Raw genomic sequence first — 287,697 nt, forward strand, 5'->3', positions numbered from 1 at the left:
TTATGTTTTCACGGTGACGCTCAGATATCCGAGTGTAAGTGAATGCAGCATCGCTTCTGCGCTATGCGCATCACGTTAGCAAAGGTAGGAGAGCCAAGCGCGAAAGATGGCACTGCAGGAAACAATTTTTCGGTGAAAGAAAATGAGGACAGAATAAATGTCCCGGTAAGTAATATCAAGTTTGTTGAGTTTAGTAAACTTCGGTGAAATTAGAATACCAAGGAAAAAAATAACACTTAAAGAATTATTGCAGCTGTGGAATATTTCAGACAGTATGCTACTGAGGGCAGCTAACATAAGAGTTATGCGTTATAAGATATAATCTAAGTCGTAACATTGCTGTATGGAGCTGCAGATTTGGTTGCAGGTTAACATAGCTGGACTGGCCATCGGGCATACCGGGCATATCCCCAGTGACTTATTTTTTATTTTTTTTGTAATGGCATGAACAATGAGAGGTGGTGGATTGGCCAGATGCAGGTCGATGTGTAGAAATAACTCCGTTGTTTGGTGGTGGCTATGACGGGGCTTCCACAGAGGCAACAGGTGTATGAGGGAAGGGGAGGCAGGAGGAGAGACCCGAAGCAGCCACCAGTCCGAGTGTCAGGTGAACTGAACTTCAGGTAAGAAGTTATGACCTGCAGTCTATCTGGGTCAGATATAAACCAAGTTTAGGTGGAGTTTATTTTCATGTTGCTGACTTTTTACTGTCAGTTGCAATAACTCATACTGCGTTCTAGCCAGTTTGACGGAGTTTTTATACAGCTGGGTGGGTGCTATGATGTTACTGATAGTGAACTTTATTTTATTCATAAGGTTAGTAGAGTTGCCAACGGCTCCTTAAAAAAATGGAATGGTCCCTCATTCAGAGAAAATATTACACGTTTCGTATTGAGCTGAGAAGAGACGCAGTTTGTCCCGGACTTTAGCTAGAATGGAAAAAAGACACAAAGCTGGATTTATTCTGTCTTTATGCTGCACAGCTGCCTCTTCTCTCATTCTCTCCCCCTCCCTCTCCTGTTGCTACTTCAATCATGAAACTGATCAATGATCAGCTGATCGGCTTTTCTCTCTTGTTTATCGCCCACTTTGCGCCAGAAAGAGGAAACCAGCAGATGTTGCGCTAAACAACAGCAGCACGTTTAAGCTTGATCGGCTGTTGTTAGAATGTATTTAATATTAATTTCTAGTATCAGCTGATGTTTGCTGGAGCCACAGCTGTAAAGCTGCTGGTCATGATGTCTGTTTAGATATGTGGTGAGAGGGAAACATGAAGATGAAACCAGGAGATGTCCTTACTGAACCATCAGAGCTGAACAGGTGATGGAGGAACAGGTTTACCTTTTAGGTGACATGAATGAGTTGAAGGGAAGTTATGAACTGTTTCTGAGAGACAAATAACACCAGGATCCTTTTTTATGTAGCAGACAGCTGGTAACTGTGCAGGGGCGGGTCTAGCAAAGTTTTGCCAGGGGGCCAGGTAGGGCATTAACAGGGAAAGGTGGGCACAAAGAAATACTTTTCTTTCTTATTCTCATTTAAAATACCTAGTTTTTATTAAATAATTATCTAAATCTTACAACCAAAGTTTTTATCTGACGTAAAATGTATAGAAATCATACATATACCAACAAGACTGTACATCACTGTCACAACAGGGTTTGTTTTCAGTCAAAGTCTTTATGGCTTTACTACCTGGTGGGTCGGTCTGTAGTAAAAATGCCCAATTTTTTTGTCCCAGTCCAGCCCTGCAGGTTAATACTGGCAGTGTCACCATGCCAGCTGACTGTATTTTATCATCAGCCAGTGTTGTTCTTTATCAATATTACCAAAGTTTACGATAAGGCAGCATAGAAAGTATTTACTTGCTTTCAGGTTTCATTCAAATGTTAGTCTTTTCAGTTGTTTCCCCACTTTTTTCCTGTTTCAAAATCAAACACCAGTTTGTGAGAAGATTATCTTCTTTTTTTAACAGGCAGATAAAGTTTTGCATTGGCATTGGCTAATTTGTCAATTGTTTGTTACAAATGTTTGTATTTTAATTTTCAAAAATGTTTTTGCCCAAAACATATGTGCACTATATGTCAGTAAAAATACTATGCAAATATTGCTGTCCTTGACTGCTGAGTAAACACTGACAAAGCACTGATTGTATCTCTTGTACTTTATCAACGCAGTATCTAAAAACTTTGCACCGTAGTGGTTAAAATCTCATTCTAATAAGAGTTAAAAGTGCATTTGGTTATTAGGTTTATAGGATTATTGAATTATGGTTAAGGGTTGGTAGAATTTTTTTTAAAAACATTATCTGCCAATTAAATCTGCCACCCTTCTCCAAATCTGTGCCCCTACCTGGCCCCCCCAACAAAAATTTTCTAGACACGCCACTGGATCAGCATGCAAGACCACTGCCTGTTTTGACCTCAGGCGATACTGTGCACATGCAAACACGGCGCGGTTGGGAGCCAGCTGTTGTAGCTCATCGGCGAGAGGAACCACGCTCCTACACTGCGCAAACACCAGAGGGTGAGGTGCTCAAGAGGAACAGGAGACATCTGAGGAAAATACACCCAAGCCTGTTTAAGGACACATCCATGGACCCAGATGAACTGTCTGTTCACGCCCAAGAGCCAGTTGTGCCACCAGCAAGTGACACCCCACAACACTCTCGTCCTGCAAGTATGGACAATACACCCACATGCTACACACGCTGTGGCCGAGCAATAATACGCCCTGCCAGGTATAGAGACTAAGTGATTGGGAAACTTAAAGTCACTCTACCCTGTACCTGAGTTGTTCTGTACAAGTTAGATAACTGTTTTGTTGGAAAAGAGAGAAAATATGTCATGTTTCATATGGTCATTTTGACATGTCTCATCCAATTTGTCATGTGTTCATCTGTTTCAAAAACACTGCACTGATATGTATTTGCATTGTTCAAGTGATAGGCAATCTAAGGTGTGCTTTACTTAATGTCTCAAGAATATAATATTGTTAATGTTCCTACGATTTAAAAGGTGCATTTATGTTACAAAATATTGGAGTTAAGAGGTAGTATCTTTATCTCGGAAAAGAGGGATGTGGTATATTGTAATAAGCAGCAGCTATTACTACCTCCCACCAGTAGGTGGTACTGTGGTATTGTATGTGATTGAAAAGCGAGCTGAGTAAAAGAGACCCGACCTCCACCATAGCCTCGTCTCAGTCCTCTGTGCTTGATCTAAAGTTGACTTTGACCGCAACCCACGTTAAACCAGCAGTTGGTACAACGCTGGATAAAGTTACAACACCACCCTTCTAGATCCACCCCTGCCTGACACTCGCATGGAGGAGACACACCCCAGTTGTTGGTGCTGCAAAGCCGCCGGGAAATGGCTTTCCAGGCAGCTCACTATAACCCCGTGGCAGGCGGGGGCGATTCTAGGATCAGAGCTTTGAGGGTGCTGAGCACCCAGAGAACTGCCCAGCCAGGCAAGATAAACTTTACTCGTCACGATGAGACTTCTTCCCTGTCTCTGTCAGTCCCTGCATCCTTAAATGTCTCCAGTTGTCCCAAATTCTCTCTGACTGTCTCCTTGGTGCATTTAAGCCCCTGTTCCTCCCTGTCTTCGTCTCCATTATCAGTCATCAGAGTTTTACCATCTCTGTGCAAGCCTGCAAATTTTGGGGGTGCTTGTAAATATAAGAAACTAATAAGAGTTTGAGGTACAGTGTTAAAAAATACAAGTAAAATAAAATAAAAATACTAATAAATAATATGTATGATGAACTGCAGATAAAATGGGTAAATTGAACTTTCGTTTTATTTATAAAATATTCAAACTCAAGAAATTCTCCAATTATAAAATAAATATATTAATTTAGTGAGCACCCCAAACTATTTGTATATTTAAAAGAATGAATCAGCCAAGGAAGACACTGAAAAGAAGAAATGTCAGTAGTAAGGTAGAGGTGATTGATATGATATCTAACTTTGGGAAACCTTGGGTCCTTTCATTTTGCTTTCAAAAATCAAACTTTCTGAAATTTCACAACTGTGTGAAGTACACAGTCTTTACTGCAGTGAACCAATCAGTCCAACTTTACAATATAAAGCACACCACAGTGTTTAGGTGTCATTTTCAGAGGTGGTGATATAGTGTTGCAGTTCAAAGTTGCCTCTCTACACAAGTGAGTCACATGAGTGATTAAAGTATAGGAGACAGTTATTTGTCATATAATTATATTCCCACTTCACTTTCCATGTTTGAACAATGACAATTTGTTGTGAACCTGAAATATTGTATATATTACTTTCAAAATATTTTCTCAAAAAACATCATTCACATACATTTGTGTTGAGTTTCAACTGCAACAAACCACTTCCTCTTTTTTTTTACAGCTCTTCCTCAGATACACATAAAGCTGACAGTAAAGTTCAGGTCTGTTTCCCTCTCTGTCTTGCAGTCATGATATTCCAGCTAAAACGAGTGGTACTACTCTTCATTCAGCTGTTAGTGATGTGGCATGTCTTTTCAGGTAAAGAGCACATTTGTGTGGGTTTTAAGTAGATTAAATGCAGATATAATTTTACATTGACTGATTGTCTCCTTTAAACTTTAGAAATTGCTAAAGATGACCACAGAGCTTTGCTAGTGTCCACAGGAGATTCGGTGATGCTGACTTGCAACATATCTGAGAAAAATGCAACACTTATCTCCTGGACCAACAACAGATCTGTTTTTAAATATTCCATTTTGCTGAATCGCAACTTTTCAAATTTCTCATTTTATAGACTGAAAATAAACCATGGGTTCCCTACAGAGCTAATTATCTTTAGTGCTCAACCTGAAGATGAAGGAATTTATACATGTAGCATAACAGACAGACGTGGTGTAAACAGAATTACATGGAATTTAACTGTGTCTGAGAACCCCAAAGGTAGGTAGCAAAAAAAGGCAGATGAATCACTTCTAGTAAAGGTCAACCAAGAAATTTAAATTAATTAACTTCTGATTTTATGCAGAATCCACTTCATCCAAGTATAATTTTAAATGTATTATTTTCCTTTAACTTTAGAGATTCTTAAAGATGACCACAGAGCTTTGCTGGCGTTCAGAAGAGACTCAGTGATGCTGACTTGCAACATATCTGAGAAAAATGCAACACTAATCACCTGGACCAGCAAAAGATCTGTTTTTCACTATTCCATTGTGCTGAATCGCACACATTCAAATTTCTCATTTCACAGACAAAAAATAAATCACAAGTTCCCCACAAAGCTAATTATTTTTAGTGCTCAACCTGAAGATGAAGGACTTTATACGTGTAAGATAACAGACAGAAGTGGCATATACAGCATTACATGGAACTTAACTGTGTCTGAGAACCTAAAAGGTGGGTAGACAAAAAACACTGCCAATCACTTCAATAACCAATTTAAATGAATTCACTGCTGGGTTTTTTTGTTTTATACAGAATCCACTTCATCAAAGTATCTTCTACACATTCTCCCACCGGCAGTTGGATTATTTTTATGTGGCATCACACTAGCTGTCTTCCTCTGCAGGTAAGAAAAATCTTCCTGATGAATGCATGAACGTAGCTCTTTTCTGTTTGGCTGTAGAATCGTTGTCAGTATTTGTAAGACTGATTCAACCATGAAGCTCAAAGACCATTTTTTATTGTGTCTGCCTGAATTTAAAAAAAAAAAATCACATTGACCATGCAGTTTAGTTTATTTTTATTACCAGGTTTTGAAACGTTTGGAGGCTGCACCAAATAAGAAAAAGACTAAATAATAATATCACTATATTAGGAGCCACAGGCTGGATGTTCATACCAGAAGAAGAACGCAGCTGAAAAATCTCTCATCGCTTCCAGCTCTGCCAGTAAACATGGCAAACTGTGATGGAGCAAAATACCAAAACTGCATCCATCGACAGCGAGTGTGTTCAATAAAAAATAAAACACAGAATAAATGTGTCTGGATGTATGTAGTTTCTTTTATTACTCACCAACTTATCATTTCATATTGAGATACTTTATTATTTTTCCTTCAAATTTATTCAAGGCTTGAAGAACACCAGAATTATCAAGTTTGAGCTGAACTTAAGTTTACATTTTTTTTTTATTTCTGTAAGAACTGTAAACTTCTAAATTTAAAGATTTGAATCACCCTCTGTACTTTTTGTTGGCCCTTTTTGTATACACTGAGAGAGAGAAAAGGAAATGAAAGTCGTGAAGAAGTGGTAAAAGTGGTTAAAGTGCTCAGAGTTATTCACTGACTCTGGGGACATTTTCTTTGTGGTACACATTCAACGTTCATGTTTCCACTCTGAAACAAGAACAGTACCTTTAGTTCTTCCAGTGGGTGGCAGGGTTATATTTTTTATATATATTGTTATAAAATATATTTAAAATGTATTTTAAAATATTTTTATTTTTATGTATATTATTTATTCATTTGTCAAATTCACAACTCAAAATGTATGTTGTCCACCAAAGTGGACATGTAAAAAACTCTTTGAATAGGACATGTTGAAAAAAATGAACATTTTTTCTTTTTTTCATGCCTCGAGGTTGTCATAATTCATGCATGAAAGGTTAAAAACACAGAAGAAGCACTGAGTCTTGGTACCAGAGCTGTCTCGGTTTGGGGAAAAGATTTTACTGGAACATACAAAACTACTGAGATGCACTCCCCAAATTGATGATATTCACAGCTGTAAATCAAGGCTTGGTACACAGGAAATTCAAAGTTCAAAAAGACACCCGGAATGCTGAATACATGAGAAAACAAATCTCTAAAAAAGCCCCTAAACAAACAAAAAAACATATAAGTCATATATAAAGTTCTGACTTATTTTTCATTAGATTCTGCTCCAGGACCCCGAACCACGACCTTCATGAGATCGAGATCTTGAGTTTTGTACAGTATCATGTTCAGCTGGAAGGAAAGGTTAGAGGAACTTTATTATTACTCAGATTTTCATTTCTCAAGTGTTTCAACTCATATCTTCTCTTACCTACCTTCATGCTTGCTATTTTTCTTTTTAAAGATTAAGTTTACGTACAATTTCAATCCATAGGTGGTCCCTCCACAACCTCAAAGTTTTGCAGTGTACAGGACAGGAATCACTTTGAGAGACTCAGTTCAATCTGTGGCTTTTAGTGTGCTGACAAGAAGAAAGTCCAGATAAAAGCTGAAAAGGAAACAAGTGGAAGGAGAGCTCAGGAGAAAGGTCACATTGAGTTTGAAAACATTACACATTTCTTTGAAACCTCATATAGACTTCTTTTTCCCCCTTTTTGTGTGTATAATTTTATGTAAAAACATTTGATTTTCATTGTTAATTTTGACTGTTTTGTTACATTTTGCTAGTTTCTTCTGTTTCAAATTTATTATTTTTTGTTATAAAGGTATTAAGTTAGGCTTTGGCTCTTGATTATTATTATTATTATTACCTGATTATTTTCATAAAGCTGAAAATGGATATATATACATATATATACAATTTCCAAGTAGTATAAGTAAGTATATAACAAGCATAAAACTAAAGTCATTCAGTCATTAATTATGACTGTTGTGTAAAGATCTCCAGGTAACTTGCTGGTGATTTTCAAAGAGATCTGGACTGACATTTGTGCTGCTACAACTAACACTTTCTGTATCTGCAAATAATATCTGAACATTTGACATTTTTGGTCATTTATCTGACACTGTTGTCTCAGAGCAAGAAGGTCATGAGTTTGAATACACCACCTGGCCGTGATCTTTCTATGTGGAGTTTGAATGTTGTCTCCAGATACTCTGACTTCCTCCTACAGTTCAAAGGCTTGCTGTTAGTGATATTAGGTTAATTGGTGATTCTAAATTGCACATAGGTGTGAATGGGAGTGTGAATGTCTGTCTTCAGGTTCCAGCTCAAAAAACTGAATTGGATCTGTTATGACACAATATGTCACTAAATTGATATGTTGATAAGCATGATTTAAAAGATGGCCTTAAGCTTTTGTGTGTCTGAAGTTAAAACTGAGTTTTTATTTTCAAAATAAGCTATCTTTTTCTTTTTATACAAAGAAGTGGCTTGTTGTTGCAACATTTTTACCTGTGCTGGATTATGGAGATATTCTCTATTTGAATGTTTCTGCTCAATGTCTTCGAATGGTTGATACTGTCTCTCGTGCTTCTCTAAGGTTCATCACTAATCGTAAGTTTCAGACTCACTAATGTGAGTTATACTGTTCAGGTAGGATGGCCTGCTGTTGGAGGAACTCTCACCTACACAGTTTTATATATAAGGCAATACTTGGATTTTTGGCTTCCTATACATGTTTCCTGCTTGCAATGAAACATGCTGGTCGTTATTCTCTTCGTCTGCAATGTTACTTGTTGCATTCTTTTCCATTTGCCCGAACTGAACTTAGCAAAAGAGCTTTTGTCTATTTAGCATCCTTGGCTTTGGAATGAGTTGCAGAGCGACTGGAAAATGAAAGAATTAATTTCATTAAGTGCTTTTAAAACTAAACTAAGAATCCTTGAGGCAATTCCATAACATGAAACTGTTTCAATTGGATTGCTTGTCACTGTAAATTATATAATAATTGTAATTTTATCAAATTTTATTTTTTTATTTTTTTATTTTTGCTTGAGTGTGTTGTTGTTGTCTGTGTTTAATTGTGTAATTTCTGTAACCGTGAGATACTTGCTGCTGCCTATCTTGGCCAGGTTTCCCTTGAAAAAGAGGTTTTTAATCTCAATGGGATCTTCCTGGTTAAATAAAGGTTGAATAAAATAAGATGAATACTTGGGATTTACATTTAGAGAATTAAAGGTTCATGATTATTGGCTGATAACATCAAATGTGATGACTGAGTTCAAACAAACTTAGAAGCATTTTATGTATAATATATTTAGAAAATATTTTGTGACAGTGTTAATGTCACACAGTGGAAATTTGTATTTATCTTGTATATTGTTTTTATTCTGATTTTTAGTGGTTATTTATGAGTGTTGTTTTATTTGCATGGTTTTATTCTGTTTCTATTGCATGGTTTTTAGTGTTTTATGTGACATGGTTTTTATCCACTGTGGACTGGCGGCACATGGGACAAATTAGCTGATAGGGACCACCTGCTGAGGCAGGGGTGTGTCCGGAGGTGGCCTATCAGCTGTGTAAAGACCTTTTAAAAACAGGTTAGCTGAGCACTGAAGGAGAGAGGCCCCAGACTGGAAGGTTAATGTGAGCCGGTCAGCGTGACGCGGCGGCTCAGTCCCGACCTCATGGAACGGCAACAGTAAGAGACAACGCGTGTGACTGGGAGCAGGGCAGAGGTTTACCTCTGCCTGCATTTGTGTAGGGTCTCTACTGTTGTTTACTGGGTGCAGCTGGATTGGGAGAGGGTCGCCATGGCCATGAGCCAGGGCCGCTTCTGCGACCATTGTTCTGGCCCCTATTTGCTATTTTACAGGACACCGACGCAAGGGGAGCTGTGGCGGTGGTCGCATGATGGATTCGGGTGCAGAACGCAAGCTGCAACAATTTATTACGTACATTTTAAGGGTGTTTTTATTTGTGCTCCCTGGCCTAGTAATAAACTGTTTCTGATCAGACCTGCTTCCTCTCTGTGCCCGTGGTATCTGACTCGCTTGCTCCCCCTTGTATTTTAAAGAATCTTTCTTTTTAGCGTGACATTCTGGCGCGACCGCTTTAGTGTCGCCGCGCGTTACATTAAAAGCAAACTCTCAAACACCTCCATCTCCTGTTTTGGTATACTTATTTAATTTAGCTCTGTGAGGTGAACCGTAAATATGGGAAACTAGCACTTTGAAATAAAGTGGGAAAAGAATATTGTATACATACACTTTTTTTTTAAAGTGCTAACAAATACAACGTGGTTAGTGGTAAAGCAAAAAACCTTGCGCTTAAATAAAAGAAGATGTTGCCCTATCATATATGTATGTGCTCTTAACCTGAAAGGTATAAATACGGAAGTGTGTGTGCAATAAATGATGGCGCAGAGGAAGGTGTGTCCCTCTGATGTAAAACTCTAAACAACGTGTGTATGGTTTATTCCTCCGTGAGATATGCGAGTAACCCCGGTATTTCTGCCCTAAAAATGGAACCTCCAACAGGTTATGGGCCCAGAAGGGATGTGGGAAGCCGGTGGAACCGTCTATGCTTCGACGGAGACGAGAGAAACTATGAACTGTGGGAAACAAAGTTCCTGGGATACCTGCGGCTACTTGGGCTAAAGGCTGCCATTCTGAACGAGCCCGGCGAGTCGGAGGAAGAAGACAAGGACTTGGATGAAAAGAATGAAGTAGCTTATGCAGAGCTAATCCAAGTATTGGATGATAGAAGTCTTTCACTCGTGATGAGAGATGCCAAGGATGACGGACGAAAAGCGTTGGAGATTCTGAGAGAGCACTACGCCGGTAAGGGTACACCACGTGTGATTAGCCTGTACACGGAGCTAACGTCGCTACAGAAAACTCCCATTGAGAGCGTCACAGACTATATGATAAGGGCTGAAACTGCCATTACAGCTCTGAGGAATGCAGAAGAGACATTAAGTGATGGACTGCTTATTGCAATGGTGCTAAAAGGGTTGCCTGAATCTTTCAAGCCGTTTGCCATACATGTAACCCACAGTGACAAAGCAATGACATTTAGTGAATTCAAAGCTAAATTAAGAAGCTACGAGAGCACCGAAAAGGCCACATGTTCTGAAGACAATGTGATGAAGGCAAATAACTGGAAGAAAGAGAGAGACAATGCAGAAATAACATGTTACAACTGTGGAAAAGAGGGTCATATAGCACGTGAGTGTTACACAAAGACCGAAAGGAAAGAACAAAAAGTGAAGCAGTGGTGCGGTTACTGTAAAAGCTCAACGCATAAGGACAGCGACTGTCGCCGACGAAAGAAGATTACTGCTAAACACGTAACTGATGCAGAAGATCATAGTTTCGCGTTCAAAGCCAAAGACTGTGGAAATCAAGGGCTGAAACAGAGAGGCCTAATGGTTGATACAGGGGCCACTTCTCACATTATTACGGACATTCAGAGATTTAAGAGTTTTGATGAGACATTCACACCTGGAAGACACTTCATGGAATTAGCTGACGGAACGAGGACGAGTGGGGTCGCACTGAAGAGGGGAGATGTGGAGGTCTATCTACAAGACAGCGAGGGACGAAAGGTGAAGGCGACACTGGAGGGAGCACTTTACATTCCCTCTTACCCGCAAGATATCTTCTCGGTTCAGGCGGCAACGGCCAAAGGAGCCTCAGTAACCTTCAAGAAGGGCTGCAACCAGCTTATCCATAAGAACGGGACAAGGTTTAAGATAAGTGAATATGAACGCCTATACTATTTGAACAGTGTAACATCTGATCATTATGTTGACAACGACGAATGCAATGGCTGTCATGATGTAGAAACTTGGCACAAAATCCTCGGCCATTGCAACTATGAAGACTTGGTTAAACTAGAGGACATTACCGAGGGTATGAAAATAAAAGGTAAAGCTAAACATTACCAAGACTGTGAAGTGTGTACAAAAGGCAAATTTATCCAAACCAGGAATAGAGAGCCTGATGAAAGAGCAGAAGAAGCATTAGAGCTAGTGCACACTGACTTAGCTGGACCGATAGAACCAGAAGCTAAAGACGGGTTCAGGTACACGTTAGCATTTACTGACGATTACTCAGGCACAATGTTTGTGTACTTTCTAAAGGCTAAAAGTGACACCGTAAAAGCAACTGAAAAGTTTTTGGCAGACGTCGCCCCCTATGGGCAAGTAAAGAGAATCAGATCAGACAATGGAACTGAATTTACATCTAAAGAGTTTCAGACATTGTTAAATAAAAACACGATAAGGCATGAGACATCAGCGCCGTATTCACCTCATCAGAATGGGACTGCCGAGAGACAATGGCGAACACTTTTTGAAATGGCACGGTGTATGTTGATCGAAAGTAACCTGCCAAAAAGATTATGGACTTATGCTGTTATGACTGCCGCAGTAATTCGTAATAGGTGTTACAACAGACGCACAAAGCAAACCCCTTATTACATGCTGACAGGAAAGAAGCCAGACATGTCGAGGATGGGGATTTTTGGATCAGTTTGCTATGGTTACGGGCACAACAAAAAAAAGTTAGACGCAAGATGTGACGAAGGAGTTTTTGTGGGTTACGATAAAAACAGTCCGTCATATCTAATCTACTACCCTAAAACAGGACGAGTCCTTAGACATAGGTTGGTCAAGTTCCTCACTAAAAGTGTAGTTGAGCACCAAACCCAGACCACTCAGGTTGATGACAATGGAGATGATGATTTGACTCCAGGGGACATCTTGAAGTACCCCGCTAGAAAGGACAAAACAGGGAATGACCAGAGATCAGATGAAAGTATGATCCTGGAACCTGAAAGTGACATTCAGGACAATGGCATAAATGATGCACAAAACTCAGACAAACAGAGTAATAGAACAGAGTCTGAACGATATCCCAAACGAAACAGGAGAAGGCCAGATTACCTGAAAGACTATGTCCAAACTGCAGAAGACGACCAAACATCACTGACTGTAGATTACTGTTACAGGGTGATGTACGACATACCAAAGACTTTTGAAGAAGCTATGCAGTCATCGAACTCTAAGTGTTGGTCAGATGCTATGGAAGATGAAATAAGATCCTTGAAAGACAATAATACGTTTACTTTAACCACGCTGCCAGAAGGTAAAAATGCAGTGGGGGGGAGATGGGTGTATGTGATAAAAGAGAACCCAAATCAGACTAAAACATTTAAAGCAAGATATGTTGCTAAAGGCTATAGCCAAGTTCAAGGCATTGATTACAAAGAAACCTTTTCGCCGACTGCAGATATGACGTCAGTGCGTACGCTGATGCAATTAGCAGTACAGCACAACTTTAAACTCCATCAAATGGACGTGAAGACTGCTTATTTGCACGCCCCAATCGATTGTGAGGTGTATATGCAGCAACCAGAAGGTTTTGAAGTAAAGTCAGACACAGGTGAAAAACTGGTCTGTAAACTAAACAAATCACTATATGGTTTGAAACAATCTGGCAGGAACTGGAATAAGATGTTACATGACCATTTATGTGAAAAAGGTTACAAACAAAATCCTGTAGACCATTGTGTATATTCCAGACAGACAGCGAGTGAGACAGTGATTCTTATCATCTGGGTTGATGATGTAATCATAGCTGCCAACAGTGAAGACGCTATCAGAAACGTGAAACAAATGTTGGATGAGAAATTTAAAATGAAGGATCTTGGTGAGCTCAAACATTTCTTGGGTATTGACTGTATACAAGAGAACCATGAGATAAGACTAAATCAGACACGGTACATCACAAAAATCCTGGAAAAGTTCAAAATGTCTGACTGTAAGCCACGTTCTACTCCTTGTGAACTCAAAAATGATTTTGGTGCACATGGTGAATCAGTTGATTCAGGAAAATATAGAGAATTAGTGGGCAGTTTGATTTACTTAATGACATGTACAAGACCAGATTTGAGTTGGATAGTGAGCAAACTGTCACAATCCCTGTCTGAGCCAAAAGAGCATCATTGGACAGCAGCAAAACATGTATTACGTTACCTTAAGGGGACACTAAACAAAGAGCTGTGCTATAAAAGGATAGAAGGAAACCTAAATCTTATAGCATACAGCGATGCAGATTGGGCCACAGACTTGAGTGACAGGAGAAGTACAACGGGTTATTGTTTTGTATTATCCAAAAATGGGCCAGTGATCTGCTGGAAAACCAGGAAGCAAGCTACAGTAGCTTTGTCAACGTGCGAGGCAGAGTACATGGCGATGGCCGCCACAGTACAAGAAAGCTTATACCTCTCACAGCTACTTAATGGCATGGACATTAAAAGGCAATATTCACCAGTTACCATTCTTGCAGACAATCAAGGTGCAATTGCATTGTCCAAAAATCCTATAAACCGTCAAAGATGTAAACACATCGATATCAAGTATCACTTTATTAGGTCTGCTATAACTGAGAAGGAAGTACAAGTTAAGTATTGTGCAACAGAAGACATGGTAGCAGACATCATGACTAAGTCTGTAAGTAAAGTGAAAATAGATAAATTTACGCATATTTTGTTTGGAACATAAAACGTTGATATGTGAATATCATGTAAATATGTATATCATGTGTAATGTATAGTGTTAAGAGCAAGTGGGGGTGTTGCCCTATCATATATGTATGTGCTCTTAACCTGAAAGGTATAAATACGGAAGTGTGTGTGCAATAAATGATGGCGCAGAGGAAGGTGTGTCCCTCTGATGTAAAACTCTAAACAACGTGTGTATGGTTTATTCCTCCGTGAGATATGCGAGTAACCCCGGTATTTCTGCCCTAAAAATGGAACCTCCAACAGGGTCTCTACTGTTGTTTACTGGGTGCAGCTGGATTGGGAGAGGGTCGCCATGGCCATGAGCCAGGGCCGCTTCTGCGACCATTGTTCTGGCCCCTATTTGCTATTTTACAGGACACCGACGCAAGGGGAGCTGTGGCGGTGGTCGCATGATGGATTCGGGTGCAGAACGCAAGCTGCAACAATTTATTACGTACATTTTAAGGGTGTTTTTATTTGTGCTCCCTGGCCTAGTAATAAACTGTTTCTGATCAGACCTGCTTCCTCTCTGTGCCCGTGGTATCTGACTCGCTTGCTCCCCCTTGTATTTTAAAGAATCTTTCTTTTTAGCGTGACATTCTGGCGCGACCGCTTTAGTGTCGCCGCGCGTTACATTAAAAGCAAACTCTCAAACACCTCCATCTCCTGTTTTGGTATACTTATTTAATTTAGCTCTGTGAGGTGAACCGTAAATATGGGAAACTAGCACTTTGAAATAAAGTGGGAAAAGAATATTGTATACATACACTTTTTTTTTAAAGTGCTAACAAATACAACGTGGTTAGTGGTAAAGCAAAAAACCTTGCGCTTAAATAAAAGATAAACAATAGTTTATTTATTCTGCATTACTGTGAGCACCCTAAATAAATGCTATTTTTCAAAGGATGAATCAGTCATTTATGCTTTGTGTTGGCCCATTTTTCTATAGAACCCATTTAGAGCCCATTGTGGCAGGAAGTCTTTTAAAAACAAAGTGGGGGGGGTTTGTGGTCATCACTTTGAGAGGCTCAGTTACAGTTTTTTACAGATGCTAGGACACATTTCTCAATACTTAGGTCACGTTTGCAAAGCTCCTCACACAGTGAGCACAACAGAAGTCTATGTGGGCTAAACTGAGGACCAGTTATCATTGTTTTGGCAGAAAATGCATTCAATGACTACATCTCTCAAATTTCATGAATTATCTTCTCACTCAGACACAACAACTGCCAAAAATCTTTGTACGGACAGGACATTTTGCATGTACTTACATACTGTTTTCAAAACTGTTAAACTCATGGCCAAAACAATAACACAATGCAAAACTTGAAAAGACAGCAAAATTCAACAACAATATTTTATTGAAACATATTTTAAATCTAAAAATGCAGTTTAACCAGCCACAGCTTATTCTCATTGTAGATGAACATCTACACAGGTGTTACTCCTTCAATTTTTCAACTCCTTCAATTCTGGCAGCCAGAAGATTCTTTCCTAGGTGTGTTGCCCTAGATGACATAAGATCACTGGCGTGCACAGATAGAGACGAGGTGGTGCTGAAGCACTTGCCCTTTTGCCCTCAGTCCAAAAAAGTGCCCTTTTGAAAGACGTGATTTTTTTTTTTTTAAAGCTGCGCGGTTTAAAAAGGTGTGAAAATAATGGCTTGATTTGTGCCCCTTCTTCAAAGACACCCGAACCCTGTCGCTTTTTCACTGTCACCGTGTCACGTGAACACGCTTGCAGTTCATTTGTTGTGAGGCGTGTAGCAGCGGCATGACATAGGACTACTTGGAGTAGGCATAGTAGGCTAACTATAGCGACTGGGAGCCACGGCGGACAACACGGCAGCTCTTTCCCTTCCCAACCAGTCAGGTAACCCATGAATCGAGTGAAATTATTCTGTTTGCCCTCTAAGACCAACCTGCAATTGTTTTGTTGTGAAGTAGCCTGTCAGAAACTGCACATGACAAACTTTGCCAGCTTGCACCCTCCATCCATCCATATGGATAAACAAAAAAACGACACATTTAAAATGTAACCTAAACCATTTAGGCAACCCCCACTCTCCATCAATTCCGACCTGATTGTGACAGAACAGTGACGTTGTTATTGGTAGTTTGAAGGGTACGGTGTTGGGGGTGGTGCATGTTAAAAGTTTTGAGAAGCACTGGTTAGACATGTTAATTTTTTTTGGTGTAACATATTGGCAACATTAACACATTAATTTGCTAAAGGAAAAATAGGCAGTTCCCAATTGCCTGTGAAAACGACCATTCTGCCCTGTTCTTGTAATGACCACAGTCAGTCTTATTCGTTCTCATACATTTTGGTCTATTTATTTACTAATTTCAGCAAGCATAATGCCTAGGAAAGAGAGGCTGAGAAAGGAGAAAGAAAGGGATCTACAACAGGCAGCCCAGGGAAGCAGTTCTCTGCTCTCCTGGATGAAAGCAAAGGAAAATGAAGATGAAAGGTCAGAGTCAAGGGCAGAGTCAGGTTCTATTTTAATGTTTTAATGTAACCTGCTCCTTGCAGTTAATTCTATTGAAAAATCTTAAAAGCTGTTCACACTTAGTTTTTAATGAACTTAATCAGCAGGCATTGAGCTAACTATTATTTTGTACCTACGAAAGTTATTTCTATGTTACAAGACTTGCAGTATGGGTTATTATTAAAACTATCTGTTTAAGCTTATTATTATGATAAATAATAATACTATTATTATTATTATTGTTCCATTGTAGTCAGTCACAGCAGGGAAGCAGCTCTATGCCATCTACCAGCATAGCAGAAGAGGGAGATATAGAAACAGATGAAGCCGCGACCAATGCAGCAACAGGTTCAGTTAGGCCTACAGACACTGATGTAGTGCTCTCTGAAGACCACAATGAGGAAGAACAGATCGATCACATAATGTCAAAGTTAGCAGCTTTACAATACCCAACAGATCCAACACACATCCATACATTTAAAATAAAGCGCAATGACAGATACGTTTCAATGTGCTGCAATGTGGGCCCATGTCAGCCTGATATACCTTACCCAAAAACTGAGGGGAGATTATTCCAGAAACAGTGGTTTTCTGCTAATGTGTGGCTGGAATACTCACCCACTGCTAATTCAATGCATTGTTTTAGTTGTCGGCTTTTCCTCTCGGATGAAAAATATAAAAGCAGAACAGCCTGGACAACTGATGGCATCAGAAAGTGGAGTACTGCTCTTGAAAAAATCAAACAACACTCCAGCGCAGAGATGCACATGACAAGCATGGTTAGATGGATCAATTTCCAGAAAAAGGCCCTTCAGTCTGCATTTGATGTTTCAGACGTAAAAGGGGTGGAAGTTAGAGAGCGAGAGAGGCAGACAAACAAAGAAATCCTGACAAGATTAATTGACCTAACAGTGTATCTTGCACGTCAGGGACAAGCATTCCGAGGTCATGATGAGAGTGAGTCCAGTGATAACCGTGGCAATTTTCGTGAATTAGTCAATGTATTTTCCCGCTACGATAGTGTGCTGAAAATGCATTTGGAAAAAATTGCCACAGTTAAAGCCACCAAGACAAGGCCCCAGGTGTCACTGCTTTCCAACAGAAGTCAAAATGACATCATTGCAGCACTAGGAACTTACATCAGGAAGGAGATACAACGTGAAATAAAAGAGGCTGAAATGTATTCCATTCTACTTGATGAAACCTCTGATGTTTCACACAAAGAGCAAGTGTCATTTGTTGTGCGATATTTTCATCATATGCAAATAAAGGAGAGATTCATCGAAGTGTGCAATGTTGATACAACTACAGGCCAGGAGCTGGAGAATACAGTGTTCTTGCTTCTGCAAAAGAATGGCCTAGAGATGAAGAACATGTATGGTCAAGGCTATGATGGAGCAGCCAACATGAGTGGCATGTATAAAGGTCTCCAAGCTAGAATCCGTTCACACAATGAGAAGGCCCTCTATGTTCACTGCAAAGCCCATTGCCTCAATTTGGTACTAGTGGAGGCATCAAAGTCCAGCAAGCATTTTGTGTCATTTTTCGACTTGGTGGAGAAATTGTATGCCTTTTGCTCAGGCTCCCCAAAGCGTCATGCTGCCTTGGTCAAATTTCAGGAGTCTCTCTTTCCTGGACAACGTGTTATGGAGCTCCAGCAGCTGTCAGATACTCGATGGGCTTGCAGGGAAAAAGCACTGAAGGCACTTCAGAGAAATTTGAAAGCCATTTTGATGCTCCTTGATGACATCAGTGACAGTGACCCACCTAACCTGGCCCAAGGTGATGCTCAGATGTACAGAAATGCCATTAATTTTATGTTCATTCTCTGCATGGAAATCACCACACCAGTATTCGAAGTCACTGCTTTGGCATCAGATTCTCTGCAGGAAGAAGGGTTGGACCATTCCACTGCCTACAAGGTAATTGATGGTGTGCTTCACACATTGCAAACCATGAGGTCTGAGGAGAAATTTGGAGAGATATTTAGATGTGCATCAGAGAAGGCAGAGAGTTTCAACATTCCAGTACCTACCGTGGTGCCTGGTCAGGAGAGAAAGCGGAAAGTTCCAGTGCGTTTCCAACACAGCACCACAGTGTCTCAAGTAGGTGCTCAGTTTGAGTCAGTGGAGGCATATTTCAGGAGTGGTGTATATTTCACCTTTCTGGACATCATGACTGGGGAACTGAACAGGAGGTTCAAAGGGGACAATACTGGAAGCCCAACGGCCAGAATCATTCAGTCCTTCCAGCCCTTAACTGTGCATGCTAACTGGGTAGGCCCACCAAACCCAGAAGCCATTGAAGCTGTCCACATCCTCTGTGAATTCTATGGAGAAGATGAGGACCAGCTCAAAACAGAATTAAAGGTCTTCCACTCCAGCTTTAGTTCAAAAGACCTCAGAGAAATATTTCTGATACTGAGGGAAAATAATGGCCAGCTGATCTTTCCTGCCTTTGTCAAAATGATTCAGATCTACGCAACACTACCAGTGACAACTGCGACAGTTGAAAGATCCTTTTCAAAGCTAAAAATAATCAAAAATAAACTAAGAAGTTTGTGTGGAGAAGAAAGGTTGTCTGATCTCCTCTTGTTGGCCATTGAGAAAGATGTGGAGATCAATTACAACGAGGTCATCAACATCTACAAAGACATGGCACCAAGAAGGATGCTTCTTTAGAGCAGTACACTCCATTTAATGGACACTTGAGAATATGTATGTATATGGTTTAGAGTTGGATACAGATTTTATCTTTTTGTGGTGTGATTTTTGATTTTTAGAGAATGTTTTGAAATAAAAGTCAAATTGCATTTAACCTGTGCGATTTTTTTATTATAAAAAGAAAAGGTTTTCCACATATGCAAAAAGTGCCCTTTTTTCCCCCTGGAGCACTTGCCCCCCAAAATGTCTGTGCACGCCACTGCATAAGATGTGATGTGGATGAGAACCTGTGGCCAAATGGAGAAGACCGAGTAGATTAGCATTACTATTGTATGTGTATCAGTGGATGGTGTGTATACAAATTCTTGTATTTTGGGATTACTTAGTGCAAAAAAATAAAAAATACATAAACAAATATTAACGAATTCTGCATGATGTCTGATTCATTCCAGTAACATATATTGAAATTCTAAACAGAGATGTGTCCTTGTTTTACACAAGAAAACACTGTGTAATGCTACATGTTGTTAGTGTTTTTAGGTCATTGTTTTGTGGGTGACAAAGTGTGTTTGTCGGCTGTTAACCTTTGCTAGTGTTCTGGAAGAATGAGGTTATTTGAGACCTGAATGAAGTGTTTTGGTAGTTGTAGTGCATTTTGAATGTGAAATGAACTGCTTTGCCAAGCTGACGGTCAGTTAGGAGGATTGTGTGAAGAGTTTTGCAAAAGTGACCTAAGTATTGAGAAATGTGTCCTAGCGTCTGTAAAAAACTGTAAAGCTGTGAAGAAAAGAATTCTGTGAAAAGCTGAACAGAAAACAAAGTGTACCAGAGAAAAGACACATTGGATCAATCGTTTTACAGTTCGGACTAAAATAGATCTCAACAGTGCTCTTTGCTTTTAGTGTACTTTCTAGTGCAATGGACTAGTGATGTGTCGGTAGCTAACGAAACAACACACAGTTCATTTGACTGCAAACGGGAATCTACTGACACCTAGTGGTGAGATTATATATTTTTAAATCAACCTTTAAACTTTGAATCAACCTTCTAATTTTAAAGTCATTGTCTAACATTGACATGTTATATTATTTAATTATTATTTACACAGTCACATACATTAGTTCAGAATTCAGAAATAAAGCAACTTGCCACTTCCCTTTTGTGGCTCCTCCTCAGACACAAATAAAGCTGACAGGAAGTTCAGGTCTGTTTCTCTCTCTGTCTGATGATCATGATGTTCAAGCTAAACCAAGCAGCACTGCTCTTCATCAAGCTTTTAGTGATGTGGCATGTCTCTGCAGGTAAAGACTACATTTGTGTTTAAGATTATTTTTTTTCTAGATTAGATACCGATATATATTTATATTGACTTATTGTCGCCGTTAAACTTCATACACTGTTAGAGATATCCACATTTTATATTAAGATATTTTTTCCCTCTAAACTTCAGTAATGCTTCAAGACGAAAACAGAGCTATGATGGTGTCCAGAGGAGACTCAGTGACGCTGACTTGCAACATATCCAAGACAAATACAACGCAAATCTCCTGGACCAACAACAGATCTGTTTTTCATTATTCCATTGAGCTGAATCGCACCTATTCAAATTTCTCATTGCATAGACTGAAAATAAATCATGAGCTCCCTACAAAGCTAATTATTTGTAGTGCTCAGCCCGAAGATGAAGGACTTTATAAATGTAGCATAGCAGGCAACCGTGGTGTAAATATCATTACATGGAATTTAACTTTGTCTGATAGTCCCAAAGGTGGGTAGTGAAAAAAGGCAGATGAATCACTTCTAGTAAAGGTCAAATAAGCCATTTAAATGAATTCTCTGCTGATTTTATACAGAATCAATTTCATCACAATATTTTCTATACATACTCCCACCTGCAATTGGATTCCTTCTGTGTGGTATCACACTAGCTGTCTTCCTCTACAGGTGAGTACAACTTTTATAACTTCATGATGCATGCACGAATGTTGCTCTTTGTTATGCTGATGCAGAACTGTTGCAGAAGTGCTTGTAAGACGGATTTCATTATTAAACAACAATTTTATTGTGTATGCCTGCATTGAAAGAGTTCATCTCAAATTACCAATGATTATTTTTTAGTTGACCGAGCAGTTAATTTTACGTACATGTTGAGGATTTGAAGCATCTAAATGCAGCGTGTTGTGAATTTTTGTGTGTTCACTATTTCTGCAAAAACCACAAATCTAATCTAAATTAAAAGAGGTGAATCAGCCCTGAGTGCTTTAGCTTGACTTATTTTTCTATGCAGTAGAGGATGAAAAGAGGAAATGTCAGTAGTGAGGACGTGTTTGTGGTTAGAGTCAAAGTTGAGTCAAGGGCCATTTTCTATCCAACCACAACCTCTATGTTCCTTTTTTTTAACTAGAAAAGTATCCCAGCTAATTATTTTCTCAGAGTCCAGTCTGCAGAGGCTCATCATACTTAAAAGCTTTTGGAGAACAAAGAAAAAAGAACAATCCATGAGTCTGGGTATTAGTTTTTATGTTTCAGTACTGTAATCATGGTGTGGTACACAGGTAACCAATCCAACAACAACACAGGATCGAGCAATAAGAAGGACAACAAAATTGTAATGCTGAATTCATAACTCTAGGATAACTGGATCATAGGTGTAACTAAACACAAACATTTACCAGGTATAGCCTGGTATTTTTATGTTTAACTTGTGGTAAGTTACAGCGCGTTAGCAAGCACAAGAGTGTAACAGTATATAGTTACAGTATTGTACTTATATATATCAAAGTGAGCTGTATTACAAAGTGTTACAATACAAAAAAGGAAGGCTTCCAAGGACAGTTTTCATGTTTTCTATTGGTATGAATTTTCAGTTCGTGTTGTTTCCAAATTATGTTTTAATACAATTCAATATATAATTCAGTTCATTATCTAACATGTTAAAAAAAATATAGCTACAAATAGTGACTGCCTTCATTGTCTGGGTTTTCTCACAGTGATAGACATTTTGCATTTCCTGTGGTCACTATAAGATTTCGAGTTTGTTACAATTTACTAACCAACTCACTTGTGATAATGGACACGAAACAGGTGGATATAACTAAAATGTGGTCATTATTGGTCACTGCTTTTACTCTGCAGAAAAATGAGGAGGAGGGCACTGAATCAGGATCCAGTCCAGGATCAGTTTCCACCTAATTCAGGAGACCAGGTCAGGAGATCTTTGTCATCTTTGACACTCTCACATGTCTCTGCCTTATTTTCTTTCCTAGTTTCACCACCAATTCTTATTTGCACCTTTTTGGTCTTCATAGGCAGCGTTCTCTCAACCACAGGGTGGCACTGCTCACTGTAAAAACGACAAACAGAGTGGTCAGTATATGGAGAGGCTGAATTTAATCTATGGCCACTACTGAGCTGATCAGTCTTCCAGTTACACAGAGACATGGACGTTTTTCAACTTGAAAGCTGAAACTGCAGGGGAACCCCACCAGAATGAGGACAGCAGGGCTACTGTTGCAAAGAAATGTTGGATTCAAGGACTAGAGAAAGGACATGAACATGCTGTTTCAGAGACAGAAGGAGCATTTTTAAAAAGTTTTCAGTGCAGGAACATTGTATATTAATGTATTTAAACGGCTATAACAGTTACTGAAAGGTACATAACAAAGTCATAATAAAATAATACACTATATTTACAATCCCCACATATCTTTGATGATATGTCAGTATATTTTTCAGTACAGACAATGGCAACAATGAACATGGTTTAAAATACCTCAAACATTTTTATCACTTTCACCTTTAGATCAGTGTTTCCAGGAAAGAGGTACTTTCTATATGTTCACAATGCATACCACCAGAAATCATCAAAGTTATAGGGCTTTTTGTCTCTTTGTGAAAAACAAAACATTAAGTGGACTTGATGGCCTTGCTGGATGTAAGAGAAAATTTAATGGCGTTTTTAACATGACCCAACTTTACACTAATACAAGTTTTAACAAATTAATTCAACACATTTTAAGTTATCGTGATTACAGACAGAATGACATGCACATACACAAATGCTACCAAAATACAACCTACAACTGGTGAAGTGAATAAATATCCATGTTATGGCAATAATGGATGAACCGAACAGAATCCACTTGGAGCTTTGAGAGAACAACAGGTGGTTGTTTTCAGAATTAAGAAAAATGATTTTAAACCTTTTAATCTTTTCAGTGGAGAATATCAGTGAAAATTAGTTTTTAGTTTCTTAGCTGGTTTATTGAATAGAAACAAAGCCTAATTGTTGTTGATGAAATATGTATATGAATATGTATATGTCTATGAGGATCCACAATGTCTCCTCATCTTCCATAGTCCTCAGCACTGGCTCCCCTCAGGGCTGTGTGCTAAGTCCCCTCCTGTTCACGCTGCTTACATATGACTGCTCAACCAGGCTGTCATATTGTAAAGTTTGCGGACAACACAGCTGTTGTTGGTTGCATCACAAACATTGATGAGACTGGCTACAGGAAGGATGTGGAACACTAAGAGGACTGGTGCAGGAAAAACAATCTCTAGAGATTGGCATATATAAGTACAGAGCTGTGTTCAGAAGAGACTTGTTGATGTTGACTTGCACCATATTAATAAAACAATAATCTCTTGGACCAAAGTAAGATCTGAGGATAGCAGGGATAGCAGTGGTGCCTGTGCTTTTTTAGAAAAGTATAGTTTAAAATGAGTTTGACCAACATGCATATTAACATGCATAATGCCAAACAAGATTTGATTAGCAAGTTGTTTTTTTTAACAAAGTTAAATGCATAAATGCAGAACACATAGTGGAACCACATGTAATGTTTTTAAAAAGCCAGCAGATGGTGACAGTTGATTATATGTTATGACACGATATGTAACTAAATTGATACTTTGGTTAGCACTAACTGAAACAAGTGTGATTTAAAAAAGGGCCTTAACCCTTTGTGTATCTAAGATGAATATTTCGGATGTTCAGAATTGGAGGTTCGTGATAATTGGAATACCTGTTTAAGTTAGCTCTGTGTAACCACGGTAACTTCTGACCCCAATTCCGCCAGTCCCTTTATTGTGGCGGGAATGAATCCTGTATAAGTTCCGGGTCAATCAGCTGCATGTCCCTGCTCCTCTGGCTGCTGTTGTCCCTGTGGTTGGTGTACTTGTCAGATCACGACAAATTTTGCACTACAGGCCAGTTGACAGCGTGCAATAACCCGGCCGATTCATTCATCTTTACACTACCTCACACTCGACTCAACGGTGAGTTATTTGTTTGTTTTGTCACAATTAATGTACATGCGGAGCCGCGATCGCACATCCTACAATGCCGGTAAGCTAATGCTAGGCTAGCGACAGTAAGTGCAATTACTAGTGTCATCTATTGAATATTGTTGTTTTTGTTTATTCCATTATGGCCGAATGTTGACTTAACGTATCTAGAGTTGAATGAGTGATTTGATTTTTGTAGTTTTGACCGTTTTGGATGTTCTTTGTTACTTTTCTGATGAAATGCCGAAACGGCCTATGAGATTTTGCATTGAGTTAAATTCCATTTACATTATTGAATCTGTTGCGCAACACCTGTGATTAAATGAGTTTTGTAAATATATTTGATTAACTTTGGATAATATTTATTAGCTTTAACGCTGATATACTTTGATGGGACCCATGAGAATGTCTTTCTATAATAGTATTTAGAATGACATTCATTATAAGAGATGATGGTTTATTGATTGTTGTATGAAACGTGGCATTGATTACTTGACTTTGTTATTTATGGATTTATGTATTTATTTTGTCACAGCAGTAGAATGCTGTTTCATTTTCTTCTGTGAATGATAATTTCTGTTTTTTGACCTTGTTTAGGTCAGGTTTTTTTTGTTCTCCCGCGATCAGCCCTGATCAGCGCGAGATGGCGAGCCACCCGACCACCGCTACGTTGCGGTAGGAATCGTGAACCTATGGACTGAATCACAAATTGTTGACACATGACCTATCACAGGTCCATGGAACTAAACTAAATCACATACTGGACTACACCTCATCCCACCTCCTTTTGGAACCTAATAAGCTGTTTTGTATTGTCAACATTATTTTTGTTTGTGATATATATGCATATGTTTTTATTTCTTTTGTACATCCGTCTATACACTTCTCATAACAAACATAATATATATATATTTGAGCTCTACTTTTGTTTCCTGTGTTTTATTCACACCCTCAGGCTCCATAGTCGAATCTTATTCTGATAGCTCATTGTCTATGAGGCTGCAGTCAGGCACCCTGGTCCTATAACCGCGTTACATCTGTGTTTTTCTGCATTGCGCCAAATACATTCTGTTTTTTAGAGGATGTTTTGTGGTCATTACGTTGAGAGGCTCAGTTCAAGCTGTCAGCTGACAAGAAAACAGTTCTGAGAAAAACTGAACAGGAAACAAAGTGTGCAAAAGAAAAGACACACTGGATGAATCGCTCTACAGTTTGGAATATAAAGATCTGAACAGCGCTCTCTGGTGACAATTTCTACATCTACAGGTAATATCTGATGGTGATGTTATTTCCATGACATAAAAAATATTGGCACTAACTGGTTGCAGGTGAAATAGAACATATTGTTCAAATTCAAATTTTATTTGTCACGTACACAGTCATACACAGTACGATATGTAGTGAAATGCTTGGACAACTGCTCGTGACCTAAAGAAAACAAAAAAGGAAAAGGCTATGAATAAGATAGGAAATAAATATGAAAAATTAAAAAGGGTAAATTTAACTAGGAAGGAATAAAATATAAATTAAGGTTAAAAATGAAATAACTGTACAACACAAATTAGAATGAAGGGTAAATTTAACTGGGAGAATAAGATAAAATATATAAATTAAAGTTGAAAATAAAATAACTGTACAACAAAATACACAATATAGAACTATATAAGAATGTATGAAGAAATATAAATAAATATATACACAATAACAGCAGCGTGATTTAAGTAATGAAGTGAAAGTATCTTCCTCTGCTTTTGTTTGTAGTGTTTGTGTCATGGTTCTGATTCGTTTCGACCCAGTATTTTTAGTTCTTGTGTATAGGCTTTATTTGAATGTTGGATCGTTTTGTTTCCCTGGTGCTTTGATTATTATTATTATTAATAATAATAATAATCAATTTTCAGTGATTCTGGTTTAGGGTTTTGTGTCTCATGTTTTGCATAGTTTGAGTTTCATGTGTTATATTCTGTCTGCCTCTCTGTGTCTGCATCCTAGTGTGATGGTTTCCTGTTTTATTTTGATAGCCCCTGTCTGTTGTCAGTGTGTTCATTTTTGCTTCTCCCCTGTCTCGTTAGTCTAATTTCTCCCAGCTGTGTCTCCCTCCTGTTGCCCATTCCCTGATTACGCCCCTGTCTATATAAGCCCTGTGTTTTCCTGTGCTCTCTGTCGCATTGTACCCGCAACCTGCTGTGTCTCCTGTTCCGGTTTAGTATTTCTAATCCAGTGTTTCAGTCCTTAGTTCCTCTGTCCAGAGGTTTGTTTGTTTTTTGAGTAAGAGGTTTTTTTTTACCAGCAATAAAACTGCTCCTTTATTACTCCCCACCTTTTCATATGAAGAAACATTATTTTTCATGGTCCCTGTGCCTCCCAGTGTTGCTACAAGTATTTGTTGTTTTGCTCTCTCTCACTCTGACTCTTACCTGTCTGCCTGGGCGGAGCTCAGATGGGGCTCCTGCCCTTGGCATACGCACCTGCAGCTAATCACCGGTGATTTGCAGTTGCTCTTGTGCTCTTCTTAATGCAGGGGCTCTGAGCGACTCGTTGCTGGAATATTGGCTGTATCCTAGTGATGTGTCCTGTGTGTCGAAGCGTCGAATCGTGTGTCGGGTAATCTCGGGGGCTTGCTTTGATTACGTATGCAGTGACGTTCGAGGCCTCGCGGGCAGTCCGTACCACGTGACTGATTCAGGGACTGGTTTACCGGTTCGCGCCAGATTCGAAATAAAATGGGCAGAAAAACAGCTGATTCCCCATCACACTGTGTTGTGGAATTGGATTACGTACGTGCTACATAGTTACTTGTGCATTTCTTCTTCGATGGAACCAGCAAGGAAGAGATGTTTTTTTTAAATTTTGTCTCTCCTAATAAAGTATGCACACAGTAATAAATATCACAAATGATAAACACCATAATATAAATAAACAACACTACACATCCTATAATCTGATTTCTGTCTTTTAGTTTATTAAAAAGTGAAGCACCAAACACTAGTTTGTGTCATTATCCAGATGTACATAAGCATGATTACACAGGTACTAGGAGCGGGTTTTGATTATAGATTAAAATCGATTCCAGCTTGGATAACGTGATATCGATTCATTAAAACCCTGAATCGATTTTTAATATAAATATTACTACATTTCAACCACCACCAAACAGCTAAAACAGTAAATGAGAGCAGGTACACCGATTCTGCACAAAGATGTAAACACAAGGCGCGGACCGCTGACGCATCAGAATCACACACACACACACACACACAATATACTTCAAGAACAGTTTCCCGTCTAAAAATCTGTTTTCTGCATTATTCGCTTGTTTGTTATGCATAAGACCTCCGTTGTTTGTCAGCCGCTGTTCTTTCCCATTTAAATACTTCCGAAAAGAAAACCTAATTTCTGCCGTTCAATAGGCTACTAAAATAATTTAAACTTTTTAACATTATGCAAAATTGCAAAACGCTAAGGTGTGTCTCTAAAAAAAAAAACCTCTATTTGCTCTGCTTAAATTCAGCAGCATCAGGTAATGTTCATTTGTTGATTAATGGTTTTCTTTTGGTTTTGATCTACTGCTGAATATTTTTATAAAATCGTTTTTCTGTTTTTGCCTCAGCTATGTTGACACAAAGGCATCTGCTGTGATGCTTACACATTAGATAAAGTCTCGAAAGTGTCAGCTTTCTTTTTATAGTTATACAAATATGCAAATGTACTGATCTTTGATCTGAATTATACTATTGACTGACTGTCTGAGGCTAACAGTTACACAGTCATACCAACACGCTGTCCTGATACTTTCCACTTTCTCTTTTGTATCACACATACTGAGACAATATTCGGGATAAATAACCAAGAAAACAATTTATTTATTCAGTTTAGAGGTTTACACATCATCATAATCACAGAGCCCGCTTCACTTGAGTTGTCCACTTGATGGCGCAGTAGAGCAAATGAATCATCACAATGCTTCGAACCATGAGTCGACCAATTGGGTGGAAAGCTTCAGTCCATCATGAGGCTTCATCTCACCATCACTACTGTATCCCAATTCACGGTCTGCAGCTTTAAAGGCTGCATTTTAAGGCCGATTACATCACAGCGACGCAACGAAGGCTGTCCCAATTCAAAGGCTGCTCAAAATGGGGCCCTCAAATGCGTCCTTCATTTCCCAGAATTTTAAGGATGTGGCGGTGTAGACTTTGTGGCCCAACATATCCCAGAATGCATCGCAGTGGGCGTGGATAATTTTGCCGAAAAAAATGGCAGAAGCAGAGCGGCGGAAGAGTAAACTTTTTAAAGTAAGTACTGAATATTATGTCACTCATTTATGTGCAAATTTAATAATGAAGAACATTCAAACATTACTGTTGGCCACATGGCGACAACGTTATGTGACATTAGCGATGTTTGTACTAACTTGGTTTTAAAGCCTTTACTTTAAAATATATGACGTTCAATAGTTGACGTTAATCCTACAGAGAATGTGATGATTTTATGGATAATTAAAGTCAGTCATATATCCACAAACACAACAAGCTGAAAGTCAGTGATGCTGCTCGGTTTGCAGTCCTGAATATCACGGCACAAGCAGGATCCACTGCACTGTTAATGTTAGCTATGTTACATTGCTGCCTCTGTTCGGTGGTGTCAGCCAAACGGACTTTAACGTGTGTTTGAACGAGCTGACGGTTCACTCGTTAAGCTGAAAGAAAGATGCTTTAATCACAGGAGTCACACATGTGTCCACTGTACCATCTGGGAACTCTTCTTGTGTAGCACTCGTAATAACACAAACACTAAATCCTCCTTCTCTTGTGCTGTTTTGTAGCAGTGTATACACCTGAGACTGTCACCTGTCTGTCTGTCCTGCACTCTCTCTCTGTTTCTTTCTCTCTGATTGTGTAATAAAAGTATGAACATGTGTTTATAAGTTACACTTGTGTTTGAATCCTGCAGCTTATCACACATTTGATTTCCATGTGTGACAACTGCAAGTGTCCAGAGTGAGGACAGACTGAGGGACCCACTGCTGCACATCATCTGTGAGGCTTTGCACCCCTGATGATCCACCAGGACAAACTCAGCAATGTGTGAGGAAGAGGAGGAGGAAGAGCCAGCAGCAGCTGACAGATGGAGAGAATAGACAGACTGTTCCCTGTTTGTGAAGGACTGCTAGAAAAGTTTAAAATAACTAATTGTCTGTCCTGAATCAGTCTTATTAGGTAATGTTCAAATAATGTTATCATTCCAGTGTTTTCAGTGTGGGAGAAAGTACTCAGGGCCTTCAAGTTACACACTATGAAAGGCAGCAACAAGTTTAATGTTCAGAAACCTAAAGTATGTATCAGCAGCAGAATGGAGCTAAAAATAAATGTTTGTTCCAGTTCTATGAAGCTTTGAGTATTTTGGATTAGTAGCACTGCTGTGTTTGTTGCATCATATTGCTGTAATTTTTTATATGCTTTATATATTCTGAGGTAAGTTGATCTATAGTGTTACATCATATTCTATAAGGATGTTATATGTTTGTATACTTTGTGCCCAGTTTTACCCATTCAGCAGAAGTCAGCCTGTTTAAGGCTCTGATATCTATTCTGTATGACTTAAAGCAGTTATGACATGGTCTGATTTTCTAACCCAATAAAGGAATATTTCATATATCAGTCTACTCTTCATTTTATCACACAGTTATCACAGCTTGTACATTTTCTTTTCATACATATGTAAGCATTGAGCCAAATTTAGTAATGCCAACATATTAAAAGAACAATATTTGTCTCTTAAATATAATACATCTATATATACAATGTCAAAGATACTTGTCTTTGAATGAAGATTTAAGGTGATGGGAAATATAAATAACTGCAACTTGAATCTTTACTGAAGCTCAGTGTTTGGCACAGTTCACTCATATGTATTTCACTCACATGTGCTGTACCAGTGTACCTGGCCATATATCATAGTTACACTGACTTTAGTCTCATGAACAACATTAACTAATTGTTATTTACTAACTAATCTTAAAATGACTGTTCAGTACAGAAATGAAGACCAACAATCATGTTTTACAGTCCCGTGGTCTCAGCCTCAGATACTTATTAAATCACACAAAGCTCATGTAGAAACAAATGAACAAATGTTCTCCTTCATTTCTGTCAACCAAACATTTCCAGCTATCATGGTTGCTAGGCAACCTGGGCAGCGCGACGGAGGCTAGACCGTCCCATTTCACAAGCCTCGGACTTCCGGCCTTAGCGGTCTTTGAGTACACGGCCCTTGAGGACCATTGAGGCTGCGTACTTTAAGGCTGCAGACCCTGAATTGGGATACAGCCAAGGAGTAGTAATTAATAAATTCAGCACTATTCAACAAAGTGCGACACTGTGTGTGCAAAAGAAGGTGTTACAACTAAAAAACGTGATTTGGTACCAACTAATAGTAGGATTGAGGTAAAGCCTCCTCTCAACATCTCAGTCGACAGGGTCTCTCCCAGAGGGGGGGGCTGTGACCCGTTGACGCCCCTGCCAGCCCCCATCCTTTGGGAAACCCTCTACAGAGGAACCGTGAGAACAAGGAACTTGCAAGTTCTTCACTCAGGCACTGTTCATACCTGGTCTATTGGAAGTTCATGTAAGAAGTCAGAAGCATGATGGGGGCGTCAGGGGGTGGAAGGCAGTGCCTAAATGCATCTCCCCTTCTTAGATTTTGAAGGAAAAAAATACATCACAATAGTTTAAGTAAATTGAAAGAAATCAAGTGGACTTCTTTAAATGTCTCCAAGCCGATTCTCCTCTGATCCAAGAGGCTTCTTGTCCAGTTGATTTGCTACGAAGAGATTTTGGCTGTAGAAGTATTAATAAACAATACTTCACCTTCTAAAGAGGAAAAAAGTGATGTTTGTGATGTGATGTTCAATATAGCTGTATAATGTTTATAATGTTTAAATGACTATAATGTTTAAAGTGTAACAATTATGTGAAATTTGACTCTGACACCTTTGAAATATGTGAATTTCCTGTTGATGCTTTTCCTTTTAGTTAAGGCGGTAAGACCATGTGTGTGGCTCTTTGTGGTGCATGGACCTTTGCTCTGCACACGAGGTGGATAGATAAATTGTTTTCTTATGTCACAGGTCAAAAATTGAACCCCTATATTGGATAAGTGGAAAAAAATGGATGGCGATGCCTCAAAATACTATTTTTAACAGCAGCTTTCTTTTTCTTTTTCTTTTTTTACAAGTCTCGATACTTTTATGAATCAACAATGGCCAAGTTAAAGTGGAAGTTTGTAGTAAAAATGTCATGAGGCAGAATAAGTGCAAGAATTACTGGCTGTGTTGCAAACTGAGCAACATAAGAAAAATCATTATAACGCCCAGATTTTTAATGAACAGCACAAGAATCATTGAATCTGCAAAATGTCCCTGCATCTTTACAATGTGCATCTGAAAAAATTATATATACTCTAAATGTATTCCCAGTTGATTTAATTTTTTTAAAATGTAATAAAAAAACAACGAAGTGTGTTGACATGAAACATTGTCTATGCTACTTCCACATACATTATTATTTATAGTTAAGGTCAATCACCTACATGTAAACGTTAGTTATCTGCTTAGCAACAGAGCAACTAACCACTTCCTTTTTTTTCAGCAGCTCCTCCTCGATGCAAAAAAGCCGAAGATGAAGTTCAGGTCTGTTCTATATATAGAACAGTGGTGGCATAGAAGAGCCACCTCCACAGGACAAGACTCAGCAGTCTATCTGCATCTTAAGGACAAAGGTCACTCTTTCGAGGATGCCAATGTTGACATTTTGGACAGAGAGGACAGATGGTTTAAAAGAGGAGTGAAAGAAGCCATCTATGTCCACTGTGAGCGACCATCTTTGAACAGAGGCGGTGGTTTACGACACCAACTCTCTGCCATCTATAATCCAGTTTTGAGTTCCCTCCCCAGACACCTTAACGCCCACTCACATCCTGGGCCATCTGACCTCAGGAATTCGCATGATAAGGTGGGGCCAGGTTTCACAATGAGCTCACCCGAAACCCTGGCTGATTGGACCCACACCCAGTTTCACACCTTGGCTCAGGGGATTAGAGGATCATCAGGAGGTCCTTTGTCCCTCTGTGGGGGGTCACTCCCACTAGGTTTAAATCTGGGACTCCCCACCATTTGACCTTAGAACTGAAGAAGCTTCTCAGATGAGAGGTGAAACGTCTTCAAGCAACTTAAAGAAGTCCAGACGCTTTTCTTTGCAAGCTCCTTTGACTACGATGACCTGGATGACTGAGAACCTTCACAGACACACTTACAGAGGTAGTAATTATTGACCTCAGCTGTTAGCCTGGTGATGACTCACACACTGATACTGATACCGAGACATGCATGTGTGTCTGTTGCATCTTTTCAACTGGATTTCATTCTCAAGTTATTGATCAGTTAAATTAGTTATTTGGTTTAGCTGTACGAAACTCCAGTGATGTACTGACAACAAAAAGAAATGATAGAAATCCAATGTACGTATTTAGTTCCATTTAATTCAATTTTATTTATACAGTGCCAAATCACAACAAAAGTCGCCTCAAGGTCCTTTATATTGTAAGGTAGTCCCTACAATAATACATACTGAAAAACCCCCCAATAATCACATGACCCCATATGACCAAGCACTTTGGTGACAGTGGGAAGGAAAAACTCCTTTTTTAAGAGGAAGAAACCTCCGGCAGAACCAGGCTCAGGGAGGGGCGGCCATCTGCAGTGACCAGTCGGGGTGAGAGAAGGAAGAAGGGATAAAAGACATGCTGTGGAAGAGAGCCCGAGATTGATAACAAGTATGAATTAGTGCAGAGAGGTCTGTTAACACGTAGTGAGTGAGAAAGGTTAAGAAGGAATACTCAGTGCATTATGGAAATCCCTCAGCAGCCTACACCTAGGCTGTATCCCAATTCAGGGTCTGCAGCCTTAAAGGCCGCATTTTAAGGCTGATTACATCACAGCGACGCAACGATGGCTGTCCCAATTCAAAGGCTGCTCGAAATGCAGCCCTCAAATGCGTTCTTCATTTCCCTGAATTTTAAGGATGGGTCCGTGTATCCTTCGTGGCCCAGCATATCCCAGAATGCATCGCACAGCCTGGACAATTCAGGTACAGAGGCGGCAGAAACTCACATCCATAAATGTATGTTACTTTGGAAGTACCAACACGAATGTCAACATGCAAAAGATAATGGCAGTGTAATTGTACATGTCACGGTGAATTCATCCACAGTCGTCACATGTAGGTGACTGTAAATACACAGTATTTTTTTTTTAAACTGGTCAGTTTTAATATTACCTTGTGAGGGTCACCCTCCAAAAAAAACCCGTTAAGACAACAACAGACAAAAACGTAGCTGTGTAAACTCCAAATATCTGCGCAATGTGTCAACACATCACATATCTGCAGTACAAGTGCTCTGATGTTCTCGGAGACATCTGTTACCAATAACTCATCCAGTTGGCGAGAACAGGGTACTCCGTCCCAACGCCCACGCCCCGTCACCCCTCAGGTTAAACTTGTCACATAAGTCACCCAAATAATTTACAAATGTTATTGCTTGGCTTATGTCAATGTTGTATTTGTTACTAAGAAAATCGGTCTGGCTGAGATTTAAGTTGGGAGTCTGCACACAGCTGAATGTGCAAACATATTATACTATACGTCAAACAGAAAAATGATGAAACAGTAGTGTAAGATGGTAGAGAATGTCCTCCAATGTCCTGTCATATTCCAGGGAGTAAGTAGCCGACGGCTGAGCTCATCAAACTCCGGGGTGAAAACGAACACCTGTTCACTGGTGCCAAGAACTCAGCCGCTGCGGGTTGGAGGTATAGCAACAGTATGCATGCATAAATCTGTTGGGCATAATAGAGAGTGCCTGTCCTCTCTTGTAGTTCAAAGTTGGCACATTTTGCTGTGGATCCTGTTCAGAGATTAACATCATTGACACGTCCTATCATATTCCGTCTATCAGGGCAATCCTGGAGTAGATGGGCCTGGCGGGCCAAATCACCCCGTTGCAGGTGAAAAAAAAAAAAGGGACAACCTAAAGAAAAAATACAAAGTATGTACAGTACCATTGAATGCAAGTATCCCGCATCAGGTGAGGGGGTGAGTGGGAAGACCACTGCTGCCACTTGGCCCTGGTTTGTTCCAATGGATGAGCTGTTAGGACAGAGGCCTTCTACCAGACCTCCAGTCCTAATTGCATCCATCCAGGAGGACACTCCAAGGCCCAGTACAGCAGTGGGCACCCAAGGGCAGGATGTGGAACAACAGGAGGATGAGGCCCAGCTGGAGGCAAGATCAGAAAAGAGGAAGAGGGACAGGGAGAATGAAGTCCTGGCATTGATCAAAGAGGACATGAGGCTACAGAGGGAGATTGAAGAAAGACGTGCCGAGCAAATGGACAGGCTCATATGTCTACTGGAGAAGGTTGTGGAAAAAAATGAGTAAGGTAGTGTGAATAAGACCCATTGTACAAACACTTATAATTTTCATATTTATGTTTGTGCAGGATATGTAAAATGTGGACAAAATAATTTAAGTTCTGTTAATACAAGTCACACTTTTTATTTGAATTGTTGAACAAACAATGTGAAAAATGAAGGGAATGTACAAAGTCCTGTGAATAAAAAATCTTTTGTTATACTGCATTAGGACAGTGTGTGAACTGAGGGAATACCATCAGTGCAACACAAATGACACAAAAAACCCAACACAACATGACAATCATTCACTAGGACTCATCACTGAAGTCCAGGATCAACCTGAATGTCCCAGTATGCACAGGCACTGTTAACTAGGCCTGCTATATGGCTGAGGAGGAAGTCTCAGGCAGTACTGCTCAATCTGCTGGACCAGGACCACAGAAAGGAATGAGGTGCCACAAGTGAGACCGGTGGTTTGCGTTTCCAGCTACTGAGTGTAGCGTCTTCCAGCTTGGTGGCCAGGAGTTATTCAGGGGTGCTCATTTCCACTGTCCACTGCATCATCTCATCACTTGGGTTTGCAGGGGTGGTGTAACCGACAGCTGCCATGTCACTGAAATGTTTGCAAAAAGATGCAAGGACAAAGTGCTGCACACAATCCTGTTAATATGGATGTCACACATAATATTCTAGCACTCTAACAATGCACTACAAAAAGCATACTTGCCTGCTAACAATAATCGTGGTCCAGGGATACCTCCTCCAGGGCAGACACCTCAGCAGATAGCCGATCCCGCCAGAGAGCCCCACTGCCTGCCTCCAAACCAGCCTCCCCCTCATCTTGCACGTCATCCTCGGGGGCCACAACATCCTCAACAGCGAGGCAGATGTTGTTATGACCTGAAACAGATGTTTTGTGTTGTAAATAGCGTCCTAATACATGAGCATACAGTCCCCATTATATCATGATGATTATTAGTGAAGCAATGGCTATGTATCCTACTGACTTATATGTGGCACAAAGGTGTGGTGCTTGGAGGAAGATGGCCCGGAACCTTGTCTTCATCATTGCCCTGGAATGATGAGAACCTTGGACTGGCCTCTTGTTGGGAGTGATGATGGGGAGTGGATGCTGGAGACATGGGTACCCTCCATCTGCAAGGATGAAATGCCCTGGAGGAGGGTAAATGGCCTGCCAATACAGTGGGCTGTTGCGGAGCCATGCACGGACCCCGTCCAGCCCACATATGTGTCAATGATGCGGCCCTGATGGTCACAAACCGTCTGCAGGATAATGGAGGGGACCAATTTCCTGCTCCTGTAGCACTGACCGTCAGGGCCACTGGGAGGCTTGATGGGGACATGGCAGGAGTCAATTGCACCAGTAGCTTTCAAAAAGGCTCTGTGTTTTGCCAGCTCTGCAAACCCATGAGACACGATGTGTAGATCTTCAGGGGTCCGAGGGAGGTGGATGACCTGATGGCGAATAGCCACCACCTCCTCTGTGACCCATGCGGTGGACAGTGGAATGGGGTATTGCAAACACCCTGGAAAAGACTCTGTAGGATGCTTCACTTGCCAGCCAGAATGCAAAAACAAGGACCTCAATTGTGGCACCCCAACTATATGTCTCCGATCCTGGTTAAGGAGATTCAGCAGCACGTTCAGAGACTCTATGCTCAGGCGGAAATTGGGCCTAGTGTCCTCATCATTGAAAAACCTGTCCAGGACTGGGACACTCAGGTTGATCGTGCAGTACAGGGGTCATGTCTGGTGAAGGGAAATATGGTAAATGACAGAAATTGTTTTAATTATGTTATGTTATTATGTTATTATTATTATTATTATTATTATTATTATTATTATTATTATGTTATTATGTTATTATGTTATGTTATGTTATGTTATGTTATGTTATTATGTTTAATTATGTTTTAATTATCATCATTATGGATGTTGGTGTTGTTGCAGTTTACAAATCTGACTTTATGTGTCTACACTTTTTTTTTTCATTATTGTACTTGAGGGAAATGTACTAAAATGTACTGGTTCACTGAAAAGGGTGGTGGTCCACATACTCCTATTTGAGACTCACGTCTACAGTGGTGAATATCGGAGTTTTAAGCTAGTGCACCGTTTTCAAATACACACACTTCAAATGTCAGTAGCAGTATCGTATGGGCAGCAAAAGCATTTATTCAAATTACAATTCAGATTCAATCTGAGCAATTCAAATTCAAATTGAACTTATTCAAATTCAGTTTCTGATGGCACAGATTTCTGCCCATAGTATCAGTATGTGTTTTTTTCCACTCTACCTGAACGTGGTTTTGGATTAGTCGCAACAAAATCACTCGTCTGTGACGAGGGACTTGTTGTAGCGAGTATGTTTTCCGCCAGTGGCGTGCACAGACATTTTGGGGGGCAAGTGCTCCAGGGGGAAAAAAGGGCACTTTTTGCATATGTGGAAAACCTTTTCTTTTTATAATAAAAAAATCGCACAGGTTAAATGCAATTTGACTTTTATTTCAAAACATTCTCTAAAAATCAAAAATCACACCACAAAAAGATAAAATCTGTATCCAACTCTAAACCATATACATACATATTCTCAAGTGTCCATTAAATGGAGTGTACTGCTCTAAAGAAGCATCCTTCTTGGTGCCATGTCTTTGTAGATGTTGATGACCTCGTTGTAATTGATCTCCACATCTTTCTCAATGGCCAACAAGAGGAGATCAGACAACCTTTCTTCTCCACACAAACTTCTTAGTTTATTTTTGATTATTTTTAGCTTTGAAAAGGATCTTTCAACTGTCGCAGTTGTCACTGGTAGTGTTGCGTAGATCTGAATCATTTTGACAAAGGCAGGAAAGATCAGCTGGCCATTATTTTCCCTCAGTATCAGAAATATTTCTCTGAGGTCTTTTGAACTAAAGCTGGAGTGGAAGACCTTTAATTCTGTTTTGAGCTGGTCCTCATCTTCTCCATAGAATTCACAGAGGATGTGGACAGCTTCAATGGCTTCTGGGTTTGGTGGGCCTACCCAGTTAGCATGCACAGTTAAGGGCTGGAAGGACTGAATGATTCTGGCCGTTGGGCTTCCAGTATTGTCCCCTTTGAACCTCCTGTTCAGTTCCCCAGTCATGATGTCCAGAAAGGTGAAATATACACCACTCCTGAAATATGCCTCCACTGACTCAAACTGAGCACCTACTTGAGACACTGTGGTGCTGTGTTGGAAACGCACTGGAACTTTCCGCTTTCTCTCCTGACCAGGCACCACGGTAGGTACTGGAATGTTGAAACTCTCTGCCTTCTCTGATGCACATCTAAATATCTCTCCAAATTTCTCCTCAGACCTCATGGTTTGCAATGTGTGAAGCACACCATCAATTACCTTGTAGGCAGTGGAATGGTCCAACCCTTCTTCCTGCAGAGAATCTGATGCCAAAGCAGTGACTTCGAATACTGGTGTGGTGATTTCCATGCAGAGAATGAACATAAAATTAATGGCATTTCTGTACATCTGAGCATCACCTTGGGCCAGGTTAGGTGGGTCACTGTCACTGATGTCATCAAGGAGCATCAAAATGGCTTTCAAATTTCTCTGAAGTGCCTTCAGTGCTTTTTCCCTGCAAGCCCATCGAGTATCTGACAGCTGCTGGAGCTCCATAACACGTTGTCCAGGAAAGAGAGACTCCTGAAATTTGACCAAGGCAGCATGACGCTTTGGGGAGCCTGAGCAAAAGGCATACAATTTCTCCACCAAGTTGAAAAATGACACAAAATGCTTGCTGGACTTTGATGCCTCCACTAGTACCAAATTGAGGCAATGGGCTTTGCAGTGAACATAGAGGGCCTTCTCATTGTGTGAACGGATTCTAGCTTGGAGACCTTTATACATGCCACTCATGTTGGCTGCTCCATCATAGCCTTGACCATACATGTTCTTCATCTCTAGGCCATTCTTTTGCAGAAGCAAGAACACTGTATTCTCCAGCTCCTGGCCTGTAGTTGTATCAACATTGCACACTTCGATGAATCTCTCCTTTATTTGCATATGATGAAAATATCGCACAACAAATGACACTTGCTCTTTGTGTGAAACATCAGAGGTTTCATCAAGTAGAATGGAATACATTTCAGCCTCTTTTATTTCACGTTGTATCTCCTTCCTGATGTAAGTTCCTAGTGCTGCAATGATGTCATTTTGACTTCTGTTGGAAAGCAGTGACACCTGGGGCCTTGTCTTGGTGGCTTTAACTGTGGCAATTTTTTCCAAATGCATTTTCAGCACACTATCGTAGCGGGAAAATACATTGACTAATTCACGAAAATTGCCACGGTTATCACTGGACTCACTCTCATCATGACCTCGGAATGCTTGTCCCTGACGTGCAAGATACACTGTTAGGTCAATTAATCTTGTCAGGATTTCTTTGTTTGTCTGCCTCTCTCGCTCTCTAACTTCCACCCCTTTTACGTCTGAAACATCAAATGCAGACTGAAGGGCCTTTTTCTGGAAATTGATCCATCTAACCATGCTTGTCATGTGCATCTCTGCGCTGGAGTGTTGTTTGATTTTTTCAAGAGCAGTACTCCACTTTCTGATGCCATCAGTTGTCCAGGCTGTTCTGCTTTTATATTTTTCATCCGAGAGGAAAAGCCGACAACTAAAACAATGCATTGAATTAGCAGTGGGTGAGTATTCCAGCCACACATTAGCAGAAAACCACTGTTTCTGGAATGATCTCCCCTCAGTTTTTGGGTAAGGTATATCAGGCTGACATGGGCCCACATTGCAGCACATTGAAACGTATCTGTCATTGCGCTTTATTTTAAATGTATGGATGTGTGTTGGATCTGTTGGGTATTGTAAAGCTGCTAACTTTGACATTATGTGATCGATCTGTTCTTCCTCATTGTGGTCTTCAGAGAGCACTACATCAGTGTCTGTAGGCCTAACTGAACCTGTTGCTGCATTGGTCGCGGCTTCATCTGTTTCTATATCTCCCTCTTCTGCTATGCTGGTAGATGGCATAGAGCTGCTTCCCTGCTGTGACTGACTACAATGGAACAATAATAATAATAATAGTATTATTATTTATCATAATAATAAGCTTAAACAGATAGTTTTAATAATAACCCATACTGCAAGTCTTGTAACATAGAAATAACTTTCGTAGGTACAAAATAATAGTTAGCTCAATGCCTGCTGATTAAGTTCATTAAAAACTAAGTGTGAACAGCTTTTAAGATTTTTCAATAGAATTAACTGCAAGGAGCAGGTTACATTAAAACATTAAAATAGAACCTGACTCTGCCCTTGACTCTGACCTTTCATCTTCATTTTCCTTTGCTTTCATCCAGGAGAGCAGAGAACTGCTTCCCTGGGCTGCCTGTTGTAGATCCCTTTCTTTCTCCTTTCTCAGCCTCTCTTTCCTAGGCATTATGCTTGCTGAAATTAGTAAATAAATAGACCAAAATGTATGAGAACGAATAAGACTGACTGTGGTCATTACAAGAACAGGGCAGAATGGTCGTTTTCACAGGCAATTGGGAACTGCCTATTTTTCCTTTAGCAAATTAATGTGTTAATGTTGCCAATATGTTACACCAAAAAAAATTAACATGTCTAACCAGTGCTTCTCAAAACTTTTAACATGCACCACCCCCAACACCGTACCCTTCAAACTACCAATAACAACGTCACTGTTCTGTCACAATCAGGTCGGAATTGATGGAGAGTGGGGGTTGCCTAAATGGTTTAGGTTACATTTTAAATGTGTCGTTTTTTTGTTTATCCATATGGATGGATGGAGGGGGCAAGCTGGCAAAGTTTGTCATGTGCAGTTTCTGACAGGCTACTTCACAACAAAACAATTGCAGGTTGGTCTTAGAGGGCAAACAGAATAATTTCACTCGATTCATGGGTTACCTGACTGGTTGGGAAGGGAAAGAGCTGCCGTGTTGTCCGCCGTGGCTCCCAGTCGCTATAGTTAGCCTACTATGCCTACTCCAAGTAGTCCTATGTCATGCCGCTGCTACACGCCTCACAACAAATGAACTGCAAGCGTGTTCACGTGACACGGTGACAGTGAAAAAGCGACAGGGTTTGGGTGTCTTTGAAGAAGGGGCACAAATCAAGCCATTATTTTCACACCTTTTTAAATCGCGCAGCTTTAAAAAAAAAAAATCACGTCTTTCAAAAGGGCACTTTTTTGGACTGAGGGCAAAAGGGCAAGTGCTTCAGCACCACCTCGTCTCTATCTGTGCACGCCAGTGTTTTCCGCATCCATCGGGAGAAGTGGTAAGGGCGTGTCCAGCTGGTGACGGAATTTTGTAGGCTGGACTGTCCCATTTCACAAGCCTCCCACTTCCAGCCTTAGTTGTCTTTGAGTACGCGGCCCTTGTAGACTGTTAAGGCTGCAGACCCTGACTTGGGATACAGCCCTATTGCAGCATAAATAAGGGAGATTCAGAGTCACCTGATCCAGCCCTAACTAATATGCTTTAGCAAAAAGGATGGTTTTAAGCCTAATCTTAAAAGTAGAGATAGTGTCTGTCTCCTGAATCCAAACTGGAAGCTGGTTCCATTGACGAGGGGCACACAAACTGAAGGCTCCTAACTGAAGGCCTGAGAACTGAAGGTTCTAGGAACAACAAGTAAGCCCACAGTGTGAGAGTGAAGTGCTTTAATAGGGTGATGTTGTACTACAAGATCATTAAGATAAGATGGGGCCTGATTATTTATTACCTTGTATGTGAGGAGCATGATTATGAATTCAATTCTGGATTCAGCCGGGAGCCAATGAAGGAAACACAATACAGGAGAAATATGCTCTCTCTTTCTAGTCCCTGTCAGTAACTCTTGCTGCAGCATTTTGGATTAGCTGAAGGCTTTTCATGGGGTTTTAAGGACATCCTGATAATAATGAATTACAGTAGTTCAGCCTGGAAGTAATAAATGCATGAACTAGTTTTTCAGCGTCACTCTGAGACAGGATATCTCTAATCTAATCTGCACTATATCAAGCAGGACAAGCACAGAGATGAGTCCACTGTCAGAGGCCATAAGAAGATCATTTTTAACCTTCACTAAAGCTGTTTTTGTGCTGTGATGAGCTCTGAAACCTGACTTAAACTCTTTAAATAAGCCATTTCCCTGCAGATGATCTGTTAGCTGTTTGACAACTACTCTTTCAAGAATTTTGGATGTGAAAGGAAGGTTGGAGATTGTCCTATTATTAGTTAAGACAGCTGGGTTCTGTCATGTAATAAATATATTCTTAGGACCAAAATAACACCTATATGAGACACATTTTTAAATTCTAATGTTAGAGTTTCTTCAACTGGTTTTTGGGGCTGTGCAGGGCTCTCTCTTCCAGAAGATGATTGAATAAAGAAATATAAATGTTTTGACCACTCTGAGTCGGGTTTTCTCTGTTCTATCATGGTGATCAAAGAATTGGGTTTTAATAGTCCAGAGATTTTTTTTTTTTTTTTAAAGAAATGGTTTAACTACTGCCAGCTTGAAGGTCTGCAGTACATAGCTGATTATTAGAGATAGCTTGATCATATTTAAGATTGAACCATCAATCAACGGCAGGACTTTTTTGAGCAGTTTTGTAGGAGTGGGGTCTAAATCATTCTAAGTCCACAAATGTGTTGCACGGCAAAGGATGAAAGTAGAAGAGTCTGGAAATCTGTGCTGTGTTGATTACGCATGCAAACTGGTAAATGAAAGAACAAGAAGTACTGGTTATCTAATCAAGTTAAGTCAATGTTGTAATCTCGGGTTTTACCCCATGGAAGCAGTGTTGGCTCATTGTAAAAATGCCTTCCCTAACGTTTTGGTGAAATGTGTTATATATTTATCCAATAAAAAATATACTCAGGAGAAAAGCAGAGTTCAGTGAAACAGAGTTTACTGAGTTGACTGTTTTACTACAGGGAGTAGAATCTTTTCTTCCATTGGCCCAGGGTTACAATGACCCATTTGGCAAAATACAAGCAGACAAAGACAAAGACAAAAACAAAGAAATGGCCTTACAGAAAGAGGGGAAAGAAAGAAAAGTCCACAAAGCAGAGTGTGGTGACCGGGTGTGGCTTGCGGCTCAACTGCAGGGGAGAGGTGAAGCAGAGGGTTCAGGGTTGGAGTCAGGAGAGTCTGGCTGCCACAGCTGCAAGTCATCACTTCCAATTTGATCTTAATAGAATGGTGGGACCTGTGACATTGAGCAAAAAAAGGAAGGAGAGCAGAGGAGATGGATGAAAAATCTGTGTGTGAAACACTGTGAAAACTGTCTGTACATAGTTGACCTGTAAGTTCGAAGCAGTGTCGTGGTCCCCCAATAACCACTGATACATAATGAAGCAGAGAGAAAAGGCCTGGCTCCATGGTGAGCCCCTACAATGATTAAATGTTCCCTTGATCTTTCTCTCATCTCTAAAACGCTTTGCCGGGCCCCTTACACAGGACCATTTTCCCTTGGGAGACCCTACGAAGGAGCAAATCTTCTGTTTTTATTTTAAAAGTTAAATTTAACACGCATGTACATTACAGAATACCATTCCCATTCCCCCAACTTAGTTTGCTGGAAGCTGATAATCAAAAGTACAAGGTCCTTGTCAGTGGTTGTGAAAACTTGTATTATTAACTTAACTGTATCCTGCTGTGTGCTACATATGAGAAAATACACCTCCGTGTATTTTTCTGAGCCAATTCTCACAGCTGTTTCTGGATTTCATCTGTGGAAATGTCTAAGGAGAACAAGCTAACCACAACTGTAATATTGTATGACCTGCTGCCACTAAGTTACAAGGTTAACTTACTGTGGGTGTCTGTAGATAACATTGCCATATTAATCAATTAAGTCTTGTTCTATTTAAAATGAAAAGAGATATTTTTAACAGCTGTTGGCAAATTTTACAAAAACATAACTGAGTTCCAGATGAAAGGTAAGTGGATGATGAAAGAGCCATGAAAGTACACACATACATGTAAAAAAAAAAAAAACACATAACAGACACATTTCCTAAAACTTAGCTGTATCAGTTATTTATTGCACACACAAATCAGTCGACATACAGGTTCAACTCGTTCCATTTCATCCCATTGTTTAATTGTGGCGTACAAAATAGCCACAAAGTGTCTGCATTTAACCTTTCTAAGATTTTCACTGTTACACACTTCACATGTCAGAATTGTAAATGTAAAAAAGATCTATTCAGTACCTTCATGTACAGCTTTACTTTAAAATACATTAAGCAGTTATTGGTCACTTAATTGCAATGCATAATGTAGACAGATATTCAGAAGAGCCTAATGTAATAGTCAGCAGTTGTAAATATTTGTCTAACTCAGGGGTGGGCAACTCCAGGCCTCGAGGGCCGGTGTTCCTGCAGGTTTTAGATGTGTCCTTGAACCAACACAGCTGATTTAAATGGCTAAATTAGCTCCTCAACATGTCCTGCAGTTCTCCAGAGGCCTGGTAACGAACTAATCATGTGATTCAGGTGTGTTGACCCAAGGTGAGATCTAAAACCTGCAGGACACTGGCCCTCGAGGCCTGGAACTGCCCAGCCCTGGTCTAAGTGGTAATAACAGAAAAAATCCTGTTTTCATAGAAGTTACTTTAAACTAATATTGCCCTGTAACCTTTAAAAATAATAATAATAATAAAACCATATTTACACATGGAATGTATTCATAATGTACCTGTTAAAGTTATATTCTAATTATATATTATAATTCAATAAAAATACTTTTGACAAAAAAAATTGTATCTACTGTACAGAACCACAAGCGGTCTTTAGCCCAGGTGCAAAAAACATTTCAAAACATCCAAGGTAAGTGTAGGCAGCAGTCCTTTTTTAATGTTTTATCCTATTCGTATCACTAAATATCCAAAAGTTCATAAAAATGTAAGTGGAGTTTCTGACAGTTTATTTATTAAACATAAAACAAAACCTTTAAAACAAAAACTCTAGATATGTCAGTGGTGACCTGGTTGATATTAGCCTGTCTTTTAGTGCAAGAAACATTCAGACAGGCGTTAAAAAAAGGGGATTTTTGGAAGACATCACTTCCTCTATATATACAGTATGGTAAGTAAAGATGAGGCCTAGAACATGAACAGAAGGAGTAAAGCAAGAAGAACATCCTTCAAGCCTTAAACTATTTTCTACACACATCAACAGAAATCTCATGTTTGAAATAATTTTCTACACTAAAGTTTAAAAAGTAATTAAAAATTAGGGCCACAGGGATAAATTTATTTCACTCCCTATGTTATGTATATTCCCATAATTGATGCATGGGTGCCGTTTGATAGGACATATGCAACAGACGTCAAAGGTAGAGGTTGTTTATAATGTTATTCATGCACCTTGGAAAATTCTCAACTTCTTAATCGCAGTGAGAAATAAATTCTATCATACACTGACCTGTTGCAAAATATCCATTTAATACACTGTAAGGTCAATATGCTTAAGGATATCGGTTTCTGTGTACCTTGCATTTCCCAGAAACTGTGAACACAGAGAGGACTGTAACTTGAGAACACAGTCAGGGATCATGTTTTGTAACGTCTTAAGAACGGGTGTGACTGCATGTTTTCACTTTGACAGTTTTTAAACTTGATTAACATAGACTCAGATATGTAAAATGTCACTCTTTAAATAATAAACTACATAAAACGTCTGACTGTGTAGTTTAAATATACAGTGGAACAATACTAGTTCAGTTTCAATAAAATTTGAGATTAGGGGATTTTACATGAGTATCATAATAGCCTATATGTGAATATAAAAATACATATTTTTTTAAAGAGTCATGGAAAGTCTGCCCTGTTGTTTCATGTTGCATTTTTATTTCATTTTTTCAGTTTATGGTTAGCAGTATGGGCCTGGGTTTTTAAAGTCATTCCAAATTTGCTCACGGTTAGTGTTTGGATCAGTTGTGGTGGCTACTATCCCGGAGAAGGCACATCGATTATATTGCAAAGGAAATACATGGAAGTAACCCCAGTTTGGGGGGTCAGTGGGAGGAATGCCCAGGTGCTGCATTAACAACCCTAAATACACATCCTCAATGTAAACTGCTTTAACATGTCTGGATGCCTCAATGAGCTTTTTTGGGAGGTCTAAAGACAAAATGTAGCCCAGGCCCAGAGCATAGCGGGGGTACTGTGGCGGAGCATAAATGTCATGAGGTAGGTACCACTTAGAGCTTGGATCTCGCAGTACTGCAGCGCCTCTTGCCACAAGCCCAGTCATATAGTTTGCTTTTTGAGCATTCAAGAGCATACTGACAAGATTATGTACATTCAGAAACATGTCTGAATCAATCTTCATAGCATAAGAGGGGCTGGAGCAGTGTGCAGTTAGCCACTCCAGCATCACCATGGTCTTAATGGTGAGATTCTTGTAGCAGTCCACAAAGTTGCTCTGGATCAGGTCGTGATGCTCTTTGCTCTCCTCAAGTACTTGCTGTTGGACCTGCTCCACCTCCTCCCCGGTGTGCAGCCCCAGTAAAAAGAACGGCCTCACCACTTTGTCCAGGACAAGACTTTCACTCCCCCAGGTTTTGCGGATGATGTCACGGTGTTTCCTATTGTTTGGGGCCACAGGAATGATCAGAACCACAAATGGGTTCTCCTGTTCACATTTCTGTGGCTCATTTATGATGTACTGGTAGTCATGGGGGTATTCAACTAAATATGGTCCAGGAGACACGTAAGGAACAGGTGTTGGTGGTACAGTTGTATTTTGAGAAGTGGAGTTGTCATTAGTTGTAGTGTTTAGTGAGGATATGTTTAGTCTCTGACCACTGAAGAAATTCAACAAATTTGCTGATTGATTTTGCATCCACTTTTTTGGGTTTTCATCTGGTATTATTGTATTTCTGTTGTAAATCAGGAACAGACCTGCAAATACCAGAATAAAGACGAAATACTTGTTCCGGGAAAACTTGCACCACCTCCCATCCTCTGCTGGTTTCACACCTTCCACCATTTCTTGGCTAAGAGGAGAGATAAGGTATTGAGATATCTTTCTGTCAGTGGTTTTGCTTTCAAACAAATCAATTCATCCAATTATTAAATGCAAGTTATTAGAGTGCCATTACCTCACACGGGCTGTTTTATCAGTTTAATGATCCCTCAGGATCCCTCAGAATCATTAAATGGATAAAACCTTAAAGTAATGTTTTAGCTTCATATTTATTCAAATTTTCTATAGAAATATCTCTCAACTAGTGACCGTTTGCTTTCCTACTCCCTTATTTGAGAGACATGAGAGACAAAAATGCATTTAAAAAGGTTACATACCTTCATTGGATGTTAACATTCAGTTTTCTAAAAATGTAAGCTTTTCCCCTTGTCCAGTTATACAAAGAAAAAACTGAGGAGATGTTGTTTCGCTGAAAAATTCATGTCAACGCTGGCATTTTGTTTCACAGGGACAGACTAGAGCAGACACCAAGCAGTGTTAAAGCTTTCCAGGGATTAACAGCCCATCCTATGACTGTTCTAAGGCTGAGCGAGTAACCATGGCATTGTGTGACGTTTCTTACCTGTGAGGCAGCCACACCTTTTTTTTCTCCACACCTTTGTTTTGCCTGCGAAAGACTCCTAACCGTCCTAAGGCTTCGTGAATACCTGTTTGCCTTTTCTGATCTTGAGTGTAACTAAATTACACATGTGTACAAAAAAATATATATTTCCAATTTTGTGATACATATAAATATCAACTTTTTTGACTGAAAGTTGCTGTAGGGTGCTCACATTAATTGTCTATTTATTTAACTTTTGACCAGCTTGGAAGGCTCTTGCGTAACACCAATACACACCTGTATGATTACTGGTTCGAGGAACAAGATCCTTTATCTAAGTATTATATTAAGTAGTTAAGAGCAACATTAAGTATTACACTGCTCCATGTCAGTTTGTAAACAGCCATTTAACAGACAGTCTAGGCATCACAATGTTATGGCATAATGTGAATGTATCACTGTATAATCCACATTATTATCTGTAGCTAAAATGTATTGATGACTTCTAAACAACTCATATGCAGGAACGTTGTTGAGAGTTAATAGACATACACACTGTTCTGAAGACAGAAACTGGTCTGTTCACAAAGTATTATTCATTTGCATTTGTTGACGTTGTATAACGAGAAATGCCAGTTTGCGGGTATTTCCTACTTTCATTGTCTACTTCTGCTAATGCAAATGTACACCAACAGTTCACTACCTAAAACTTCCTGTCTGCAGGAATGTGGGAGTGAACCAGGATGAGGTCAAACAAACAATAGCTCGATAGCTCTCAACAGCTGCCTCAGGCATATGCCTCTGCTGTACGAAACTAGATAACATGTAAAGGAGAGGCAAGCCAGTGTGTGTGTGTGTGTGTGTGTGCGTAAGAAGAGATAGTCAGACAGTGAAGCTGCACCCAATGGAGTAGAAGAAGAGCGCCAAGAGGTTAGGATCAACCTGTGCGCCAATACAGGGGGCTTAAATCTAAACTATGGCCCTCCCCAATGGTTTTTTGACCAATCAGAGAGAAGCACATTCTTGTTTATATATTTTTTTACTGCCAAATTAGGGCTACGTGTCTTCCGGAAATTGGCTACAGCAAACTCCTGCAGACTGTGTTTTTTTTAATGGGAAAGAAATCCATATACATAATTTTTTTTAATTGCTTGAGGCAGTAAATGAGTGAAAATTTGGATTGGGACTGAGACCCTCTCTTGCCTTAGATAAAAAGAACCCCAACAGTGTGTAAACTTATCAGCTGTTTGGGCTGCATTTTTTGGGGGTTAATGTGACTGAGGAAACAGAAGCAACCTCATGCTCCCTTCCAGAAAATAGGACATTAGAACACTACCAAAAAATGCCCTCTAGAGTACTGTGTGAATTTTATAAATGTAGGGTTTTCCTACTTGATTTTCAGTTTTTGTTGTTTCTTTTGAAACTGACAATTTGTTTCAAGGAGACGAGTACATGCTCACACAGTCACCCCAAGATAAAAGGAGAGATATTCTGATGTAGCAGTCATGAATGCAACTCTGCGCTGAAACCTGTTTCTATGACTGAGCGGACATAACAACATCATTCCACCAAGCTGAAATTACTTCTGAATACTTTTAAGTTAAACTATGTTATAATTTCAATATGATGACACAAAGTTTGCAGACTTTTCTCCATATAATGTGTTCTATCCTTATGTTATATGAGTCATTGAATATCATATCATTTGCTGTCCAGGACTTAACTCTAAAAACCTGGAGGGACTCTGTTTTCATGTTATTCATATATTGCTAGGTTGATGGATTTTTCTTGTCCATTCCAAATAAGATATAATTAAAAAAACAAAACAAAACGGTATTTCAACAGTAATCTTAAAATGAGATAAATCTGTGATTATAATAATATTATTAAAGGACAAAATCCATTCATTCATCAAATATTATCAAAACTACTGTTTATAATGTGTTTATTTATGTATTCTTTTTTTTAGGATTCAGACACTTTCCCACAAATTTTGCGTGGTTTATTTCCTACATTCAGGTTAAGGTGGTCATATGATGTTGATGATATTGCTTTGATTGCATAATGAAAGATCACAAAAAATAACTTCCATTTATGTATTTAATTTAACAGGTTATTATTTCCTTAAACATGAAGTCAAAAAAATTAACAAATCAATTATTAATTAACAAAGTTATTTACTTGAGGGTGCTTCATTCTTTTGAGGGAATGATTTTCAATGCTTTCTTAGGTGAAGGCAAGTTGCAGTTACATTTTCTAATACAAGAAAAGGCAAAACAGACATTTTAAAATATGTTTTATTATCAGTCACTTTAGGAATCTTCATGCACTTTAAAAATATTTTGAACAAAAGCTGAATGTCAATTTGAAAAGTAAGAGAGGTGTTACAGGAAAAATGATTATATGTTTCTTTACCTTCTTTTAAATGTACAAAGATGCCTTTTGTCTGCCCTTTGCCTATGGTTAGATTAGTTTAGAATTATCTTTTTAGACTTTCCCAGCAAAGACATCTTGCTTCTGGGACATATTGTTTTAGATTGTTTTATCTTCCCTAGCTCTCTGCTGACGAGACTAGCACCATATATGGAGTTGTTTTATTTTATCTGTTTATTATTTGTTATCCTGTTCTCACTGTCTCTGTGCACTGTGCTTATAAAAATTACCAAGCCACTGTGCATGGTGTGAGTTGTTCTTAGCAGCTCACCCGTGTACACGTTTGATAAAGAAAGTAACTTTGTCTCATTGTGTCTTTATTTCTCCTGGGTCTTTTACAGAGTTTTCCCCCAACATTTCTTGGTCCTTCGGAGCCGGAGCGCCTCCATCGTGTCCCATCTCCGTGACCAGTCCACGTTGCTCGCCTGTCGACAGCTCACATACTAGGTGTGTGATAAAAGACCAAGAGCGTTAAATTCGAGTCTTGGCCAACGTTCTTAGAAAGCGACCCACGGTGGTGGGGCCCGATCGAGGTGGACCAGACCCGGCGACACTGACCAGGTAGATACAGACACACTGACACAATCTTGCGTAAAAGCGCATTTTGAATTCAGGGAATTTAAAATAGCGGAAGTAGCTCGTCGACTGGTAGCTCTGGGAGCTCGTCGACTGGTAGCTTTGGAGCTCTGGGTAGCTCCCCCAGCTGGGTCTAGACTGGGTCTAGGGAGTAAGTAGCTCTGGGAGCTCCCCTTATCATAAGGGTTCCGGTCGCGCGCGCGTCGAAGCTGTGAATGTGAATGTATGTGTGTGTGTGTGTGTGTGTGTGTGTGTGTGTGTGTATTGTTTTAATTAATGGAGCAAGCTGATTTTTCACGGTCCAATAAGAGACTGAGCTGCTCCTACTGTGTTTTTCTTTTACTGCTATTCACTGACGTGCTGGTGAGTTGAGAGAACGGTCGAGTTCCGTCTCGTAAAGTTCACACCGCTTTTGGAAATAGTCCGAAAGTAGAAGGGCGTGTGAGCAACCACTCTCGTCTCTAATACCAGCGAAGGTGATAGCAGCTGTATTGTGTATATATTACTTAAACAAAAATAAGTAAATACATAAATAAGATGGGTAATCACGCAAGTGAAATTAAAACTCACTCCTGCTGACGAGCAGTGGTGAGAAAAGAAAAGTCCAGACGCCGGACAAAAACAGTGTCTGTAAACTGAGAGATTTAAGAAAACAAAATATAAACAGTCAGAAGAACAGAACTCAACTGCCAGTTTAGTAAAACCAGAAGACGAGACACTGTGCAGTTCCCACAATCCTTTTAGTAAACCATCACTCACTCCTGCAGCCGCATCTGCAGCACCACCCATATCAGGAAGAACTTAATAATCCCTTATTAAGTGAAAACTAGAGATCACAGTAGTTTGAAGTAGTTTAAAAGGGTTGAAAACAGACCCCACTGAGTAGATATAAATATAAAAAGTACGAAATAAAGATGAAGGGAAAATTACAGTAGAAATTATCTTTAGAGTATTTGAAATTAATAATAGCAAGGATAACAACCTGTAAAGTGATATCAACAATGAAACACAGTTGGCATGATGACCATGCCCAGCATGTATAAAATGAATATAAAGCAAATAATTCACACGAAAATATTTTAATAAGGTATATTAAGGCTGTGTCATTGTTCAGCCAAGGACAGTGTGTGAAAAGGTAACTGTCTCCACCTTGGGAAAAGGATGATTCTGCAGGTCATCTGAAGCCCTTGATGGATACAAAATGAAATATAAATAATATATTATAATAGAACTGCCTGGTCCGCCATGCAACAGAGAGAACAAATGTGACCGCAGATTGGATGAATTCAAAATTATTTGTTTGCTAAATAAGATGATCCTAACTATCAAATTGGCTCAGTAGTAGTATAGTGGTACACACTGATAAAATATTATAATATGCTATTGCTGTTATATAAGACAAAGAGGATAATATTAACAATGACATAATATTAATATGAAGAGGCACCTTAATCGGTTATGATGTGAGGTGAATAATTGTTAAGCAGTAGTCTGCATCAAGCTTAAGGTTTGCTGAAACTCAGTGTAATGACATGTGAGATGAAGACAATACGGAGAATAACTAAACTAATGAAGTGCATAGAGGCACTTGACCAGCTTGAAACTTATCATCCTAGAATGACACATTGCTGAGATATAGAGCACACCTATAATAACAACCAATAAGCAAAACCCTGTAGACAACAGCTAAATCTACAGGATTGAGAAGCTGAATTAATATGTAGACACTGCTAAGCTGATGAACATGTTCCACATTTTCTTTTCTTTTTATTTATTTGTTTCTTTTAGAGCAGAAGCTGCTGTAACACACCCAAAGAAAGACTCTAGGTCTGACCAACCGTCTCAGTCGTGGGCAAAAAGATGTCAGTCAATAAAATTCTAAAAGATAATTTATTGACAAAAAATATATCAAGAGATAAAAGATAAAACAGTCCAGTGTCCCACTTAAGAATTGTATAAAAACACACAGTCCCAAGGCCAGAGCCAGCTATGCCACACAGCAAAGTTGCACTCCACATGTTGCCTTTAACAGGGTTAGAAGTTGTCCTTGGAGACCCACCACCCTGCAAGCATATAGTCAGTGGTCACTCAAGCCTCTGCAACTCTGCTGCCTTTAGGCTGTGGCATATAATAGGCCCTGGACTGCACAGAGAGACAAAACGACACACTTAATATAAAATTCATAGCGCAAAACCAATCCATCCCAATCATATCTGATTTCATCACATTACATACCTGCACAGAGAGACAAAACAAAACAGCAGTGGTTGTAGTGTGGGCTATAAGTAGACCAGTGTATCAGTGCAATCAAGTACACCTGCCTCTAATTAGTCCAACCTCATTCCAGCCATTGGCTCACCAAAAATGTGACACACACAAAACCACTCCCAACCCAGTGCAACTTCACACAATAATATGGAGCTGAATTAACACAGGCACATTAGTCTACCATGTTACAAGCTGCATGCTATTAAAAGCCAACATATGCAGACTTCTGCCTTGTTCGGGTGGCAGCATTTTTCTTTTTTCTTTTGTGTCCTGACACGTTTATGTTTTTTGTTTTTGTTTGATTATTTTGTTGGTTTTGGAAACGAATTTAAACGAACTTGTGACAATACTTGAGAATCACAGTGACACATAGTGATTAGGCATATGATTGAAAAATGCCTAGGTTTAGAGCTGTGAGCTATGCAAAGTTAAATATATATATACATATATATATATATATATATATATATATGTATAAATGGGAAACAACCCTAACTTGAAAGTTTGAAATGTGTGAGATCCATGAATTGTTTGAAAAACTAGAAATTATTCAAAACTGCCTTAAGTGAAAATGTAGTGTTGCATCTATTCTCCCAAACCAAGACGAACAAAAAAGAAGAAGCTTTCTGTAACTTCAAAATAAGGCTGACTGTTGACAATAGACTAAAACACTAATCCGCAGGTGGCTATCAGGAACAGAGAGGCGAGCAAAGTCACAAACACCAAGGCTGCAGACAGCCACGCAGAAACAGCAGATAACATAGAGACAACGCCTGCTAGAACCGTGGAGAGGAAGGTCACTTCCCACGAGATTGTAGGAGTAGAGGACAAATTAGTTGTAAAGTCAGCTTCAGGCCACACAACTGTACAACAATTAACTGCCCTTTTAGAACTAGTACACACAGCAAGTGGCCGCAGGTGCTTTATTAAATGCATATATGACCCGTCGTGTCCAGTAAATTTGCTAGGTAGAGACGCTCTGACAAAACTTAAGATAGCAGTCATGCCATTCTTTTCTGGTATTACACCTGAGTGCCAGAAACCGACCGAGTATCACAACATTCTGAGATTTAAACAAACTCCAGGCCCAGATCCACCTTATGATCAGCAAGTGTGGAAGCTAGGAGAACAGCATTTGACCTTACAGCACAGGCTGAAATTGTGTAGGTTACGCAGTAACCACAGATAGTAAAATAATAGAAGCAAAACCACTTTCTTCTTCATGTCCTGCACAGAGCGCTGAGCTGATAGCTGTGATACGCGAAAGCTAAATACACAAAGACAAACTAATAAACATACATACAGACAGCCAGTATGTTTTCTCTGCTGTGCATCATTTTGCAAAAAATTTGGCATAACAGAGGAATGATTACACCAACTGGCAAACCAGCATGCCAACCTCTTACAACGCCTACTGACTCTTTCATTACTACAGGCAACAATTTTGCTGACAGAGCAGCAAAATAGGCGGCACAACAGGCAAACATCACATTGATGGCAGTAAACACACATCAGATTCCACTGGATGTGTTGAAAAATGAACAAAAAGCAGCAAGCACAGCAGAGCAGGCAAAATGGCTAAAACACGGTGCAGTTCTGACAAACGACTTAATGATGTGTTATGGCAAGCCAGTGTTGCCAAAAAATTCCTCCACAAAATGGCGGCATTAGTGACTCATGGCTGTACGCATTTGTCAACGGGGGGACTGAGCAGTATTGTCAACTCTCATTTCTACACTGTAAATTTTGAAACCTCAGCAAAACAATTTGTCAGAACGTGCATGACGTGTCAAAAATATAATGCTCAGGGAAACCTGAGACCACACAATCCATATGGACTTTATTGAGCTAAATGAATGCCAAGGGTAAAAATACGCCCTAGTGGTTATAGATGTATTCTCAAAGTGGCCAGAAATCTACCCAGTGAAAAAGGCAGATACAATTTCAGTAGCAAAATGTATGTCTAAGTTGTAGGAAAATAAAGAGATGATTGTAAATGACGAAGAATGTAATGATGTCTATCAAGTGTCTTGCAGATCACAGCCCGGTGACTGGGTTCTGATCAAAGTGCTCCAAAGGAAAAACTGGAGCTTGCAAAATAGCGGAACGACCATCTTGCATCCATCAGAGCCAGTAAGTGAAGCCATCTAAACACAGCTGACGGCAGGCTTGCCCACTTGTTGTGATCTCGCCCGGTGGAGGGGTCAGCTTTCCTGGCCGGGGGGTCTACTCGCGACAGGAGGGTGTGTTCCGTCGTCATGAGGTGGTGGCTCTTAACAACTGCAGCGGCCCTGACCATGGCCGGGCTCCTCACCTTTGCTTCCGTGAGGGACAACAAGTCACGCTACATGGAGAAAAGGCAGACACTCTATGACAAAGGAAAGTACACCAAGTTTCCCCATGGATACGCCACTAACTTCTGGTGGCAGTTTATGAACACTACAGCTCACTTGAATAACAAAACTGACTGCTATGCATGTACCCATATGCCCCTATCCTCACAGACGTCTGGCCTGTGGCCGTACAGCATACCTGAAGATCGCAGTTGGTGTCTGTTGGGCCTGGCAACACATCCAGGCTACGGTACTCTTTGGTCCAAGGCCAACTACAGCATCCCAGCAAAAGCAACCTGGAGGTCATCATCACTCACGAATGTGCACTGTTCCGGACAGACCTACCTACTGACCTGGCCCCAAGTCTCAGACCCACTGCCTGATGTAATTCTACTGAACAAGCTGAACGCAGCACAACTTCCAGTATGTGTGATGAACAATGGATCGCGGGCAGTGGGGGAGCTGCCTACTTACCTATGCAAATACATATACACTTTCTGCCCACCGAGGAACGAGAGGAAGTGTATGGACTGTTCACTCAACGAAACCTGTGCCAGTAACACGACGCTGATGAGCCTCAACTGTCGCTCAAACTACAGCTACCAAATGCCACTACAAACAAAGACTCAGTACCAGACAGGATGTGCACGGACGGCACCCAGCAGTAGAGGAACCAGAGTTTTGGCTGACTGGTACTTCCTATGTGGCAACAAGGCTTATCTGTCACTCCCTGAAGGTTGGGGAGGTCTGTGCGCCCTAGTGGAATTATCAGATCACGTTTTCTTCATGCAACGTGTTGCACATCACCCAAGCCGCCGACAGAGACGTGAAGTGGACTTCACCTCACCCAATTCTTTCGGCATTACTGTGGACACTGGAGTGCCGGGAGAGTTTCGCATCTGAGGAGGAGTGAAATTCTTACAGAGCCTGATCCCCGGCATTGGAGTTGCCGAGGTGCGGGATCATGTGGAAATCAACCGATATGCTCTGCTACGACACATCAACTTGACTAAGACCCTGGGAACCGCCTTAGCAGGAGAACAGCAGGCCATCAGAACGATGGTGCTGCAGAACAGACTGACACTAGACCTGCTAACAGCATCACAAGGAGGAGTTTGCAAGCTGATCGGGGAAACATGTTGCACTTTTATCCCTGATGGATACGAAACTATAGGAGACATTTATGAAGCTTTGCAGAATTTGACCGCTCTGCAAAAATATGTCACTGACCACACACCTGGAGCAGCTACAGCACAAGGCTGGCTTGACTGGCTGTTCAGCGGTTCATGGCTGGCTGCTGTAGCAAAGCCATTTTTCCTTCTAGGTCTCATCATGATAGCACTGCTCACATTAGTGTTGTGTGTGTTGCCATGCCTAAGAGTAATGATTTCACAGATGATAACAACTACAATGACTGCTTATGTTGCCGTGCCTCAAGAAGAACAACATCCCGTTGCAATTCTGTTAGAGGAGAACTTGTAATAACTGCTAATGAATGACGTGGTGATTAAAAATGACTTGTCACGTGATCATGCACTGATTAACACATTAGTAGTTTATGCAGGTACAATATAAGGTTTTCACCCTTTTATTTTTTGAAGTTTTCATTTTACATATTAGGTTTTCATCATTTTTAAATACAAAGTTTTCATTTTAGTTTTTATCCTTTATTTTTTGTAGCTTTAGTTTTATTATTTTTTCTTGTTTATTCCACTTGTTATTTCATTTACTATGATTTTCATTTACTATGTTTTTCTTTTTATTATTTTCTTTTGTTTTATTCTTTAGACCAAATGACTTCCATTTCTGCTATGCTGACATTTTGAAAATTAAAAAATTGCTTAAGATACTTAATAAATAACCTTCACAGACAATTGTTGTATACATTTAAAATAAGTTAAAACAGGAGGGAATGTTACAGGAAAAATGATTCTATGTTTCTTTACCTTCTTTTAAATGTACAAAGATGCCTTTTGTCTGCCCTTTGCCTATGGTTAGATTAGTTTAGAATTATCTTTTTAGACTTTCCCAGCAAAGACATCTTACTTCTGGGACATATTGTTTTAGATTGTTTTATCTTCCCTAGCTCTCTGCTGACGAGACTAGCACCATATATGGAGTTGTTTTATTTTATCTGTTTATTATTTGTTATCCTGTTCTCACTGTCTCTGTGCACTGTGCTTATAAAAATTACCAAGCCACTGTGCATGGTGTGAGTTGTTCTTAGCAGCTCACCCGTGTACACGTTTGATAAAGAAAGTAACTTTGTCTCATTGTGTCTTTATTTCTCCTGGGTCTTTTACAGAGTTTTCCCCCAACAAGAGGTGATCTAACTTTTTTCAAAATTGCAATTTCAGACACATTCATTGGATTACTTTACTAGCGTTTAATGCCAAACAGTTTAACTAAACCAGCTATTTTGTCAGATGTTTATCTGATTCGAAACAAAAAAGCACACATTTTAATGTGATGTTAACATGAACTGCTTGGAATAAATCTTTTTGTTGTTGTTGTTTAAAACAAACACCAAAAAACTAAACAATGTAAATGAGCTTTAAAAAAGTATTTAGTTTTTCTTACACTAAAGCTGATTTACCTCCTAAAACATAAACATAATACTGATGGTATTCTACACAATAACCTCCATGACTGTAAGTACTGTAATTTCCAACTGATAGCTAGAAGTTAGAAACATAATAAAAAGTGTATTAGAAACTCACATAGAGAAACTTCAGGTCCCATAGGATGTGCTCATGAGATCATCAACAGTGAACTGGGTCCCATAGCTGTAGTGAGAAAATATATATATATATATATGTTCTTAAATCTCAGAAGCAGAAGCATAAGAAGCACGTCATTATTTTAGCTGTTTAGCTTCATTGACATGTATTCAAAGAGAACTGCATCACTAGTGGCTCCTGATTAAATCCTGCCAATAAGAAAGCGGAGCACACACAACAAATTGTCTTGTGTAAACTCTGAGGATTATCTTTCATTGACAAAGGGAGGTTTCAACATATCATACAATGACAGTTTGTCTTTCAGTGGGTTGACTCCTAAGTTACACACCCGAATAAATAATAACCTCCACAGGGGAGTTTGCTTACAACCACCGCTCTGTCACTCATCTGCCTGTGTACATGCTGCTGGAGTAAATTTATGTTATTTTAGAAAACAAAACAGAAATAAAATAAAACAACAGCACTTTGAACCCTTTTGGACTAAATCCAAGAAAATATTAGTTTAAAGGTGTTTAAAAGTAGGGCACTGGTTTAACCAGCTGGGATGAGCAGGCAACCAAAGGCCATATGGCTGCACAAAGAAATACTTTTCTTTCTTATTCTCATTTAAAGTCTTTAGCTTTTAATAAATAATTATCTTACAACCAAAGTTTTCATCTGATGTAAAATGTATAGAAATGCATTATTGTAAGTTATAGTATTCTTTCCTTTGGGAAGGTACCATCTGTGCAGTCTGCAATTCTGTTGAAGAAAGATGTTGAATCTATTTAATTACTGGAGAAAAATAATAGATTTCTGTGCATTTGTTTTATACATGCATTAAATTAAAATCGGTTTTGTCAGTTAAGCGTCTTGAGGCGTGGGGGGGATGGTTCCCTATTTTTTTGGCAACCCTATTAGTTAGTATATGTAATTATAAATTAGTTTGTTTTATATTTTTGCTAAGTACTGTTTAGAATACCAGAATAGGAAGGATGGTGTAGGTTTAAGTTTATTATAAAGGCTTTATGGCTTTCCCATAATACCATGGTGGGCCGGTCACTAGTCAAAATGCCCGGGCTGATTTTTTGTCCCATCCCTGATACTACATTCTTATTTAGTATACACCCACGACTCTCATAAGAATAAGTGGAATGGATGGATGAATGGATAATACAGTCCTACAATCTTCTTTATCAATATTATACAAATGGCCACTTTATTCATTCATTCATTCAGATATTTTGGTGGTGATTAGTATGGCATCTTAAGCATAGTGTATATGTTTGTGTCTATAATTAGCTTATTTTCTATTGATTCACAATATATAATTAATTAAGCTTGATCATGAGTGTATCAGAGAAGTCCCTTTCTGAGCTATGCCACTGATATAAAAGATATATTTTCAGCTTGGTCTCTCCGAGTCTTATTTTAACCATAATGTTTGTGACTTTCTCACCCACTGCTCCCAGATTTGTCGCTCCCAGAGAGAGCAAACATCACAGCACTGAGGCTGATCCTTAGCAATGAGATTTTGTCGCAATCAATTTTACTTTGATAATCGCCAAGGCAGCAGTCTATTGTGAGAATGAGGACCACAAATGACTTCCTCTTTGCACTCAGAGATACAAAACAGGACTCACCAACTGTAAACATTAAAACCTGCCCATGTAATTGATCCCTGATACGGAAATAAAAAAAATACTGCATGCAACTCCTCAAAGTGCAAACATTTCGTCCAAAGTCCAGTACAATGAGGATCAAAAAGCAAACATAATCCAGGATGAAGCATTCATGAGTACATTAGTTTATTAAAAAGAAGAAAAGAAAAAAAAAACAGAATGAGAAATATTGCATTTCACTGTGGTTTTTATTATTTTATTTATTTTAATAGTCTATCAATGAGGTTCTGAATGATAAATGAATAAACCTCTCTTTAAAACTGTTGAGTCATTGTTCATACTTAAGTGAGGGCAAGTTATCACGCTTTTCAGTGAAACATCAGAACTTTGTAAAGAAAGTCTTTATTTCACCATTCCATGTTTATTCCAAATTAGGATAGGCCAGGTGTAACAAGTTCAGTTACATCAGTGGTTCCCAAACTTTTATTGCTAGGCCCCCCTTTGTTTTACAAGAAAAATGTTCGCGCCCCTCCAACCCCCCTGTCGTGTTTTTAATAAAACATCAGTAGTAGTGAGCAAGCTTCTTTATTTTAACGTGGCTCACATCCATGCATGTAAACATAACCCGCCGCTGCTTCTACGACACAGTATATATCACAATTTGGTTTAGACACCCCCCTAGTGGTGAAGCTGAACTAACCCACATAACTCCTATCAACACATCCCCTTTTCTTTAGATGTTAACTGCTGAACAACACTGTGGAAACATACCTAACATTGCATAGCTTGAATTACATCACAAACATTTGTGACAGTGTAAACTACTGAACACACAATAATGCAGAAAGTTATATATATATATATATATATATATATATATATATATATATATATATATATATATATATATATATATATATATATATATATATATCCATAGGTCCCTCATCCTATTCAACTGATCTACAATACGGCAACAGTGATCAGTGAGATGCTTGGCTACAAGTTGAACAGCGACAAGGGGCAGTACCCTCCATGGAGAAGGAGGCTAGAGGGCAAGATCAAAGTAGCACGGAGGGAGGTTAGCCAACTAATGGAGTTGCAGAAAGGTGCGACAAATAAGATGCCTAAGAAATACAGCAAGCTGTCCATACCTGAGGCCTTGGAAACTGCCAAGCAAAGACTCACAGCCTTGGCCAGCCGCTTGAGGAGGTACACCAGCAAAGGTGTACTCTCAGTGGCAAGGGGAACAATAAGAGAACAGCACCACCAAGGCTGGAGACGGAGCAATACTGGAAGAGCATATGGGAGAAGGATGCAACCCATAACGGCAATGCTCAGTGGCTAGAGGATCTGAGGGCTGACCACAGCGACCTCCGTGAACAGGGTCCAGTAACCATCACAGTGGCAGATATCCAAGAAAGGGTCTCCAGTACCAGGGCCCGACATGGTTCACGCCTACTGGCTGAAGAAGCTGACTGCACTCCACGAGCGTCTGGCAGCACAAATGAACCAGCTGCTAGTTAACGAGAGACACCCGGAATGGCTAACTGAAGGCCGGACGGTCCTGATCCCCAAGGACCCCAAGAAGGGACCGGTCCCCTCCAACTACCGACCAATAACCTGCCTCAGTACTACATGGAAGCTCCTGTCAGGCATCATATCGGCTAAGATGAACAGGCACATGGGTCAATACATGAGCGGGACACAGAAAGGAATTGGCAAGAATACCAGAGGTGCAAAACACCAGCTACTGGTAGACAGAACAATCAGCCGAGACTGCAAGACCAGACTGACCAACCTGTGCACTGCCTGGATTGATTACAAGAAGGCCTATGACTCAATGCCCCACAGCTGGATACTGGAATGCCTAGAATTGTACAAGATCAATGGGACCCTAAGAGCCTTCATCAGGAACTCAATGGGGATGTGGCGTACAACACTAGAGGCCAACTCCAAGCCCATAGCACAAGTCACCATCAAGTGCGGGATCTACCAAGGAGATGCTCTGTCCCCACTGCTGTTCTGCATAGGCCTGAACCCCCTCAGTGAGATCATTAACAAGACTGGCTACGGATACCGACTACAGAACGGAGCAGTTGTCAGCCACCTCCTGTACATGGATGACATCAAGCTGTATGCCAAGAGTGAACGAGACATCGATTCACTGATCCACACTACCAGGCTATACAGCAATGACATTGGAATGTCATTCGGACTGGAGAAGTGTAGTCGGATGGTAACAAAGAGAGGGAAGGTAGTCAGAACTGAGGGGATTGAACTACCAGAAGGCAACATTGCAGACATAGAGGACAGTTACAAGTACTTGGGGATCCCACAGGCGAATGGGAACCATGAAGAGGCCGCTAGAAAAGCTGCAACCACCAAGTACCTGCAGAGGGTCAGGCAAGTCCTGAGGAGTCAGCTGAATGGTAAGAACAAGATCCGGGCCATCAACACGTACGCCCTGCCCGTGATCAGGTACCCTGCTGGGGTAATAGGCTGGCCAAAGGAGGAGATAGAAGCCACTGACATAAAGACAAGAAAGCTCCTTACCATGCATGGAGGGTTTCACCCCAAATCCAGCACCCTGAGGCTGTACGCTAAGCGGAAGGAAGGGGGCCGGGGACTGGTGAGTGTCAGCACCACAGTCCAGGATGAGACAACGAACATCCAAGAATACATTAGGAAGATGGCCCCAACTGACCGAGTGCTCAGTGAATACCTCAGGCAGCAGAAACCCAAGAAAGAGGAGGGAGACGAGGAACCATCATGGAAGGACAGGCCCCTGCACGGTATGTACCACCGGCAGATAGAGGAGGTGGCTGATATCCAGAAATCCTACCAGTGGCTGGACAAAGCTGGACTGAAAGACAGCACAGAGGCACTAATCATGGCAGCACAAGAACAAGCTCTGAGCACAAGATCCATAGAGGCTGGGGTCTATCACACTAGGCAAGACCCCAGGTGCAGGCTGTGTAAAGATGCCCCAGAGACAATCCAGCACATAACAGCAGGGTGCAAGATGCTAGCAGGCAAGGCATACATGGAACGCCATAACCAAGTGGCCGGCATAGTGTACAGGAACATCTGTGCCGAGTATAACCTGGAAGTCCCGAGGTCAAAATGGGAGATGCCCCCAAGGGTGGTGGAGAATGACCGAGCTAAGATCCTGTGGGACTTCCAGATACAGACGGACAAAATGGTGGTGGCTAACCAACCGGACATAGTGGTGGTAGACAAACAGAAGAAGACGGCCGTAGTGATCGATGTAGCGGTTCCGAATGACAGCAATATCAGGAAGAAGGAACACGAGAAGCTGGAGAAATACCAAGGGCTCAGAGAAGAGCTCAAGAGGATGTGGAGGGTGAAGGTAACGGTGGTCCCCGTGGTAATCGGAGCACTAGGTGCGGTGACTCCCAAGCTAGGCGAGTGGCTCCAGCAGATCCCAGGAACAACATCGGAGATCTCTGTCCAGAAGAGCGCAGTCCTGGGAACAGCTAAGATACTGCGCAGGACCCTCAAGCTCCCAGGCCTCTGGTAGAGGACCCGAGCTTGAAGGATAAACCGCCCGCAGGGGCGTGCTGGGTGTTATATATATATATATATATATATATATATATATATATATATATATATATATATATATATATATATATGCTTAAAGGTTTAGTCTATCAGGTGGCTTGATAGAGCGTGCTGATCACAGGTGTTGTTGGTTCAAGTGGTGTGTTGTTGTCATCACACTGTCCTTCCGATGATCCCATTGTCTTTTGAGTGTGCAGTAAACTTCAGTTTTCACATTATATGATCTTGGGTTTACCTCCTCCAGTACAGTTGCTCTCTTTGTCCAGATGTTTGCATTATTTCACACCTCAAACATTTAAGCAAATACAAGTAAACTGCAATAAATTATAAAATAAACTACTAACTCTTGTATGCTAGGTCCGCACCTACATGGTTATTTTTGAAAACGCAGCTGTTTCGTCCACACGTAAACGGCGTTTCAAATCACCGAAAACTGAGATTTTTGCATTTACGTGTGGACAAGGAATACAGAGTTCGTCACGCAACGTTAAAGGTATGTGCCTTTTTTCACGTCATGCGGTGCACCACGTTATTGTTTACATGAGATGAATTGCAGAATGGCAGATAGTCAGATCTTCAGGTTTTACACGTTTACATATACAGATGCAGTTACTGTCCCACCATTTTGAAAAAGCAGAGGCGTAAAGGTGTGATTATTTTAAGTGTAGTTGTTTTTTTCCCCCTGTGTAATAATATTCAACATTGCTATCAATGCATTTTTCAAAAAATGCCTCTCAAGGGAACCATAGAACCGAGGGACAAATTGTGGCAGGATCAGCCTGATGTTATTCGTATCCCTCTGTAACTTTACTGTATAAAGAGCTAACATCTCCAAAATGTGAGGAGTAGTTAGTCATTACAACAAGTGTTTGTGAACTAAAAATCAAGAATGTGGGATACTGTTTGTCTGTGATTTGAACAGCCCAGCGCTGCTCCCCACGAAGGGAAAACCAAATCTGCAGGGGAGACCTACCTCGGCACTTGTGCAGGTGAAACCAAAGGGAAGATATGCTTCACCATATTTTCTAGTCTTTGGCTTAGAATGAAGTTGGTTTGGTTTCAGCGATGCTTCATCTCCTGCTTTGCGTTTGTGTGGGCGCCCAGTGCTAGCAGTGTCCCCCCCTCCAGGGGGTGGGCCCCACACTTTGGGAAGGTCTGAGTTACATGATCAAGTATGCAACATGTTGTACAGCTATGAATTCTCTTGTGGGTAAAGTGTGATAAACCATGCAGATGTGGTTTTTTTTTTTTTTTTTTTTTTTTTTTTAATGACATCAGAAACAGCAGTATGCGACATTACGTGATGGCAGAGTTTCAGTTCATCCTTTGTCATTTTTTTTTTTTTAATAAATAGGACAGGGGGAATGAATGAGAGAAAGAGGGGGAGAGAAAGAAAGAAAACCAAAGGGGAGAAGAGACGGTGAGAAGGGGGGGGGAAGAGAGAGAGAAAAAAAAAAGAACTCGTGGGTCACCTGTATGGGGAAAAAAAAAAAAACAAACAAAAAAAACAAACAGAGGAGACAGCAAACAACAAAGAGCAACATAATAATAGAGAAAACAAAGCACCATCACAATAAACTAGCTAGCCATAGATATCAATATTTACTAAATAATAAACGATATTGTGCAGCACGCAAGATAGACAGCGCACAGTGTGCTTTGAGGTAGCAGCCAAGAAAGCTGTAGTCCGCGTCTGTGAATACCCATGTGTGCATACCTGTGTGGATCAGCATGCTTGCATTCCAAAGGTTTCTCCATGTAATGATCTGCTAGGGAGTGTGGGGGGGCCGCAGCCCCGTCCTCCAGGGTGTGAAGCGGGTATGGAGGAGATCAAAACTCCAGACATCCAGAGGCCCCCAGAACACAAGAGACCATGGAAGACCAACAGAGGGGCAGCCGCGCCACTGTCCCAGTAAGAGCTGAGGAGAGTCCCAGATGAGGGCTCGCCCAGCAGCCGCGGAGCAGAAGTCAGGGGGAGTTGCAGTGACGCGCCCGTGAGCTCCGCCGGCCCCCAGCTGCGCCTGAGTGACCGAGCCCCAGGCCGAGAGGCCGGGGGCACCCCACCTCCAAAGGGGCCCGAGCGAGCCCCAGGCCCCAGGCCCCGACAAGCGGCCGCCAAGGAGTGAGCCGGTGTGTACCCGGACGCCCACCCCCAGACACAAAGAACCACCAACACACCGACACCTGAGGGAGTCCGCCACCGGCAGGGGAAGTGGTGGTGGGTGGAGATAGGCCTCCAAACCTTGGAGGGCCTAAGGTGTCCCCAGAGAGGTGGCGTCTGATACCCAACCTGACATATAGACACAGACATACAGGCACACACAGACACAAACATCCATTCCCACCCTCATGCTCTCATATGCACTCACTCCACAATCAACCAACGTGGAGACAGACATAAAGAGACGCTGTACACACAATCACACTCCCCAAGCGTACTCTACAAACCGGGTCTAGGTACCCTTGCCCCTGGAGGGGGGAATTGCACCCAGACCAAGATGTGGTTTTACTGCACTAGAAAATTTCTCCTTTAATCGTGTGCATCTGATATTTCCGTTTATAACATGAGTGACTAAATTTCAAGTGGGGGAATCACTTAAATTGTGACAATTTCTTGTTAACCTAATGAATGCATTATTCCCACAAAACATCTTGTTTTATTCCGCAAAAGATGAAACACACACACTCACGACTTTTGAGTCAGCAAAACAGCAGCAGACCACTTCCTTTTTGGTGGCTCCTCCTCAGATACAAATAAAGCTCAAAGTGAAGTTCAAGTCTGCTTCTGTCTCAGTCTGATGATCATGATGTTGAAATTAAACCAGGCAGCACTGCTCTTCACTCAGCTATTAGTGGTGTGGCATGTCTTTGCAGGTACAGAGTATATTTATGTCTTTTTATCCAGATCAAATACAAATACATTTCTAATTTTTTTTTCCTTTAAACAATAGAGTTTGTTGAAAAAGGACACAGAAATATGATGGTGTTCACAGGAGATTCTGTGACAATGACTTGCAACATATCTGAGCCAAATGCAACGCAAATCTCATGGACCAACAACAGATCTGTTTTCCACTATTCCATTGTGCTGAATCGCACCTTTTCAAATTTCTCATTTTATAAACTGAAAATAAATCACGAGTTACCTACAGAGATAATTATTTTTAGTGCTCAATCTGAGGATAAAGGACTTTATACATGTAGCATAACTGGCGCAGATGGCCTACACAGCATTACGTGGAATTTAACTGTGTCTGAGAAGCCCAAAGGTGGGTAGAACAAAAACATCTCCCAATCACTTTTAGTAAATCTTCAATAACCAATGAAAATTACATCTATGCTGCTTTACAGAATCCATTTCAAAGTATTTTCTATCCATACTGTCAACTGCAATTGGATTTCTTCTATGCGGCATCATGTTGGCTGTTTTCCTCTGCAGGTGAGTAAAACCTTTTTAACTTCATAACGGTTAAAAGAATGTAGCTCTTCTTTGTGCTGCTGTACATTTATTGTCAGCTGGGGAGACCGATTTGATCATAAAACTGACATGCCATTTTCTATTGTGTCTCCTTGGATGATTATTCTTATGTTTACCATACCATTTAGCTTTATTTTGTTTATGTCCAGGTGTTCAAATATCGAAAGGGTGCATCAAATAAGAAAAAAAAAGAGGGAAATTAGCATTGATTTCTGTGGCTCATATCACAGTGAAGATTTAAATTTAATTGCATATATTAAATTGCAAGGTAATGCTAATAAAGAAAATATATGCTGCATTGCAGATTAATCCAGATTCATAAAGTCTAAATGAACTGATATCTTTCGATTCAGTTCAATAACAAAATCATTACATTAGTTTTCACAGGCCGAATGCTCACACCAGAGAATTCACTGAGCTCAGAAGGTTATTTTATTACTAAAATTAATCTTTTATTTCATAACCAGTTGAATTATTAGTTTCATTAGTTATTAGTTTACAAAATAATCAAAGGTTTGAGTAAACCTAAATGCTTTTTTTGACCATTAAAGAAAGAAAATGTAATTGCATAGTTTGGTTGGTATTTTTGTAAGTACTGCAAACTAGTTCTAAGTTTGACAGGTGTACCCAGCATGTTCATGGCTTTTTTTCTCTATAGGGTCGAAGGTGCAAAGAGGAAATGGCACTAGCATAAAAATAGTTAGATGCAGTTTTAATACACTGACTCTGAAGCCATTTTTATTTTGTGGTAACCTGCTTGTTTTCACTCTACAACCACAAAAGTACACCAATGTGGTATTTTAAGGCTTAACACTTTCATACTTAAACCTAACTACTTTTGGCCATCATATTTTAAAATACCAAAAAACAAAACAAAAAAATGCAACAAAAAAACTCTTGGAGTAATTTTGGTAAGTTGGTCATTCCTGGGAAACTTCACCACTGCTCCAAGTGTTCTCCATTTCCATGTAATGGCTCTCACAGTGGTTCACTGAAGTCCAAAGCCTTAGAAATGACTTTGTAACTGTTCCAGACTGAGAGACATCAGTTATTTTGTTTATTTTTTGACAGACCAGTGTTAACCAGTGATGCTAGTATTGGTCATCGTGCAAATGTACTGTTTATAAGGGGAAACCTGCAGTCAGTTCAGACTGAAGAAGTCATTTGGATGAGTGATGAAATGTTTGTCCCAATGAAAACACTAGATCCAGAAGAACAGGATCAACTTTCTGGGATTTCCTTACCTAGATAATTGAGCATGCATCAAGACCTTTCAGAATATCACAAAATTAAACCCTATTACTGCAGTAACCAAAATACAAAACAAACTAGAAGAACTGACAAACAGTAATCATACTGTATTTGCAACTATTTAAATCCACTGTCATTATAGACACGCATTTTTTTTTTTCACATTTTCATGTTGGTGCGTGTAATTAAAACCATGGTTTCATACATTACATCTATAATTCATTCCTCTACTTAAATATCAAAATACAATTATAAATAATTATCCTTATCACTATTAGCAACTTTTCAAAGAGACTGGTGTCTTGTGTTTCTTATACACTGTAATAAGTACAGTGCCTTTACTAACCAGCTCTCATAGAATAAAGTACTGAAGCACCTGCTGGACAGCAATAATATGGTCACTGCTTTTTCTCAACAGAAAATTTATGATGAGGACACTGAATCAGGATCCAGTCGAGGATCAATTTCCTCCTCAGTCAGAAGAGGTCATAAGATCTTTATTACAGTATCTTTAGCATTCTTACATCTCTGCCTTAATTCCTATCTTAAAATCTCCCCTAATATTTATTTGTATTTTTTGTCTTTGTATGTGGGTCTCTCTTAACCACAGGGTACCACTGCTCATTTGAAAAATAACACATGGAGGAGTCAATATACAGAGTTGCAGAATTCAATCTATGGTCACTTCTAAGCTGATGAGACATCCAGATACACAGTTACACCGAGACTTGGACATTTTTCTGTTTCAAAGCAGGAACTGCAAGGGAACACAATCAGAGGGAGGACATCGCTACTGTAGCCTCTTCAGCTCAAGGGCACATCTCTGGCTTCGAGCATGGCAGTTTCAATCATTCACATCCCTGTTTTTAGAAGAAGCAGGCAATGAGAAGAAAGTTTGCATTATCCCATACGGAAAAGAAATAGTAAAAACTTATATGATTTACTCATGAAAGTGGCCACTTTCTCATTACTTTCATACATTGTTTTAGTAAGTATCCAAAACATACAAGTTTCATTATATAATTTTTCAAGGGATCTTATATCTGTTTTCACACTTATATGCTTTTCATACAAGTTTCACACAAGACAGATACAAACTTTATAAGATTTATATAAATCTTTTCCATATGGGATGGGAAGAGGGACAAACATGTTGTTTCAGGGTCAGGATGAAATGCAACGCCCAGTATTAGATAAAATACAGAGTCTCTGAAACTGTAAATCAGACTTAGTGGAGTGGAGCCAAAGTATAGAACTATTACGGGCGACCGTGGCTCAGGGAGTTGGGAATCTGTAACCGGAAGGTCGCCGGTTCGATCCCTGGGCTCTCTGTCCTGGTCGTCTCTTAAACCTAACTGGACCATTGTGTGTGACCATAACATTATGTGTAAAAGTTATGTTATTATTATTATTATTAATTATTATTATTGCTTTCTGTTTCTTTTTCTAAGGACTTGGGACATGTACCAAAAGTTCTTGTATGATTGTAGTTTACTACTACTACTGATAATAATATGACAATATATTTTCTGCACTGGCATCAGATTCCTTGTCCTGATCAGGAGGAGTTTCACCTACATGGCCGCTATAACAGTTTTTGCCTAACTCGGGTTCCATTCACATTATATTGTGCATCTTCCAGTGACGAGTCCAGAGGAGAGCTGCCTCCATCCTCAAAGACCCCACACACACCCGACTGATCACACTGCTGCCCTCAGGACGAAGGTTTAGAAGTGTGAAATCCAGAACATCTCGACTCAACAACTCCTTCTTCCCCACTGCTATCAGACTCTTGAACAGCTGACCTATTTTAACAGTAACAATGATTTTTGCACATCAGGTCATCTCACTCACTTCTGTTGTGTTTTGTACGTGTTTTGGATTTTTTTTACGTGTTTCTGAGTTTTTACGTGCGTCTGAGTTTTTAGTGTTTTGGAGTTTGTACATGCTTCGGGGTTTGTACGTGCTTTGGAGTTTTTACGTGTTTTGAAGTTTGTATGTGCTTTGTCTCTAGGGGCCACTTGTAAATATACTTTTATTTATTCACTCCACATAAAATGTAACCATTAAAATATAAACACTTAAGCTAGACAGATAGTGGACAAAACCATTCAGACAAAATTAGTTTATTTCATAATAACCATTCAGACATTTTACAATGCAAATCACCAAAACTGTGTCTAGTTCTTAATTCATCCATTTCAATCTTATCTAATAAATAGGTACAATCTAAAAGAAAATTAAATACCAAAAACAAAATATTCTCGCACACAATCTTCCTCATAAATCCCAAACCAGATGTTGAGGTTATTTCTCAGACTGGTAGAACCAAAACTTAAATTAAATCTTGTCTTTTGCACAACCTTTACACCAAACACCAGGAACATTAAAGAAATAATTTTAAAACATTGGCATATCCTTCAAAGTGATCCAAACTTACCAGGGATTTTTAAAGAACCACTAATGATTAGAGAGGTAAAAACATTAGAGATATGCTTGACAAAGCTTTCCAGGACCCTAAAACTCCAGAAATAACCTTGATAAATCATAACCTACAAGATAATCTCAAATGTGGGTCTTGCATAAACTGTCAATACACAAAAAATCTAAAATGATTTAAACACCCTATTAGTGGCAAGCTCATTGGCATAAAGGGTTTTATGACTTGCAAAACTAAAAATGTAATCTAGATGACACAGTGCCCATGCAAAAGAAACATATAAGAGAAACATCCTGGCCTCTAAAAGAATGAATTAATGAACCCAGAAGTTTGATTAATAGAAATGATTTAACCAGTCCTGTTGCAAGACATTTTAATTAAATAATTCACCTTTATTTTTTATCGGCATTAAAGCCATTAAACCTAGTCAAAGAAGTGGCAATATTAATTTTATCAGAAAAAAAGAAGCATTCTGATATTTTGTTTGAATAGTTTACAGCCTACAGGTATGGATGAGGATTTATCTATTAATGAGTTTCTGTGAACTTTGATGGCTCTGATAACTTATCCAGGAGCTCATAAAAGATCCTTAAGAAACCACTGGTTTCTGAACTCTCCACTACTCAATAAACAAAATAAGGAATAATAATAATAATAATAATAATAATAATAATAATAATAAAACATTGAAAACTTTGAACTCCTTTGGAAAAAATTTGGAAAAAAGCATATATTTATCTTACCTCATAAGAAGTCATGCAAGCATATAACCATGTTGTTTACATTACAGTGTAAACAGAAGAAAACCACTAAAAGTATTATAGTTCATGCTGTCGTCATAGACAATCCTGTTCGCCTGGAGCTCCACATACACATTGTCTCCCACTTCGAGAGGGATGACCACAGCATTGCTACCCATGTCATTGGCATCACTTCCACTGGTATCCCAGACGGATGTCAGTCTTTTACCATTCTTCATGAGGCTTACAACGGAGTTGGGAACAGAGTTGAGGTTGTTAAACATTGAGAATCGAAAGAAGTACATTCCTTTGGTCATGGCTGTGAAAATCCCTGTCAAAAAATTAAAGCTGGTGAGATTTCACAGGTTTTCATGACTCCATGCAACACTTTCTCTGTTACAGAGATAATACCTGTTGAAGGATTGTAGCCACTGCCTGTGTTGGAGAAAATGTTCTTGTACCGCAGTGGAGTAGGACTGTCAAAAGGGCCAGTATTTCCAAAGCCAGAATCAAGGAGGGCTACAGAAAAGGCTACCTGAGGAATGCCTGAAAGCAACAAATTTAATAAGAATTTCCAGAACAAAATTACATTTCAATCTTACAATTAATCAAACCAGGTTGACTCATGTTACCTCCAATACGTTTCTGCAGATCCATGACTTCTTTTTCAGTTTTTTGAAGCTTGATCTCTAGAAGCGTTATTTTATCCGCAATGTTTGTGACTTTCTCTCCCACAGCTCCCAGGTCTTGAGTTATACGAGTGAAAGAGCAGACATCACAAATTTTGTCACAATCACTTTTAATCTGAGAATCACAAAGACAGCTGCCGATTGCCAGAATGAGGACTGCAAATGACTTCATCTTTGCACTTTTGTGCTCTGCTTCTCTGTTCAGAAGTCCTTGACTTTTATCTCTTCAGAGATGCAAAACAGGATGTGGCCAACTGTAAACATTAAAACAAGTTTTACTGGTCAGGTCATTAAATACATCAAATATTAGCTTTAACATCCTGGCCAATGTCAAAACACAAACTCCTCACAGTGCAATCTTTCCATCCAATGTTCAGCACACTGAAACATAGAGGCAAGGGAAAGAGCTGTAGGACACAGATTAGTGAGTGACAAAGCCATAATCCAGGACAAAACAACATTAGTACAAAGAAACAAATAAATATAAAAATAAGTTATGAAGTTATGAATGATCAGTGTTGGGACTAACGCGTTATTAAGTAACGCGTTACAGTAACTACGTTATTATTGTGGTAACAAGCACGGTAACTAGTTATTATTCCAAAATCAGGAATGGGTTAGTCGTTACTGGGATTTAGATAGGGTCGTTACTCGTTACTTCGTGTGGTGGCTATCGCGGAGCTTCCACAGATTCAGTAACATTAGCAAGTGGTGGAGGCCAGCAGGTGGAGGATGGAAAGGGGACGCAGAAGGAAAAGAGACCCGAGGCGGCCGCCGGTCCAAGTGTGAACTGAACTTCAGGTAAGAAGTTATGACCTGCAGTCTCTCTGGGTCAGATATGAACCAAGTTTAGGTGGAGTTTATTTTCGCTATTCTGACTTTTTCCACTGGTGTCAAGCCAGCCTCCAATTCGAGACTTGCAGTCAAGCCAGCCTCCAGTTTGTTTTACGTTCCCTGTGTATTCAAAGTATTACGGGAATGGATGTGGAAACCGGATTTCAAAATAAAAGCCAATTTCGAGTGAATTAACAGATATGTTAAGAACATAATAATGTATAATTTAGGCTTTTATTTTCTTTTTTTTTTTTACAAACTCTAATGTTAGATCTATATGACACAGCCTTGTACCCTAATTGTGCCCTGTCACTATCAAGGCCATCTTATTTTGGATTTCAAAGTAAAAGCCCTGTGAATCTTCATTTTTGAACTACTCTTTCAATGACTTAATAATGCTCTTAAAAGCAAAAGTCGTATTTCCAAATACTATTTGAACTTTATATCAACACTTTCCAACCACAGTCTTTTTCACAGTGATACCATATCAATATCAAGTCAGTCTGATTTTGCCTTTCATAGTAATGGCCCTTTGAAATTGCCGATATTTGACTTAATCTTCTAACGATTCAAAATGCTCTAAAATGAAAAATTCTTGTTTCCACAGGGTAAGTCCACTTTAGATCAACAGTATACAGCCCCACAGTGATACCATATCAATATCAAGTCATTCTGATTTTGCTCTCAAAAATAAAAGCCTTTTCAAATTGTCCATAATTGACCTAACTTTCAGTGATTTCAAAATGCTCTAAAATGGAAATTTCCTGTTTCCACAGGGTAATTCCACTCCAGATCAACAGTATACAGCCCCACAGTGATACCATATTAATATCAAGTCATTCTGATTATGCCTTCCAAAATAAAAGACTTTTTAAATTGTCCACAATGGACCTACCTTTCAGTGATTTCAAAATGCTCTAAAAATGAAAATTGCTGTTTCCACAGGGTAATTCCACTCCAGATCAACAGTATACAGCCCGACAGTGATACCATATCAATATCAAGTCATTCTGATTTTGCCTTCCAAAGTAAAAGCCTTTTCAAATTGTCCACAATTGACCTACCTTTCAGTGATTTCAAAATGCTCTAAAATGGCAAATTCCTGTTTCCACAGGGTAATTCCACCTTAGATCAACAGTATACAACCCCATAGTGATACCATATCAATATCAAGTCATTCTGATTATGCCTTCCAAAATAAAATACTTTTCAAATTGCCAAGATACGACCTACTCTTTTAAAGATTTCAAAATGCTCTAAAAATGAAAATTGCTGTTTCCACAGGATAATTTCACTTTAGGTCAACAGTATACAACCTCACGGTGTTACCATATCAATATCAAGTCATTCTGATTTTGCTTTCAAACATAAAAGCATTTTCAAATTGCCCATATACGACCTACTCTTTTAACGAATTCAAAATGCCACACCAGGTTGGTCTGATTTCTCATTTGTAAATGGTCTGTATTTGTATAGCGCTTTACTTGGTCCTAAGGACCCCAAAGCGCTTTACATATCCAGTCATCCACACATTCACACACTGGTGATGGCAAGCTACATTGTAGCCACAGCCACCCTGGGGCGCACTGACAGAGGCGAGGCTGCCGGACACTGGCGCCACCGGGCCCTCTGACCACCACCAGTAGGCAATGGGTGAAGTGTCTTGCCCAAGGACACAACGACCGAGACTGTCCAAGCCGGGGCTCGAACCGGCAACCTTCCAATTACAAGGCGAACTCCCAACTCTTGAGCCACGATCGCCCCAGCATTTGGCGTTTTTTTTTTTGTTTTTTTTTTTTTTTCTAAATGACATCAGAAACAGCAGTATGCGACATTACGTGATGGCAGAGCTTCAGTTCATCCTTTGTCATTTTTTTTTTTTTTAAATAAATAGGACAGGGGGAATGAATGAGAGAAAGAGGGGGAGAGAAAGAAAGAAAACCAAAGGGGAGAAGAGACGGTGAGAAGGGGGGGGAAGAGAGAGAAAAAAAAAAGAACTCCTGGGTCACCTGTATGGAGAAAAAAAAAAAAACAAACAAAAAAAACAAACAGAGGAGACAGCAAACAACAAAGAGCAACATAATAATAGGGAAAACAAAGCACCATCACAATAAACTAGCTAGTCATAGATATCAATATTTACTAAATAATAAACGATATTGTGCAGCACGCAAGATAGACAGCGCACAGTGTGCTTTGAGGCAGCAGCCAAGAAAGCTTTAGTCCGCGTCTGTGAATACCCATGTGTGCATACCTGTGTGGATCAGCATGCTTGCATTCCAAAGGTTTCTCCATGTAATGATCTGCTAGGGAGTGTGGGGGGGCCACAGCCCCGTCCTCCAGGGTGTGAAGTGGGTATGGAGGAGATCAAAACTCCAGACATCCAGAGGCCCCCAGAACACAAGAGACCATGGAAGACCAACAGAGGGGCAGCTGCGCCACTGTTCCAGTAAGAGCTGAGGAGAGTCCCAGATGAGGGCTCGCCCATGCAGCCGCGGAGCAGAAGTCAGGGGGAGTTGCAGTGACGCGCCCGTGAGCTCCGCCGGCCCCCAGCTGTGCCTGAGTGACCGAGCCCCAGGCCGAGAGGCCGGGGGCACCCCACCTCCAAAGGGGGCCCGAGCGATTTGGCGTTTTTTTGCTGGTTTGTCGGTAGCAGCTCCTGAAACGCAAGACTGCCACGCATCTGTTCGACCAACGCCAGTTGATCTAAACGCCAGTAGATCTGGAACACCGGCCGTGAGAAAGTGTTTTTTTTCCCGAAAGGTCAAGGCCCGCCGCTCGCACGCTCTGTCTGCGCATGCGCATCCCAACGACTGACCCCCTCCGTCCGCTCCCGGGAGGTTATAGTATGACGTGTTCTGACGTCACTCTCTCTCTCCCTGTCATTTATTTGGCTCGAAACACATATTAACAAATTGCTCAGTGATGAACAACTACTCAGATCATTTACCTAAGCAGTGCGCTTTGTCAAAACGAAGTGTGTGTTCATTACACTGACATTCTGTTCTGCAATTGTTATTTACTTGTATTTTATAATTTGACTTTACATACTGCTGGGTGGTTTGTAAAGTTTACAATAACTAGTATTATCATTAACTCTATCACAGAACTCTAGCAATACTATCCGGTTGTTCAGTCTGACGTCACTAGCCGTGTCTGGGTCTAAACTCCGCTGCAGGTCCATATATCAAACGATCATTATGGCATTACTGAGAGTTGAAAAACTGTCTAAAGTCTTTCATCTTTAATAAAATGATCAGCGTTCTGCTCTACCAGGTGTAACAATTGAGTTTAACATCCAGGCATCCATGAAAACGGAATTTATGACATTTAACGGAGTTAGAAGTTAGCAGGGAGTTAGCTCGCTAGCTTCTATCTAAATACAATATAGCATGTCCTGACTGCGGGGTTTTGGAAACAAATTAAAACGTACAGCTCTGTTATCACTTCCAACATAAATGAAGACAGAAAACTACACAGCAGTGACGTTTGTAGGGTTACTGAAGTTGGGCTAGCTGGTATATAATGATGTGCTACGTGACCGCTAGCGACACAGCTATGTTAGCATAATATAAACAAGCTAACTTTTTTTCCACTCGATAAAAGTTAACGTGAGTGTTCTCGGTGGTCAGAAACAAATGTAATCGCATGGCAGGATGCTGTAAAAGGACCAAACTTCAGCCAGGAGAACAACTGAGATAATCCATCCACAATACGAGGTTAGTCATTCATATACTGTTGCATGGGCTGGGCTGTAGTTACATCCTAAGGTTTTAAAAACTGAGCTTAAATAAATGATTAGTGGTAATAAAAGACGAGGGAGGTCAACAGGGATCACTGACTGTTTTAGGAGCTTTTTGAGATCAAATAGAAGAAAATACATAGCATTAAACATGTTAACAACACAAAAGCCATATTAAACGCAGACTACTTTAGACCCGGAAGTAGGATTCGTCGCGTCATCACTGAACAACCGGATTGGAAGCACTGGGAATAAGGTGAAGAATCATACTGCTTACTCAGGCAATCCATCAAAGAAAGATTTAGACAATATGTACAAAAATTAAGCACAAGACAGAAAAACAGCTAACAAAATAAGACAAGGAGGAAGACACAACTGAAATGGAAATATGGTCACCTACCAATCAAAGTACAGAAAGCTCATATGAGGTTATAAATATATAAGACTGAAGGACTTTTCGTGGGTAAAGACAAAGTTCCTCTAACATCTCCTCCCATGTCATACTGGACACAACTCAAGATGCTGTTCTCTTTGTTCTCTTTGAACTTTAAATTAAACTTGCGCTTCATCTTAATTAGTCAATCATGTGCTTAATTATTATGTGCTACTGAGAGCCACAGGTATGATCAAATTTCTTTTATAACAAGAAAAACAACAACAACAACAAAACATGTTGTTGTTTAACTCTACCTCAAAAGACAACACAGGTGTAACAGATGAAATGGTCATAGCTCAATATATATAGAAAATACTTTTATGAAGAGGTTTCTGTATAAAATTAGTAGTAAATTAATTTATCCGGCTTATTGCCACTACCTACTTTTGAGATATTCAGACACTGTTAAATTGCACACACCGTTGTGTAGACCACTTTTATCAGTTGTGCTGAGTGCTAAAAATAATTGTAGGTAACTCGTGATTTATTTTTTCATGGAAAAAAAATCAGCTGATCAACATCAAATATCAGCTTGGTAAGTAAACCCAGGTTTACCTTAACTAGGTACTCACATGAAAGTGGTGGCAATGGCAACATCTGATTCACAGTCACATTGATCGGTGCACCAGAAGCTGAGTGGAGGATTTTAAATATGAACAGTAAACTAGAATACTACAAAGTTATGAACATTTCACACACATGATTCAGGATGCAAGTAAAATTTCTGCTGCAGATAAATCAGAGATGTGAGAGAACAAACTCCATACTGTAGTTTAGTGTCAAAAATGCTGGAGCTGCTGTGCTCACAGACAGCTGCATGCTTGAGCTAAAGAGGCTATAATAGCTCTCTTTCATTTCCTCTGATGTGTTCTCATGCAGTTCCTGCATGTCCATGTCTCTTTGTAACTGCATGGTTCATCAGCTTAGAAGTGATCATAGATGGAATTCAGGTTCTCCATATACTGACTCCTCCGCTTGTTATTTTTCCAATGAGCAGTGCGACCCTGTGGTTGATGGAGTTCCAACTATAAAGCTAGAAAGTGCAAAAACAAAACATGAGAGAAATTAGACCAGAGACATGTGAGAGTGTTACAGAGAGTTTTACAGATGACAGAGATCTTCTGCCCTCCTCTGACTCAGAAGGCATCTCACTGCAGACTGGACCTTGAGTCCGTTTCTTCATCATAATTTTTCTTCAGAGAAAATGCAGTGACCAGTAATAAAACCCCTCATCTTAGTACTGTGGAGGTGTTTTAGGGACATTATAAGATCAGTGTAGGTTCATAAAGAGATTTTAAATCGTACAGTGACCACATGAAATGCAAAACATTTTGAGAATTTGTGGTGTTTTAGCACAACAGTAAAATCTTTGCATATGGTGTGTTTGCTGTAACTCGTTAACATGCCAATGCTGTTTGAAACTATTATGCAAACATGATAACTGTTTTTTCTACTGCATGAAGAAACATACCTCATCAAAAGCACAAAGGGCTGGTTCAGCCCTTGTAGGTTAGCATTAGTTTGCAGTACTGACAGAAGTAGTGAACAAATTGTATGATTTCTTTTATTTTGTTACCTGAAAAAAAACCACACATTTTATTTGTTAACATTATCTTGCAATTTGAATTTTATTTTTTTAAATCGTGTATTAAAGACATCATAGACACAATTTTTTTCAGTATCCAATATCCAGGTCTGTGAGCAGCATGGTATGAGCTCCTCAAACTAAGTTGCATTTAACTATTCTTTTTTATCTGATGCAATTTTCAGATGTTTCAAAACCTAGACATATATTTCCTTATGTACATAAAATAATTGTAGTTTAGAGTAAAGCAACACTTTATATGCAGGCAGACACAATAGAAAATGATCACTGATAAAAATACTGACAAAAGTTCAACAGCAGGATAGAAAAAAAGCACATTGATGCGTTTATTAGAAAGTTAAAAGTTTTTACTCCCCTGCAGAGGAAGAAAACTAGCATGATCCCACATAGAAGGAATCCAATTGCAGATGGGAGTATATATAAAAAATACTTTGATGAAATGGATTCTGCATAAACAAGCAGCCAATTAATTTTAATTGCTTATTGTTTACTGGAAGTCATTATAACTGTTTTTTTTATTCTACCCAAGTTTGAGGTTCTCACACAGTCAAATTCTATGTAATGCTGTGTAGTCCATCTAGGCCACTTATGATACATGTATAAAGTCCTTCATCCTCAGGTTGAGCACTAAAAATAATTATCTCACTGGGTAACTCGTGATTTATTTTCAGTTTGTAAAATGAAAAATTTGAAGAGGTGTGATTCAGCACAACGGAATATTGGAAAGCAGATCTGCCGTTGCTCCAGGAGATTTGTTTTGCATTTATGTTGGATATGTTGCAAGTCAACGTCACTGAGCCTCCTCTGAACACCAAGATAGACCTGTGGTCTTCTTCAGGCTTCTCTAAAGTTTAAATGGAAAAAATAAATTAAAAACAAGGTATCTATTTAATCTGGATAAAAAGATGATTCACAAACACAAGTGTGCTCTGTACCTGCAAAGACATGGCACATCACTAAAAGCTGAATGAAGAGCAGTGCTGCTTTGTGTGTTGTTCATCTTATGTGGAATGAAACATGAACTTAGGTTGCATGCAGTGTTTCAATGTAACAACAAATTGTAATAAATGAAGTAAATAAAGGGCTGTTCTTCATGTTATAAATGAAAATAAAATAACATGCCTTAAAACTGTGGTGGCATAGATTAACACCCTTTACCCACTTCACAGTTGTGACCATGTTGCATACTTAATCAGTATAGTGTCTATAAAAACTTTTGTAGACAATTGTTTTGTTTTATTTTTTATTTTGCTCACACCTAAAGACTAAATGTGACACAGTGCATGCAACAAAATTGCAATTTTACCCTGTCATTAGTGAGTAACAAAAACAACAACAACGCTGTCATGAAATAATGCTTCATCTAAAAAAATAAATAAATCTGCTGTTAAAAATGCTCATCAGAACTCTACTTTTCCTTTTAGAGGCATGTATGAATATTCATTTACAATTGGCTGTTACATTTAAAGATAGGTTAGATCAGTAACGGAAGTCCCTTCAACAAGTGGAACTTACAAAGAGTTTCTCTTGGCAATGCAAATGCGTTTGGCGCAGCAGGGCATTCAGATCAGATGAACTAAGTGAACAGCACTACCTGTATTTCTTGTGTGGGTCACCAAGAACAATCTCTCCAACAGGAGATTGAGAGACCAGTGACGGACTGCTAGATCGGCTGTGAAACTGACATGCAGTTGTTCGCACTAAAGGAATACTACCATCATTTCATTGCTACCATATTGCGCCAGCTGTGGTCTCAAGGCTCTCCCTGATAACAGACGGTGTTTAGACTGTTCCTTCCTATTATAAGTCCAAGTCCACCTGGGTCGGCTGGAAGACTGTTTACTTAGCCTGGCTGGGCGAAGGATACTCTAACTCAGGACACACACACACGCATACACATACACATACACTGATACACACTCATCCCCCTCCCTTTCCAAACGCCTTCGATGCGTGTCCCCTCCCGGGCCAGATGGCAGGTCGACTGGATTGGCGCAGACATGCTGCAGGACCGGATGCGCTGTCTACACCGGCTCTCTCTTACACTTTACCCACCTGTTGCTTATGTTGTGTTTCTGTGGTGTATTGACTGTCATGTGCTTTTTGTGCTTGGGTGTTTTTTTTCTGTTCTCAAACTGTTCTCCCATTAGGAGCTCATTCTCAGTGGAGTTTTTTTTCTCCTCCTCTCACCTCATGTTGTGTATTTTCATTGTTTTTTCCCTATCAGCCTACCTCTCTGACATGTCTCCCCAATGTGATGTTTTTGTAAAGTATGTCTGGTCAGATGGTTCCTTTGTAAGTGCACATGCCCCATTTACTGGGCTGCCTGCTGTAACCCACAATTTCCTTCGGGATTAATAAAGTATTTCTGATTCTGATTCTGATGAACAAGGATTTGGCCTATTGTGTTTAAAAATACCCAATATTATTTCACTGCTTTTGTTGGAGTGCCACCTTTTGGTACATTTGAGAATTGTTGAGAATTTATTCTTACACAGCAAGTAGAATGGTTGAAGCCAGTTCTATTCACCTTTATTCCTTCCATTTTTAAAAAAATGTTGTTTATTTTCACAGAAATCGCACCACATCTAACCTTCATTTACCATCACCCTGTGTATAAAATAAGTCACATCTTCTGCAGTTCAGTCTCTGGATGTAAAATTCTCTTTCGACTGGGGATAATCTTTGGAGTATCCACTTTTAAACAGACACCATTCTGTAGTTTTATTAGGGTCTGATCAGAGCATGGAGTTGAAAGTGGTTCTGTTAAATTGATTAATAAAGACCATTTAAAACAAACACAAAGCTTACAACGAAACAACAACTTCATATCTTGCAATGGTCAAAAATAACAAGCACATGATTCTGTGAGTCACATGCTGCACTTTTCACTTCATAGACCACGTCAATGGTGTTGCTCTCAATTGCAGTTATACTAAAGTCCAGGTAAATTGCATGACGGCTGGTTTAAATGTAATATTTGAGGCCTTTGTTTTCCATTACTTGCATGGTTTACATATTGGAGCAATGCTTTGTACCTTTGTCCACTGACCTCACTGGTCATTTTCAGGGGTTTACACCAGGGGCGGAGCGTGGGGGTGGCTTATTGGGCTTAAGCCCGGGTTGTTTTGTCAGAAGCCCGGGGTCTTTTGGAGTGTAATTTTTTCATAGTTAGATGCCTGGCTGACAACTGTATAAAACAAAAAGTACACACAATATTCGAAGCACATAGTGCACACTGTGGGAATTTACGACTGTGCGTGAATCCCCCCTGATATTGGTATGATCCGAGCTCAGGCACTAAGCGACTGAGCGAGGGGGCGGGGCAGCTGCTGCCTGTGAGTGCGCTGTTGGAGAAACGGAGCCAGCCATACTAAGGAGAGCTAAAGTTTGACCAGGTACCAAAGCAAATCATTCGTACTGTACAAATAATGTAAATATGACGGTGAATCATGAAAGATTGATATCAAACTGATCACTTGACCCATATTACGTTACTTGCTCTTCAAGTGAATCAACAAATGGCGAAATGAAAAGCCGAACAAATGCGAGTCTTAGCTTACGTGTGTTTATTTCATATTTTCAGTTCTTACCCTCCCCGACTAAATCGGTTTCAGTTATGTACTGAAATATAAGAATGGACATTAGAGGGTTCTTTCAAAGAAAAAACTCAGGTAAATGTTATTTTATATATTATGCTTTGTATGTTGTTCAGTATATTTCTATGCAAAACAAGAGGGATTTCAGTACACAGCAGGATATTTACATTTGTAACCAGATATTTACATACACTTTAGGGAGAAAACATAAAACATTTTTACTGTACAACATCAATTTAGAGTAAACTTTTGTTTTAGATAAATATTGAAATATATTTTGAATTAGTTAAATGTCAGAATAAAGAGAGACAGAGCTGTCTATTTTTATCACTTTCATCAAATGTAGGAGTACATATACACTAAGTTTATTGTTAATAATTAAGAAAACTCCAGACGATTCCATTATGAGCTGAAGAAGCTTCTGATAGGTTAGTAGAGTCCATGTGAGTAAATTGGTGGCACACCTGTGGATGCATATAAGGCAAAACACAGAGCCTGTTTCTGTGACATGGGAAAATCAAGAGATGTCAACCAAAACACCAGGAAAAGAACTGTGGAGCTCCATAAGTGTGGCTCAGTTTGAATACAATTTGGTGCCATTTGCAATTAAAAAATACAGACAGTTTCTCTCTTTACTCTTAAAGTTAACAAATATGTTTTTTATATTTATCAATCTAAAAAAATAAACATTTAGTCTGATTTGATGTTACAATTAAAAAAGTGTTTTTATCTGAAGAGTTTGTAAATATCTGTATATTTGATGATTGTCAGCACAAAGAGAGAGAGAGAGGAACAGAGAGGGAGAGAGAGGAGAATGAGGACAGAACAGATGAACAAGAGCAGGTGAGACACACATGTTAGTCAAATGGTCGTTTACCAAAAGTATCGCCATATCATAGGTCCTCATGTATCTAGTACCTAGTGTTTCTTTTTAGGTTTGTTATTTTTCAAATTCTGTATTTATTAAGTTATGCAGGCTTGTTTGCACAACAAGGCTACATAAGTATATAAACTTTTCTCAGTCTAAATAGTGTACTTTGGTAGAATTAAAAAAAATAAGTGTAGTGCAGGTCTATGATGATTTTTAGTGCTAGTATCATCTAGTTCTGATTCTGGTTCTGTCTTGGTTAAATCCCAAGTAGTCCTGACTTTGAACTGTTGTAGTCCTGTTTTAATTCTGGATCAGTTCTGGGTCTGGTTGAATTGGGGTTTAGTCCTCATGTCTTGATACAGCCCTGACCTTGTTCTGCCTTGCTGCTTAATTAAAAAAACTAGTTTAAGGTGTCCTGCACATGTGATATATATATATTTTTGAGCAAAAGTCAAAACAGAGCCAATTAATCTTTCAGTCATTTCTAGCCCCCCCCCCCCAAAAAAAATAAATAAATCCCACATGCATACTACTCTTTTGGGCTAAGCCCCTGGCTCCGCCTCTGGTTTACACGAATATGTATTTCGTTTACCGACCTAACAACGTTTTTTTCCCCAGACTTTGGAACGTTCTTATAACTTTAAGATTTGCGGATGGATGAAGCTGCCTTCTTTTGTGCCAATTACTGCCACCGTTTCCCTTTACGATGTGACTCCATGACACGTATGCTTCTGATGATAGTGCTTCTGATGAGTACAGACGCTGAAGGTACGTGGATTATCCTTTATTGCTGTTGCTTTGGTCGAAGGTAGAATAGAAAACGTCTTACATCTCTTATTTTAAATAAGAAGAAAACCCCTTTTTTTTAGTGAGCTGCCCGCGATCACCTTCGTTTTGGTATTTAATTTCTTCACTGTAGGTGATCACTTCGAGTTTCTACGCTAAACATCAATTGTAAATTATTATGTTTTAAAAATGTTTTTAAAAAATGTAAAAGTGTAGGATTGAGAGTCGTGTTTTGTTTTTATAACCCACTCCTGGCTAAGTACTCATCAGTAACTGTTTTTGATATGGGCGAGACGGACGGTTGCCCAGGGCGGCATCACGGGCATCGGCAAAAAAGTTGCTCGTACTCTGCCCCGACATCATGCCAGCGCATTTTGAGGATGGCATAGACACTGATCGGTGTTCTTACGGCCATTTGCTGGGAGTACGGGCGCCCTCCGTTTGCGAGGCGCGCCCGCTGCTTGCGACACAGGGAGGAGAGGACGGGGATTCTCTGGCTGACTGGAGCAGCATCTAATAACCAACTCGCAAAATAAAACAAAATAAAAACAAAACAACAAACACGAAAACACCAGACATCATGATACAGACTTATAATTTGCACCGATGTTTTTTTTTCGAAATTCTATACGCGAAAAGTGAGCGCGAGAGCCCTCGGTGCGCCTTCTTGCTGCTGCAGTCAAAGTAAACTTTATTGTCATCTCCGCTACATACAGTCCAGTATATAGAGAGACGAGACGACGAGGCTTCAGTTACACCAGTGCAAATAAACAAACAATAAATATAAGAAGAGTAAGAAAATAAATATTCACTTTAGGACTCGGGGTAAAGGGATCAATAACAATTTAAAATTTATAATTTACAGTTTGATGATTTAAAGTTTCACACACAACCTGTCGACAGGGGAGGGCTGCTTCCAAATAGAGCACATTTCATTCATAATGGGAGGGAGGTATTATCCATGATTGTCCTTATTTTGCACATCTGCCTCTCAGACACCACCCTTAACCCCCCACCCCCACCCCAACACACACACACACACACATACATTATTCATTAAATTTTTGTGTGAATGCTCTTTACAGCTCTCCGGGTGATTGGTGGAAATGTGAAAGTGGTTCAAGGAGGTACCGCTATGTTATCGTGTTATGTCATGGATACCAATGATGACCTGACACAGATTACCTGGCAGAGGAGGACGAGAGAAAAACCTCACAATGACAATTTTCTAACTATCCTACCCAGAGATGGACCACAGTTTGTCAGTGAACGTGATGATCGATTTAAATATATTGGGAATTTTAATGACAAAAATGCAACTCTCCAGTTATCCAATGTTGCCCTGAAGGATGAAGGCAGCTACACGTGCATCTTCACCTTGTTTCCCAGTGGAAATCAGAAGACAGAAATACCTCTAAACTTGCTTGGTATACTAAACTTTTGTTTATCTTTATTTTAAAATACTCTTGTGTTTGTATGTGAGAAACAGTTATTGTCACCATCTGTCTTGCATGTTCATTTAAATTAGTGCTGTAACTCTCCTAGTGCCTCCTTTCACAAGCATCAAGGACAATCTTCCCACTTTGGGCACAGAAGAGGTTTTATTTGCTACCTGCACGGCTGCTGGATCGAAGCCTCCTGCAGAGGTGAGGTGGCTCACTGGTGCTTTGGGAGACAAAGTGAGGACGACAACAAATTCCACACAGTATGACAATGGCACGACTACCACAGTCAGCTCTCTGTTTGGTGTTCCTATGAGAGAGATTAACGGTCACCAGGTCCAGTGTGTCATCAGTGGTGACTTCCTGTCTAAAGTTGAAAGTCTGCCCTTCACTATACAGATCTACTGTGAGTATCAGTTGCTGATGTAGTTTATTTATTTATTTTTTTTATCCATGGTTGATGCATTTGTTATATTTTTTCTTGGAAATCTCTGAAAATTAGCCAGTGGACGCATCAGTCGCAATGCATGAACAGACTCAAGCGCAGGACTCTGTTAGTGAAACAGTTGTACAGTTTATTTATAACAGACAGAATACCTAGGACACTACTAAGGGACTGATAGATATAATCTGTTGCTGAATTCTGAAAACGCTAAAAGCTTTATGTGTAGTAAAGACAAAACATTCCATGTACCAAACTTTGGTTCGACTCCTTACATAATTAAATAAAACAGAGGCAGTTTTACTTTGATGTTTGACAAAACCCTCAAGGAAATGACTAAAACTAAGAAAGTGGACCTAAATGTTTGTTACTGGAAAGAGGATCAAGTCCTATCCAGATACTTTGTTTTGTTTTTCCTCTTTATTCTCGAGTGTGTGCTTTTTTGTTTTTTTAAATGAATGGGAGTGAAACATCCCAAATCTCATGACTTTGCCTCCTGTTTGTCACATTGTAGCATGTTGTCACAATAGATGGGAAAATTCTTTCTGAAAGACAAAAACATCTAGACTGATTAAAAAAAAGACCATTGTTATTGCTAAAGACTGAATCATGGCCTGAACCACACAACATCAGCCTCAGTCCCAAAAGTTTGTCGAGTTTGGATTCAAGATGTAGGAAACATTGGCGAAACATTATTTTCATGTTATTACTGTGTCCTCAGTTCAGGATTAACACAGCTGTCTTTCTGCTCTTGCAGTCTCTCCCACAGAAGTGAACATCAGAGAAAAATTTGAGGACTCATTTGAGTGTGTGACAGAAGCCAATCCAAGTGCAAATTTTACATGGAGCAGGTAAAGTAGCTTGAATAACAGTTTCAGCTGAAACATTCATTTCATTGGTTCTTTTTGTTTGTCTCAAGTGACCTGTGCTGAGCCATGAAAAAAAAAAGAGCGGTATAGAGTGTTTTTATATGGTTAACAAAGTTTGTGAGGTTTTGTTCATATATAATTTCTCAAATTTCATTCCCAGTAGTCCTATCTGAACTACCATAGCCAGTGGCGTGTCTAGAAAATTTTTGTTGGGGGGGCCAGGTAGGGGCACAGATTTGGAGAAGGGTGGCAGATTTAATTGGCAGATAATGTTTTAAAAAAAAATTCTACCAACCGTTAACCATAATTCAATAATCCTATAAACCTAATAACCAAATGCACTTTTAACTCTTATTAGAATGAGATTTTAACCACTACGGTGCAAAGTTTTTAGATACTGCGTTGATAAAGTACAAGAGATACAATCAGTGCTTTGTCAGTGTTTACTCAGCAGTCAAGGACAGCAATATTTGCATAGTATTTTTACTGACATATAGTGCACATATGTTTTGGGCAAAAACATTTTTGAAAATTAAAATACGAACATTTGTAACAAACAATTGACAAATTAGCCAATGCCAATGCAAAACTTTATCTGCCTGTTAAAAAAAGAAGATAATCTTCTCACAAACTGGTGTTTGATTTTGAAACAGGAAAAAAGTGGGGAAACAACTGAAAAGACTAACATTTGAATGAAACCTGAAAGCAAGTAAATACTTTCTATGCTGCCTTATCGTAAACTTTGGTAATATTGATAAAGAACAACACTGGCTGATGATAAAATACAGTCAGCTGGCATGGTGACACTGCCAGTATTAACCTGCAGGGCTGGACTGGGACAAAAAAATTGGGCATTTTTACTACAGACCGACCCACCAGGTAGTAAAGCCATAAAGACTTTGACTGAAAACAAACCCTGTTGTGACAGTGATGTACAGTCTTGTTGGTATATGTATGATTTCTATACATTTTACGTCAGATAAAAACTTTGGTTGTAAGATTTAGATAATTATTTAATAAAAACTAGGTATTTTAAATGAGAATAAGAAAGAAAAGTATTTCTTTGTGCCCACCTTTCCCTGTTAATGCCCTACCTGGCCCCCTGGCAAAACTTTGCTAGACCCGCCCCTGCACAGTTACCAGCTGTCTGCTACATAAAAAAGGATCCTGGTGTTATTTATCTCTCAGAAACAGTTGATAACTTCAACTCATTCATGTCACCTAAAAGGTAAACCTGTTTCTCCATCACCTGTTCAGCTCTGATGGTTCAGTAAGGACATCTCCTGGTTTCATCTTCATGTTTCCCTCTCACCACATATCTAAACAGACATCATGACCAGCAGCTTTACAGCTGTGGCTCCAGCAAACATCAGCTGATACTAGAAATTAATATTAAATACATTCTAACAACAGCCGATCAAGCTTAAACGTGCTGCTGTTGTTTAGCGCAACATCTGCTGGTTTCCTCTTTCTGGCGCAAAGTGGGCGATAAACAAGAGAGAAAAGCCGATCAGCTGATCATTGATCAGTTTCATGATTGAAGTAGCAACAGGAGAGGGAGGGGGAGAGAATGAGAGAAGAGGCAGCTGTGCAGCATAAAGACAGAATAAATCCAGCTTTGTGTCTTTTTTCCATTCTAGCTAAAGTCCGGGACAAACTGCGTCTCTTCTCAGCTCAATACGAAACGTGTAATATTTTCTCTGAATGAGGGACCATTCCATTTTTAAGGAGCCGTTGGCAACTCTACTAACCTTATGAATAAAATAAAGTTCACTATCAGTAACATCATAGCACCCACCCAGCTGTATAAAAACTCCGTCAAACTGGCTAGAACGCAGTATGAGTTATTGCAACTGACAGTAAAAAGTCAGCAACATGAAAATAAACTCCACCTAAACTTGGTTTATATCTGACCCAGATAGACTGCAGGTCATAACTTCTTACCTGAAGTTCAGTTCACCTGACACTCGGACTGGTGGCTGCTTCGGGTCTCTCCTCCTGCCTCCCCTTCCCTCATCCACCTGTTGCCTCTGTGGAAGCCCCGTCATAGCCACCACCAAACAACGGAGTTATTTCTACACATCGACCTGCATCTGGCCAATCCACCACCTCTCATTGTTCATGCCATTACAAAAAAAATAAAAAATAAGTCACTGGGGATATGCCCGGTATGCCCGATGGCCAGTCCAGCTATGTTAACCTGCAACCAAATCTGCAGCTCCATACAGCAATGTTACGACTTAGATTATATCTTATAACGCATAACTCTTATGTTAGCTGCCCTCAGTAGCATACTGTCTGAAATATTCCACAGCTGCAATAATTCTTTAAGTGTTATTTTTTTCCTTGGTATTCTAATTTCACCGAAGTTTACTAAACTCAACAAACTTGATATTACTTACCGGGACATTTATTCTGTCCTCATTTTCTTTCACCGAAAAATTGTTTCCTGCAGTGCCATCTTTCGCGCTTGGCTCTCCTACCTTTGCTAACGTGATGCGCATAGCGCAGAAGCGATGCTGCATTCACTTACACTCGGATATCTGAGCGTCACCGTGAAAACATAATCGGACATTTGATATTTGATTGAATTTTATTGTTTTGCCTTTGGGGTGGCACCTGGGGTGGCCAGTCTGGTTTGGGGGGTGGCCTGTGCCCCCCCAGGCCACCCCGCTGGACACGCCATTGTTACCGGGGCACGATCACCGGGGACCCGTTTTTCCAGCACACACGCCCGATACCACGTGACAACAAATACGTCATTTCCTGTTGACTAAAAAAAAAAAAAGCACCCTCTCACGGTCCTAGGGACCAAAAAATTGTCCCGCCCGATCAGCGGGCGAAGCCGCTGCTGCACGCCGGAAATGAGGCTTCATTTCCCGCAGGTCTATCTAAGCAGCCCGCTGTTTTCCAGCCCGGGGTCAAATGTGGAGCAAGGGCGCCACCCGGTGGACAAATAAAAAAATTACAACTCTAAGGCCCGTCCTGCAAAATGAAAATGAACGCTAAACATCAACGATCCCTTTGACCGTAATTAATTTGCAGTGAAAAATAGCGTTTATAATGGGTTTCAATGGGGCACAAATCGACCACTAAGCACAATAGTGTAAGTTTGTCTGTAGCTTAGCCACTGAAGCTAATTGAAGGAAGTCAGACTTGAATTTTGAAATAAAATCATATCAAACTTTTTTTTTTGGAGAATTTGGCTATAGTCCATTCAACACTGTGCAAATGGCATGTAATCAAAATTTGAAAATAGCCACAAATCGACCCAAGACCCTCCAGGGGTTTTAAGTACACGCAATATTTTCACTCTCACATTTTACTCTGTACTGGAAGACTTGTTCATTTTCAAGATTCATTCATCCATCCATTTTCTTCCACTTTATCCGGAGCCGGGTCGCGGGGGCAGCAGCCCAAGCAGAGAAGCCCAGACCTCTCTCTCTAAATGTCAGCTTTTTCTTTACGTAAAGACTGGGGTCTGTAACATATCAGCTCGTTTCTTATTTATTAAAGAACATGCCTGACACCAGGCTTTTGAGTTAACGGCTCCATTCGATCTCTGCAAGTATTTTTAAGTATTTTTAGGTTCTTTCCAGCAGGATTTGTGGCTAGTTCTGGAGCTTGACCCTAAAAGATTTCAGTGTGTCGGTGCTTCTGCTTTCCCTGTTGTCCTTCTCTTCCGTCTTTATTTCTGTTTCTGTCAAATTTAAAAACAACTGCACTCTGAAATACACACTCTTTGCAAGATGTTGTCTAAACTAGTGGTTGGAAGGCATATTTGTGTTTGGTCTCTGATGGTTTATTTACACTTTTTGCAGGCCACGCCCACGGACTACAGCGCCATGATGAGCAACAAAGCCAAGAAGTCTATTGACTTCCTTCTGATGCAGGACACCGCCCCGACGATAGCCACGGACGTGTCACTGCAGTACCGCCTCGACATCGTCTTCTGCCAAACGGTCACCTACACATATTTTAATTATTGTATGTCTGAGCTGATGCGTTTATCCTGGAGTGACTCAGAGTGAAGGAGAAGGCCAAGAAGAAGTGTAAATATCATAGAAGCAAGGAGTTCAGAGCTCTACGACTTAGTGTCTTTATGGTATTTATGTGTGTAATGGAGACCAGGGGTTCCATTACCCTTACTTGTATTTTTATTAATTGACTGACTGATTTGTATTTAAAAACCGTAATGAAGAAAAACACACACTGGTTGATTGTGATTCTTTATTAGGCTTTTTAGGTTGTTATTTAAGTGACTCGTTAAAGGTGAAGAGACAGGGGGACTGGCCATCCTACCTGTGTCAGGAAAAGAACCTGTGTTAGAGCTGTTCACATTTAATCATTTGTCTGTAACCTAAATTAGTTGTATATGTAAAAAGAGAAGTGTTAACAGTACTCACTTTGTAAAGAGTAAAAGCAGCTCAATCACCTGCTTATGAGCTCCTGGAGAAAACCAATGTGCCAGGCTAGGGGAGTGTGTGTTGGAGTGATTTTGTTAAAAGTTGTCATTATTGTGCTTGGACCTTGTCTTGAACTGTATGTTCAGATATTTTCTGTTCCTCCCCCACATGTAGGATGTTGGGGATGTTACTAGCTATAGTTTTCAACTGCAGGCACAATCTATGTAAGATTCTGGTTTCCTTATTTGGTAAGGAATGTTCACTTCCTGCCCTTTATGGGCTCACCATGTAAATGGTGGACTGTTAGAGAGGTTAAGCCATATACGAGGTTGAGGGGAGATGACCCTTTTATGACTAGAGATGCGGTTAAAACGTTTGTAAGCAGGAAGTCACGTATACAGACACACATACACTCTCTCTCACTCACACACACACACACACACACACACACACACACACACACACACACACACAGTGCCTTAGCTTTTACCACACAACATATGGGGTTTACAATGGGCGGTTGTGTAACTGTTTTCATTCAATAAAAGGCTGCGAGTGGAGGCTGGAGTTGGAGTTGTCTGAGTTTGGGTGTAGAGCTTGCAACTCTGAGAATCCGACCAGGCTTCCCCTGCACAAGTAAAAACCAATCGAACTCTGATTGTCTTACTTTGTTCTGAGTCAGCGAGGGCTGAAACCTAACTGTGGTTAAGGTGTTTTAATGCAGCGGTCCCCAACCGCCGGGCCACGGACCGTCGTTTGGTCGAGAGATGAGGCTCGGGTGTGAAATGTATGGTTTTCAGAGTTTTTATCGTTTTTTATCGTTATTTTGTTATCGTTTTTATCGTTAACTCTGTTTTCCTGGGTCTTTCACGTGTGTTATGAATAAATCTTCTTTTTTTCCGGTATCGGTACTAGTTTTATTTTGTTGTATTTATCTGTGACACCTTAAAGGCCGGTCCGTGAAAATATTGTCGGGCATAAACCGGTCCGTGGCGCAAAAAAGGTTGGGGACCGCTGTTTTAATGTATATAGAAGAGACTGAAGTTTATATGTTATGGAGTTATTTATAGGACTTGTTACAAATCTTCATATGTCTATGATGTGTTATATCAGCCCGTTCTCACTCCCGAGGCGTAACATGTCGACGTTTTGTCACGTCCCGCGGCGTTCCTGAGGAACGTGAAAGGAGACCTTCGGCGTTCTTATGGTACGCGGCGGGCTATGGCTGGAATCCAGTGCAATGACGCTCCGGCGGTAATAGACGTTCCAGCCCTGTATTCCAGCCCTAAACCTAACCTTATCCCTAGCCCTGACCATAACCTTATTCCTGACCTTAACCAGGACTTTAATGATGTTAAATAGCGTGTTTCTAAGCGATTTGAAGAAAAAGAGCAAACATGTGTAGATTCAGTCCAGACAGTTCTCATATTTCCTCTTTTTTCCGAGGTCGTCATTCAGGAACGTGGTGGGTAGCCAAAAACGTAATATGGTGACGATTTGTCACCTAGCGTAAAATGTTACGCTTTGGGAGTGAGAACGTGTTGGTTATATTGTAGTGGTTTTCTTATGGGGAGGGTTTTGTTTTCCTTTGGTTTGCTGACCCCCAGACTTGGTCTATTCCAGATGCTCACCTGAATCAGGTAGAGTATAACAGGAAGCCATTTGCTTTTCAGAAGGGTTGGATTCTTTGCTGTATCACCATGTGTTCTCATTAATAAAGTACATTTTACTCCAGTCTCGTGCTATTTTAGTGGAAGTGACCCATGACCGTCGGCCAAAACTGACAATATGACTATTAAAAGTCTGAGTAATACTGTAATTTTCTGCTGCTCATTCCTGTGCAATATCCCATCTGACCTCCCGTCATATTTCTTTTCAAGATTTTCTTATTTAATCACTAGTGTACATATATTTATAGATACATATATATATATATTTAGTCATCTTTTCTCTTTTACCACGTCTTTCAAATATTTTGCTCTTTACTATTTTTCTATTTTTTATTTTATTTTATTATATTTTATTATATTTTCTTCTACTGTACCATGCTGCTGAGTGACTGCTGCTCGTCAAACACATTTCATTGCAATGTTGACCCTGTGCTAACTTGCATATGACAAATAAAACTGAAAACTGATAAAACTGAAAACAGTAAAGGCAAAGGGAACACATCAAGTAAGGATTTCACACTCCCACTCACAACGGCACTTTCAAAGCATAAAGCCAAATGCTTCAAAATTTCATTTTGAAGCATTTTAAAAATGAATGTGTTTGAGTTTCATTGCTCCAAAGCAATGTTTTCATATAAGCAAGATAACAACCAGTTTGCAACCATGTAAGTACAGTCCTCTATTGTGAACAGACGTGTTGGCAATCTGTCTGCGTTTATAAATTAGACAACAGTTATTTGCAGATCTTCATCAATCTGCCTGAGAGTGATTGCAGTCAGTCTGAGTTGGACTGCAACTGTTTTGAGTCAGGTTGCCTCCAAGGAGGCAGTTTATTATTTTCCTTTCCTAGTTGGACAGATGGCTGTTGTTTTGTTTTTACTGTAGTGTGCTGGGCCATTAATGGCTCAGGGGCTGCAGCGTATCCGCGCCAACACCTAAGGCCAACGTGGAATCACCGGTCAGACTAACATAAAGAAAAAATCTGTTAAATTACACATTTGTATTCATTAAGTCACAGACAATGAAAACAAGCAGAAATCAAGATGTAATATTTTTATAATTTTATTGATGTTAAATTAAAGTCCCAGCTTAGTTATGTTATCAGTGCAAGTCACTTCAATCTGTATAGCACCAAAGGAAACAATGGTGTTTTCAAGGTGCTTCACACTGTAAGGTAACAACTTACAGTATTAAAAAGAAAACCCCAAAAGAACAAACCCCTCTGAGCAAGCACGAGGCGACAGTGGGAAGGAAAAACTCCCTTTTAAGAGGAAGAAACCTTCGACAGAACCAGGCTCAGGGCGGGGTGGCCATCTGCCGCGACCATTCCTGGGGATTTCAAAAATGACTTGATCTGATCTAAATGTAAAACTAGCTCATTTAAAGTGTCCAGTGAGTTTTAGAAAATATTTTGCTGTTGATATCACGATGTCACTATAAAGTGGAAACTTTGTTTCTTCCCTTACACCTCCCAAAAAATGCCCGCACCGATGAGAAGCACTTAGATATGCAACTTGGTTCTGTGAATATCTTTCTTTTGAAAGTTTTAACAATATCTTCATCAAGATCTTGGAAGTTTAATTGCCAGAATGTCACCAAAGATGCATGCTTCCATCTTTTACAGAGGGATTTGAAAACCCTCTCGCTGAGTTTCTTGAACTTCTCTGGTGGGATTTTGTCGTATCTGGCCCTGATTTCAGTCCAGATTTTCATGGTAAGCCGGTTGGAGATAGCTTCAGCACTTTCAATGCTGAAGACTGTGCCTGATTTTTTTGAAACCTGGGAAATCAGTCCTTCCACAAAGATTTCCACTGAAAATCTGCATCTTTCTTTCTTTTCATATGATTCCAGTCTATCAGTAACTGTTACTGCCAACAGGTGTTCTTGGAATACTGAAGTAGTTATGATATTAAATATTGGTTGTTCCATTAAATTCATTGAATCCTCCTCCCCACTCCTCCCCATTTTCAATGATATTAGTGACAATTTATGTAATTTGTCACAAATATCAGTGAAAATCGCATTAGCAATGCAGTCAAAATAATTCTGCACTTTTCGGTCTAAATGCAAATCCATCCCCTTGAATTTGTCCAAGAGTAGATCCAACAAACGTTTTTGGTGAGAATGAGGGCACTTTAAAAGTTTACCAAGCTTTGAAAGCACAGCCTGAATTAATGTCTCTAACCATCTTTCAAAGTCTGTTTTTTCAGGTGGCTCACAGTCTACAGAAGATCTGTGATGCTGTATCTTTTTATATGACTCCGTTTGACTTACGTTTGTTAACGGTGGGATGCTGGCTTCATGTTCAACACAGGATTTCTGCTGCTGGGGATCTGGAATTGGATTGTTTTCTGGTTTTGCAGCACTGTGTTGGTCAGCATTTTGACAGCTTTCTTCTGTGTTAGCTGTTTCTTGGCTGTTAGCATCTATATTCTGTGCTGTATCAAACTCCTGCTCAGCAGAATCGTCCAAAAATTTCACACGTGACAAAACCGTTTTGCCAGTAGTGGTGTGGACAGAACAGTTTTCATGTACAGGGGAGTTCTGGGAAGACCTCAGCGGTGATACTGCTACTGACTGTGCACACAGGTCCATTACGTCCTCTACAAAACCTACAAGCCGCTTAGCGGTGAAGCAATCCGGATAGCCTGAGATAAGCTCTCCCCACTGCTTGATCGAAAAACTACTGAACAAGTTATTCAAGAGGGATACCAAAGCATGTACTGTAGAATTATCCCCATTGGTCTGAACTGTTTCATCATTTGTCATTGTGTTACAGTTCGAGCTTGCCATTTCACTTTTTTGTTTTTTATGTCTAAAATGTTGTTTTGTGTTAAACTCCGTGTTTGAACGTTTAAAGCGCTGCTGTCCCGCTGTGTGAATGCGTTTCAACTGAACAGCCAGGTCTATATATAAGGTCGGTTTAAGGTTTCTTTGTAACGTCACCTGACGTTTCTTTGTAACGTCACCAGTCAAAGGACTGGCCCGCCCCGTCATAACGAAAGGGGCGGGACAAATCTGTTGCTTAGCAACTGAAAAAAAGGCACACCGCGCTGAATGCTACATCCGGCCTGCGACGGTACACCGCCTCCGCACCACCGTTTAAACATGAAGTGTGGATGTTAGAAGATCCCAAATATGGTGAGCTACTGGGAAATTACTCACGTTTTTGTTCTTGAGAGTGAGCGATAATAAGCGACATTTTATTGAGAAATTACAGTAGTCTGTCTACAAAAACTACAAAAATGACCTAAATAAGACAGAAGTACACATTCATTTTTATCGTTTTGTCAACAACAGGGCGCATGAGGTTTGTTCAGTATTTGTTGTGTCTACAAGGCTCAGGCGCCCCCATGAAGTGTCTTATTTGTATAGTTGAAAGCATTATAAAGGAACGCAAAACTAAATTACATATAATTATAATTCTTGGCACTTTCTGGTGTGTGTGAGTTAGTGTTTCTCTTTTATGATTTGTGGGTCCAGCATCAAATTCAGAATCCTTCCCATCACACATGAGGTCTTGAATAATCATCTTATTTTAAAGACCTCGTAGTTTGATAGTTTGCTCTCAGACTGTGGGCTTCCTTGTGGTTTTTAGGATATTTAGAAGTAGAAGGGGATCATCCTTCTGTGGAACCAGCTCCCAGTTTGAATGCAGGAGACGGACACTATCTCTACTTTTAAGATTAAGTTTCAAAGTTACCTTTTTGCCAACGCATATAGCTAGGGCTGAATCAGGTGACCATGAATCCTCCCTTAGTTACCCTGGGACTACCCTGCTGGGGGATTCCCACCATGTGTTTATACACCTCTCTGCATTCAATAATTAGTTCTTGTTCATCTCTGGCTCTCGTCCACAGTGTGTCTTTTGTCCCCTTTTTCGTCTCCTCATCCCCAAAGGGTCGCAGCGGGCTGCCCCTCCCTGACCGTGGTTCTGCCAGAGGGTGCTTCCTGTTAAAAGTGAGTTGTTCCTTCCCACTGTATTGAGGTTTTTTCTTTTTAATTGTAGACTTTCTACCTTACAATCTATACCACCTCGAGGAGACTGTTGTTGTGATTCAGCTCTGCATAAATACAATTAAATCGAATTAAGTGGGTTCAGCTGTTTTGTGAAATAAATGTGAGTGACATGGTAAGTAATAGCCTGCATGTAACTCATGGTAAGAAGAGCAATATCGCCCCCTCCTGGTTCAACCTTTTTTTCTTTGCAGTAATCTTTCCAATAATAATACATATGCACTAACCTCATGCTTGCTGTTAACAATAGCCTAAAGACACAAAATCAAGTTTAGTTTTTTCCTTAAGTTTATGTTTTTTTTTATATGGTTGGCATTTATTTTGTTTCTTTTTAATAATTAAATTGATTCTATTGATTGTTTGCCAAGCACTGAGGTCTCTGCTTAGACTGTGCTACTGGGATCACTGATTTAAAAATGAGGCAAAAGCACCAAAGTTGTGCTCAAAAATAGTACAGTGAGCTACAACCTGTTGCTGTAGTAATTCTAACACACTTATTGTTTTTAAATACATACATGTTTAGTTCTTTTAAACCTAATTATATATATATATTTTTTTTGCAAAAGTGTCATCTAAACACCCAAATATACGTAATTCAAAACTTACTTTAATTATTACCCATTTGGCTGGTAACATGGACCCAGTCTGATGGATAGTTACTGAACAGATAGTCTTTTCTTTAAAGGCTGCATTCAGAGCAAATCATTGTAAAAACAAGACAAGTCAATAAAAAACAAGTAATAACTATAATACTAAACTACAATAGAGAGAAAATCCAGTAAATATAATTATATTATGTAAAAAATATACAAATATTTACCTCTAATTTAAAAAGACATTACAAGGGTACTAGTTTCATTTTAATCTCAACATAATCTAAATTGACACTAAATCAGTTTAAATATTACAGCTGAAGGTGATTTTAATAAATGTACTGCTGCTTGACTTTGTTTTACTACTGCAGTATAATTTATCATGTACAAAAGCTCCAAATGTTGTTTCTCTGACTTAATGTTCTGATGACGTTTGTGTTACTTTGCAGGAAATAGTCAGGACCCAGATGAACCTGTGCTGGAATTCAGTGTGGGTGAGTAATATGAGCATTTATGAAGGCTGTCCATGACCTGTAATTAAATTTAGCGTCATTAGTGCCACTCATTGCAAGTGACAGTGCACATGCTTTCAGCATGGAGTCTGCTCTTATGGTAGCAAAATAAATTCAGAAAATCTCCATCAAAAAGCAGCTCAGCAGCAGAAATATATATGGTCAGCTGGTTGTGAGTTAATGAGCATGTGAAATCAGTGTGAACATTTTGAAACAACAACTCTCCAACCTCGTAATTGTAAGACTGCCTGTGCAGCCACAGGAGCCTTCAGAGAGTCTTCCTGCTTGTCTCTTGGGTTGATTTGCTCATGTTTTCTCACCCAGTCAATGACTGTAAAAGGGCTGGACTAATTGGAGGCAGGTGTAATTGATTGCACTGATATGCTAGTCTACTTATAGCCCACATTACAAACACTGCTGTGTTATTTTGTCTCTCAGTGCAGGTATGTAATGTGACAAAACCTCTAATGATCTGATATGTTTGGGATGGATGGGCTGTGAATTATATAGTGAATTGTCTTATTTTGTCGCTCTGTGCAGGCTTTCTACTTACAGGGTGGTGGGTCTCAGAGGACAATTGCTACCCCTGTTGAAGTGAACAACGTGTGGAGTGCAACTGGCTTTGTGGCATAGCTGGCTCTGGCCTTGGACTGTGTGTTTTTACTTTGTACCTAAATGGGACACTGGACTTTTAACTACTATTCATTGTGTTTATAAATAAAATTTTAGAATTTTATTGACTGTCATCTTTTTGCCCACGGTGGAGACGGTTGGTCAGACCTAGAATCTGTGTGTGTGTGTGTGTGTGTGTGTGTGTGTGTCATCAGCAGGGTTTTGCATAAAAGAGTGTGAGCAGGTCAAAAGGTCAATTCATTTATTGTAGTTTTATGGCAGCACCCTCTAGTGGCCTTGAAGCAAACAGTCTCCTAACTAAGCCATGGCATCTCTGGTCTCTCCTACTGTGTGCTCTGCTGGAGGAGCAGCATTGGATCTAGTGATACTGAGTAAGCTGATTAGGACAGGCCTGGAGAAATGTGGTTTGCATGAAGTATCAGGAAAAAAACAACCTTGTATTGTAAAATAATAATACACGAATAATAAATACTTTTCATGACATTCAGATTTCTGGACTCACGAGTTCATAGAACATTAATGTTACGAAACATTGAGAAGTCTTAAAACTACATTGTATACTTATTATTTACTTTAATCAGATTTGACTGGTATTTTTAAACATTACGTTTTTGTTCCTTCAACTATTGTATTTAAGCTTATGACTCACTCACAGTATGTTTATATAACTGCCTAAAAAACGGTGAGGATGTGGCCGCAGTGGCTGAGAAGCAAGAACTTTGCTTTTTCTTTTTTTTTTTCTTTTTTTTTTTTAATTGGGAAGCATAAATGAACATACCAGAAAACCCTGCACGAAGGAGCCATATTTGTTTTTTGTGTGTGCATAAGATGAAGCTTTAGTATTATTACACATATGATAAGGATGTTAGCATGCAACACACAAACTCAAGTGGTGTTGCCAAGATAGTTGCTGAATGGCAAGAAACTTCTAGAAGAAATCTGGTGACAGTCCAAAGCACAAATGAACATGTTTAATACTCGTGCAAGACCCTGTGGGAAGGTGCCAGATTGCTGTATTTTGTGTGAATCAGGAAAAGTGCACGGTGATGACTAAAGCTTATAAAACATCTCTCTCCTTATGTGTGCATATATGAGAAAGAAAATTCTGCCAAAGCAACTTTAGCTTCTTGCAAGCATCAGTACACAAAGGATGCTAACACAAAGCTAGCCAAGAACCAAGAGTGATTTTAAAGTTGAACGTATGCCGACCCCAGCAGCCAAAGGGAGCTCCGGGGAGAGCTTCTTGGGGTCCAGTGATGTGTCCTGAAGAGACGACATGAGCTCTCCCTCCTGTAGGCCCACCCCAGCAGTAGGTGCTGTCTGTCTCATTCCGAGTTAACTGCTACTCCTCTACATCTAAACGAGCCAGTTGAGGAGGTTCAGGCATCTGACAAGGGTGCCTCTTGAACGCCTCCTGGGTGAGATGTTCCAGGCATGTCCCACCAGGACAGACAGGACACACCCAGGACATGTTGGGGAGATCACAGCACTCAGCAGAGAATGCCTCAGTGTCCCCCAAATAATGGAGGAACTGGCTCGGGAGAGTAAGGTCTGGGTCTTCTCTGCTTATGCTACTGCCACCGAAACTGGACACCAGATAAGCTCAGAAAAATGAACAACCTGTTTAAATAAAGGTTAATTTAAAAAAAATGTTTGTCATTAGCTAGTCTGTGTACATGTACTTCTTCTCCAGTGTTGAAAATGTTAAACTCACAACCTGCACATTTTCTGGTTGCATCATCAAATAAATACCCCCAAAAGTAGTCTGAGTACTTTTACACTGGTTTTATGCTGTGATATTTTCAAAGTCTTTCACTGAACACATTCAGTCACACATTGTTCATAATTTATTGGAAGTTTATTGTTTAATGTCCTGTCTAAATAACTTCAGTCACCATTTGTATTCATTAATGAATAACTGACTTCCAATATTAAAAGAAATAGAAACTGTTGTGCTGTTGTTCACGTAGAAGGGCCTGCTGCTGGATGTCCAGACTTTGTGCGTCAGCAGGAGGGTCAGGGTACAGGGTTCGAACCTCCTCATGAGATGTCGTATCTGCTGGATAAAAGCAAGCTACATCACATCAGGGATTGTCCTAGAGCTGCCCTACAGTAACAATCAACTGACTAATATATGAAATACTTGCAGTAGCACAATAATAAACACAAAGCAAAAAAGTGTTTAGTGAAGATAAAAAACCTCATCAAAGTTTTAGTTTGGATAAAGGGAGACAGAGCACCAATCTAAACAAGTCTAAACCATCTGGCACCTCCACACTTGTAAGAACAGCATGACCAAAGTGATTGTAGGAGGAAACAACCTTGATTTCCTTAGTACTTCCATAGCTTAGTACTGAGAATAAAAGAAAAGCATGATTAGAATTATTTGTGCTTCTTCTTCTTTCGGCTGCTCCCTTTAGAGGTCGCTACAGTGGATCATCCGCCTCCATCTCTCTATTTCTAGCATCCTCCTCAGTCACACCAACCCCCTGCATGTCCACCTTCACTACATCCACAAATCCTTTCTGTGGTTGTCTGAAAACATCATCCACGGAGACTCTTGCCTGATCTCATCTGTCAGCCTCTCCATCACCAGTGCAAACAAGAAGGGGCTCAGAGCCTCTCTCTGATGTAATCTCAACCCATCACATACTTCTCTGCCCCTCAGGACTTTCTTATGCAGCACCACAGTTACTCTCTTCGCACCTTATCATAGCCTTCACTCCTACCCTCTCTATGCCTCCCGTCTCCATCCTCTTCAGAGTTGCCTCACTTCCTTCTCTAATTCAATTTTCGTCCAAAGTACTCCTTCTCCCTTCTCAACACACTTTCTTCACATTAGCACATTTCCATCTCTATACTTGGTTACTCTCTTCCAGCACAATTTATGTGCCTTGCCATTCATTAAAAATCATTTTCTCCTTAGTGTCCAGCCTCACATACAACTCACTACAAGCCTTTTCCTGTGCCAGTGACACCGCTCTCTTTGCTGTGCACCTAGCCTTTTAGTACTCCTTCCTTCAGCTCCCTGACTATCCCACTCTTTCTTTGCCAGTCTCTTCCTTGAATACATTCCTGAATCTGTTATTATTTGTGCAATGAAAATTAAATCAAGAAAGATTTTGCTTTTACAGTCTCACTGCAGGTTGATACATTATAAGCACGCCTGTGGTTCACATAAGCATTAAAAGCTTGTATTACTCCCTGATGTTTTGCCTGTTAGCATGTGCAGCAGCTGGAGAAGGACTCCTAGCTGAAGACAGGACAGCTTCTCGATGTGCAGATTGGTCGTCTTCTACGAAGAAGCAAAGGAGAAAAACCCCAAATTAAACAGAACAACTACTTCTAATAACAAACAGACGTCTCTCTAAAACCGTGGCAGCAGTTCACCATGTCAAATGCTTTCTTGTCGTGCACAGTGACTATAACAATCAGCCCCACTGGCTGCACTGTCCTGCAGTGACATAAGTTAATTCAGCATTGCTATAAAACAATGAGGCTATTACGTTTGACCTGTACTTGCAGAATACATTCCAAAGCTTTTGTTTCCTAAAGCATTCGTCCTTCTTTGTGAGCAGTTTGTGACAAAAGAAAAGCCCAGAAACAGGCACCAGTTCAAAGGCATTTCTCAGATGATTTGCTGTAAACTTGAATACAAGCACAGATGAATAAATGTCTTGTAAAACATTGTACTGAATACATTCTTCACTACGAATATCAAATTAAGATCACACATTAACAGCCCAGAGTTAGTATCGTGTCTTTGCCTCACCACATCTGGGGTTAACTGGGTTAAATTCAACATAGCAGCGTCTCTAAATGACTGATTCTAAGCCTGGCACAAAAGATAGAAATCCCTGTTGTTCTGGCATCTTATGCCTGCACACATTACCCTGCTGTTCAGTGGTGCCTGACTGCAATACCTGTTTACCAGATTGTAGTGGGTCTCGTGTGAATCTGTGCAACCCATCTGAACCTCCAGTTGTCACCGCTCTTTCCTCAGACACCAACGTAAGGCTGACAGCAAACTGAACACTTCCTGTTGATCATCTGAAGCACGACAGGGGACTGAAGGCAGGGCAGGGATCAGGAAAATAAAGGTTTATAATTTGCACAAATCTTACCCTGCTGGCTGGGAATTTCATTGGGTGGTGGGTGGTTTGGTGCTGACACTGAGCAATTCTGTGAATGCATTTTTATTTATTTATAGAGTTGTCATACAGGGCAAAATGTGAAAAAATTTGCAGTCTTTGCAATGAGTTACTCAGAGTTCTAGACGAGCGCTGGCTAAAAACAGAGGAGGGCCTAGATGGCGCAAGATTTGCCAGCTTTTTCTGCAAGGTTGGGATGGGCGGAGAGGGCTGCCTCTGCAGGACGACAACTAGATTCTTTCTTTGTCATTCTTTGACAACGACACAGCGAGCTGAAGCACTCCTGTCTTTTCAGGCTTACTGTACCTCATAATTCAACCGTGAGTTAAATCAAACCAGTCGTCGTCTGATTTTTGTTATGTTTAAAAACTATAGTGTCACCGTCTGCCTGAGAAATATTCTGCTACAAGTGGGCTTTGGTATTGTTTTTCTCTCCTTTTCTCTCCCTCTATCGCCTGGGCGGAGGCCATTGTGGGCTCCCGCCTTTGGCCTACATACCTGGGAGATGGTGAACACCTGCGTCTCATTAACCGGCCTCTACTTACGGGAAGAAGTTAGACTGCTCTTTGCTGTATTGTTGCTTGACTCATGTTAGTGAAGTCCTGGCTAGGACACTAGTAATCTAGTTCTCTTGGATTTTGAATCTTGTGCTAACACGTCGTTTCCCTGTGTACAGACACCCTGGACCTGCCCTTGTTCCTTACAGAAATTCTGGTACGAGAGAGGAGTGAGAGACTGGTGAGACGCCAAGAGAGACAGAAGGAGAGTGAGTGTGTTCCCCCTGCTTTTCCCTGCAGATTCCCTGGAGACCTGATCCCTGCACCCTTGTCTATAGCACTTTGACACTGTCGCACATTTAACTTGGTCTAACACAGGGCCATATAGGTTTTTCCCCTCTTAATAATAAACAACTTCATTTAGGAATTGCATTTTGTGTTCATTTGTGTCATCTTTGTTTAATATTTAAATGTATTCATCAATTTCAGAGAAAGCTCACATACTCAATACCAACAAGAAGAAAGAACTACAAATGACTAAAGTTGCAGTGAGGAAGTGAGATCTGACTAATGACAGGAAGTAAAAAGAGTCATCAGTTCAGAGACTGTGACAGTTGAGATCGACAACAAGAAAGACGTGAGGCAGAGAAGCACGATGGATGAATTCAGATGGATTCAAATGTTTTTATCTCTGATGCTGATGATTCTGATTCCAGGTAAGGATACAGGAAACATTTTATTAGCAACAAAACTAAATATTATCAGTATTACTATGGTCAATAAACTTTACAGTAAATAAGAAAGCTGAGCATGTACTGTTGTTTTAGGGAAATATGGGACATGTTTACAGACCCGAGTCTAAAATCTTCGCTTTGATTGTAAAACTGCTGCATTCTAATTTATCTTTCATATTTCTCATCAATCTTCTCAACAGTATCTGAAACTGAAATATCCATTTTTATGAAAGTTGGAGATGACGTCACTCTGCCTTGTCTAAATGTGATAGATGAGCAGAATAACTGTGACAGTACTGAGTGGACATTTGTTTCAAGACACAAAACAACAGTAGAGCTGATCACACTTGGACAGACAAAGTCAAATCAGACAGACTGAGTGTTACAGCGAACTGTTCTCTGGTTATTAAGAAGCTCACATTTGAGGAAGTTGGTCTTTATTCATGCCTACAGTACAAATTAGGAGAAATACAAACTCTAAACGCTCTGGTTCATCTGTCTCAGGTTAATCTTTTTATTATTAGTCATTGGGAAGCACCTACAAAGAAATCCGTCACAATGAGAACCTGTTCAAACCATTTGATTTTGTGACCAAAGGTGCTGGTGTAATGACTTGTAATTGTGACAGCCCTGACACTTTGATATAAGTACTTGCTTTTGATGAATATATTATCTGTTTTGATTAAGGGACTTGCTTTTGAAGCATTGACTACTTATTTTGAGCAACTGACTTTTCTTTTTGATGAGGTGACTCACTTTTGCGAGTTATCCACCATGTTTTGCAGTTTGCACCAATTGTTTTGAGAAGAGCCTTAGTAGTGGTGCAGAGATCAATTCTGTTGTGAGAAATGCACCAAAGCAACTGAGAAAAACTGTAAACTGCTCTGTGGTGACATATGGACAGTGTCATCACACCGTGAATTGGCTGATTAAACGTCAAGATATGAACAAAGATGACAAAGAAATACTGACCTCACAGACTGACTGCTCCACTACTGTGACCCGTTGGAAGTCTCACTATATCTATCCATCAAGATATGAGAAAATGAAGTGTGACGTGACTGATGCTAACACAGGAAGTGTGCAGCTGTTTACCTTTAGCTGTCAGACCTCAGATGAGGAAACAGGTGAGCTCACGATCAGCTGTTTAAAACAACTAAAAATAGCTAAAATATTAATTAGATGTATTTCAGGTGTTTGGGCAAAATAGCTTTTGTTGTGTTTATAATTTTGGGGCGATCGTGGCTCAAGAGTTGGCAGTTTGTCTTGTAATCGGAAGGTTGCCGGTTTGAGCCCCGGCTCCGACAGTCTCGGTCGTTGTGTCCTTGGGCAAGACACTTCACCTGTTGCCTACTGGTGGTGGTCAGAGGGCCCGGTGGCGCCAGTGTCCGGCAGCCTCGCCTCTGTCAGCTTGTGGGGATAGGTTAATTGATTAATCCAAAGTGCCCATAGGTGTGAATGTGAGCACGAATGATGTCTTTGTGTGTTGGCCCTGCGACAGACTGGCGACCTGTCCAGGGTGTACCCCGCCTCTCGCCCTATGACAGCTGGGAGAGGCTCCAGCACCCCCCGCGACCCTAAGAAGGATAAGTGGAAGCGAACGGATGGATGGATGGATGGAAGGGGAGACCTTGGCAGTACAATAATGGTAACATTTAACAATTTCAACCTAACACTCAAAAACACAAAAGAAAAGAAAACTAAGAACTAATGGAAAGAATATAACTGAAACCACAGGTAATAATAAACACAATGCCAATTTATTTGTCTCACAATCTGATACATTTGGTTTTGGGTTTTTTGCTTGTTTTTCACAGGTACATTATGATAAAGATGATGTTTCAATAAAGTATGAAAGCACTGGAGGCTCTGGTGTTTCTGTCAGATACCACTGATCCACAACATCAGCTCAGCAGAAAAAAACTGCTGTTGTATTATCAGTATAATCTTATCTAGTTTAATAGATTTAATCCTATTGTTACGGCTCTGGCCATCTTTTGAATCACAGTGGCTGGATTTTGCTGGCAGCTGCTGATTGGTTCCATCATCAAGTGGCTGTTTTAAAAATCCTCTCCAGCAGTCTCCCCGGCAGTAGCTGACAGCAGCAGCAGGCCCGTCCTTGGCCTCCAAACCATCTATGACAGATCTGGGTGTGTGATTTCAGAGAACTGCCAAGTTTTGTATTTAGTGTGTTGATACTTTGACTTTTAACTAAGCACTGAAGCAGAAAGAGAGAACTGCCTTATTATTTTCTATCATTTTTTTCCCTTGTTTATTCAATTAGCGAGTTGGGGGTAGCGCTCGGCTTTTGTTTGTTTTAGATTTCTAAATGACCGTTATGGGTTTTGTAGCATGAGTTTATTGACCGTTAAATACCATTAAATCTGTATCAGTTTCTTCCTTCTTATTGCTTACAATAATGTCATCTGGAGATAAAATGTTTTTCTATTCATTTGTTATCTGCCCACAACTAGTTTTGCTCTAAATGAATGCCTGGCTCATTAGGTGTTTGTCTGGTCTCTAGATTTATTTGTCTTTTTTCATTTCCTATTTTATTTTGGTTAGTTTTCTTTCATTTCTTGGTAGCTTTACTAACACCTTTGCCAACTCTGCCGTGATTGCCTTGAGCTGGGTGTATTTACCTTCACCGGTTTCTGCCTCCCAATTTGTGTCTTGTCTTCCCTTTGCCCTTTTTAGTTTACTGCCTTTGCTGTGATAGTTTCCCTAACTAATCTTATCTTCCTTGCGTCAAGCTGGATTTTGATTTTGGGTGTCCTGTTTTTACTGTTCTTATTTTGTATTTAGCCAAAAGAAAAAAATCCACTGTGTAACTTGAATAATACCGACAGGCCTGTGACTGAAACACTGGTTATCACAAATAAGGTGTTCGTGATATATTTGTTGAATTTAATTTGCTGAGGGTTTTAAACACTAGAGCATATTGATGAGCATATTAATATATTATATATAACATATTAATGAGCATACTTATTTACCAATTTCACAGATTATTGTTAAATGCTACTGCTGATAACCCCTGAACCACAGCCTCTATTCTCACCACTTACCGTTTTCTGTCAGAAACCAAGAGTGTCGCTACGAACCCAAAACATTTGGGGGCCTTACCTTCCCTTAATTTTTTTAGATTTTCACTTGTAACAGCAGATTCTTAAAAAAAACAGTAAAATGAGCACACCACATTGTAACGAACACACTTCCTCTCGACCTCATCAGGGGGAAATTACTTAAGATTAACGGTGAGGAACTGTTGGGTTTCACTCCAATAGCATTATCTGCTATATTTCCTGTACCTGCAGTTGTAAAATCAATTCATCAATTCATTGAGTCTGACACATTAACTGTCATGCACCTTCTGATTTAAAATATTTAAAAAAGGGGAGCTGCATTATTCCAAAAAATATCTCACATTCGACTTCTTTATTCATTATTTTTTTTCAATGTCAAACACATCAATGTCACAAATCAACTGTGAGAATGACAAAAATATGAACCTGCCAAGTCTTCATATAAATTTCCTTTAGAAAAAATGTTTCAGAAAAGCTGATTTACTCCAGCTGTGTAACATTATCATCAACATAAATGAGAGACGACTAAAAATTGCTAAATTTGTGGTGAAACATGACAAATGACAGGAAGTACAAACCGTCCTGAAGGGTCATCAGTTCAGAGACTGTGACAGTTGAGACTGAGAACAAGAACGAAGTGAGACAGAGAAGCAGAATGGATGAATTCAGATGGATTCAAATGTTTTTATGTCTGATGCTGATGATTCAGATTGTAGGTAAGGATAGAGGAAACATTTTTATAGCAGTGAAATAATAATCGTATCAATATTATTACAATCACTTACCAATAACATGAATAAGACAGCTGAGCATGATCTGCTGTTTCAGGGAAGCATGTTTATAAAGTTGTTTCTAAATTGATTTTCACTCTTATTGTAAAAAGTGCTGTATTCTAATGTTTTTTTATTGGTTTTCTTCAATGAAGATTGTTGATGACGTCATTCAGCCTCGTCTAAATGTGATGACCAGAATAACTGTGATGGTACTAAATGTTTTTTTATTTCAAGAAACTAACAGCACAGCTGATCAACCTTCGACAGATCGGTGAAAAGGCCACAACTAAACCAGACAGATTGATTATTGAGGTGAAATGTTCTCTCTCTGTTATAAAGTATTACCCTATTTACTGAGCAGGATACAACACAGTGAAGTGTGAGGTGACTGATACAGACACAGGAAGAGTGCAGCCATTTACCTTCAGCCCTCAGCCCTCAGGTGAGGAAACAGGTGAGCTCACGATCAACTGTTTAAGATGACCTCAAATATTAGTTTGATAGATTTTACATTTTTAAGATCTTTTTTTCATTAACAACTTGTGAAATAATGACACACTTTTTGGTTTGGTTTTGTCATTTATTCAGCTGAAGCAAACACAACAAAGGAACCAGCGAGAAAAACTGAAAGCAGCACAAAATCAGAACCAAACACAATCAGCAATCCTTCAAAATCACGTAAGATTATGATGATTAAGCAGGAAAAACACGTTTTCTTTTAGAGTTTTAAGGAGAGTTCATACTTTAGTTTACATCTTTTTTCCTAATGAATATTATTTACATTTTGATGACAGAAAATCACTTACCTATCCTATAGGAAACATAAGATGTAACATTTGATATGATGGTGTGGTTTTGGCAGGAAACATTGTTCACTTGAGTATCATGGCTGTTAAATGGTGTGAAACGTTTTTCAAACATTAACATGCAAAAATGTTTCAAATTTGTTTTGTCTGCTTTATCGCAGCTATTTCGTGGTACATCAATGGAGCTATTGGTTTGGTCGCACTGCTGATAACAGCTGTGTGTCTCATCATAAGGAAAAGAATGAAAGGTGAGAACATTTACAGATACAACATTTGTAAGTTGTTCTATGAATGTTAGAGTTGACTGTTTTTGTCTTTCCAGGAAACAAAATGCAGAAGAATGAAAATCCTGTGAGTTTTGAAACATATAATTAAATATTCCTATATCTGCCACTAAAAAGACAATTAAATAAACCGCTCATCTTTGAGGGAGTGTTAACAAGAACTAAACTGCCTTCATAGAAATGCTTTTCCACCAGATGTAACCGCACTATTGTCTGTTTTTCAGGGACTGAGTTCAAACCCTGCAGAGACTCAAACCAATCAGAACTCGGTGAGATCACCCACTACACCTAGAGTTAAAAACACTTCTTCTTATTCTCTAAAAAATTGTAAATGCATGACACTAACTGAAAAAGCATCCAAAAGATAAGAAAGTTAGGCCAAAAATAAAATCAGTAGACCACACCATGAATCGTAAAACCTGAAGTAAGAGGTCAAAACACAAATGCAATATCTTGAGACACCATTTCTGAGAAATTAAAGTGATGAATGAAGAGTTGTTTATGTTGCATTACAGTGAGACATATTTTCAAGGATAGCTGTTGGCAAAGTAGGATCCAAGTGCAGAACTCAAATCCATGTTAAACTTAAAAAGCAGCTTTATTGCTGACCTTAGCAGGCCAAAATGCAAAACACAAAATAATTCAGGCAACACTAAAAAATCTGGAAGTCACAAACTAGCCTCTAAGGAACATAGAACATAACAAAGAACAGAAGCAAACTGGGGCTTTAAATACACATGAGGAGATTAGGCCATAGTGGAGACTAGGAACTCAGTTGTACGGTGGCCCTGAGAGGCCACTGCAACTTAAGAAAACACCAGCAATAAGAAAAATGCTGCAAAAGCACACAAAACACAACAAAAAGAGGAAAAACGACAACGGATATAGGAAAAAACAGATTTCCAAAAGCACAACGTGTTTCTGGGGAGACAATAACCCGACGGACCAGTTGCAGGAACCAAAATATGCTAAGAATTGCGCTGGGAGACACTTAAAAGAAGTGGAGGATTTATCGGTTTTGTGAGGAAAGAAAAGATGAGTGGTATATGTGTTAGCCTAACTATTAGCCTAAAAATCCATCATCAGTATTATATGAATCATGATAAAACACACCTAGCATGTTTTGCGTCCCTGCAACTGGTCCGTCGGGTTATTGTCTCCCCAGAAACACTTCCCTTTGCTTTTGGAAATCTGTTTTTTCCTATTTCTGTTTTCGTTTTTCCTATTTACGTTTTTTTTCCTATGTCTGTTACCATTTTTCTTATTTCTATTTTGTTTTGTGTGTTTTGCAGTGTTTTTTTTTATTGGTAAATGGACTGATTCTTATATAGCAATTTTCTACTCTCCCAGTGCTTTGACTACTGTAGGGGCACTGTAGGGGTGGCTGTAGCTCAGGTGGCAGAGCAGGTCAGCCACTAATCAGAAGGACGGTGGTTCAATCCCAGGCTGCCTCCTGGCTGCATGCCAAATATCCTTGGGCAAGATACTAACCCCATGTTTGCCTACTGGTGGTGGTCAGAGGGCCCGGTGGCGCCAGTGTCCGGCAGCCTCGCCTCTGTCAGTGCGCCCCAGGGCAGCTGTGGCTACAATGTAGCTTGCCATCGCCAGTGTGTGAATGTGTGTGTGAATGGGTGAATGACTGAATGTAGTGTGAAGCGCTTTGGGGTCCTTAGGGACTAGAAAAGCGCTATACAAATGCAGGCCATTTAAACAACATGCCTCATTCACCCATTCATACAAGCACTTCTAAAGGTATAGGTCAATTGAAAAATCTAAATTGCCCATAGGTGTGAATGCAGGAGTGAATGTGAGCGCGAATGGTTGTCTGTCTCTGTGTGTTGGCCCTGCGACAGACTGGCGACCTGTCCAGGGTGAACCCCACCTCTCGCCTTATGACAGCTGGGATAGGCTCCAGCACCCCCGCGACACTAAAAAGGATAAGTGGATGGATGGATATTACTGAGTCAGCATGTTTTTCTCTTCATTGTTTAGGTGGATCCTGAAGTTTCCTATGTCACCATCAGCAACACCTAGAAAACCAAGATAAGGTGTTTTGTTTAGTGATATGTTTGTTTGTTTGTTATTATTTTATCTATATATCAGACAGCTTTTTTCAGATTCGTGTTGATGATGAAATGATGCAGTGACTTCTGCTCTACTGTCAATTTTAAAATAACATAGTTCAAGCTGTTGAAAAAAAAGAATTTGCATTTAATGGAAAGACAATTCTTGAATATTGTTTATGGGTCCAACAGATTTAAAGAAACACCAGTTTTTGGGACAGTGCCCAGCTACATTATAATACACTTATTTTTCCTTTTTTTAAATGAAAATATAATTGGTACCAGGAGTTCTTTGCTATGGATATGAGCAGTTGCTCTAAGAGAAGGCTGGATAGAAAACATACAACTAAAACTATTGCTATTGCTAGACTATTGAACAGCACACAGGATTCAGTGCCATGGTCATAGAGTTTTGAGTTGTATTTGAGTTTCAAATTTGTGTTCTGAAGATCTTCCTTAGCTTCTATTTTTATTATTTATTACCTGTTTTTACTGTTCATCTTATTTTGAATTTTTCCTCTGTCAAAAGAAAAGAAATCCAAAGTACTGAAAGGAATCTATGCTCTTTATTTTGTTCTCATTTTTATGATGATGGGTAGGTTGACAGTTGAGGTCAGGCAGGAGTCTCTGGTCTATTATGTTTGTGGACAACATTAAGAAACAGGTGAAAGACGGCCTGTAGCGGTGGAGGAGTGTTCTGGAGAGAAGTTGTGTGAATGAGAGGGAGACAGGTTTAACAGAGATGCTTCAGGGAGTAGAGGTAATATAGGTGGAGAAATTCAAATACCTGAGGTCAATGAGCCAAAGCAACATTTATGATGTTATTATCATTGTGTAACCACATCATTTCTTTAGGGATTAATACATTTTTCTGATTCTGATTATGTTTTGTTTTTGTCGTCCAGCCACTGATCAGCAACATCAACTCAGCAGAGAAAACTGCTGTTATATTATCAATGTAATCTCATCTGGTTTTATAGGTAAATATAAACTAGATGAGAACTTTAAAGCAATGTTAACAGTTTTTGTGTTTCACGCTGTTGTTATTTTAATCTGATCGAAGATGTGTATTCAAGTCTTAATCCTCTCTTATAATATGACTGTTGTTAAATGCCTTTAATGCCTTTATAGTTTGTGTAAGTGAAATATGTGCAGTGTCAAAAGTCCAGTATGAGTTTTATAACATGTCTTTCATGATGATTAAATAGAATCTGAATCAATATCTTGAATATTCTTTTTTATAGTAATGTAATCTGGAAAATATGCATTTCTATTAATTTGGTGAAATTCTATTTTTGCAGAACAAATTTTAAACTCTCACAGTTTATGTCTGAGCACTTTTTTGTGTATTATTCCTTTTGTCCGCCAGAGGTCCTCAGTTTTCCAGTATTTGCACAGTCACCTGTTAGAGACTTAGAGACTTAGACTTAGAGCTTTTTATTGTCATTGTGCAGTTTCTTGCACAGCGAAATTGGGTAGCTGAACCACAAAGGTGCTAAAGTAAGAAGAGAAACCAATATACAATGAAGGCGGAAAATAAATAAATAATTAAATAAATAGAATAAAATAAAAAACAGTGTATATGTATACATATGTGAGTGGAACTATATACATGGTGTATGTGTAGGAAACATTGAAACAGACTGGGACCAAAATAATTGCACATGAGCCAAAAATATTGCACAGAACATGGAAAGACTGAGATATTGCACATAGATGATCAACAGCAGTGTCAGGGTGGATGTGTTGGGGAAGTCTTTACACACTCTTAGTTTGCATTAAGAGTTCTGACAGCCCACGGGAAGAAGTTGTTCTTTAGTCTGTTGGTTTTGCACCTGATGGATCTGAGCCTTTTTCCAGAGGGCAGGATGTTGAAGAGGTGGTGGTTAGGATGGAGGTGGTCCTTTATAATTGCCCTGGCTCTGGAGAGACATCTTGAGCTGGCAATTAAGTCCAGGGAGGGGAGTGGACAGCCGATCACCTTCTCTGCAGTTCTGATGACCCTCTGTAGTCTCTTCTTGTCAGCTGTTGTGCAACCAGCGTACCACACAGGGATGGCGTGCACCAGCACACTCTCTATAGTGGCACGGTAGAAGGACACTAGGAGGTCAGTCTGCAGCCTGTTCCATCTCAGCACCCTCAAGAAATGGAGGCGCTGCTGGGCTTTCTTCACTAGAGCTGATGTGTTTGTGGACTGTGTGATTCTTACTCTGAATCTGAATAAGTACGCGGGACCACTGTGTGCGGTAAGACCATCTCTTTTCTTCCTGTATTACCATCTACCGGCATGCATTGCCAGTGCGTAACACGTAATTACACAATCAAACAGTGAACACATACTGCCCATACAACAAATGTACCAGAGACAATTATGAATACACCACATCTCCCCTTTTAAACAAAAACAGAATATTCCTTTTCTCAGGACAGAACTTCTCTTTTTCAAAGCCATACAAGAACATCTGGCAAACAATCTGCATTACATTTTTAACCTTTTGTTTTTGTTTTCTTGTTCTTTTCTTTTCTTAACAACTCTTTTTAGCTTTATTTTACTGTGCTCTACAAAACCCTTATAACACAGTTACATAACAACAACCTTTCTTTTTTTTCTTACAGATCTAACTTTTTAGGTTTAACTATTGGCCTCCCTGACTTGGTTCTGACCACATCAGTGTTAACAGGTGTAGCAGGGATCACACTGGGTGTTTGAGGCTTCTGCAACACAGGCACATTAGCAGGTTCATGCACAGGTGAACTTAAAGGAATCAAATGCACACGATTACGCCTCACAGTCCCTTGTGGTAACTCCACTGTGTATGATCGGGGTGTAGAGTGATTTTGGATAACAGTGCCTGTAGTTTTGACATCAGTCACCCAAACTTGCTCTCCTGGGGACAGGCTGCATAAAGGTTTTGCGCGGTGGCGCCTGTTGAAGTTTGCCATGTCCATCATCCTCTTCTCCCTTTCCTTTCGAGCGAGCAGTGCGTTGTCCGGCAGTGTGGGCTCCAGCTGCGATGGAAGCATTGGCAGTGTGGTTCGCAGACGTCTGCCCATTAAAAGCTCTGCAGGGCTGTATCCGGACTGCAGTGGTGTAGCTCTATAGGCAAGAAGAGCTAGATAAGGATCAGCTGCTTTTTTCAGAAGATTTTTTACAGTCTGCACAGCACGTTCTGCTTCTCCATTACTTTGCGGAAACTTGGGACTGCTTGTGATGTGTTTGAAGCCGTATGCTGCTGCAAAGTCTGTAAAGATTTGACCTGAATACTGTGGCCCATTATCAGACATGAGGACCTCTGGGATGCCGTGACGGGCAAAGAAAGATTTCAGGTGAGTAATGACATCGTTTGATTTTGTCCTGTTTAACAAAGCAATCTCAACAAATCTAGAGTGATAGTCAACAGCGAGAAGGTAAGTTTTCCCTCCCAGCTCGAAAAGATCTGTGCCCACTCTCTGCCATGGGTGGGCAGGGTATTCTGTTGGCATGAGTAGCTCACTGTTATTGTGTCTTTCTTGAATACACGTTTTGCACTTGAGCACCATCTCAGAGATTTGTTGACTCAGCCCGGGCCACCACACTGTTTGGCGTGCACGAGCTTTACATTTTACAACACCTTGATGTCCTTCGTGTAGTTTTTCCAGCACCTCGTTTCTCATTGCTGAAGGAATGACAAGCCGTGTGTCTTTTAACAAAAGGCCGTCTTCAACAGTGAGCGTGGCTCGGTCAGGCCAGTAATTTCGCAGTAAAGGCTCTTGTTTTGCATGTTCTGGCCAGCCTTCGGTGCACATGTCCATGACGCGAGCACACACACTGTCGCTTTTCAGTTGTTCCTTCAGTGTTTGCATATATGATGAACTGACAGGCATGTTTGCTACAATACTGTCGACATATATGTCTGTGCTTTCCATTAGCTCTTTGTCTGACAGGTTCATTGGTTTTTTCAGAGGTGAGCAGGACAAAGTATCTGCTGTCCAGAGCGATTTCCCTGGGGCGTACTGCACAGTGTACGAGTAACGCATGAGTCTCATTCTGAATCGCTGGATCCTGGGTGGCAAGAGATCCAGAGCTTGTCCTCCCAGTAAGGAAACGAGAGGTTTGTGGTCCGTTTCAAGACAAAAATGTTTACCAATCAGGAAATCACGAAAACGCTCACACGCCCATGTAGATGCCAGTGCCTCTTTTTCCACTTGTGCGTATCGTTGTTCTGTAGGAGAAAGGGACCTCGATGCATACGCCACTGGTCGCCATCCTTCTTCCCACAGCTGCAAAAGAACACCTCCGAGACCATAGGATGAAGCATCTGCTGATACTTTAATGTCTCTGTTGGGGTCATACATTGCGAGCACTGGGGGTGAGGTCAGGGCATCTCGTAATGTTTTGAAAGCTCTCACTTGGTCAGTTCCCCAATACCATGCGTTCTTTTTGGAAAGAAGATCTCGCAGGGCTTTGTCTTTTTCAGCTAAATGGGGGATGAACTTGCCCACTTGATTCACCATGCCCAGAAAACTGCGCAACTCTGACACATTAGTTGGCTCTGTCATTTCTGTAATTGCCTCCGTTTTCTTCGGGTCAGGACTGATTCCTGTATCCGCTATGATGTGACCCAAGAAAGCAACCTTGCTCTGGGAGAGCTCGCATTTTTCAACATTCAGCGTTATGCCTGCTTTTTCCAGTCTTTGCAGTGTAGCATGGAGACGGGAATCGTGCTCCTGATGGTTACGTCCCCACACCAACACATCGTCAATGTGACACACCACTCCTTCGAGACCCTCGATGACCTCCGTCATCATGCGCTGAAAGTGTTCGGGCGCTGAGTTGATCCCAAACGGTAGGCGGTTAAAGTGGAACCGCCCAAAGGGTGTGATGAAGGTGGTGAGTTTGGCAGACTCATCGGACAGGGGAATCTGCCAGAAGCCCATGTTGGCATCCAGTTTGCTAAACACTTTGGCTCCTGCGAGCATTCCGAGACTTTGTTCAACCGATGGCAGCACATATTTTTCCCTGCACACATACTCATTTAGTCCGGTAAAGTCTACGCAAAGTCTTAGCCTAGGGCTGTTTTTCTTTGGAACAACAACCATGCCGGCACACCAATCCGTTGGTTCCTCAACTCGGGTAATGACACCAAGCTCTTCCATTCGTTGGAGTTCCTCTTTTACCCTTCCCATCAGAGGCAGAGGAAGCCTTCGCGGAGTTTTGAGTGAGTACGGCATAGCATTCGGTTTGAGTTTAATGTGATAGGCCCGCTGCACTTTCCCTAGACCATTGCAAAGTTTAGGGTAAGTAGTCTTCAGAGTGTCCATTGAAACCGCGTCAACTCGCACCAGCAGGCCAAGAGCTGTAATGGCGGGCAGGCCTAGCAGTGGAGTGCTCAGGTTTCTTACAACATAGACCTTCTCTGTTGTCTGTTTCGCTCCATAGTTGAGCTGTAGCTTTGTAAAACCTGCAACGTCCAGTGGTGTTTTTCCAGGGCCTAACAAAGGTTTTTCTGGCTGCTGGAGAACTGGTCTGTGTGCGTTAGCAAAAATCTTTGATAAGTCCGAGTCAGCTATTACAGTCACATCTGCTCCAGTATCCAGTTTGAAAGTGATTTTTGCATCTTTCACTTGTATGTTGGCTGTCCACGCCTGGCCGTCACTGGAAACTGAGCCTAGGAAGAAACCTTGCTCCTCTTCCTCCTCAATACTTTGCACTGTCTTGCTTTGTCTGCAGACTCGCTGGTAGTGACCTTTTTTTCCACATAAATGACATTTTGCATCATTTGCTGGGCACTCAGGTTTCGGATGTGGAGAGCCTCCGCACTTGTAGCATTTGTTACTTTGTCTCTTGCTATATTGCTGTTGTGTTTTGACAGTTTTATTTTTGAACATGTTGAACTTTGTTTTGTCGTGCTTTTGTATCACTCTGTCAACTGTTTTCGCATTTACATGCATTACATTTGTTTCACTTCTCAAAGCTGACTGTTGCTTTTTGATTTCTTCTGACTGCCTGGCCATATTTATAGCTTTATCCAAGTCCAAGTCTTTTTCCATCTGCATGCGCTCAGACAGCCTCGTGTCGGCCAAGCCCACTACTATTCTGTCTCTTATCAGCTCATCGTGGAGCGGTCCGTAGTTACAGTGCTCTGCTAATGCATGCAAGGCAGTCACGAATGCATCAACAGTCTCATTCGGCTCTTGTTTGCGCATATTAAAACGTGCGCGCTCATAAACAACATTTTTCCTGACAATGAAAAAGTTGTGGAAGCTATCTCTCACTTTAGCATAGTCCCGTTGGTCTACATCACTTAACTTTAGTCCTCTCAGGACGTCATCCGCTTCGTCTCCCATACAATATATGAGAGTGTTCACTTGATTTTCCTCCGAGCTCGCAGACAGATTACTTGCCTGACGGAATCTCTCGAAGCGACGGACCCATCTTGTCCATTCGTGTGGTTTGGAAAAATCAAAGGGCTCCGGTGGTTGGATGCTAAACGTAGCGCTGGGAGTGCTAGCCGCGGTGCTAACTCCTGCCCTCGGACGATCGTCTACGTCGTCATTCGGCATTTTGTTTCCACCTTCCCCTTCTCCTCACACTCGGCAGATGTATGGAGTCTTACGAGTCACACAGCACTTCTGACACCATGTGTGATTCTTACTCTGAATCTGAATAAGTACGCGGGACCACTGTGTGCGGTAAGACCATCTCTTTTCTTCCTGTATTACCATCTACCGGCATGCATTGCCAGTGCGTAACACGTAATTACACAATCAAACAGTGAACACATACTGCCCATACAACAAATGTACCAGAGACAATTATGAATACACCACATGGACCAGGATAGGTCCTCGGATATGTGGGTGCCGAGGAACTTAAAGGAGGACACCCTCTCCACATAGTCACCTTTTATGGAGAGGGGAGGAGGGTCAGTTCTTGTTTTGCGGAAGTCCATGACCACTTGCTTGGTTTTCTTGGTGTTTAGCGTGAGGTTATTGTAGTTACACCATTCTGACAGTCGCTGGACCTCATCCCTGTAGGCGGTGTCATCATCGTTGGTGATGAGCCCCATCAGAGTGGTGTCGTCTGCAAATTTGATGATGATGTTGCAGGGGTGCGTAGGGGTGCAGTCACTGGTGTAGATGGGGTATAATAATGGACTCAGCACACATCCCTGTGGTGAGCCAGTGCTGAGTGACAGGGTGGATGATTGCTGGGTGCCAACCTTGACTGACTGTGAACGGTCTGTGAGGAAGTTTTTGATCCATGCACATGTGGAGGGGGGGAGTCCAAGTTTACCAGCTTGTCTATAAGAATGTCTTGGATGATAGTATTGAGCTGAAATCAACGAAGAGCATCCTTACTGATGTCCCAGGATTCTCCAGGTGATGCAGAGCGGAGTGGAGAGCAGTGGAAATTGCATCCTCTGTGGACCTATTTGCCTTGTAGGCAAACTGGTGGGGGTCGAAGCTGGGTGGGAGGCAGTCATTTATGTGTTTTAGGACCAGCTTCTCAAAGCACTTTGCAACCACTGGAGTCAGTGCGATGGGTCTGTAGTCACTGAGGCTACTGATGGTGGTGGACTTGGGGACTGGGACTATTGTTGACAATTTCAGGCAGTGAGGGACAGAGGCATGTGTCAGGGAGAGGTTGAATAGTCTGGTGAACACAGGAGCCAGCTGGTCGGCGCAGGCCTTGAGCACTCTACCAGCAGCTTTAATGACACCACTCCCAAGACTTGTCTCAATTTTCAATTTTGTGCCTCCTCATCTCAGAATCAGAATCAGAATCAGAATGGGTTTTATTGCCAAATGTTGAGCAGGTTTACAACATTAGGAAATTGCTGCGGTGCTTCAGTGCAAACATGCTGTCATAAATTGCGCTTAAATAGACATGAAAAAAATAAAAGTAAGAATAAGAATTAAAAGTGCTACGTAGAAAGATATATACATGAGTGCAGGTGGTGATCAGTGCCAAAACATGGAATCATGCAGTGAACACAGTGTAGGGTCATGAGTTAGTGGTGGGGACAGTCGTACGTTTATTGTTCATGTGTCCAACAGCAGAGGGGAAGAAACTGTTCTTATGGCGAGAGGTTCTGGTGCGAATGGACCGGAGCCTCCTGCCTGAGGGGAGCAGGTCAAACAGACTGTATCCAGGGTGAGAAGGGTCAGCTGAGATCCGAGCTGCACTCCGCAGTGTCCTGGAGGTGTGCAGGTCTCCTGTGTCCTCCTGCTCGTGAGCTGCAAATCATTTTCAGTAAACCAAGTAAACCATGTTAAAGGATGTTTTAACTCAGAGGAAAGAGAGGAGAGGAGACTTGCTGCAGGAGTTACAATCAAGGATGCACAGATGTGTCCTTTGCAGAAACCTTTGCTTCACAACCCTGGTACACATCTTCTGCTTGCTTGGTCACAATTTCTGTTTTAAATATATCAATAAAACACCAACAGATAGTTTGAGTCTGTCCTGCCTCCTTCCTGCTCTCCTCACACAACTGTGAAAGACTGAACACAAACTCTCTAAACCCTTAAACCGATTTCATAGTGTCAGCGTTCAACAATTGTGATAATAGTTTGTGTTTCTGATGTTTAACTGTCCGTTATTATAAAGTCAAACCTCATGAGCTCTGCTGCTGTTGTAGCCACACTCTCACCAAAACACTTTCAGTTCTCAGAAACGTCTTCAGTTCAACAATGAGGAAGAGGAGCGTCTCAGACCTGCTTTATGTTCTGTAGCTGCAGCTGTGTAATCAAATGATCTATTAGACATCAAAAGTCCAACTGTGGTGGCGGAGGTGTTTGACCCTTCAACAGAACCTTGTTATGTGCTTTCATTTTCTTACATTTTAAAGAAAGAGAAGCTGCATTAATAGAAACATTTATCTTAAACTTCACACATTCAACTTCCTCAGTCGTCTGTTTATTTTCAGGGAGTGAAACACATGAAGCTTAAGTTCAGCCTTCACGAGTACAATGAGGAAGACTTATAATCACACTTCTGTCTACTTCCTGGGTGTTTAGTGGCCAGAGCTTTTCATCACTTCCACTTTCGAACACTGTCCAGCTGATTGCTGACATCACTGGTCAAGTCCAATCGTCTTTCTCCCGGCCTTCTTCAAGACAATCAGCCTCCACTTCATGTACTTTAAATCTCCCTGCTCATCTTTCAATCTCCCTTCCAGACATGTTACTCAGCGCTCCATCCAATTCTCCATCTTAACCACCACCATGTCTGGACTGTGGGGGGTCCTGCCTAAATTCTTTCATCAGCTGGAATCCAATCAGCCGTGAAGGCCATCAGAGTCCAATCACCAAATAGCTTGACTGGATTCTGTTTATCAGTTAATCATCTTCAATTCATCCTAACAATCAGTATTTAAATCACTGTCAGTCTGTCACAAAGGCTCTGTGGGAATAGACACAAAGTGCACCTGCTGAATGTGATTTCTCATTACAATAAATTATGTTTATAAAAATCCCCAATACAAGCTGTCCTGATGGACTCGAATATTCGAAAATATATTGACAAGATTCATAACCCCTGGGTGTCGTGCACACTTAATATATGGAGAAAAGTCGTGAAAGAATTCAAACTTGAACAGGATTTGGCTTTATTCAAATGGTATGCATATGATTCTGACTTTGCCCCGAATAAATTGGACTCACGTTTTAAAAGCTGGCCTGCTAAAGGGTTATCTACATATGATAGTTTGATAAAGGATGGGAACCTTATTAGTTTTGACACGCTGAAACAGAGACACAATCTAGAAAAACAGGATTTTTTTCGATACTTGCAAATAAGACACTATATAAAGACAACAATCGGTCAGATGTCAAATACTAACGTGGAATTGGTAACTTTATTTAGACAGGCGTACAGTGGGGATGTTGACACAAGACTCATTTTTTTTTGGTACAATTTTTTTATGAATAAGCTTCCACACTCAACTGATTATGTGAAGATGTTATGGGAAAAGGAGGGAGGGATGTGTATTTCTAGGGAAGAATGGACTCAGATGTGGGAATGGCAATGGAGGAGTACTTCCTCCAAAAGCTGGAGGGAGTTCGGATGGAAAACTCTGATAAGGTTCTTTATCACTCCATGTCAAAAGGCTCACTATGATGGGAATCCTCCTGTGTGCTGGCGAAACTGTGGATACCAAGGAGCCCATCACACCCATATTATGTGGGACTGTCCTGTGCTACGGACTTACTGGAAAGACATTCATGGTATATTACAAGGCATTTTTAACTGTACATTCCCTCAGGATATGAAGACAATTTTTTTTGGCTGTATACCGCAGAACTGGTCCAAAAATGACATATGTCTGTTAAGAGCTTTATTGGTTGCAAGTAAGAAATGTATAACAAAGAAATGGTCCTCGCAAGACATACCGACTTTGTCATTATGGTGGGAAATTACGTTAGAGATATATAGGATGGAGGAAGTAACAGCTCATGTTAATGACAGGATGGCCTGGTTCCATCTGTGTTGGGATAAGTGGGTCCAATACGTTAATACCTATAAACCGAATTTTCTCTTTAAAGCTTGAAACCACCAATTTAGTTAATTGTTTACTCCCGACAGAGCTTTCTCCTTTTATTTTATATATATATAATTTTTTTTCCTTTTTTTTTCTTTCTCTTTCTTTCTATCTGCCTTTCTTTCTTCTCGTTTTGTTTCGTTTTTCTCTTGTAAACTGTGTTAATTAATGCCTGTAATCATCTTTATGAGGTAATATTGTAGAAATAAAGAATATAAAAAAAAAAAAATACAGGAAACACTTAAATAGCAGTCAAACTAAATATTGTTCATATTATTACAGTCAACAACCTTTACAGTAAATAAGAGAGCTGAGCATGCTCTGTTTATGAACTTGTGTCTAAAATATCTTCACTCTAACTGTAAAAGTGCTGTATTCTAATGTCTATCATATTTCTCTTCAATCTTCTCAACAGTATCTGTAACTGAAGCCTCCATGTTTATTAAAGTTGGAGATGACGTCACTCTGCCTTGTGTGAATGTGATAGATGAGCAGAATAACTGTGATGGGACTACGTAGAGCTGATCACACTTGGACAGATTGGTGAACAAGCTAAAACTAAATCAGACAGACAGAGTTACAGTGAACTGTTCTCTGCTCATAAAGAAGCTCACAGTCGGGGATGTTGGTTGTTATTATTGTCGACAATACAAATTAGACAAAATACAATCTACACATACTCTGGTTCATCAGTCTTTGGTTGATCTCTCTGTTATTACCTGTGAGTATTTACATCAAAATATTTTCAGTTCAAATCTTTTCAGGACATAAAATGTTCAATAATCATACTGAAACTGATTAAGATAACTTGACTAATTTCCGCTCTGTTTGTCTCACTTTGTTACATTATGTTCACCAGTGACTGAACATAAGGACACTGATACGGTGACGTTAAGCTGCTCTGTGCTGACATATGAACAGTGTCATCACACAGTGAAGTGGCTGCTTACAGGTCGAGATGTGGACAAAGAGAACAAAGAAATAGTGACTTCACAGACTCACTGCGCTGCCACTGTGTCTTTTCTGAAGAATAATTATTTATACTCATCACGTCATAAAATATTGAAATGTGAAGTGACTGACACTAACACAAGAAGAGTGCAGCTGTTTACTTTCGACCGTCAGCCATCAGGTGAGGAAACAGCTGAGATCAGGATCAGCTGTTAATATAAGTAAAATCACATCAAACATTTACTTAAATATTTCAAGTGTGAAAGTAGAATATTGTTTCTCATGTTTACATCAGATGAGAAACATGAAAAACTTTTGTGCTTTTACTTTTTCATTTATTCAGGTGACACAAAAACAACAAAGAATCCAGCCAGAAAAACTGAAATAAGCACAAAATCAGAAACAACCCCAACAATGAAGAGTCCTTCAAAAGCAGGACTGAAGATTAAGCTGGTTGCATAAATATCTGTTTATTTTAAATTTATTTGAGCTTTTGAAATGATATGCAAATGAAAACTCACTTTAACTTTGTATATAAATACTTTTAAATACAAATCATATCACAGAAATTTGCACATTTATTAGTAAAATGCTGTTACATTTTTAAAAGAAAGGAATTTACACGGAACAGAAAACTGCAACCAAATAATTTTAATAATCACATTTTTTGTGTTTGACAGATTTTTTGTTTCTTTGAGGTTCATTGTTGTCTCTGTGGGATTAGCAGCGCTTTTAATAACTGCTGCAACAGTCAATATAAGGACAAGACATAAAGGTACATTTAAGATTGAATGATTTTGAATTTTAAAACAAAACTGAAATTGACTTTCTTCTCTCATTTTAGGGAACAAAACTCAGATGGATGAAACCACAGTAAGTACAAATCTCAATAATCCTAAGGTTGTTATTCTGATCTTGTTATTTGATATTGTCATTGACCCATAACTGTGGATGATGATGTAGAAGTGTCTTTGGATAATGGGATTAAATAAACATGAACCAGCTGTCCCTCTCTGAGGGAGTGTTAACAAAAACAAAACTGCCTTCACAGAGACAGTTTTCATCCAGATATAACTGGACTGTGTCTGTTTTCCAGGGACTGAGTTTAAACCCTGCAGAGACTCAGTCTGCTCCTCAAACCAGCTGGGACTCGGTGTGATCACACACTTCACCCAGAGTTTAGACTACTTGTCAAAGTGTGCTCTGTAAATACAAATGTGTGTGACTCACTGTGAGAGCAGACGAGAGATAAGAAAGTTGGACAATGCAAAAATGTGTTTTAGTGCAACTGCAATTTTGTATTTACAGCTCACTTGTTTCAAAATTCCATTTTTTGAATAAATTGTTTGGATGATTGATGTTTGTTTTTTTTAAATAGCCTCATATTTAAATTTGTTTATTGATCTGAAACTTTCACATGTGAAAAACATACAAAAAAAGGAAATAAGGAAGAAGCCAAAGACTTTTTCACTCCACTGTAAATCAAGTAGTTGTAATCTTGAAGGAAGATTTCATGAATGCTGTTTCAGGGTGAAGAGAGTGTCCGTCATTATCACGAGTTTGAAGCTGGAAATCAAATGGATTATGTTGAAAGTTGTCAGTTTGTCGGCCCCGAAGGAAAAGACTATTTGTGGAGTAAGATGGATAAAGATGGAAATGTGCTAAACAGTGAAAAGAGTGTGTTGGGAAGATGGAACGAGTACTCTGAGGACCTGATGAATGTAAAAAATGAGAGAAAGAGGAGGATGAATGGTCAGTTAAAAGTGTCCAATGTTGGGGAAGTCCTGACGTGAAGGGAGCTTAGGAGCAGTTACAGCAAAGGCAGCATTAATCTGTTTATCAAACATTAGATTAGAGTAAAAAAAAAAACACTCCTAGGTTCCTTGCAAAGGTTTTTATTATTATTATTATGAATTCCTAAAGGGCCAAAGTCACAGCGGTCACAGGGACCAAACACAATCACCTCTGTTTTCTGTTCATTTAGGTTAAGGAAGTTAAAAGCCATCCATGCCATCCTCAACATCCTCCAAACAATCTAGCAAACCCTTCAGACGACTCACAGATTCACGTTTCAGTGGCAGGTAAATCTGTGAGTTGTCTGCATAGCAATGGAATGAGATCCCATGTTTTTCAAAAAATTGAACCCATGGGGAGCATATAAATAGAAAAGAGAACTGGACCAAGATTGGACTCCTTGAGGACCCCACAAGAAAGTGAGGCTTCTGAGGACGATGTTTCCCCCAATCTAACAGAAAAACTTTGGTTGGACAGGTAAGATTTAAACCACTCCAAAGCAGTCCCTTTGATTCTGACACAGTGCTCAAGCCGAGCGATAAGAATCCCATCAAATGCAGCACTGAGGTCTAACAGTATTAAAATGGCAAAATCTCCCAAGTCAGAAAAGTTAAAAGGTCATTTAAAACTTTTACAAGAGCAGTTTCAGTGTTGTGGTGCGTTTTTAAAACCAGACTGAAATACTTCACTAATGCCATTTTTATCTAGAAAGGTCTGGAGCTGAAGAAGGACAACTTTCTTTAGGAATGTCTGGACTGACAACCAAACATATCAAGCTTCTGTGTTTGAGCCAGAGACTGCACTTGTGGGTGAACAATACAAACATTTTATATTTCTTATATCAGTAATGTAACTTGCAACAAAACGTTCTGGGAAGCTTAAACTTAGTTTCAGAATAATTAAATCTGAGACTTTGTTTTATTGAAAAGGTTAATAAAGTTTGAAATTGTATCAAAAATAAAACAAATTATTAAATAACACCGGCTACAATATTGGTAACATATGTGTGTTGTTCAACAGAACTTTTTCCCAGGCTTTTGTTTATATGCTCAGTCGAAAACCACTTTAACATAATTTTCAGCATAATTACTATTTTTTGTGACTATTCAGTACTTGAGTATAATTTATTGAATTATTTAGTAATAAATATGAAGTAAAAAGTTTTGATCACAAATGGGATTTTTCCAAAACTAAGCTTGCTTAATAGTTCTGAACTGTTACTGTAAAGTTTATAATAAAGTCATAATAACCTGATATTTAGAATCTCCATATATCATTTCCTTTATGCTTATATGTTGTCAAACAATGGCAGTAAGAAACATAGTGTTAAAATAGCTCTATATAGCATTATCTAATCTTGAGAAGAGGTCAAAGGTCAGTTATGGGGTCTTGCTATATGCTATGAGACAAACATAGCACAGTTGTAAGTATCATAGTTTCTAGGCTCTAAGGCTTTGTCAGTTTAATAGTGAGCTTTACAAGATTGATTTTCGTGCTAAAAGCTGGCACAGAACTAAGTTCGCTTATGACCACTAGAGCTGGAAACAACCTCAAGCAATCCTAAGGCTAATCAGCACGGCTAGCATTGTTAAATGTTGTCATTGCTAACATATAGCTGTTTAACAGCATAGTGAGTAGCGAGAACGCTAAGTTATTGTTAGCTTTTAAAAGAAAAATGTTGGCAACCGTAACCATGGCCTGCGGAGGGTATATAAATGCTGCACAAGGTTCCATTCGTCCCTTTACACTTGCTATTGGACTTGTTTTGACCTGCTCCAACCTCAGCCTGTGGAAAGTTAAGTTTTCGGGAAAATATTTACTGAAAGCGGATTTGACTTGCTCGCCACAACAAGTACTTCATCTTTGGATTGTTTGTACTTGTTTTTCATACAGCAAAGCCTGAAGATGGCTCGTCGTGGACTCGACAGCCCCCTGGACTTCGCTGCAGGTACTTTTAACATTTCTTCAGTTATTTTAAGAGCTACTAAATGACTGTAATAATTTAACAAGTTCCAGTGTGAATATCAAGTTTTAATGTTATCAAAATATGCTTATTCCAAGATTTTTCCCCGTAAATTGTTTGTATGCTTTAAATTTTCCGGGAGAGGTGTAGAAATTATTAACGACTGGTGTATGAATTTGAAAAAAAAGGTGTTACTTTGATTTGAAGGCTTCAAATTTGACACTTTTTTAATGATTTGGTTAAAAATAGCTTAACGGACTAAAATTTGTAAAATGCCCCAAAATCAGTCTCTGTGGTAACAGCATCTTCAGCATGTCATGACGTCAGAACACACAGGTGTAAACACACCAGATCCCGGTCCCTTCCTAACATCCTGTTCTTCTTGGATCAAAGGCTTTATTGAAATAAACTATAACTTTTCCCCTGCTACAAAACATGATAATAAAAAATAACAAAAATAAATGAATATAAAAAAGAATATGAAAACAGTAATCATAGTACAGTAGTAATAATGGTATCCTTATGTTATGCCACTACTATATCTTATTATATAGCAGTTAATGATGTGAACTTAGTTGACTTAGCTGTTTTTTGCTTGCATGAACAAGTAGAAGTGTCATTCAGTCTGACATAAATGTAGCCTAAAATGCTTTTCTCTCATCGTCTGCTCAAACTAACAGATGTAGCTCTGTTCCTTTAGCACTTGATGTTTATTACATTCTTAATGTTATTTTAAACTTGTTTCCTCACAGGTCGTCTCGACTACGTGGTTGAGCGTCCTGCAGAAGAAGGCCTTCCAGAGGTCATCAGGATCCTGGATGACTCTGATACCGAGCGTGTCAGTGAAGGTGAGTATGGTGAGTATATCCCTCTCCCATCCTCACCCTCTTCTCCTGAAGCACAGGATCCTGATGACAGTGAAGAGGAAGGTGAGTACCCTCCCTACATACCTGAGGACGTCGAAGAGGTGAGTGAAGACACTGACAATTCCTCTGACTGGAACAACTCAGAAGAGTGGGCCGATTGGCCTAGTGACGACTCGGGGTATGACACCATGGATGAGAGAGCTGATTCCCCTCTCATCCAGGAGCTCCCTCCAGAGCCGTTTTGGCACGATTGGCAACATCCTATTGCTCCAGGTGCTGCCCCGTTCGCCATGCCGCCTTTCGGCCAGGCCAACGCCCCACTCTTCCCGGTTGGTGATCCTTTAGCTTCTCCTGCTTCCTCTGCTCCTCCCTCAGCTGCTTCCTCTCCTGCTCCCTTAGCTGCTTCCTCCCCTGCTCCCTCAGCTCCTTCCTCTCCTGCTCCTTCTTCCGCTACTCTCTCAGCTTCTCCTTCAACCTCAGCTCTCACCTCCTCAGCAAAGAGAAGCGGAGACGACACCTGCACTGATGAGGTAAGTGCAAAGAGGTGCAAGGTAAGTGATGACACGTTTTATGGCCCTTCAACATCCTCGGGTTCTGTTGGTGTCAGACGCTTCTGGGAAAGGCCTTTTAACCTTTCACTTGATGACAGCGACTCTGACTAGATTATGTTAGAACTTGTTTTTAAGCTTTAAATGTTTAAGTTGGCCTTTGCAGTGTTTGTAAATGACTAACATTTTTTTCTCAAGCTCTAGCTCACCATGCAGGACAAAGGTAAGTCCGTACTTAATGTCAACACAAATAAGTAGAAAAGGTTTAAAATGATGTCGTGAACTGACTGTAGTCTCTTGTTTTTACATAAGGTATAGCCTGTGGCTCAGGGATCAGAGGTAAGGTAAAAACACATAACAGAAGAAAAGTAAAGTGAACAACTCTGTGATCTGTGAATTCATGCTTTTCTCTTTGTCTTTTTGTCTTCAGGTGCTTTACACTTGTCCTCTCCCAGCATTCAGCACTTCAGACACTCAACGCCCAGGACGGAGCTAACACAGAGAGATACTCCACCCAGAAGACAGCCTTACCCCAACCCGATGAGAAGGATGGATGACCAAATGACAAACTGGAGAGTGGTGCTGTGTTCCAGCTATGTAAGTTATCACCTCACATTGGCTACAAACTGTCTTGAAGACTAAATCCTTCCAATAGCTGGTGTAAATCATCGTCCTACAGTACTGTAGGTTTAAGTTTAGTTATAGTTATTGTGTGTATATGTTGAGTTTAAAATTGCATTTTAACAACATGCTGCAGCTACCAACAATGGAAATGCTGTTTTGTGTTAAAATGACGTCTTTCTCGTGTTATTGCTTTGCAGGGCAGCTGAGAGTGGACAGAGCTGCACAGAGGACCAAAGATCCACTCTCAGCACTTCATACCTGACTGGCCACAGCACCACCCCTCTTCACCCAGGGTGAGGAGGGCCCTGACCCCACCTGCACAGAGGGAGTTGTGAACATGCACTTCTGTGTCGGTGGGTTTAGGAGCCTCCTCACACTCACACGGATGAAGACTGTCACTGGAAGATGTCTCCATTGCATCAGCAGGACGTAAGCATTTGTATAATATTACAGTTTGTGATGTTTTATACATGTTTTTATTGCTTCACTTCAAACTAGGAGATATAAAATAAACCAGTTTTCATAATATTTTCTGTGTATTTAGTTGTTTTCTTAATAAGTTATTTGGAACATCATTGCAACCTGTCAGCTTTTTATTGGGGATTTATAAAGTTGCTGGTGGCTCAAGTGTGTACAGTGGGGTGTTGTTTTTGTCACATGGTAAAAGTGACCTCATAGGGAGCAAAAAGAACAACTGAACAATGTGGGGATTCACAGACTTTGGTAATCATTAAAAGATGAAGAAAAATAGTTTTATGTGATCAGTTTTAAGTAGTGAGCAGCAATTTAATCAAATGCTGGGATGAAATGGGACAAAAGGGTCATGTGACAGCCACATTAGTTCCCTTCCCTCGTTTAACAATGTGTAAGCAGACTGCTTTAACCTGCAATTTACTGCATGTTATTAGGCTGCATGGTACAACCACAGTCTGCTAACCACCTGTGGTGAGCGAAGGTTTTGAGGCATTGTTCGAACTACTGATGAAGCTTTATCAATGCTTGTTAAGTTTCCCAACCACATTTCATCCCGATGGTCCAAGGCTTACATCTTTATGCTCACAAACGTGCTTCTGTAATTAACCAGTAACAAATGTATTACTTTAAGTTACAGTGTGAGGGGCACTGATGAACATAAATTAGATTTAACTTGATTATGTGTTTAGGTCAAGAGACACAGACCTTCATCTGTAAGAGGCTTTTCTTAAATGTCTGATCACGATGTTTGTGTTTGTCTGCAGCATCACTGCAGCAGAGAGGGTATAACACAAGGCCACAGTCACGTGGTATTCTGTCCTGCTATTAAGTGAATAAAATACTGAAACTCTGGCAGTAGACTGGAGCGAGGCAAAGAGTATGTAAAGGGACAATAAGAGGAAATGATGGGAGAAAAAAAAAAAACAAAAAAAAAAACATACATGTCTGAGAAACAAAGGAAGAAGAAAAATAAAAAAAATGGTGGAAAAAAGGATTAGAGCCTAAATTCTAAAGCTGCAGCTTTGCATGCTTGGCAGCTCCAAGATCTCACTGACATGTAATCATAGACTGAATAGACATAGGCCAGTGTGATGTCATTGATTTGTAGACTTTAATTTGTAACAAAGGGCAACCTCTGGGTACACACGACACAACACTGGGAAATATACCATTCACATCTGTGCCAAATTGAAACTCTCAAAACCTAAACTCTGCTGTCAAAACCTAACATTCCTTTGTCAAAATGTAACTGTTGACAAAATGACACATACTTGCATCATATGCAAACACTTACAGATCAGGGGGAGCACACTATTCTACTTTATATAAAACACTGCAGTCTTTCATTGTTTATTCAGAAGGCATATTTTCAGGAGACACATTTTCAAACAACCAAAACAACAAATAGGCCTACTCAGTATTGTACATTGCAGTACCATGAGAATGGGTGAATGACTGAATGTAGTGTAAAGCACTTTGGGGTCTTTAGGGACTGAGTAAAGCGCTATACAAATGCAGGCCATTTACCATGAATTCAGAGAAAGCAAAAAAAACCCAAAAAACACCATAATACAGTAATAGAAAAAACACCATACTGTAAACACAAAAAATCATGACAATTGTGCATACGTGGGCTCATGGATCCCGCCGTCTGTTGGCGTCTGGCCACAGGACCTCATCGACATCGCAAGCAATGTCTTCTCTCGCTAGGCACCGGGGAAAATATCCTCTTGCATGTCGAAACCATCCATGGATTGCTGTCACCTGAATGTCGCCGCAGGCCTGTTCCATTGCCTGCAGAAGAGGCATGCGGGCATGTGGTTGGCGGTCATATACACGCCATCTCCAAGCCGAAAAAAATTCCTGTATAGGGTTTAAAAATGGTGAGTAAGGGGCAAGTATACCACTTCAAGTTGGTTGTGGTTGGAGAACCAGGCCTGGACCAGAGCAGCCTGATGGAAACAAACCTGGGCTGATCTGGTCTGTTCTGTACAACTATGTTATGGAGAGCATCTAGAAATGTGAGTATATGTTGGCTGTTGTATGGACCTAGTTTTGCATGATGATGCAGAAGCCCTCGAAGGCTTATGGCGGCACACAATGTGACATTTCCCCTGCGCTGCCCTGGGACGTGCACAATTGCCTTTGACCAATGACATTATGACCCCGTCGTCTTGTTTTGCACAGGTCGAATCCAGCTTCATCAATGAAAATGAATTCATGAGGCTGTGCAACTCCATCCATGGCCAAGAGAACATATCACTGTACTACAGTGCTACACATACAGAACCCCATCACACAGGTACCTGTGTAGCTCTCAGAATGGATCCATGTGGTACTGATATGGTACATATTCAGCTGCTACTGGATTTCACCAATACTGTATTGTACATGTAAAGGACAGTTACACTTACCCATACATATTCAGCTCAAAGTCCTTTGACCCTGTCACTGTTCCTCTCAAATGGGACTCTGTAGAGCTGCTTCATGGTGATGCTGTGTTTTCCCAAGATGCGTCTGATGGTGGTGATGCTCACATGGTTTATGCTGTTGAACACTTGCCTGTCTGCAAGTATTTGCTTTCGTAGCTGGTGGAGACGGATGGCATTGTCTGCCCTCACTAGGTCCACAACGGCAAGTTCCTGCTGTTGTGTGAACAGGCGTTGGCGTCCTCCCCCAGAAGGTCTTCGAGTCAGTCTAGAGAAATACAACCACATATTGTCATCGCTTTGCTTATTTTTCTTACAGTACTTTACTGCATGTACTGTGTCATCCACTGTACTTCAATATAAGTAATCATGCTATGTTTCACAGAAACTACCACTTTGGCTGCAAAAGGAGCCTTAGCACCCTGCAATACCCTGTACACTTGATATGGTAATGGTATATACTGTAGAACAGTGCTATAAAAACCATCTGAGTGGAGTAGAAGGTAGAGAGGTGAAGACAGACCTGTTTTCTAGTCGGAATGTTCTTATTACAGATGCCACTGTGAAGCAGCTTAGATGTGGGTGGACTCTCTGCCCAGCTTCCCTCATAGTCAGGCCATGGTTGATGACATGGTCCACCAAAGTTGCTCTTATATCATCAGAAATATGGGTCCGTGCATGGCCTCTTCGACTTCGACTTCGACATCGACCTGCTCCTCCTCCTCCTCTTGCTCTCCCTCCATCCATGCTTGCAAAGTTCTTGAATTGGCTAAACTGAGGGCTTTTTGTAGTTGGCTAATTGGTGTTCAGTTTTACAAGTAAGTGCCTTCAGGTGTGTATTTGAGTGGTTGCAATTACCCGATGTGTTTTGTATTTTGGGTACATGTGTTTTCCAAATGGCACCCTGAAATTTCATTTTGTGAACAAAGTGTCTTATGTATGAAATAGAGTGTAGCATGCAGGACCATGTGTGTTGCATAAAGGAGTAAGTGTGTTGCATAATTGCAACTAGGGTGCAAAGCAGCGCTTTTGTTTAAGGTAGGGGTACATGTGTTTGAGGTATGGTAACAAAAGCTTCAAGTTGTGTTACTTTAGTCTAAGCATGGGTTTGTAGTGTTCAAGCAACGGGCAAAAACTGTAATATCTCAAAAAGTATGAAAGGTATGACCACCAAAAGATACAGCTGGCATTAGCACAGGGAGCAGAACAGATTCAAGTTTAAATGGTGGAAATCGGCTGAAAACGGAGGGAGTAGTTAACCAGCAAAGGTCGGAGCAACTAGAATAAGGTAGAATAAAGTTTAAAGAGAAACAGGATCTCAATAGTGTGAATTCACACAATAAACAGAGGAGACAGTTTTCTGGTTGTATGAATCTCAAACATACTGGTTCCAGTCTGAGTACATATACTGGGTAAGTGACCTGGAAACTTACTGGAAGGTGACTCTAACGCATGATAGGTGGAGCAACATGTGAAACCACAGCCCCTAAATGTTTGTTTACACTGTCTTCTTGAAATATCTACTTGTGTGATTGTGTCTTAAAAATGTTCTGTGTCTTTAAAACAGAGAAACCTCTGCTTTTATATGAACTTTTCAGACGACTAAAAAGGACGATAACTAAAAGGTGTTTCTCGTAGTTCTGTCAGTCTGTGATAAATATCTTGTAAAAATCATTGATGTGTCACAGCTGTGGCTGTCAAAAATGATCTTAAATAAATACAATGAACTTTGCAAATTCTTCTTTAAGCTGACTGTCCAGAGATAAGCTATCAAACCTGTGATCGATCAATATGCCAGATCTACAAGTTTTTTAACTGAAGGAAAAAAGTGTGTGACTGAGGAAAGTTAGTTTTGCAAAACACCCCAAAAACACATTTTCAAGAAAATGATAAAAGGAATCTTGAGTCTATGTAAACCTGTTTAGAGCAGATGGTTTACTTTATTTTTACAAACATATAAACTTCATAGAAAAAGTAAGGAAACTTATATTTGGACAATCAGTTCTTTGCTGTCGCACTTCTTGGCAAAAAATCTTATGCTACTGGAAAGTGTTGGGTCTGCGCTTCCACAGGCCCCGCTGCTTTAGAGACTTATTCCCGTTAATGAAACAAGACGAACAGCTCAACCGGTTTTTCACATGCTAGCAAGGGAAGGATCTCAGAGCAGCCCCTCTGCCCTCGGTGTCAGACCACTACGAAGAACCATCACGCCACAGCAGCCTTTTATTTCTGTGACACACAGTTTACACAAACACCCATTATAAAAAAAAACCTGTGGTTATAAAAGATAAGGCACTTTCATGTATACTTTCAGTTATCTCCTAAAAGCAGGAAAAGTTGATTTCAATCAATAAGAGACCCTCTGACTGAACTGTGCTTTATTTTAGGTCCCCTTCAGATATGCGATAACATGCTAAATGAAATATAACTCTCCAAATGATGCTATAATTGACTCTTGCACACAGGATGTAGGGAAGAAAAGTATTTAAACTTCAGTTTCACGTGGTTATTGCTTCAAGAACGTAAAATATGATTTTGTGAGTTTGAAAACACATAACATTGTGTGCTAAAATCCTTCAATTCAGAGCCTGGAGACATGCTTACAGCTGAGTTTTACTAAAGACATTGCCCATATTAGGAAAGAGACATGTGTTTGGCTTCACTGATTATGTAATTTTCTGGCCCTCTTTCAATGTGACAAATCAAATACAGTCCACTCCGGAGCTGCAGACATTTCACAACTCAGAAACCACAACCGAAAAAAAATCTGCTTGATTTATTTATGCACTTTGTAAAAGACATGATCCACTTTGTCTGACTTTCATTATCTGTATCATTATTATATTATATGTAAACAAGGAAAGCTTTCCCCTCATAGACATAGAAGTACTCCTGATAATTTTATCACAGCTGTGGTAATGTAAGCCACAGCTGGCCAAACAACATGCTAACATGTGAAAAGGAGAATCCACGTCTTCATACACTGAACAAAAATATAAACGCAACACCTTTGTTACTGCTCCTATTCCCCATGGGATGGACGTAGAGACCTAAAATTCATTCCAGATACACAATATAACCATCCCTCCCAAACAGTGGTCACAAATCAGTCCAAATGTGTGGTAGTGGGCACATCTGCTATATTGAGATAATCCATCCCACCTCACAGGTGTGCCACATCAGGATGCTGATCTGACATCATGAGTAGTGCACAGGTGTACCTCAGACTGCCCACAACAAAAGGCCACCCTGGAATGTGCAGTTTTGTCTCACAGCAAAATGCCACAGATGCCACAAGCAATGAGGGAGCGTGCAACTGGCATGCTGACAGCAGGAATGTCAACCAGATCTGTCGCCCGTGCATTGAATGTTCATTTCTCAACCATAAGCCGTCTCCACAGGCGTTTCAGAGAATATGGCAGCACATCCAACCGGCCTCACAACCGCAGACCTCGTGTAACCACACCAGCCCAGGACCTCCACATCCAGCAGGTTCACCTCGAAGATCGTCTGAGACCAGCCACCCAGACAGCTGCTGGAACAATTGGTTTGCACAACCAAACAATTTCTGCACAAACTGTCAGAAACCGTCTCAGGGACGCTCAACTGCATGCCCGTCGTCCTCATCGGGGTCTTGACCTGACTCCAGCTCGTCGCCGTAGCAGACTTGTGTGGGCAAATGCTCACATTCGATGGCATCTGGCACGTTGGAGAGGTGTGCGCTTCACGGATGAATCATGGTTCACATTGTTCAGGGCAGATGGCAGCTGAGAATGTCCCAGTTCTTGCATGGCCAGCATACTCACCGGACATGTCACCCATTGAGCATGTTCGGGATGTGCTTGACCGGCGTATACGACAGCGTGTACCAGTTCCCACGAATATCCAACAACCTCGCACAGCCATTGAAGTGGAGTGGACCAACATTCCACAGGCCACAATTGACAATCTGATAGACTCCATGCGACGATGTGTTGCACTGCATGAGGCAAATGGTGGTCACACCAGATACTGACCGGTTCTGGGTCCCCAGACCCCCAATAGCGCAAAAAACTGCACATTCCAGGGTGGCCTTTTGTTGTGGGCAGTCTGAGGTACACCTGTGCACTACTCATGATGTCAGATCAGCATCCTGATGTGGCACACCTGCGAGGTGGGGTGGATTATCTCAATATAGCAGATGTGCCCACTACCACACATTTGGACTGATTTGTGACCACTGTTTGGGAGGGATGGTTATATTGTGTATCTGGAATGAATTTTAGGTCTCTACGTCCATCCCATGGGGAATGGGAGCAGTAACAAAGGTGTTGCGTTTATATTTTTGTTGAGTGTATATAAATTAAAGTTGAAAATAAAATAACTGTACAACAAAATACACAATACACAATATAGAACTATATAAGAATGTATGAAGAAATCTAAATATAAATAAATATATACACAATAACAGCAGCTGTACAAGTATTAACCGGAAATGAAGAATATAGTGACCAGTGTTGTGCAAAACCAAAGTCCAGAAAGTCCAGTGTGTGTGTAAGAACCACATGTGTGGGTCAGTACTGTGTGGTGGTGTGATTGAGAGACCGTATCGCCTGCGGGAAGAAGCTCCTCCTCAGTCTCTCTGTGTTGGTCTTCAGGGAGCGGAATCGCTTTCCTGACCTCAGCAGAGAGAACAGTCTGTTGTTGGGATGGCTGAGGTCCTTCACGATCTTCCTGGCCTTGGTCCAGCACCGCCTGCTGTAGATTGAGTGCAGGTCAGGGAGCTCGGAGCGGATGGTGCGCTCAGCTGACCGCACAACCCTCTGTAGAGCTCGTCTGTCCTGCATGGTGCTGTTCCCGAACCAGGTTAAGATGTTTCCCGCCAGGATGCTCTCTATGGTGCACGAGTAAAAGTTCCTGAGCACCTTGGAGGGCAGTTGGAAGTCTCTCAAGCGTCTGAGGTGGTAGAGACGCTGTCGGGCCTTTTTCACCACGGTGTTGATGTGACAGGACCATGACAGGTCCTGCGTGATGTGAACTCCGAGGTATTTGAAGCTGTCCACTCTCTCCACTGGGCACTCGTTGATGACGGGGGTCTGGTAGTTCCTCTCCTGCTTAGTGCTGAAGTCCACTATCAGCTCCTTTGTCTTACTGACGTTTAGAAGGAGGTTGTTCCTCTGGCACCAGTTCTCCAGATTCCTAATCTCCTTCAGGTAGGCCGTCTCGTTGTTATCAGAGATCAGGCCCACCACGACGGTGTCGTCAGCAAACTTGATGATGGTGGTGGAGCTGGTAGTGGCCACACAGTCATATGTGTACAAAGAGTACAGCAGGGGGCTCAGAACACACCCCTGGGGGGCTCCAGTGCTGAGAGTGGTGGAGGCTGAGACATGTCCGCCCATCCTTACTGCCTGTGGTCTGCCAGTTAGGAAGTTGGAGATCCACTGACAGATAGATGAGCTGAGTCCCAGATGCTCCAGCTTGGTGGTGAGTGTGGAGGGAATTATGGTGTTAAATGCAGAGCTGTAGTCTATGAAGAGCATTTTAACATAATTCCCCCTTCTAGTGTCCAAGTGAGTGAGTGATGTGTGGAGGAGATGAGAGATGGCATCGTCTGTGGAACGATTTGGACGGTAAGCGAACTGTAGTGGGTCCAGTGTGTCTGGTAGTGAAGAAATGATGAAGTCTCTGACCAGGCGTTCAAAGCACTTCATCACTACTGAGGTGAGGGCTACAGGGCGATAGTCATTGAGAGAAGCAGGGTGGGGTTTCTTCGGGACAGGAACAATGATGGACTCTTTGAAGCATGTGGGGATCACCGACTGAGATAAAGAGATGTTGAATATCTCAGTGAATATCTAATTTGTGCTTTGGACTGTCACCAGATTTCTTCTAGAAGTTTCTTGCCAGTCAGCAACTATCTTGGCAACACCACTTGAGTTTGTGTGTTGCATGCTAACATCCTTATCATATGTGTAATAATACTAAAGCGTCATCTTATGCACACACAAAAAACAAATATGGCTCCTTCGTGCAGGGTTTTCTGGTATGTTCATTTATGCTTCCCAATTAAAAAAAAAAAAAAGAAAAAAAAAAGAAAAAGCAAAGTTCTTGCTTCTCAGCCACTGCGGCCACATCCTCACCGTTTTTTAGGCAGTTATATAAACATACTGTGAGTGAGTCATAAGCTTAAATACAATAGTTGAAGGAACAAAAACGTAATGTTTAAAAATACCAGTCAAATCTGATTAAAGTAAATAATAAGTATACAATGTAGTTTTAAGACTTCTCAATGTTTCGTAACATTAATGTTCTATGAACTCGTGAGTCCAGAAATCTGAATGTCATGAAAAGTATTTATTATTCGTGTATTATTATTTTACAATACAAGGTTGTTTTTTTCCTGATACTTCATGCAAACCACATTTCTCCAGGCCTGTCCTAATCAGCTTACTCAGTATCACTAGATCCAATGCTGCTCCTCCAGCAGAGCACACAAAAGTAGGAGAGACCAGAGATGCCATGGCTTAGTTAGGAGACTGTTTGCTTCAAGGCCACTAGAGGGTGCTGCCATAAAACTACAATAAATGAATTGACCTTTTGACCTGCTCACACTCTTTTATGCAAAACCCTGCTGATGACACACACAGACACACACACACACACGCACACAGATTCTAGGTCTGACCAACCGTCTCCACCGTGGGCAAAAAGATGACAGTCAATAAAATTCTAAAATTTTATTTATAAACACAATGAATAGTAGTTAAAAGTCCAGTGTCCCATTTAGGTACAAAGTAAAAACACACAGTCCAAGGCCAGAGCCAGCTATGCCACAAAGCCAGTTGCACTCCACACGTTGTTCACTTCAACAGGGGTAGCAATTGTCCTCTGAGACCCACCACCCTGTAAGTAGAAAGCCTGCACAGAGCGACAAAATAAGACAATTCACTATATAATTCACAGCCCATCCATCCCAAACATATCAGATCATTAGAGGTTTTGTCACATTACATACCTGCACTGAGAGACAAAATAACACAGCAGTGTTTGTAATGTGGGCTATAAGTAGACTAGCATATCAGTGCAATCAATTACACCTGCCTCCAATTAGTCCAGCCCTTTTACAGTCATTGACTGGGTGAGAAAACACGAGCAAATCAACCCAAGAGACAAGCAGGAAGACTCTCTGAAGGCTCCTGTGGCTGCACAGGCAGTCTTACAATTACGAGGTTGGAGAGTTGTTGTTTCAAAATGTTCACACTGATTTCACATGCTCATTAACTCACAACCAGCTGACCATATATATTTCTGCTGCTGAGCTGCTTTTTGATGGAGATTTTCTGAATTTATTTTGCTACCATAAGAGCAGACTCCATGCTGAAAGCATGTGCACTGTCACTTGCAATGAGTGGCACTAATGACGCTAAATTTAATTACAGGTCATGGACAGCCTTCATAAATGCTCATATTACTCACCCACACTGAATTCCAGCACAGGTTCATCTGGGTCCTGACTATTTCCTGCAAAGTAACACAAACGTCATCAGAACATTAAGTCAGAGAAACAACATTTGGAGCTTTTGTACATGATAAATTATACTGCAGTAGTAAAACAAAGTCAAGCAGCAGTACATTTATTAAAATCACCTTCAGCTGTAATATTTAAACTGATTTAGTGTCAATTTAGATTATGTTTAGATTAAAATGAAACTAGTACCCTTGTAATGTCTTTTTAAATTAGAGGTAAATATTTGTATATTTTTTACATAATATAATTATATTTACTGGATTTTCTCTCTATTGTAGTTTAGTATTATAGTTATTACTTGTCTTGTTTTTACAATGATTTGCTCTGAATGCAGCCTTTAAAGAAAAGACTATCTGTTCAGTAACTATCCATCAGACTGGGTCCATGTTACCAGCCAAATGGGTAATAATTAAAGTAAGTTTTGAATTACGTATATTTGGGTGTTTAGGTGACACTTTTGCAAAAAATATATATAATTAGGTTTAAAAGAACTAAACATGTATGTATTTAAAAACAATAAGTGTGTTAGAATTACTACAGCAACAGGTTGTAGCTCACTGTACTATTTTTGAGCACAACTTTGGTGCTTTTGCCTCATTTTTAAATCAGTGATCCCAGTAGCACAGTCTAAGCAGAGACCTCAGTGCTTGGCAAACAATCAATAGAATCAATTTAATTATTAAAAAGAAACAAAATAAATGCCAACCATATAAAAAAAAACATAAACTTAAGGAAAAAACTAAACTTGATTTTGTGTCTTTAGGCTATTGTTAACAGCAAGCATGAGGTTAGTGCATATGTATTATTATTGGAAAGATTACTGCAAAGAAAAAAAGGTTGAACCAGGAGGGGGCGATATTGCTCTTCTTACCATGAGTTACATGCAGGCTATTACTTACCATGTCACTCACATTTATTTCACAAAACAGCTGAACCCACTTAATTCGATTTAATTGTATTTATGCAGAGCTGAATCACAACAACAGTCTCCTCGAGGTGGTATAGATTGTAAGGTAGAAAGTCTACAATTAAAAAGAAAAAACCTCAATACAGTGGGAAGGAACAACTCACTTTTAACAGGAAGCACCCTCTGGCAGAACCACGGTCAGAGAGGGGCAGCCCGCTGCGACCCTTTGGGGATGAGGAGACGAAAAAGGGGACAAAAGACACACTGTGGACGAGAGCCAGAGATGAACAAGAACTAATTATTGAATGCAGAGAGGTGTATAAACACATGGTGGGAATCCCCCAGCAGGGTAGTCCCAGGGTAACTAAGGGAGGATTCATGGTCACCTGATTCAGCCCTAGCTATATGCGTTGGCAAAAAGGTAACTTTGAAACTTAATCTTAAAAGTAGAGATAGTGTCCGTCTCCTGCATTCAAACTGGGAGCTGGTTCCACAGAAGGATGATCCCCTTCTACTTCTAAATATCCTAAAAACCACAAGGAAGCCCACAGTCTGAGAGCAAACTATCAAACTACAAGGTCTTTAAAATAAGATGATTATTCAAGACCTCATGTGTGATGGGAAGGATTCTGAATTTGATGCTGGACCCACAAATCATAAAAGAGAAACACTAACTCACACACACCAGAAAGTGCCAAGAATTATAATTATATGTAATTTAGTTTTGCGTTCCTTTATAATGCTTTCAACTATACAAATAAGACACTTCATGGGGGCGCCTGAGCCTTGTAGACACAACAAATACTGAACAAACCTCATGCGCCCTGTTGTTGACAAAACGATAAAAATGAATGTGTACTTCTGTCTTATTTAGGTCATTTTTGTAGTTTTTGTAGACAGACTACTGTAATTTCTCAATAAAATGTCGCTTATTATCGCTCACTCTCAAGAACAAAAACGTGAGTAATTTCCCAGTAGCTCACCATATTTGGGATCTTCTAACATCCACACTTCATGTTTAAACGGTGGTGCGGAGGCGGTGTACCGTCGCAGGCCGGATGTAGCATTCAGCGCGGTGTGCCTTTTTTTCAGTTGCTAAGCAACAGATTTGTCCCGCCCCTTTCGTTATGACGGGGCGGGCCAGTCCTTTGACTGGTGACGTTACAAAGAAACGTCAGGTGACGTTACAAAGAAACCTTAAACCGACCTTATATATAGACCTGGCTGTTCAGTTGAAACGCATTCACACAGCGGGACAGCAGCGCTTTAAACGTTCAAACACGGAGTTTAACACAAAACAACATTTTAGACATAAAAAACAAAAAAGTGAAATGGCAAGCTCGAACTGTAACACAATGACAAATGATGAAACAGTTCAGACCAATGGGGATAATTCTACAGTACATGCTTTGGTATCCCTCTTGGATAACTTGGTCAGTAGTTTTTCGAACAAGCAGTTGTTAGAGCTTACCGCAGGCTATCCGGATTGCGTCACCGCTAAGCGGCTTGTAGGTTTTGTAGAGGACGTAATGGACCTGTGTGAACAGTCACTAGCAGTATCACCGCTGAGGTCTTCCCAGAACTCCCCTGTACATGAAAACTGTTCTGTCCACACCACTACTGGCAAAACGGTTTTGTCACGTGTGAAATTTTTGGACGATTCTGCTGAGCAGGAGTTTGATACAGCACAGAATATAGATGCTAACAGCCAAGAAACAGCTAACACAGAAGAAAGCTGTCAAAATGCTGACCAACACAGTGCTGCAAAACCCAAAACGGTTTTGTCACCTGTGAAATTTTTGGACGATTCTGCTGAGCAGGAGTTTGATACAGCACAGAATATAGATGCTAACAGCCAAGAAACAGCTAACACAGAAGAAAGCTGTCAAAATGCTGACCAACACAGTGCTGCAAAAGCAGAAAACAATCCAATTCCAGATCCCCAGCAGCAGAAATCCTGTGTTGAACATGAAGCCAGCATCCCACCGTTAACAAACGTAAGTCAAACGGAGTCATATAAAAAGATACAGCATCACAGATCTTCTGTAGACTGTGAGCCACCTGAAAAAACAGACTTTGAAAGATGGTTAGAGACATTAATTCAGGCTGTGCTTTCAAAGCTTGGTAAACTTTTAAAGTGCCCTCATTCTCACCAAAAACGTTTGTTGGATCTACTCTTGGACAAATTCAAGGGGATGGATTTGCATTTAGACCGAAAAGTGCAGAATTATTTTGACTGCATTGCTAATGCGATTTTCACTGATATTTGTGACAAATTACATAAATTGTCACTAATATCATTGAAAATGGGGAGGAGTGGGGAGGAGGATTCAATGAATTTAATGGAACAACCAATATTTAATATCATAACTACTTCAGTATTCCAAGAACACCTGTTGGCAGTAACAGTTACTGATAGACTGGAATCATATGAAAAGAAAGAAAGATGCAGATTTTCAGTGGAAATCTTTGTGGAAGGACTGATTTCCCAGGTTTCAAAAAAATCAGGCACAGTCTTCAGCATTGAAAGTGCTGAAGCTATCTCCAACCGGCTTACCATGAAAATCTGGACTGAAATCAGGGCCAGATACGACAAAATCCCACCAGAGAAGTTCAAGAAACTCAGCGAGAGGGTTTTCAAATCCCTCTGTAAAAGATGGAAGCATGCATCTTTGGTGACATTCTGGCAATTAAACTTCCAAGATCTTGATGAAGATATTGTTAAAACTTTCAAAAGAAAGATATTCACAGAACCAAGTTGCATATCTAAGTGCTTCTCATCGGTGCGGGCATTTTTTGGGAGGTGTAAGGGAAGAAACAAAGTTTCCACTTTATAGTGACATCGTGATATCAACAGCAAAATATTTTCTAAAACTCACTGGACACTTTAAATGAGCTAGTTTTACATTTAGATCAGATCAAGTCATTTTTGAAATCCCCAGGAATGGTCGCGGCAGATGGCCACCCCGCCCTGAGCCTGGTTCTGTCGAAGGTTTCTTCCTCTTAAAAGGGAGTTTTTCCTTCCCACTGTCGCCTCGTGCTTGCTCAGAGGGGTTTGTTCTTTTGGGGTTTTCTTTTTAATACTGTAAGTTGTTACCTTACAGTGTGAAGCACCTTGAAAACACCATTGTTTCCTTTGGTGCTATACAGATTGAAGTGACTTGCACTGATAACATAACTAAGCTGGGACTTTAATTTAACATCAATAAAATTATAAAAATATTACATCTTGATTTCTGCTTGTTTTCATTGTCTGTGACTTAATGAATACAAATGTGTAATTTAACAGATTCTTTCTTTATGTTAGTCTGACCGGTGATTCCACGTTGGCCTTAGGTGTTGGCGCGGATACGCTGCAGCCCCTGAGCCATTAATGGCCCAGCACACTACAGTAAAAACAAAACAACAGCCATCTGTCCAACTAGGAAAGGAAAATAATAAACTGCCTCCTTGGAGGCAACCTGACTCAAAACAGTTGCAGTCCAACTCAGACTGACTGCAATCACTCTCAGGCAGATTGATGAAGATCTGCAAATAACTGTTGTCTAATTTATAAACGCAGACAGATTGCCAACACGTCTGTTCACAATAGAGGACTGTACTTACATGGTTGCAAACTGGTTGTTATCTTGCTTATATGAAAACATTACTTTGGAGCAATGAAACTCAAACACATTCATTTTTAAAATGCTTCAAAATGAAATTTTGAAATATTTGGCTTTATGCTTTGAAAGTGCCGTTGTGAGTGGGAGTGTGAAATCCTTACTTGATGTGTTCCCTTTGCCTTTACTGTTTTCAGTTTTATCAGTTTTCAGTTTTATTTGTCATATGCAAGTTAGCACAGGGTCAACATTGCAATGAAATGTGTTTGACGAGCAGCAGTCACTCAGCAGCATGGTACAGTAGAAGAAAATATAATAAAATATAATAAAATAAAAAATAGAAAAATAGTAAAGAGCAAAATATTAGAGAGACGTGGTAAAAGAGAAAAGATGACTAAAAATATATATATATATATATATATATGTATCTATAAATATATGTACACTAGTGATTAAATAAGAAAATCTTGAAAAGAAATATGACGGGAGGTCAGATGGGATATTGCACAGGAATGAGCAGCAGAAAATTACAGTATTACTCAGACTTTTAATAGTCATATTGTCAGTTTTGGCCGACGGTCATGGGTCACTTCCACTAAAATAGCACGAGACTGGAGTAAAATGTACTTTATTAATGAGAACACATGGTGATACAGCAAAGAATCCAACCCTTCTGAAAAGCAAATGGCTTCCTGTTATACTCTACCTGATTCAGGTGAGCATCTGGAATAGACAAGTCTGGGGGTCAGCAAACCAAAGGGAAACAAAACCCTCCCCATAAGAAAACCACTACAATATAACCAACACAGACATATGAAGATTTGTAACAAGTCCTATAAATAACTCCATAACATATAAACTTCAGTATCTTCTATATACATTAAAACAGCGGTCCCCAACCTTTTTTGCGCCACGGACCGGTTTATGCCCGACAATATTTTCACGGACCGGCCTTTAAGGTGTCACAGATAAATACAACAAAATAAAACTAGTACCGATACCGGAAAAAAAGAAGATTTATTCATAACACACGTGAAAGACCCAGGAAAACAGAGTTAACGATAAAAACGATAACAAAATAACGATAAAAAACGATAAAAACTCTGAAAACCATACATTTCACACCCGAGCCTCATCTCTCGACCAAACGACGGTCCGTGGCCCGGCGGTTGGGGACCGCTGCATTAAAACACCTTAACCACACAGTTAGGTTTCAGCCCTCGCTGACTCAGAACAAAGTAAGACAATCAGAGTTCGATTGGTTTTTACTTGTGCAGGGGAAGCCTGGTCGGATTCTCAGAGTTGCAAGCTCTACACCCAAACTCAGACAACTCCAACTCCAGCCTCCACTCGCAGCCTTTTATTGAATGAAAACAGTTACACAACCGCCCATTGTAAACCCCATATGTTGTGTGGTAAAAGCTAAGGCACTGTGTGTGTGTGTGTGTGTGTGTGTGTGTGTGTGTGTGTGTGTGTGTGTGTGTGTGTGTGTGTGTGTGAGTGAGAGAGAGTGTATGTGTGTCTGTATACGTGACTTCCTGCTTACAAACGTTTTAACCGCATCTCTAGTCATAAAAGGGTCATCTCCCCTCAACCTCGTATATGGCTTAACCTCTCTAACAGTCCACCATTTACATGGTGAGCCCATAAAGGGCAGGAAGTGAACATTCCTTACCAAATAAGGAAACCAGAATCTTACATAGATTGTGCCTGCAGTTGAAAACTATAGCTAGTAACATCCCCAACATCCTACATGTGGGGGAGGAACAGAAAATATCTGAACATACAGTTCAAGACAAGGTCCAAGCACAATAATGACAACTTTTAACAAAATCACTCCAACACACTCCCCTAGCCTGGCACATTGGTTTTCTCCAGGAGCTCATAAGCAGGTGATTGAGCTGCTTTTACTCTTTACAAAGTGAGTACTGTTAACACTTCTCTTTTTACATATACAACTAATTTAGGTTACAGACAAATGATTAAATGTGAACAGCTCTAACACAGGTTCTTTTCCTGACACAGGTAGGATGGCCAGTCCCCCTGTCTCTTCACCTTTAACGAGTCACTTAAATAACAACCCAAAAAGCCTAATAAAGAATCACAATCAACCAGTGTGTGTTTTTCTTCATTACGGTTTTTAAATACAAATCAGTCAGTCAATTAATAAAAATACAAGTAAGGGTAATGGAACCCCTGGTCTCCATTACACACATAAATACCATAAAGACACTAAGTCGTAGAGCTCTGAACTCCTTGCTTCTATGATATTTACACTTCTTCTTGGCCTTCTCCTTCACTCTGAGTCACTCCAGGATAAACGCATCAGCTCAGACATACAATAATTAAAATATGTGTAGGTGACCGTTTGGCAGAAGACGATGTCGAGGCGGTACTGCAGTGACACGTCCGTGGCTATCGTCGGGGCGGTGTCCTGCATCAGAAGGAAGTCAATAGACTTCTTGGCTTTGTTGCTCATCATGGCGCTGTAGTCCGTGGGCGTGGCCTGCAAAAAGTGTAAATAAACCATCAGAGACCAAACACAAATATGCCTTCCAACCACTAGTTTAGACAACATCTTGCAAAGAGTGTGTATTTCAGAGTGCAGTTGTTTTTAAATTTGACAGAAACAGAAATAAAGACGGAAGAGAAGGACAACAGGGAAAGCAGAAGCACCGACACACTGAAATCTTTTAGGGTCAAGCTCCAGAACTAGCCACAAATCCTGCTGGAAAGAACCTAAAAATACTTAAAAATACTTGCAGAGATCGAATGGAGCCGTTAACTCAAAAGCCTGGTGTCAGGCATGTTCTTTAATAAATAAGAAACGAGCTGATATGTTACAGACCCCAGTCTTTACGTAAAGAAAAAGCTGACATTTAGAGCGGTCTCGCAGCAGATTTTAAAACAGTGACACTGATTTGTGGGGTTTTTGGGCACAAATTTGAACCTTTTTGTTTTATCCATGTCCTTGAACACAGCTCGTGACTTGGGCGCTTTCATATGTACCGATTCATTTAGGTTTGTGCACTGAGGCCAGATTTAGGTATTAAAAACGAGTCAGTCATAACACTTCTTACATTAGTTAAAAAGCTGAGCTTACACTAAACCAACATTTAAATTTCCCCTTGTGGGACTAATAAAGGTATATCATATCATATCATATCATATCATATCATTACTAAAGTATTGCTGCAACATTGTAAAGACAAAGATGACACACAGACCAGACATAAAACACTGAACACTTTTTAAAGACGAGTCATTTAAGAGTATTTTCTCATAGAATAAAGTCGGCTGATATGGTGAAGGAAAAATCTGCTCACGAATCCTCCAACTTCTTAAAAGTAAGGAGTGACCTGAGCTGGAAATCAACATGAGAGGGATGACTCAAGAAGAAGAAGAAGCAACAAGAAAAGAAAAACAGAGTTCAGAGTGTAGTTAAGATATCAAGCTGTATCCACAATGTGTGCCAAGAAACTAAGCTTGTCTGTTGTCATGCTAAAGAAATAAAAAATCTGGAATCAGAAAACAGCCAATAACTGCTGATCAACTCACCCACTCCTCTTCGTGCCAGTCCACGTGCAGTGACGACTGGCTGTTGTGACCGCTGTACTTTGCTCTCAGCGTATCCTTGTCATTGCGGAGCACTACTTGTTCAGACTCAGCGGAAGGAGAAGCTTTGGTTGCGATGTACTCGTACTGCGTTCAGGGCCTAAATAGCTGAAGCTAGCAGCTTGCAGCCGCACACTGCCACCAGCTGACGGGTCTGAAAGGAAGAGGGTATGAATGAAATATGAAGCGTCCCCACGTAACGTCAAACACTTTTAGTACCTTGTCAACCAGACTGGCGAGCGTCCACTCCAGTCCGCTGGCCGATTGGTCTTTGGCAGCTTGAGACAGCCTCTCTGCGTAATAGCTGACCTGAGTCTTCAGCGTGTTGACGTAGGCGATGATCTCTTTGGCTCGGACAGTGTCCTGGGGTATGTGGATGATGACTGAGCTGGAGAGGGCACTACTGCAGGGAACAAAGACACACCGACACATCTGTATCCGAGCTGGGACTGAGGACACTCACCAGCCACTTTATTAGGTACATGTGTTCAAAAGCTTGTGGCAGCAATTTAGTGCATTTAGTCAAATAAAGACAATAGAGTGGCCTGCAGGTGTATATTTTTGTAATGTTTCTGTCTTATGCCTGAAATATGCTTCAGCAGGAAATATACGCTGTAACTGGAAACAACAGCATGATGGACCGGTTTAGTGTTAAGAGGTGTTACATCTGAAGTTAGAACGTAAATTTCCTGCAGAAATCTAAATCAAGCTTCAGAGGTACTGTTCCAAAAATATAGGGAGGGACGTTACCCACCAGATGTAAAAACAAACACTGTCTGCATGCACATGCCTGCTCTCAATGAGCCTAATCGTGGCTTAGAAAAAACAACGAGGAGCCGACTTCGATAAATGCGATACCACTCGCTTCACAAATTCAGACCATCTGTGTACAGTGGCGTGTCTAGAAAATTTTTGTTGGGGGGGCCAGGTAGGGGCACAGATTTGGAGAAGGGTGGCAGATTTAATTGGCAGATAATGTTTTAAAAAAAAATTCTACCAACCCTTAACCATAATTCAATAATCCTATAAACCTAATAACCAAATGCACTTTTAACTCTTATTAGAATGAGATTTTAACCACTACGGTGCAAAGTTTTTAGATACTGCGTTGATAAAGTACAAGAGATACAATCAGTGCTTTGTCAGTGTTTACTCAGCAGTCAAGGACAGCAATATTTGCATAGTATTTTTACTGACATATAGTGCACATATGTTTTGGGCAAAAACATTTTTGAAAATTAAAATACGAACATTTGTAACAAACAATTGACAAATTAGCCAATGCCAATGCAAAACTTTATCTGCCTGTTAAAAAAAGAAGATAATCTTCTCACAAACTGGTGTTTGATTTTGAAACAGGAAAAAAGTGGGGAAACAACTGAAAAGACTAACATTTGAATGAAACCTGAAAGCAAGTAAATACTTTCTATGCTGCCTTATTGTAAACTTTGGTAATATTGATAAAGAACAACACTGGCTGATGATAAAATACAGTCAGCTGGCATGGTGACACTGCCAGTATTAACCTGCAGGGCTGGACTGGGACAAAAAAATTGGGCATTTTTACTACAGACCGACCCACCAGGTAGTAAAGCCATAAAGACTTTGACTGAAAACAAACCCTGTTGTGACAGTGATGTACAGTATTGTTGGTATATGTATGATTTCTATACATTTTACGTCAGATAAAAACTTTGGTTGTAAGATTTAGATAATTATTTAATAAAAACTAGGTATTTTAAATGAGAATAAGAAAGAAAAGTATTTCTTTGTGCCCACCTTTCCCTGTTAATGCCCTACCTGGCCCCCTGGCAAAACTTTGCTAGACCCGCCCCTGCACAGTTGCCAGCTGTCTGCTACATAAAAAAGGATCCTGGTGTTATTTGTCTCTCAGAAACAGTTCATAACTTCCCTTCAACTCATTCATGTCACCTAAAAGGTAAACCTGTTTCTCCATCACCTGTTCAGCTCTGATGGTTCAGTAAGGACATCTCCTGGTTTCATCTTCATGTTTCCCTCTCACCACATATCTAAACAGACATCATGACCAGCAGCTTTACAGCTGTGGCTCCAGCAAACATCAGCTGATACTAGAAATTAATATTAAATACATTCTAACAACAGCCGATCAAGCTTAAACGTGCTGCTGTTGTTTAGCGCAACATCTGCTGGTTTCCTCTTTCTGGCGCAAAGTGGGCGATAAACAAGAGAGAAAAGCCGATCAGCTGATCATTGATCAGTTTCATGATTGAAGTAGCAACAGGAGAGGGAGGGGGAGAGAATGAGAGAAGAGGCAGCTGTGCAGCATAAAGACAGAATAAATCCAGCTTTGTGTCTTTTTTCCATTCTAGCTAAAGTCCGGGACAAACTGCGTCTCTTCTCAGCTCAATACGAAACGTGTAATATTTTCTCTGAATGAGGGACCATTCCATTTTTTTAAGGAGCCGTTGGCAACTCTACTAACCTTATGAATAAAATAAAGTTCACTATCAGTAACATCATAGCACCCACCCAGCTGTATAAAAACTCCGTCAAACTGGCTAGAACGCAGTATGAGTTATTGCAACTGACAGTAAAAAGTCAGCAACATGAAAATAAACTCCACCTAAACTTGGTTTATATCTGACCCAGATAGACTGCAGGTCATAACTTCTTACCTGAAGTTCAGTTCACCTGACACTCGGACTGGTGGCTGCTTCGGGTCTCTCCTCCTGCCTCCCCTTCCCTCATCCACCTGTTGCCTCTGTGGAAGCCCCGTCATAGCCACCACCAAACAACGGAGTTATTTCTACACATCGACCTGCATCTGGCCAATCCACCACCTCTCATTGTTCATGCCATTACAAAAAAAATAAAAAAAATAAGTCACTGGGGATATGCCCGGTATGCCCGATGGCCAGTCCAGCTATGTTAACCTGCAACCAAATCTGCAGCCCCATACAGCAATGTTACGACTTAGATTATATCTTATAACGCATAACTCTTATGTTAGCTGCCCTCAGTAGCATACTGTCTGAAATATTCCACAGCTGCAATAATTCTTTAAGTGTTATTTTTTTCCTTGGTATTCTAATTTCACCGAAGTTTACTAAACTCAACAAACTTGATATTACTTACCGGGACATTTATTCTGTCCTCATTTTCTTTCACCGAAAAATTGTTTCCTGCAGTGACGTCTTTCGCGCTTGGCTCTCCTACCTTTGCTAACGTGATGCGCATAGCGCAGAAGCGATGCTGCATTCACTTACACTCGGATATCTGAGTGTCACCGTGAAAACATAATCGGACATTTGATATTTGATTGAATTTTATTGTTTTGCCTTTGGGGTGGCACCTGGGGTGGCCAGTCTGGTTTGGGGGGTGGCCTGTGCCCCCCCAGGCCACCCCGCTGGACACGCCATTGACCATAGCACAGTTGGATGTTGAGTAAAGTCAGTCATATGTTAAAAGAATGAGTGATGACTCATGGTGAGACATCGATCATATGTCTAAACTTCAAATATTTTTACTCCTTGAGTGTTGGTCACATTTTAGTGAAATACGCACATGATTATTATGTAATGGTTCCTCACTCAAACTGGGTCATATGTGACCAAAAGCGTAACATACTGACAATTTGTCACATAGCATAAAATATTACGCTTTGGGATGAGAACATGTTGGTTCACAACAATCACTACTGGTTTGAGACTCTTTTTCAGTTCTCAGTGGATTTTAATAGTCATTCATTTTTACAATAAAGCCAAGCAGAGCCAACAGAACTTATCACTTTGTTTCTGTACTTCAGCATTACACAAACGGATAATGATCCAGATGAGCTACTACATCACAGACACTCTCGTTAAGTAGATGTTATAATAAATCATGGTTGGTTCCTCACATAACAATGAATAAAACTGAAAGAAATGTTGTAGGCTACTCAAATGGAAAAGCCCACATAGTAAATAAAGTATCAAATTCAGTCATTTGGAAAGATTTCAGTGTCCCGTGACTATTGATGATAATGTTTTTGATGTTTTTTTTATACAGTCCCTTCATCCACTTGTTACTTATTTATTCAACATAAACAAAAATATGTACACTCCTAGCTTCACAGGCAATAATGACTGCTGCCATGCAGTTCTTAAAATGCTTTAATTCTAAGGTATTTGCTGTTACACAGTGGTAACTGTTACAGTTACCACTGGCTCTCAGCGAAGGCGGTCGCACTTTTCTCCTCTCCTCCTTACCCTTATCTTCCCTGCTTAGCCTCTATGTCCTTGTCTTGTCTCGTGTGCATTACTTTCCCTGGAACACTCTCTCACTGTCGTTCTCTAAAACCTAAAGAGAATTATGGATTTGATCAACTGGTCTCTGAATGCTATTGACACCCTTTTCTCAACGAGAAGTCTGGGCTCGGGAGAGCCCGAGTGCCCTGGAGGGACTTTCCCTGCCGGTTACACTATGGACAGGTGGCAGAACTGGAGGGTCATGTGCCTGGCGGGACTGTCGATCGAGGACGCTGAAGATATCTATCTATTCGGAACCGTGATAACAGGGTTCTTGCTGATCGGAGTTGGCTTAGTCCTGGTTTATCGGAGAAATAAGAGAGCGGAACCGGCTGTTCAAACCCCCCCAAGGCTGCCCGCTGGAATCGAAGCGATGGGACGAGGCGCGACCTCTCACAACGAACGTAATATGGTTAACACCTTGGAGACGCTTACAGCTGCTGTGAAGGCTCAAAATAACACCATTAAGCGTATGGGGGGATACATCAGGATCACTGCAGTTGTGAGGTCTCAGAATCAAAAGAATGACAACACCATGGAACAGAAGTTTGATACCATCATGGGGAGGCTCGCGGCTCTCCAACGGGAGATTGAGAGACCAGCGTCAGAGTGTTAAAGAGCAGCCTGAAAATTCTCCTGGGCTGCTCGCATGGAAATTTACAAAATAAATTTAAAAGTAATGTGAAGGTCACTTGCAACAGTTGTTGATTGTTTAACAATAATATACATATATGTGTATATATATATAAAAACACCCAGCACGCCCCTGCGGGCGGTTTATCCTTCAAGCTCGGGTCCTCTACCAGAGGCCTGGGAGCTTGAGGGTCCTGCGCAGTATCTTAGCTGTTCCCAGGACTGCGCTCTTCTGGACAGAGATCTCCGATGTTATTCCCGGGATCTGCTGGAGCCACTCGCCTAGCTTGGGAGTCACCGCACCTAGTGCTCCGATTACCACGGGGACCACCGTTACCTTCACCCTCCACATCTTCTCGAGCTCTTCTCTGAGCCCTTGGTATTTCTCCAGCTTCTCGTGTTCCTTCTTCCTGATATTGCTGTCATTCGGAACCGCTACATCGATCACTACGGCCGCCTTCTTCTGTTTGTCTACCACCACTATGTCCGGTTGGTTAGCCACCACCATTTTGTCCGTCTGTATCTGGAAGTCCCACAGGATCTTAGCTCGGTCATTCTCCACCACCCTTGGGGGCATCTCCCATTTTGACCTCGGGACTTCCAGGTTGTACTCAGCACAGATGTTCCTGTACACTATGCCGGCCACTTGGTTATGGCGTTCCATGTATGCCTTGCCTGCTAGCATCTTGCACCCTGCTGTTATGTGCTGGATTGTCTCTGGGGCATCTTTACACAGCCTGCACCTGGGGTCTTGCCTGGTGTGATAGACCCCAGCCTCTATGGATCTTGTGCTCAGAGCTTGTTCTTGTGCTGCCATGATTAGTGCCTCTGTGCTGTCTTTCAGTCCACCTTTGTCCAGCCACTGGTAGGATTTCTGGATATCAGCCACCTCCTCTATCTGCCGGTGGTACATACCGTGCAGGGGCCTGTCCTTCCATGATGGTTCCTCGTCTCCATCCTCTTTCTTGGGTTTCTGCTGCCTGAGGTATTCACTGAGCACTCGGTCAGTTGGGGCCATCTTCCCAATGTATTCTTGGATGTTCCTTGTCTCATCCTGGACTGTGGTGCTGACACTCACCAGTCCCCGGCCCCCTTCCTTCCGCTTAGCGTACAGCCTCAGGGTGCTGGACTTGGGGTGAAACCCTCCATGCATGGTAAGGAGCTTTCTTGTCTTTATGTCAGTGGCTTCTATCTCCTCCTTTGGCCAGCCTATTACCCCAGCAGGGTACCTGATCACGGGCAGGGCGTACGTGTTGATGGCCCGGATCTTGTTCTTACCATTCAGCTGACTCCTCAGGACTTGCCTGACCCTCTGCAGGTACTTGGTGGTTGCAGCTTTTCTAGCGGCCTCTTCATGGTTCCCATTCGCCTGTGGGATCCCCAGGTACTTGTAACTGTCCTCTATGTCTGCAATGTTGCCTTCTGGTAGTTCAATCCCCTCAGTTCTGACTACCTTCCCTCTCTTTGATACCATTCGACTACACTTCTCCAGTCCGAATGACATTCCAATGTCATTGCTGTATAGCCTGGTAGTGTGGATCAGTGAATCGATGTCTCGTTCACTCTTGGCATACAGCTTGATGTCATCCATGTACAGGAGGTGGCTGACAACTGCTCCGTTCCGTAGTCGGTATCCGTAGCCAGTCTTGTTAATGATATATATATATATATATTAAAACATAAGTAGGTTGAGTTTAGTATAATAAAATTGTAACAGGCCAGTTATAACCTGTCTCGAAGCATATGTACTGTTGTATGGAGACCTGAACACTACTTGCCTTTGTTGTGGTGTTACAATGGTTGTCTGGGAACTCTAGAGAAGGATTATGTAAACCTGTTTCAGCTCAGCAGACAGAAACTGAAAAGACTCCTGAGAGATAATCTGAGTTCCTCTCAGATCCAAAAAACAAAAGGTGATAATGTTGGTGACCCATATGGATGGCGCCGTTGGAGAGATGTGAGATTAGACTAGACTTGTAGTCAAGACCGCCTAATCCGAGACCAAGACAAGACCAAGATCAGAGGGTATCGAGACCAAGACAAGACCAAGACCAAGTTGAGACGAGACCGAGACGAGACGAGACCAAGACCAAGACCGAGACAAAGAAAGTCTTTAAACTGCAGCCAGATGCTATTCTATATACAGTACATATGCAGGACACCTTAAACTAGTTTTTTAATTAAGCAGCAAGGCAGAACAAAGTCAGGCCTGTATCAAGACACAGGGACTAAACCCCAATTCAACCAGACCCAGAACTGATCCAGTATTAAAACAGGACTACAACAGTAACCAAGACAGAACCAGAATAAGAACTAGATGATAGTAGCACTAAAAATAATCATAGACCTGCACTACACTTATTTTTTAATTCTACCAAAGTACAATATTTAGATTGAGAAAAGTTTATATAATTATTTAGCCTTGTTGTGCAAACAAGCCTGCAAAACTTAATAAATATAGAATTTGAAAAGTAACAAATGGTATCCAAAAAGAAACACTAGGTACTAGATACATGTTCTGATTAGTTTTGGCAAAGAACCATTTGACTAACATGTGTGTCTCACCTGCTCTTGTTCCATCTCTCTCCCTCTCTGTTCCTCTCTCTCCCTCTCTGTTCCATCTCTCTCCCTCTCTGTTCCTCTCTCTCTCCCTCTTTGTGCTGACAATCAAGCCAAACACCAACATCATCAAATATACAGTTGAAATCAGATATTTAAACACTCTTCAGATAAAAACACAAGCACTTTTTTAAATTGTAACATCAAATCAGACTAAATGTTTATTTTTTTTAGATTGATAAATATAAAAACATATTTGTTAACTTTAAGAGTAAAGAGAGAAACTATCTGTATTTCTTTATTGCAAATGGCACCAAATTGTATTCAAAATTGAGCCACACTTATGCAGCTCCACAGTTCTTTTCCTGGTGTTTTGGTTGACATCTCTTGATTTTCCCATGTCACAGAAACAGGCTCTGTGTTTTGCCTTATATGCATCCACAGGTGTGCCAGGTGTGTGGAGTTTTCTTATTAATTAACAATAAAGTTAGTGTATATGTGCTCCTACATTTGATGAAAGTGATTAAAATAGACAGCTCCCTCTTTTTATTCTGACATTTAACTAATTCAAAAGATATTTCAATATTTATTTATCTAAAACAAAAGTTTACTCTAAATTGATGTTTAAGGGTAAAAAAAAAGTTTTTATGTTTTCTCCATAAAGTGTATGTAAATATCTGGTTTCAACTGTGAATATACTGCTGTGTATTGAAATTCCTCTTGTTTTGCATAGATATACTGAACAACATCCAAAGCATAATATATAAAATAACATCTACCTGAGTTTTTTCTTTGAAAGAAGCCTCTAATGTCCATTGTTGTGTACATCAGTACACAATTGAAACCGATTTAGAGAGTTTGTTTAGCCGTGGAGGGTAAAAACTGAAAATATGAAATGTAAGCTAAGACTCTAAAAAATCAGCATTGCTGTTCGGCTTTTTATTTATCCATTTGTTGATTCACTCGAAGAGCAAGTAACGCAACCAAGTGATCAGTTTGATATCAATCTTTTGTGATACACCGTCATATTTACATTATTAGTTCAGTACGAATGATTTTCTTTGGTACCTGGTCAAACTTAAGCTCTCCTCTGTCTGCAGCAAACTCGCAGGCAGCAGCTTCTCCCCCCTCGCTCACATGGGTGCTGAGCTCAGTCGCCTAGTGCCTGAGCTCGGATCATACCAAAATTAGGGGGAATTTACGACGGTGCGCTCTGTGCTTCGTGTGTTGTTTTTGTTTTATACAGTTGTCAGTCAGGCATCTAAGACCCCATGCTTCTGAAAAAATGACCCGGGCTTAAGCCCAGTAAGCCACCCCCCCGCTCCGCTGATGGTTGACTCCAAATCCCCCGAACACTATGTCGATTTGAGAAGGCAAGACCGAAACAGCGAGACCAAGACCGAGACCAAGACAAAAGTCCGTCGAGACCAAGACGAGATCAAGACCACGTAAAAGTGGTCTCGAGACCAAGACCGGTCTCGAGACATCCAACTCTAGATTAGACTAATAATAAGCAGTCATCCAGTCATACTTGTTCTTTAGAGTAGGTTATAGGATGTATTAACAGTTCATATTTAAATGAAATGAAATGAAATAATGGGTCCTAAAATGATACAGTGTGACTCAGCAGTCCTTCTTGGCTTCTCTGTCTGTAGTTCACTGCTTATCCATTAGATTCTGTCAGTCTGCCCCAGGGCAGCTGTGGCTACAACTGTAGCTTGCCTCCACCAGTGTGTGAATATGTGAGAGTGAATGAATAGTGGTATTGTACAGCGCTTTGAGGTTCTCAAAAAGCGCTATTATTATAGATGTGAGGAATTCCTGGCAAATGCAGTGTTTATGCATTTAAACAGTTAAGTGGTGTTTTATCTTAAGTGGCTCTTAAGATGCATTAATTCATTCTGAGCCTCTTGAGAGAGCAACCCCATTCTGCTCATGTTAGTAATGTAAATTAACAGTGGATTGAGAAGTTTTATCATCTGGCGTCAGAATTTGCTGCTGTTTACAGTAGATGTGTCCTGTTAAATCCTCATATCAATGCTCCACAAAAGATGATAAAAAACATCAAAATCTTGTGAGTTACAAATTGACGTACAGGATGCTAAACAGGGAGTTAGCTGGGCCGCTCTCCAGAGTAGTGTGGTTTGAAATCTTACTAAAATTAAGCTTGTTTTCACACAAAAATAATTGAACATGTTAAGTGGGATGTATTTTTGTATTTAGGTGAAAATTTAAAAAAATACAAAATCTTGTTGTGGGCAAGAAAAGATCTATTGCAAAGAGCTGATAACCAAAATGTGTTTGACTTTTAGCACAACTCACACTTTTCTGCTCTTTCTGTACATTTCATGTTGAGTCTCATTCATGTTTTTCCAGATCTGGCCAGTCATTGCTGCAGTCTGCTGTCAAAGTAGATGGTGCAAAGCTACAACTGCTGAGCTTGACCTCTGATCTAAATGGCCTCTATCAGTGTGAAGCATCTAACACATATGGAAGTAAACACGGTCAGCTTTATGTGCATGTGGCATCAGGTGAGGTCAGCTTGGATATCTGTTTCTGATTTTTGGATTTGTGCTTTTGTGGCTGTTGTGTCATTCTGATATTACTCTGTTTTCTTTTCTGTGCACTTCTATGAGGAAAATAATTAGAAACTTGAACATCTAAGCTAAAAGTGAAATGATGGACTCTACCTATGTATGTATTCCACTAATCTTTAGTAAGAAGCTATCTTAAAGAAGTGCTTCCTTTAATCTGTAGCATCATCCTCTGTTATACCAACCATCTGCATGTCCTCCTTCACTACATCCGTGCACCACCTCTGTGGTCTTCTGCTTTTCCTCCTACCTGACAGCTCCATCTTCAGCATCCTTTGTCCAGTATGTCCACTATTCCTGCTCTGCACATGTCCAAACTATCTCAGCCTTGCCTCTCTTTGTCTGCACGCCACTTAATCTGAGCTGCAACTCTGATGTACTCATTTCAAATCACCCGTGACGCTCGTCTCCACACACTCGAACCTCCCTCCCTGCACTCTCTGCTTCATCTCTCTTGTGCACTGTCTGTTGCTTTGGATGGTTGACCCCAGATATTTAAAAGAATTTACCTTCTGTATCTCTGCTCCCTGCATATTCACTGTTACTCTGCATTCACGCACATGTTCTGCTGACTTAAGTTCTTTTCACAATAATCCGATGCACTTCCAGATTCACTAGCTGTTCTTGGTCTCCAGCTTCACACTCAGCTCAACTATAAACCTTTTTCTTTTGCCACCTCTCTCTTTGCTGAATTTCATTGTACAGAGAAATGCTTTTCTTTGTACAATAAACATTTTGAATCTTGAACCCAGAGCCTGTCTTAATTCCACCCTGAATTCTGCACATTTTTTCCTTCTTCAGCTTCCACCGTGTGATCCTTGTCTCTGTTTTCACTCACTTTCTCTACTTGACCTCCAGAGTCATCCAACAGACTACCATGCAATGCTTGGTAGTCAGTGTGTGTGAATGTGAGAGTGAATGAATAGTGGAATTGTAAAAGCGCTTTGGGTTCCTTGAAAAGCGCTATATAAATGCAATCCATTATTATTATTATTATTATTATTATTATCATTATTCCTAGCTGTGCTCCTCCCTGACACTACTTTACAGTCTCCTACATAAAATATAATCCCCCTGTGTGGATCTTCCCCCACTCATAGGTCAGCCTGTGTTCCTCTGGCTTCCAAAAATAAGTGTTCAACACCTTTTCACTGAATCCAGAATCATCTGTCCTCCAATTTTCTCCTTTACTCTCTCTTTACATTGTATTAAACTGCTCTCTTCGTTTGCATATAGTCCCTATATTTAAAGTCTCACCTTCATACCCCTATCTTTGCTTCTCTCTTGCTGACTTCAAATACCCCTACCCCTTGCCACTTTTGCCACTTCTTTTATGGTTTGGCCATCAGTATCACAGTTTCTACCAGCATCCTGTTGGCCAAAAGTCATTGTAAACCCTCATTATAAACACAGCCACCCACTGATCCAGTGTGGAAATCTCATTCTTTGTGAGCCACGTGCTTGACTTCTGTTGGGTGGATTATGTTTCCTTATTGTCTCAGTCTTATGAATTAAGTTTGTAATAAAAAATGAAATGTCATAAAAGTGGGAAAGAACAATCTTCTCATTCTCATGTTCTTCATTATTGTGTCCCTGTAGGAGCATGCCCTGCTGCTTGGGTCTTATTTGGTGTTTTGCTTTTCCTGAATGTTGTTGGTGCTGCAGCATGGTACTTTTATAAACGTGGATGTTTTCAAAGGTACTTCATATATTAACTTGCATGTATCTAATATCTAGAATAATATGTAGTACTTCTCATTTTAAAGCTTATGTACCTCTAGAGACCTCTACAGGCTGCCATTAGGAATCAGGATGAAATCCTTGAACACATTGTCAGGCCCTACGCTGGTTTCGTTGATCCTGGTTTCCTCCTCTTGTACAATAATTCCTGACCTTAATAGGCGAGAATATGCAGGCAGATGAAAGAATTGGTACTAATCACCCAAACCTCTTTGATTTTCAGGGTAGCGTTGAATTCAGCCCTCTGTAGGTAGATCATTTTCATTTCTATTAAACAATGTGGCATCCATTTGTTCCTTACACATTATCCAGTCCATATCAGTATAGATATCCAGATGATTTTTTTTTCCAGTATTACAAGGGGCCAAGTCACATTTTTGTTACATTCTGTAAAAAGGAAAGTGCACTAGTTACTTTGGTGCAATAGAAATACAAAACGTTCTCTCCACCTGTCCAGCACATTCTCCTCATTGTCTAGGTTACCAGACTGTAGTTAGCTCAGAGGCTGTAGTTGCTATTCTTAGTAGGGGAAACTGTCATGTGTGATACCCTCAGTGGTCCTGAAGAAGCGGTCTTTGGTCCAATAAGAATGCAATTGTGTTAGTCTACCCCAATTGAACCGCATCCTACATGGTGTTTCCTGGCTTTATAAAAGTGAATCCCTGGACAAATATATTGTAACTGAAGACAGATGCAGTAAAAAGACTCACTGCCTGCAAAGTATTCGGCAAAGTATTCAGACTTTATTTATGATTGAAGGTAATACAGAAGTTTTGTTCAAATCCTTCAGTTGCAGCTGAGTCTGCAATTAAATTGTACCTTTATTGTTTTATTTCAAATCTACTGTTCTAGTGTACAGAGGCTAAATTTTAAAAGTTGATTTAATGTCCACAAATTTGCAGCCTCTGTGAATACTGTGTCACTATTTTGTACAGTAGGAGGTCTTTAAACCAACATGGTGGCAAGCAGCATGACACAAAACTTCACCAGAGTGTGAGAAACGAAGATCACGGACCAGAGGAAGAAGACCTACAGAGAGATCAAGAGGTCAGTAACAGTTAATTTGTTCATATACTTTATAGCTCACTTTTGTTTCTCCTACAGTTAAATAGGTCTCTGAAAAAAGTACATTAATTATTTATTTTAATGTTAACTACTGTTGTGCAGTTTACTGGAGACACAATTATAGTTTTAGTTGTGTACAAGGCATTTTATTACATCTATCTTACTTGAAAGAGCTGAGCTACAAGAAAAAAAAAACATTTTATTAATGTGTGTGTTAAGTGTTATAGAAGTTTAAATGTTCTTTGTTAAATGATTAAACTGAAAACATGGTTTGATAGAAATAAGTTATCATTAAATTTGGAAAAAACGACATTTATGTTATTTGGAAATTATAAAAAAGATGCCAAAGCAAAGTTATTAGTAAATAATGTCGAATTAGAGCAAGCTTCAGATACAAAATTTCTGGGTGTGATAATAGATAACAAAATTTGCTGGAAACCTCATATAAAGTATGTACAAGCTAAGCTGTCAAGAAGTGTCTCCATACTGAGTAAAGTTAAATATTTTTTGCCTTCCAAATCACTCCGGGTACTTTACTGTTCACTTATATTGCCATATTTGGAATACTGTGCGGAAATTTGGGGAAACACATATAAAACTTCACTTCAACCAATATGTAAAATTAAAAAAAAAGCAATCAGGATAATTAGTAAAGCTGGATATAGAGACCATACTAACACCATGTTTTTGAAATTAAAAATATTGAAGTTTATGGATCTTATAAAATACAAAACGGCAAAAATTATGTATAAAGCTAGATACAATATGTTACCAAGAAATATACAGAGGATGTTCTATGACAGAGAAGGAGACTATGAACTAAGGGGTAAATTGAATCTGAAGATTCTTAAAGCACGGTCAAATATTAAAACCTTTTGCGTAACTATTTATGGAGTAAAACTGTGGAATAGCTTTACTGCAGAATTACAGCAATGCTCAGGAATTGGCAAGTTCATAAAGACACTTCGAAAATTACTCTTGGAAGGATATGATATTGAAAAAGACAATCACCCATTGTATGTATAAATATGTCAACTCGTATTTAAATTATAAATATCGTGCCAGCCTTGTTGATATAAGTTTTCTTGTGTATTGTGTGGAATATGTGATGAGGAGAATTAGGTAAATATGTGGGATTAATAAGATGTTGAGCAGGGGTAGGAGTTAATAAGTATGTGCATACTTCTTCCTACTCCTTTTCAGACCAAACAACTGTTATCTCATGTTAGACGAATGTGTTTTATTTTATTATATTTTTCTTGTTTGTCTGTACAAATACGTGTGTGTGTGTATATCTACACATATATTCATATTCGTAAATGAAAATACATGTAGATGAGTATATATTGGTTTTTTTGTTTGTTTTATTATGTCTGAAATAAATAAAGATACAAATACAAATACAAATCTGCAGACACTGAAAGTATTTGCATTTTCAGTTGAAATTAAATACAGGTCTAAACAAATGCTCCGTATGATCCCTCAGGAATCTCTCTGACAGCAAAGATGAACATTATTTGGACTGAAGGCTCCACCAACATGTCATTTTAAAGTCAGCTGGTAAATAAACAGATGAAGAACAGATGCCCCTGCCTGAACAGGACACCATACGTGACACATGAACCTGCAACAGGGTCTGGACCACAGACAGATTAACTTAAAAGCACAGGGATATGAGACAAACACAGGAACATGACCGCAGAAACAAAGGGTAACAAAACAGGGAAACTAGACACAAAAGGAAACTCATATAACTTAACAGCCCAGAGGTAGAAAAAATAAAGGCAGTTGTTAAAGAAAACAAAAGTCACGACTAAAAATCTCTTAAATCCAAAGGAATGAATCACAAGACCATAATAAATTCAAAACTTGGTTGAAGACCCACCATGACACATGCATGTTTTAAGATTGGATTATATGAAAGTCAAACTCAATTCAATTCAGTTCAATTCAATTTTGTTTATAGAGCATACACAGAGCTTGACTTTAGTCTCTTAGTCTTGAGTTTATCTGTATTTCTAGTTCAAGGTGTCTTGTTTGATATTAGGTTTGTCTTTGTGTCATTTGTGTCTTGTCCTCTGCGTCTCGCTGTGAAGTCAGTCTTGACTCCATGTTTATTTGCCTATCTGTTTCCTCAGTCATGTCTCTCGCTCTCTCTCTCTCTTCACATCTCTGTGTCCGTGTCTCAGCATTTGTGTGTTCCTGTTTACTTTGGTAGTCATCATCTCATGTGCCTCGTGTTCTGCTTTACTTCCCCCATCTCACCATGTCTATGTTTCTCTAGCTGTGTTCCCATGTTCCCTGTGTCCACTTCTCCTAACCACCCTCCTGTGTATATATTGCGTCCGTCTCCCCTTGTCCTTGTTCCGTTATGTTCCAATCGTGATCCTGTTAGTTAGACAGTTTGTATTTAGCTTCCTTTTCATTAAAAGGCTCTCCTTTGGCTGAAACTCCTCTGTTTTGCCTCCATGTCTGCAATCCTGGGCCCTCTTTCACCACAGCAGCAAAACAGAGAGCTGCAGTCTTTTGGAAGATTGAAACAAAAAACACAGGTTTCGGGAACCACTGTCAACAGCTACCACAGGATGGCAGTAATGTTAAGGATGGATTCAGACAGGTGGGGAGCTTTATAGTAACACTGTTCAAGATGAAAGGAGAAAAAATGTTTTACTTTGGTAGGTTTTCATTTATGTTTATTTTTAGACTTGACAAGCCTGCCTTTCTTGTCCTGTATGCCATGTGTTAAATTACAGTGATGTGAAATGATTCATGGTTAATGATAGAAATACAGTGAAATACTTAAATTAAATTACTTAAATTATTTGTTACTTGATTTTATCTAATTGTTGTTTTTTTCCCCACTTGCTTGGTACAACCTTACCCGTAAGGATACAATATCACATCACTCAGACTTTCACATTTTGTCTTTTTTGCACATTATGCATTTGAAAAGCACCATGACAGTATACAGCCAATGTAAGATAAGATAAGATAAGACCACCAACAGAAGTTACAGAGCGTGAGCAGAATATTATATATACACACACACACACACATATATAAATACAGAGACATATATAAATAAAATATACGAAGGGGATAAATAGAATAAATAGGAATAAAAATAAAAATACAAGTGAATTGCACATTTAAAGTATTGAGGTCTATTGCACCATTGACTATTAACAAAAGTATTGCACAGTGAAGTGAAGAGGCACTACAGCTTAGTTGTTCCCCCCTCCTTTGTCCTCCTGTTTCCCCTCCCTCTCCTCTCCCCTCCAGAGAGGAGTTAAACAGTCTGATGGCGTGTGGGACAAAGGAATTTTTAAGTTTGTTGGTTCTTGTCTTTTGTGTTCTTGTCAATGTGTGAATCAGAATCAGAATCAGAATACTTTATTGATCCCTGGGGGAAATTATTTTTTGTTACAGTGCTCCATTTTAAACCAACATTAAGACAAGACAGACAATACGCTAACTAAGAATAGTACAATATATACATATATATACATACATACATACATAAGTCACTTATAAATAAATATTTGGAAAAGAAACATGTGTAGTTGTAGCAGCAAACAGTGTGTTAAGTGGATGCGTTGTACAGGGAGATGGCCACAGGCAGGAATGATTTCCTGTGTTGTTCAGTGGTGCTTTTCGGTAATCTCAGTCTCTCACTGAACGAGCTCCTGTGACTGACCAACATGTCATGGAGTGGGTGGGAGGTGTTATCCAACATTGTCTTTATCTTGGACAGCATCCGCCTCTCCGACACCACCTTGAGGGAGTCCAGCTCCATCCCCACAACATTGCTGGCCTTACGGATCAGTTTATTAAGTCTGTTGGCATCTGCGACCCTCAGCCTGCTCCCCCAGCATGCAACAGCATAGAGGATCGCACTGGCCACAACAGACTCATAGAAAATCCTCAGCATTTTCTGGCAGATGTTGAAGGACCTCAGTCGCCTCAAAAAATAGAGACGACTCTGGCCCTTCCTGTAAAGTGCTGTGGTGTTTTTAGCCCAGTCCAGTTTATTGTCAATGTGTACTCCAAGGTATTTATAGTCCTCCACAATGTCAACACTGACCCCCTGGATTGAAACAGGGGTCAAGTGTTTCCTGGTCTTCCTGAAGTCCACGATCAGTTCCTTGGTCTTTGCCACGTTGAGCTGCAGATGATTCTGCTCACACCACGTGACAAAGGAGTCGACCACAGCCCGGTACTCTGTCTCATCATCCCTGCTGATGCATCCAACCACCGCAGAGTCATCAGAAAACTTCTGAAGATGGCAGGTCTCTGTGCAGTGGCTGAAGTCTGTGGTGTAGAGGGTGAAGAGGAAGGGGGAGAGGACAGTCCCCTGTGGTGCCCCTGTGTTGCTAATCACCTTGTCAGACACACACTGTGGGAGACGTACATATTGTGGTCTTCCTGTCAGGTAATCAACAATCCAGGACACCAGAGAAGCATCCACCTGCATCGCTGCTAACTTATCACCCAGGAGGGTCGGCCTGATGGTGTTGAAAGCACTGGAAAAGTCAAAAAACATGACCCTCACAGTGCTCGCCGGCTGGTCCAGATGGGTGTAGACACGATTGAGCAGGTAGATGATGGCGTCCTCTGTTCCGAGACGAGGCTGATAAGCGAACTGAAGGGGATCCAGATGTGGTCTTACTATGGGTCGCAGCTGGTCCAGGATGAGCCTTTCCAGGGTCTTCATGATGTGGGAGGTCAGTGCCACGGGCCTGTAATCCTGGGGGCCACTGGGACGAGGCGTCTTTGGTACAGGGACGAGGCATGATGTCTTCCACATCACCGGGACCCTCTGCAGACTCAGACTCAGCATAAACAGTTTATGAAAGACTCCACACAGCTGGGGGGCACAGGCCTTGAGGACAAGGGGACTCACTCCGTCTGGTCCAGCAGACTTGCCTGAGTGAAGTCTCCTCATTTGCATGTCAACCTGGTATTGAGTGAAGGTGATGGGTGGGGGAGGGGTGTCAGGAATCTCACAGGAGGCAACATGTGAAGAGAGAGGCTGGCACAGTGGTGTGGCTCTGGATTCCAGGCTGACTGCAGGTGAGGTTGTGGGGGTGGGAGAAGACACTGTGGTGTCGAATCTATTGAAAAACAGATTCAACTCGTCGGCTCTATTCTCACCTCCCTCAGCTGTTGCAGTTGCAGCTGGTCTGTCTGTCTGTGCTGATTGGAGCTCAGTTGTTCTGTCTGTTCTATTTTCCTCCTGATAATGTAAGCTGTTAAGTTACAGAGGATTTGAAAGCACAGTGATTATATAGGGAACATGAACACAGTGTACAGTCGAGTCTTAATAGCTTACTTACAACTGGGCTCGTCAGGCACTTTTTTTGGCTGCAGTGGTTATTTTTATATTTACATGTTTCCATCTCCCGTTTCTGCTCGGTAGCACCTAGTACTTTTCGGCTTATGTTTTCCTCCCTCCCTCACGCTCACAAACACACAGCGGGAGGGGCGGTCCCACACGTTCTCCCTGCAGCAAGGACTACACCGCCCATGAGGCTACAGTCTTAAAGGGCCATGCCTGTAATCATTTTTCGTATTGTCCATAAAATGTTTCCTTCGCAGGGTAATTATAAACCTTTTTGCTTCCTAGAATTAGTTTTGTTTTTTGGCAGCAACAAAGCGCAAAATCCAGTCAGCCTCTGAACCCGCCTCCCTCCTCCTTTCGTTATTTCATGATTTGGTTTGGTTCAGGTGCCAGCACGCTTGGCTCAGCAAAGTGGAAAGAGGGTAGGATGGCCCATTAACAAGAAAAGAGAAATTAAACTCATAACGTCCACATAGAAGCCACTGCTCGACTTTCCTAGCAGTAGATAGCTTACTTATTTACTTCCTTCCTTCAGAAAAGTTAATGTCTATTTTATTTTTATATCAAATAATGTTAAAACTGAAAACATTATAATGTAAAAAATGGCTTGCACATCTCAATCTTGCACAAAATCAAAAAATCTGTTTGTCTAAGTAGAATATTTATCCATGTCTGCACAGTGTTATATTTTTAGGACTGGCATGGTTTGCAATATTAAAGCAGTCTGGCCCAAAGTGATATTTTTGTTCATGAGGTTGCACCCAAGGCAGTGGCTTCTGAAAGCTGAAGGCTCTGCTTCCCATAATACCTTTAAATATCCTATGAACCACAAGTAAACCAGCAGTCTGAGAGCAAAATGCTTTACTGGGTTGGTACAGACCTATGAGGTCTTTGAGACAAGACTGGGCCTGATTATTCAAGACCTTGTATATGAGGAGAAGGATTTTAAATATGATTGTGGATTTAACAGGGAACCAATGAAGAGAAGCCAGTATGGGAGAAATATGCTCTCTTTTTCTAGTCACTGTCAGTACTCTGCAGCATGTTGAATCAACTGAAGGCTTTTCAGGTAGTTTTTAGGATCACATTTGGATACTTTGGATAAATTTGATACACAGACCAAAGTGTCATAACTCAGCATGTGATCATGAGGTTGGGAACTGACTTCTGTCACAAAAACAGGAAATACGTGATAATTATAAGTCTTATGAGACAGAACTTCAGTCTCTCACGTGCTGTGAGGAGAGAGAGATTTTTACTGTAATTCCACTGGTTGAGTTGGCTAACTAAACTTTTTATAAGCTTCATTGTGTCTTTGTAGGTGATCTGAAACTATAGATCTGCACTATCAGTACAATTGCTAAAAATCTTTTGTATTCTAAAGGGAAACTGTCCACAGTATTGCACTCCTATCCATATACTGGGGGAAACATTTTCAGAAATTCTTCCGAAATCCTGTTTCCATATTATTACATTTAGATTTCTGTTTGCTTCCATCCAATCATTTGCTACCACTTATCCATTTGAGCTGCAGTTTTAGACATGCCCAGATCTTCCTCATCCCAGCGACTTATTTAACCTTTTTCAATCATATAAAGCCATCTGAGTGATGTAAACTTGCCAGCATGTCCTGGACCTGCCTCGGGGACCGCATACATGTGGGACATGTGCCGGAGGCATCCTGATCAAATTAAGTTGCACATGCTTTTCATATGTTCTGTGATAATATTGTTGTGCTGATCACTTGTTTTGTATTAAGCTAATCTGTCATGGGTACGCCCTAAAAACGGGCTCAATATAAGTCAGCATCTGTACCACCAGTATTATCAAATACTACTTATATTTTTTTCCCACAGCTCCTATTGTGTTTTGTTCCTGTTTTCAAGAGCCCCAGGCAGGGACCTGTATGAGATTCAGAAACTGGGTTGTTTTTAGTATCATGTTGAGCTCTGAGAAATGGTTAGAGGAACTTGTTATTACATTCTCACTTCTCACAAAATGCTGTGACTGATATGCAGTGTTGGGAAGGTTACTTTTAAAATGTATTCCATTACAGATTACAGAATACAGAATACATGCCCCAAAATGTATTCTGTAACGTATTCCGTTACGTTACTCAATGACAGTAACGTATTCTGAATACTTTGGATTACTTAATATATTATCATGCTTTTTACAACAACGTGAATGTACTATTGCTGTGTGATTTATTACTATTACTGAAGGTCCGCGACTCCGAACTGTAGTAAAGGGACCTCTGACTGATACGGCGGGGTCCCTGTCGGCTCGTAGCCGAAAAATAGCTTTACTTTGTTGTGTGGGTCAACTTTTCTTGCGAGAGACAGAGAGAGGCGTTGAAAGACTGCTCCAATGGAACGTATTGTTTTCGGAGGAAAACACGAACACGGTGTACAGTCGAGTCCTAATAGCTTACTTACAACTGGGCTCGTCAGGCTCTCTTCTTGGCTGAAGTGGTTATTATTATATTTACATGCTTCCAGCTCCCGTTTTCCCCGATGACAACTTGTACCTTTCCACTCCCCTTTTTCTCCCTCCTCGCGCTCACAGACCCATAACGTGTATGGCAGTCCATTCTCCCTGCAACACGGACTACACTGCCCACGATGCTACATTCTTTAGAGCTATGCTTGTAGCATTCTGCCTGTTAGCTTAGCACAACAACAACAACAACAACAACGAAAAGGCGCTCTCTCACCCAGGAAACACACAGTCGCAGAGAGAGAGAGAGAGAGAGAGAGAGAGAGCGTCGCCCTGTAACCATGGCAACCATAACGCTGCCGCCTGGAACAACAGAACGTAGTTGTCAAACAAAACCCAAACAGTCCTGACCCGCGACAATATGAAACAGGAAAGTACCGCAGTGTAATCCATTTATTTCAACAAAGTAACTGTATTCTGAATACCACCTTTTTAAACGGTAACTGTAACGGAATACAGTTACTCATATTTTGTATTTTAAATACGTAACGGCGGTACATGTATTCTGTTACTCCCCAACACTGCTGATATATTCTCTTTTCTAAGCCTCTGTTTTTAGTACTTGCTTGCTATGGAGAATATAAGACAAAGGACACACTGGGTGACCTTTGGTTACACTTGGAACAATAATCAAGAGAATAATAACCTTCCATAATTATCTGTGTAGTTCTTGTATTGCAAACCAAGGTTACTGGATCGCACATAAAGATGCAACAAAGACAATAAAAGGCAAAAAAATAAAAAATATCTCTGCATTTGACATTTTTGTTTATTTACTGGGGCCATGACTTTTTGCTCTCTTAAATATAAATGTTAATTTTTGTATTTAAATTATGAACTATGCCAGGATTTATGGTGACCCTGATCACTGAGTTAGGCTGTGTGGAAATTTTAATAGTTTACAGTGTGCTGGTTTTTGTTTGTTTGTTTGTTTTTGTTTGTTTGGGGGGGGGGGGGGGGGGGCAATCATATGCAATACATTATGCGGTTTTAGAATTTCTATTCAATGTTTAGTGTAGCTAGGCTCAAGGTGTTAATGCCATCTTATTTTAATAAACAACACTGTCTTTTGTAAAATCAGGTTGCCACTAGGGGTGGTAGGAGATTACAACCCATGCCACCCCTGCCACCCCTGATCACTAGGGAGTTGTGCATACTCCCTGCAGATCATCTGCAGGATTAGATGGTAGTAAGCCCAGTCTAAGTGGGACTACCTGTATAAATAAAGGTTAAATAAGAAATAAAAAGAGGCTTGTTAGTGAGAATCCTAGACAAAAGGAAACTGTCTAAGGAATCCAAACAAAGAGGCACTGTTAGATCAATGAGGAGGAAGGAGCTGCCATAAAAAAGCCCATGCAACTAACAATTGTTCTTTATTCAGAAAGTTGCCAGACTAGATGACTTGCATTCTAATTCCAATGATTTAAAAAGAATGAAAACAGGAGACATGTTACAGTTCATAAGGACTAAGAAGCCTTTTGTTTTGTTTTGTTTTGTTTTCAAAAGGTCCTGATCTTGTACCTCATTAATTTGGAAGATTAAGTCAGTAAAATAATTTTTTTTTGACCTGGTGATCTGATGTTTGGATGTCTGAACAGAAAGACACCCCTGGCGCTCTACACCATTTTCTCTAAGGTCTGTGCAGCCTGTCTGAACTTAACTGGAGAAGAAGCAAAGAAGGGTTTAATGAATGGTCTCTGGCTGATCACTTATAAGGTAGTGCCAAGAAATCAGCTCACACATTTCATCACACATCTCTTGGTTTTACTGCATCATCTAAATTGAGGAGCAAAATTCTAATAATGTCAACAAATAATAATATAATAATTTGTATATTTTTTAAATTTTAAGATCTCCCAGATGTAAATTACCTAAGCATCCTACCAAGGGCGATTTGGTTTTGGCATTGGTGGGGACAGATGATTCAACCACCGAACCCTGCCCTGTTTCTTTTTTCTTTTTTTTCCTCCTTCTTGTCTTTGCTTCTTGATAAAAAAGGAGAAATACACTTGCCTACATATCCTATTCTGCATGCTTTTAAACTATTTAAAATTACAATTCATAGTTTTATATGTGAATTATATCATGTTAAATTACTATTAAACAAATGACTGACTAAGTTAGGCTTTAGTTTACTTCAGCCATATTCCATATAAATCAGGTATCATACAAAAATAAAAATAGCTTCAAATACAGTCATGACAATAAAAAGAATATGACTTTAGGGACTTAACAACATTAGTTCAGTTATAGTACACCAACATCTGTTATACTTTGACACTAAGGGAACACTGAATGACCTGGTGGTTTTTGTCCATTAACTACTCATCTAAGATTATCACAAAGAAAAAGATCTCTCAGCAAAATTATGCAACATTTTAGGCACTATTGCTCCTATCAAATCAGTGAGCTGGGATTTTTTTATTCTAAACATGAACTACCGTACAGCAACAGACATGGACTACATGTCCCACACAACAACTCAATGTCCACTGTGTGAAGTAGCCAAACACTCGTTAACTGAGATAAATTGCTGCCATATTTGTTTTACATCTATACTGTCCAGTCTCTCTTGGTGGTCATGGCATACATCAGGATTGTGTAATCTCATTTGAGTCATTGTTGACCTTACTCACTCTTTGAGGCTCACTGTGGTCGTGAGTAGGGATGGGTATCGTTTAGGTTTTATCCGATACCAGTACCAAACCGGTACTTTTGAAACGGTGCCGGTGCTTAAACTGTGCTCAAACCGGTGCTCGAACCGGTGCTTAAAGAATGGAGAACACAAAATTGGTCCAAAAACCTCTCATGTTCAGCTGTTTTTTTTGTAAAAAGATAACAATGTTAGACTTTTCTGCAGCTATAGGGGATTTATGGCATCACTCTTGGCTGGAAGCAGTATTTAAACAATGGAAAACACAAACTTTGTCCAAAAGCCTCTCATGTTTAACTGTTTTCCACTTTTTCTTTGGTCATTTTAACTTTTTTGGCCAGGGTGAAGGGAGTATCTGCCATCAAACAAGAAGACAGACACATGTAGCTATGATGATGTTTGCTAGTTCACCTTACATGCATTAATTTAATAACGTGGTTAGCCTACTCAACGTAAATTACACACGAACAACATTAAGCTACTGACCCAGAGAAGAACGGCTGTTGCTGCCATCATCATCCGTCATCATTTCTGCTACACTGGCAGGGCTAGGGGCCAGGACTCTGCTCTTCAGGTTTTTGGGGGATGTTGCTAAGTCCGGGTCAGATAACAGGCAACCCAAGCGCAGTAGATGTGCACGGTGTGAGGTCTCGCAGCAAGCTATCAAATACAGCGCATTTCTCGGCTTTTAACAAAACGCTATACGTCACCAGGTGTTTCATCAGATTCGAGGTGTTGCCTCCTTTGCACAGTATCACCTTAAAGCACTTCTTGCAGGCTGCTGAGTTTGCATCTTTTGCTGTGAAGTACAGCCAGACTTTTGACCGCTTCACCTTGGGCATTTTTAATATGTAGCTCTGCTCTAAAAGAACTTACGTACCTGGGCCCGCCTACTACGCTTGCAAAGGTAAAATGATTGGCTGGAATCCAAAGTGTGTGACATCTCAGGAAAAAAAAGCACCGAAATAAAGCACTGAAATGTGCGCTGCTTTTCGGTTGTGTAATCTCATTTACACACCGGTGCCCATCCCTAGTCGTGAGTTCTCAGAATCGGCTCTTTGAGCACAAGAATGACAACATCACAGAGCGCAAGTTTGATAACATCATGGAGAAGCTCACGGCTCTCCAACGGGAGATTGAGAGACCAGTGTTGGACTGTTAGAACTGCTTTGAAATTCATATGAGTTGTTCGCACTAAAGTAAAAAGCACCATCACTTCATGCGGATACCCTTTCAGCGCCAGCTGCGGTCTCAAGGCTGAAGCCGAACAAAAACTCCCTGATAACGACTGTGTTTAGTCTGTTCCTTCCCATTCTGTGCAAGGCCACCTGGGTTGGCTGGAAGACTGTTTACTTAGCCTGGCAGGGCGAAGGACACTGTCCCAGCTGAACTCTAGATACACACACACATACATATACACTGATATGCACACACTCATCTCCCCTCCCTTTCCAAACGCCTTCGATGCTTGTTCCCTCCTGGGGAACACGGCAGGTCTGAGCCCGCGTTGGAATGGTAGCGCTGGGCAGGATGGCTGCTGTGTTTGCTTCGGATTACTCCTCACCGCCCACCCGACCCTGTGGCTTGTCACGTGTTCCATAATGTTGTGCTGTGGACATTTATGTGCTTTTTTGTGCAGAGGAGTTTTTTTGTTTCCTGTTCTCATGCTGTCCTCCCTTTTTTCTGTAACGCTACCGATCTCCGACCTGTATCCCCATGTGATGTCTGTGTTGTGTGTGTAAGGTCGGGGGGGAGGTGTCCTATTTCACTGCAGGGCAACCTGCACGTGGCAAACAAAGCCTTGATTGATTGATTGCTACTCTGGGAGACTGAGATAACTAATAGTGCTGCCTGTTGTGCATTTAGCTTCCAAAACACGTTATTCATGGTTACATACAATTTTAGACTGATGTGGGCCAAAGCCTAGCATAGCCTGTAACATTATTATGACGGACACATTTTATGAGTTAACTTGGCTTTAAGTGACTTACAGGTTTCTTTGAAAAATACTTTCTTATATCCAGGTTCTTCCTTTTTGCTGCCATCCTCCTCTCCTCCTTGCAGGTCCTCGCAGCGCAGACTTGCAGCTCCTAAAACTAAATAGAGCTCCCTGAAAGGCACAGCCAATCACATTGGCCATATTTGTCACATGACGTAGGATTATTGGTGGGGACAATTCAATAATCGCTGGATATTGGTGGGGACATGTCCCTTACGTCCATGCCAAATCTACGCCCTTGCATCCTACCTAAGAAGCTTTCACTATTTTCTGTTTACTGAAGGAAAAAATCTAAATACATTATTCCTGCTTTGTAAAACAATTACTCAACAAGGTACCCCTTCCCTATTGGTGTTAGAGTTTACCATGCCAGCCAATCTAAAAAATCATATGGCAACATGTGGTACTTGGTTGTTTAGGGAGAAGGGGAAGTTTTAGCAGTGACAAGCGGGCGAGCGAAAGAAAGAGAGAGCGAGTTTTCATATGTGAGACATTAGTGACGTTTAGTGTGTTTGGAGGCTGTAGTTAGTGTGTTGTGTAGTTATTGTTTTGTATTGTGTGTCAGTTATACTGCTGAATGTCACATTTGCTCCAAAAAAGCCACCAAAGGCAGATTCCAGTGTAAACACTGTTCCCACATGGAAAACAGGACTGATGCACCTCCTGTTGTCAGACCTGCAGGGTTTAGGCCTGTGCTGCTCTCCTCTGTCTTATACTGAACACAAACTATTTTTTGGACTGGCACAAATAAATTGTGTGCCTTCTTATTTGATGCAGAACACCTGATTGTTCTGTAAATAGATTTAAATGGTTATATAAAAAATGCCTGAGGCCTTGGCTGCATTTTTAGGTAAATAATACCATATAACTTTGTTGTTTGCAAAACTTGTGCATAATTTTTAGAAACGTACAATTTCTATTTGCATTTCAATTTATGAAAATGATTCGTTAAACATGTTTGTGGGTTTTACAGTAAAAAAAATAACTTTTTTCTATTTGGATTTTGAATTTTTTGTCTGAATTTAGATCAATTGTGCTAATATAGTATACCAAAATGAAAAATAACTAAAATTTCAGATATTTGAGGTTGTGCTGAAAAAAATAATACCAAACAAGGCAAGATAAACAGTTTTTAAAGGTGAAATATAGAGGTAAAATCAAAAGTAGTCAAAAACGGCCAATTATACCCTGGACCCCAGAGGGTTAAACCCTTGTGCAGCACCATGTTTTCTTGACAACAGGACACAGTGGTGTATACTAACCTGAAAATTGCGCCCAGTGTTTTATTCAGATTTCATGTGAGCCCCTCTGTCTGGTTTTCGGGTCCTGTGGTAACCAATTAAGGAAAATCCTGGATGCTCCCCTGAAAACAAACCAAAAAAAAAAAAACCACTCTTTTCTCAGACAGCAAGGATTTTGGTCCTCCCCGTGATCGCCGTTGTTTTGATGTACAAGGTAAAGCCACGCGTGTTTTCGTCGGTTACGCTGTTTAAAAGGCTGAACAGAAAGCTGCATCCTTAATTCATCTCATGCGTGAAAGGTTTTATTTAGCCGTCCCCCCCTCCCCTCCTGCTCCTCTCTCTGTGTGTCGCTGGAGTATCCAGCCATTTTATAGCCCGCCTACTTTCTTTGCTAGACTCCCAACAGAATCATCGGTTCTGTTGTGTTCTAGCATTTTTGGGCTGTGGACTTTTTTTCTCCCGGAAGTTGGAATGCGTAAATATTATGATCAGTGGACAGCGATGATTAGCGGATGGATGGAGCTGCTTCCTATACCGTCCATATGTGACTCTGCGCTGCTACGTGTCCTTCTCGTGATCGTGTCTCTTCTATGTGCTGATGTAGAAGGTATTTTGTAGTGACTAGGCTACGATGAACTGAATTTGAATGTTGTATTTATCCACTGCAGCTCCTTATTATCACATTCACGCTTCAGAGATTTGGCTCACAAGACATGGCGTCAATGTGCGCTGCAGGGTCTTATTATTATTATTATTTTTTAAACGACCTTTGTGGTTCATAAAAGTGAATGGTGGTGTATTATCAATTATTATCTATTTGTTACATGTGCATATTTAACTTGAAATTGATGGTTTCTGCTTGTAATTTCAGTTTGTGTTAATACAATAAACAGTAGTTCTTTGTTCATGGACGTGCTGTATAATTAGTAGCACTACTCTCTTCCTCATATGCCCTCAAGAATGTTGCTTATTGTTCATTTTTCATATAATGTTATTTATAAATCAATGAGAGAACAGATGAATCCAAGCAATGGCCTAACAGGATGGTCACATGTTACTGAACTACAATACAGAGTTTTTATGTAGCTAACTGTAACTGAGACTCTGAAGCAGCTGGTTGATCAACTGAAAAACACCAATGCTGTGTTTGATATTCTCCCATCACGCATTGTTAAGGGCTGCTTTGATGTAATTGGAGCATTCTGTTCTTAATGAATTTTTCTCTACTCTCTGGATCTGTCCCACTGGCCTTTAAGCATGCTGTAGTCCAGCCTATTCTGAAAAAAAAGAATCTTGATTGTTATGATCTTTTGAGCTATAGACCAATCTCTAAGCTTCTGTTTCTGTCCAAGATCCTGGAGCAACTAGTTCTTTCTCAGCTTCAGGCATATTTAGACGCGAACAACATTGCAGAGAAATTTCAGTCTGCCTTTAAGCCATGGCATAGCACTGAAATGGCCTTGCTTAGAGTTCTCAATGACCTTCTTGTAAGCACTCACTCTGGACGTTCTGTGCTCCTGGTTTTATTGGACCTTTCCTCTGCTTTTGATATGGTCGATCATAACATTCTTCTACTAAGACTTGAGCATACTATGGGTATAAGAGGCACTGCCCTCAACTGGTTTAAATCTTATCTTGCTGACAGGTCTTTCTCGGTTAATTTGGGCAACTTCTCATCTTCCTCGGTACCTGTACGCTGTGGTGTGCCTCAAGGATCTGTATTAGGACCTATTCTCTTCTCACTATATCTGCTCTCTCTTGGAGCAATTTTTGAGAAGTCTAATATTGCCTTTCATTGCTATGCTGATGATATACAGATTTATTTTGAGATTACTGACGATCTTGCTATGTCCTTTCACTATTTTTGTGAATGCATGCGTGAGGTTAAAGATTGGTTCAAGCGTAATTCTCTTGTCCTGAGCGAAAAGAAAATGGAGATCGTGGTGTTCGATAGTAAAATCCCCGCGACCAATTGTGTGCTGCTCTGATGCCTTTTGCTAGCTCCCCTTCTGATTATGCCAGTAATTTGGGCATATTACTGGATAGCTCATTTAAATTTGACAAGCAAGTGTCTGCTGTTGTGAAGTCTAGTTTTAATCAGCTGCGCCTCATTTCTAAGGCTAAGCGCTATATTCCACACAATGACCTGGAAAAACTTATTCACGCATTCGTGACTTACAGGTTGGACTACTGCAACTCTCTTTACATTGGCCTTTCCTCCTCCCTTCTCGTTAGATTGCAGACTGTCCAGAATGCGGCGGCACGCCTTTTGACAGGTAGCAGGAAGTTTTCTTCCATCACTCCTGTTCTTTCTGGCTTGCACTGGCTACCAGTTAAGTACCGTATTCAAGTTAAAATACTACTTTTCACTTACAAAATTATTAATAATTTGGCGCCGAGCTACCTCAATGAGCTTCTCAGGTTACACACTCCTGTCAGAGCACTGCAGAGATCTGCTACCCAACTTCTTCTGGAGCAACCTCGTTCTTGGCTGAAATCTCGCGACGACCGTGCGTTTGCTGTAGCTGCCCCAGTCTTATGGAACAATCTTCCTGTTGATATTCGGGCGTCTGACTCTATGTCACTGTTTAAATCACGGCTGAAGACTTATTTATTTAATCTTGCTTTTCCACCAAGTAACATTTGGTGTGCGTTGGTACATTTTTATCCGTTATGCTTGTTAAATACTTTTATATATTATGATTGTCAAGGTTTTATAATTGATACGTGCCAGGTCCTTTCTCTTTTCCCTCCCATCTCCTTTTTCCTATTTTATTTTTCCTCAAGCACCTTGGTATACCCTTGGTTTTTTAGTGTGCTTTATAAATAAAGTTTATTATTATTATTATTATTATTATTATTATTAACTATGTAACTATATAAGGGCATGGTGAGGATGCTGGAGAATATTGTTTTCATTCCTCTGTTAAGAGTGGAGGTGGGCGCATGACTACGCACATAACCTTGACTGGCTTACATGGAGTTGAAGAAAATAAGCTGTGTTACGTTACCAGACATCTGTGTATTTTCTTATTTTGATCATTTGATGAACAAAATAAGTTTAAAGCTTGAGTAGATTTAACACCACAGAAACTAGTTATAAATATTTTTCATAGTTATTTTTCAATGTCTAAACAGCTTAATTTCAAAATTTGTTTGAAAGATGAAGCATACACACACACACACACACGCAAAAACAAAAGAGTTCATCACACTTTGATATGAATGTACTTGGATTCTCTTTTGTTTCTATTTTCAGCTCTGCCTTAATCACGTTTTCTGTTCTTTACAGCTCTCCAGGTGACTGGTGGAAGTGTGACAGTGGAACAAGGAGGTACTGCTATCTTATCGTGTTATGTCACTGGTACCAATGATGACCTGACACAGATTACCTGGCAGAGGAAGACGAGAGAAAAACCTCACAATGACAATTTCCTCACTATCCTACCCAGAGAGGGAGTGCAGTTTGTCAATGGAGGTGATGATCGATTTAAATATATCGGGAATTTTAACAACAATAATGGAACACTCCAGTTATCCAATGCTGCCCTGAAGGATGAAGGCAGCTACACGTGCATCTTCACCTTGTTTCCCAGTGGAAATCAGAAGATTGAGATTCCTCTAAACGTGCTTGGTATATAAAAAAAACAACAACTTTATTTAAAATATTGTGGGTGTTTGTTTGTGAGACAGACATTTTACCATGTTGCTCGCATGTTGACTAATTGTGTGCTGTAACTCTCCTAGTGCCTCCTTTCACAAGCGTCAAGGACAATCTTCCCACTTTGGGCACAGAAGAGGTTTTATTTGCTACCTGCACGGCTGCTGGATCGAAGCCTCCTGCAGAGGTGAGGTGGCTCACTGGTGCTTTGGGAGACAAAGTGAGGACGACGGCAAACTCCACCCAGTATGACAACGATACAACTACCACTGTCAGCTCGTTGTTTGGTGTTCCTACGAGAGAGATTAACGGTCACCAGGTCCAGTGTGTCATCAGCAGTGACTCTCTGTCTAAAGAAGAGAGTCTGCTCTTCACTATACAGGTCTACTGTGAGTGTCAGCTGCTCATGTAGTTTATTATTTGTCTTCTTTTGTGTTGCCGTTGACTGAAGAACGTTAATTATTTAATCAAATATTAAAAGTACACAGGCACACCCAGGATTAACTGATTAAACTGCAACTGCAACTGCAAAGCAATACTATAGAACTTACTTACTTGTTACCAGTTAATCTTTATTATCTACTAATGCAACAGAAATATTTTCATAAATTATGGATAAAATAAAAGTAATAGCTGCACTTTTTTAAAACTATACCCTGCATCTTTGGTTTGAACAAAAGCAGACATAAACCTCATACTTCTAGGTAGCCTTTAGTGTTAAGAGTTGACATGGTTTTGCTTTTTTTTCTTTGTTCATGAGCTGATTTATTGTTTTTCCCAGTATGGATACCAGCTTTATCCTTGTTCTCATGCTACTGTCATTCACTCATGTTGTCACAATAGCTGGATAAAGATTTTGCGAAAGATGAGACGAGTAATGGAACCTGATCTGTGTCCTGAGACAGAACCACCCAGTTCAGCTGAAATGCAGAAAACTCAGTAAAGTTGTGCATCAGTGTGTGTATCAGCACGGCTTTGGTAGGGGAAAAGTAGAACTAAAACGATGTATCTTTAATCAAAGTCCAACTGTGTTTTTTTTTTTACTTACTAGCAGCTGTATATTCCACATCTACACTGCTTGTGTGAAATAATGTGCATCCCTTTTTGACACCAGTTCGATAATTTGAATCTTGAGAGCATCACAAAATGAATAATGTCTACCCAGAATTTGGATATTTCAGCTGCCTTGAATGAGTTTTGTTCTCGGTAAGAGTGCAGATGTTCAGGTTAAAAATTAACTCTCACCAGTTGAGGCAACACCACGGTGCACAGACCAGCTTAAACCTGTTTATAAAGATTAACAATGACTTCATTTGTTTGAGATCCATTCAGCACACATGGGAAATGGCAGAAGGTGAAGCAAAAACACTAGAGACTGTTTTCAAAGCATGCTCTTCCAGTATTGTAGGTTCTTTTTTTAAATGACACAGTTCGTCTGTGGTGTTATATTTCTGGTTGAAATCCTCATAAAGGCCATGCTTTTAAACAGAGCACCAACATGCTTGAATGTGTACAAAATGATCTCTGCTTGAAACTAAGTGTAAAGTACCCAAAATGCATTTCTTTGTTTTGATTCAAATATATATGAAAAGTTGTTTGATCTTATTAAGATGTACTCAGTTTAAAAAAAAAAAAATAAAAAAAAAAGATGTACTCAGTTAAGAATTAACACAGGTCTTGTTCTTTCTTTCTTTTTGCAGTTTCTCCCACAGAAGTGAACATTAGAATGATTTCAGAGGACTCGTTCGAGTGTGTGACAGAAGCCAAACCAAATGCAAACTTTATCTGGAGCAGGTAAAGTAGTTTGAATATTGGTTCCAGTTGAAATATTTCATTTCATGGGAGTGGTAATAATAAAGGCACTGAGTCTTATATAGTGCTTTTCTTCTCTCCTGGAGCATTCAAAGCGCTTTATACTCACTCTTTCACATAAGCACTTTCTTCTATGCTTTTTAAGTGCTCATTAGTTAACATTTACACACCAATGGATGCAACTTGTTAGTATCTGGTCAGTATCTTGCCCAAGGATATCTGGCACTCAGACTGGGGGAGTCAGGGATCAAGTCATCAACCTTCCATTCAGTAGATGACCTTCTCTACCTCCTGAGCTACAGCCAACCCCCAGGAAATAATGTTATCACCAAGCACATGACACGTGCTTGGTGATAAGAAGCACATGTCATGCAAAGCAGTTTCAAAGAGACATGAGGGTTACTTCCAAGTCTCACCTGCATCCATCCACTCAATGTCCTCCTCGACCATAATTTATAAAACATACATGTTTAGCTTTTAGCACAACTCACTTTTTTCTGCCCTCTCTGTACATTTCACGTTCAGGTCTCGTTCATGTTTTTCAGATCCGGCCAGTCTTTGCTGGAGTCTTCTGTCAAAATAGACGGTGCAAAGCTACAACTGCTGAGCCTGACCTCTGATATAAATGGCCTTTATCAGTGTGAAGCATCTAACACATATGGAAGTAAACGTGGTCAGCTCTATGTGCATGTGGCATCAGGTGAGGTCAGCTTGGTTTTAGCTGTGCAGTTTGTCCAAATCTTTTTGAACTGGTTCCTGATTTTGGGGGATTTTAGCTTTTGTGGATGTCGTTTCATTCTGATCTTGTTCTGTGGACTTCTTTCAAAAGAAATAAATAGAAACTTAAATATCTACTATGAGAGTAAAATGATGGACTTCTGTAGGCACTCCACCCACATCCAAATTAGAGGTTAGGAATCATTTGTAAGCAAATGGCTTAAAGAAATGATTGCCTTTGTTACGGCCGAGAGGGCCAGGCTGTGGGTGTGGACTCAAATGTGAACACAGTATTTTATATACAGTGCCTAGTTAAATTACAAAGCAGGAAACTATGAATGCTATGAACTGTGAAAGCTATGAACTGAAAACTATGAGGCCAAACTATGAACATGAAACTTACCTTAGAGCCAGCCAGGGGCGGAGCGGGGGTATGGCTTACTGGGCTTAAGCCCGGGTTGTTTTGTCAGAAGCCCGGGGTCTTTTGGAGTGTAATTTTTTCATAGTTAGATGCCTGGCTGACAACTGTATAAAACAAAAACTACACACAATATTCGAAGCACATAGTGCACACTGTGGGAATTTACGACTGTGCGTGAATCCCCCCTGATATTGGTATGATCCGAGCTCAGACACTAAGCGGGGGGCGGGGCAGCTGCTGCCTGCGAGTGCGCTGTTGGAGAAACGCAGCCAGGCAGACAGAGGAGAACTGAAGTTCGACCAGGTACCAAAGCAAATCATTCCTACTGTACAAATAATGTAAATATGACGGTGCATCACGAAAGATTGATATCAAACTGATCACTTGACCAATATTACGTTACTCGCTCTTCAAGTGAATCAACAAATGGCGAAATGAAAAGCCGAACAACAACAAAGCTGTTTCTTTAGAGAGTCTCAGCTTACATGTGTTTATTTCATATTTTCAGTTGTTTCCCTCCACGGCTAAATAAATCGGTTTCAGTAATGCACTGATATACAAGAATGGACATAAGGGGCTTCTTTCAAAGAAAAACTCAGGTAGATGTTATTTTATATATTATGCTTTGTATGTTGTTCAGTATAAAATAAATAAATATTGAAATATCTTTTGAATTAGTTAAATGTCAGAATAAAGAGAGACAGAGCTTCTATTTTTTTTATCACTTTCATCAAATTTAGGAGTACATATACACTAAGTTTATTGTTAATTAATAAGAAACTGCAGACGATTCCATTCTGAGCTGAAGAAGCTTCTGATAGGTTCGTAGAGTCCATGTGAGTAAACTGGTGGCACAGCTGTGGATGCATATAAGGCAAAACACAGAGCCTGTTTCTGTGACATGGGAACATCAAGAGATGTCAACAAAACACCAGGAAGAGAACTGTGGAGCTCCATAAGTGTGGCTCAGTTTGAATACAATTTGGTGCCATTTGCAATTAAGAAATACAGACAGTTTCTCTCTTTACTCTTAAAGTTAACAAATATGTTTTTATATTTATCAACCTAAAAAAAATAAACATTTAGTCTAATTTGATGTTACAATTAAAAAAGTGTTTGTGTGTAAATATCTGGTTTCAACTGTATATTTGATGATTGTCAGCACAAAGAAGGAGAGAGGAACACACAGAGAGAGGTGAAACAAGAGCAGGTGAGACTCACATGTTAGTCAAATGGTTGTTTACCAGAAGTATCACCGTATCACAGGACCTCATGTATCTCGTACCTAGTGTTTCTTTTTAGGTTTACTATTTTTCAAATTCTATATTTATTAAGTTATGCAGGCTTGTTTGCACAACAAGACTAAATAATTATATAAACTTTTCTCAATCTAAATATTGTACTTTGGTAGAATTAAAAAATAAGTGTAGTGCAGGTCTATGATGATTTTTAGTGCTACTATCATCTAGTTCTGATTCTGGTTCTGTCTTGGTTAAGTCCTCAGTAGTCCTGATTTTGAACTGTTGTAGTCCTGTTTTAATTCCGGATCAGTTCTGGGTCTGGTTGAATTGGGGTTTAGTCCCTGTGTCTTGATACAGCCCTGATTTTGTTCTGCCTTGCTGCTTAATTAAAAACCTAGCTTAAGGTGTCCTGTATATGTGATATATTTTTTTCCTATATGAAGTCATTCTTTTTTGAACAAAACTCAAAACAGAGCCTATTAATCTTTCAGTCATTTCTACCTATTCTACCTATTCTAAAAAAAAAAAAAAAAATCCCACATGCATACTACCCTTTAGGGCTAAGCCCCAGGTGTTTCAAATGTCTGGCTCCGCCTCTGGAGCCAGCATAAAACAGACAAGTAAATGGATGACTAATGCTCCACTCAGTGCAGTACATATTACTCAAGTCAGTTCTAAAATTTAAAACTTAAAGCATGTCTTAAATTAAATATACAGTGGAACCCCAGCTTACGAAGACCCCATTTAATGAAAAATTCAAGTAACGGCAATATTTCTGCCCGTGGCAAAATGCCCACTTAACGAAATAGATAAAATAGAAAATTGTAAAAAATTTAATTAAATTCCATAATGTTATGTACATGTACACGTATGTATGTATGCATGCATACGTATGCTTTCTTCAACCTCTGCCACCTCCTCCTCCACTAGGAACTTTGTCTTCAGCCAGCATCGCCTCACTCAAAAGGCGATGGAAAAAGGTGCTTCGACTTACGAAAATTTTGACTTACGCAAGACCCCCAGGAACGAATTAATTTCGTAAATCGGGGTTCCACTGTATTCTGTTCATGGCCATATAAGTTTCTTATGCCTCAGACTGTGTTAGTCTGAGAGATTTTGAATGTGCAATGGGTGCATGTAGTCTTCTTTCGGCTGCCCTCCTTAGAGAAGCTAAGAAGAAATACTTTAAAGAAAGAAATAAAGTCTGGCTCCTTAAAAATAAACTATAAGGAAATGAGGGTTGGCTCAAGAATTTTGCTTATTTTTTTCAGACCATTTAAATCAAATCAAATCAAATTCAAATTTTATTTGTCACGTACACAGTCATACACAGTACGATATGTAGTGAAATGCTTGGACAACTGCTCGTGACCTAAAGAAAACAAAAAAGGAAAAGGCTATGAATAAGATTGGAAATAAATATGAAAAATTAAAAAGGGTAAATTTAACTAGGAAGGAATAAAATATAAATTAAGGTTAAAAATGAAATAACTGTACAACACAAATTAGAATGAAGGGTAAATTTAACTGGGAAAGAATAAGATAAAATATATAAATTAAAGTTGAAAATAAAATAACTGTACAACAAAATACACAATATAGAACTATATAAGAATGTATGAAGAAATCTAAATATAAATAAATATATACACAATAACAGCAGCTGTACAAGTATTAACCGGAAATGAAGAATATAGTGACCAGTGTTGTGCAAAAACAATGTCCAGAATGTCCAGTGTGTGTGTAAGAACCATATGTGTGGGTCAGTACTGTGTGGTGGTGTGATTGAGAAACCGTATCGCCTGCGGGAAGAAGCTCTTCCTCAGTCTCTCTGTGTTGGTCTTCAGGGAGCGGAATCGCTTTCCTGACCTCAGCAGAGAGAACAGTCTGTTGTTGGGATGGCTGAGGTCCTTCACGATCTTCCTGGCCTTGGTCCAGCACCGCCTGCTGTAGATTGAGTGCAGGTCAGGGAGCTCGGAGCGGATGGTGCGCTCAGCTGACCGCACAACCCTCTGTAGAGCTCGTCTGTCCTGCATGGTGCTGTTCCCGAACCAGGTTAAGATGTTTCCCGCCAGGATGCTCTCTATGGTGCACGAGTAAAAGTTCCTGAGCACCTTGGAGGGCAGTTGGAAGTCTCTCAAGCGTCTGAGGTGGTAGAGACGCTGTCGGGCCTTTTTCACCACGGTGTTGATGTGACAGGACCATGACAGGTCCTGCGTGATGTGAACTCCGAGGTATTTGAAGCTGTCCACTCTCACCACTGGGCACTCGTTGATGACGGGGGTCTGGTAGTTCCTCTCCTGCTTAGTGCTGAAGTCCACTATCAGCTCCTTTGTCTTACTGACGTTTAGAAGGAGGTTGTTCCTCTGGCACCAGTTCTCCAGATTCTTAATCTCCTTCAGGTAGGCCGTCTCGTTGTTATCAGAGATCAGGCCCACCACGACGGTGTCGTCAGCAAACTTGATGATGGTGGTGGAGCTGGTAGTGGCCACACAGTCATATGTGTACAAAGAGTACAGCAGGGGGCTCAGAACACACCCCTGGGGGGCTCCAGTGCTGAGAGTGGTGGAGGCTGAGACATGTCCGCCCATCCTTACTGCCTGTGGTCTGCCAGTTAGGAAGTTGGAGATCCACTGACACATAGATGAGCTGAGTCCCAGATGCTCCAGCTTGGTGGTGAGTGTGGAGGGAATTATGGTGTTAAATGCAGAGCTGTAGTCTATGAAGAGCATTTTAACATAATTCCCCCTTCTAGTGTCCAAGTGAGTGAGTGATGTGTGGAGGAGATGAGAGATGGCATCGTCTGTGGAACGATTTGGATGGTAAGCGAACTGTAGTGGGTCCAGTGTGTCTGGTAGTGAAGAAATGATGAAGTCTCTGACCAGGCGTTCAAAGCACTTCATCACTACTGAGGTGAGGGCTACAGGGCGATAGTCATTGAGAGAAGCAGGGTGGGGTTTCTTCGGGACAGGAACAATGATGGACTCTTTGAAGCATGTGGGGATCACCGACTGAGATAAAGAGATGTTGAATATCTCAGTGAACACAGGAGCTAGCTGGTATGCGCAGTCTCTTAGGATACGACCTGGGATGCCGTCTGGTCCTGCTGCTTTCCTGGTGTTCACTCTTTTGAAGGCTCTCCTTACTTCATGCTCGGAGATGACGAGCACGTTTCCGGTGCTGGCAGTATCTTCCTGTCTGCAGCCGTTACCGCCGTTAACACTAGCATTGTTGGAGACCTTAGCTGCAGCCTCGAAGCGAGCATAGAAAGTGTTCAGCTCGTCTGCCAGAGTCACGGCCGCGTTCGTCATACCGGTTGTTGGTGCTTTATAGTCCGTTATTGTCCTTAGTCCCCGCCACAGGCTCCTAGAGTCACTCTGTTGGAGTTGTGACTCTAGTTTCCTCCCGTAGCGCTGCTTCGCCTCTTTCACCGCCCTCCGCACGTTATATGACGCGGCTTTGTACGGGTCCATGTCCCCCGTTGTGAGTCCCGTGTTGTAGGCAGCGGTGCGGGATCTCAGAGCGTTGCGGATGGTTTTATCCACCCACGGCTTCTGGTTGGGAAATGTTGTGATAGTCTTTGTCTCCACGGTATCATCCGCTACTTTCCCGATGAATCCCACAACCGCTTCCGTAAACACGTTGACGTCATCGTCTGAGCTGTTTCTGAACATGCCCCAGTCTGCGTCATCGAGTGCGTCCTGTAACGCGGCCACCGATTGATCCGTCCAGCGCGCGACCTTCCTCTGAACCGGAACTTCCTGTTTCAGCCTTTGTTTGTATTTTGGCATGAGGAAGATGGCGGCGTGATCAGATTTGCCAAACGGAGGGCGGGATTGTGCCTTGTAGCCGTCCTTGACCGTAGTGTAGCAGTGGTCCAGTGTCCTTTCACCCCTGGTGGGGCAGGTGATGTGTTGATAAAAGTTCGGCGCTGCGCGTTTGAGGTTGGCGCTATTAAAGTCCCCCGTCACAATAAGCGCAGCGTCCCGGTGTTGTGTCTGGTGCTGTGTGAGTGCCTCATGCAGCTCGCATAAGGCGGTGACCGTGTCCGCTTGTGGTGGAATATAAACGGCACTTACAATGACCGATGTAAATTCCCGAGGTAGATAAAAAGGACGACACATGATGGACAGTAGTTCCAGATTTGGTGTGCAGGAGCGTGTGAGAGGAACAACGTTCGCACTGTTGCACCAGTTGTTGTTCACCATTAAACACACGCCGCCTCCCCTTGACTTCCCCCGAGTCCCGTGTCCTGTCCAAATTTGCCTTATGCATTCTCATCTTTCATGCTAACCTCCATGTCCTCTTTTATTACATTCATGAAACGTCAGTGTTTCTCTTTTTCTTCTGCCTGGGAGCTAAATATTCAACATCTAAAATATTCACTCTCCCTCCTCTGCACACACCCAAACATCTTAGTCTCTCTAATTTTGTCTTCAACCTTAGCTTTCCCTCTGATTTACTAATTTCTAGTCCTGTCTATCCTGTTCACTCCTGATGAAAATCTGAGCATCTTCAGCTCAACATCCTGTATTTTTTTTTTCAGTGCCACTATTTGGAAACCATATAGCAGTATCATAGCGGTATCATCTCGTAAACCTTACCTTTCACCCTTGCTGCTGTCCTTCTGTCACAAATCACCCCAATATGTTTATCCACCCACTCCACACAGCCTGCACTCTCTTCTTCACTTCTTTTGTGCATTGTCTGTTGCTTTTGATGCTAGTTTTTACAGCTTCAGTGTTACACCTGTCTTCTTCTCATTTACACACATCACATATTCTTTCTTGCTTCTACTGGCTTTCATATCTTCTCTTCAGTCCGTACCTCCATCTCTTCAAGTTGACTTCCAACTCCTCCCCTGCGTCACTTAGTACAGATCACACTGTTGTCTGCAATGATCACAGTCCAAAAAGACTCCTGTCTGACCTCATCTGTCAGAATATCCATTACCATTGGAAACAAAAAGGGGCTCAGAGCTGATCCCTGATGTATTCCCACAACCACCCTAAACCCATCTGTCATCTCTGTCGCATATCTCACTGTCTCACTGTCCTCATACATGTTCTGCAACACCTTCACATGCTTCTCTGCCACTCCTGACTTCCTCATGCAGTATAAGTTTCTTTCTTGGGTCCCTATCATATCCTTTCTTTAGATCCATAAAGACCCAATGAAACTCCTGCTGGCCTTTTCTGTACTTCTCCATCAACACTCTGAAAGAAAACATCTGTAGTGCTCTTTGGCATGAAGCCATACTGCTGCTCATCTCTCATCTTACTTACTGTCATGCTCCAGGCTGAGGGCAATTGATGGTCATTTTATAGTTCTTCCTTTTCCAAATATTCACACCAGCAGTTGTCACCTTCTCACTGAACTACTTGCTGATAGCCTTGTAATCCATTACAGCAGATCTACAGTCTTGTCCATGATGTCCTTTGATAGCTCTTTGGTCTTTCCCATGGTGCAGAGTTGGAAAAGAAGGAACCAATTCTGTGGTTTCTTCAGTTCAGGCCGTTGAAACCAGAATTCTGGCTATTTGTTCTGGACTTCAGGTTGATATTTTGTCTCTTACCATTAAAATGAAACTACCATAAAAATTAGAGACAGTTCATTTCTTTTCCCGAACTGTATCAGACAGCTTTCTCACACCTTTCCCATCTTCTCTTCCTTTATCTTCACCCAAGACTAGAAAAGTTTTTGCCAGAACATTTTTGACCAACAGTACCAGAAGTGATCATTGTTAACCTGCCCTCAACCTACACGAGCTACATGTTTGATTTGTGTATGGTATATGTTTAAGTATTGTCTGAGTCATCTCAATATATGAAACATAAAACATAAATGCCAGATAATGTAATTCTCATTATATTCTTCATTCTTGTGTCCCTGCAGGATCGTGCTCTGCTGCATGGGCCTTACTTGGTGTTTTTATATGTGTTTTTTTCCTGAGCATCGTTGGGGCTGCAGTATGGTACTTTTATACACATGAAGATCAAAGGTACTTCATACATTAACTTGCATGTATCCAATATGTAGAATAATATTTAGTAGACCTGGCTTTAAAGCATGTGGACCTACTGTCCAAACTGAAGTATAGTAGAGTATATGTCTTTATTTATATAGGAATGGCCTAATTGGCAATTTTGATACTTTCTGTGGGGCAAAAAAAGTGTACTAGTTAGCGTGTTACAATAGACATTTTAGGCTAGATTTCATTTAGCGAGAGGGAAACGGAAGACTAGTTTGTGAACAATGTTTTTTCCACAGATGAAACTAAGTAAATCTGGTACCAAAATAGTAGAAAGGAAAAGGATGGAAACATAAAAAAGGATAATCTGAGAAGTACATATCCTCTTTAAAACACAGTGAATTTAGTCTCATAAAATGTTAATCTCAATGATTTCAATCAATATGGAGAATATGATTATTTAATGAGTATTGAGTGATGTTTTTTTTTTTTATTAAAAAAAGTTGTATTGTACTGTCTCAGGTGATGCACCTAAATTACTGCATCGCTCTAAAATCAAAAGTGTTTCCAGACAATACATGATGCACTTCTTCGGACAAGCTCCTCGTTTGCCATTTGTCTTTGTTTTGCATATTTGGGTATCTGTCTTTTAACGTCGGGTTATTCATGCACTTGTTTGTTTTATTTCAAATCTATTGTGGTGGTGTTGGAGGGGAAACTGAACATTTTGAATTATTGTCCCAAAAATTCCAGGCGTAGGTTTACACTTTTTTGGCAGCGTGTCCCAACAAATGAACCAGCTGGTAACAGTGCAGCGCAACAAGAACAACATCAGATGGAGGTCAGTAACAGTTAATTCATTGAAATGTGCCATTGTTGTTTTCATTTCATTTTTGTTCCAGTCAAAATTAAATTTCTCTTTCCAAATATTTTGGCGCTATTTACTTGAATGTAAAATTATGTTATGCAGTTATTGCAGATATATTTGTAGTTTTAGTTTTGTACAAGTAATTTTATTAAATCTGCCCTTCTTCAAAAGTAAATCTTTTTAATTATTAATGTGTGCATTGAGTATTGTAGGAGTTTTTTTTTTTTAAATATGCAGATACACTGAAAGTCTTTGCATGTTCAGATGAAATTACAAATTCTCTTATATTGTTTACTTCAGTAATCTCTGTGACAGCTGTGGAAGCAAAGGATGAGCAATATCTGGGCTGAATGCTCGACCAACATGTCATTCTAGAGTCAGCTACTAAATGAACAGCTGAAGAACAGGTGGAGGTACTTGGTGTCCGTTTATCTCTCTGCCCCACTTTTGTTTATCATGTCTTAGTTTTTAATGAAGTTTCTTTATTGCTTTTTCTTGTACTGCCATGGCATTTAGGTTCTACCTTGACATACCAGCTCTGGCTAATATGAATGGCAGTTTTTCTGTGACATTTACATCTCCTGATAACACAAGCCGTTAAGCTACTGAGGATTTCAACCCACAGGGCTTCTGTTTAAAACAGTGTTATCAGTGTTATCAGTACACCACAGAGCCTCACACAGATAATAGGTTCAGACGGCACAAACAGTCAAGTGAAGCACACCGTCTGATTACCATATAGTACATAACACTTGAAAAATAGAGCCCCACCCTTGTTAGTGCACGGCAGATGTTTTGCTTGGAAATCTAACATAAAGCAACATACAAAGAAATTTGAAAGAAAAAAAAACGTATTTTAAAAAATCATAGTGAGGTTTTGTTACTGTGTTGAATTATTGGTTGTTTCATTTTGTTTTTTTAATTAATTTGAAGAAAATCAAAGGTCTTCACCCTTGAAATTTTTTAATTTAACTGTAAAAAGCAGTACGTTATAGCATTTTACAGGAGAGTATAGTTACAAAGGTCACATTTCTCTCATTAATCATTAATCTTAATGACTGTATTAACTTAGATTACATGCTGGTCAATGTTTAATGTGAAACTAGAACAGAACACCAAAGCATACACACTAAAATGCTGGAAATTCTGTGGTGGTACTCAACACACTGCAGTTTAAAAGTCTGCTTCAGCAGGAAAGAAAAGTTTGAGAAAATTAAACAAGCTATTTATGATTTTATAGTATTCACACACGTAATAAGTTATTAGTTCGATGTTATCTTCCTATTTTCGCTCTTTGTCATAATGTGCAGTGTGAGGAATAATAAAAAACAGCGACTGATCAGCAAGAGTAACCAATTGATACAGAAGTAAAAGCAAAGATTTGTCAAGGTGTAGGAAAGAAGTATTCCCTACATCCCCCTTCATGAATCACCACCTTATCGCGGTGAAGGGGTTTGCGTGCCTTTCTGATCCCAGGAGCTGTGTTGCCGGGGACAGTTTGTCCCTGGTAGGGTCTCCCAAGACAATTTGTTCATGGGTAAAGGGCCAGACCAAGTGTGATTCAAAAGAGTTCGATGATGAGAAGTTACTTGACAAAATCTTGGTTACCAGTGCCCCTTCATAAGGCCAAACATGGTCAAGGAGCTATTTTTGGAAACACCCATTATTCATGGGTCCTGGCTGACCCCAGTTACTCCAGTGAACCCATCACCTGCTGGACGGGCCATAGTGGTCCAGTGTTACGTGGATCAGGTGCTAAAACTGGTTTGTGATATACGGTGATAATCAAGTGTTCCTTTTTGAGCAGTGTACTTTGTTGAGTATCATACATAATGAGAAAGGTTTTCTAAAATGTCCACTCAGGCAAAACAAGCTTTGTTAACGATTCATAACTCCAGCTGCTGTAGGTAGAGAGCAGTGACCAGTCTATAAAGTCACACTTCATACATGGATTTATGAAATTTATTGCTAATTAACAAACATTCATTGTATTATGATTAGATTTTTTCCCACCAGATTTGTCATAGACTGAAATATTATGTGATAGATCAGAAGGTGGGCGTATTGTGTGAGGATGTTAGCGTGATGTCAAGTTGAAAGTAAAATTTTAATCATATTCCATGTTTTCAAGTGTTAAGTGCTTATTCTAAATTATTATCATTGAATTCGGGGGGGGGGGGGGGGGGGGGTTGTTTTGTTTTTAATGTTCTAGTGTTGTTGATTCACAGTTGCCATTGTCTCACTGGTCATGATGGTACTTATGTGAATGTTTCAGTATAAAACTTTTTACAGTTTTAAATAGTCAAGCAAACTGCAGCTATTAATAATTGCTACAAAACAATACCTCTTTTTATACTTTTTAGAAGTGTATTCTGGTACTGCCTAAAGTTTTTGTATTAAGCTGCTTCACTTTTGTAAAAGGTTAATTCGCATATTTAACTGCTGTTTACAAACAAGCTTGAAGGGGGCCACAGCAGCGTGTTGTTTTATACTATTTATATTTTAGGATAGAAACTGCTGACTCATCTTGTCTGGATCTTGTTGCTAAATCTGTTTTTAGATTTAGTAATGGATGTAAAGATATTCTTTGCCTTTTTCCTGCATACTGCTGAATATTGTAAATTTAGTTACATAAATTTTTCATCCTTGTTAGCATTAGCAACGCTTACATGTGTATTTTAACTCTACATACATATATATTATTCATCAGATTTTTTTTCTTTCCTTTAAACCTAAAAATGAAGACATGACACTTTATGGTTTTAAACCTTTTCAGAAAGTAAGATCATTAAAAATGTTTTCATTTTTAAAGTATATCCATGCACCGTACATGATAACAGTGGTTCTCAAGCTGTGGAACATGGCCCCACTCGTGAAGCATCATGGAAAAAAAAATATATATATATTTTTTTTTTTGTAAAGCCTAGTTAATTTCTCTGGAAAGTCGGCTTTTAACCTCCTAGGACCTGGCGTCCACATATGTGGACATCACATTTTGGGTTATTTAGACCAAAATACTCATTTTTGCTCTACAAGGGCCTGATATCCACTTATGAGGACATTATACTGCCACTGTTCTATCAAAATTTTAAACAAATATCTTCATATGTGGCTTTCATTTTTCTTAGAAATAAAAATCAGGTTAAAAAAAATATCTGGTAATTCTTTGTTTTTACATTCATCGGGTCCCAATCAGCCCAAATATCAAAGAGAAATTAAAACTGCATGACGTGGAAGAGTTCGGGTCTTAGGAGGTTAATGCTGACTTTGAACTAAAATTCATCTTGTACCTTTTTGATTTGTTAATGAGTAATTAATTACTTAACTAATTACAAACTCCTTGATGTGGACACTAAACTTTTTTTAATTATTGAATTTCATTCATTTAATTTTTCCTTTGTACAGTGGGGCATGTCAGAAAAAGTTTGACAACCACTGTGCTAAAGCATTACACGGGTAGGTTTCCATGTTGTCAGAAAACTATTTACCACCATTAATTATTATTATTAGTAGTATTATTATTTAATACTGTATAGCCTGTACGGCTGTCTCAAATGGCTGTCTTAATGCTGACAGGAACATTAACCACCTGGTGTTTTTTTTAAAGGTTGAATAAACTGAACATTTGAAACAAATTGAATGCATCCAGAGAATGTTAAATCTTTATCCCGATTGCCAGGACAAAAAATTTCTCTGAATTGTGTGAATGAATTGTATTCATCATTTTGATTTGAATTAGTTTCTGTAACAACTGTTTATTATTTGTTCTTTTGTCATTACATTGTTATAACTATTTATAATATGCTTTAAATAACATGCAGTATACCTACTCTGACAGTCCAGGCTGCATTGATATAAAACTTGATTATTATACAATTAATACACAAGTAAGACAACTGGCAAACTGAATAGGTTTCCTGCAGTAGCATTGTGCTAATAACTCTCACAGATGTTAATGTTGCATTCCTTTCTTTTAGTTCAATAAAAATCAATTAATGCCCAAATGTCCTTTGCTGAAAAGCTGTATCACTGTACCAGCGTCATCCTCTTCACAGCACATTAACTGAAATTGGTTCCCTATTGAGCAAGTGCACAGGAAAAAAATATATTTGTTTGATTTTTTTTCTTTATGTCTGCCTGGCGTGCAGGTAACTGAAGAAATTTTATTAACACAAGTAATGACATAGTTATAGCTGTAATGTAATTATTGTAATTACTTACCACAGTAACATGTTACAAAAATGTCATGTGATTACAGTAAAAGACGAACTAGGACTCCAGAAGAACAGGAACTTGATTTGCTGCAGAGATGTTAGACAAATTTTGTTATGACTCAGATTCTCATTTCTCACAAAGTGTTCTCTGTCATGTCTTTGCTTTTCCATGTTTTGTTTTTTGTTCTTGTTTTTGTTCTTGCTATTCCTTTTTTATGTACTTAAAATTAGGTGTTTTAGGAAGACCTTAAATAAAGTATACAGGACAGACACCACTTTGAGAGGATTAATTAAATCTGTAGCCTCTGATTCTTCTGAAAATGCCTGATGGACTTTAAATATCAAATTGTTTGTGACTGAGATTGTGATATTCTGGATTAGGCTCTTAAAAGGATCAGGACAGAAGGACGTGGATAGGTGCCTTTATTGAACAGCAGGACATCACACACTAACTTGTTGTTTCTTAGCGGTGCAGAAAACTACCCTTTTTTGTTGTTATATATTGGTCAACCAAGAACTAGCCCTGTAACAGGCACTTCTGTATTTTACCACTGGGGGGCAACAATTCACTCTATTACAGAGATGTTTTGCTGTTTTGTTTTTTATTTATTTTTTAATGAAAATTTAATTGATCATACATTTGGCCGACATGTTTTGGATTAGCCTGTTCTGGATGATCTCTCTTCTTTGGACTGCAACTCTGTGCAGTCCAATTCAATTAAGACACGGAGATGAAGGCAATTCTATAATTAATAGAGTCGAAGATAACTAAGAAAACAATCACATCATCTACTCGACACAGTAATGTTATATAATGTCCACAAGAGGTCACTGCAGACCATAAATTGGCTAAATGGCACATGCCTTATAAGTGACTAGCAGTGAGGCAAGAAAATGGCAAGCTAGCAACAGCTAAACTAAACAATAAACAATAGAAAAGTCCTTTAAATGCTGGATGTAATCATCATGGGAGATTCTGGCCACTGCTATTAACTGAGTACTAAATAATTAAATAATCCTACAAACATGGTATTAATATGCTGAGGCATAACTTTAACATGCACAAACAACTATAGCCATTATCATACCAATGAATCTGTTCAAGGGAATAACACTTACAGGTTCATTAACACACAATTAATCACACAAAACGGTGTTACAACTGCTATGCTTTGCTGCTGCTCCTTTAGACTCCCACTCTCCCTCTGCGTGCTGAGCACATGGCAGGGCTCGCAAAATCGCTAGCCTGACGTCCCGGAGCTAGCGATTTCTCCGTCGGACGACCAAAATCTATCTCAGCCCCGCCCGTCGGGCTATATGTTAACCTGACTGTGGGTTTCCAGCGTAATGTTATACAATCTGCCATAACCTCATGGCCACTAGATGGCACCCTAAGACCATAAATGAATTTCCGGCTTGTGTATATATATTGGCAAACCGGACGTCTACAGATTACAACAATTCAGTGCAGTAGCGGTTTTAGATACGGGCGAAACGGGCGGTTGCCCGGGGCGGCATCGTGGTGGGGGGCGGCATCACGGGCATCGGCAAAAAAAAAAAAAAATGCTCGTACGCATGCTGCCCCGACGTCAGCCAGGGAATGGCATAGGCATCGGTTTTCTATCGCCCATTTGCTGGGAGTAAGGGCACCCTCCCTTTTGCGAGGTGTGCCTGCTGGGAGGAGAGGGCGGGGCGGCGGGGGATTCTCTGGCTGGCTGGAGCAGTATCTAATAATAATGGACTACTTGCACTAACACTTCCGCGTTCTATGTAGTCCTGCTCCAGTGCTTCCGGTGCGGTTAAACCATGGCGACGTTCTACACTCGATGCCTACAAGAGCTCCCAAAATTGAACATCACCGATGTTCATCGGATTTGCAGAGTGACGACTACCCCCGCCAGCAAATTAGATAAAGGATTTAAGTTATATGCTGCATCTTATATACACAACTACGAAGGTAAGAAAACGTAAATTAACCGACAAAGAAACGCTAGCTAACGTCAAATGCAAACACTACGTTACTCCGCTATGTCCTTCATTTGATGTCAGTTCTCTACATTACATGTTTTCTTAAACGGTGTTTTATGTCGTCCTAAACTATAGTTGAGGTTTTCTTAACTAATGTCACTTTTGTTGTTAGACACTGTTATATTAGCGTTAGGTAGTTGGCTAACTATGGAGGTAGTTAACTACCTAATGCTACTCTTGCTAAGTGTAAAATATATATGTTTAAGACACGCTGAAATGAGTAATACAGAAATAATGCTAATGGTACTTGTATCTTTATTCAGTGTCCAATAAAGACAGGTTGTCAGGGGAGGTCGGTGTGAGAGCCCTGTGCTACAGGTCGATGAGGAAGAGTGAGGCACCACACAGACTAAGTGTAGGCAGGAAGCTGTGTAAAGTTGTTAATCCCCGTTCAGTGGGGTTCAGTTCATTTAAGCATTAGTTAAGTTCATTCCTAAAGGCCCATCAACTTGAATGTTTTCCTTGTCTCCCTGCTTTATCACTCCTAATTTGACTAGTCAGATAGTTAAATCAACGTGTGTTTGGGTGATCAGAAACATTTAACAACAAGTTAATACTGCAAATATACACAATCTAAGTTATTACAGTTATCAAGGATGGTTAAGTTGTTTTAATAGGGAGAGAAGGAAACACTAAGCATTCAGGAGGGTACGTAACCATAACACTGAACTATGTTCCTGTTCAGCTCTTCCATGAAGATGTTACATTTTTAATTTTCGTTCTTTCTTCTTAGATTAAGCTTCTGGATTCATCGCCGGTGATACTGACACATAGCCAGTGCTCCTGTGTGGCAGGCGCTGTTATGTGCAATCACACAGTGGCACTGCTCTTCCAAACAGCACACTACTCACAACTCAGAGTGCCGGTTGTCCCCCCTGTGCATAGCTGCACGGAATCTGAACAGCAATGGCACAAGCCACGGACAGTGGTAATTTAAATGAGGTTAAAGTTTTTGAATTAGTCCATGTTTACATATGAACAGCAACACCATCCATAGTAAATGTGTCTTCTGTTAGGGTGTGAGGCCAGGACCCATCAACTCCATGATCTTCACTAAGCCAGTACCAAATAGGATGGCCCAGACTGGAGTACGGTAATTACATTTGTAAAATTTGGTTTCATGTGTTACAAATGTATGTTGCTATTTTTTTCATACATACATGTGTCAGAATAGGTATTAATTTACATACAACATTACACTTTCTGAAGACGGCTAACTCAGTCATGTACATATACATCCCAGTCTCTAACTTATGCACCACTGTTTTACACCTTTTAGTTTTTAGTTTAGTTGTTGTTCAGTATAACAACCTTCTTCCTTACATTATTGTCATTGATGTTTTCTTTAGGAGTGGCTTCTACAGAGGCATGGTGGGTCCGTTACCAGATCCCTGCTTGTTCAGAATAACGGAGGCATATGCAAAATTTAATATTGAGGACAGGCCACTTGTGACCACAATGAACATGAGACCTGACAAGCCCCTTGTGGAAAGTGCCTTTGGGCTGGTGCAGGAGGGCAGTGTTCTGTCATATCAGCAGCCGGTTTTGACAACCCGGTACATCACACTACACCGCGATGCACCACCAACACCGCACTTGCCTCTGGAGGGGTATGACATCTTGCCATCAGATTGTGTGTTTGTGTGCTCAGAAGAAGAGCTTCTGCATCTGAAAAGCTTGTCTGTAACTCTGGAAATGGCTCACAAAATAGAGGAAGCTACACGTGAGCAAAGCTCTTCGTCTGAGTGGCATCAGCTCCGCAGGCCCAGAGTGACTGCCTCTAGGTTTCGGGAGGTGTGTCACGTCAGAGGCCAGAGCTCGGCCGAGTCACTAGCAGAGCGTATATTGAAGGGAACAAGGCAGACAGCAGACATGAGGAGAGGAACTGAGATGGAGCCTGCAATAGCAGCAGAGTATAGTAGGCTAATGAATGTTAACTACTCACCCTGTGGTCTGGTCATTCACCCCATTGCCCCCTGGCTTGCTGCATCTCCTGATGGTGTTGTTTTTGACCCCAATGAATACCCCCAGTTTGGCTTCGTCGAATTCAAATGTCCCAATGTACAAAACTTTATTGACTGCAAATATGTGCATATGGAATGTGGTACCCCTAAACTAAAAAAGAGCCACGCATATTACTGGCAAGTGCAAGGACAACTGCTCATCAGTGGGATGCAGTGGTGTGACTTTGTTGTGTGGGCACAAGAGGACTACCTAGTGCAAAGAATATACATGGATACAGATGTGCACAATGCAATCAGAGAAAAGGCAGACTATTTCTTTTTTTACATATATATGCCAAGATACCTGTGTTTGAAAAAATGAACAGTGAAAACAGCAAAAAGAAAAACAGATCCTTCAGGCTGGCTGGAACAAAATAACTGATGTTTTATTTTCAATATATTTCATGAATTCTTTTGTTGTTACATGTTACTTTTATGTGACATCAATAAACAGTTATTTAAGCAATGGCATCAATTAAATTTTTAAAAACACACATTAAAACGTTGAATTTGTGCAGAACTTATTTACATGGTAAGTATTTAAAACTCCATGCCTAGCATACTGATATACATTTAGACAATAACTGAACTGTAGAAAATGACAAATGGTATTTTTGATGTTCCAAAAGCTCAATGTCACTTATGGTTTTAAAACGATTTAGTGATTTACTTTATAATTTTGATAAATAGTTTTGTTGAATCTGAATAGTAATAATAGTAGTATAATTAAACAGTATTATTAACATTAAACATTTGCAATGAATTTGAATTATCAATAACTGAAACTCAACTATCGGCACTCAAGTACCAGTTCTGTAATCAAGTATTGTCAGCTGAGAAGGAAGAAATTCAACTGTAGTGGCCTCAGCTGCAGGTCATTTTCCATAAGTTACTGGCACTGGTGTCTTGGGAAAAATCCATCTTGTCTCACTTAACCCATTTTTTAACTAATGCTGTGTTCTGGTAATTTGACAGCATACATGCCACTGCAAACAGTTGGTTGATATTATAAACATGTGACATGGTAATGATGCTATCAAAAAGTTTGTTCTGTTTGATCCTCCTAATGACTCGCTCCACATGTACCCTGAGTCTGGCTATGGCCTGCGTCTCCTTAACCTGGTATGCTGGCATCTGCTTCTGCTTAGATAGAAAAGGTGGGCAGTACACTTTGCATTTACAACAATCAGTGATTAGGAAGCCCTTATCTACCATCACTGCCATGTCTTCAGTCAACTTCTCAGCAATGCCTGATTGTTTGAATAGTTCCTTGTCACTAACCGAACCAGCATACAGATTAGAGATGAATGTCACTGGACCATGTGGAGCTATGCCAACCAGGGCTTTCATCGTACAGTGGGATTTGTACGAAGAGTACATTTCACTTTGGAGAAGTGGTGAGGATGGTGTCTGACACCTCAGCTCTGTACAGTCAAGGATCATCTGGGTGTCTGAGAAATCTTTGAATTCCTCAGGGAGGTAAGCTTGCACTTCTTCACGTGTAAGCCAGATGCACTGAGACCCCAGTGCAGTGGCAAGAAAATTTGTCCATGTTGCAATAATGCGGCTCACTGTGGACTGGTGTATGTTAAATCGGTGTGCCAGGTCCCTCTCCTTCAAACCAACTGACAGGAAAACCAGGAAAAGAAAAAACTCATCAATTGGCTGTAGCAGCTGCCTCTGGAAGGTGAAAACAAAAGGGAAAATGTTACTCCTTAAGCTATGAACTAGTAAAATTATTCTTTTCTTGGCTAAATGTTTTGTAATGGTTAGGCATACCATACTGTACCATGGGGTAAACAATGAGGTGCTGTAGTGCACAGGTGTATGTATGTAAAGGATACTGAGTCTAGCATACATACACCTGTGTATGTATGCTACTGTACATAATGTAATGTTATTGTACATAAATACAATAACAAACAATAACAAATATAAGTAGGTATGACAGTTTGCCACTTAACTTTGCCCATCAGAGTATGCTTGTAGCTCATATTCATAAAGCCAGGATGGTTTGCACTTAATTTTACCCTTTAAGTATGCTTGTAGGTCACATTCACAAAGGTAGCATGATTTGGCACGTAATTTTGCCCATCAGTCGCTAAGTTGGCAACACTGTTCATAAGGACAAAGACATGAGCTCACCGGTCCTCTGGCCAGGTCAGCTAACAATAACACAACTTTCCATGGTACCTTATCATTAAGAATCAGAAACTTTATTGTCATTGTCATGAGAACAACGAAATTAAGAATGGTCCCCGATCATTGCATCATCCCTAGCAATATCAAAATATAAATAAAACAATAAAATTCAATAAATAAAATAAGAAAAGAATGACCTCATAAACTTTTTAAAACAGCACCAGTTCTTTACTTTCTAAAAGGATTGCATTAATAGAAAAATGGCTCCTTTCTCTGTCATATGCGTGGGCATACATTTTCTAAATCCATGTTATGGATGTTATTTTCTTAACAAACTGAACATGAGGAACATTATGCTTCTGAGAGAAAGTGAGGTGGAGGATTTTTTTAGGGTATTAAATCACTGAGCAATTAAGTTTAACTGGCTGACCTTTTGATCAGATCGCAGATTATGTGCTTAAAGTACTCACACTGAGCTTTCATCTGATATCATAGTCTGCAGTTTATTTTGCAAAATTCACTGCCAGCACTACAAAAAGAGTTTTTACCCACATGTGTACATGTGCCTCTAAATATAAGTCTCTTTCTCTCTCAGCATTTAAATGAATATTTCAACCGAAACCATTACTAAAACTGCTTTACCTGATCCAGGTGAATTTTGCATTTGGGTTAGCTTCTGTCACACACTCAAACGAATCCTCTGAAATTGCTGAAATTTTCACTTCTGTAGGAGAAACTGCAAAAATCAAAGAAAAAAAAAAACAAAAAAAACTGTAAACCCCAAACTAAGGAAATACTAATCATGTCAAAATAATGTTTCATAAATGTTTGAACCCTGTCACGTCAGGCAAAACCACAAATCTTGATTTTCATTCAGTTTCAAAGATTAATCCTTTCAAACACAGTCAAAGGTGTCACCGGCTCACGTACAGTCACTTTATACTAAAAACAACATATTAGGTTTCTTGATCTTTTGGGGAATTCCACCAGAAACAGAACACCACAGTTATATAACATCACAAAAAAAAAAAAGAGCACACAATACTTCAAAACAGCCTCAGTTAATTTTACTTATAGTTTGACATATAAATTGCTTGTTTGATAATACCCATGTTTATATTATATATATAATGTTCTTCCTCTACCCCCCTGCAATTTTTGCACAAGTCGAGGAGCGTGTCAGGTTACATTTCACTGTTTTATACTTGTATAACTATGCATGTGACAAATAAAGAACCTTGAACCTAGGGGAACTGCACAGATTTTCTCACTGGAAAGAGAATGATGCTAATTGAACTCATCATCTAGCTTGAGAAGACAGCTTTTACTTAGTGACATGGTGTTTTGTCATGCAGGAACCAGTAGGACATAACCTCAGGCCACAAACTCTGCAGGACAGGCTGAATATCTGAAATAGTAGTTTATTGGTACTGAGAGGTGAAGGTCTGCAGAGAGAGCAACTAAAATTACGGAACAACTGACAAAAAGTGACATACATTATATTAATAATGTATCTAATAAGAATGCATGTATAGAACCACATTGCACACAAATATTCCAGTATTGTAGTACCAGTCACTGAGGAAACAGACTTGTGTCTGGACTCAACGCCAATAGTTTCATCTCACTGGAATAACTACTGTGGTTTGACTTCATTGTATTTTTTTGGTTACATGATTTCATCTTTTGCAATAGTGGTGTAACAACACCCTTTATACGAGTCTAAATGTCGCCACTTAGTCTTTCTGGTTTTTGAGGAAATCTCTCCGTCTGCTGTGACAACCTAACATTAAGAGACTTAACGCAGAGGCAAAGTCATGCCAGCAGGGATAAGGTTGCAACTGCAAATGCAACCCCCCCCCCCGCTAAAACCTTCTCCTGAACAAAGACAGAAATATGAGAACGTTTATGTCTGTTTTTGTATAAAACAGGCTGAGATTGATCCTGGGTGTGTTGGTGTACTTTATTAATGATTTCATTAAACTGTTAAAATTCTTAAATGAACAGTGATTAAAAAAAAAAAAAGAAGAGGAAAAATAATAAACTCCATGAACAGCTGATACTCACAGTAGACCTGTATGGTGAAGGCCAGGGTTTCTTCTGCAGACAGGGAGTCACCACTGATAACACACTGGACCTGGTAACCATTAATCTCTCTCGTAGGAACACCAAACAATGAGCTGACTGTGGTAGTCGTACCGTTGTCATACTGGGTGGAGTTTGTTGTCGTCCTCACTTTGTCTCCCAAAGCACCAGTGAGCCACCTCACCTCTGCAGGAGGCTTCGATCCAGCAGCCGTGCAGGTAGCAAATAAAACCTCTTCTGTGCCCAAAGTGGGAAGATTGTCCATCACACTTGTGAAAGGAGGCACTAGGAGAGTTACAGCACACAAATAAGTTGACATGTAAGCATGACAGTAAAAGTAACTCTATCTACATCGGTTATACAAACACCTAGAATATCTTAAAACACATTTCATTTGTATACCGAGCAGGTTTAGAGGAATCTCAATCTTCTGATTTCCACTTGGAAACAGGGTGAAGATGCACGTGTAGCTGCCTTCATCCTTCAGGGCAACATTGGATAACTGGAGAGTTCCATTTTTGTTGTTAAAATTCCCGACATATTTAAATCGATCATCACGTCCATTGACAAACTGGAGTCCATTTCTGGGTTGGATAGTAATAAAATTGTCATTATGAGGGTTTTTTCTAGTCTTCCTTTGCCAGGTAATCTGTGTCAGGTCATCATTGGTGTCAGTGACATGACACGGTAAGATGGCCGTACCTCCTTGAACCGCTGTCACACTTCCACCAGTCACCTTTAGAGCTGTAAAGAGCATGAAACACTAAGATCAAACCTCAGCTTAAAGATAAGAGACAAGAGAGGAGATGCTTTACACAGATTTAAAGTTACAGCTAAAGCAGTTAATTAGAAGTAGTCTAACATAAATGTAAATGCTGTAATTTGATTATTTTAATAAACCATATAACTTGGATGGATTCGATGCTGGCGTGACCACAGTGCACGTCTGATTTACACAGATTTAAAATTACAGCTCCAAGTCCATCTAGGATAAATTGTTCAAAACCCAAGCAAAAACTCAGAGCATAGTGTCTGATTTGGTTATTTGGCCTGTACAGAACCATTTGGAGCCATGGGTGTGGCTTCCTGGTTTTTACCTAAAATGGGACACTCAGCTACAATGCGTCCAGGCTTCATACAATAAAAACACATTTTTCCAAGTTCAATATAGAAGAACTAGAAACGTTGGTACGGCCACTTCCTTTAGCATCAGGATGAGATATTTGTCACTAGTGCGGACTTAATGGGTGTCAGGGTATTTCATACATTATTCCAAATCAAGCACCATGGTGACAACTCAAAACAGTCACTTTATTCAGTCTTGCAAAGTTGCCTGCCTCCAACAGCTCTTTTGTACTAGCAAACAAAAGGAACAAAAGAAAAAACACTAGCAAAACAGTTTTAGTAACTGTAGGCCACAAAGCACAATATAATTACAATACAACAAACCACAGTACAGTAAAGACAATTAAAACTCAAAATACCATTTACCACACAAAATGTGACCGACATAAACACAACTGCACAATTACAAAACTCAGACAAATAAAAGTAAAAATAACCTGTTGGGTAATCGTTGGGTAATTGCTCCAAAATACACTCTGAAAATCTAAAGCATACGCAAGAATCCATGTGCTACCAACTACTACTGACTTGTTTTGCCTTATTAATCTAAAACCTTCCAGGTTCCTACCTATCTGTAAAGTCTGGCTTCAATTGAATTTATTCAGCTCAAGACAAACTTGTCTTATATAATCAGCATTCGCCGAAAAAATGTGAACAAAATATAAAAGTTTTTGAACTTTTCACTTTTTACTTTATAAAAAGCGTTACTGCTGTTTCGGTTTAAATTTAACTTTGTCATACCTGGTTTTTCATTTCTAGTCTGTTTTCCCTTCACTCACGTTATCTAGTCCCACATTTTTCGCTGTTAGATTTTTACAGCCTTCAGTTGTAACATCTGCCAGATTATCTCCCTTCAGCCGCAGCCTATCGAAGTATGGAAAACGAACTACGTACCGTCAGCTTCTCTGGCAAATAGAAGCGCAGATATTAGCAACAAACGACAAGTTATCAGGGGAAAATAGCGTTGCATGACTTCTCGCTGTAATTGCCAATGAAAAATCCACTCGCTCTGCTTCACCCACCTGCTGCTTGAGACACAGGAAGGGAAGGGCGGGGCATTCTCTGGCTGGCTGGAGCAGCATCTAATAACCAACTCGCAAAATAAAACAAAATAAAAACAAACCAACAAACACGAAAACACCAGACATTATGATACAGACTAATAATTTGCACCGATGTATTTTCGAAATTCTGTACACGAAAAGTGAGCGCGAGAGCCCTCAGTGCGCCTGCTTGGTGCTGAAGTCAAAGTAAACTTTATTGTCATCTCCGCTACATACAGTCCAGTATATAGAGAGACGAGACGACGAGGCTCCAGTTACAGCAGTGCAAGTAAACAAACAATATATATAAGAAGAGTAAGAAAATAAATATACACTTTAGGACTCGGGGTAAAGGGATCAATAACAATTTAAAATTTACAGTTTGATTATTTAAAGTCTCACACACAACCTGTCGAAAGGGGAGGGAGATCTGCTGCTTCCAAATAGAGCACATTTCATTTATAATGTTGTAAATCCAAGCCCATTATGCTACTCACCCCCTCCCCCCTGTGCTGAAACGTAAGCGTAAGCGAATCACTCACTCACCCCTATGGGCTCAAAATGTGGTCATAAATATTTTGTACTTGTAAAAAAGATTTGTACTTGTAAAAAAGATTTGTGTGTGCGTAAAAAAGAAAGATTTGTATGTGTAAAAAAGATTTGTGTGTGCGTAAAAAAGATTTGTGTGTGGACTTAGAAAAAAAACCCCTGCAAGTTACAAGTACGGATTTTGACCCTATTTTTCTTCCTTTCATCTGATTGGTCAATGTCATGTCAATCACAAATGTAACAATCCAATCAGAGAACAGATGGGTTTGGCTGTCGGAGGGGCGCTTTTTTGAACTGCAGGTCCTTGAAGGGTGATACAGTTTGAAGCTGGAGGATCGCTATATAAATATCCGATAGCAGCTAGGTCCCCTAACTTTCAGTAGCTGTTGAAAGGAAAAAGTTGTGGTATATCAGTGGTTAGAAATACCATTATTACTTTAGGATTAGTTTAACACAAAGTCAGGGCTGACCCAGGACCATTGCTGTGAGTCACAGTGCCCAGCATAAAAGTCCTTTCACATCGGACGCAGGATGTGCTGCTAATGCTAACTGCTAACTAAAAGCAAAGGATCCAGAATTTGTTACGCTGGCTGCTGGGCTCTGTAGGTTTTTGCAGCAGCTCTACCTGTACTAGATGCACCTGCTCCTTGTCTTTTCTATCTCTGACTTTATGTCCTCTACAAGAGTTTGGTTTTTTTGCTGGTTCTTCAAATGTTCAATAAAAACATGTATGCTAATTCATAACGAAGAAAGCTTTGTAATGAAGACTGTCATTTCCAAAACACTGCTCGCCCCCACCCCGGTCCGCAGCGCTGTTGAAAAGGCTGTGGAAGTCCCTGTATTAAACATGTAGACCTGTGACACAAAAATCACCAAACTCGGACGACCACAGACTGTTTTCCTTCGTGGTGATGAAGGAAAACGCTGGGTTGGTATGTAAAAGGGCATTTATTCCCTTCAAAGACCTGCAGTTCAAAAAAAGCGCCCCTCGACAGCCAAACCCATCTGTTCTCTGATTGGATTGTTACATTTGTGATTGACATGACATTGACCAATCAGATGAAAGGAAGAAAAATAGGGTCAAAATCTGTACTTGTAACTTGCAGGGGGTTTTTTTCTAAGTCCACACACAAATCTTTTTTACGCACACACAAATCTTTTTTACAAGTACAAATCTTTTTTACAAGTACAAAATATTTATGACCACATTTTGAGCCCATACACCCCCTCCCTCCTGTGCTGAAGCGTAAGCGCATCACTCACTCACCCCCTCCCTCCTGGTTCACAGCTTCTTCTTCTTCTTGGTTGGCAACCATTGTTAAGGCACATTACCGCCCCCTGGCTCACATTTCAGTGGACATTTAGATGAGAAAATATATATTTAACACATTTAAGGAAAATACTAATAAAATAAAAATAAACAAAATAAATGTTTATTAAGCAATTTTGATAGGAAATTGCTTAAATTTAGAAATGTTTTTGCTCTATAAAATAGTTGTTTTCTTTTAGAATCATTCATCTTAGCAGTAGGATTTACATGAAAAGAGAAACAAATTAAGTTTGAGTGAAAATGTAAAGTTTTTGCACTCTCTGGTCAACTGACTCAGTGAATCAAATGACTCAAAAAATGCGATTCACTTTGGTGAGTGACTCATTAAAACTCGATTCAGTAAAAAGAATCAAATTTACCATCACTAAACTGCACTGAACACGTTCCCAACCGGAAGTACAGATACCGAGGTGCATCATGGGTAACGTAATCTAAACAGTTATAGTGAACAAGCAGACTTTTAACAAGAAGGTTAGGAGTAATGGGATCAGGGTCCACAATGTCCGATGTTGCATAACCAAGCATGTCCACATAATTATGGATGATTAAAATTGTGATATTTAAAAAACACACACTGTTTCTTAAAGAACATAAATTAAGAAATAGATTATATTAGATTTATATTTTAAAGAGCATCCTAACGCACGGCATAACAACATGGTATGCAGGGTGCTCAGCTGCGGACAGGAAAGTACTGCAGAGGGTCATCAACACAGCCCAGAAGATCACTGGCTGCTCTCTGCCCAGCCTGGAGGTCACTGCAAACTCTCGGTACCTCAGCAGAGCTGGCAATATCATCAAGGACCACTCTCACCCCAGCAACCAACTGTTTGAACTATTACCGTCAGGCCGACGGTACAGGTCACATAAAACCAGGACAAACAGATTCAGGGATAGCTTCTTTCCCAGAGCTATCACCGTAGTAAATAAGCACAAAAACAATTGAACCTATTCCATACCGTCACTGTCATTATATTATGCTGCTATTCATACTGTCATTATATTAATGCTGCTATCCTGTATATATTGTACATACTATTGTTTGAGTACTTACAATTGTTTTTTTGTACTTTTTATATTTTACATTTATATTTATTATTGAAACTTGCACCAAGGGAGTGGCACTCCAATTTTGTTGTACTCTGTACAATGACAATAAAGGCTATTCTATTCTATTCTATTCTATTCTATTAAATATGACAAAATGCTTACTTTACAGCAGCAAAATTATTTCTCTACAGTTTAAACATTTAATAAACTTTCTGCCTGCACAGAGTGGATATTCAAACATACATTATTTTTTTGTAATTATTATTTACTTTTGTATTCTTTTTAGAATAATAGAATAGAATAGAATAGAATAGAATTCAACTTTATTGTCATTGCACATGCACAGGTACAGACAGGGCAACGAAATGCAGTTTGCATCCATCCAGAAGTGCTTTAGTGATATATTTTTAGCCAGGAAAAACATTTCACTGTATGTTGTACTAGCTATAACTACATGTGACAAATAAATATAGAATTGAATTGAATTGAGATATATTACAATATATATTAGCAATAATATAGATATGTGAGTATATTACAGAAATGGGTCTATTATGGTATGTTATAATGTACACGGTATGAAGTATGTTGTGAATATTCTATAACTATAAGTATTTACTTTATTATTATAGCACTATAAATAAATAATAAGGGAAGGATTCTGTATCAGCACCGTGATGGAAACTTGTGCCCATAGTATATACAGTATTCTGAAGAAGGTCTAAAATGTCACTGTATGTGTGTGTGTGTTTTATTTGTATAGATTTTTTAAATTCTTACTAATAATATAGCATTGTCCAGACATGCCTGGTAAGGACACGAGGAAACAGTGACAAAAATAGCTGTGTGAGGCTACTAAAAGCAGTGGATCCCTCAGCAGCTGGATTACAAAGAGCACAGGTAACAATAACACATGTACCAGTTGTTGGAAAGGTATTCCAGGAATGTTTTGCTTCTATAACATTTTTCCAACATCATTTAGATTAATTGCAAGAGTTGTTAAGTGTGGATAATTAAATAATAGTTTATTGTAATAGCAGTTTGTGCCTTGTTCTCAGATGGACAGCAAGTTGAGAGTGATAGATGAGATGAGGAAATAGAAGGAGGAAGAGAGGCAAAGTGTGATTCACAGGCAGAGCCTAGTTTATTTCTCTCAGTTTTTTGTTGCCTTATGGTTCCAAGCACTGTCACCTATCTTTGCATGTTATTATTGTTTCATAAAACTTGTTTAATCAGCTACCATCTCTCCTATGGGCTTTTTACAGTCTACAGTCTCAGATCAGATCCGATCAGATCAGGGGCGATCGTGGCTCAAGAGTTGGGAGTTCGCCTTGTAATCGGAAGGTTGCCGGTTCGAGCCCCGGCTTGGACAGTCTCGGTCGTTGTGTCCTTGGGCAAGACACTTCACCCGTTGCCTACTGGTGGTGGTCAGAGGGCCCGGTGGCGCCAGTGTTCGGCAGCCTCGCCTCTGTCAGTGCGCCCCAGGGTGGCTGTGGCTACAATGTAGCTTACCATCACCTGTGTGTGAATGGGTGGATGACTGGATATGTAAAGCGCTTTGGGGTCCTTAGGGACTAGTAAAGCGCTATATAAATACAGGCCATTTACCATTTACCATCAGCACAGCCCTGACCCCCAGCAGCAGGAGCAGCAGGAACCCCTCAACAGCAACATTGTACCCATCAGGTAAAACATAGGCTACTTTTACTTTGCAACAAGGCAAAGCAAACGTATAGTATGATGCAATCCCATATTAGATTCTTGAATGTGTGTTGTTGTTATTCAACCTGGTTCAATGTGCCCCTTTTTAACTTTGAACGTCTTTAAACGTCTCTGCACAGCCCTGCACACACACATCGAAAAAAAAAAGATTGCCTCAACAAAAGGGCACTTTGGTCACCCATCAGGAAAGGGGCAGGTGCTCAAGCCCCTGCTGCCCCCCCCCCCCCTGCACGTGCCTGCTGGTGGGGCATGCTCAGGCTGTAACGGTTTGGTGGGGGGCACTGACTGAGGCACATGTGGTTCTGGCTGTGATGTAACAGGGGAGAGTAGCTGAGGCATCACAAGAGAAGCAGGAGGCGGTGAAATGGGCAATGCAGGCTGCATTAAAGCAGGAGGTACAGGCTGAGTTGGCAACGGAGGCAAGCAGGCTAAGGGGGCTGTGGATGCGGAGGCAGATATAGGCACGGCTTCTGAAGCAGGTTCCGGGTTTGATGCAGCAGTCTCAAGCTGCACTTGAGGAGTGGGGACTCCTGACTGCTGCTGAATGGTGGGTGCATCTCTTCAACTGGGCCAAGTAAGAGCAGAAATTGTGAACAGTCAGATTTTGTTATACCAAAGAACCCCTGGTGGAGATTTAAATTCACAGAAACAGATGAAAATAAATTAATTTCCGAGATTTTATTGCAATGTATTTTTATTAAAAGAATTATTTTGGTTAAAACCACTGCTGCCTGTCTGAATTCAGTTTATACTTATGGTTTGTTTAGTATGGTATTTAAATGTTTTACTAAGTTCAGGAATGTACAACATGACCATCCTTAAATAAACCAGGGGCAAACATCCTATCTTTTTCTTTTTATTTCTTTTCCATAAAGAATCACAGTCTAATGGTGTTACATTTTAGGCAGCAGTAGCTAGAAGCGCAGCATTTTTTTAACGAATCATTAGCCTCCATCCATCATCAGCAGATGAGCATCAGATTAGATAGATTAGTCCCTCTGAAAACTCTTGGATTTGGCCTCATCCGAGTATCATACAGTTAAAAACATGATTGTGGATAACCATAATGAAAAACAGATTCACACACCTGTCCCTGATGTCCTCACAGACATTTTGGGGAGATCAGTGACCTTCATGAGAAAATGTATATTTTTTTGTATAAACTTAATATAATATAATATAATATAATATAATATAATATAATATAATATAATATAATATAATATAATATAATACATAACTTAATAATATAAGCTATAAACGGTATATGTATAGTTTATAGTTTGCACTGTGCCTGGTTGCAGTGTTGTGTGCCACCCCCCCCCCCAAAAAAAAAAAAAAAAAAAAACAGAAAACAACGGAAACTCCCAAAGTTTCTCTTCTCGCAGCAGCAGCGGGTGGCCACTTGTTAATCCGTCATCGACTACATTTTGATGAACAATCGGTTCCTACCAGTAATTTTTTTATACTTTATAAAAACTGCGCTATCTGTTCATTTACTCACATGAATGTAGCTACAAATTAGACATGCACAGAGCCTATCCTGCATCTTGCTTTATTTCCGTCCTAGTGTTTTAAAGACGCACTAACAAACCTAATCTCTCCCGGAAGTCGATATGTGTGGATATCTTTTTTTTCTTTTTTAATTGATCTACCGAGGATTAGTGGATGGATGACATTTCTCCTTTTTGTGGCAATTACCGCCACAGTTTATCGTCCCGATGTCACTCGATGCTGCGCAGTCTGTTATTTCTGATGGTAGCGCTTCTGCACACAGATGTAATAGGTACGTCGATTAAATTCTTTTCTATTTTGTTGTATTTTTATGTTATTACTGCTTCTTTTGTGGAAGGTAGACTCGTACGAAAAAAGGTGAGGCTTTGTGAAACAGCACCTGCACCGGAACTGGCTGCTTTTGTGATCGTCGCATCTTGATAATGATGTTCACTAACGCAGTGACACAGAAAAGTGTTGCAGAATTCAAAATCTCGTGCAGTGTGATTGTTTAGTCCTCATCACGTGTTTCTGTTGTCCTGCATGCATTTTGTTTATGAGATATTTACAACAGAAGAGGGGGTACAAAAGAGAGGAGCGAGACTCATCTGTCTTGCTAAGAAATTGGTCACATTGAATTAATGTCTGCGCGCGTGTGTGTGTGTTAACACTATTAGTAGGCTACTCCTTCAGTTTCTGGCTGGGTAATTTCATGAATTCAAATCACAATGAACTGCTGGCTTTGTTGATACAACATTGCAGGTCTTAATGCTCAATTCCTATTTTTTGATCAAATCCGATTTTTTTTTGTCCGGTTGTTCACACTACAAATAAAAAGCGGCCCGCATGCGCAAAAGAAGACGTCACACACAACGCGCTCTGTTTAGACCCAGACCAAACACTATTGTTTGCCTGATGGCTCTTAATAAAAAGACTTGTTTCGGACTTCACGTTTCCCAATTTTGCTTTAAGTTATAAAATTATTTTGTTATGTACATATTGTAAATGACCTTTAAATTTGGTAAAATCTTCACATATGTTTGGTAAAGATACGATATGGTAAATGTGCCTTAAGGTGAAAAATATGTACGTTGCCTGTGCAAATTAGTACCAGGCTGACAATTGTACATGGTTTGTTAATGTTTCCTTTAATGGAATTAGTTATGTGCAATCAAAATGTTGTTTAATAGAGTTTATGTGTAGTTGTAAGCTAGTTAGGTGATAGTGAATTAAGTGATGCAAATTTGATGTGCATGCTATATGTGAGCAGGAGAAATTTGAAAAAACTTTTAATGAAATCTCTGTGACGCATTAGTATAAGAGACCATCATTCAGCCAGGGATGCTATGGCCTAAAATTTATCCTTATTGCTGCTTCAGAGAGGAGCGGTGCTTCAAAGGATAGTTGCAGATTTCTGTCAGAATCTGTAGATTACACAGTATAAATAAAATGATCACGTTTCTCCAACGTTGTCTCCCCAACAGTTTCACCAGGAAGCAAAACCGATTTTAATTTAATGCACGTATCAAACAAATGCACAGTAATCTATTATTTTTCTTCAGTAATTAAATAGATTCAACATCTTTCTTCAACAGAATTGCAGACTGCACAGATGGTACATTCCCAAAGGAAAGAATACTATAACTTACTAGGGTATATACTAGACTTAATATTTACTGAATACAATAATGGATTTCTATACATTTTACATCAGATGAAAACTTTGGTTGTAAGATTCAGATAAATATTTATTAAAAGCTAGACATTTTAATTTCTTTGTGCCCCCCTTTTCCCTGTTCATGCTCTCCCTGGGCCCCTGGCAAAACTTTGCTAGAGCCGCCCCTGCACAGTGACCAGCTGTCAGCTACATAAAAAAGGATCCTGGTGTTATTTGTCTCTCAGAAACAGTTCATAACTTCCCTTCAACTCATTCATGTCACCTAAAAGGTAAACCTGTTTCTTCATCACCTGTTCAGCTCTGATGATTCTCCTGGTTTCATCTTCATGTTTCCCTCTCACCAGGATATCCAAACCGATATCATGACCAGCAGTTTTTACGGCTGTGGCTCCAGCAAACCTCATGTGATACTAGAAATTAATATTAAATAAATTCTTACAACAGCTGATCAAGCTAACAAGCTGCTGTTTTTTTAGCGCGACATCCGTTGGTTTCCAATTTCTTGCGCAGAGAGAAAAGCCGATCAGCTGATCATTGATCAGTTTAATGATTGAATTAGCAACTTTCTAGCTGTAGTACGGGACAAATCGCGTTCCTTTTCACCTCGACTTTAAAGTTCGACCTCCTCGGCTGTAATTGGTCCAGCCCAGAGTCGATCATGACCAACTGGCCAATCCACCACCATTCATTTATACCGTAAAAAAAAAGAAAAGAAATAAAACCCCATCGGCCCATAAAAACGAAAAATCACGAGCGGCCCACCGGGCGAATGCCCGGTATGCCCAATGGCCAGTCCAGCCCTGTCAATCACCAATCTCTATTTCTGTCACTCCCTCTCTCTCGTCTGTGACTAGAATCATTTGAATAAGGTGATATTTCTTTAATTAAACTTTGAATGTTGAGGTTTATGTGAATGGAGACCTGCTGGTTTTCATAACCCATCGCAAAGATAATAGAGAGAGAAGGCCTGTTATTTTCTTTTACACGTGCCTATGTACCTGCTTATAAATGTACGGTCACGTGACATTTGTGTTTCGAAAAATTGGAGCTGAGCTCGATGTCAGTGTCGAGCTTCCCATCCCTGCAGAGAATGTTTATCTCATCCTTTGTGTTTTTATCTTCTTCGAGACTTATGCCCTACAAATTTGTTTCACAGTTAGGTGCCTGACTGACAACTGTATAAAACAAAAACTACACACAGTATTCGAAGCACATAGCGCGCAGTCGTAAATTCCCCCTAATTTTGGTATGATCCGAGCTCAGGCACTAGCCGACTGAGCACAGCAGCTGCTGCCTGCGAATTTGCTGTTGGAGAAACGCAGACAGGCAGACAGAGGAGAGCTTAAGTTTGACCAGGTACCAAAGCAAATCATTCGTACTGTACAAATAATGTGAATATGGCGGTGTATCACAAAAGATTGATATCAAACTGATCACTTGACCCATATTACGTTACTTGCTCTTCCAGTGAATCAACAAATGGCGAAATGAAAAGCCAAACAACAACAATGCTGCAAAACAAGACGAATTTCAATACACAGCAGTATAGTTGAAACCAGATATTTACATACACTTTAGGGAAAAAACATAAAAACATTTTTTTTTACTGTTAAACATCAATTTAGAGTAAACTTGTTTTGTTTTAGGTAAATAAATATTGAAATATCTTTTGAATTAATTAAATGTCAGAATAAAGAGAGAGAGAGCTGTCTATTTTTTATCACGTTTTTATTGTGTCTTGAATTAATAAGAAAACTCCAGACGTTTCCATTCTGAGCTTAAGAAGCTTCTGATAGGTTATTAGAGTCCATGTGAGTAAACTGGTGGCACAGCTGTGGATGCATATAAGGCAAAACACAGAGCCTGTTTCTTTGACATGGGAAAATCAAGAGATATCAACCAAAACACCAGGGAAAGAATTGTGGAGCTCCATAAGTGTGGCTCAATTTTGAATATAATTTGGGTTCCATTTGCAATTAAGAAATACAGATAGTTTCTCTGTAAATATATTGTTTCAACTGTATATTTGATGATATTGGTGTTTGGCTTGATTGTTAGCACAAAGAGAGAGAGAGAGGAACAGAGAGGGGGATGGAGAGGATAATGAGGACAGAACAGAGATGGAACAAGAGCCAGGTGCACTGAAAAAAAGGCCATGTTGGATTTACTTAATTCAATAGTGGACATTGGTTGCACACAAATGTTTTGCTTTGGCAGAAACTTAAACAACTGAGTTAAATCAACACAACTTTTCATATTCAATAAACCTGTGCATTTTGTGTTCATAAAACGCGATTGAAACATGTTTAGATGAAGTAAGGTGAGCTCTTGGAATATTTTAATCCTTCACAATTTTGTCATTTTATTTCAACACTATTCAATAACTTTTTACCCCAGTACTACTTGGTCACTTAAATACTACATGTTGTCTTCATATTACACAATGTTCAACAAAGTCTAGAGTCTGGTTACCATAAAAATTGAATGGATCTACAAAAACTGCCATCATCCTATCTTTATCCTGGTTGCAGGGGTGCTGGGAAATAACCCTGAAGTGATAGGTTACAAGGCAGGGTACACCCTGGACAGCTCACAAGTCTATCACAAACAATCATTTGCACTTACATTGACAGGTAATTTAGAATCACCAATTAACCTAACAACTGAATGACTTTTAACTGTGGGAAGAAACCAGTAGACCCAGAGAGAAGCCAGTGCAAACTAGCCAGGTTGTGGATTTGAACCCAGGACCTGCTTACTGCGAAGGAACAGCACTAACCACCATGCCACCAGATTTAGCAAAAGTAGGAAAGCTATGATTTCAAGGCTTGATTCAGAATTTTTTGTGCATTTTTGTCCTTGACTGGTTAAACTGCAATAAATAGCAATAGTATACACATGACATGTGTGTAGTTGTCTGCCTCTTAGAACTCCAGTGATTCTCCTGCAGTTTGACATCTCGTGCGATCTTGTGAATTTCATGAGTTCAGCAACTAACCACTCTTACTAGATTGTATCATGTCATCTTAACAAGAACAAATTAAGTTGTTGAATTTTGTACAAATCCTTCATGATTTAATTACGTTCATAGAAACATGAAATTATTGTGTTCAAATTACAAGGTAGACTTTTTTAATGTAACAACCACCCAATTTACTTTTTTTGGTATACCGAAAAAAGTAGAGGTGGCTGCTCGACTTGACTGAGATGGATGTCTTCCAGAAACCACTATCCAAAGCACGTAAGACTGAAATCCCGTGCAGTGTCGCAGTAAGTCATTGACTTACTTCACTCGAACAGGACATGAACGATTTAATCTAGCCTCCCTGCATATCATGTAGTTTCTACACTATATAGTTACACTTAACTTTGAAGCATGATTTACGTAAGCATGATGCTATGTAAATCCAAGAGCTGGCCAATCCCTTTTTTTCAGTGTGAGACAGACCTGTTAGTCAAATGGTTGTTTGCCAAAACTAATTAGAACTTTTGAGGTTTGTTATTTTTCAAATTCTATATTTATTAAGTTATGTAGGTTTGTTTGCACAACAAGGCTAAATAATTATATAAACTTTTCTGAATCTGAATAGTGTACTTTCGTAGAATTAGAAAATAATATGGTACAAACTAGTAACTCATCATATTATCTATTGAAAAGGAATACTTGAATTAATTGAAAATGTCATTGACAGGTTCGCAAAACTCAAGCCTTGAAGATACAGTCTCATGTTACCACAATAAAGAGGTGTTGTCATTGTAGTGCAGGTCTATAATGATTTTCAGTGCTACTATCATCTAGTTTTGATTCTGGTTCTATTTTGGTTAAGTCCTAAAGTAGTCCTGATTTTGAACTGTTGTAGCCCTGTTTTAATTCCTGATCTGTTCTGGGTCTGGTTGAATTGGGGTTTAGTCCTCGTGTCTTGATACAACCCTAATTTTTTTCTGCCTTGCTGTTGTATTAAAAAACTAGTTTAAGGTGTCCTGCATATGTGATATATATTTTTTTCTTATATGAAGTTATTCTTTTTCAAACAAAACTCAAAACACAGCCTAATAAATCTTCAACTTCACGCCATGTTTTTCAGTCATTTCTACACCCCCACAATCCCACATGCATGCTACCGTTTAGGGCTAAGCCCCAGGTGTATGCATGCATGACCTTCTTCCTATTTTACGTTGAAGGTCCGCGTCATGTGTCAGTTTTGCGTCTTCCCTGTCTCGTCATGTGTAATTGTCATCAGTCGTGTCTCCTAGCTGTTCCCTCTTTGCCCAGTTCACCTTTTGTATTTATTGCCTGTGCTTGCACCTGTTGGTTGTCGCGTTGCCCCTCATGCTGTGTGCATCTCCCTGTGTTCCCCTAGGTTTCAGAAGCTCAGTTTAGCCTGGTTCTGTTTTGTATCACTTCCTATCCCGCAATGAAGCAGTGTTTAAGTTCATGTTCTGCCTGTTAGTCCTGCATTTTGGGTCCAATTCATGCTTGCCACACAGCTGTAACATAAGTTACTCGCGTAGCCTTGATTCGTTCACATGTAGCAAGGGATTCAGTTGTGTTACTTTTGGCTATTTGATAAACAGATTTCATTTTAAGCTTGAGTCCTTTAAACTCCCAAGAAATTGAGAAATTGTTCAAATATTTATCACTGTCACAGTCATTTTTCATTTATATTTGGAGGCTAAGACCTCTTTGTTATGCCACATTTTTCTTATGCAGGAAAAACACTGCAATTGTATGTCAGCAAGATGCTGCAAAACTGCCTAATTTCAAGATTTGGTGTAGAGACAAAGCACACACCAAAAGTAAGATATAGAAGAAATTGTAATCTGATAGTGTTTCATGCTTTTTACAGCTCTCCAGGTGATTGGTGGAAACGTAACAGTGGTTCAAGGAGGTACTGCTATCCTACCGTGCCATGTCACTGGTACCAATGATGACCTGACACAGATTACCTGGCAGAGGAGGACGAGAGAAAAACCTCACAATGACAATTTCCTAACTATCCTACCCAGAGAGGGAGTGCAGTTTGTCAATGGAGGTGATGATCGATTTAAATATATCGGGAATTTTAATGACAATAATGGAACTCTCCAGTTATCCAATGTTGCACTGAAGGATGAAGGCAGCTACACGTGCATCTTCACCTTTTTTCCCAGTGGAAATCAGAAGACAGAGATACCTCTGAATTTGCTTGGTATACTAAACTTTTTTTATCTTTAAAAAATTCTGTGTGTTCGTATGCGTGATAGAGACAGAGTTACTTTGATCATCCTGTATGCATGTTTATTTATTTGTGTGCTGTAACTCTCCTAGTGCCTCCTTTCACAAGCGTCAAGGACAATCTTCCCACTTTGGGCACTGAAGAGGTTTTATTTGCTACTTGCACGGCTGCTGGATCGAAGCCTCCTGCAGAGGTGAGGTGGCTCACTGGTGCTTTGGGAGACAAAATGAGGACGACAACAAACTCCACTCAGTATGACAACGGTACGACTACCACAGTCAGCTCTCTGTTTGGTGTTCCTACAAGAGAGATTAATGGTCACCAGGTCCAGTGTGTCATCAGTGGTGACTCCCTGTCTAAAGAAGAAACCCTGCCCTTCACCATACAGGTCTCCTGTGAGTATCAGCTGCTCATGGAGTTCCTATTTAGTGTTTATTTAAGAAGTTTAATTATTTGATCAAATATTAAAAAAGGTATACAGAAATTAAATGACACAGCCTATCCTACAGAGTAGAATGTCAATAACCATGTGCATCTGTTTATCTGTTTCTGGCCTTCCAGTTCCATCATGATGCCATGCCACAACGTAAAAGAGGTTTCAAACTTTTTTGTCTATCTTAAAAATTCTGTCATTATTCACCCCCCAGTCACAAGATCCATGAAGCACACATGATCAGAGTACGAAGCAAAAACAATTCAGGCTAATTTAAATGTGAAAGCATGCTCCTCCAGTACTGTTTCTTCTTTTAGTGGCATGGTGAAGCTGTTTTTTGGTGGAAGTCCCCAAAATGACCATCAGAATTTAATGAGCCTTTTTTTTTTAGTCAGCAGTGATTATAAGTGAGCCAGTGATTAACACCCTTGAATGTGCATGAAAGGATCACTCCTTAAAAAAAAGAAAGAAAAACAACCAAGATTCATGGTTCTGCCTGCCATGATAGGATTCAAAGGTATGTTCACTTTTATTTTGACAGTTTATGATTAACACACTTCTGTTTCTTTTTTTTGCAGTCGCCCCCACAGAAGTGAAGATTAGAGTGATTTCAGAGGACTCGTTTGAGTGTTTGACAGAAGCCAACCCAAACGCAAAATTTGCCTGGAGCAGGTAAAGCAGTTTGAATAATGGTTTCAGTTAATTTAAGTGATTTCATTGATTCTTTAGGTTTGTCTAAGTACACTGTGCTGAAAAAGCCCTGAGAGAGGGCAAGCTTTCGCTGGTATGACATCACCACTTAGGCTACGTTCACACTGCAGGTCTTAATGCTCAATTCCGATTTTTTGATCAAATCCAATGTTTTTGTCTGTTTGTTCACACTACAGATAAAATGTGACAGCAAGCGTGCTCTGGTGTGAACCCTCAAAGCGGCCCGCATGCGCAAAAGAAGACGTCACATACAAAGCGCTTTGTTTAGACCCAGACCAAACAGTATTGTTTGCCTGATGGCCGTTAATATAAAGACTCGTTCTGCACTTTATGTTTCCCAATTTTGCTTTAAGTTGTAAAGTGATTTTGTTATTTACATATGGCTTAATAATGATCCTTATGGCTGTTTCAGAGAGGAGCGGTGCTTCAAAGTATAGTAGCAGATTTCCGTCAGAATCTGCAGATTATACAGTACAAATAAAATGTTCACGTTTCTCCAACGTTGTCTTCACAACAGTTTCACTAAACGTCTACACTGGATGGCCAGGAAGCGTTCATGATGTCTTCTCGGGCGCTTCTCCGGCACTGATAATTGGCATCTGTCTTGTGCCAGTGACGTAAAAGACGGATTTAATGCGACATGACCGTTCAAACATCAGTCGCTTTCTAAAACATCAGATATGTATCGGATTCAGTACCACATACGAAAGTGACCCAGGTTGGGTTTGAAAATATCGGATTTGTGCTGTTCACACTGTCATACCATGATCGGATATGGGTCGCATAGGGTCAAAAAAGTTGGATTTGATGCGCAGGGTCCCCCCCATGCCCCCAACTCAGCATTCTTTCTCCTCCAAACACAACAGGTAGTTTTTACCAAAAAGTTCTATTTTGGTTTCATCTGACCATGTGACATTCTCCCATTTTCGTCTGGATCATCCAAATGCTCTCTGGCAAAGTTCAGACGGGCCTGGGCACGTCTTGCACTGCAGGATTTGAGTCTCTGGCAGCGTAATGTGTTACTGATGTTACTTTGGTCCCAGCTCTCTGTAGGCCATTCACTATATCCCCCGTGTGGTTCTGGGATTTTTTGCTCACCGTTCTTGTGATCATTTTGACCCCATGGGGTGAGCCCCAGATCGAGTGATTATTAGTGGTTTTGTATGACTTCCATTTTCTAAAAATTGCTCCCACAGTTGATTTCTTCACACCAAGCTGCTTAACTATTGCAGATTCAGTCTTCCCAGCCTGTTGTTTCTGGTGTCCTTTGACAGCTCTTGCATCGTGGCCATAATAGAGTCTGGAGTGTGACTGTTTGAGGTTGTGGACAGGTGTCTTTTATTTTATTTTCTGGATTTTCTTTTCTTGTTTAGTCTCTCATAGCTGAGGAATACCAATGATGAAAATTACAGGCCTCTCTCATCTTTTTAAGTGGAAGAACTTGCACAATTGGTGGCTAATTAAATAGTTTTTCACCCCACTGTAGATCATGTATTTTGGTTTAATTTCAAGAACATAGCAACATTTATGTGAGCAAGGAAAATGACTAACACAACTAACAAACTAATAGCTGAAATTCATTGGAATTTTAGCACAACTCACTTTTTTTTTGCCCTGTCGTGCATTTCACAATAAACCTCATTCATGTTTTTCCAGATCTGGCCAGTCTTTGCTGCAGTCTGCCGTCAAAGTAGATGGTGCAAAGCTACAACTGCTGAGTCGGACCTCTGATCTAAACGGCCTCTATCAGTGTGAAGCATCTAATGCATATGGAAGAAAACACAGTCAGCTGTATGTGCATGTGGCATCAGGTGAGGTCAGCTTGGATTTAGCTGTGCAGTTTGTCCAAATCTTTCTCAATTTGTTTCTGATTTCCAAACTTTTGTGCAGATTGTATCATTCTGAAGTTATTCTGTTCTATTTTTTTGTGGACTGCAATCAAAGGAAATAAATAGAAACTAGAGCATTTACACTTGGAGTAAAATGATGGACTCTCCATATGAAGGGATAAACATACAAGTGAATGAATGAATGAATGAATGAATGAATGAATGATAGATAACTGATGCTCCAGTCATCCAGTACATTATATTATTCAAGTCAGTTCCAAAACCTAAAATTTAGAGCATGTCCTGACTTGTGATAGGTTCTGTTCATGGTCGTATCAAGTTTGTCTCATTTATTTTTGTGCCCTAGAACTTGTCAGAATGACACGTTTTTGAATGTGTACAGGTGCAGGTATTACATGGTGTTTGAATGCTGTCCAAGTCATCCAAATGTAAAATTGGAAAAGTCAAATATTCTTAATTCTTGTGTCCATGTAGGAGCATGCTCTGCGGCTTGGGCCTTATTTGGTGTTTTGGTTTTCCTGAATGTCACTGGGGCTGCAGCATGGTGCTTTTATAAACATGGATTTCTGATAAGGTACTTCTAACATTTACCTGCTTGTCTGTATGTTGGAAAATATAAAGTTTATCTCATTTTAAAGCATATGTGCTTTAAAGGGTGCTGATAAAAATTTATTTTTTATTTCTTCATAAATGAAAGAAGTAAAACATATAGCAGGGATCCAAGTGTAGTGTTTGCAATTTGTGAGTGTTAACCTAAAACATGTGGTCAAATGAGTTCTCAGTGCAAGTTAAACAGGTCGTACATATGCTGTAAAAAAAAGGGAAAGAAAGCACATATATTACCTACTTAACCCTTCTCTGGAGTATGGACCTTTGATGAGGATCCTCAGAAATGCTCAGTCTTGAGCCATTTTCTCAATCTGATGGCAAATGTATTCTTTTTGAGATCTCTTTACCATATATTCTTGGCCTTCTTCTTTGTCTCTTCCCCTCTGAGTTTCAGAGCTTGTCTGGTGAGGTTGTTGCCTGGTTTCCTCAGTGCATATCCTGTCCATTTCCATTATCTTCTTTATATATTTTCCTCCGAATGTACCCGCCTTGCGTTTTTCCAACAGGTTATGACTGTGGATCTTGTTTGGCCAGTAAATCTTCAAGGTTTCCTTGGGAAGCTGTTGATGAAGGCAAAAATGAAAAAGAATACGATCAACAAGGTGTAAAGATAATATCTAACAAAGTTCAACAGTAGATCAACAAAATAAGCGGAAATTCCCATATGCACACTCTGTTAAAAGCACTAAAAGTCCACTTGAAAGTGACACGAGCAGTCAGCATCTCAACACTTGAAAATGTTGAGATGTACTGACAGTGTTTCCTCTGATGTTAGAACAGTTTCTCACATGTACTTTCTCATGTGCATCTTTGGGTTTTGTTTGGTTGTTTGTTGGTTTTTTAACCACAAATAATGACAGGGAGCATGTCCTACTGTTTTCTTAGGAGACCAGAAAACACACCAGATAATGACAACACGCCAGAGAGTGAGCATGTTCCACTGAGACCTAGCAGTGCAGTAGATGATCCCGGGCCACATGATGTTCCACCATCTTCCAGAAGTGCACATGTTGATGATGGACTATCTAAGAGAACAGAATGATGATCATGGACAAGAAGATGACAGAAGACATGGATCACTGTCGACTAGCAGTGCTGGAGGTGATCAAGGACCACATAATGTCTCACCCTCCCCCAGGAGAGCAGTGTGATCATAATAATAATAATGGATTTGATTTATATAGCGCTTTTCAAGGCACCCAGAGCGCTTTACAATTCACAGTCACTCTCACATTCACACACTGGTGGAGGCAGTTGTAGCCACAGCTGCCCTGGGACTGACAGAAGCGAGGCTGCCATATCGCGCCATCGGCCCCTCTGGCCAACACCAGTAGGCAGTAGGGTAAAGTGTCTTGCCCAAGGACATAATGACCAGGACAGAGAGCCCGGGGATCGAACCGGCAACCTTCCGGTTACAGATGCGCTTCCCAGCCCCCAGCGCCACGGTCGCTGGGGGTTGGGCTACATGATGACAGACAGTGGGACAGACAGCATGTCCCACTATCTCCCAGGAGTGCACATGATGATCACGGGCCATCTAGGAGAACAGATGATGATCATGTACCAGAAGATGATGGAAGGCATTGTTGCCTTACAGTGCTGTGTAATTACTGCTTTAAACAGTTTTTTTATTTTATAAAGAGGTATGATTAAATAGGAGTAAAGAGAGTGAGTAAATAAGTCAAACGAGTACACTGACTGATGCCATCATGCAGCTTTTACAAAGTGTGGGTAAGCTGCGAGTCACAGGTGGACTATTTAAAGCACTCACGGATGTTGCACAAGGCACAGAGATAAATTGGGAAACAACTTGAGTGGTTTTACTTCACTGTCATGGAAATTGTTTCATCATTACAGTAAAGACAGAAACAGAATGTAACTAATCTGACTGATCAGATTACTTCTGCAAAACTTATGCTGCCTCTAGTTTTTGTTGCCACTGTCCAAAATGTGATAAGAGTGCACAGCTCAAAGAAATTGGGGAACACTTGTTGTCAGATTATAACACAAAATCTGTGAAACTTCAGGGATATGAGATGAAAGTGGCAACAGGTGTGTTAGACATGCAACACTAACACAACGCCTTAAACAGGAATAGGTATTAAACTGCACGGTGGCTTGTGAGCACAAATCTCACTAAATGATTTGTGCTCACAACATGCCACTATCATGCAGTCCGAGTCTGACAGTTTGGTCAGAAATATGCACATATATTCTCCACATTCTTGAGACTGTGCTCAGAGACACAGCAAGCTTTCTTGCAAGAGCATGTGTGGATTTGCCATCCTGGAGTAGCTGGATTATCTGTGTGACCTGAAAGGCTTGCAGCTACCATCTCATGCTACCAGCAAAACTAGAGAACGGTAAGGAGAGAAAAACATTTTGTGGAAATCCCCTCGTATAACCATTCATCTTCCTGGGGATTGCCTAGAACTAGAAACAGAAAGAATATCTAACTCTGCTCTTTTGGTTTCATTTTACAGAAGAAAAATAAATGTTGTGACTCAAACAATGGGAATCGATAGATCTGGGTACCAGTGATGGACATTAGATCAACTGCAAAAGTGGATGCAGTTCCTCGCTCCAATCCAAACCCAAACAACCATTATCTTCATGCGGCCTCCCCTCACGAGCTGGAAGCTCCAAGACTGAAGATGGAACAACAAATCTCAGATTACAAGACTGTGTTGACTCTCTGCCTTATCCTCCTACTTCTTCGAGATCACTTGTGTCAGCTAGGGGATTGTTGACTTCTGTTTAAAACAGGGTGTAAGGACACTCTGTCTCTCAAGTTGGACACAGGATACACATGTACACAGACACAGACATACAATCACCCTTTTTCTGGTGTCTAACTGCTCTCCTAAGCTCAGTCTGAGTAAAGTTCTTTTTTCTCCTCTTGTCCCCGGATGTTGTGAATTTCATTGTTTTCTAACCATGCAATTTCTCTCTGACCTGTCTTCCCAATGTGATATTTGTGCAATGTTTGTATGGTTGAAATGGGTCCAATGGGTTTTTTGGTATCATTATAATGAATCTTAATTCACACCTATGGGCAATTTAGTGCTACTAATTGAACTGCAATGCACTACTATGAAGACCCATGACTGAATGTTTCCTGTCATAGGATTGCAGTGTTTTCTCTTTCAGAAAACACTCTAGATGAGAAACTGCTTTTAGTGACTTGTACATGGTTATTTTTATTTCTTAAGCATCCGCCACACACATAACAGATAACTGATAAACTTTTCTGTGTTCTACTCAGTCATGGAAACTCTGCTCTATTCTTTGTGCTTTAATTCTACTAACTATTTTCTACTAACTTATGATTGTTGTATTCAGTCATATTTATTCATAACTTTAAACTGCAGTAGTCAGTGATTGATTGACTAGCACCACTCACATATAAGTGTTTTCGTGACGGGTGCACTGTGAAGTGTGATTAAAGAGTGATATATATATACACACACACAAAAACAGGATATGACATTATGCCCATAGAAAATAGTGGTGTTACTGCAAGTAAGAATAATTTAGTGTCATTGCTGAGTGCCTGCAACACAATGCATCTTTTGATGCAACCTATAAAACAGATTAAGACAAACTGGAACAAATTAGTGGCCCAAGTCAGCTTTAAATACCATCAGGTGCTTAAAGCTGACGTCTCACAGATTCCCAAATTCCAGGTTTCGACACTCTGTGACCAAAGTTCACTGAACCAACAGCAAAAGACGACCAAAACTATGCTTCATGTTTGAAAAACATTGTAATGATTTCCCTTTTATTTTGGCTCTCTTGCTTCCATCATAATAAAATTGCACTTCCTATCTCTGTGTGTGTGTATATATCACCCTTAATCACACAGTGCACCCTGAGAGAGGTGCTTTACAAACACTGACTACTGCAGTCTAAAGTTATGAATAAATATGACTGAATACAACAATCATAAGGTAGTAGAAAATAGTACGTTGTGATGATTTCACTTTTATTTCGGCTCTCTTGCTTCCACCATAATAAAATTGCACTTCCTATTTATGTGTGCTTCAAGACCAATTTTCCATCAAAAACCCTATTTTCTGCCTTATTCGCTTGCTCATTATGTACACTAAAAAGCCACATTTCTGCTATTAAATACACGAGAAATATCAATGTCTCTAATAAACCTCTGTAACTGAAAAATAGAAAGCTTATGTTTTTCACTAAAGAAATCTTCAAAAAGAGCTTATATTGGTTGGTTTATAGCAGATTTACTTACACAAGCAATTTGATGTTAATTGGCAAACATTTAACGCAAAAAAATAGGTCTTAATTTTTTGCACTCGATATTAATATTAGTTTAGATGGAAGCACATCTTTTATAAATCACTCTTAAACTAACCACGACTATGAGCGCTATTTAATGATAGTGCACGTTTTGTTTTTTGCTTCACGATTGTGTAAATATGGCCCCAAAAGGCTGTGCAGGAACAGGAAATGTGGTACTTTTATGAGGCTGCGGTCGGAAGTGCGTTTTACGTCAGAAAATATAACAAAATGTGCTCAAAAACGGGTGCAGTGAAGAGATTACAGCACTTGGAGCTGACTAAACTTAAAATTAACCTGCAATGGATCTTGTGGAAATCTATCGTTGTTTCATTGTAACATGAGCCCTGCCAGGGCTGGACTGGGACAAAAAATCAACCCAGGCATTTTGACTAGAGTCCGACCCACCAGGAATTATAGGAAAAACCTTTGAATAAAAACAAATGCTGTTGTGACAGTGATGTACACTATCTTGTTGGTAAATAGGTATCAATCTAATAAACTTAAACCTACACTATCCTTTAAACAGTACTTACCGGAAATGTCAATATCAATGCGATAAACAAACAAGAGAAACGGGACTTCCGACAGAAAAGCCGATCAGCTGATCATTGATAAGTTTCATGATTGAAGTAGCAACACGAGAGGGAGGGAGAGACAATGACAGAAGAAGAGGCAGCTGACAGCGTCAAGACACAGAATAACTCCAGCTTTGTGTCTTTTTTTTTCATTCTAGCTGAAGTACGGGACAAATCGCGTTCCTTTTCACCTCAATACAGAACTTTAAAGTTCAACCTCATCGGCTGTAATTGGTCCAGCCCAGAGTCGATCATGACCAATTAGCCAATCCACCGCCTTTAATTGCTTATACTGTTACAAAACAAACAAACAAACAAAAGGTCATGGCCCATAAAAACGAAAAATCATCTTTAAATCATCAAACTGTAAATTATAAATTTTAAATTGTTATTAATCCCTTTACCCCGAGTCCTAAAGTGTATATTTATTTTGTTACTCTTCTCATATTTATTGTTGTTTACTTGCACTGCTGTAACCGGAGCCTCGTCGGCTCGTCTCTCTATACTGGACTGTATGTAGCGGAGATTACAATAAAGTTTACTTTGACTTCAGCAGCGAGCAGGCGCACCGAGGGCTCTCGCGCTCACTTTTCGCGCGTAGAATTTCGTGTTTGTTGGTTTGTTTTTACTTTCTTTTATTTTGCTCCAGCCAGCCAGAGGATCCCCCGCCGCCCCGCCCTCTCCTCCCTGTGTAAGCAGCAGGCGCACCTCGCAAACGGAGGGCGCCCTTACTCCCAGCAAATGGGCGATAGAAAACCGATCGATGCCTGTACCATTCCCACTATGCGATGGCCTGACGTAGGGGCAGAATGAGTACGAGCATTTTTTTTATTGCCGATGCCCATGATGCCGCCCCGGGCAACCGCCCGTCGCCCGTATCAAAAACCGCTACTGGTTGTAGGTACTAACTAAGGTACCTTCCTAATGTCACTTCGCTGCAACAGAAAATCTTTGCCTAATGATTTGTTTCTCCGTAAAGTTGGTTTATGTGAATATCATTTTAACTCTATCAAGATCAGTGGATGGAAGTTATTGCGACTCCATGAGCAGTCTGCTGCTCCCGATGGTGGTGCTTCAGTGCACATATGTAGTAGAAAATATTATCCATATTTGGAAAGGTTCTGGTCAGAAGGTTTATTGTATGTCTTGTCTTTTGTGTCTTAAGAGACCTCTTGGTTGGACGACTTGTAGACTTTCTAATGGTTAACCAATGGATTTGCTCACCTGTGTTTGTGCCTGACATGTGCGCCCTGTGAGGTTTAATTCTAGGTTCTAGGTTTAAACTTTTAGGTGTGCTCAGCTCAAAAGCCCAGTCATTTTAATATCATACACGTCATGCCTTGTAAAACATCCTTCATAGTTAACGTAAAATTCTCAACAGAGTCCTCTTCTAGCTCATAAACTGTACGTGTGTAGTATTCCATAGCTAACTGTTCCAATATGCCTAAGAAAATACACAATATTTCATCTGATATTTCATAATGTCACAAATTACCAAAGGAGTGAGAAGTCAAAGGAGAGACATGATCAGCATCATCCTCTTCCTCCTCGCCTAAAGCCTCCTCTACTGTCTGGGCTTTAACAGATGAAAACATAAACCTGCTTATTTATTCTGGATATTGTCACAATTACTTATTTTCAGAAGATTAGAGCTTGATCACAAATTAGGCTACATTCTCGACCAATCGATCGATCAATCAATCAATGTATTTATAAGCACATTTATAAAACAACACAAGTTGAACAAGTTTTGTTACTTTGTACAGCACGTACAAAGTAACAAAACAAAACAAAAAAACAAGCACCAAAAAAGTAACAGAAATGTTACTTTTGTCCAGCAATATTATATCCACTTCAGAGAAGGTTTCACTTATGCTGGCTGTAGCTTCCACCCAGAGAAAGCTTAAGCCTCAACTCATAGCCTCTGTTGTTTATTTCAGCAGCTTCACTCATTACAATCACAAACCAACACAAGAGCTTGTTGCCATTTTTCAGCTGAAACTAAACTCATCTTTTACTCTCCCAGTTTCTCCTTATTTCTCTCCTAGTGATCTTTGTTTCTGTTACACCACAATTAAATCCATATCGCTTCTTTCAAAATAACACATCCCCCTTTATAGGAAGTAAGTAAATAGAATTTATTTATATAGCACTTTTCACAGATAAAAATCATAAGGACTTCACAATAAAAGCAGAAATATATATAAATAATAATATGAAACAATGAAAAAATAAATTAAAAGCTTGTTTGCATAGAAATGTCTTCAGCTGCTTTTTAAAAGAGTCAGTGGAGTTTGTACAGGATAAAGAAAACAGAAGAGAATTACACAACCCTCGTGCCACTGCCTGAAAAGCCTAATCCCCACATGAACCCAGTACGTGGGACCAACAGTAACCTCTAACCTGAAAATCTGAGGTCTAAAGCATGAGATTTTAACAGGTCAGAGATATATTGGGGAGCTTCTCTGTGTAGAGCACGGAAGTTGTTTTTTTTTTTTTTAAATAAAACCTAAACTGGACTGGCAACCACTGAAGAGAAACCTGGAGTATTAACTGGAGTAGTATGTGACGTCTTATTAGTGCCAGGTAAAGTCTTGCCACAGTATTCTGTACACTCTGAACGCGATCCAAAGCTGATCAGTTGAAGTAAGTAACCTATTCAATAAAACCTATTCATGAATGAAAGAAACCTACAGACATCTAGTAGTGAGATTTTACACATTCTAACTTGTACTTGTATTTTTACATTGTTGTGTTGTTTTGTTTTGTTTTACTTGTGGATTGTAGCTCTTTGTTAATGAGTGGTGAGGAGAGTTTTTGAGGAGCCTTGTTCACTGAAGTTCACTGTATATAAAATTTTATCATGAAAAGAATAAATGAAAGATGAATTCAAGCAGTGACCCCAAGATATGAATCCTTCATTCGACTGGTCACATGTTCCTTAATTTCTATACAACAGGGCAGAGTTTTTATGTAACTAACTGAAAGACTTTAAATTGTTTAGCTTTTTGATTATCCATCCAAACTGCAACCAGGATCTGGTTTTACATTGTTTTGAGCACATGTATTTGCTTATGACTTCAAACTGAAAGCATGGGAATCAAGCTGCAGATTATTGTTTTCACATTCCTCTGTCATGGAGATTTAAGGTGGGGTATGTTTTCAAAGTCATTTTCCCAGGCCACTAGAGCATGCAACCTTGAGTGTTTCACATGTTGTTAAGGACATGAGTTGTTACCTTACTTGACAGATTTCAGTGTATGTTCTTGTTATTTTGATCATTTAATAAACAAAAGTAATATTAATCTTGAGTAGATTAAACACCTAAGAAAATGGTTAAAAACATTAGAAAAACCAAACCTGCAGAGAGGTTTTGTCATGCCTGCAGTTCATTTGTCATTACTCTGTAATCAGTGGTGATTAGAACATAATTCCATCAAGTATACCAATTTTTGTCACTGTTAAGTTACAGATGACTAACATACATTGGATGTGACATAGGAAGAAGATGCACACAGAGAACATAACATAAAATGTTACAATAATTATGAAATAAACAATCTTTATGGAAAAACAAATAATTTAATGACTTTTTAACATATAGATGGTAATAATTTCTGGCCGTGTCACAGTGTTTTGCAAAGTTTTGTTCAGGTCGACCTATTGGTTAGGGAGCAGGAAGGATACATACAAGCATATATACATGCTATGATACATATAGTAAGAACATTATCACTATCCTAGGGATTTATCCTTTAGTTGAAGGCAGAATTTTTATTATGGGAGGAAAACGCTGTATTTGTCTGAAACGAACTACCAAACATAAGTTCAAGATTTAGCGAAGAAATCAAGCACACACAAAGAAAGAAAAGTTTGGTTTACCCTTCTTAGAGACTCTTTTTTTCCTTTCTACTTTTATTTGGCCTGATCTTTAATAGTATTTCACTTTCCAGCTCTTGAGGGGATTGGTGGAAGTGTGACAGTGGTTCAAGGAGGTACTACTTTCCTAACATGCCATGTCACTGGTACCGATGATGACCTGACACAGATTACCTGGCAGAGGAGGACAAGAGAAAAACCTCACAATGACAATTTCCTAACTATCCTACCCAGAGAGGGAGTGCAGTTTGTCAATGGAGGTGATGATCGATTTAAATATATCGGGAATTTTAACAAGAAAAATGGAACTCTCCAGTTATCCAATGTTGCCCTGAAGGATGAAGGCAGCTACACGTGCATCTTCACCCTGTTTCCCAGTGGAAATCAGAAGACTGAGATACTTCTAATAGTGATTGGTATGTACAAAATATTCCCAAAATTCTGGGCGTTTGTATGTGAGGCAGAGACAGAGTTACTTTTACCATTCTTCTTGCATGTTGACCTACTTCTGTGCTGTAACTCTCCTAGTGCCTCCTTTCACAAACATCAAGGACAATCTTCCCACTTTGGGCAAAGAAGAGGTTTTATTTGCTACCTGCACGGCTGCTGGATCGAAGCCTCCTGCAGAGGTGAGGTGGCTCACTGATGCTTTGGGAGACAAAGTGAGGACGACAACAAACTCCACACAGTATGACAACGATACAACTACCACAGTCAGCTCTCTGTTTGGTGTTCCTACGAGTGAGATTAACGGTCACCAGGTCCAGTGTGTCATCAGCAGTGACGCCATGTCTAAAGAAGAAACCCTGCCCTTCAGCATACAGATCTACTGTGAGTATCAGCTGTTAATAGAGTTTATTATTTTTCTTTTGTGTCATTTTTAATAAAGATTTTTTTTATTTGACCATAAAAATGTATATTAAAATGATATACAGATATAAACAGCCATAGATTGAACTGAAAAAAAGAAGTTGAACTGAATCAGGAAAAGCCCCGTAAGGCAGTATCAAATACTCTTTACCAGTCAATTTGTACTGTCTAGATATTTCAGCTGCCTCAAATGAGTTTTGTTCACATGAGCGCAGGTATCAACTTACCAATATTCATCATTTAATAATTTTTCAGTTGCATGTATATGTTCAGGTCAGAATTAACTTACAGCAGCTAAAGTCAGAAAATGGCTCAGCAATCCAGTTGTTTTAAAGCAGAGGTACCATTTATGATTTTGGGGGCACACCACTATCTTGCAAAGTAAAGCTGCTGACGATGTCTGTTTTTAGCCATGCCTATTTTGTTTGTTTCTGGTCTACTACTTCCAGCATGACAAAACACCATGTGACAAAGTCTGCCTCAAACTTGTTTGTCAAGCCTGACAATGAGTCCATTATTTTCACTGATCTCCACAGTCATAAGATCCATTCAGTACACATGAGGAATGGCAGAGGATGAAGCAAAACTAATAGAGGCTTGTTTTGAAACTGAACACAGGTTCCTCTGGTTTTGTCCGGTGTTATGTATCTGGTGGAAGTCCCTGAGAAGAACACAAAATTTAATATCCTCAAAACTTTCAATAAAAAAAAAAAAAAATTAATATCCTTTTTTCAGACAAGGTGATTGTAAGTGAGCCCTTGGCAACCTTCAATGTGTAGCATAGGATCACTCCTTCAAACTAAATAAAAGAAACCAGAATTTATGGTTTTGTGTTACATGATAGGATTCCGGCAAATGTGAAATATTACTTTGACACCATTAGTATTTCCTCATTTCAGAATTAACACTGTTCTCTTTCTGTTTATGCAGTCCCTCCCACAGAAGTGAACATTAGAGCAATTTCTGAGAACTCATTTGAGTGTGTGACAGAAGCCAACCCAAGCGCAAACTTTACCTGGAGCAGGTAAAGTAGTTTGAATAATGATTTAAGCTGAAACTTTAATTTGCTTCTTTTTGTTTGTCTTCTGCAACCTGTTTTTAAAAAGCCCTGAGGAACAAAAAGATGTATTGTACTTAGTGATATACAGTATAACACATAATAAAGTTGTTGGGAGTGAATTTTGGAAAATTAAAGAAGGCAACATTTAAACTTTAGCTGATTGGTGTTTCCTGAACATGCACGCTTTAGGAACAGACTGTGGTTAAACTGTAGGTTCTGAAAAAAATAAAATAATTTAAGGTAAATATATACATCTACAAGTAGAGAAGTTTGGTGTATTATTGTTTTTAGATGTTTTACTAAGTTTTTGAGGTTTTGTTCTTTTTGTCTTCCAGATATTCCTCCTTAGCTGTAGTTAAAAATACATTAACATGGAAAGTTATGCTATGACGAGGCATCTGCCATGTGTTTGTCCTTCCACAATTCACAACAGTCTCTACTCCTAGAATATTGCTCATATTTTAGTGAAATATTCACAAAATTATCACATAATGGGTCTTCACTCAAACTGGGGTCAAGGTCATAACTCTCATTTTATGGGCACTTTTCTATGTTCACAAGAATTACTCATCAAATTTTAGTGAAATTAGATAAATGTGACCTGGACATGACAGTTTGGGAGTTTTCTTGACTTGAGTGGATGTGAATTCTCATTGGTGTGTGCAATACAGCCAACCAGTGTCAATTGAACTTATAACTTTGTGAACATATCACGGCACTGGCTCCATCTGTCTGAAAGCCCCCACCATCATTCCCATCCCCCAAAGGACTGGAATAGACAGCCTCAGTGACTGCAGAATCATACTCCTCATGTCTTGTGGTCATGAAGTGTTTCTTGTGGATAGTGTCTCAGCACATCACAAACATCACAAACCTCCTTCCTCCCTGTCTCAACCCCCACCAATTTACAGTTTACAACACAAATTTACCATCACCCTTCACAGAACGCGAAGCCATCTAGAGAACAGGAAGAGCTATGTGAGTATGCTCTAGCGTTCAACACCATAATCTTATCATCACCTTCAGATGCCCCTCCCACCTGGTCCTGGATCATAGGTTCCATCACCACCTGGCCTCAATCAGTCAGACAGCCCCCATCCAAGTCTGTCTCCAACTTCAGGTTTCTGGGCACCCAGATCTCTGCCAACCTCACTTGGACCCACAACACCATTGCCCTGGTAAAGAAGGTCAAGCAGTAGCTGCACTTGTTCCATATCCTGAGGAAGAATAACTTTGAACCAGTAGCTAAAACTGGTCTTCTATTTCTCCTTAGAGGAGAGCGTGCTCTCCTACTGACTGGGTGGTAGGCTGCACAAGGGGGAATTAACACTACCTGAAAAATCATTGGTTGCCCTCTGCCACCCATGGAGGCCTTTGCCAGATCCTCCTGTCTCAGGAGAACAAAGTCCATCACAGGCGCTCTGGACGGCGCCTCATGTTATTAATCAGGTTCCAAACATCCAGACTCACAAACAGCTTCTTCCCCAGGGCTATTTAGACTGTAAACAAACACTATCCCCCACATAGTATGTGCCTTTGTATTGTATACCTCTTTATTTGTATATATTCTCTCTTATCTGTTGATTATTCCTGCTGCATTACTATTTATATTTGGCCTGGTGCAACCACAATTTATGTACATATGTACACTGACAATAAACAGCTATTCTATTCTATTGAGGGATTAGCTTACTCAGCTTAAGTAGATGCTATAATAAGTCATGGTTGGTTCTTCAGATAACAATCAACAAAACAAACATTTAAGGTATTTATTTAAGCTGTTTAGTTTTTAGCAGTTACTGTCAGCAGTTTCACATTTTACTGTATTCCCTCTGGCAAAAACTGTCATTACTGCAGGCTGTCAGAGTCATTACTGGCTCTGACAGTAATGCTTGCTGTAATGTTTTTTTTAGCTTCACTGAACAGATTTAGTGAAGCTTGAAACACCCCGAGGTTTTACTCTAGTTGTTTTTGCATTTTTACTTCAAGTGCATTTTGTTCAGGAGTTTCCCTATCGTGATTTTAAGACCAAAATTCATGATTCATTTCTCATTTGTAAATGGCCTGTATTTGTATAGCACTTTACTTAGTCCCTAAGGACCACAAAGCGTTTTACACTACATTCAGACTTTCACCCATTCACACACACATTCACTCACTGGTGATAGCAAGCTACATTGTAGCCACAGCCACCCTGGGGCGCACTGACAGAGGCGAGGCTACCGGACACTGGCGCCACCGGGCCCTCTGGCCACCACCAGTAGGCAACGGGTGAAGTGTCTTGCCCAAGGACACAATGACCGAGACTGTCCAAGACGGGGCTCGAACTGGCAACCTTCTGATTACAAGATGAACTGACAACTCTTGAGCCACGACCACCCCATTGGCCCTATTTGTGTGTGTGTATATATAGATATATATGTAGATTTCCTGTACACAATTAGGTACAAACGGGCCACAAGTGAAGGTTAATTGTGTGTAAAATGTAAACTACTTCATGAAACTGTATTTCTTTTTGGGTAAATCACTGTGGCGACTTATGTCAAACTCATAACATTGTCTTACTTTTAGTGTTGTATTTTATGTTCTTTTGAGATTTTTCATTATTAACTGATAACAGCTGATTGGAGTAGGTGGCGTAGGGAATCATTTCCTGTTGAAAAAGAGTCACATGACCAAATTTATGTGAGGACACATGAAGTCTGAAGCATAAAGCCCAGCAGACAGAGAAAGTAGATGAACACTATTATGGTAACCTTCATCTCCAACATGGGTTTTAGGTTTTGTTAAACCAGCTAATAAAAAGAAAGCCTGACTGCATTGAACTTGGTTTGTGGATTACCCCTTTGGGCAGTACTTCGTATCTGTGCTGTCCTGGTGCTCCAGGAACCCTGGAGGGTTGTGTAAGCTGGTTTAGCTCAGCAGACAAAAGCTAAAAAGAGTTTTGAAAGATGGTTTCATTTAATTACTCTCAAATCAAAACCAATCGGTCATTTCTCGTTCAACTATGAGGGTAACACGTTCACTCAGACATGATCAAATGGGACTTATTTATGGGTATAAAACAGTGGGCACTAAATATATAACTATTTGGTCAGGTGTGATACAGACTTGCCTGTTTTTCAGGGCAGGTTATTTCCATGATGTGTGCACAGTTCATATTGAACATAAGGACATAGTTAAATGAAATGCTGATTCATGAAAAAGAAACATCCATCCATCCATTTTCTTCCACCTATCTGGGGCTGTGTTGCTGGGGCATCCGCCTAAACAGAGAAGCTGAGCCTGCCTTACCACAGCAACCTCCCTCTAGCTTGTCAAGGGGAATGCCAAGGCGTTCCCGACCAGCTGAGAGATATTATCGCCCCAGCGTGTTCCACATTTTGCCTCCTTCCAGTGGGACATAGCCGGAACACTTTGCCCTGGAGGCATCCTTGTCAGATGCCTGAATCACCTCAACTGGCACCTTTTGATGTGTAGCAGAGTAGCAGCACTACTCTGAACCTCTACCAAATAGCTGATGTCCTTGCCGTATCTAAGGGAGAGGCCAGCCACCCTTAATTTCCTCCACTTGTATCTACAATCTGTTCTTTCAAAACAACAACGCTAAAGTCCAGACATTACAAATGACATAAACATTTTTTTTCACATTGCAAAACAGTCTTTTTACACTAAATATTTCATTATGCATATTCACCAGTGTGACTCAGCAGTGCTTGGCTTCTCTCTCTCCAGTTCACTACTTATACATTACATGTGAGGAATTCCTGGTAAATGCATTCATGTTTTTCCAGATCTGCCCAGTCTTTCCTGCGCGCTCAACACAGACAGCATCGTCAGAAGGAAAATTGATAAAATAAATTACAAATGTTGTATTGTTCGATACATATGCGTACCGAACCGAAAGCACTGTATCGAACGGTTCAATATCGATACGAATATCGTTGCACCCCTAATATATATATATATATATATAAATAAAAAACACCCAGCACGCCCCTGCGGGCGGTTTATCCTTCGGGTCCTCTACCAGAGGCCTGGGAGCTTGAGGGTCCTGCGCAGTATCTTAGCTGTTCCCAGGACTGCGCTCTTCTGGACAGAGATCTCCGATGTTATTCCCGGGATCTGCTGGAGCCACTCGCCTAGCTTGGGAGTCACCGCACCTAGTGCTCCGATTACCACGGGGACCACCATTACCTTCACCCTCCACATCCTCTCGAGCTCTTCTCTGAGCCCTTGGTATTTCTCCAGCTTCTCGTGTTCCTTCTTCCTGATATTGCTGTCATTCGGAACCGCTACATCGATCACTACGGCCGTCTTCTTCTGTTTGTCTACCACCACTATGTCCGGTTGGTTAGCCACCACCATTTTGTCCGTCTGTATCTGGAAGTCCCACAGGATCTTAGCTCGGTCATTCTCCACCACCCTTGGGGGCATCTCCCATTTTGACCTCGGGACTTCCAGGTTATACTCGGCACAGATGTTCCTGTACACTATGCCGGCCACTTGGTTATGGCGTTCCATGTATGCCTTGCCTGCTAGCATCTTGCACCCTGCTGTTATGTGCTGGATTGTCTCTGGGGCATCTTTACACAGCCTGCACGTGGGGTCTTGCCTGGTGTGATAGACCCCAGCCTCTATGGATCTTGTACTCAGAGCTTGTTCTTGTGCTGCCATGATTAGTGCCTCTGTGCTGTCTTTCAGTCCAGCTTTGTCCAGCCACTGGTAGGATTTCTGGATATCAGCCACCTCCTCTATCTGCCGGTGGTACATACCGTGCAGGGGCCTGTCCTTCCATGATGGTTCCTCGTCTCCCTCCTCTTTCTTGGGTTTCTGCTGCCTGAGGTATTCACTGAGCACTCGGTCAGTTGGGGCCATCTTCCTAATGTATTCTTGGATGTTCGTTGTCTCATCCTGGACTGTGGTGCTGACACTCACCAGTCCCCGGCCCCCTTCCTTCCGCTTAGCGTACAGCCTCAGGGTGCTGGACTTGGGGTGAAACCCTCCATGCATGGTAAGGAGCTTTCTTGTCTTTATGTCAGTGGCTTCTATCTCCTCCTTTGGCCAGCCTATTACCCCAGCAGGGTACCTGATCACGGGCAGGGCGTACGTGTTGATGGCCCGGATCTTGTTCTTACCATTCAGCTGACTCCTCAGGACTTGCCTGACCCTCTGCAGGTACTTGGTGGTTGCAGCCGTTTTAGCCTCCATGTTTAGCATGACAGACATTTGGTAAGGGAGAAAATCTGGATGAAACTATTTCTCTTTAATCCAGGCGGTGATGTGCTCCTTCATTTGCTGACAAGTGACAATACATTATCTGCAATGCTTGTGTGCAATATATACATTATATATTGATACATGAATTAAGTTGTTCAAAACACTTAGTTGTTTGTGGTCTGGGGAATTGTGCTTGTAATAGCTCCTTTTTGTCAAAACCGACTAAATAGAAACATGAGATAAATTTAACAGTTTCAACTGCAAAGAGCATTACTGTTAGAGTTATTTTTGGATTCTTGAAAGCAGCGTGGAATTAGCGATGCCCATTGAGGTCAACATACCCAGAAAACCCAGATAAGCTTTGTTCAGCTGAGCTAAAGTGTCAGTAAGAGTATTTCTTGATATTCAGTCATTTCTCAGAGGAATGCAGTCCAAGGTAATCCAACAATCCAGGGTAAGCGTAGTGAAATAGAAGCACCACTCAACTATGATTTGAGTAACACAGCCTATCTTGCAGACTAGAATGTTTCTAATCTGGATCTATTTATTCATTTTTGACCTTCTACTTCCAACATGACTAAACACCACGTCAAGACGTAAAGGCTGTTTCAAATTAATTTATCAAGCTTCAAAATTACTTCATTGGGCTTCATTCATCTCCCTCAGTCATAAGATCCATGGTGTGCACAGAGAATAGCAGATGAGGAAAAGGTTTGTGGGTGATCTGGTGACAACCTTGAAAGCATATGAAAGAATCGCTCCCTGAAACTAAATGAAAAGTAACTAAAACAGTGGCTTTGACAAGATTCAGGCAAATTTGAAACATTATAGTGATATGATTTAATATTTTCCAACTTCAGGATTAACACGTGTGTTTCTTTGTCTTTTCTCAGTTTCTCCCACAGAAGTGAACATTAAGAAGATTTCCGAGGACTCGTTTGAGTGTGTGACAGAAGCCAACATTCTGTATGAAGTTACGTTTGCTCACCACAGAGTGTGTGAACAGGGCAAAAGTGTAGTAATAACGTTGATGCCAGTTATAAAGGCGATATGGTTAATGAAAGAGCGGATAAGATGGCTAAAGTTATTAAAAGAGTAGACGTAGATGTTCAGATACCATTATCTAAATCTGAAGGAAAGTGTATAGTTTGGAAAGAAAGTAAGAAGTTATGGAAAATGGAATGATGAAACTAGAGGGAGACAATTTTACTGGGTACAAAATACAGTAGAAGTAAAAAGAAATAAAGGAATGAATAGGCAGGAGGAGATTGTTATATGAGTAGAATAAGATCAGGGCATTGTTGCCTGAATGGTCTTTTAAGGATGGGGAAACAATTGAGGGGTTATGTAATTGGTGTGGTGTTATGGAAACTGTTGAACATGTTTTTATTAAGTGCAGGAGATATGGTAACTATAGGAGAATGATGAGGGTAGAAATGGGAAATACGGGGGAATTGAAATTTGAAAAGGCGGTTGATTGGTTAGGATGTCAAGAAGGGAAAGGAGTGGTTCTTCAGTTTCTGAGAAATACAGGATTATTTAAGAGGATTTAAAGAGTTAGATGTGATATAAGTAAACTCCAGGGGGTAGCAGTAATGCAACATCTATGGATGCAAGCTGCCGTTAAAATGGTAGAAGAAGAAGAAGAAGATCGTGCAGGAAATGAATGGTGATTCGAGCATATTGACCGGATTGAAACCAAATGCAAAAAAGTTATTAATGTTATGAGGTGTGTAGCTGGGAAGGATTGGGGAGCGAGCTCTTCTGCGTTGAAAAGACTTGAAAAGGTCTAACTGAAGAATTTGTTTCATATTTAATACTCTTAAGTTATGAACCTATATAGAAGACTGTAAACATGTGAGTTACCTGGGCTATGCAAAGTAGGTTGAAATTAAAGAATACATCGTCTTGGTGTGCGTAAGCAAATGGTTAGCTCAAAAAGCTAATAACTGAAGCTCTTTCATATTTTTCCAGATCTGGCCAGCTTTTGCCACAGCCTGGTGTCAAAGTAGATGGTGCAAAGCTACAACTGCTGAGTCTGACCTCTGATCTAAATGGCCTCTATCAGTGTGAAGCATCTAACAGATATGGAAAAAAATATGGTCAGCTCTATGTGCATGTGGCATCAGGTGAGGTCAGCTTAGATTTAGCTGTGCAGTGAATTTGTTTCTGATTTTTAGATTTGACCTTTTGAGGACGTTGTGTCTTTCTGATATGCTATTTGATCTTTTAAGCTTAAAGAAGTGGTTGTGTCACGCCAGCTCCACCATTTGAAACTCAGAGCAGGTCCCAGCTTGTGATAGGTTCATTTCACAGTCATATCAACTTATCTCATTTACTTTCATGCTTCAGAACTTGTCAGTACAACAAAGTTGTTATATATGAGAGAGAGAGAGACAGAGACAGACAGAGACAGAGACAGACTGGGGTCTACTACACCAGGCAAGGCTCCACAAGAGGGGGGAAGGGGAGTGTTCGCCAAGGGCACCAAACAGGCTAGGACCGCTTCTGTCTACTACCATCTGTCCTTCTGCAATTCTCTTCTCAACGCCGTACCTACTAAACACTTCAACATGTGTTCCCTTCACCTACATGAATACCCACTGTCTCCCCCACTTCTGCCTTACCTTCTCTCTCACTCCAACACACCTTTCACCTTCCCACTTTCTTTGTTTTTCACAGTAGTAGCACAATTACCACCGGCAAAAAGCACCAGAGGCATTTATTTGGCTCCAACCAAGCTGGTCTGTGAATTGTGTTCTTTGTGGTCTGCTATGTTTGGTTTGTGTTGGGTACATGTTGTTTGAAAAGTGCCTGAATCACCTAAATGTGAATTATAAAACTAAATAGTGCAAAAATGAGAATGAATAATATGTTAATGTTAATAATATTCTTCATTATTTTGTCTCTGTAGCAGCATCCGCTGCTGCTTGGGCGTTATTTGGTGTTTTGCTTTCCTTGAATGTTGTTGGGGATGCAGTATGGTACTTTTATAAACTTCAAAGGTACGTCAAACATTAACTTGCACGTAACTAATATGCAGAATTATATGTTATTCCTCTGATGTCAAAGCATATGCAGTTATTCAAATTGAAAACTCTTCAGTTCAAAAATTTTGAAAAAATATGTTTTATTTTTTATGCAGTCTTTATTTTGAGGCGCTCCAAATTCTTTCAGCAATTTTCTCAAAAGCTGTTTGGACTGTTTCTGGGTTATTTCTTCATAAATTTAACAGGTAGAAAGTATGGAGAGGAATCTACGTGTGGCATTTGCAATCTGAAAGTTGTTTGGAAGTTGCAGATGTTGTCAAAGAAACTCTAAGAAGTTGATACATTCTGTAAAAACAAAGTGCACTACTTAGCTAAGTACAATAGACTTGACTTCATCCAGGAAGGAGAAATAAAAGGGATATTCATAAGCAATATTCTATGTACAGATCAAACAAAATTTTCCAGCATCAAAATTATGTTTAAAAAAACTGAATGTATAAAACATTTGGAATAGCTCAACATTTAATTCTACTAACAAAATTCAATTTCATATACTGGGGTCAGTGTTTCTACATGATCATGGCCAACATGATAATCAGTTATTTTGATTTATTTTGAGATAATAATCATTCATGACAATTATTCATTGATTTTATTAACAAAAATGTTATTGTACTGTTACATAATTGTGAATAACTTGTGAAGGCCTAACTGTACATACTGTGTCATTCTTTTATATTTTATTTTTTTGAACAGCAAATTATGAGCAACAAGAACATGGACAACAACAACAACAACAACAAGAACAACAGCAGGTCCTCTTTTGTTTCACTCAAAGTTAAATATGTCTCAAAATATTCTTGTACTAATTAATTTATTTAATGTAAAACTGTCTGTTATGAAAATACTGAAGATATATTTATTTTTACAAAAACTTTTAAAAACATTGCTCTTAAATAAAATAAGCAGCTCAGGAATAAAACTGATCTTTTTCATTGTGTGTTGAATACTAAATTATTTTATATAAAACATCTTTAAAGATTTGAAATTAAATGTAAATTTAAACAAATCTTCTGAATTGTCTGCCTCAGCAATCTGACAGCTGTGGAAGAAAAGAATAAACGGCTCCACCGACAGACCTGAAGAACAGGTGTAGGTACAGTTTGAAATCTGTACTTGTGTTTCCACCAACAGCTTAAACTGCTTTCATCAGCAGTTGAAAGTGCTTGCAGCAGTATTGAACATGTAGTCATTGTAATTTTATAATTGCTTGTTTCCACATCTGCTTATTAGAAGAAAGTCTGGAAAGCTAAGTTGAGCTCTTTACTGTGATGTGTTATTCAGTGATGCACATACCATGGATATAAATATAAGTAAAAATAATAAAAATACTAATTTTGCTCCCTACAGTCCTTCCTTCTGGGTAACGATGGAAGTATTTAAGTTTATAATATCCAGTTAATCGATATTGAAGTTAATTTCTCATCTGTTGTTGCCCTATGGAATTATATTCATGTCATAACATCCGCAAGCAAAAATATAATCCGAGCAAATTATTCAATTTCATTTCTGGAAGCTGTACCCAACCTAGACACAAAGGGAAGTGCTACTTTGACGACATATTATTTAAACCTTTAATTTAACAGCTTTCTCCTCACTGACTAACAAACTACCCCTTTTCTACTTTATATTTCAGTTCCCCAGTTGTCTGGACCAGTTAGGCCACAAACTGTCTTTTTTTTGTTCGTGTTAGGGAGCAGGTGAGGGCTCGAATTCACTTCATTGTTTCTTATAGAAAATGTAACGATTGAGTGCAGGATGCAGACTGAGTTTTTTTTTTAAAAGAAAAAAAAAAACATCCACAAATGTCCTGCTTTCCAACAATTTCATCTCCTCCACTAAATTCTGTTCTGCGAGGTAAAGTGTAATGTCTTTACTATATTAGTAAATAGACTATAGTCAGCAGAATTTATGAAAGGGGTTATATATAAAATAAAGAAAACGCCAGTTTTGCAAATAACTTTATGACTCTGGATTATTGTGCCTACATAAAATCATCCAGTGTGTTTTGGCCACATACATTATCTTTATAGAACTATTATATTTATTTGTCTGCTGCCCAATTGGCCAGAGCTGTCTTTTTTTAAGACATTTTTAGACTTTTCAGCTGGATAAATAAAGGAGATACAAAAGTCACTTTGCCAAAAACTGACTGGAGCTTCTACCGTCTGTCTGTGGCTCAAACTGGCTTTATATCATTCATGAGAAATATGTTTGAGATATGCTTCACAGATTATAGGATAACAAGTCATTTATAACAGTTTAAATACGGGCAACATAGCTGGACTGGCCATCGGGCACACCGGGCATTTGCCCGGTGGGCCGCTGGCGATTTTTTGTTTTTATGGGCCGATGGATTTTTTTTAAAAATTTTTTATTTTTAGGGTGTATATAATGAAAGGTGTTGGATTGGCCAATTGGTCATGATCGACTCTGGGCTGGACCAATTACAGCCAAGGAGGCCGGATGCACCCTCCCCCTTGTTTAGCAATCACGTGATTTTCGCGCATTGCATGCCGGGAACTCGTGGCAAAACAATCCAAGTACCGCATCAAATGCAAGCATTTGCAGCACCGCAAAACGTTCAGTCTCCGGTTCCAATACCTTCTTGTTTTTTCTTTGCCGTACAAAAAAGGAATGTACAAAACAAAAGGAGAACAATGCCGGTGTTGTGCCAAAAAGTGATTGTCTTCCAAAAACTGATTTCCAATGTTTCTGTGTGTTTTTTATGTGTAATATCTTTATGTATGTTCGTAAATAGACTTCGGTGAACAGGGTTTACAAAGAGGTTATATATAGAATTAAAAAATTATCTGTTTTTCAAGTATCTTTACAACTCTGTGTTATTGTACTTACATTATAACCAATCCGCTCCTTTATCCCCACTTCAAATATTTTTATTGAACTATTGTAATATTTGCTGCCATTTCTTCCGTCCTCTTGGCCAACTTACTCTTACAAAAGACATTTTTAATGTTAATAAGATTTTTTTTAACTGCATAAATAAAGGTTATATAAAAGTCACTGCCAAAAACTGATTGCGACTTCTACCTTGTTACACGAATGTTGTTTGTGGCTCAAGATGACTTTATGTCATCCATGAGGGATGCATTTGACATATGTTTCACATATTATAGCCCAACAAGTTACTTATAGCAGTTTAAATACGAGCAATCAGTTTTTTGGCAAATACCGGAAATCAGTTTTTGGCAGACAATCACTTTTTGGCACAAAGACAGACTTGACGAAAAGACAAAGAAGAGATACGAGGAAAAAATCAAAGGAGTGAAAGGGTCAGACCCTTACGAGCACACAGAGTGGACAAAAGACGTTAGCGTGCTGCCCGACTTTCACCACGCTGAGATTTATAATTATACAGTTCTTGGAGTGAGTGCATACACTCATGAAGTTTAGTAACTTCAGGTCACTGCAACAAGCCCAGGTACGGTTTACGGACGGATGGGTGCAGGACCTTGAAATGCACCGTGTAGAACGAAAGACCATCGTACGAACAAAGGTAAGTTTACCAGTCTCACAAATCGTCGTCATAAATACACATTCGTTAACCGTTTATTAATATAACCTTTGAGCTCAACGGTAATTAATTAGTAGTGGAAATAATTTCTGGTAGCATCACAGAAATGTAGCAGTGACAATAATACTGTATGTTGTAATCGCACTGGACAATTAGTGATACAAAAACCTGTTTTATCCTGTGAATAAAAGTATATGTTTTTGTCAATGTACCATAATAACAGAAGCGAAACGCAATATTGTGTCAGGACAATTCACTATTTATGCACAATAAATAAAGGAGCATAGCGCGACAATTTCTGTTCAGCACCAGACTTGCTTGTAACCTATATCACCAATTATGTTAAGAAAAATGACGTATTAATTACTACAAAACTCTGACCTTTGTGGGAATGCTTGGAGCAGACTAACATGTGAGCTGGAGCAGAGGCGGAGCCAGACATTTGAAACACCCGGGGCTTAGCCCTAAAGGGTAGTATGCATGTGGGATTTTTTTTTTTTTTTTGAGGGGGGGTGGGGTTAGAAATGACTGAAAGATTAATTGGCTCTGTTTTGAGTTTTGTTCAAAAAAGAATGACTTCATATAGGGAAATATATATATCACACATGCAGGACACCTTAAACTAGTTTTTTAATTAAGCAGCAAGACAGAACGAAGTCGGGGCTGTATCAAGACACAGGGACTAAACCCCAATTCAACCAGACGCAGAACTGATCCAGAATTAAAACAGGACTACAACAGTTCAAAATCAGGACTACTGAGGACTTAACCAAGACATAACCACAATCAGAACTAGATGATAGTAGCACTAAAAATCATCATAGACCTGCACTACACTTATTTATTTAATTCTACCAAAGTACAATATTTAGATTGAGAAAAGTTTATATAATTATTTTGGCCTTGTTGTGCAAACAAGCCTGCATAACTTAATAAATATAGAATTTGAAAAATAGCAAACCTAAAAAGAAACACTAGGTACGAGATACATGAGTACCTATGATACGGTGATACTTTTGGCAAACGACCATTTGACTAACATGTGTGTCTCACCTGCTCTTGTTCATCTGTTCTGTCCTCATTCTGCTCTCTCTCTCTGTTCCTCTCTCTCTCTCTTTGTGCTGACAATCATCAAATATACAGTTGAAACCAGATATTTACAAACTCTTCAGATCAAAACAAACACTTTTTTAATTGTAACATCAAATCAGACTAAATGTTTATTTTTTTAGATTGATAAATATAAAAAACATATTTGTTAACTTTAAGAGTAAAGAGAGAAACTATCTGTATTTCTTAATTGCAAATGGCACCAAATTGTATTCAAACTGAGCCACACTTATGCAGCTCCACAGTTCTTTTCCTGGTGTTTTGGTTGACATCTCTTGATTTTCCCATGTCACAGAAACAGGCTCTGTGTTTTGCCTTATATGCATCCACAGCTGTGCCACCAGTTTACTCACATGGACTCTACTAACCTATCAGAAGCTTCTTCAGCTCATAATGGAATCGTCTGGAGTTTTCTTATTAATTAACAAACTTAGTGTATATGTACTCCTAAATTTGATGAAAGTGATAATAAATAGACAGATCTCTCTCTCTTTATTCTGACATTTAACTAATTCAAAAGATATTTCAATATTTATCTAAAACAAAAGTTTACTCTAAATTGATGTTGTACAGTAAAAATGTTTTATGTTTTCTCCATAAAGTGTATGTAAATATCTGGTTACAAATGTAAATATCCTGCTGTGTACTGAAATCCCTCTTGTTTTGCATAGAAATATACTGAACAACATACAAAGCATAATATATAAAATAACATTTACCTGAGTTTTTTCTTTGAAAGAAGCCTCTAATGTCCATTCTTATATTTCAGTACATAACTGAAACCGATTTAGTCGGGGAGGGTAAGAACTGAAAATATGAAATAAACACACGTAAGCTAAGACTCTAAAAAATAGCATTTGTTCGGCTTTTCATTTCGCCATTTGTTGATTCACTTGAAGAGCAAGTAACGTAATATTGGTCAAGTGATCAGTTTCATATCAATCTTTCGTGATTCACCGTCATATTTACATTATTTGTACGGTACGAATGATTTGCTTTGGTACCTGGTCAAACTTAAGCTCTCCTTAGTATGGCTGGCTCTGTTTCTCCAACAGCGCACTAACAGGTAGCAGCTGCCCCGCCCCCTCGCTCAGTCGCTTAGTGCCTGAGCTCGGATCATACCAATATCAGGGGGGGATTCACGCACAGTCGTAAATTCCCACAGTGTGCACTATGTGCTTCGAATATTGTGTGTACTTTTTGTTTTATACAGTTGTCAGCCAGGCATCTAACTATGAAAAAATTACACTCCAAAAGACCCCGGGCTTCTGACAAAACAACCCGGGCTTAAGCCCAGTAAGCCACCCCCACGCTCCGCCCCTGAGCTGGAGTGTTCTGAGACGTTATATTTGGTATATCCAGACCATCCATCGGCTCTTACTTCGGAAACATGGCTTAAAAAATTTCTCTTCAACGACGTAATCCGATAAAAAAGAAAAACGATCTCTTTACCCGTTGGCTTCCCTTGGCTGTCATGCGACCGGCTATTGCAGTTAATAATACAACAGCTTCTTGACATTAATGTACAGAATTCACCTGCTTGCTGCTACTACTGCACATTCACCCAGTGTATATACTATATATATATATATATAATGTTCCTCCTCTACACCCCCCCCCCCCCCCCCCCCCCCAATTTTTGCACATGTCGAGGAGCGTGTCAGGCTACATTTCACTGTGTGTTATACTTGTATAACTATGCATGTGACAAATAAAGAACCTTGAACCTTGAACATTTTTTGGGTTTCTTTTTATCGCTGTGTAACTGAGTGTAATTGAAAGCCTGCGTGCGCTAGTAGCTCTTGCCACAAGTTCCCAGAATCCTTTGTGGTTTTACCCCTGGTGGGCCGGTCTCTAGTCAAAATGCCCGGGCCAATTTTTTGTCCCAGTCCAGCCTTGACGGGCAATAATGTTTTTTGGCAAATACTAAGTCTTGGCTTCCTGTCAAAAAGTGATGAAAAGTGTCGTGCCATGGCGCACTGGCAGGGAGAGGGGATCCAATTAACTTCGCCTCCATTCCAACCAACTAAAGGTGAAAGTAGCAATGTGTAACTTGGTGAAAAAGTGAAAATCATCGTTTACATTAATTCAATTCAATTCAATTTTATTTATATAGCGCCAAATCACAACAAAAGTCGTCTCAAGGCGCTTCATAGATACAGAGAAAAACCCAACAATCATATGACCCCCTATGAGCAAGCACTTTGGCGACAGTGGGAAGGAAAAACTCCTTTTTAACAGGAAGAAACCTCCGGCAGAACCAGGCTCAGGGAGGGGCGGCCATCTGCTGCGACCGTTGGGGTGAGAGAAGGAAGACAGGATAAAGACATGCTGTGGAAGAGAGACAGAGGTTAATAACAGATATGATTCAATGCAGAGAGGTCTATTAACACATAGTGAGTGAGAAAGACTGGAAAGGAAATTACATTAGATTAGTTTGTAGGTTATGATATAAAAATTATATGTTTATTGTTCTCAAGTGATGATTATTGTTATTATTATTATTTAAAAAGAGGACGTTTTGCCTGATAGGAGTAGAATCATGCCTGTGTGATTCATATAAGCTTTACCCCTCAATATAACATTAACATGTTCTCAACAAGATAACGTTTGTTTTCAGACGTCATATAAAAATAATATTTGTTGCATGTCGCTAAAAGTTATGTCTGCTGGAACCAAAAATACACCTTTCTGAGTGCATCAATTAAAACAATTTTCTATTTTATTGTTGTAAAACACATGTAGCTGAAACACTAGCCTTCTGTTTGTTCATGGACAGGGGGTCAGATTGTGGCAGGGTCAGCCTGATATTATTTGTATTCCCTGTAACTTTTAAATTTTTGACCCTCTTAGAGGCGACTTTTTATTAAAATACTTTAATAATTTTACAACGCAGCGCTGTCTCACCCATCAGTCTCTTTGTATGTTTCTCGTATGACGGCAATTATTCCAATAAGCCGTCATTTATGTAATTACACTTTGGATCTGACTGTAAAAATGAATGTCTTCACAATCCAAAGCAGAAATAATAATGAGAAAAGGGGAATTATTCCCTTTTCATAATTATAAGACCCAGCACAAGTGTCCCAGGGGCCGATCCAGGTTACGTGACTTAAGTAAAGCCTACCTTACCGTGTCCATTATGCCATTTCTGTTTTTTCTTCCTCTGAGAGCAGCCACGAGGTAACGGCAAGATATGGGCGAATGGATGGAACTGCTACTTTCGTTTGTGTTTTTATGGCCAACTGCTGCGATAAGTCATGCCACGCTATTTTTCCGCGATAACCGCGTGTTTTTGCTAATATCTGCGCTCCTGCTGACCAGAGAAGCTGACGGTATGTCGAAAGTTTTCTTTTTTTGTTGTTTATGCTTGGATTTGCTTGGGCTGAAATGAGATAAAATGGCAGGTGTTAACTGATTGTTGTCAAAATCTGACAGGGAAGAATGTGGGGATTTTGAAGCGGATGACTGAAATTATGTTTTTGTATTATATTAGTGTTGTCCAAATGTATTTATTATTATTATTATTATTATTATTATTATTATTATTATTATTATTATTATTATTATTATTATTATTATTATTTAATATTATTATTATTATAAGGAGACATACTCAGAAGATGCTCAGGACCTGTGACCTTAAAGCTTTAAAAAATTGTGTATTTTATTATCTTTACCCAGTAGCGGTTTTTGATACGGGCAACACGGGCGGTTGCCCGGGTCGGCATCGTGGTGGGGGGCGGCATCACGGGAAAAAAATAAAAATAAAAAATTACTCGTACTCATGCTGCTCCGACATCATGCCAGCGCATATTGGGAATGGCATAGGCACCGATCGGTTTTCTATCGCCCATTTGCTGGGAGTAAGAGCGCCCTCCGTTTGCGAGGTGTTGATGCTGCTTGCGGCGGGGCGGCGGGGGATTCTCTGGCTGGCTGGAGCAGCATCTAATAACCAACTCGCAAAATAAAAAAAATAAAAAAAAATAAAAAAAACAACAAACACGAAAACACCAGACATTATGATACAGATTTATAATTTGCACCGATGTTTTTTCGAAATTCTATAAAGTGAGAGCGAGAGCCCTCGGTGCGCCTGCTCGCTGCTGAAATCAAAGTAAACTTTATTGTCATCTCCGCTACATACAGTCCAGTATTTACCCATATGACTGGAGCAGAATGGGCAGGAATCTTTGGTTTCTACAAGCTGAAAAAAAACCCTTGAGATTTTGTTTTAAATGTTTTTATTGAGATGCATGTATAATACAAATTATAATTTTTAGGTTGATTTAATGTACTCATCCAGATTAATCCAGGAAGCTTCACAGTGTAGGAAAAAGCTGTTATTGCCACTTGCAGGCATAAAGTTTGTGCAAACGTTTTCAGTATCAGCCATATTCATTTAATTGTGTAAAACTAAAATCAAGATTCATATTTGATTAATTGTGAAGCCCAAAAATTCTTGGAGACGCTTTTTTTTTTTTTTTTTTTTTTACTTTTTTTCTGCTCTTTAACAGTATTTCACTTTACAGCTCTAAAGGTGATTAGTGGAAATGTGACAGTGGTTCAAGGAGGTACCGCTATTTTACCGTGCCATGTCATTGATACCAATGATGACCTGACACAGATTACCTGGCAGAGGAAGACGAGAGAAAAACCTCACAATGACAATTTCCTCACTATCCTACCCAGAGATGGAGTGCAGTTTGTCAATGGAGGTGATGATCGATTTAAATATATCGGGAATTTTAACAACAAAAATGGAACTCTCCAGTTATCCAATGTTGCACTGAAGGATGAAGGCAGCTACAAGTGTATCTTCACCTTGTTTCCCAGTGGAAATCAGAAGACTGAGATACCTCTGAACTTGCTTGGTATGAAAAGATACTTTATTTCAAATATTCTAATATTCTTGTACGTGAGACGGAGTTACTTCCACCATCCTTCTTGCATGTTGATTTATTTTAGTGCTGTACCTCTCCTAGTGCCTCCTTTCACAAATGTGAAGGACAATCTTCCCACTTTGGGCACAGAAGAGGTTTTATTTGCTACCTGCACGGCTGCTGGATCGAAGCCTCCTGCAGAGGTGAGGTGGCTCACTGGTGCTTTGGGAGACAAAGTGAGGACGACAACAAACTCCACACAGTATGACAACGATACAACTACCACAGTCAGTTCTCTGTTTGGTGTTCCTACGAGAGAGATTAACGGTCACCAGGTCCAGTGTGTCATCAGTGGTGACTCCCTGTCTAAAGAAGAAGTCCTGCCCTTTAACATACAAGTCTACTGTGAGTGCCACAAACCACAAAAATCTTTAACAATTAAGTTTTATAACTTGAAATGCAAATATGAATTGTTAGATTTAACAGAAAATTATTGACAAATTTAGCAAACGACAAAGTTCTATAACAGCTTTTGACATGCAAACAATGCCTCAATTTTTTTTCATTACACTACATACTAATGATTCACTAAAACTATACACTCTGTTAAATGTCCCAAATTTATCAAATTCCAAAACTTATTGATATCACTCTCTCTTTCACCACTGTCACTTCAACAATGTCCCCATATTTACACACACATGCACACACAGCAGATAAGTATTGAACACATCACCAATTTTTCTAAGTTAACATATTTCTAAAGGTGCCACTGAAATGGAATTCTCATCAAATGTCATTAACAACCCATCTAATTCACACGTGCAAGGAACCATAACATGCCATACCATCAAAACCATTGATGTCAATAATACACCAAGTCACAGCAAAAGCTGTTTCAGATTTGTTTGTCAAGCATAAAGGTTATTTGTGACCGACATGCTTAACGTTAAGATAAATGTAATTTATCTTTCCAGTCGTAAGTCATTGAATACAAATGGGAAATGGCAGAGGAGGAGGTTTGCTGGTCACACCATCAGCAAAAATAATGGAAGTTGCAATGAAAGTAAAAAGCAGGCTTATTCAGAAGTGCATTATTGTTATTGATATGGTACAACTGTGGGGTCCTGTTTCTGGTGGATTTTCCATGTAATGTAATATTCTTTTTTCCATCATCAAGGTGATTATAAATTAGCCAGTCACAACCTTGTTACTGTTTTTGTCTTGAAAAGATTGACTGTTTTGTCTGATGCAATGAGACCCAAACATTTGTGAAACATTATTTCGATATTATTATTATGTCCTCAATTCAGGATTAACACAGTTTTCTGTCTTTTTTTTTTGCAGTCTCTCCCACAGAAGTGAATATTAGAGTGATTACACAAGACTCATTTGAGTGTGTGACAGAAGCCAACCCAAGTGCCAACTTTATCTGGAGTAGGTAAAGTAATTAAGAGAAGAAAAACTGCGTATGTGTGTGTGTGTGTGTGTGTGCATATATATATATATATGCACACACACGGTGACTCCCAAGATAGGCGAGTGGCTCCAGCAGATCCCGGGAACAACATCGGAGATCTCTGTCCAGAAGAGCGCAGTCCTGGGAACAGCTAAGATACTGCGCAGGACCCTCAAGCTCCCAGGCCTCTGGTAGAGGACCCGAGCTTGAAGCATAAACCGCCCGCAGGGGCGTGCTGGGTGTGTGTATATATAGTTCATGTTGAGCCTTGTTCATGTTTTTCCAGATCTGGCCAGACTCTGCTGCAGTCTTCTATCAAAGTCGACGGTGCAGAGCTACAACTGCTGAGCCTGACCTCTGATCTAAATGGCCTCTATCAGTGTGAAGCATCTAATGCATATGGAAGTAAACATGGTCAGCTCTATGTGCATGTGGCATCAGGTGAGGGCAGCTTGGATTTAGCTGTGCAGTTTGTCCAAATCTTTCTGAATTTTAATTTGAGCCTTTGCTGGTGTTTCTTCATTCTAATGTTTTTCTGAAAACCAGCCAGCTTAAAGAGGTGGTTGGTTTAAGACATCTCCGGCATAAAACGTAGCGTTAATGAATGGATGACTGAAGCTCCACACAGAGCAAAAATGATATTAAAGTCAGCTCCATCACTGGAAGAACATGTCCTAGCAAATAGTTCTTTTCATGGTCATTTGTCTCAGAACCTTTCAGAGCATAAAAGTTTTAGAATGTTTGGTACAAGTGCTGCATGGTGTTTGAACAATGTCTGAAAAGACTAAACACCATGAAGGAGAGAAAGGATTACCTCATTCACACAATATTCTTTTTTTCCATGTGTGTCTGTAGATGCATGCTCTGCTGTTTGGGCCCTAGTTGGTGTTTTGTTTTTCCTGAATGTTGTTGTTGCTGCAATATGGTACCTTAATAAATCCAGACAACTTCAAAGGTACTTCAAACACACACACACACACTCTCTCACACACACACAGACACAATTTGACAGGTCACTGAAAAACTGTGTAAACTGCTTGGTTATTTCTTTAAAAATTCCAAATTGCATTTGCCGCAAAGTTCAACACTAACGATTCAACAGGGCACTGGTTTCTCTCTTACATTTCACTATAATCCTCAAATTAAAATGTATTTGCAGACAAAGTGTTCATTCACTGGGACACATTGACAGACTGTACAGGTTTGCTTTTATTGATATTGAGTTATGATTTTGGTTTTCTTGGCTTTCGTACATTCATCTTAGTTTGTGGCGAGTTTTCAGGTGGTTCAGTTAGTTGTGTTGCTGTGTGGTGCCAACACAACTCTACAGCAACATTTGTTTATAATTTGTTCTTAGTTAATGTCATTTGTCCCAAATACAAAGTAGTTCCAGCCAGTGGATGATGATCCACTTCTGGGGATAAGCTCCTCGTGTTCTGCTTTGTCTGACATTTCATCTTTGTTTCATTTTTTAATGCCGCAAAATTTCCAGGCTTAACTGTAAGCCATGCATACTGTCTTATTTTTCTCTGGCGTTAGGTGTTTTCCATCACATGGTGATGGGCCTAGAGACCCACCATCTCCCAGGAGTGCAGGAGATGATCAAAGACGAGAGCAAGAACAACTGCAGGAAGTGAGCGAGGTCACCAACGGTTAATTTGTAGAGATGTTAAAGTCAAAATTAATTATGTTAAATATAAATTAATTAATATGTCTCTCAATATTTTGGTGCTAATGACTTAACTTACAGTTTTTCTCAATTGCTTCTGTGCAATTCTCACAGCAGAAAAGTCATTCAAACCACTCTTCATGCAATTCTCAAAACAGAGCATTTTTCATAACAGAGTCTCTTGTGCAAAAGGAACTACTACAATCAAAACCTTTTACATTGTTCAAAAAACGAATAGTCAGTCAGTCACTTTATCTCTGTGATGAATGAATAGAAACCTTTCACCACCCTTTAAAGACGTAGTCATCAAATTGTTTAGTTTTTTTTTTCCCTCAAAACCTTAAATGACTTTAGAAGTATTGCAAAAATGTAGACCTAATGTAGTGTACACATTTTTCAGAAACAAAAGTGAAATCTGAAGGATTTTAATATTTATTTTACAAAACTGATGAAATTGAGAAAAGCAAAATAATAATCTTTAAACTATATGCAAAAGAAAACAGACAAAAATAGAATAGTGAGACTGACTTTTCTGCTCTGAGAACTGCCAAAGATGGAAAATATCTCAACTGAAGTTTCTACCAACATATTATTCTAGAGTTAGCTTAGTCTTTAAGGCCATGTTGTGAAACAACTTCACATGTAACTGGAACAACTGTTAGGATGTGGTTTTAACTGCCTGTTCTTCTATTGTCATGAAAAGCTTTAACTAGATTTGCCATCTGTTCTTGTGTTTCCACCAACTTGTCAAAAGCTTTCATCATCAGTGAAAGCTGTTGACAGCTATAGTAATGTGGTTACTGTAAATTCAGGAATGAAAGATCCACCTGCCTTCAGTATCAGAATCAGAATCAGAATACTTTATTGATCCCTGGGGGAAATTATTTTTTGTTACAGTGCTCCATTTTAAACCAACATTAAGACAAGACAGACAATACGCTAACTAAGAATAGTACAATATATACATATATATACATACATACATAAGTCACTTATAAATAAATAGCTGGAAAAGAAAAATGTGTAGTTGTAGCAGTAACCAGTGTGTTAAGTGGATGCGTTGTACAGGGAGATGGCCACAGGCAGGAAAGATTTCCTGTGTCGTTCAGTGGTGCTTTTCGGTAATCTCAGTCTCTCACTGAACGAGCTCCTGTGACTGACCAGCATGTCATGGAGTGGATGGGAGGTGTTATCCAACATTGTCTTTATCTTGGACAGCATCCGCCTCTCCGACACCACCTTGAGGGAGTCCAGCTCCATCCCCACAACATTGCTGGCCTTACGGATTAGTTTATTAAGTAACACCCTTCCCTAAGGGTAACAATAGAAGTATTTAAGGTTATAATGTACAATACTGGCCAATTGTGGACACATTAACCATTCATATGGAATTACATGTTTTCCTTTTTTGTTTGTGCCTATAAAAGCACCATGACAGTATCCAGTCAGTGTGCTAGCACAGCTGCAGCAGGTGTGTCTGCATTGAAGCTCTGGCTGATGTTCTTTACTCCTCCCGATAACACGAGTCATTAAGCTGCAGTTTATAAAACCCACAGTGTTTGTATCAGAAACACTAAATGAATTACCAGTACAATACAAAAACTCACAAAGAGAATAGCTTCACTGCACACTGTGAATGGTGCTAAATTTCTCTTGTGCATGATGATGGTGCACACACTTACTCCCCTCCAGTAAAACTACTACATAAAACTATAATAAAACAGGCCTGCACTTGTCTGTACTTGCCATGAATGTACAAGTTTTACTCTAATAAAACAAAACTTACACATGCAAGTAAAAAAAAAAAAATCTTAATCTTCATTCATGTATTTACTTAAATGAATGTGCTGATCAACGGTTAATAAGAAACCTGAACAGAGAGCCCAAGTATATGAACCGATTTCTTATAAACTTATGGGAGTATGATTAAATACTCATTTTTAGGTAATGATAAAATACTAAAAATTGTAAATTTAAAATTTAATATTATATGAATACAAGACTACATAGTGCATTAAGTAACAAATGCTAAGTTACACAAATGCAAATGCACTCTCTTAATTTCTTATCTTTTGTTGTTCTGGTTCAGACCTTTAACTCCATCCGTTCAGCCGAGCTGACTTATTTAAAACATAGACGGGTCTAATAAGTGTGCTGACTGATAAAGAGCTGTTTTTACTTCACTGTTATGAAAAGTGTGTCATCATAAAGACGGAAACTGACTGTAACTGATAATTCTGTTCGACATTGGCTTACGTATTTCTGCAAAGCTTATGATGCCTGTATTTTCCCAGGAGCTATCACTTGGATCTCTGTTTCCAGAGAGCCAGACTCGCTCTACAGTGTTTGCTGTAAGCTGCTTCACTTTCCAAAATGGTTAAAGGCATGTTTAATTTCTGTTGGCACACAAACTTTTCAAGTAATGTCAGTGAAACTCTTTGATCATCTGTTTTGTGCCGACTTTTATTATGAGTATACAAGCTAACGACAGGAGGCAAAGTCAGCAAAAACAGAATATGTGACATGCGCAGTTTCTAAGGTCAAATTTAAGTTCTGTATTACATGCACAACAGAAAAGCAGTGAATACTGTGAAAAACAATGTCAGCCTTCAAAATGCACTCTCAGCTGCTAATCTGACTTTTCCTTGACCAGTTTAAGAAAAGAAATGGCTTGATAGTAGGTCGATACACCATTTTTCACAAAACTGTATTCGGTATATGAAGCTAAAATTTCACAGCATGTGTGTTTAAACTTTGGCCCATAATTTTTACCCCCAGACATAAAAAGGCTGATGGAGTATTTTGACCAGTTAGTTAACCAATCAACTATTTGCTGCCAAGTTTGTGTGTCAAATGAAGATATGTTTGTATTTTAATTGTGTAGGTTACATTTAGCTAAATTCATCTTAATCCTTTATAGCAATAGTTACACTAGTATGCGTTTTTTAACTCTAAACTTTAAATCTCTAAACTTTTTTGTTGAAAGAGTCAGCATTAATGAATAAACTGTGCCTTGTCTTTTCTCTCATTTACACATGTACACAGGGGATATTTGTGAGAGCCATTTGATAACATGTCCTTACACTACACATTAAAACAGTCTTCTCAAACTGTGGAGCTGGTGGTGCGACTACTGTAGGGAATAATTGGCTGACATTTCAGAGAAAGCTGGAGAATTACTTTGTTAAAGCATTACACAGTCAGGGTTCCCTGCTTTTGGAAAGCTATACATCATATCAAATCATATATCATACACCTGTGTCTCAGATGGTTGTACTTTTCAATTTATTTAGGTTTTTGTGTGGCAGCTTTTTTTAAGCATTCAATCACTAAAGTGTGTTGTTTGATCTGTATTCTTGACCAATTATAAATCATTTGGTGTGCTTGCTTTATAGCTTGTGTTTTTTATTGTTTGCTTAAAATGAAACTTTGTTTTGTAATTGCTTTTATAACATGTTACACTGCTGAAATACTTTTTGTTATCATTTTTCTTCAAAAGTAAATAATCATGCATAAAATCAGTACGTTCCTCTCCCTCAGTATACATGTGTATATACATTCAGGTGTGTAAACCCCATCTGTGATCCTTGATATTGAATTCCAGTTGGACGTTTTGGTCTTGTGGAGAGAAGAAATCCAATGTGGAATTTTCTGGCATCTGTAAAACATGGTGGAGGTTCTGTCATGGTATGGAGCTGCATATCAGTCAGTCGTGTTGGCGATCATGTCAAAATTAATGGAGTTATGAACAAAGAAAAGCACCATCAGTTTTAGATCCACCATGAAATTACATCTGAAAAGAACCTGACAGACAATGGATTCCCAAATGGACTCCCAGTGCACTAAAAGCACACCTGGATAGAAAACTACACAATGGAATATTATCAGTGTATTCACCTGTCTGAGGGAGAAAGAGCTCTGTTGTCTCAGTAGAGTGGGATGAAGTGGGAGAGAAGGATTCATCATGATGGAGTTTGGTTGCTTTCTCACAATACCACCAAAATATCATCCAGGTGACAGCGAGCACACTGCATCAGCTAGTAGCTCATGCCATCTCCCGAACTGACCAGTGGTCACAAACGTATACAAGCAGGGGTTTCAGACAGGAAGATGGGATTGGTGGGGTTATAAGAATCAGAATACTTTATGAATCAATAAGGAAATTATAGGTAATTATGAGCAGTTGACGACCCTCCTTTCATTTAGTATTCAGGTCAGTGGTGATCCAGGGCTTGTTGTTGGAATTATGGTTCATATATTTACATAGGCAGTGATCTCAGTGATGCAGTCTATGATGCTGTTTATGCCATCCTCACGTGGATCCTAGTCCTTCAGGCACTCACTGACTTCCTGACTCTTTCTCCTCACAGACTGTAGCCAGAGGGAGTCTTTGAACTTCAGGGACAACATGATGATTCCTCTTAAACACATTATCTCAATGACACAAGGACAACATGCCCACCATAATTAAATTACTTTGACAGAAACAGGCATTTAAACTGATTAAAATCGACTCAGCCTATAGTACCGGTACATGTATCTGGACAATGTATCTTTTGTTTTTCAGAAAGTGTATGATGTGCTTTTCAAACAGATTATTACTTGAGACATTTTGTTTTATTTTTCAAATAATAATCTAAAACATCAAACCTGGATTTAACATACTTTACATTTATGTTTCTTTTCTGTATATGCCTCTCCTCTGTTCTGTCTCTCCTCTTTGTTCAGGATTTGAACCTTGACTTGAAAATTATAGTAGCCAGCAGATGGTGATAGTTTAACATATGTTATGCCTAAATTGAATACTTGTTAGGTCAACCTTTTTAAGTGTGACTGTAAGAAGTCAAATTACTATACTGATGGTTGCAAATGTGTGAGAGCTGAAACAAATTGTAGAAAAACAAAAAAGCAACAGCAACAACAGAGAAAATCCAAGGAAGAAGAAAATATTGAGGCAGAAACACAGTTAAGGAAAGGCTCAGCAAAGAAGGTCGGGATAAAACAGATGGAGGCCCCAGATGGAGCTCCCACAGGCAAGGGTGGTGGCGATAACTAATTTAGCTTAAGAAGTAATAACACGTGACTGGAAAAAAGTGGTAAATTTCCTATTTGAGATATCCGCAGACAACAATATGATTTTGATAATGTTAATGAGAATAAAGCATATAGAGGGGCCATGTAAGGTCAGATACCCCCAAAAGTTGATTCTGTTCTTCTGGACGTAGCGTTTTCAGTGGGAGAAACGTTTCATCACCGACTTCTTCAGTCTCAGCTGACTGCAGGTTTCCCCAATAAACAGTACATTTGCATAATGACTGAAACTAGCAACACTGAAGGAACAATGGGCTGGGAGGTCAATTCCTTCATTATTAATATGCAAATTCTCATGACCATTTATCAACAACCACTAATCAAAGACCACTGCTCAATGGCCATGAGTCCCATTCACAGAGAGATGGGGAATGGTTGCAATCACAGCATTGTAAGATGGTGAAAGATGTACCCTTAGATACCCTCCTAGATTTAAAGATGGTCTTTCCCTTTTCACCTAATAGGGAAAGACCATCAAATATAGAAAATAGAGAAAGAGCTCCACATAGTGGCTGTAATGTTGTACTAATCTGTCCAAGCTACAGGATCTGTATGTATCAAGCTCCTGCAGGAGGAAATGCAGCTACTCTAATTCAACTGATGCTCAAAGTTGGCATTTACATGTACAGATGACTCCTGGCTGCTGTTGCAGTATTTAAAGGACACTGTGTGCTCTGGATTTTGCTTGATTCATCACTTTTAGGTGGAAAGCAGTTGATTTGGTGCAATCTTTAGCTGCGAAATATTTGACTACAAAAGTTTAAATTAGATACACTTTAACAAATGCTTACTGCAGACTGGCCACCCCAGGTGCCACCCCGAAGCTAAAACAATAAAATTTAATGAAATATCAAATGTACGATTATGGTTTCACAGTGAAGCTCAGATATCCGAGGGTAAGTGAATGCAGCACCGGCTTCTGCACTATGCGCATCATGTTAGCAAAGGTAGGAGAGCCAAGCACGAAAGACGGCACCGCAGAAAACATTTTTTCGGGGAAAGATTAACAAGTTAACATTGCTGGACTAGCCATCGGACGTTTGCATGGTGGGCTGATGACTTTTTTTTTTTTTTTTTTTTTTGTAACGGCATGAACAATGAGAGGTGGTGGATTGGCCAGATGCTGGCCGATGTGTAAAAATAACTCAGTTGTTTGGTGGTGGCTATGGCGGAGCTTCCACAGAGGCAACAGGTGGATGAGGGAAGGTGAGGCAGGAGGAGAGACCCGAGGCGGCCGCCGGTCCGAATGTCAGGTGAACTGAACTTCAGGTAAGAAGTTATGACCTGGGCCCTGTTTCAGGAAGCCGGTTTAGAAAACTCAGAGTGAAAAACGATACTCAGGGTTGAGTAACCCCGAACTGTCCAACTCGGAATATTCGGTTTCAGAAAGGCTGATAACAAGTAGTTCAGTCAACGCGGAGTTGCTACAACCCCAAGTTAAGCACGCGCACGAGGATACATAAAGCCCCGATCAGTGGAGCACAGATTAAGCGAGTCACCATGGAGACGGAGGGAAAGAAGGCGCGGTCGACGTATTTCACAGCGCTCGAGGCGGAAATTCTGATGGCAGCATATGCCGACAGCATGCACATCATGCAGAAAAAAAGTAACGCAGCTGCAAAGGAAAGGGAGCATGCATGGCAAAACATAGCCGACAGAGTCAATGCGTGAGTGTTAATTTAAACATTGATCTAGGGATTTCCACCCATATAACACGTTATTTTATCATATGTCATTCTATTTATTATGTTATACATTTTATTTTGTGATGTGATGTGAGCGCAGGTGCAACCCAACAGGCCCCAAACGTTCCTGGCAGCAAGTAAAAATGAAGTATAAAAACATAGTCCAAACAGGTAAGGTGTAATTGTATTATGAGCCATAGTGCTTGGTCTGTGTGTCCTATGTAAATCAATTGCAGTTAGAGGCTACAGTAATATACCACCTGTAAGCACATATTGAAATTATCTGAGCACATCACAAGTACACATTTGCCTACTCTGTATGCCCAAATGTGTGCCGTCACAGCCAACAGAAAAAAAGCGGAGGCCCGAAAAACAGGTGGGGGTCCTCCACCACCACCACCCACAGAGGCTGAGCAGTTGGCCCTCAGCCAAAACAGTGGGCGCCCTGTGGCTGAAGGCATCTCTGCGGGGACATCCTCTGTGGCAACAACCCCACAAGACACAAGTGCCTACATAAGGGGTAAATCCAAAACAATACATGGCGTGCATACATCCATTCTGCACAGTCACCTTGACCAAAATGAACTATGTCGTAGTGAAGTTACTGTCCTACTGACAGAGAATGACAGTCATCAAACAGTTAGGTGAATAAACAACACTGAGACACTTGGAAACTGTTAACGTGCTGCACGGGTGAGGGCCCAGGGAGAGACTCACACACACCGAGCTGCAGTGGTACGTCTTTATTATGAGCATAGCAGTGTCCTTTAATTTTGCATACATGCGTGTGTGTGTGTTAACCTCCCACAGGGTGAGCTCCCTGTTCCCAGAGACAGAGCGAGTAGTACATTCCGTACCTTTCCCAATAAGTGTAACATATGAACATATACCTCAATGCAACATAAAGCTCATAAAAGCGTTTCCACCCTGACACCTACTGATTTTGCCTTCCCTCAGTGTCGGTTGTCTCTGAGAGCATACTGACAATGAGGTGTATGGTGATTGGTATGTCTGGTAATTGCCATTTGCGCCCACATAAGTCATGAGTGACCTGTATGAACCCCATATTCTTCCAGTTGACGGTGATGGTGTACTGCATCTGGTGCAGCCCCCTGTTGAGCCAGACCGACATGCAGTTGTGAGTACTCGTAATACTCCACAGACTACATGTGTCAACAGTAGAACAGCAATGTTGTTAAATGTCTCCACCACAGGCACATGATGACGAAACAGTGACAGCTGCTACAGAGGAGGCCGCAACAGAGCCACACTATGAGGTATACAGTGTACAGTGGAAAATATAACAACTGACGACAATGTGGTACTATGATGACACCATGGACTTACTATGTCCCCGGCAGAGTGATGCTGGAAATGAAGAGGAAGAGGGTCCAGCCACTCCTACAACGAACCTTTCCACAGTGGGTTGTTCAGCACTGATTTACAACCAACCTAAGTAGGCATGTACTATGGATGCCAATGCTATGTCCCTTGTTGCAATAGCTCCCTGTGAAGCAGCTGTATAAGACATATCTGGCCAGGAAGATAAGAAAGTGCGACATGGAAATGGTGCACCTCCAGCTGCAGATCCAAAAGTCGAAGCTGGAGATTGTACTGCTGGAACAACAGTTAAGGGTGGGTGGAGTGATCATAGATGGACGAATCATGTCAGTGTTTGTACAACATACTAATATACGCATTTATTCTTTGTGTACAGGACATACAGGGTGACCAATAAAGGCAGTTGACCACAGTATCTGTGTATTTGTCTTGTAACATGTTGGGTTGACGGGTCGCAGGAAATGGTTGTGGCATATGGTGTCTCTGACTGCTCTTCCATCCTGTACGTTCGTGGGTGGGTCAGGATGTTCATCGTGTGGATCACTGCTGTCTGGTTCAGAAGGACACTGTTCACCTCTAATCGTGGCAATGTTGTGTAGGATCACACATGCCACAATGATGTCACATGCCCTTTCTGGGGTGACCCTGAGTCTTTGCAGGCACTGGAACCGGGCCTTAAGCATTCCGATAGTCATTTCAACTCTGGCTCTTGTCCTGCAATTAGCCAGATTATATCGCTGCTGTGGGCCCGGTTCAGGGTCAGAGTAAGGGGTAAGCAAATAGGGTAAACATGGATACCCCCTATCACCAAGCAAGTAGCCAGTGAACTCTCCTAAGACAGAAGGATACACTTCAGTTCAAATGTCCCTGAAGCAATTGGTCTTTATATATTTTAAAGTATTTTCAACTCACCATGTCCAAATTTTGTGCTCAGTGTACATTCACGGAATATTTGTGAGTCATGGACAGAGCCTGGCCACTTGGCTTCCACATTTGTGATAATGTTGGCAGCATCACATATGATCTTCACAGTGCAGAGAACACAAATTAGCATCCATTACTATGATGAAATAATTTGTTAGTTTGAAATGCTACAGGGAACTATGTACCTGTACATTAATGCTGTGGAAAGACTTCCTGTTCACATAGTCTCCTTCATTTACTGAAGGAGCAATGATTGGAATGTGAGTACCATCTATACAGCCAATCACGCCTGGGAACCCTGAAAATAAATGTAAAATTTAAGTAGTAGTTCAAGTATCACCACATCATAAATTAAGTTTTGGTCATCCTGATACCTGCAATTTTGTGGCATCCCTCTTTGATGAATCTTGTGGGTCTATGACCGGGGAACACCACAAACGTGTACAGGAGACGTTTCAGTGCAACTGTAACATTCCTGACTGCCCGACAGACGGTAGCCTTGGAAACGTGCTCAGCTTCACCAATATTATACAGAAAGCTCCCGTTTGCAAAAAACCGAAGTGCAATACAAATAATATGTACAGAACTGAGAGCATGTCCGCGATGTGTCACATGCGTAATATTAGGCCTGAGGATGTTATCCAAATAAATTATAGATTGTGCTGAAAAATGGTAACGTTCGCACAGACAATCATCAGGAAATGATAAAATGTCCAAACGCGCTCTGATCACTCTCTCCCGGCGGAGAGCTCTGCGGAGAATTTGGGCTTCACGATCTACTGGCTCTTCAAGGAAGGGACACGCCATGTCTGACACTTCCTACTGTCAGGTTTCCGACAAAGGGGCGGAGACAGTCAGGGTTAGTTGTAGTAAACCTGCTAGGGGGCAGGTTAGCTTCACGGCGTGTGTCGTCATAGTGACTCACTCAGGCTTCAGCTGAACTCGCTTTGTGAAACCGAAAACCCAGAGTTTTCGTTAACTCAGGGTATACTTACTCAGTTTTTCCACTAAACCGGCTTCCTGAAACAGGGCCCTGGTGGGCCAATCTGTAGTGAAAATGCCCAATTTTTTGTCCCAGTCCAGCCCTGCAGGTTAATACTGGCAGTGTCACCATGCCAGCTGACTGCATTTCATCATCAGCCAGTGTTGTTCTCAATATTACCAAAGTTTAACAAAAGGCAGCATAGAAAGTATTTACTTGCTTTCAGGTTTTATTCAAATGTTAGTCTTTTCATTTGTTTCCCCACTTTTTTCCTGTTTCAAAATCAAACACCAGTTTGTGAGAAGATTATCTTCTTTTTTTTTTTAAACAGGCATTGGTTTTGCATTGACATTGGCTAATTTGCCAATTGTATGTTAAAAATGTTCGTATTTTAATATTCAAAAATGTTTTTGCCCAAAACATATGTGCACTACATGTCAGTAAAAATACTATGCAAATATTGATGTCCTTGAATGCTGAATAAACACTGACTGATTGTATCTCTTGTACTTTATCAACGCAGTATCTAAAAACTTTGCACCGTAGTGGTTAAAATCTCATTCTAATAAGAGTTAAAAGCGCATTCGGTTATTAGGTTCGTAGGGTTATTGAATTATGGTTAACGGTTGGTAGAATTGTTTTTAACATTATCTGCCAATTACATCTGCCACCCTTCTCCAAATCTGTGCCCCTACCTGGCCCCCCCAACAAAAATTTTCTAGACACGCCACTGGCTTACTGTCACATACACAAAATCACTTTAGTTTCTTGACAGAGCCAAGTAAAGTTAATTTGATACACTCAGAGGCAGGGGCGGAGCGTGGGGGTGGCTTACGGGGCTTAAGCCCGGGTTGTTTTGTCAGAAGCCCGGGGTCTTTTGGAGTGTAATTTTTTCATAGTTAGATGCCTGGCTGACAACTGTATAAAACAAAAAGTACACACAATATTCGAAGCACATAGTGCACACTGTGGGAATTTACGACTGTGCGTGAATCCCCCCTGATATTGGTATGATCCGAGCTCAGTCACTAAGCGACTGAGCGAGGGGGCGGGGCAGCTGCTACCTGTGAGTGCACTGTTGGAGAAACGGAGCCAGCCATACTAAGGAGAGCTTAAGTTTGACCAGGTACCAAAGCAAATCATTCGTACCATACAAATAATGTAAATATGACGGTGCATCACGAAAGATTGATATGAAACTGATCACTTGACCAATATTACGTTACTTGCTCTTCAAGTGAATCAACAAATGGCGAAATGAAAAGCCGAACAAATGCCATTTTCTTTTAGTCTTAGCTTACGTGTGTTTATTTCATATTTTCAGTTCTTACCCTCCCCGACTAAATCGGTTTCAGTTATGTACTGAAATATAAGAATGGACATTAGAGGCTTCTTTCAAAGAAAAAACTCAGGTAAATGTTATTTTATATATTATGCTTTGTATGTTGTTCAGTATATTTCTATGCAAAACAAGGCTACGTCCACACGTACCCGGGTATTTTTGAAAACGCAGATTTTTCTATGCGTTTGCACCTTTCGTCCACACGTAAACGGCGTTTTTGGTCACTGAAAACGGAGATTTTTAAAAACTCCGGGCAGGGTGGATATTTTCTAAAACTCAGTTTTTGCATTTACGTGTGGACGAGAAAAACGCTGCGTCAAAGATGTGCGCCTTTTTTGACGTCACAGTGTGCGCCACGTTATTGTTTCGGTGAAATGAATTTCTACAATACTGTTACTGTTAATTGTACTCTCTGCTGTGTTTAAATGCTTACATATACACACAGTTACTGTCCCTCCACACATACCACTCGGTTCTGCTTCTATGCCCCAGCTTTGTTTACTTTTTCCCACCGAGGCTTCTAGACTTCTGATTGGCCAACATTTCTACACGGTTAGGAATATAGCGCCACCTGCTGCTTTGGCATGTTCATAGCAGCATTTTCTTTCATTTCTGCCTTTACGTATGGACGGGATTAAAACGAAAACGGAAAATCTCCGTTTTCAAAAATACCCGTGTACGTGTGGACGTAGCCCAAGAGGGATTTCAGTACACAGCAGGATATTTACATTTGTAACCAGATATTTACATACACTTTAGGGAGAAAACATAAAACATTTTACTGTACAACATCAATTTAGAGTAAACTTTTGTTTTAGATAAATATTGAAATATATTTTGAATTAGTTAAATGTCAGAATAAAGAGAGACAGAGCTTTCTGTTTTTTATCACTTTCATCAAATTTAGGAGTACATATACACTAAGTTTATTGTTAATTAATAAGAAACTCCAGACAATTCCATTCTGAGCTGAAGAAGCTTCTGATAGGTTAGTAGAGTTCATGTGAGTAAATTGGTGGCACACCTGTGGATGCATATAAGGCAAAACACAGAGCCTGTTTCTTTGAAATGGGAAAATCAAGAGATGTCAACCAAAACACCAGGAAAAGAACTGTGGAGCTCCATAAGTGTGGCTCAGTTTGAATACAATTTGGTGCCATTTGCAATTAAGAAATACAGATAGTTTCTCTCTTTACTCTTAAAGTTAACAAATATGTTTTTTATATTTATCAATCAAAAAAATAAACATTTAGTCTGATTTGATGTTACAATTAAAAAAGTGTTTGTGTTTTGATCTGAAGAGTTTGTAAATATCTGTATATTTGATGATTGTCAGCACAAAGAGAGGGAGATGGAGAATGAGGACAGAACAGAGATGAACAAGAGCAGGTGAGACACACATGTTAGTCAAATGGTCGTTTACCAAAAGTATCACCGTATCATAGGTACTCATGTATCTCGTACCTAGTGTTTCTTTTTAGGTTTGTTATTTTTCAAATTCTATATTTATTAAGTTATGCAGGCTTGTTTGCACAACAAGGCTAAATAATTATATAAACTTTTCTCAATCTAAATATTGTACTTTGGTAGAATTAAAAAATAAGTGTAGTGCAGGTCTATGATGATTTGTAGTGCTACTGTCATCTAGTTCTGATTCTGGTTCTGTCTTGGTTAAGTTCTCAGTAGTCCTGATTTTGAACTGTTGTAGACCTGTTTAATTCTGGATCAGTTCTGGGTCTGGTTGAATTGGGGTTTAGACCTCGTGTCTTGATACAGCCCTGATTTTGTTCTGCCTTGATGCTTAATTAAAAAACTAGTTTAAGGTGTCCTGCACATGTGACATATATTTTTCCCTATATGAAGTCATTCTTTTTTGAACAAAACTCAAAACAGAGCCAATTAATCTTTCAGTCATTTCCACATGCATACTACCCTTTTGGGCTAAGCCCCAGGTGTTTCAAATGTCTGACTCCGCCTCTACTCAGAGGGTGTTCTGTTCACATTGATCACATTGAACACCTCAAAGACGAAGGAAATGATAACAGATTTCCGAAGATTCAGGCCTCCCTCAGCTTGTGAAAGTGTGTAGGGCAGACACAGAGGTGGTAATGAAATATAAATATCTAGGTTTACACCTAGATAACAAACTAGACTACCTGTAATGATAAGTAGGTTTTTCTGATGCTGCAGTCTGCTGGGGATGAAGCATAAGAAACAAGGATGCAAGGAGACTGGACAAACCAGTGAAGAAAACTGGCTCTTTAATTGGAGCCAGAATGGACACGCTAGGGGAGATGGTAGAAAGATGCACATGAAGGATGATAGAAGCCATCTTGAATAACTGTGGTCGCCAACTTTACGGCATTTTTATGAAACAGAGTTGCAGAAAAGCATTCCCTCCCACGGCTATTTAAATTCTCATAAAAATAGCAGATGAGCTTTGTTATGTGAATTTCCCTTTGAGATCAATAAAGTTATTTTAATTCGTATTTTTATTTACTAGCTGCAAATTCAGTCCTTGTAATCTCGGTTGCAGAATCAGTGCTATTTAAGGGTTTCAGAGTAAAAATGAAAAAAACAAACAAAAAAAAAGATTTTGCAGGAATGGTGAATTTTCTAGAGACTTGATTGGTCAGTTGGCAGTGATTTCATACTTGTTGATCTATAAGCAGATGTAGTATAAATTACCATAGCGATTATCGCAGTAACATCCCAGAACCATCTTTGTGGTACAAAAAAACAAGGTCAACCCTGAAATTACCTGGATAAGCCAAAGTCCTGCTTTGTAACGATCTCTGGTTTTGGATGTTGCAGTAAGTTAAGGGCAAACAGTTTTTAACCATGCTCTGGTTTTTGTGACGTCCTTCTTTGTCATTGAAAAGACTTGAATGGAGCTGTATCTTTGTTTAGATTTTTATCAGTGAGAGTTCAGATTAATTAGAATACTGAATTTTGGTCATTATATGATCATTTGTCATTATTATCTGAAGACAGCAAGTATATCCATACAGGCCAGGTGCACAGAAAGATGGGGGAGGCAGATTTAAATCCAAGCCTGCAGTAAAAGTGAAGAAATGAGCGAAAAAGGAAAGTGAGCAGCATCTTCCTACATTTCAATGATATTGGAGACTCCAAATCTGAGTTCAGTATTTATGAAACTGGCTAACGTAATACCGTTTTTATTTTCAGCCATTTTCCATTTTTAATGACAAAATGTTTCAAATTTATCCAGGCCTTAGACCTCACATGTTTTCTCCCTAGTAGTAGCAAATTGCAAAAAAATTAAGGCCTTTATGACAACACTGAATAACAAATATCTTCCTTAAAAAAGCCTAAATTTACAGTTCAGTATTAAATATTACTTAAAATTGATTGTATACAAAGTGTGTTTAAATGGCAGAGATGCAGAAATGTCTGCATGTAGCACAGAGCCATGGTTTATGTTTGGATGAGTCTCACAGGCATGAATGTGCACTTAAAGCCATTTATAACAATAACAAATTAACTTGCTGCTCACCACAAACACGCACAAGCACACATTTTGTTTTACTGCATTTTCTTAAATTTTACAGCTTTTCTTACTGATAAAAACCTTATGGCCATTCTACTTATAGCAATTAACCAATAAATAATTAACTAGTTAAACCCCCAATACTGGAGGCAAATATGCTCAAATTATAAGTTTTCACAATTTATTATGAAATGGTTAGCGTCATGGACCTGAGTCTCTCTCTGGCTCCCACACACAGGCAGTAAGCATTTTTATTGCATGTGGTAATCCTGTCAGGCATGTAGAAAGTTAGAGAATGGGGAAGGAGTGGAAGAACATTCCCTACCATTTACAGCCCTGTTGCAGATATCACAACCTCTATCCACATTCCTGAGAGGGGTCATAGTCTTGTATCTGTTAGTACCACAGTGTAACAGTCTACATCCAAAACTTATTCTACAATACTTATTTTGTGTGCAGTAAGGGATAAAACAAATATGTGATGCTAATGAGGTATACAGCCTTAAAGATAAAAAATAAATTGCAACAGTGGTACCTACAGAAACAGAATCTCAGCTGAATGTGACAAAACTATTTCAACAACCTCCAATCAGCTAAACCAGGAAACGAATTAAGAGCAGATAAACAGATTCCACAAGAAGTTGTAAAGACAAAGCCTGGATCCCACAGTCATGTACGCGCACATCCGTCAGGTGCTGTAAACTGAGATTACCAACTGCAGGCTTCATCACTCTGTGACCAAAATTCACTGAACCAGCAGCAAAACCACAGGGAACTGTGCTGTCCCCTCTTCTCTTCACCCTGTACACCTGACTTCTGCTATAACTCTGAATCATGCCATATTCAGAAGTTTGCGGACGGCACGGCCATCATGGGGTGTTTCTGGGATGATCAGGAAGAGTACAGGAGTCTGGTGAGGAACTTCGTCACATGGAGTCACACAAAACACCTGCAACTCAAAACCTCAAAGACCAAGGAACTGGTTGTTGACTTTGGGAGGTCCACCAGGTCCACTGTCAGTTCAGATAGAGGGAGAGGAGGTGGAGGAGGTCAACACCTGTACCTCAGGCTGTGGGTGGACAACAAACTGGACTGGTCATGCAACACCTGTATAAGAAAGGCCCAAGTAGACTGTATTTCCTCAGGAGGCTGAGGTCTTTTAACATCTGCAGGAAGCTCCTGAGGATGTTTTACCAGTCGGTGATTGCTGGAGTAATGTTCTATGCGGTGGTGTACTGGGGGAGTGTGAAGTAGGCAGACTCAAATGTCAAGGAAGGTGGTAGGGAAGCAGACTATGCAGACATTTCAGGTTTCCAAGGTGAGCAATTTATTTACAGTGAACTTAATTAACTTCCCCACCCCCAAATAAACTCTATTAACAAAACGTGACGTGGCTCACTTCTCTCTCCTGCATCTGGTAGAGACTGGCTTTAAATAGGGCCATCAATTTCCCTCCAATTGCCCAGCCAGTACCACTCACTCAACTGAGAGATCTAAGACTCTACACAGATTATCCAAAAACACAAAACCTCTACACACTTCTAACATGCACATTTATACAACTAAATGGCAGTATTAACGAAAGGAAAAACATTCAACAAATCCCTTTAAACCTTAACACAAACAAAAGGAAGCATCTCTATGGAAAAAGAAACCCCTCCACTTGTTTTGAGGAAATGCCATGCGGGCGTTTCCCCACACCTGACCCTTATGACGACTGAAAAGACAAACAAAGTAAGTGTGAACAAATGACTTAATCTGTAACATAATAAAATATAAAGAAACATAACTTAGTATTTGTCTTAATTTGCAGAATGTTTGATTTGCCGGCAACAGAACGCTTACACAAACGAACCCGGGATAGTGAGTGAAGCAATGTTACTTGACAAATAGCAAATCATAGCAAATACATAGAAACAGAATAATGTGTATAATGTGCAAAAAAAGGTAAACACATATGGGACAAATGGAGAGCATTGCAACTGCTCCTCCACTTTGTCACAGGGAGCAGCACAGCAAAGGAGGACTCATCCAGGCTGGAAAAACGAATCAAAAACTGGCTCTGTGGTTGGCAAAGCTGGACACTCTGGTGACAGTGGCACAGAAGAGGACATTAGAGAAACTGTTGGACATTATGAACAATGTTGGGCATTCTCTGCACACGGCCATAAACAACCAGAGGAGTCTGGTCAATGACAGGTTGCTTCTCCCCAAGTCAAGAACCAACAGACTCAAAAACTCCTTTGTCCCACACGCCATCAAACTGTTTAACTCCTCACTGGAGAGGAGAGGGGGGGGAAACAGGCGGACAAAGGAGGGCAGGAAGAACTAAGCTGTAGTTACCTTTTCACTGTGCAATGTTTTTCTATACTCAACGGTGTAATAGACTAAAAATAGTCGAAATGTGCAATTCCCTGGTATTTTATCACCAGAGGCGGAGCCAGAGATTTGAAACACCCGGGGCTTAGCCCAAAAGGGTAGTATGCATGTGGGATTTTTTTTTTTTTTGGGGGGTGGGGTTAGAAATGACTGAAAGATTAATAGGCTCTGTTTTGAGTTTTGTTCAAAAAAGAATGACTTCATATAGGGAAAAATATATATCACACATGCAGGACACCTTAAACTAGTTTTTTAATTAAGCAGCAAGGCAGAACAAAATCAGGGCTGTATCAAGACACAGGGACTAAACCCCAATTCAACCAGACGCAGAACTGATCCAGAATTAAAACAGGACTACAACAGTTCAAAATCAGGACTACTGAGGACTTAACCAAGACAGAACCAGAATCAGAACTAGATGATAGTAGCACTAAAAATCATCATAGACCTGCACTACACTTATTTTTTTAAATCTACCAAAGTACAATATTTAGATTGAGAAAAGTTTATATAATTATTTTGGCCTTGTTGTGCGAACAAGCCTGCATAACTTAATAAATATAGAATTTGAAAAATAACAAACCTAAAAAGAAACACTAGGTACGAGATACATGAGGACCTATGATACGGTGATACTTTTGGCAAACGACCATTTGACTAACATGTGTGTCTCACCTGCTCTTGTTCATCTGTTCTGTCCTCATTCTACTCTCTCTCTCTGTTCCTCTCTCTCTCTCTTTGTGCTGACAATCATAAAATATACAGTTGAAACCAGATATTTACAAACTCTTCAGATCAAAACAAACACTTTTTTAATTGTAACATCAAATCAGACTAAATGTTTATTTTTTTAGATTGATAAATATAAAAAACATATTTGTTAACTTTAAGAGTAAAGAGAGAAACTATCTGTATTTCTTAATTGCAAATGGCACCAAATTGTATTCAAACTGAGCCACACTTATGGAGCTCCACAGTTCTTTTCCTGGTGTTTTGGTTGACATCTCTTGATTTTCCCATGTCACAGAAACAGGCTCTGTGTTTTGCCTTATATGCATCCACAGCTGTGCCACCAATTTACTCACATGGACTCTACTAACCTATCAGAAGCTTCTTCAGCTCAGAATGGAATCGTCTGGAGTTTTCTTATTAATTAACAAACTTAGTGTATATGTACTCCTAAATTTGATGAAAGTGATAATAAATAGACAGCTCTGTCTCTCTTTATTCTGACATTTAACTAATTCAAAAGATATTTCAATATTTATCTAAAACAAAAGTTTACTCTAAATTGATGTTGTACAGTAAAAATGTTTTATGTTTTCTCCATAAAGTGTATGTAAATATCTGGTTACAAATGTGAATATCCTGCTGTGTACTGAAATCCCTCTTGTTTTGCATAGAAATATACTGAACAACATACAAAGCATAATATATAAAATAACATTTACCTGAGTTTCTTCTTTGAAAGAAGCCTCTAATGTCCATTCTTATGTTTCAGTACATAACTGAAACCGATTTAGTCGGGGAGGGTAAGAACTGAAAATATGAAATAAACACACGTAAGCTAAGACTAAAAGAAAATGGCATTTGTTCGGCTTTTCATTTCGCCATTTGTTGATTCACTTGAAGAGCAAGTAACGTAATATTGGTCAAGTGATCAGTTTCATATCAATCTTTCGTGGTTCACCGTCATATTTACATTATTTGTACGGTACGAATGATTTGCTTTGGTACCTGGTCAAACTTAAGCTCTCCTTAGTATGGCTGGCTCTGTTTCTCCAACAGTGCACTCACAGGTAGCAGCTGCCCCGCCCCCTCGCTCAGTTAGTGCCTGAGCTCGGATCATACCAATATCAGGGGGGATTCACGCACAGTCGTAAATTCCCACAGTGTGCACTATGTGCTTCGAATATTGTGTGTACTTTTTGTTTTATACAGTTGTCAGCCAGGCATCTAACTATGAAAAAATTACACTCCAAAAGACCCCGGGCTTCTGACAAAACAACCCGGGCTTAAGCCCAGTAAGCCACCCCCACGCTCCGCCCCTGTTTGTCACTATTATATACTCTGTATTTATTTATGTCTCTGTATTTATACATGTGTATATATGGTATATTTCTATTTCTGCATACATTCTTTTGCAATTTCTGTCAGTGCTGTGCTACTGGAAACAGAATTTCTCAGAGGAACCCACCCGAGGGATTAATAAAGTTTTATCTAATCTAATCAAAAGACCAAAGCTAGGCTGCTGGTTAGAAAAAACATTCTAATGATTTCCCTCTTACACTGACTGCACACACACACACACACACACACACCTCATTTCTGCCTCATTGGCTCGCTTATTACTCTTATTACAAGTCTGCAGTTTAATGGGGTTTTTTTACCCCCCAAAATGACCTCTGACAAGAAATTGACTGTGCAGAAGAAATTTCAGCTCAAACTCCAAGGAGTCATGCAGATAGACTTCTTTGTCACAGCAGCTTTGTCCTTATCATATAAAAACCAGTACACTGACAGAAAATGGAGTTTCACCAATTCTGATCAAAATGGGCAGTATGTGGCCCGTGATGCAAAATGAGTTTGACACCCCTGGGCTCTAATATTGACCAGTAAGAAACCACCACACTCCGGCCTGGAATCCAAGGCCCAAAGCTGCCGCAGGTTGTTAGAGTTGTTAGCCTGGTTACAAACAGGGAAAGGTGGTCACTCAGAAGAACAAGCACCCAAAAACATATCAATCTTGCATCTTCCTGAGAAAGGCTTTCCACCCACCTTATTAGACCTGGCGTTGTTAGAGTGTGGGTCTCTACACAAGATCCTGGAGCTTCTGTTCTTGAGCTCAAACTTCTCTACATTTTGACTAGTTTCCTTGGGCACACAAGGTCTCCAAACTAGTATTTTTATCCCAGCAGATCCACATGAATCCTAATTAAAACGAGTCCTCCCTCCAACATTATCAGATTATTTTAAAAGCAAAACCAGGCCAGGTTAAAAATCCTTCCCTTTAAAATGTACACTTTTTATCCTGGCGTCTCCAAAGTCAACTTCTCTGCTGCAACAATGTCCTACTAAAAACAACAACACCCCTCCAGTTTCCTCTCCTCTTTATAAAGAAGGGCTAAAATCCTTCCCAATCAACTGCTTCCTGTAGCTTCCAAATAGCTAGCAGCTGGACTAGAGTAGAATCTCAACTCCCCCATTGGTGTGACTCACCTCACACAAGACACAAAAACATCTAAGCATGCAGTTAGCAAAAAAATGAAAAGCAATTCCAACCCAAATGTTTAGTGGAAGATTCTTTCAATTCTTTTCCACCATGCTACACTCAGCAACACATAAATTGCTCCATCTTAATTCATATAATTATTCTAACTGAAGAGAAGATAAGGTAAGATATTTTTTTTACTTGTTTTCACCTGGACCTGGGGCTGTAAACTCGCCTAAACTTGCAATCCTGCAATCTTTTTTATTTTTTATTTGCAGTCATAAAAATCTCAGAAGAGTTTTTATGGTTGCTTTTAAATAGCACAAAGAATCACGTATTCCAAAGCCATCCCCTCCTAGGATTGTAGAGCAAATAGCCAAACTCCTCCTCTCCCAGTAGATCAAAGAGGTAGTAGATTTTTCTGTGAGATTCCTTTTTGCCCTAACAGATTTTGTAAGACTTATCTCTTAATAACTCACTAACTGTTGCTGGCACATCACTTATCTCTTGTGGAAACAGTCATGAGTTTTTTTCCTGGAAATTCCAGCCACTTTTCTGTGAAACTCTTTGGTTTGGTGCTTATCTCTTTGCTCCTGTTCACCAGCGATGCTGACGGTATGTAGCCTTGTCTTTGCTCTAATGCGTCCGTTTCGTGCGGATTTCACTACGAATCATATCTAAACCTGTACTTTTGTAAATTAAGTTTAAAAAAAAAGACTGCGGTCATTGTAAAAATCGCAGACACTGCTTACTGACAGCAGTGGAAGGTAATTGGCTGCGCTGTGAACAGAAATCCATGTTGTTGTTGTTGTTGTTTTAAATTGTGATATAAAAGCAGTTTTAAATCTACGACCTAATGAGATTGATATTACAAACCACTCTTTTTGACCCACAATGAATTTAGATATGATCTTCCTAACTTTTAAATGTGTTTAAAATACACCCATGGACTAAGAAACTAACAGTGTGCTAGTGTACATACAAATATAAAGTCAATTCATTTCAGTAAACCTGCCAATTACAGGACAGTTTTTCTCAAAAAACAAAGTGGCAGTTTTTTTTTTTTTATAAATGAGAGGCTGAGGAAGAATCTGCATGGTTTTCTATAAGGCAGAACCCATCTGTTAGAAAGAGCTGGGACTGTTTGGTGCCCTGGGCGAACACCCCCTCTGTGCTGTTGCATGCTGGGGCAGCAGGTTGAGGGTCACAGATGCCAACAAACTAAATAAACTGGTCCATATGGCCAGTAATGTGTTGGGGATGGAGTTGGACTCCGTTAGGGTGGTGTCTGAGAGGCAGATGTTGTCCAAGATAAGGCCAGTCATGGAAAATACCTCCCACCCACTCCATGATGTACTGGCTAGTCACAGGAGCACGTTCAGTGAGAGACTGAGATTACCAAAAAGCAGGAAATCATTCCCGCCTTTGGTCATCTCCCTGTACAACTCCTCCTCAACTGGAAGGTGATATTACTGAACTGAACTCAAATATTATTAACGAATTCCAAAAGAGGCTTTGGAAAGAGTCATTTTTTTCATTCCCAAAACATGGAAAAATCATTTCAGCAGTTTCCACTGCCAAGGAGCCTTAGCATGGGGGTTACTTTTTGGACAGTGCAAAATAATTAATGCAATCTGTTGAGTTCAATATACACCTAGAATTTTGAGTTTTTAGGCTTCGAATCAGTTTTAGATTTTTTTTAGAGCCATGCAGATTTACAGGTTAGTGGACCTGACCTGTGTTGGGAATACTGGGTAATTCTGATGAAGTACCAGTCAGTGACGACTGTAATGATGCAGCCTGTCTGGCAGAGTAATGTTGCTGACCAATTTTGATTGTTTTTCTTTTTCCGGTCCACTACTTACTGCATGAAGAGATGTTATGTCATACAGGAAAAGCAGTTTCAAAAGCTGTTCATTATACTTCACCAATCTCCTCAGTCATAAGATCCATGCAGCACACATGGGAAGCGGTAGAAGTTTGTCGTCTACAATTTAAGCTACAATAGTCTGGGGCTGCTTAGCTGCTTCAGGACCTGGACGGCCTTCCATAACTGATGGAAACAGGACTTCTGATCAAAATCATGATGGGGAATGTCCGCCCATCATAATCCACATTTGGATTATCCAGCAAGGCACCAGCAAGTCCACCTGTGTATGGTGAAAAAACTCTCACGTGTGGCTGAATTAAAATAATTATGTACATTGATGTGAAGCACTGGATTGCAGTATTTGCGACAAGGTTTGCACAAGAGGAAAATTTGAAAAATATCACTTCCAGACATCATTAGTATTTCTGCCACCCAGAACTAACACAGTTCTCTCTCTGTTTTTGCAGTCTCTCCCACCAAAGTGAACATTAGAGCAATTTCAGAGGACTCATTCGAGTGTGTGACAGAAGAGAGCCCAAATGCAAACGTTACCTGGTACAGGTAAAGTAGTTTATATAATGATTTCAGCTCAAACATGTTCTGGAAAAGCCTTTAGAGAGATAGAGTGACATTGTATTTAGAGCTATATTACCTGTAACAGAGGTCAGTTCAATTTTAGGAGGGAGGAGGGAGGAGGAGGGAGACAGGGCAAAAGACAGACAGAAAATAAACTGTAGAAACAATAATATCAGATTGAATCTCAGTGTGAACACTTCAAGCACATAAGCTGCAGTCTGATCAGATGGCCAGCCAATTTAAAAATACAACATTTAAACTTTAGCTGACAGTGTTTTCAGAAAATATCAGCACTGGGAGCAGCGTGTGAGCAAGCTGTATATTCAGAAAATAAATGACATATATTTATACACGTATAAAAATACTGCACATAGTATATACTGCTAAAGTTTTGGTCTTCCAACAAAGGAAACATCATTTGGATGCTGACAACAAGTGTTTTACTGCCCAAATCTTTGTATAGCAATCAACATGCAGATACAAAATCAGTTACAAAAAATATTGAGACAATGTGTAAATAAAAACAGAATGCATTGATCTGAAAAAATGTTGCTTTTTATTAATAGTAGAACACAGCAAACATATAAAATGTTCAATCAGAACTTTTTTTTCTGGTTAACTTTTAACTTGAAACAATACATCTAAAAACAAGTCAGGACATGACCGTGTTTACTACTGTGTACTCTTATGTCTTTATTTAATAACATTCCATAACCTATAACCTGACGATACTAGCTGCAAATGTGGTGAAAGGTCTGGAGAGTTCAGACTCTGGACTCTTCTGCTATGAAGCCAGACTCTTGAATACCACAGTGTGCAGTTTAGCATTGCTAACAAAGAGCTAATAACTGAAATTCTTTTGACTTTTGGCACAACTCACATTGTACTGCCCTCTCTGTAAAATTTCATGTAGAGTCTCGTTCATGTTTTTCCAGATCTGGCCAGTCTTTGCTGCAGTCTGCTGTCAAAGTAAAGGGTGCAAAGCTACAACTGCTGAGTCTGAGCTCTGACCTAAATGGCCTCTATCAGTGTGAAGCATATGGAAGAAAACACAGTCAGCTGTATGTGCATGTGGCATCAGGTGAAGTGAACTTGTATTTAGCTGTGCAGTTTGTCAAAATCTTCTGAATTGTTTTTGTGATTTCTGAGCTTTTGTGTGTTGTTATTCTGTTTTCTTTTTTGTCCATTCCTGTCAAAGGAAACTCGAACATCTAGACAGATTTCTTTGGTAAGCAGCTAGTTTAGAGAAGTGGTTGCCTTACCCTAAAGTCAGCACAAAACAGACAAGTTAATGGATAATGGATGCCTTACCCAGTGCAGTATATGATCATATTCAGTTCAATATTCGTTTTGGATTTGACCTTTTGTAGATGTTTTCATTGTGATGTTGTTCAGTTTTCTTCTTTGTTGACTTCTGTCAAGGATTGAAAGAGAAACATTTGCTTCCAGATTTAAAGTAAAACTATTCCAACCATCCTGAAACAACAGGTTAGAATTCCTTGATAAACAGATATTTTAATGAAGTGGTTGACTTAAACCGCAGCCAGCACCACATACAAGTTTCAGTTCAGATTTATTTATATAGCAGCAAATCACAACAACAGTTGCCTCAAGGCGCTTTATATTATAAGGTAAAGACCCTACAATAGTATACAGAACACAGAAAACCCCAACAATCATGATGCCCTATGAGCAAGCACTTTGGCGAGAGTGGGAAGGGAAAATTCCCTTTTAACAGGAAGAAACCTCCAGAACCAGGCTCATCTGCTCCAACCGGCTCCAAGATAAAGACATGCTTTTGGATGAGTTTGAATGGGATGGTGCATCCAGTGCAACACATTATTATTCAAGTCAGTTTCACCTCGGAGGATGTTCAAGCTACTGATTGTTGTTTTCTAGGTCATATCGGGAATACGTTGGGTACAGGTGTTTGAATACTGTTTGATTCATCCAAATGTGAAATTCAAAACTAAATGCAATGAAAGTGTAAACAACACATCCCAATCTCATTATATTCTTCCTTCTTGTGTCCCTGTAGAAGCATGCTGTGCTGTTTGGGTCTTATTTGGTGCTCTGCTTTCTCTGAATGTTGTTGGAGCTGCAGCGTGGTACTTCTATAGATGCAGACATTTTCAAAGGTACTTAGAACCATAACCCAGCATACACTTAATATGTAGCATAATATGGAAAACTCCTTATATCAAAGCTTATCATAAACCTTGACAGAAATATCTGATGCATTTAGTCACTGATGTTTATTTGAAATTTCACAAAAAAACAAAACAAAAAACAAATACAACCAAATACAATAAAGTTAAAGTCCAGCCTAGGAAGTTCTGAAGTAGTTGAAAATTCTGATTTCACACTAATCTGCATCTTACTGTGTCGCACATCACCTAAGCCCTTTAATTCAGTCTTCTTTTCTTTGTTTGTTTTTTCTAAAAAACAATCATGATTTTGATGCTATTTTTTGAGCTCTTAAACAACTGTTTCTTCAGAGAAATGCTGTCCTCACAGGACAGTCATAGTGGATTTTATTAAATATGATTATTGCTGGGGCGACCGTGGCTCAGGGGGTTGGGAAGCTCATCTGTAACCGGAAGGTTGCCGGTTCGATCCCCCTGCTCTCTGTCCTGGCAAAACACTTTACCCTACCGCCTACTGGTGTTGGCTAGAAGGGCCAATGGCACGATATGGCAGCCAGTTGCAGCTGTAGCTTACCTCCACCAGTGTGTGATTGTGAGAGTGAATGAATAGTGAAATTGCAATTGCAAAGCGCTTTGGGTGCCTAGAAAAGCGCTATATAAATGCAATCCATTATTACTTTAGATTAAACAGAGTGAAAAGCATCAACCTTAACCATCTGCAGCAGTAATATTAATTATAAAACACAGATGGAAAAAACTTTCTGTAGAATAATTACTTTTACTTGACATCACCTACATACGCGTTGTCAGTAACTCGTTTGTATTAAGCACATTGAGTTTACATATAACTAAAAGTGCTTTATAAATACACTTGCCAATCATACAGATTTATGTGGAGTAGTGTGTTTTCAGTGTTTTATTGCTATTTTAGGAATGGTTCAAAAAAATTATTCGACCACTCGTCATTGTCAGCTAATAGTAAATAAGTAGTAGTAGTAAGTAAAATATTTTATAATTCTTCAGCCAGGAAGATGTCCAGTGCAGCAAGCTCCAGGAAGGTGATCAGTATATTTAAAAGAAGAAAAAAAGAGGCAGCACAAAAGGTATGTTTAAACAATGGGAAAAGATGGGCGTGTGCGTGTGTTGGGGGCGAATAATGACTTAATGTCTGTATGTGTTATGTATGCCATACTTTATAGCTTTAGTTATGCACAATATTTCTTTTTAATTATTGTAACTGCCTTTTTGAGAGAGCAGTTGAGCAATAAATGTATTAACTTATCATTTTTTCATTACTATTATGTGTGTTGACTACTTAGAACATTTAAATTAATATCTTTTTCTAATATCTGCAGAAACGCTGAAAGTCTTTTTATGTTCAGTTAAATTTAAACACAGCTTTAAACAATGTGTCTGAATTCTCTGCCTCAGGAGTGTCTCTGGCAGTTGTGGAAGACATTTGGACTGAAGGCGCCACCATCCTTTTGTTCCAGACTCGACTACTAAATAGGATGAAAAATGGATGAAGATTCTTGGTTCTCATCTATATCCCCATCTGCCTGTCATTGCCATTTGGGTTTCATCAGCAATAAAACTGGTTGCAGCAGTTTTATTGTTTTCCACCCGCTTATTAGTATTAGAACCACCGGCACAAAAACATGTTAACACTGCAAAGATTATCCACAGCTATAAAAATGTAATCATTCAGCACCATGTCTCTTTATACTCTAAATGCACTTTGATGTCATGTACTGTGTTTTCTTTAAGCTGCTTTCCATTTCAAAATGTAAAAGGCTAAGTAGAATATTTCACTGCTGTCTTCACACAAAGTAATCTCAATGAAACCCTCTGATCATCTGTTTTGTGTTGACTTCATGGTATAAATATACTTGCTTGAGATAGAAACCAAATTCAGCTGGATTTTCTTTATTTTCGTGCCTATTTACATTGTAGATTTTCACTGAAGACATCAAAACTATGAATGAACACTTGTACAGACCAGCTGCCAAACAGTGTTGCAGGAGAACAGACTCAGTCTACTGAGAGGAGTACTTGTGGTTTTAATAAAAATGATGTTCTTGTTTAAAGTCCATTTTGCCAACATTAAGCTTGACATATTTGCATGTTTTGAAGTGTCTTGATCTGCCATCTTTTGGAAAAGATTTGAATGCACAGAATGAATTTACCTGAAATGATTCATCGGCATGTAATGAGGTGAAATAACCAGCAGATGGCACTTCATTATCTATTATGCTAGTGGTACCCAAAGTGGGGGCACGGTATGGATTAAAAAAAGAATGCTTGGACACTGCTAGCATAATGGACAGGTTTTTTGACAGGGCTCCCACACAAACGCAAAGCAGAGGTTGAAGCATCGCCAGATATGCTTCCAAGCAAACGTCCTTCCAAGCCAAAGACTAGAAAATACGATCCTAATGCAGGTAAGTAAATCTTCAAAAGTTGATTCTGTTAATCTGGAAATCAGGGTTTTCAGTGGGAGAAACGTTTCGTCACTCATCCAAGTGACTTCTTCAGTCTCAGCTGACTGCAGTTTCCCCAATCTTATAAACAGTGCATTTGCATAATGACTGAAACCAGCACCTTTTCACCTAAAAGGGAAAGACCACCCAAGTGCTCACTGTCACTTGGATGATATTTTGATGAGTGACAAAACATCTTCTTGAAAATGCTACTTCAAGAAGAACAGAATCAACTTTTGTGGATTTTCTTACCTGGATGATTGAGCATTCATCAAGAAGGTCAGATACTATTCATGCTGCATGATTTAAAATGAAGGCAACAGGCAGAGGATTACAGGCATAGCGCTAAAGAATGTAGCATCATGGGCAGTGTAGTCCGTGCTGTAGGGAGAATGGACTGCCATATCCGTTATGTGTCTGTGTGTGAGCGCGAGGGAGGGAGAAAAGTACGCAGGCACGTGCAGAGGGGGGGGCTAGAGGGACTTGAGCACCCGCCCCTTTCCTGATGGGTGCCCAAAGTGCCCTTTTGTTGAGGCAACTTTAAAAAATATATATATATAATTTTTTTTTAATGTGTGTGTGAGTGCGGAGTCCTGTCTGTGCCCCTCAACAATAATATTTAACTATTAATCACAGTTTTGCTAAATAAAAGGCTCTGGCTTGCATCAGTCACATGATCACATTTAACCAATGATCGCCCTTGACGGCAGAACGCGCTGGTTACGAGACGGGAACGAGCTCACAAAGAGCACGCGCATTTGTTGCGGTTCGGAGCTGTAGGAGAAACACAAGTTAACTCAGAGACACAGACTGATGCGACAAAACCAGTAAGTAGGTGTACAGTAGTGATGGCCAAATGAAGCTTTCTGAAGCACTGAAGCTTGTATTGAAAAACGGTTCATTACTCGAAGCTTTTCAACACAGTCCTGTTTGGTGACATCTGGTGGCCAAAAATACAAAGAGCAGCTTGAATCCACAAAATAAAACCAACTGCTTCATTACGATTGCCTACTCTACAGAGTGGATTTTTGTCTGATATTGGGCCGCTGTTGTGTTGCTTTGAACGTGTATTTTTTGGTGGTTAAAAAAATGTGTTTTATTTGTTTAATAAATAGTTTTGACCAGTAAACTCTCAAGGTTCAAGGTTCTTTATTTGTCACATGCAGTTATACAAGTATAACACACAGTGAAATGTAGCCTGACACGCTCCTCGACATGTGCCAAAAAATTGGGGGGTGTGTAGAGGAAAAACATTATATATATGTATATATATATATATATATATATATATATATATATATATATATATATATATATATATATATATATATATATAATGCAGTAGCAGCAAGCAGGTGAATTCTGTACATTAATATGAATAGACATCTAACTATTTTACAGGATAGACAATATAAACATATTTAAAATTAAAGGAATTGAAATGTACATTGTGCCTTGGTTTAGTGTCTGGAAGAGTCCTGACTCAGTCAATTATAGATGATGTGAGAGGGCGGGTGTGTGTGTTTAGGGCACGGATGGCTTGGGGATAGAAGCTCCTCTTGAGTCTCTCTGTCCTTTCCCGGAAGATGCGGAACCTTCTACCAGATTGCAGAAGTTGGAACAGTTTGTTGCCAGGATGGGACGGGTCCTTCAGTATCTGCGCTTCTCTAGTCCGGCATCTCCTGGTGTAGGTGTCCTGAAGCGGGTAGGTGTCCTTGTTTAAACATGCACCATGGTGTGGTCTTCCTTTGCTTGTGACTTCTTGATGTTAGTAAATACAATAATTGAAAAATACCACGTTACATATAATATATACATATAATAATGTACAACACATTATGGAGTATGCTTCTGCCCTGAGGTCCTGCCTCCATGCACTTATGCAATTAATCGCTAGACAGGTGTATTTATAAATAATATTATATTAGGGAAATTTTCCCAGACATATTTTTGACCTGTGGGTAGAATTGATTGTGAAATGGAAAGGAAAAATGCTTATGAAATTGCAAATTAAAAACATGATGCATTTAAGGTAACCCTTTTTCATTTTTATTTAAAAAGAGAATTTGTTCTAGTGTGCGATGGCCGAACCTGTTCCTTTTTGTGGAGATCATTTATCCTGCCTTAAGGAAAATCCCTTCACATGGCCCAGAGGAGGCTGGAGTGCAGAGAAACTGGTAGAGATGCAGTTATACAGTCTACCTGGGCCCCACAAACTATCAGCTAAAGAGAATAAATAAATTCAATTGCTGCACATTTGGCAGACTAACATTTTCAGATTAATTAAACAATAAAATATATATTTTTACAACATTACATGTAAAGAGTCAAGTGGAAGTTTTTCTAAAGTTATTTAATGATATTTATATTATGGAGGCAGATTTTTGACATTTTATCTTTTTCCCGTTTTCAGATATAATAAACACGCACAAAACAAAAGTAAACGGCCAGAACACAAAGCTGTAAAACCCACCCGATTGACAAAAATCAACTCAAAATTCTCCCACACAACAGAACCTCCTCTATTCCTCGCTGGCTCCAAATCTCTCAGTGGAATGATCAGTGGTTCGCTATCTGTCACCATCAAAACACTCCACAAATCCCGTGAATGATTCGCTTCCTTATAAACCATTGAATCAGATACCGAAGCAGTTAGGTTCTAAATGAAGCTTCGGACGTCACCGATCACGTGACTCTGGCCAAACGAATCAAACTTCGATACAGTGCTTCTGAAGCAGTGTGTTGATTTTTTTGACACACGCACCGGAGCTTCAGCTTCAAGCGGGCCATCACTAGTGTACAGCGCACACTGTAGTGTATAGCACACAGGAGTATTAGCTTATTACGTACACGTTGGTAAGCTGTCTTGTTGCAACTGACGAACTGAAACAAACGAGCGTGCTGTGTGTGCAACAGCGCGACAAACATTACCTGTCCTTTTTTTAACTGCACAAGTAGTGCTGGTCATAGCTGCTGGCTACCTGTGTAAGGCTGTCACCGTTTTACGGAACATATTTAGTTTTAAAGTAAGTTTCCGGGCTTTTCCTGCCTTTCTGGGGGGATTATATTTCACTAAAAAACGATCTAATATGCATCCATCCATCCGCTTATCCTTTTCAGGGTCGCGGGGGGCGCTGGAGCCTATCCCAGCTGTCATAGGGCGAGAGGCGGGGTACACCCTGGACAGGTCGCCAGTCTGTCGCAGGGCCAACACACAGAGACAGACAACCATTCGCACTCACATTCACTCGCACATTCACACCATTCACACAATGGCAATTTGGATTTTCCAATTAACCTATCCCTCAAGCTGCATGTCTTTGGACGGTGGGAGGAAGCCGGAGTACCCCACACAAACATGGGGAGAACATGCAAACTCCACACAGAAAGACCCCGGCCTGATGTTGGAATTGAACTCAGGACCTTCTTGCTGTGCGGCAACAGTGCTAACCACCGTGCCACCGTGCTGCCCGATCTAATATGCATGTCCACATAATTATGCATTATTATAATTATAATATATTAAAAAACACACGCTGTATTTTAAAGAACATACATTAAGAAGCAGATTATATCAGATTTATATTTTAAATAAGACAAAATTTGGATTTTACAGGAGTAAAATGATTGTATCTCTACAGTTTAAAAATGTAATAAACTTTGCCCCTGCACAGAGTGGATAGTGAAACAAATGGAATCATCATAAATACATTATTTCATATTTATTACTTCCCCCTCCTCATTCCTTTATTATTGTAGCTCTAGTAATAAATAATAATGCAAGGATTCTGGATCAGCACCATGATGCCCATAGTATATTCAGTATTCTGAAGAAGGTCTAAAATGTCACTGTGTGTGCGTCCATGTGTGTGTTTTATTTAGATGGATTTAAAAAAAATATTACTCATTACACACGCTGGAGAGATTATATCTCTCGGCTGGCCTGGGAACGCCTTGGTATTCCCCCGGATAAGCTGGAGGAGGTGGCTGGGGAGAGGGAGGTCTGGGCCTCTTTGCTTAGGCTGCTGCCCCCGCGACCCGGCCCCGGACAAAGCGGATGAAGATGGATGGATGGATGGATGGATTACTCATGATATAACATTGTCCAGACATGGCTGGTAAGGACATGAGGAGGAAACTGTGAGGAAGCTGTGTGAGGCTACTAAAGGCAGGGCTATAACATTTTTCTGTCATCATTCAGATTAAGTGCAAGAGTTGTTAGGTGTGGATAATTAGATTATAGTTTATTGCAATAACAAGTTGTGCCTTGTTCTCAGATAGACAGCAAGTGGAGAGTGATATATGAAATGATGCGATGGAAGGAAGAAGAGAAGCAAAGAGTGATTCACAGGCAGAGCCTAAATTATTTCTCACAGTTTTTTGTGTCCTTATGGTTCCAAGCGCTGTCACCAATCTTTGCATTTTGTTATTATCTCATGACACTTGTTTAATCAGCTACCATCTCTCCTATGGACTTTTTAATGTCTACAGTCTCAGATCAACACAGCCCTGCCCTCCAGCACTATCAGCAGCAGGAGCAGCAGAAACACCTCAACAGCAACATTGTACTGTGGCTGTAGCTCAGGTGGCAGAGCAGGTCAGCCACTAACCAGAAGGTCGGTGGTTCGATCCCAGGCTGCCTCCTGGCTGCATGCCAAATATCCTTGGGCAAGATACTAACCCCATGTTTGCCTACTGGCGGTGGTCAGAGGGCTGACAGAGCCTCGCCTCTGTCAGTGCGCCCCAGGGTGGCTGTGACTGAATGTAGTGTAAAGCGCTTTGGGGTCTTTAAGGACTAGAAAAACGCTATACAAATGCAGGCCATTTACCATGTACCCATCAGGTAAAACATCGGCGATGTTTGCTTTGCCTTGTTGCCCATATTAGATTCTTGATGAATGTGTGTTGTTGTTATTGCAATACTGTTATTCAGCCTGGTTCAATGTGCCCCTTTTTAACTTTGAGCACCCGCCCCTTTAAACCTCTCTGCACGGCCCTGAAAGTACGAGTTGTCATCGAGCAGATACGGGAGCTGGAAGCATGCAAATATAATAATAACCACTGCAGCCAATAAGAGTGCCTGACGAGCCCAGTTGTGTAGGCTATTAAGACTCGACTGTACACTGTGTTCCTGTTTTCCTCCGAAACAAGTTCCGTTGGAGCAGTCTTTCAACGCCTCTCTCTGCCTCTCGCCTCTCTCGCAAGCAAAGTTGACCCACACAACAAAGTAAAGCTATTTTTCGGCTACGAACCCGCCGTATTAGTCAGAGGTCGCTTTACTACGGTTCGGAGCCGCGGACCTTCAGTAATAGTAATAAATAACACAGCAATAGTACATTTATGTAGTTGTAAAAAGCATGATAATATATTAAGTAATCCAAAGTATTCAGAATACGTTACTCACATTGAGTAACGTAAAGGAATACGTTACAAAATACATTTTGGGGCATATATTCTGTAATAATAATAATAATAATAATAATACATTTTATTTGAGGGCACCTTTCAGAAACCCAAGGTCACCTTACAAAAACAATAAAAGGAACAGTAGTCATAAAATACATAAAATAAGTTAAAATTACAAAACAGAGCGTGACAACAGATAAAATCAGCATTAAAGCAAATAAGCCAGTTTAAACAGATGTGTTTTGAGCTGTGTCTTAAATACGGAGAGGGAGTCAATATTTCTTAGTGCAGGAGGAAGAGAGTTCCAGAGCCGAGGAGCAGAGCGACTGAAAGCTCTGTTCCCCATAGTAATAAGGTGTGAGGACGGAACAGGAAGATGAATAGCAGATGATGATCTGTAGTGGAATACATTTTAAAAGTAACCTTCCCAACCATGACCATGGACCTCTCGTCCTAGGTCAGCTGGCTTAGACTCATGCTTATCCCGTGTCTTTCATTTCTGTGTGATCATAGCAAAACAAGCGGCACCTTCCGAAAACAACGAAAAGAATGTAAAATCATATGATGTTTGTCAAATTTGACTAAGTATCCCCCCCTCCGCATTCCTACATTTGACTTTGAAAGTAACTTTTGCTTCCTGTTTGAAACAATGGGCGTGGATAGCCGCAGCAGCAGCAGCAATGAGCAAATCACAAGAAAGAAAACCAAATGAAGCGGACAGAGTTACATGTTTTGTTTATGTTTTCACGGACAATTATTATGACAAGTCAGTGCCACTCCATGTTTTCCGTGATACCCTGTCGTTTGGTGATAATATCTGCGTTCCTGCTGACCAGAGAAGCTGCTGACGGTATGTTGAAAGTTTTTTGTACACGCTTGGATCGGCTTGGGCTGAAATGAGATAAACTTGCATGTGTCACAACGGACGGGCAGGGAAACGTGAAAATGAAAAAAGTAACTGCTCATTACCAATGCGGGTCCTGGTGGTGGTGATGTAGAAACATCAAAATGATGGGATATCTGGTGGATTAAGAGTGTGTACAGATCATAGCTCTACAGTTTAAATATGTACAGTTCTATTTCTTTTTCATTTTCAGGACAGTTCATATAAACTAATAAATTCCCACTTATGCGTGATTCCCCCCCCCCCCCCACTTCACCCACAGTTTATAAAATAAAACAAAAAAGTATGGTTGAGTTTTGTTTTGTTTTTGTTTTTTGTGAGAGGATTTTTCACATGAGATAAGATTATAGCAATTCACTGGGTAGGAACAGAATTTAGATATAACTCGAAAGATCTTCATGGTGGGTGATGTTACTGAAGGAAATTGCCTTCCCGGGTTTCCTCCGTGGCGTGAGCGATAAGCAGAGTTTTGTCCTTTCGTTCTAAGATTCCTAATTATTTAAAGTAACACTCAGGTATGCCGTTCAGCTGGGTTAGTTACAGCGCCGGGAGCAGCTTGGGAGAACAAGGAAACACAGACTGCTTCAGGTTGCCTTCCCAAATCAACTCAAAGGTTTATTTGATACACAGCAGTTTATATAGATGAAAAAAGGTTCGTGTGTCAGCTTTCCCAGTTCAAACCGGTACAGACCAAATAAGGAAACGTCTTCCTGCCTTCTGAGCAAAGAAGTATCCTGTGTGTAGTTTATCAGTTCAGCTATAATTTATGATCATCCCAGCAAAATACACTCCTAGACATAGAATACAGAGTTCTTTCATCAGTGAATTCTGAAACAAACCACCTAGCCTTTAACGAGCCTTTTCCAGGAGATAAAGAAAAGGGAGGATGGGAGTAAAGAAGTGGTCTCATCTCTGTGGTGTTTTTGACCTTGAGGTACCAGCCTGTAAGTCTTACACATTAATTCTTGGGTCACAGAGAAAGAGAAAAACAACTAGTAGATGGGCCTTATTGAGCAACTCTTTTCTGTATAAAACAATCTTCTGTAAATGCTAACCGTGGTATTAAAATACCTAACAGTTCCCCTCTTTTATTATGTTTAAAAATAATAACTCAAATAGAAAGGAAAAATCACAAATGTAATAACATAATATAAAAAGCAAATCATAAAATGTAATAGTTCACAACCTAATGTTCAATATACACATCAGGAACATCATTGGTAACATCTGGCACATCCTCAGGATCAATTTGTGCTAATTGCAAATACATTGAAGTGGCTGTACTGGTAGCTATATGGGTTATCATTGAAAATGTGGCTTGCAGAAATGTGAACAGGGTTGCAGTTTACAATATGAAATAGTAAATAAAAATCCTAAGGTTAATGCAGTAGATATGATTAATAACCTAAATATATAAAAAAGACAGTTCTTCAGTCGTCTCCTGGCCTGGTCCCAGGTTCGAGAGACACAGAATAAGCGTCGTATGATGACAATGGGCATTTCATTTTCTCCATTATCAGGATGGAATGAGTCTGGCTTTATCAGGTTAGACATCATGTGGTACTTTTGGCTTTCTGTTCCTGCTGGATGTTTGAGTACCTTGTTGTTGTTCAGGTGGGGGATCAAAGGGCTTTCTGAGTCTTGGCTCTTTCCGGCGTTGTGTGTTAATCAGTGATTGTGTGTGTGCACTGGATCCTGGCGCTGGCTCGCCGGAGATGTCATCTACCCGTGTGTGTTTATTTGCTCTAGTTCCGGGCGCTGGCTCGCCGGAGATGTCGTCTGCTTGATCCGACGCCTGAGATGGTCCGATTGGGCTGGTCTTAACCCTGCTGGCATGAATCCACTGAGGTTGTCCGTCTGTGAGGATGCTGGTTCTTCGTCACTGCCAGTACAGTCTGGGGGCTGGAACACGCGCGGCCTCCCAGAGAGTCCTTGGTTTTAGTGGCTTCTCCAACATGCATCTCCTTGTCTCCACTGGTGGAACTGTGGAGGGGAAAAGCTGAGAGAGACAAACTTTCTGATAGTTATTATTCAGTTTTTCTATCAGGTTGTGAACATCAGTGGACAATGCAATATACATCACCTTCTACTAGCGGTGCCCCTCTTGAAGCTGACCATGGTCTTGGAAATAGTCTTATTTCAAATGGAAATAATTTGGTTACTTCAGATTGAGTCATTCTAATCTCACACAGGACTTGAGTAAGTAATTTGACACAGGTCATTAAAGTTTTAGCACACTTTTGAATTACTTCTAATGTGAATGAAGATCCTCTATCACTGTTAATCTGGTGAGGTATTCCGAATCTGGGTATTATTTCATTGCTCAACTTTTGACAGACTACTTGTGCAGTTTCTTTTGAGGTTGGATAAGCTTCTACTCATTTACTAAATTGATCCACTATTACCAGTAAGTACTTGATGCTTCCTTGTGCTGGCATATGTGTAAAATCAATTTGTAATGTATGAAATGGAAAATCTGGTTGTGGTAAATGCTGATGTTTCGCTTTTGAGCTACCTACATTAGTTCGTGCACATGTTAGACAGGTTGCTAATATGCTTTTACTGCATGTGATGTTTTCTCAATTACAAATCTTAATTTTATTGCCCCTATTACCCCTCTTTGTCCGACATGACTCACACAGTGAAAATGTCGGGCAAGGACTGGCATCAGGGAATATGGGAGGGCAATCAAACCCTTAAGATTTTTGTATAAGCCATCTCTGTCATCTAAGGTACAGTCATTATTCTATGCAGAGGCTTGCTCTTGTATGAATTTTAAATCAACATTTGTGTCTAAATAGTCTGGGAGTTTAAGTGGCAGCTGTAGGGGCACAGATAATACTTCCTGCGGAGGTGGGGGCTGTGATGCAGCTGCAGCCTTGGCTGTCACGTCTGCTAAGGCATTACCTGTTGCTTCGTCTGTGTCAGCTGTACTGTGTCCTTTCGTTTTTACAACTGCAACGGCCGATGGCAGCTGTATAGCCTGAAAAAGTCTTTGAACAAAATCACAATTTAGCAATTTATTTTCCATCAGCAGATCTAAATCCTCTCTGTCTCCACAATGTGCCAAAGTCATGCACAACGCCAAATGCATAGCGGCTGTCTGCGTACATTGTCACATGCTTATCCAAATTTAGCTCACAGGCGCGTATTAAAGCCATGAGCTCTGCTTTTTGTGCTGAGTGAAATGGTAATGAGTGAGCCTCTAGTATGATGTCAGGCACTGTTACCACTGAATAGCCACAA

At 39.9% G+C, this 287,697-nt stretch overlaps 13 protein-coding genes, 7 long non-coding RNA genes and 1 pseudogene across 45 annotated transcripts in view; 15 read left to right on the forward strand and 6 right to left on the reverse strand.

Annotated features, from left to right (window-relative positions):
- The first annotated feature begins 4,602 nt into the window (after nucleotides 1-4,602).
- LOC145421002 (uncharacterized) lies at nucleotides 4,603-9,734 on the forward strand. The gene is made up of 4 exons (XR_013902249.1): nucleotides 4,603-4,920; nucleotides 5,059-5,548; nucleotides 6,856-6,940; nucleotides 7,071-9,734. It is a non-coding gene; the product is annotated as an uncharacterized LOC145421002 (long non-coding RNA).
- Nucleotides 9,735-21,807: 12,073 nt separating this feature from the next.
- Nucleotides 21,808-27,211, reverse strand: LOC145421050 (uncharacterized). Its single transcript, XR_013902321.1, has 2 exons — nucleotides 27,011-27,211; nucleotides 21,808-22,647 (listed from the first exon to the last, which is right to left on the reverse strand). It is a non-coding gene; the product is annotated as an uncharacterized LOC145421050 (long non-coding RNA).
- LOC113008060 (uncharacterized) lies at nucleotides 24,423-25,515 on the forward strand. Its single transcript, XR_003269983.2, has 2 exons — nucleotides 24,423-24,584; nucleotides 25,191-25,515. It is a non-coding gene; the product is annotated as an uncharacterized LOC113008060 (long non-coding RNA).
- A 7,979-nt stretch (nucleotides 27,212-35,190) lies between the features above and the next one.
- On the reverse strand, nucleotides 35,191-47,675 carry LOC113008031 (beta-1,3-galactosyltransferase 1-like). Of its 3 annotated transcripts, XM_080290670.1 has the most exons (6): nucleotides 47,400-47,675; nucleotides 47,198-47,240; nucleotides 46,998-47,092; nucleotides 43,903-43,951; nucleotides 40,405-43,295; nucleotides 35,191-40,133 (listed from the first exon to the last, which is right to left on the reverse strand). In XM_080290670.1, the coding sequence occupies exons 5-6, from the start codon at nucleotides 40,584-40,586 to the stop codon at nucleotides 37,706-37,708; spliced, it is 2,610 nt and encodes an 869-aa protein (XP_080146796.1). In that variant the 5' UTR covers nucleotides 40,587-43,295; nucleotides 43,903-43,951; nucleotides 46,998-47,092; nucleotides 47,198-47,240; nucleotides 47,400-47,675; the 3' UTR covers nucleotides 35,191-37,705. The 3 variants fall into 3 exon arrangements, with proteins under 3 accessions (XP_080146796.1, XP_080146797.1, XP_026000930.1); XM_080290671.1 differs by lacking the exons at nucleotides 35,191-40,133; nucleotides 40,405-43,295; nucleotides 43,903-43,951 and having other exon boundaries at nucleotides 44,113-47,092; nucleotides 47,400-47,614; XM_026145145.2 differs by lacking the exons at nucleotides 35,191-40,133; nucleotides 40,405-43,295; nucleotides 43,903-43,951; nucleotides 47,198-47,240 and having other exon boundaries at nucleotides 44,113-47,092; nucleotides 47,400-47,614.
- A 22,327-nt stretch (nucleotides 47,676-70,002) lies between these two features.
- On the reverse strand, nucleotides 70,003-71,967 carry LOC113007966 (complement C1q-like protein 2). The gene is made up of 3 exons (XM_026145056.2): nucleotides 71,705-71,967; nucleotides 71,484-71,618; nucleotides 70,003-71,403 (listed from the first exon to the last, which is right to left on the reverse strand). Exons 1-3 carry the CDS (start codon nucleotides 71,931-71,933, stop codon nucleotides 71,117-71,119), a joined length of 651 nt encoding a protein of 216 aa, XP_026000841.1. The 5' UTR covers nucleotides 71,934-71,967; the 3' UTR covers nucleotides 70,003-71,116.
- Nucleotides 71,968-83,437: 11,470 nt separating this feature from the next.
- On the forward strand, nucleotides 83,438-160,904 carry LOC113008504 (poliovirus receptor-like). The gene is made up of 8 exons (XM_080290675.1): nucleotides 83,438-83,617; nucleotides 84,721-85,062; nucleotides 85,181-85,483; nucleotides 86,277-86,370; nucleotides 156,259-156,413; nucleotides 158,076-158,175; nucleotides 159,152-159,263; nucleotides 160,768-160,904. Exons 1-8 carry the CDS (start codon nucleotides 83,503-83,505, stop codon nucleotides 160,777-160,779), a joined length of 1,233 nt encoding a protein of 410 aa, XP_080146801.1. The 5' UTR covers nucleotides 83,438-83,502; the 3' UTR covers nucleotides 160,780-160,904.
- Nucleotides 94,189-98,322, forward strand: LOC145421001 (uncharacterized). Of its 2 annotated transcripts, XR_013902248.1 has the most exons (4): nucleotides 94,189-95,605; nucleotides 96,325-96,424; nucleotides 97,524-97,568; nucleotides 98,127-98,322. It is a non-coding gene; the product is annotated as an uncharacterized LOC145421001 (long non-coding RNA). The 2 variants fall into 2 exon arrangements; XR_013902247.1 differs by lacking the exon at nucleotides 96,325-96,424 and having other exon boundaries at nucleotides 94,198-95,605; nucleotides 98,142-98,322.
- On the forward strand, nucleotides 102,851-113,183 carry LOC145421000 (uncharacterized). Of its 11 annotated transcripts, none has more exons than XM_080290689.1 (9): nucleotides 102,851-103,136; nucleotides 103,357-103,583; nucleotides 105,103-105,249; nucleotides 107,822-107,902; nucleotides 108,049-108,138; nucleotides 108,428-108,514; nucleotides 108,589-108,617; nucleotides 108,775-108,819; nucleotides 110,543-113,183. In XM_080290689.1, exons 3-9 carry the CDS (start codon nucleotides 105,210-105,212, stop codon nucleotides 110,582-110,584), a joined length of 414 nt encoding a protein of 137 aa, XP_080146815.1. In that variant the 5' UTR covers nucleotides 102,851-103,136; nucleotides 103,357-103,583; nucleotides 105,103-105,209; the 3' UTR covers nucleotides 110,585-113,183. The 11 variants fall into 11 exon arrangements, with proteins under 11 accessions (XP_080146815.1, XP_080146812.1, XP_080146810.1 ...); XM_080290688.1 differs by having other exon boundaries at nucleotides 102,857-103,136; nucleotides 107,822-107,914; XM_080290681.1 differs by lacking the exon at nucleotides 105,103-105,249 and having other exon boundaries at nucleotides 102,859-103,136; nucleotides 107,819-107,914; nucleotides 110,543-110,598; nucleotides 111,519-113,183.
- On the forward strand, nucleotides 120,082-123,443 carry LOC145421119 (uncharacterized). 4 transcript variants are annotated; one of them, XR_013902412.1, is made up of 5 exons: nucleotides 120,084-122,268; nucleotides 122,431-122,540; nucleotides 122,768-122,862; nucleotides 122,932-122,960; nucleotides 123,184-123,443. It is a non-coding gene; the product is annotated as an uncharacterized LOC145421119 (long non-coding RNA). The 4 variants fall into 4 exon arrangements; XR_013902410.1 differs by having other exon boundaries at nucleotides 120,082-122,268; nucleotides 122,431-122,862; XR_013902411.1 differs by having other exon boundaries at nucleotides 120,083-122,268; nucleotides 122,768-122,960.
- Nucleotides 125,697-128,182, forward strand: LOC145421088 (uncharacterized). Of its 2 annotated transcripts, XM_080290849.1 has the most exons (5): nucleotides 125,697-125,829; nucleotides 126,597-127,481; nucleotides 127,571-127,597; nucleotides 127,689-127,855; nucleotides 128,080-128,182. In XM_080290849.1, exons 1-2 carry the CDS (start codon nucleotides 125,787-125,789, stop codon nucleotides 127,370-127,372), a joined length of 819 nt encoding a protein of 272 aa, XP_080146975.1. In that variant the 5' UTR covers nucleotides 125,697-125,786; the 3' UTR covers nucleotides 127,373-127,481; nucleotides 127,571-127,597; nucleotides 127,689-127,855; nucleotides 128,080-128,182. The 2 variants fall into 2 exon arrangements, with proteins under 2 accessions (XP_080146975.1, XP_080146974.1); XM_080290848.1 differs by having other exon boundaries at nucleotides 126,597-127,597.
- A 10,373-nt stretch (nucleotides 160,905-171,277) lies between the features above and the next one.
- Nucleotides 171,278-192,194, forward strand: LOC113007455 (nectin-4-like). 2 transcript variants are annotated; one of them, XM_026144047.2, is made up of 8 exons: nucleotides 173,363-173,621; nucleotides 176,307-176,648; nucleotides 176,762-177,064; nucleotides 178,376-178,469; nucleotides 179,033-179,187; nucleotides 186,762-186,867; nucleotides 187,591-187,678; nucleotides 188,006-192,194. In XM_026144047.2, the coding sequence occupies exons 1-8, from the start codon at nucleotides 173,486-173,488 to the stop codon at nucleotides 188,006-188,008; spliced, it is 1,227 nt and encodes a 408-aa protein (XP_025999832.1). In that variant the 5' UTR covers nucleotides 173,363-173,485; the 3' UTR covers nucleotides 188,009-192,194. The 2 variants fall into 2 exon arrangements, with proteins under 2 accessions (XP_080146798.1, XP_025999832.1); XM_080290672.1 differs by lacking the exons at nucleotides 186,762-186,867; nucleotides 187,591-187,678; nucleotides 188,006-192,194 and having other exon boundaries at nucleotides 171,278-173,621; nucleotides 179,033-180,296.
- LOC145419217 (uncharacterized) lies at nucleotides 188,017-196,416 on the forward strand. 2 transcript variants are annotated; one of them, XM_080290674.1, is made up of 4 exons: nucleotides 188,017-188,118; nucleotides 194,681-194,875; nucleotides 194,964-195,040; nucleotides 195,297-196,416. In XM_080290674.1, exons 2-4 carry the CDS (start codon nucleotides 194,750-194,752, stop codon nucleotides 196,270-196,272), a joined length of 1,179 nt encoding a protein of 392 aa, XP_080146800.1. In that variant the 5' UTR covers nucleotides 188,017-188,118; nucleotides 194,681-194,749; the 3' UTR covers nucleotides 196,273-196,416. The 2 variants fall into 2 exon arrangements, with proteins under 2 accessions (XP_080146800.1, XP_080146799.1); XM_080290673.1 differs by lacking the exon at nucleotides 188,017-188,118 and adding an exon at nucleotides 192,337-193,876.
- On the reverse strand, nucleotides 196,316-202,817 carry LOC113007463 (nectin-4-like). Of its 3 annotated transcripts, none has more exons than XM_080290677.1 (5): nucleotides 202,325-202,817; nucleotides 200,580-200,921; nucleotides 200,160-200,462; nucleotides 198,735-198,828; nucleotides 196,316-197,630 (listed from the first exon to the last, which is right to left on the reverse strand). In XM_080290677.1, the coding sequence occupies exons 1-5, from the start codon at nucleotides 202,359-202,361 to the stop codon at nucleotides 197,567-197,569; spliced, it is 840 nt and encodes a 279-aa protein (XP_080146803.1). In that variant the 5' UTR covers nucleotides 202,362-202,817; the 3' UTR covers nucleotides 196,316-197,566. The 3 variants fall into 3 exon arrangements, with proteins under 3 accessions (XP_080146803.1, XP_080146802.1, XP_080146804.1); XM_080290676.1 differs by having other exon boundaries at nucleotides 202,197-202,817; XM_080290678.1 differs by lacking the exon at nucleotides 198,735-198,828 and having other exon boundaries at nucleotides 202,197-202,817.
- Nucleotides 202,818-206,563: 3,746 nt separating this feature from the next.
- Nucleotides 206,564-222,251, forward strand: LOC113007456 (nectin-4-like). The gene is made up of 7 exons (XM_026144048.2): nucleotides 206,564-208,782; nucleotides 215,016-215,357; nucleotides 215,477-215,779; nucleotides 216,396-216,489; nucleotides 218,185-218,339; nucleotides 218,853-218,952; nucleotides 219,873-222,251. The coding sequence occupies exons 1-7, from the start codon at nucleotides 208,665-208,667 to the stop codon at nucleotides 220,027-220,029; spliced, it is 1,269 nt and encodes a 422-aa protein (XP_025999833.1). The 5' UTR covers nucleotides 206,564-208,664; the 3' UTR covers nucleotides 220,030-222,251.
- LOC113007571 (nectin-2-like) lies at nucleotides 220,035-231,352 on the forward strand. The gene is made up of 4 exons (XM_080290456.1): nucleotides 220,035-220,134; nucleotides 227,821-228,162; nucleotides 228,275-228,577; nucleotides 229,547-231,352. The coding sequence occupies exons 1-4, from the start codon at nucleotides 220,035-220,037 to the stop codon at nucleotides 229,642-229,644; spliced, it is 843 nt and encodes a 280-aa protein (XP_080146582.1). The 3' UTR covers nucleotides 229,645-231,352.
- A 14,304-nt stretch (nucleotides 231,353-245,656) lies between these two features.
- On the forward strand, nucleotides 245,657-250,899 carry LOC113008184 (nectin-3-like). Of its 2 annotated transcripts, XM_080290691.1 has the most exons (7): nucleotides 245,657-245,926; nucleotides 247,124-247,465; nucleotides 247,577-247,879; nucleotides 248,822-248,915; nucleotides 249,220-249,374; nucleotides 249,789-249,888; nucleotides 250,473-250,899. In XM_080290691.1, the coding sequence occupies exons 1-7, from the start codon at nucleotides 245,788-245,790 to the stop codon at nucleotides 250,588-250,590; spliced, it is 1,251 nt and encodes a 416-aa protein (XP_080146817.1). In that variant the 5' UTR covers nucleotides 245,657-245,787; the 3' UTR covers nucleotides 250,591-250,899. The 2 variants fall into 2 exon arrangements, with proteins under 2 accessions (XP_080146817.1, XP_080146816.1); XM_080290690.1 differs by having other exon boundaries at nucleotides 247,124-247,879; nucleotides 250,473-250,728.
- Nucleotides 250,900-257,052: 6,153 nt separating this feature from the next.
- On the forward strand, nucleotides 257,053-259,131 carry LOC145421003 (uncharacterized). 2 transcript variants are annotated; one of them, XM_080290693.1, is made up of 8 exons: nucleotides 257,053-257,360; nucleotides 257,479-257,549; nucleotides 257,722-257,898; nucleotides 258,455-258,516; nucleotides 258,593-258,655; nucleotides 258,740-258,799; nucleotides 258,882-259,013; nucleotides 259,096-259,131. In XM_080290693.1, exons 1-8 carry the CDS (start codon nucleotides 257,194-257,196, stop codon nucleotides 259,114-259,116), a joined length of 753 nt encoding a protein of 250 aa, XP_080146819.1. In that variant the 5' UTR covers nucleotides 257,053-257,193; the 3' UTR covers nucleotides 259,117-259,131. The 2 variants fall into 2 exon arrangements, with proteins under 2 accessions (XP_080146819.1, XP_080146818.1); XM_080290692.1 differs by having other exon boundaries at nucleotides 258,882-259,131.
- Nucleotides 259,132-259,432: 301 nt separating this feature from the next.
- On the reverse strand, nucleotides 259,433-259,969 carry LOC145421004 (uncharacterized). The gene is made up of 3 exons (XR_013902250.1): nucleotides 259,829-259,969; nucleotides 259,632-259,743; nucleotides 259,433-259,551 (listed from the first exon to the last, which is right to left on the reverse strand). It is a non-coding gene; the product is annotated as an uncharacterized LOC145421004 (long non-coding RNA).
- Nucleotides 259,970-271,426: 11,457 nt separating this feature from the next.
- LOC113008351 (uncharacterized) lies at nucleotides 271,427-277,571 on the forward strand. Of its 2 annotated transcripts, XM_080290695.1 has the most exons (6): nucleotides 271,427-271,683; nucleotides 273,406-273,499; nucleotides 274,450-274,595; nucleotides 275,553-275,652; nucleotides 276,685-276,764; nucleotides 277,093-277,571. In XM_080290695.1, exons 1-5 carry the CDS (start codon nucleotides 271,590-271,592, stop codon nucleotides 276,734-276,736), a joined length of 486 nt encoding a protein of 161 aa, XP_080146821.1. In that variant the 5' UTR covers nucleotides 271,427-271,589; the 3' UTR covers nucleotides 276,737-276,764; nucleotides 277,093-277,571. The 2 variants fall into 2 exon arrangements, with proteins under 2 accessions (XP_080146821.1, XP_080146820.1); XM_080290694.1 differs by lacking the exon at nucleotides 275,553-275,652 and having other exon boundaries at nucleotides 271,432-271,683.
- A 6,228-nt stretch (nucleotides 277,572-283,799) lies between these two features.
- The window catches only part of LOC113008240 (poliovirus receptor homolog), a 21,245-nt pseudogene continuing 17,347 nt past the window's right edge, over nucleotides 283,800-287,697 (forward strand). The window contains exon 1 of the transcript XR_013902251.1: nucleotides 283,800-284,397. The product of XR_013902251.1 is annotated as a poliovirus receptor homolog (transcript). The remainder of the gene's footprint in view (nucleotides 284,398-287,697) is intronic.
- Nucleotides 285,041-287,697, reverse strand: part of LOC145421005 (uncharacterized) — a 5,218-nt gene continuing 2,561 nt past the window's right edge. Inside the window, exon 2 of the long non-coding RNA XR_013902252.1 lies at nucleotides 285,041-286,450. This is a non-coding gene — a long non-coding RNA (uncharacterized LOC145421005). The remainder of the gene's footprint in view (nucleotides 286,451-287,697) is intronic.

The sequence above is a fragment of the Astatotilapia calliptera genome, chromosome 16, assembly GCF_964374335.1.
Source record: "Astatotilapia calliptera chromosome 16, fAstCal68.1, whole genome shotgun sequence".
Taxonomy (NCBI): domain Eukaryota; kingdom Metazoa; phylum Chordata; class Actinopteri; order Cichliformes; family Cichlidae; genus Astatotilapia; species Astatotilapia calliptera.

Excerpts from the sequence above, each read along its gene's own strand:
- LOC113008031 (XM_080290670.1), bottom strand. The coding sequence starts at position 40,586 with ATGACCACAGTCAGTCTTATTCGTTCTCATACATTTTGGTCTATTTAT. Across the intron at positions 40,134-40,404 it reads AAGGAAAATGAAGATGAAAG|TCAGTCACAGCAGGGAAGCA; the intron begins GTCAGAGTCAAG and ends GTTCCATTGTAG.
- LOC113007966 (XM_026145056.2), bottom strand. The coding sequence starts at position 71,933 with ATGAAGTCATTTGCAGTCCTCATTCTGGCAATCGGCAGCTGTCTTTGT. Across the intron at positions 71,619-71,704 it reads TCTGCAGAAACGTATTGGAG|GCATTCCTCAGGTAGCCTTT; the intron begins GTAACATGAGTC and ends TGTTGCTTTCAG. Across the intron at positions 71,404-71,483 it reads TGGCTACAATCCTTCAACAG|GGATTTTCACAGCCATGACC; the intron begins GTATTATCTCTG and ends ATTTTTTGACAG.
- LOC113008504 (XM_080290675.1), top strand. The coding sequence starts at position 83,503 with ATGGATGAAGCTGCCTTCTTTTGTGCCAATTACTGCCACCGTTTCCCT. Across the intron at positions 85,063-85,180 it reads AATACCTCTAAACTTGCTTG|TGCCTCCTTTCACAAGCATC; the intron begins GTATACTAAACT and ends TAACTCTCCTAG. Across the intron at positions 158,176-159,151 it reads AAACGTGGATGTTTTCAAAG|TAGGAGGTCTTTAAACCAAC; the intron begins GTACTTCATATA and ends TATTTTGTACAG.
- LOC145421000 (XM_080290681.1), top strand. The coding sequence starts at position 103,523 with ATGGATGAATTCAGATGGATTCAAATGTTTTTATCTCTGATGCTGATG. Across the intron at positions 103,584-107,818 it reads GCTGATGATTCTGATTCCAG|CAGGATACAACACAGTGAAG; the intron begins GTAAGGATACAG and ends CTATTTACTGAG. Across the intron at positions 108,139-108,427 it reads CAGCAATCCTTCAAAATCAC|CTATTTCGTGGTACATCAAT; the intron begins GTAAGATTATGA and ends GCTTTATCGCAG.
- LOC145421088 (XM_080290848.1), top strand. The coding sequence starts at position 125,787 with ATGGCTCGTCGTGGACTCGACAGCCCCCTGGACTTCGCTGCAG. Across the intron at positions 125,830-126,596 it reads CCCCCTGGACTTCGCTGCAG|GTCGTCTCGACTACGTGGTT; the intron begins GTACTTTTAACA and ends GTTTCCTCACAG.
- LOC113007455 (XM_080290672.1), top strand. The coding sequence starts at position 173,303 with ATGCGTGAAAGGTTTTATTTAGCCGTCCCCCCCTCCCCTCCTGCTCCT. Across the intron at positions 173,622-176,306 it reads TCTATGTGCTGATGTAGAAG|CTCTCCAGGTGACTGGTGGA; the intron begins GTATTTTGTAGT and ends TGTTCTTTACAG. Across the intron at positions 176,649-176,761 it reads GATTCCTCTAAACGTGCTTG|TGCCTCCTTTCACAAGCGTC; the intron begins GTATATAAAAAA and ends TAACTCTCCTAG.
- LOC145419217 (XM_080290673.1), top strand. The coding sequence starts at position 193,847 with ATGCTGCATCTTATATACACAACTACGAAG. Across the intron at positions 193,877-194,680 it reads TTATATACACAACTACGAAG|ATTAAGCTTCTGGATTCATC; the intron begins GTAAGAAAACGT and ends CTTTCTTCTTAG. Across the intron at positions 195,041-195,296 it reads ATGGCCCAGACTGGAGTACG|GAGTGGCTTCTACAGAGGCA; the intron begins GTAATTACATTT and ends TGTTTTCTTTAG.
- LOC113007463 (XM_080290676.1), bottom strand. The coding sequence starts at position 202,272 with ATGCAACGCTATTTTCCCCTGATAACTTGTCGTTTGTTGCTAATATCT. Across the intron at positions 200,463-200,579 it reads GATTCCTCTAAACCTGCTCG|TGCCTCCTTTCACAAGTGTG; the intron begins GTATACAAATGA and ends TAACTCTCCTAG. Across the intron at positions 198,829-200,159 it reads CTTCACCATACAGGTCTACT|TTTCTCCTACAGAAGTGAAA; the intron begins GTGAGTATCAGC and ends TGATTTTTGCAG.
- LOC113007456 (XM_026144048.2), top strand. The coding sequence starts at position 208,665 with ATGGATGACATTTCTCCTTTTTGTGGCAATTACCGCCACAGTTTATCG. Across the intron at positions 208,783-215,015 it reads TCTGCACACAGATGTAATAG|CTCTCCAGGTGATTGGTGGA; the intron begins GTACGTCGATTA and ends TGCTTTTTACAG. Across the intron at positions 216,490-218,184 it reads GCAAAATTTGCCTGGAGCAG|ATCTGGCCAGTCTTTGCTGC; the intron begins GTAAAGCAGTTT and ends ATGTTTTTCCAG.
- LOC113007571 (XM_080290456.1), top strand. The coding sequence starts at position 220,035 with ATGGACAAGAAGATGACAGAAGACATGGATCACTGTCGACTAGCAGTG. Across the intron at positions 220,135-227,820 it reads CCCTCCCCCAGGAGAGCAGT|CTCTTGAGGGGATTGGTGGA; the intron begins GTGATCATAATA and ends TTCACTTTCCAG. Across the intron at positions 228,163-228,274 it reads GATACTTCTAATAGTGATTG|TGCCTCCTTTCACAAACATC; the intron begins GTATGTACAAAA and ends TAACTCTCCTAG.
- LOC113008184 (XM_080290690.1), top strand. The coding sequence starts at position 245,788 with ATGGGCGAATGGATGGAACTGCTACTTTCGTTTGTGTTTTTATGGCCA. Across the intron at positions 247,880-248,821 it reads CTTTAACATACAAGTCTACT|TCTCTCCCACAGAAGTGAAT; the intron begins GTGAGTGCCACA and ends TTTTTTTTGCAG. Across the intron at positions 249,375-249,788 it reads CTATGTGCATGTGGCATCAG|ATGCATGCTCTGCTGTTTGG; the intron begins GTGAGGGCAGCT and ends GTGTGTCTGTAG.
- LOC145421003 (XM_080290692.1), top strand. The coding sequence starts at position 257,194 with ATGGAGACGGAGGGAAAGAAGGCGCGGTCGACGTATTTCACAGCGCTC. Across the intron at positions 257,899-258,454 it reads CACAAGTGCCTACATAAGGG|TTGACGGTGATGGTGTACTG; the intron begins GTAAATCCAAAA and ends ATATTCTTCCAG. Across the intron at positions 258,517-258,592 it reads AGCCAGACCGACATGCAGTT|GCACATGATGACGAAACAGT; the intron begins GTGAGTACTCGT and ends TCTCCACCACAG.
- LOC113008351 (XM_080290694.1), top strand. The coding sequence starts at position 271,590 with ATGAGTTTTTTTCCTGGAAATTCCAGCCACTTTTCTGTGAAACTCTTT. Across the intron at positions 271,684-273,405 it reads GTTCACCAGCGATGCTGACG|TCTCTCCCACCAAAGTGAAC; the intron begins GTATGTAGCCTT and ends CTGTTTTTGCAG. Across the intron at positions 276,765-277,092 it reads AAAAAGAGGCAGCACAAAAG|GAGTGTCTCTGGCAGTTGTG; the intron begins GTATGTTTAAAC and ends TCTCTGCCTCAG.